The sequence below is a fragment of the Acipenser ruthenus genome, chromosome 11, assembly GCF_902713425.1.
Source record: "Acipenser ruthenus chromosome 11, fAciRut3.2 maternal haplotype, whole genome shotgun sequence".
Lineage (NCBI taxonomy): Eukaryota > Metazoa > Chordata > Actinopteri > Acipenseriformes > Acipenseridae > Acipenser > Acipenser ruthenus.
In genome coordinates this window covers 4,254,186-4,536,250 of record NC_081199.1, presented here as the reverse complement: position 1 = coordinate 4,536,250, position 282,065 = coordinate 4,254,186, and the positions used below count along the sequence as shown (strand labels likewise).

At 42.3% G+C, this 282,065-nt stretch overlaps 18 protein-coding genes across 38 annotated transcripts in view; 9 read left to right on the top strand and 9 right to left on the bottom strand.

Annotated features, from left to right (window-relative positions):
* LOC117428067 (iron-sulfur cluster assembly scaffold protein IscU-like) overlaps positions 1-2,501 on the top strand; it is a 2,821-nt gene extending 320 nt beyond the window's left edge. The window contains exons 2-5 of the mRNA XM_059032986.1: positions 1,052-1,165; positions 1,275-1,385; positions 1,548-1,626; positions 1,920-2,501. Of these exons, the coding sequence (XP_058888969.1) occupies positions 1,052-1,165; positions 1,275-1,385; positions 1,548-1,626; positions 1,920-1,996 (381 nt within the window). The 3' untranslated portion in view covers positions 1,997-2,501. The remainder of the gene's footprint in view (positions 1-1,051; positions 1,166-1,274; positions 1,386-1,547; positions 1,627-1,919) is intronic.
* Positions 2,502-11,773: 9,272 nt separating this feature from the next.
* LOC117426586 (transmembrane protein 119-like) lies at positions 11,774-20,539 on the bottom strand. The gene is made up of 2 exons (XM_034044302.3): positions 20,104-20,539; positions 11,774-13,796 (listed from the first exon to the last, which is right to left on the bottom strand). The coding sequence occupies exon 2, from the start codon at positions 13,779-13,781 to the stop codon at positions 12,741-12,743; it is 1,041 nt and encodes a 346-aa protein (XP_033900193.1). The 5' UTR covers positions 13,782-13,796; positions 20,104-20,539; the 3' UTR covers positions 11,774-12,740.
* Positions 20,540-26,081: 5,542 nt separating this feature from the next.
* LOC117973299 (P-selectin glycoprotein ligand 1-like) lies at positions 26,082-33,792 on the bottom strand. Its single transcript, XM_034925153.2, has 2 exons — positions 33,590-33,792; positions 26,082-28,783 (listed from the first exon to the last, which is right to left on the bottom strand). The coding sequence occupies exon 2, from the start codon at positions 28,761-28,763 to the stop codon at positions 27,609-27,611; it is 1,155 nt and encodes a 384-aa protein (XP_034781044.2). The 5' UTR covers positions 28,764-28,783; positions 33,590-33,792; the 3' UTR covers positions 26,082-27,608.
* Positions 33,793-39,872: 6,080 nt separating this feature from the next.
* LOC117427109 (coronin-1C) lies at positions 39,873-78,571 on the bottom strand. 3 transcript variants are annotated; one of them, XM_059032984.1, is made up of 12 exons: positions 72,573-72,718; positions 72,232-72,278; positions 61,909-62,108; positions 50,485-50,607; positions 48,703-48,832; positions 48,074-48,255; positions 47,724-47,843; positions 47,420-47,524; positions 45,584-45,729; positions 44,956-45,013; positions 44,386-44,634; positions 39,873-43,447 (listed from the first exon to the last, which is right to left on the bottom strand). In XM_059032984.1, the coding sequence occupies exons 3-12, from the start codon at positions 62,104-62,106 to the stop codon at positions 43,328-43,330; spliced, it is 1,431 nt and encodes a 476-aa protein (XP_058888967.1). In that variant the 5' UTR covers positions 62,107-62,108; positions 72,232-72,278; positions 72,573-72,718; the 3' UTR covers positions 39,873-43,327. The 3 variants fall into 3 exon arrangements, with proteins under 3 accessions (XP_058888967.1, XP_058888965.1, XP_058888966.1); XM_059032982.1 differs by lacking the exons at positions 72,232-72,278; positions 72,573-72,718 and adding an exon at positions 76,972-78,571; XM_059032983.1 differs by lacking the exon at positions 72,232-72,278 and having other exon boundaries at positions 72,573-72,731.
* Positions 78,572-82,827: 4,256 nt separating this feature from the next.
* Positions 82,828-112,379, bottom strand: LOC117426831 (protein phosphatase Slingshot homolog 1-like). 2 transcript variants are annotated; one of them, XM_034901430.2, is made up of 15 exons: positions 111,786-112,379; positions 104,927-104,964; positions 97,488-97,588; positions 95,497-95,561; positions 95,059-95,180; positions 94,709-94,777; positions 94,474-94,539; positions 93,796-93,990; positions 93,573-93,666; positions 93,121-93,249; positions 92,433-92,479; positions 91,995-92,141; positions 91,183-91,383; positions 89,353-90,031; positions 82,828-88,307 (listed from the first exon to the last, which is right to left on the bottom strand). In XM_034901430.2, the coding sequence occupies exons 1-15, from the start codon at positions 111,864-111,866 to the stop codon at positions 87,099-87,101; spliced, it is 3,243 nt and encodes a 1,080-aa protein (XP_034757321.2). In that variant the 5' UTR covers positions 111,867-112,379; the 3' UTR covers positions 82,828-87,098. The 2 variants fall into 2 exon arrangements, with proteins under 2 accessions (XP_034757321.2, XP_033900810.3); XM_034044919.3 differs by lacking the exons at positions 104,927-104,964; positions 111,786-112,379 and adding an exon at positions 99,432-100,935.
* A 966-nt stretch (positions 112,380-113,345) lies between these two features.
* LOC131739381 (D-amino-acid oxidase-like) lies at positions 113,346-121,000 on the top strand. 3 transcript variants are annotated; one of them, XM_059032979.1, is made up of 12 exons: positions 113,531-113,578; positions 114,639-114,737; positions 116,110-116,305; positions 116,627-116,741; positions 116,828-116,904; positions 117,390-117,455; positions 117,997-118,051; positions 118,336-118,440; positions 118,748-118,830; positions 119,078-119,195; positions 119,526-119,624; positions 120,051-121,000. In XM_059032979.1, exons 3-12 carry the CDS (start codon positions 116,112-116,114, stop codon positions 120,174-120,176), a joined length of 1,038 nt encoding a protein of 345 aa, XP_058888962.1. In that variant the 5' UTR covers positions 113,531-113,578; positions 114,639-114,737; positions 116,110-116,111; the 3' UTR covers positions 120,177-121,000. The 3 variants fall into 3 exon arrangements, with proteins under 3 accessions (XP_058888960.1, XP_058888962.1, XP_058888961.1); XM_059032978.1 differs by having other exon boundaries at positions 114,639-114,741; XM_059032977.1 differs by lacking the exon at positions 114,639-114,737 and having other exon boundaries at positions 113,346-113,578.
* Positions 121,001-121,003: 3 nt separating this feature from the next.
* Positions 121,004-132,960, bottom strand: LOC117428575 (synaptic vesicle 2-related protein). The gene is made up of 16 exons (XM_034047722.3): positions 132,816-132,960; positions 130,186-130,346; positions 129,592-129,677; positions 129,324-129,422; positions 128,605-128,676; positions 128,302-128,426; positions 127,340-127,403; positions 126,685-126,810; positions 126,070-126,198; positions 125,826-125,899; positions 125,555-125,631; positions 125,029-125,136; positions 123,831-123,942; positions 123,631-123,712; positions 122,998-123,087; positions 121,004-122,769 (listed from the first exon to the last, which is right to left on the bottom strand). The coding sequence occupies exons 1-16, from the start codon at positions 132,848-132,850 to the stop codon at positions 122,560-122,562; spliced, it is 1,650 nt and encodes a 549-aa protein (XP_033903613.3). The 5' UTR covers positions 132,851-132,960; the 3' UTR covers positions 121,004-122,559.
* Positions 132,961-134,675: 1,715 nt separating this feature from the next.
* On the top strand, positions 134,676-141,869 carry LOC117426314 (ubiquitin carboxyl-terminal hydrolase 30-like). 2 transcript variants are annotated; one of them, XM_059032975.1, is made up of 13 exons: positions 134,676-134,786; positions 135,982-136,091; positions 136,587-136,769; positions 137,042-137,145; positions 137,815-137,916; positions 138,091-138,136; positions 138,557-138,651; positions 138,761-138,820; positions 139,105-139,191; positions 139,425-139,505; positions 139,621-139,828; positions 140,056-140,167; positions 140,250-141,869. In XM_059032975.1, exons 2-13 carry the CDS (start codon positions 135,989-135,991, stop codon positions 140,518-140,520), a joined length of 1,452 nt encoding a protein of 483 aa, XP_058888958.1. In that variant the 5' UTR covers positions 134,676-134,786; positions 135,982-135,988; the 3' UTR covers positions 140,521-141,869. The 2 variants fall into 2 exon arrangements, with proteins under 2 accessions (XP_058888958.1, XP_033899661.3); XM_034043770.3 differs by lacking the exon at positions 134,676-134,786 and adding an exon at positions 134,793-134,901.
* On the bottom strand, positions 141,850-144,808 carry LOC117426315 (DNA oxidative demethylase ALKBH2-like). Its single transcript, XM_059032981.1, has 4 exons — positions 144,495-144,808; positions 143,327-143,647; positions 142,601-142,799; positions 141,850-142,472 (listed from the first exon to the last, which is right to left on the bottom strand). The coding sequence occupies exons 2-4, from the start codon at positions 143,622-143,624 to the stop codon at positions 142,157-142,159; spliced, it is 813 nt and encodes a 270-aa protein (XP_058888964.1). The 5' UTR covers positions 143,625-143,647; positions 144,495-144,808; the 3' UTR covers positions 141,850-142,156.
* A 95-nt stretch (positions 144,809-144,903) lies between these two features.
* Positions 144,904-149,836, top strand: LOC117426556 (uracil-DNA glycosylase-like). 2 transcript variants are annotated; one of them, XM_034044241.3, is made up of 7 exons: positions 144,904-145,110; positions 146,084-146,284; positions 146,646-146,741; positions 147,023-147,120; positions 147,529-147,617; positions 148,553-148,731; positions 149,198-149,836. In XM_034044241.3, exons 1-7 carry the CDS (start codon positions 145,024-145,026, stop codon positions 149,336-149,338), a joined length of 891 nt encoding a protein of 296 aa, XP_033900132.3. In that variant the 5' UTR covers positions 144,904-145,023; the 3' UTR covers positions 149,339-149,836. The 2 variants fall into 2 exon arrangements, with proteins under 2 accessions (XP_033900132.3, XP_033900131.3); XM_034044240.3 differs by lacking the exon at positions 144,904-145,110 and having other exon boundaries at positions 145,760-146,284.
* Positions 149,837-150,206: 370 nt separating this feature from the next.
* On the top strand, positions 150,207-181,008 carry LOC117426575 (acetyl-CoA carboxylase 2-like). 8 transcript variants are annotated; one of them, XM_059032967.1, is made up of 55 exons: positions 150,214-150,502; positions 153,178-153,789; positions 159,721-159,853; positions 160,263-160,401; positions 160,521-160,630; positions 160,755-160,836; positions 161,000-161,098; positions 161,408-161,517; positions 161,832-161,942; positions 162,140-162,349; positions 162,598-162,768; positions 163,100-163,261; positions 163,366-163,529; positions 163,791-163,941; positions 164,192-164,295; positions 164,606-164,687; positions 165,004-165,149; positions 165,235-165,385; positions 165,696-165,830; positions 166,048-166,194; positions 166,312-166,500; positions 166,761-166,861; positions 166,976-167,064; positions 167,340-167,464; positions 167,721-167,834; positions 168,020-168,133; positions 168,264-168,353; positions 168,876-168,994; positions 169,464-169,514; positions 170,157-170,180; positions 170,643-170,789; positions 170,959-171,058; positions 171,408-171,515; positions 171,605-171,661; positions 171,805-171,846; positions 172,005-172,220; positions 172,604-172,759; positions 173,364-173,567; positions 174,050-174,205; positions 174,462-174,581; positions 174,688-174,957; positions 175,064-175,161; positions 175,651-175,771; positions 176,156-176,266; positions 176,380-176,523; positions 176,643-176,763; positions 177,216-177,312; positions 177,496-177,592; positions 177,771-177,906; positions 177,996-178,173; positions 178,343-178,455; positions 178,564-178,718; positions 178,977-179,147; positions 179,275-179,411; positions 179,667-181,008. In XM_059032967.1, the coding sequence occupies exons 2-55, from the start codon at positions 153,194-153,196 to the stop codon at positions 179,791-179,793; spliced, it is 7,401 nt and encodes a 2,466-aa protein (XP_058888950.1). In that variant the 5' UTR covers positions 150,214-150,502; positions 153,178-153,193; the 3' UTR covers positions 179,794-181,008. The 8 variants fall into 8 exon arrangements, with proteins under 8 accessions (XP_058888957.1, XP_058888950.1, XP_058888954.1 ...); XM_059032969.1 differs by lacking the exon at positions 150,214-150,502 and adding an exon at positions 151,670-151,686; XM_059032968.1 differs by lacking the exon at positions 150,214-150,502 and adding an exon at positions 152,428-152,482.
* Positions 181,009-181,270: 262 nt separating this feature from the next.
* Positions 181,271-192,322, bottom strand: LOC117426217 (forkhead box protein N4-like). 2 transcript variants are annotated; one of them, XM_059032976.1, is made up of 10 exons: positions 191,241-192,322; positions 190,350-190,453; positions 185,818-185,984; positions 185,510-185,622; positions 185,077-185,187; positions 184,799-184,926; positions 184,401-184,497; positions 184,001-184,208; positions 183,544-183,900; positions 181,271-183,228 (listed from the first exon to the last, which is right to left on the bottom strand). In XM_059032976.1, the coding sequence occupies exons 2-10, from the start codon at positions 190,433-190,435 to the stop codon at positions 182,978-182,980; spliced, it is 1,518 nt and encodes a 505-aa protein (XP_058888959.1). In that variant the 5' UTR covers positions 190,436-190,453; positions 191,241-192,322; the 3' UTR covers positions 181,271-182,977. The 2 variants fall into 2 exon arrangements, with proteins under 2 accessions (XP_058888959.1, XP_033899492.3); XM_034043601.3 differs by having other exon boundaries at positions 190,350-190,438.
* A 5,892-nt stretch (positions 192,323-198,214) lies between these two features.
* LOC117426691 (unconventional myosin-Ih-like) lies at positions 198,215-221,936 on the top strand. 2 transcript variants are annotated; one of them, XM_059032965.1, is made up of 31 exons: positions 198,215-198,348; positions 210,019-210,180; positions 211,414-211,529; positions 211,627-211,825; positions 212,190-212,270; positions 212,406-212,585; positions 213,271-213,369; positions 213,519-213,632; positions 213,734-213,805; positions 213,976-214,095; positions 214,514-214,581; positions 214,895-215,000; positions 215,226-215,306; positions 215,445-215,536; positions 215,696-215,790; positions 215,967-216,013; positions 216,112-216,192; positions 216,283-216,388; positions 216,471-216,702; positions 216,815-216,891; positions 217,051-217,119; positions 217,251-217,335; positions 217,900-218,059; positions 218,500-218,583; positions 218,869-218,962; positions 219,443-219,498; positions 219,841-219,976; positions 220,419-220,489; positions 220,594-220,691; positions 220,936-221,035; positions 221,294-221,936. In XM_059032965.1, the coding sequence occupies exons 1-31, from the start codon at positions 198,337-198,339 to the stop codon at positions 221,318-221,320; spliced, it is 3,120 nt and encodes a 1,039-aa protein (XP_058888948.1). In that variant the 5' UTR covers positions 198,215-198,336; the 3' UTR covers positions 221,321-221,936. The 2 variants fall into 2 exon arrangements, with proteins under 2 accessions (XP_058888948.1, XP_058888949.1); XM_059032966.1 differs by lacking the exon at positions 198,215-198,348 and adding an exon at positions 207,158-207,186.
* Positions 221,937-223,384: 1,448 nt separating this feature from the next.
* Positions 223,385-228,798, bottom strand: LOC117426693 (BTB/POZ domain-containing adapter for CUL3-mediated RhoA degradation protein 3). The gene is made up of 7 exons (XM_034044586.3): positions 228,663-228,798; positions 227,435-227,648; positions 225,548-225,717; positions 225,262-225,348; positions 225,008-225,060; positions 224,697-224,892; positions 223,385-224,519 (listed from the first exon to the last, which is right to left on the bottom strand). Exons 1-7 carry the CDS (start codon positions 228,765-228,767, stop codon positions 224,301-224,303), a joined length of 1,044 nt encoding a protein of 347 aa, XP_033900477.3. The 5' UTR covers positions 228,768-228,798; the 3' UTR covers positions 223,385-224,300.
* A 346-nt stretch (positions 228,799-229,144) lies between these two features.
* LOC117426320 (ubiquitin-protein ligase E3B-like) lies at positions 229,145-244,104 on the top strand. Of its 3 annotated transcripts, none has more exons than XM_034043778.3 (28): positions 229,145-229,324; positions 230,077-230,226; positions 230,769-230,938; positions 231,463-231,583; positions 231,805-231,864; positions 232,102-232,206; positions 232,331-232,427; positions 232,567-232,652; positions 232,774-232,856; positions 233,435-233,540; positions 233,631-233,751; positions 234,316-234,493; positions 234,931-235,097; positions 235,269-235,436; positions 235,522-235,693; positions 236,142-236,260; positions 236,587-236,701; positions 236,923-237,022; positions 237,344-237,463; positions 237,849-238,025; positions 238,283-238,393; positions 238,477-238,614; positions 238,839-238,904; positions 239,120-239,178; positions 239,378-239,560; positions 239,880-239,991; positions 240,081-240,173; positions 240,410-244,104. In XM_034043778.3, exons 3-28 carry the CDS (start codon positions 230,778-230,780, stop codon positions 240,599-240,601), a joined length of 3,210 nt encoding a protein of 1,069 aa, XP_033899669.2. In that variant the 5' UTR covers positions 229,145-229,324; positions 230,077-230,226; positions 230,769-230,777; the 3' UTR covers positions 240,602-244,104. The 3 variants fall into 3 exon arrangements, with proteins under 3 accessions (XP_033899669.2, XP_058888947.1, XP_058888946.1); XM_059032964.1 differs by having other exon boundaries at positions 229,145-229,565; XM_059032963.1 differs by having other exon boundaries at positions 229,145-230,226.
* A 1,438-nt stretch (positions 244,105-245,542) lies between these two features.
* LOC117427609 (aldehyde dehydrogenase family 3 member B1-like) lies at positions 245,543-252,367 on the top strand. Of its 2 annotated transcripts, none has more exons than XM_034045764.3 (10): positions 245,543-245,760; positions 246,748-246,943; positions 247,534-247,644; positions 248,377-248,497; positions 248,931-249,016; positions 249,293-249,374; positions 249,835-250,224; positions 250,548-250,714; positions 251,163-251,262; positions 251,627-252,367. In XM_034045764.3, the coding sequence occupies exons 1-10, from the start codon at positions 245,705-245,707 to the stop codon at positions 251,824-251,826; spliced, it is 1,509 nt and encodes a 502-aa protein (XP_033901655.3). In that variant the 5' UTR covers positions 245,543-245,704; the 3' UTR covers positions 251,827-252,367. The 2 variants fall into 2 exon arrangements, with proteins under 2 accessions (XP_033901655.3, XP_058888944.1); XM_059032961.1 differs by having other exon boundaries at positions 251,163-251,290.
* On the bottom strand, positions 252,360-255,710 carry LOC117426104 (corrinoid adenosyltransferase MMAB-like). Of its 2 annotated transcripts, none has more exons than XM_034043402.3 (9): positions 255,500-255,710; positions 254,954-255,018; positions 254,494-254,587; positions 254,113-254,170; positions 253,941-254,013; positions 253,478-253,575; positions 253,275-253,339; positions 253,006-253,065; positions 252,360-252,735 (listed from the first exon to the last, which is right to left on the bottom strand). In XM_034043402.3, the coding sequence occupies exons 1-9, from the start codon at positions 255,610-255,612 to the stop codon at positions 252,645-252,647; spliced, it is 717 nt and encodes a 238-aa protein (XP_033899293.2). In that variant the 5' UTR covers positions 255,613-255,710; the 3' UTR covers positions 252,360-252,644. The 2 variants fall into 2 exon arrangements, with proteins under 2 accessions (XP_033899293.2, XP_033899294.2); XM_034043403.3 differs by having other exon boundaries at positions 252,360-252,705.
* Positions 255,711-255,863: 153 nt separating this feature from the next.
* Positions 255,864-265,384, top strand: LOC131739379 (mevalonate kinase-like). The gene is made up of 11 exons (XM_059032962.1): positions 255,864-256,033; positions 256,245-256,337; positions 256,779-256,926; positions 257,031-257,178; positions 257,636-257,791; positions 258,008-258,111; positions 258,339-258,384; positions 258,841-258,931; positions 259,924-260,040; positions 260,769-260,922; positions 262,203-265,384. The coding sequence occupies exons 2-11, from the start codon at positions 256,260-256,262 to the stop codon at positions 262,352-262,354; spliced, it is 1,194 nt and encodes a 397-aa protein (XP_058888945.1). The 5' UTR covers positions 255,864-256,033; positions 256,245-256,259; the 3' UTR covers positions 262,355-265,384.
* Positions 265,385-282,065: the final 16,681 nt, after the last annotated feature.

Sequence of the window (282,065 nt, the reverse complement as noted above, 5' to 3'; positions counted from 1 at the left end):
GAGTATTATTCTCATAATGCTATTTATTTAACTTGCACGCTTAACAACACATTTTAAAAAAAGCAAGTCAACAAATTATTCCGTTTTAAAGTTCGCTAACTTTAAACAATTTGTAATTCTGAGTCGAAGCTTTACTTCCACAACTCTGTTTTGTAACTCATACCTGTGCATACATAACAAGACTAGACTAAGCCAATTCAGAGACTGCTATATTGAAAATCTTCCTCAGGCTGGTACTAAATCGGGGGAAGTATGGGTATTTAATTTTTAGATTTTGACAAACTAGGTCAGGGGTGGAAGCTCAAAGCTTATTCTTAAGAGCCTTGAGAGTGAGGCTATATTGGCAGGGAGTGCGCCTTTCAGCGGCTACCACTGCAAGGGAATCAACAAAAGTGGGATGGAGTGGGGTGGGGGAATGAAAAGATGCATTCTGTACAGGTTTCTGCTGGTGATGCATATCCCCGCAGTCTCTGCGTGCGTTTTCTACATGTATAGTGAGACCGAAGAAGCGCTAGAATTATTCCTGTTTGTCAATAGGATGTATGACTAGGCAAGTATCAGTTATAAATAGCAATAGGTACCAGCAAACTAGAATGGCATTGCACAGTACGCAGCAACCGTTTTGCGTTGTCCTGGTGTAATACGTATTTGGAACTGGAATAGTCATGCGATTTCTGGGATGATTTCCAGAATCCTTGGCAGACGATACATTTCATTGTATTTGTCAAATAGTCATTAACTAAACAAACCACAGATTAAACAACAGCATAAGATGCCCTTGAGATAAAACTTGAAGGACATAGACTAGTGTGATCCCTAGTTCCCACGACCTTGATTTCAGTGCTGCATGTTGGTTTTTTTTTTTTTTTTTTGCTTGTCTGTTATCTCAAACTCTGTTTTTGAGCTAAAGTGAATCAATAGCCTAATCATTTCCAAAGTGTTTCTGTGGGAATTTGACCTTTGGCACCTGATTGAACCGATGGTTGTAAGTTTGTGTTCTGTTTTTGATGATGTGTCCCTTCCTGATGTGTTTGATCATCTCATTTTAAAGGTGGTTGATCACTATGAAAATCCCAGGAATGTAGGATCCCTTGACAAGAGTGCAAAGAATGTCGGGACTGGCTTGGTCGGTGCGCCCGCTTGTGGCGATGTCATGAAACTACAAGTGGGTTTGTTGTGTCTGTCCTCCCTGTGCTTAGATCGTTGTTGTTCATTTGTGCAGTACTGTACAGTTCTGTTTGATTTGTTTTCCTAAAATTCTTGTTTCTTCACAGATTCAAGTGGATGAGCAAGGGAAGATAACTGATGCCAGGTTTAAAACATTTGGCTGTGGATCTGCCATTGCATCCAGCTCGCTGGTAACCGAGTGGGTTAAGGGAAAGACGGTAGGTAACCACTGGTATTTTAAAACAAATAGCTTGCTTCCCCAGGTTCCCCTTATTTGTAGCAAGAATCCTGACAATATCACGGAGAGTGACGGTTCTTCGTTTATACTTTTTACTGGCTTTCATGTTTTATCCATTTATTGTCATTTACTTTTCTCACAGGTGGATGAAGCTCTTATGATTAAGAACACTGAGATTGCAAAAGAACTTAGCCTCCCACCAGTCAAACTGCATTGCTCCAGTAAGTTCTCAATCTCACGCCAGTTCCTTTTTTTGTTGGTTTTGTTTTATTTTAATCTGCAAATTATTTCTTCATTTTTAAATGTATTTAATTAGTACAGCAGCTGTTTTGTTGTTACTTGCAAGTGATTTTTACTCTCATCACACTGATTTTGGACTTGCTAATAAATAAGGTATCCCAGAGTCTGAAAATAAATCAATTGTAATAAATCTAGTTTCACCATGCCCACAATATCCCCCCCACCCCCACCCCCATTTCATGCTTTGTCAGATAATATATTTTTTATTTTTCAGTGCTTGCAGAAGATGCAATAAAAGCTGCACTGGCAGACTACAGACTGAAACAAGATGTCAAGGCAACAGCCAATTAGACACAACTAGGCTTATAAGTAGCAAATAATGAACTACCATTCCTGTACTCAATTGTGTAATTCCACATAAAGGCTAAGAAATGGAAACAGTTGCACAAGTTTAGTCTGTAACTTGGAATGCATAATGCAATATAGCTGCTTGAATCATTATTGTGGAGTAATAAGCCTTATCATTGGAAAACATGTACTTGTTGTTTATACATTTTGAGAACTGGGTTTGTGTTAATTTGGTTCTTTAAAAATATTTCCTGAATAGTAGAGTTATCACCTGTGAAAAGTTAAGATAAAGTCATGGCATAATTTAGCGCAGCTAGATTTGTGAATTTAACATGCGGCCAGCCTTTGATGAAGGGCTTGTCTTCAACAATAATAAACGTGTGTAACATTCAACTATATAGTATATGTTTATTTTGTGTAAAATTGACATTATAACAACGTGCTGGCGACATTCTTCAATGTATCTATAAACAAATGATGTGATAACAATAAATGCTGTTGCTTTAAAGCAGTGTGTTTCTTTATACAGATTATGCAATGAAAACTGAGATGTAATATACAGGTGTGTGTATATATGTACAGTACACCCCCCGAAGTTAATGATCTGTTCATGGGCTGCGTTGCTAAAACATACTACATTAGGAAGGTTCAGGAGTCCTTTCTGCTGGAGCCACTCTTTGGTCCCTCTCCAGTATTTTTTTCAATGTTAACAGCACTGCCAGCAGCACCAGAAACACCAGGACACAGAGAACCGCCAAGACTGCAGTGAGCATGCTTGCTCCCTGTTTGCTGGTTGGGTGGAGGTGTGTTGCTGGCTGGAAACTAGATTTGTTAGCCAACTGGAATGTAGCAGTGGGTTCTATGGAGGTAACGTTCTGTGGGCTTGTAGGATCCTCTGGATGATTTGGAACATCTTCAGGAGTAGAGTTCTCAGGCATTGGAGGTTCAGTAGCTGGGGTTGTACTTCCGTCAACTTTTTGGCAATCAAGATTCATCTGGTCCAAAATGTATTGATGGTTTGCAGCGTTCAGTTTGAATTTCTTTCTTGATGTGTTCTCTTGTTCATTGGCTAAACTAGTGTGTGCTTGAAATAAACCTTCAGATGAATGGGAACTTGTAAGTGGGCAGGCAGTTAAAACCTTATCCAGTTTTTTTACATCGTCGGACTTCTTGGTCAAAACAGTGATGTTCTGTTGCATTGTGTCATTTGGCTTAAGGATATGAGGGCAGATAGCCACCACCGACAAAGTAAGGAGTAGTCGTCTTGCCAAGTGAAGGGGGGCTGCACAAACCAGCTCAGCAGCTGCCTCTAGTCTGCCGTTTAAAAGCCAGCGGTAGAGATACATCATTTCACACTCGCAGACCCAGGAATTGTTATTCAGTTCTACCATTGTGAGTCTTGGCAAACTGTCAAAGGTCCTGTCTGGGACATATTTCAGACAGTTATTGTTTATCTTTAATATCTGCAGGTTCGTTAAGTTTGCCAGGGAGGTCTGGTATATGTTAGAAATGCAGTTAAAAGACACGTCAAGCTGAAACAGTGCGGTTGGCAGAGAATCGGGAATGCTGGAGAGCCTGTTGTGTTTAAGATTCAGAACCTGTAACTTTTTCAAGGCCTTAAATGTGGCGCTCTGGATCACGCTGATGCGATTGGCCCCCAGGTCGAGTCGGGTTAGGTTCTCCAGTCTTCTCATTTCGTTGGCTGTGAGGTAGGTTATTCTGTTAGCCTGCAGGATAAGAACTGCAAGGCTTGAAGGAAGCCCCTTAGGAATGCGACTGAAGTCATTGTGGCTCAGGCTAAGTTCTTGCAGCCACAAGTAGGTGAAAAGCTGGTGGTCAATGTTACAGAGTTTGTTCCTTGCCAGTGAAAGAACTGTTGTTTTCAAAGGAATGGCACCAGGGAGTCTTTCCAATCCAAGGTCATTGCAGTTTACAAATGGACCAACACAACAGCAGGCTTGAAGGCATCTTCTACTACTGTGAGAGCCTTGTGTGACATTCAGAAACAGCAGCACAGCACAGCACAGAGAGGACCGAGCATCGCTTACTCTGGGGAACTGTTAAGAAAGGAAGGATTAAAACTACATTTATGAATGAATTACACATGCAGTCTAGGGTACCTGGTGATACATTGCATGCTAACCATTCCTTTCATAATCTGTGAAATCTTTAAGTGTGGTCTGGTTGCAAAATACATTTCAATTTCAGTTAGCTTACCTGAGCTCAGGCAGAAACCTGCTTTTTTTATCTATGAAACCCGAACTTCTCTAATTATAAAAATGCACTTTCACATGTGTGATGTGCTTAACATGTTACAAGCATACCACAGTAGAACATTTTCAGGATGCCATTTACAAAAAATACACACATTCATGTATTTTAATAACAATGTTTTCTAATATGAAAAAAAGAAGTTTTGCTTCCATACCATCTCACTGCAAACAGGGCGGAGGTCTTGTTTTCTGAAAACATGACAGCGGGATGCTTTGGGGGCTGCCAGTAATCCAGTGTGGCACAGACTGCGTCTTGCTCTCTTTGCTGCCACGATGAATTCTCCTTCACTATAAAAGAAACAGCCTGGTCTGTACCAATTCCAAGCACCAAGCCATCAAAATTTAATGTGGTCTCAAGGTGTTCCCTTACTTGTTTGAGTCTTTGTTACCAGCAGTGTATTAATTGAGTGCTTTTGTTCAAACACAATAGTTCAATCTGTGAGCATAATCTGTTTGAATAAAAAAAAAATATGAATTGAATTAAAACAAGGTACACCACTGGTATCTTATTTGGGAAGTTAACTCTTCTATTTTAAAGATATTGTGCAGTTTTTTTTATTTTTATTTATTTATTTATTTATTTATTTTCAGAAGGATTTTTAGCCATGCTAGTTTCACAGTTTCTATAAATTATGGTAAAATGTGTATGAATCAGTTGATGTAGATGTCATGGGACAGCAACAGGATATATATATATATATATATATATATATATATATATATATATATATATGGAAGGACAGAATGCAGACGGGCAACATGTTTCAGAATAATTTAGCACCTTGCAGACAAATACACACTTGAAATCTGACCCTGAAACGGTACCCTTTGATGCTAAAGTTACCATTGTTATGCGAGACATTGTACAACACCAGAGCTTGTTTCTTTATAGTGCTGCTTTTGTTCCTTGATGTTTTGTTCATTTTATATCTTTTGTAGCGCGCAAACAGGTTTCCAGGTTACATCACAACCTCAGAAAACTGCATCGATTGCTCTGTCACGGTAGATGGCCTGCCGTTCATGTTGTAGGCATCTTCAAAAAAAAGCATTAGCGTCTGTCGTGCTTGCTGCCTGAAGACCGCGGGGAGCAGATTTTATGCAAATTAATTAATATATCACTTATTGTAGTTAAGGAGCAATATTCAATAGTCTTGTGTTTAGAAATGAATGTTGCAAGCATTTTCTATGGTGGTGCTTTGTCATAATCTCTAATGTACCCATAAGGGGGCAGTGTGTTACTTCAGTCATACACCAGGGCTAGTGGCTGGCTTCTGAACCAGTAATAACACTATCAATTATATACAATTACCGGAAATGACTTTTAATTCACTTGTATTTATTACATCTATCAATCTTACTTATAAACCAACATTAAGAAATACTTGAAAGACAAATAGCTGAAATCTCCTGGATGGTGGAAATTACTAAAGCTAAAGCTTGTGTTTTTAATTTTGAATTCCTATAATGGCTATTTTACTATTTTTAGCAATTACATTATTCAGGATTTTCAAACGGTTTGATACGGACTCATCCAGGCCTTGGAATGTGTTTCCATCTCCAATAGCTGGTCTGCTTCCAGACATCTCCTTCACAGAAACAGCTGCGAGAAAGGGACCCCTCTCTCAGACATAACAGATGATCGCAGCTGCAAAACAGCTAACACTGATCCATAATAATGGGCTCCTTTAGTATCTGGGCAAAATCTTTTGGTAATAGAAATATGTTCTCCAGCTTATTGTCCTCAACAATTGCAGTGAAACTTCAGTGAAAGGGCTGGAAACTTGATACCAGCAACAGCAAGTAGCAGGTCTGCTGTTTAACTGCACTGTGACTGCCACTAAACTGTATTCTGTGCTGGATTCTGTAAGTGCAATTTGTGGTTGGAACGTAGCTGCATTTTTTTCTTTTTTGCTCCTGTTTTTCCCCCCCTATGAATGGGTCTTGTGTGAATACTAGGAAATAGATATTGTTAGATTTTTTTTTTATTTCCTTTTCTAGTGTTTGCTTAGGAAGTTTGATCAGGAAAGTCAGTGGCAGAGCTGAGGACTCGCCCTAGAAATACTGGATTCAAATCAATAAACGGTCAGCCTCGGTCTTGCTAAGCGATCTGTTTGCAAGGTGCTTGACCTGGCTATGTGTGTGTCAGTCCCACGGCTGTAATCAAATACAGTACAAGCAGGAGGACGCACGCATGCACGCATTGGAAGCAAGATACACCTCGTTTGGAATAATACTCATTCTAAATGTCACAACCTGGCATTTTACAAAATATCACACATACATCGACATGCAGGTATATGCAGGACATCTAATCCGAACAGGATTATAAAAAAAACATAATAATCCCTTTGAAGTTGACCATAGTGAAGCCAGCAACTGTTATGAAAAACAAAGCAACAGAATGCAGTGTGATAGGTACAGGTCATTATCCAGTGTATAGTTTCTAATTACCAGCATTTTATATAAATAATCCAGTTACTGTATAAGCACCTGGTTTAATCTACTATGCATTATTTACTGTGCAATATATACTATGTAACTTCATAGGTTACGGAAATATTTATAAAACTTGTAAATTGTGCCAAAATGTGGGAGTATCGCCTGCTTTGTTACCCGCTGTTGTCTGGGTCATTCCAAATCTCTTGGGTATGTGCTGCCAAGATGCATTCTGGTGCCAACCATGCTGCCAAGCCTCTCCTTTTGAATGTTAACCAAACAGTTTACTGGTGATAGGCATCTTATAAACATGAAGTTAACAGTAAGTGATACAACTATATAAAAAAGAGTCTGCCGCTTGTATTTGAGCCCAGCATGGGGTGCAGGAGGCTGTGCTGTTTGCAAACCCATCTTTCCACTCTGTTTTATGAATGTCATCATGCTGCACACTGAGGAGCATTTTGAACTCATTGTATGGAGAGTACATGCATACTGCATGATGTGGTATTGCCCACTGTGTTAAGAAGATCACAAACTGTTTCGCACATGTTCTCCAGAGTTTCCACAGAGGCAGCTTATCCTCTGTTTGCTGAAGGCCATCCTTTCTTGATGGTTATTTTCAAAACCCTCAAGGCTCTCTTTAAACTACTTTATCCAGTCAAAAACACAGGCCTGCTGGTAATACAGCTTTGGTTATCAGTACATTTCTGTGACAGTCTCATTTCAATATATATTCCATGGAAATCCTTGAATTGGTTTAATCCATAAACCTGCTGATCTTCATTAATAGATTACATATAATGAATAAAAGAGCCATTCTAGAATTCAGTAATGAAGAAGGAGACCTTCAAAAAAACAGACTTCGCTTGCAGTCCCTGTTACTTTTTCATCAGGCCCTATTAACCCTGCTTTGTGGAGTGTCATCAAAGCGCAAGTTATTGGCAGACCCTAATGCCCAGGCCACATAGTCAGCGTGAACTGTGACCTTCCCCACCCACAACACAGAACAACACACACAGGGAAACAATCAGAGTGAACTAGCACTAGGAAGCTACAGTTTTAAGCTACTGTAATGTCATTTCTACACCACCATTCCCCCAGATGATGTTTCCCTATACCAGACTTTCATGTTAACCCTCCATACTGGCACGTCCGACAGTACAGACTTTTTAACAGCTACAATAAACTTGAATGGTTGTGTTTGAATAGCTGTTTTTGTTTAATTCAAAGTAAGCGCTGGAGAATGTCTGCAGTAAGCAGCTGGCTGATTTAGTGTTACCGCAGGATGTTAACAGTAGATTGAACCAATGTTACCCCCTGCCTGATTTAAAGGGAAAACAGCCTTTTTTCATGCTGCCTTCTATTAGTTCATACTTTGGGATCCTGTCTTGCTAAGGCAATGACACAAAGCAGTCTGACCACTGTTTAAAATGAACTCTCTCGCACTTTTTTGCATTGTTTTTCCTGTTTCGTTGTGTTATCCCCAAAGACTTGGGTGCAGAATGCATTGTGCAGTATGCATAACACAGGGCTTGAAGTTAATACATTATATTCCAGTGCTCCAGTTCAGATGCAGTATCTCACAATCATGAGCCTTTTCCAAATTCTTCCTTGACTTCACCCTTTGTGCATTCTCAAAGCAGACCCCAATAACTGTCTAGTTCATTTGCATTCCTCAAAGGCAGATATATACCTGCAAGGACTCAAGATGAATCCCGTGCATAGTTAAAAAAAGACTAGTACATGCAAAGAGCACATTCCCTGGGTGATTTTGTTTAATAAATTAATCTGAACCTAATACATCTGCTCACAGATGTGGCTCCTTGAGGATTTTGCACAAAACGTCTGTGTTTGGAGAAGAAGTCTTTCATTGCATTGGTCCTTAGAGGTTAATGCAGGAAATAGCCCACATAGTTCTTGGCTCTAGGTAAGGAGCTCAGGGAGGACGGCTTGCATAGCAGATCCTGACCAGTTGGCATTGCCTTTCTTCAGTGTTTAGTCACTCTCAGGAAAAGGTGGAGTAAAAAGTGTTGTAGGTTTAGCTTTGTTTATTGGGCGCATCTTCTTGTCCACTTTGTGGCTCCAAGCGATGCTGCTTAATAGCGACACCTGCTGGGGGAGGAAAGGACTGCAGTAGGTTCTACTTCTGCACCTTAGGACAGGTTTCACAGACCCTGATGAGCACTCATCTCGGAATACCCAATGTTGCTTTAGGCAAGGTAGTCTAGGATCACTGTTAATCAGGGTCTGTGTAACCAGTTCACATAACAGTTTTAAAATATCTATTACCAATGGGGATAACTGTGTGTTTTGAGCCAGAAATCTGACATTTCAGCCACTTTAAAAAAAACAACTGCTTGGCAGAGGTTCAGTGATGAATAACTGGGGGATTATACAGGCTGGATCGAGGTGCATTGTGAGGAAGCACAGACACTGCCCACCCACATGGTGGTTACCAACCAATACTGTAACTCTCTCATCTTTCATTAAAACTTCAAAGGGTCATTAGCACTATTTTTAAAAAGAGAACAAAAAAACTGTTAATGACAACCGAGACTTCACATTTTAAGAATACCTAAGCGCCCTTGAATTAAATTCCTCCGCCTGTGTTTTCCACTGTGGGAAAATTGCAGGCCACTCCATAGTTAATGCTGTACGTGCCTGAGCAGTGCCCGCAGTGGACAATCCCTTTGATTTCCCCGTTTATTTCAGGCTCTGTAACTTCACTGGGTGTTTTCCTGCCAGCACTAAAAGGCTTTGTGAATTCCCACCCAAGTTTTAAAAAAAGAGAAAAATGAAAACCAATTTTCATAGCTAGAAAAGTCCTTCTCTTTTTTATTCTTTTTTTACTGTGCGTTCCCCTTGCCACTTTAAAATGCTTGCAGTCATTCTATACTGTTCCCTTTATGAAAGTTTCCCTTCGGAAAAGCATAGCAAAGTGTAATACAGCACAGTGAAATCACGGTAAAGCACAGCCAAGCATTGTAAAAACCAACCAGCTATTAAAAAACATAGCAAACCAGGCTAAACTATGGTAAACGCATAGAATAACAATGGGGAAAAGCATGCTAAAACTACAGGCATACCATGCAAAAATACAGGGGTGCACTTTTCTAGGAGTCTTATTACTTTCTTCCACAGTCTGTGTTGAGGTGCTTTGGGAGTCAACCAGGTGTCTGTATAGGAGTAAGAGATCAGCTGATCTGGATTCCTTTGTTTTGCTGGCAGTACACTTGTGTGCACTAGATGGCGCTGGCACTTACTAATATAAAGACTGATCAAGCCTACATTACCTGTATCAGAAAAAGGAAAGGGGAGAGTAAAAGCTAGTAAGAACGGGTAATAATAGTACTGTTTAATTCCTGAGACCTGGTGGGTAACATTGTCATTCTCAGGGTAACTCTTAGAAAAAGGGATATTGTGCTTTACTTTGGAAGAATGGCCCCAAACCTTCACTAGTATTTATTTTCTTGGATTTTAAAGGTCGGTTGGTTGATTCTCTAACTAAAAATACTTAGAAAAAAGTCCTGGTCTTTAAGACAGGGTTTATTTAGTGCATGCTCCAGTTTCAAGGCTGTGTTTTTACAAAGCTGAGAGCTGTAATTAAAGGCAGATGAAAGCAATGGTTGCCATGTTCTTTATTTGTGAGACAAACTTCCAATTTGGGGTTTGCAGTCTCTTTAATGTAAGTAAAGACGGATGGTGCTTTTGCGTTATTTTTATATCATGAGGTAATGCACACCAAAGGGTTGTTTCCTGGAAACATAGCAGAAACATCTGAATCTGTGAAGCGTTCAAATGTGAACTCTTCAAAACGTTTCTTGAAAAGAGAAAAATACCCATTGAACTAAAAAAAAAAAAAAAAACAGGGCTCGCACTCCTGATTGCCTTTAAGAAATACTTATTGGCAGGTATTACATAAATCCATTTGTTGTGTTGATTGCAAAACAAGAAAATACGTCCTTTCCTCACGTTTACAATTGATTACCACTCAGTGGTGATTAACTTCTGCATTGTGAGGGAAGGATGGCTTTTCTTGTTTTGAAATCAACACATTAATGACTGGATTTATTCAATATCTGCTGATAATTACTTCTTAAAGACAATTCTGAGTATGAGTACTACTATCATGTCTTTCCTTCATAATAAGCTAACCAGATACTGGTGTCGTCTTTAAAGACTCTCCTTTTGCTCATATGTTATGCAAAAATCATTTCTCGAAAATGTTTATTTTACCAGGAAAGCCCGCTGAGGGCTGGGTCATGTTTCTTGCATCAGGCAGCGAGAAAAGACACCTTCCTCTAAAAACCCAAGAAAAACAGATACTGTACACGTTCAACTGTCATGCACCCCTCGAGTGATCCGTCACACATTTCAACTGTCATGCACCCCTCGAGTGATCCGTCACACATTTCAACTGTCATGCACACCTCGAGTGATCCGTCACACATTTCAACTGTCATGCACCCCTCGAGTAATCTGTCACACATTTCAACTGTCATGCACCCCTCAAGTGATCCGTCACACATTCTCCAGTGTGGGGCAGGATTGCTCTCCTCTACCTCACCCAAACATTTCTGCTTAAGCTAAAGTTTATCCAAGCACTGACTCATTCAGGGGTTTAATTTGAATGCAATACTTTTTTCTTTTCCCAAGGCATCATGTTAACTGAAAACAATGAAATCAGACTGTATTTCCTTTCAGCGTGTATGTACTGTAGGTCTCAGGAGTATTTTCAGGTCTTTATGTACATAGCTTTGCTATCACACACACACACAGATACACAGAGATCAGGGGTCGTGGTAAACGTGTGGGGTCCCCCTCCCCCCCTGACGTTCTAGATCACGCAGCTAAAAAGCCTGCATAGTTTGAAAAGTTTACTATTGCACACTTTAAAGTAAAAAAAAACAAAAAAGAAGCGCCAGATTAGTCTGCCAAAATTCTAAGGAATCTTCTCTGTGTGTGGAGCTGCTGCTGGGAGTAATGAAGTACTGTATTTTTCAAACTGTTTGAGAAAGACCCTTCTTGGGATGAGATATAGCAAAAGAATAAAAAATGAACAAACTAGTAATTGTAATCAACAAAAAGTTTTATTTCTCTTAGTCCAGAAAATATTTTTGAAAAAGGAGACAAACAACCTGCCTCATTCACAAATGACATATGATTCTGAAAATACAAAAACATTCCAGGAGACAGAACAGGGTTACATTTATTACAAAATGATAAAATACAATAAAAACATTATAAAATAACAAAAACAATTAATACTGATGGAACACCGCCATAAAACAAAGTTAAATGTTTTTTGGTTGGAATTTGAGTTTTGAGTGAAACGTTTTTGTTTGTACTGCTTGTGATCTTTTTCACAGAAGTCATAAGTAATTGTTGCCTTCACGATCCCAAAGCACATTTCATGGTGTTTATCTATAATACTGTTAGTGTCTAACATAATTTAGCGTGGGTACACATTCAAACTTTACAGATATCCATCGGAACAGCACTATTCATGCTCGCTTCCACTAATATACAGAAGGCACTTAGTTTAAAGTTTTGTCGACAATTAAATATAATACTGATCTACTTGTCTAATAAAGAAGAAAATCAAGCAACTTTTACAACTTTTACAGGCTTGCTAATGCTAATGCCAGATATGTTCTTCTATGTAACAATGAAGAAAGAAAAAAAAAGGATCATCAAAAGCAATCTAATGCATCCTGATTTGTACAAGAGGGCCGGCACTGCCAGCCACAGTATTTTCATTAGAATTGGCTTTTCTAGGTTTTGGTATTAGCTTTTAATTTAATACAATGTGTGACAGACAACTGAAAACGGGTCTCGTCTTCCTTCCATAGCCTTGCATAACGGGATATGATCTTTACAGTGGAAAATATAAAAAAGACATTTAAATCATGACCTTGATGGGGAAAATATAATGATACAGGTCTGTCCAGAATATGTCCCTCTTATTTGCTTTGCAGTGGAGATGTTTTAGCGTTCAAGGCCTTTGAAAGCTGTGAAAGACTACCGGTTGTCCCTTTTTAAAATGCTGTGGTCTCCCCGCAAATAGTTTGGGGTGTCAGGGCTTCAGTACTTTGTGTTTGGTCGCTTGGGGCAACAGCAGGCTGCTGATCAGCAGGGGGGGTGTCTTGCGTCTCCTGGGGGGCGGGCTTCACCGCCTCCTGAGCTGTCTGATTGGTAGGGCTGGCCTGAGCGTCATCCTGATTGAGTGCCTGGGCTGGAGCAGGGGGCTCTTCCTTTGGTTTTGGAGGGGTTGAGTCTACCGTCTGGTTGGAGCAGTCTTGGGGTTGATTGGGGCTTTGCTCTGGCTCTGTATTGACAGGAATCTGGGGTTGGCTGGGAGGCTGCTGAGAAGGAGGATCCAGAGGCTGACTGGAGGGTTCTGGAGGAGAAGTATTGTGGGGCTCGCTGGCTGGTTCTTGAGAGGCAGGGGGGGCCTGCTGGGGTTTCTGTTCTGCAGCTGGCTTCTGTTCGGTGGGTTTGGGTTCTTGCTCGCACAGTGGGGCCTTGGAGGGTGATCTCAGATTCTGGGCGGCTGCTTTGATGTCGGCTTGGAGCTGCTTGGTGGAGTCCACTTGCTCCTCTTGCTGGGAGCTGGGAGGCTTGGCTGGGATCTCGTTGAAGCTCCTACCGCCTCCTGACATATCTTTCTCGTCCACGTATTTCTTCGCAGGGAAGGACGAAGGGTAGTAGGCGTTGCCTTTGCGCTTGTGCCGAAGGATGGAGGCACAGCACGCGATGAAGATGATGATGGCCAGCAGAGAGGCCACCACGACGATCAGCAGCATGTTCTCCCGCAGGAAGTCCACGATCAGCTGGAGGTTGAAGGGCTTGACCGGGACTCGGGTGCCGTTGGAGGTCTTTGGGGTGGAAATGCTGATGGTGGAGATGCTGATGGTGCTCAGAGTGGTGTGGGCGCTGAAGGTGGGGCTCTCAGACTCATCATCCCCGCTCTGCTCTGCAGATGTCAAGGTGTAGGCAAGGGGGGTCGAGTTGCAGCAGCGGCACCACAGCAGGACAAGAGACGTCAAGGTCAGGAGAAGAACCAAAGAGTTCCTCATAGTTGCACAAGAAACCTTAAAGAACCAACAAGAAAAAAAAGTCAAACATACTCTGCAATGCATACATAACATGTGATAAATAAATAGAATATTGTATATGGCACTGTACAGTACAAGCTGATAGCCGTGTCACTTCAGGTCAGAGTGGCCACTGATCTTGAGTGGGTGAAAATCAACTTATATCTTACACAGCTCCCTATACTACTCTATATCTGTTATGATATGAGCTCTTCAATTGATTCATTCGCACCTGATTCCTCCAGCTGTGTTTGTAATGTTGTTCGTTTTAAAAGCACCCCGAGTGCTTCACAAAGCAGAGTATTTGTAACTACATCTTTTCACTACTTCCTATTTCCCTGCCTGATAAAGTTACATTTATGCTGGTTTACGTTGTTTATTTTTCCACTTGTGTAAATTAGGGAATTTTCTGTAGCAAAGTCATTGATTGTTTAGGAGCTTTTGAATCAAGCATATTCTCTTGTGTTTTAAAGGTTATTCACAATGTCCATTTACTGTTTGCGAACAATGATTGCTGACACACATATTGCCTACTCAATAGCTAACAACATGTTATGCTTATGAGCTACATGAATACTTCCGTTTGTATGCCTTGTCCTTATCAAACAGACCGGAATACAAACCTGCAAATGTGTTCACAATGTTTTCAAGTATGTTTAGACAGTAAGATAGCATTTCATATTCACAAGTGCTGTTCAAGAGGCCAACTACAATCTAGACAGACTATATTGAACATCCATTTTTAACTCAATCAAAACAGAGCCTTTTATTTCCACAGATTATTTTTGTAATAAATCACTGTATTCAATATTATGGTTGCATATTCATGCAGAAATCGCAATGTGCGTTTCACATTACACAGTCCTTGCATGCATCTATAATGCATATCATGTGCAACAAATATTGTTTTCCCACATGTCCCCATTATTAGCCTCTGTATACTAGGATATTTAAGAGCAGTAAAACCTCAGTCACTCAGAGAAACAATGCCTCCCTTGTTGACTAGCAGGGGAATGGCTGCCAGTTATGTGGTGAAGGCTTTTGATCACGGTCCAGATTAGCGATGAGATGACCGTGTCTGGCACAGTCCGCAAAGTGACCAGAAGCACATTTCTGTCCAGCGTCCAACTGGCCAGCCTTTAACAGTTACAATTACCAGAAACAAAAACCCTGCCTAAGTAACTACAGAGCAGTTGCTTTCTCTCCTTGTTATTAAATTAAAACTAATTTACTACTCTGCCTTCATTATCTTAAATAGGAACATGACCTTGAACGGTGTACAATGGTGATAGTTTGGAAGAGGAAGGCTTCCATTAGAACTGGGAGGTCTAGGTAAAAGATAGACAGCTTGCTTTACAGATTCCAATCTTAGTGCTAATCTTGGACTATGTTTAGGTAAGGTATGCCAAGACTTTTTTTGCTATATTAAACTGATTTAGTTTTAATACACCCATCAGGACAGTATAGTATCTATGGACACCAATGTAACCAGTTTGATTTGGACAATGATGCGCCAGTAATGTAATTTCATGGTCATATTAACGGACATCCCTTTAATGAGCCAGTGCAGCTGTTATAGTAATGTCCGTGTTTAAAACACAACGCGTCATGATTATAGATTATAGCTAAACAGGATCCACAGAGGGCCGCAGGGGATGTTTAGATTGTGGTTAAACTGTGACCTGCAGTGTCTGGGAAAGGAATATTTTTGTCTGCAAGGATGGAATGAAAACAAAATGCTGGCTTCATGCCTGTGGTTTTTCTGAAGTTTCTGTTGATTTGAAACTTTGCAAAGGATCAACATCCGAAAGTGAAGATGACCCAAGTGGGATGAGAAACGGAAACGTGTGCCCCGCTTTGAGACAAGTAAAAGTGTGTCCTGGACGACGTCTGCAGAATAGAAAGTCTTGACCCTGCATGATCGGCATGACAATGACTTTTTCAAGGCTGGCTTGTGTCCTATCAGGTGACCCTCTGAACAGAATGGGAACTCATTTGGGATATCTGGGATCTATAGCTTTAAGTACAGGAATACTTTTAATTTACAATACAGTCCTGGTTAATACTGAAAGATTTGAATGTGGCTGTAAAAAAGTCAGGTGTGTTTGTTTTATTAATTTTAAGATTACACACCTATTAAGGTATCTACTTGTGCTTACATTGCAAAAACCTGAGGGAAACTAGTCATGCACTAACAAAATGTCTACGCTTCCAAAAAAAATCAAACATTTCATGAGTAAGTTGGGATTTAAAAAAAAAAAAAGTACTGTAGATGAATTTTCCATGCTGGATTCTTTTTTGACTGTTAAAGGGGAATGTGCTTTAACCAAAAATATGTCATGCTCAGACTGTGTAATAATAATGTAAAATTGTAAAATTAAAACGGGTGTCCTGTTCCTCTTTATCGAGTCTTACTGTCACTAGTTTTTAAATATGAATATTTAAACACAAACTGAATCTGACTACATCTCACTGGCCTGCTTGAACAACAGCTCAAGGTTCTATGCATTCTAGACTCCTTGATTCCTGTGTTCCGTGTTCCTTATTATTATTATTATTATTTATTTCTTAGCAGACGCCCTTATCCAGGGCGACTTACAGTTGTTACAAGATATCACATTACTTTTTACATACAAATACCCATTTATACAGTTGGTAAAGTACCTTGCTCAAGGGTACAGCAGTAGTGTCCCCTACCAGGGATTGAACCCACGACCCTCCGATCAAGAGTCAAGAGCCCTAACCACTACTCCACACTGCTGCCCAGATTAAGAAACCATTGCCACAATGCTGATTCCAGAAAGAAAAATGCAGACAAACTGTCTGGGCATGGTGGAAGGGAGATGCGTTGGAGCTGGTATTAACACAGTGCTGTATATTACAGTGTCACATAAAGAGCCAACTAAAACAAAAGGGATATTATGATGGTCATTTTTATGGAACCTAGCATGGCACGGATTATATGAAGCAGAAAACACTGTAAACTGAAGGAGGCCAATAAATACTGACTCTGCTTCACAGTTTTGTACTGTCCCATGGAACAAGGTTTAGGGTTTGCTTGAAGCCCAAGCTGGCCAGCTGGGGGTCCCAGGGGACTGAGGGAGATAGGAGCTCTGTGACCTGCAGCATGGAATGAGAGGGGGGGGGAGGAGAGGAACCTAAACCAGGATGTAGATAAGTTACTGTTATGTCACATCTGTTCTTCATTGCAATAGTGATGACATAAAATAACTGAATAGTATAAAAAGACTAAGAAAACTACAAGGTTTTTAATTATTAGTTTTATTATTTCAATAATCACAGTAGCATGTATAAGATCAATTTAAAAATAAACCTTTGTCATTGAAACTACATCATGTGCGTTACTAGAATGTTGTTTTGCATTATGTATGATTGTTTTTTCATTATGGAGTTTAGGTATTTAGGAGCTGGGCTGTTGACAGATGATTCGGACTGCTCCATTAGCCAACAAAATCAATGGATCATTTACAGTAAGTGCCTCATCATGAGGTAGCACTGTCAGTTTCAATCAGACACAATGATATTGTGTTGCTACTGCAAGCGGAACTAATCTGAGCTTATTTAATTATGACCCTCAAGCTGTAATAAGAGTGAACAGCATGCATTTAAAATACATCACCTGATTCCTGTGAAACTGGATCAATTTCCATACTGCAAGCCCTACTCATAAACAATACTGTTATCAATGGAGTGCTGAACCAATCCAAATAAAGATTTCATAGCTTGTCCTAAATGATTGTCCTCAAAATAAATGATGCCTAGGTAGCCTGATAGGAAAGTCCCATGGATTGCAAGGACAGTCACATGCATATCATGCAGAATGACCCCTTGACATGTATTATTGAAACCATTAAAGCAGGCATGTTCTCAGTGTGGCATTGTGGTGGGATTGAATCACACAAAAGACCCTTACTGTTAACACTCTGCCCTGGGGGTAGGTCACATCTCCCCCGGCAACCTCTGACCCAATCAGCGGAACCCCACAGTTAATTCTGGAGGCAATGACCCCCCCCCCCCCCCCCCCCCCCCCGCCACCACCTTCTATGTTGAAGCTTCTATCGATCCTGTTAAATATGGATTACCTTGGATTTCTTTTTTTCAAATGCAGTTGATAAATACTGTATGATTTCATTATTAAACTAACATACAGCACTCACGTTCATGATACCTCCCACTGCTATTCATATTGCACCCTAACATGAATTCATCACAGTTTCATTTTGTACAAACAAAAAGACTTTACTGGTCTACTGGTTTGATTGACGTCTTCTTTCCTTTTCTATAAAGCGTTCTACAGTTTTTAGTTATCTTTCCTCGATCTGCATATTTCTGCAATGTTGAAAGAGTTCATTTATCATTGCTATTATTAAGTTTTGTTTTGTTTTGTTTTGTTTTGCAAAAAGGGTTACCTTGAAAATCTGTCTAGTTATACATTGCTTGAGCTAAATTGATCCCAGCCGCTTTTCTTGAACAAGTGAACTGTTTAGGAAATAGCATTTTTTTCATTTATAAAACAGTATGTTGATTTTTGGTAATCCTGCAATGAAACCAGATCTCTGATTTAATTACATCCTGAAAAAGGACACTGTGCAGCTTTTCCTGGAGTCACCAGTTGCCCCCATCGTACACACACACCGACCCACACACACACACACACACACACACACACTCACACACATACACACACTCATTCACACACACACACACTCACACACACACACGTACACACAACTGCAAGCAAGTCAGCCCTGCTCTTGTATTGTATTTCATTTGATTTGGCTGCTGTTAATTCAGACCACACTGCAGCAGCTTCAATCTAATAAGCATGGCACACTCTGGATGGAACAGCGTAGCAGTGAAGTCTGGTAGAGGATGCACAGTGTGTTCCTTATAGGAGTAGGACACTGTAATTACCTCCACTTTTACAACCCTGTCTTGCACTGAATAACTGTTTTCATTTAAGTGCTTTTGCGGCTGTGGGGACTTTTGGCAACCGATGATAGGAAACCCTGCTGAGTTTTAAAAAGTGAATGCGTGGCAATGTTTTGTCATTGTTCATTTTTCCGCACTAACTTTGTGCGGAACAGTTACAGCAGAAGCCCCTCTACACTGTATATAAACTTCCCTGTAATACAAACTGCATGCAGACTCTTCTACCCTAAGGTCCACAGGGTGATCCCTGAAGGATTCATGAAATTAGTCCATTCTCTTCCTCTTTCTGCAAACCAAAACCAGATGCTACCCTACCTATAACACAGCACATTAACAGCTATTTGTCATCCTCCTAATATTACAAAATATTCAGTTACTGCTGATGCTAATGTAACCCACATTTATGATGATTTTGTATTTAATAATAGCATTTAAAGTACTAGTAGTAACCAGTAGTAGTGATCCACAGGAAAAACCCACAAAAAATATATATATAGTATACATAAACTTTTTCTGCATGATTTTACTAATGTAGGTAAATGGTAACTAGAGGGTTGCTGCATGAAGATGCTATTGTGAAGTAAATTGATTAAATCTGACTCTTGCGCGTATTGCAGATACGAAAAATGTTTTGTCCTGGTCACTGCATATCTCTGTTAACTACAATGAAATATAGTTTGGGATATTAATATATTCCTGATCCCAATTTCAAATCCATGCCTACATGATGATTTAATGTCGGTAAAGAGATAAAGGAAGGTGCTTCCTTCATATGAATTCAATGGGACGTCCTGTCGATTGATACAGGCAGTACATTTAGAATTGTATATATATATATATCCCTACCAGCCAACATACACTGAATATACAGAAATAGACCATTTCACTGAATATCCCATAAAAGCATATACTATACTGATAATTCTAAGAAGCACATTATCTGAATACTCTATACTTTAGCAGAGCTTATGATATAAGATATATAAGAAAGAAGGATGCACATTGTCAGGGTAGGACGTTGAAACTAAACTGGGGGTACCAGTATTTGAAAACCTTTCCTGATTGAAATGCAGTGCAATCATCTTTATCATATGGTATTGCTCAGCAGCGTTGTAGCTGCAGAAAACTCACAACAAAGAATATAATAAAAATGAGTGTAAGAATTCCATATTAAAATGAAAACAAGAGGGCAAATTGTAGACGTTGCAGATGCTGACCTTCTGGGGAAATAATAGCTGCAAATATTATTTTTATTGTTGTATTAAAAAAAAAATCTACATATTTGATGAAGTGGGTTTGCTTTAATCTAGTAGACATTCCCTCATAAAGTAGAACGTAACTCAGTACTTACAATTCCAAGCTGCTGTAGTAAAAGATGAAAGTGTTTCCTCTGTGGGGAGAGCTGGAGAAGTGAAGGAGATCCTTCAGGATGAAAACGATCTTTTCTTATTTTCAGCCTCTTTGTCTGAAGTGCTGCTGCTTGTGCTGCTCCTGCTTGCTGCTTCAGATTTTCTTGCCAAAAAAAAAACCCCTCTGGAAAAAGTTTTTTGTGCTGTCAGGAGAGCTTCCCTCCTCCCCCTCCTTCCTTCTTCTTCTTCTTCTCCTTCTCCTTGGGTCTGGAGTCTGAGCAGAGCCAGCTGGGTATTTAACTAGCAGATTGTTTTCATTAGGCTCAGTTTAATGTGGCAGAGAGAGCGAGAGAGAGGGAGCAGTGGTAAGGCTTCAGACCTCCTCTCCAATCCTCTGTGTGTATTCCTGAGGCCTGACACAAGCTTTTAAACTGCACATCTGTACGTAGAGAAGGAGGGGGTGGCTATTTGTGGGGTTGAGCTTCACTAAACTGCAGAGGGGAAGTATCCCACCCCAACCACCAGCTGATGTCTTGCCCCTCATGGGGTGTGAGTCATGCAGGCAAAGGGGCGTGAGAGGGTTCAGTGGCATATACCATGGTGAGGTGAACAACTGGAAAAAAGTTAGGGTTTAGTTTATTTATTAATTTATTTATTGTAAGAATCTTTCATAAAATATATATTGAGAAGAAACCCTCAGGTTCTGGGGCACAGTAAATGTTTGCTCACATTGAGAAAGCACACTTAACTGATCACTCAAGGGTTGTGTGTGAATATGGCCAGCAGTCTAGTTCCTATTGGACACATGTCAAAACCACTCATGTTATTGGCAACAAATTCACACTTTTGCAGGGACCCCCCCTCCCCCCATGTGTGGTATGTCAAGGGCAGCAGGTTCCTCGGATAGTGGACAGTACAATTATTTTGTGTGCTTTATTTCTCAATGCATAATCAATCAATCGCTCAATCAATCAATCTTTATTTTATATAGCGCCTTTCATAGTGGACCACCATCACAAAGCGCTTTACAAGATAGTGAGGAGCAATGCATAATACATTAAATACAGTGAAATACAGGGCATAGTACATTAAATACAAACAGTAAAAGACAAATGCAAATAATGACTGTCTGTAACATTTCAGCTGGTATATAAATAATGAGCACTATCATCAATCTGTCAAATTGTCTGATTCTGACAAAACACAACTCTTTACACTACAATATCCCTTATAAATGACTTTACCTTTTAGGAGTATTTTTATTGCTAGTGGGTTGGAGAACATCATAGACTACTATCGCAAGTGTTAATGGAATGACGGGATGAACCTGTCTGGTATTAATCATTCGTTTTGATAAGAGTTGTCTTTTCTAGCGATGCCTGTCCCTACACACTGTTGCCCTTTGCTGTTCTTCATAGCCTCATCAGCAGAGCACAAAGAAAGTAACACAGTGTCTCTGTTTAAGCTCAGCATGGGGTAGCTCATTTCCGGCAGGACCCTGCTTTCACAGTTCAGATCGTTTAAGGCACTTCTTTGCAAGGAGCTGCTCATCCGACTCCAAAATAGTGCAGTGCAGTACAGAGCAGTACTGCTGATATTGTGGGAAATATACCAGTAGAGTATTGTATTCAGGGGATCAGTGATGCTGCTGCAGTGCTAAGTAAGAACATGGATGTCTTCATCACAGTTAAAGGGTGGAATATGTCCTTGCACTGGGTGCACCCTGTGCCAAGAGCTTCTTTTGCTAACCCATCATTTTATAAATCTGTGCCTCCCTACTCGCCCTTTAATTTCACCTCCTGATTACAGCTGCCTTCACCACATTTACAGAAACGACCCAGGCAACTCTAATGCGTAGTGTTGTAAACCTCTTGAAAGGACCCAGCATGATGCCTTTTTTAGTACTCTGAAGCATACTCCACTGATAGTCCTGCTGATGTTTTTACTTATCAAAATATTTTGTTTTTAGTAAAACCTTGACCCCGCTGGTAGAGCAATTTCATTTGTGCTTAGATTTGTTATTTTAATATTTCTGTAATGTTATTGAAACTCAGAATATTTTATAATGCCTCTGCTTATTACTGAAAAATGAAAAAAAAACATGCACACACAAAATCTAATAACTAAAAATAAAACACATTTCAGTGAAACTTGCAGATATTTTTTTATAATTGTGTCTTCCAGCAGAGGTTGCTGTAGTGTGTAGACAGAGCATAGCTGACATCCACTAAATAATTCTTCTTGAATAAATTTCAATTCAAAGAAGGAGCCCTACATTCCAATCTGCCTCTTTTGATGTGCGCTAAACAGTGTTGGGGAAAGTTACTTTTAAAAAGTAATCCGTTACAGTTACAGAATTGTAACTAGTTACAGTAACATATTACTTGAAACAAAATGTAACTAGTTACAGTTACAGTTACAAATAGTTACTTCTCAGGCACAGGGTCACAGCTATTGCCTTGGTCTACTGAAACGGTGGACTGTGATTGGGGAGTTTAAAAAGCCAAGTACATGTACATGTGGTCAGTGTTTTGATGGGAAGGTGTTGCATCTTTTTTGGACATTATCTATGAAGCCTGGATTCGCTAAGAAATAATAAGAAAGAAAGAAAAAAGCGAGAAACAATAAAGTCATTTCCTCGTCCCAGAACAGTAGAAGCCCTGCTGCTGGAAATAGTGTGTGTGTGAATGTAAGGTTGGCAGGGATGGGGTTAAATCTGTCCCTGCCAGCAATCACAGGTGTGGCCATCCCCCAATTAGGTAATTGATGCTAATTGGGAGAGAGGCCACGTGTATAAAAGGAAGAGAAATCGCCGGTCTGGTGGAGTGAGGGAGTGAGGGAGTGAGGGAGTGAGGGAGTGAGGGAGTGAGGGGTGAGGGAGGGAGGGAGGGAGTGGGTTTAGGGATGGTGAAGGCAGTGGGTGTGTGTTTAGGGATGGTGAAGGCCCAGTCTGTAGTACTGTTTGTTTTGTTTAACCTTTTTATTTTGGCCCTTGTGCCTGTTTATTTGTTCCTGTTTTTGTGTGATTCCTGCCAACTAACATCAGGGCCCACAGTGCTGTCCTGTCACAAGCATTATTCATTTCTAACTATCATTACACATTTGCAAGACCAACATTATTAGGAAATCACATGAGGCATATAATGAGGGGATATGTTTTAAGCACATAATTGAATCGCTTTAGAGACTATTATAACATGCAGTAGTTGGAGATACACAGTTCTCAAGTGTATTCTAAAGGAAGACAAAGAAAGGATAAATAATAAATGCATGTGATGCGTTCTTGTTTGTGTATTCCTGTGTCACTGTGTTCAGGAATCAGATGTTATGACTTCACAAGAAATGCAAGGGTAAGTCCGGACGTCTAAACACCATTGATAAAAGAGCCTTGCAGCCGACTCGTGCCTCTGATGGTCCTCAGCCTTCTCCTCTGAAGGTTAAATATCCCACAGCTAACAACAGTTATGACAAAGGGCCTCTGATGAACATGCATTCCAAAAGCTGGCATTGGCAGATCTTCATTCATATGAGGTATGGTCAATTGAAGGATCAGCAGCAACTTCAGGAAGACAGATGTTGCCATTACTGACAATCAAGTAACCTCATAAACTAGCAAGGCGTTTTTCAGAGCTTCTGTTCCAAAGCAACATTCATTGGAATTCTTTTTATTTTCTTAAAGGAAATGCAAAAAAACAAAACATATTAGTTCCTCAATAAAAACAGGTCTATACAGTGTTTCTTAGTGGTGACACAAAATGCATTGAAAATCCCTGTTGATGCACCCCTTTATTCAATATTTCGGAGCAGTTTTCTAAGACTGAATTTTGCATTGTACAAACTGATATTTCTATGTGCAGTGCAACTGTCCTTACTGTAACAATGGTTTTTATAAAGGATCAAACTGCAAAGTGTATTAAGCATTGTGCGACCCCACAGTTGCAGAACATGTTGGTGTTTTTTTTTCAAAAGCTTTGGTACAAAGATTTTTTACATGAAGCACTCATGGGTGAATCTGAAATCTCATTTCTTCCAAGACACTAATTTTAGAACATCCTGCCAGCGGAGCTACAAGCTCATACATGATGCCTGAGCCTGCTTGATGGTTCATCTTTGTCTAATGACCTGTCTAATTACCGTTTACTGTACGTCAGTGTGCAGCAAACCCATGCATTATCAATTGCTCAGCTCCTGACACTAATGCTGCATGCTTTCCACCCTAATTCCACAGCACTGATTGAAAGCCTGTAAAGGTTAATTGCATGGCTCCTTAGTGAAGCTTTTAAACTGAAAGAATCTACCTACTGTCACTATGTTAATAATAACAGTGGTGTGGGGCATGGGAACTGCTGGGAGGAGTTGGGTAACATGTTGTACGTTGTAAAAGCACGAGTTGCAAAGAGCTTTACCAAACCATACCAGCACAGTCACTACCGTATATTGCACCAATGTGGTCTTGCATCATTCACTGTGCAAAAAATGGAATGTTACACAATATCCTCAGTACACCCAATGCATCATACAGGAAGGGTGCTCATGTCAAAGCAAACCTTTCAATGTGGCATTTTTATTAAATTTTCAGATTATAGTTTTTATTCATCTAAAATGAATAGTTTTTTTTATGATGGGATGCACGGATTTCAGCGTTCAATATGACTTGTGCAGGAGAGGCACACTTTTTGTAGATCATGCTGTGTTTGTAATCCCCCAGCCCTTGATAAGTGAAAAGGCTGAAACGCTGTGTTGTGGCTAAATTATTAATACGATATAGATATTAAAACAGAGGAAACAAATGCATAAATAAATAAAACATGGTTGTTTTTCTAAGCAGTGTGAAGCACCGAACTACCTGCCCTTGGAATGACAGAGCTGGTTTCTTTCCAGAACAGCAGAACGTCTCCATCTGTCTGCCCTGAAGTAATCTGGGGGAGGTGAGCTGGTTGTGTGTGGTGGGAGGGAGACTGTTTTGACTCAAAGCAAGATTTGTTTAAATGTATTTTTGTCCTTAGATCATGTTTACTGTTCCATTGCGGAAATCACCCTTTTAAAGTTTACTATAGCAAAGTGTAAAAACGCATGGTAAAGCATAGGTAAGCATGGTAAAGCATAGTGAGGTATGGTGAAGCATATTAATAAACAATGCAAACCAGTTAAAATATGGTAAATAGTATAACCAGGGGAAACGCATGCTAAGACTGCAAAAATACTGTGGTAAACTTTGATAAGGGCCGGTAATAATTAACAGGTTCATTGATATAGTTGATTTTACAGTGCTTTAAAAGCAGAATTGAGTCCCAGATCACTGTAGCATTAACATGGTAGACAGTAGAAAGACAGTAGAAAGACCGTTTTAAGATACTGGAGAGTTACAAATAATTTGAGCTGTAATATGTTAAATGGCCAGCAGGTGGGGTCGGTGTATATACAGATCTGCTGCCAGTTGTTGGCTTAAAAGACAGAAAATAGAAAAGTGGACCTCATTAACTATATACAAAGGATATAACAATGTAAGGGTACCCCACTTCCGTTTACCCACAGGGACCACGGTCAGTAAAGTTGATCTATATTCCGCTATTGAAGTTTACAGCTCTCCAGGGCTAGGCACTGTGGTGTGTTCTCTTCTGGTCCAGACACACAGCCCCAGTGAGAGTACTTCAAAGTGCAGGAAACTCAAGACCATGGATGTGCACGGTGATGGTGGTGCACATGGTGTGCTGTACACATGATCTGAAATCCATTTCCTTATTACCAGCGAAATAACCCTCTCAGTGAAGACCTTGAATGTTGTTAGTACTGAAATATGTACATACTTTATATGTTTAGACAACAAAAGCATAGCTTTGAAGAGCTGTAATACGGTAAATACAGGGAGGTGATGCTATAGATGTCCTCATTGTTTTCTCTCTCTAGTGTCACAACCTTAAAACCTTAAAAAATATCATCAGGCTTTGGCAAAATGACCGCCACTGTGTTGACACCACTCTTAAATTAGTATATTTATTATGTATATTCTGCAGTAAAATTCCATTGAACCAATCAAAATGCATTGCAGTACAAATACAGAAGAGGTTAACTGTACAACATGAAGGGGCTTAGCCATCTCGATGATCACGTACGTAATTTGGGCATGCATTCCAAACTGTCACCATCTCCCAGTTTCTTTCTCTTCAAGGTTCTAACATTTGTGGAAGTTTGTGTAAAATTATAGTGTTTGTTTAAGTAAGGGGTATTGTACAATGATCCACAATTACAAGACTGTGTTTCTGTACAACAGTGTAGATTAATACAGTACAGCTAAAAAGTTTTTGTTAAGAATAAATGCATTTAAAAAATAAGCTTGTTTAATTCTAACAAAAAGGCAGTATTAGATAAGTATAAATGCATGTAAATGAGTTATGTGATCTTGTGGTGCTTTCTTGCTGTGTCACTCTTGCATGAGCGTGTCACTTGTACTACAGGGAACCAGAGGACTAATCTCAGTGACACTGAAATGACAGCCATCTAATGGCACCAGCCCTTGATCCACATAGACACTATCCATAGTCCTTTGGCATCCTGATTGCCTTGTTTCAATGTGTCTTCCCAGAAGCAATGAGGTTCAATTGAACTATGTATAAATAGTATGGTGTGGATCGTACTGATCACACTGGACCCCAGCTTATATTAAAAAGTGCTGAAAACGTTGCACTGGAGCTTAGTTAAAATGTCCCAAACAGTCTGTAGCTTTGTTCTTGTGTCTTAGTCCAGCATTCCTTATCATGTTTACCGCTCATGTGCTGTTGGACAATGAAGGCGCCAACTGGACATCACTTTCTATCCACTTTTGTTAACAAAATCATCTCAAGAAATGATGGTTCTCTGATTATTTACAAGTCCTTTGTATGTTTCGGACACGGTAAGGCTATGTGAGTACAATAGATGATGTTTCTGCGGGCAGAACCAGGCTTTGTACAGCTTTGTAGGGATGTTTAGAAAACGACAATTTGACTTCTGCTTCCCCTTTTGCAATTACAATATGGAATTTATAATCAAAGGTAAAGAACAACACCCTAAAATGGGAAGTGGGTTAAACTACAATACCCCTTTGTTTGGTTTTGTCTTTGAATGTCCTACAGTACCTTATTTAACGTTCATGTTTTTTTTTCCACTTGCATTTTACTTTGTAATTGTTCTCTCACTCCAGCATCACTTATTTTCCAGACATCCAAAAACAAATGTTGCAGGTAAAGAAATGGATTTGTTGGTATAGCATAGCTTAATATTGACACGCACATGACAGCAAACTAATGGCAGCCAGTCTCGTTGCTCTGTGTGAAGTTATCGTAAGTCTGCATTGAAAACATACTGAATGTGCTCTTATATAATTGGTTGTAGCTGCAGCAGTGTATTGTACATATGAGCGCTCTTGTTTTGTACAGGGTTCTGGGATGCCAGGGCATGAAGGTACGCTATATAAAAATACATTTGTATTGTATTGTATTGTATTTTATTGTACTTCAAAGGTTTATTGTTATGGCTGTAAAAAGCTGTGAAGTGTGAGATCATCCCCCTCGCTGTCTTCCACGTTTGTGATCAGGCGGCCGTTGGATTTGGAGCCCTTGGCTTTGTTTTTGGGAAAGGCCTCTGCATCAGACAGCAGTGCAGAGATGCACGTCATCTCCGTGCCCTGGCATTCGCTCATCTTGTACTTCTGCTTGGTGCTAGAGAGCTTGGTGCACAACACGATGGTGCAGATGATAAAGATGGTGGCCACCGCAGCCAGCACAGCGATGGCTATCAGGCAATGGCTCACCAGGCCCCCTTTCCTGGGGAACGCAGTCGAGCATGGGAACTTCCTGCCTTGGTTGGCTTGGGTGGTGGTCCCGGTGGAGCTGCCTTCTCCAGCCACAGTGGTCAAGCTGGTTCTCGTGGTGGTATCCTTCTTGAGGATTAAAACCACGCCCGAGGAGTTGGTTGAGTTGCTCTGGGACGTAGTGGAGAAGTCCGCAGAAGAAGCAGGGGGTTCTGTGGTTTCTGTTGTGTCGTACTCAGAGGAATCTGATGTTTCCGTATCATCGGTGTATGGTGTGATTGTCCCTGTGTCATGAAAAATAGCAAAAGAAGCATTGCTGTTAGTAGCATTATCTGTTCTTGCTGTGCTGGATTGTGGGGATTCAGTGGTGGTGCTTGCCACTGTAGGGGTAGTCTTCTGAGTGATGGATGATGAGACTGTGCCCTGAGGATCAGGAGAATCAGTCGTAGGTTCCTCAGTAGCATCCGCAGTGGTCTCGTCAGGATCCATAGTACTGTCATCATCAGGTTGAGTGGTAGAGATATTCTGAGTGATGGATGATGAGACTGCGCCCTGAGGATCAGGTGAATCAGTCGTAGGTTCCTCAGTAGCATCCACATTGGTATTGTCAGGATCCATAGTACTGTCATCATCAGGTTGAGTGGTAGAGATATTCTGGGTGATGGATGATGAGACTGTGCTCTGAGGTTCAGTACCCTTAGTTTCTGTTCTAATTTTCGGAATTATAGGACTTTCTGCCTCCACTTTTGTCCCTGGATCCCTGGTTTGTCTGGTCTGTGGTGTATCTGTAGAATCTGAGGGCTCAATCGGGGTTTGGAAAAGAGCTTGTGGGAGAAGTGCAAAAACTACCAGAGTCAACCAAACGCAAGCCATCTCTGAGGAGTAGTTATGTTCTGTAATAGAAAAGGAAAAGGCGTGGTTACTCATCAGTTGCATGGTAACAGTGCTTCCAAATCTTTTCCCCACAAAGACTGCTCTTAGAAAGGCACCCCTACAGGCTTTCTATATACCTTGCTCCCTCTTCATTCTGCGTCTAACTTACACATCAAGAAACAGCGAACTAATGAAAACAATGAATTAGTGAAGGGGTGCTCACAATTTACTTTGTGTGCGTTTTTTGGCTCCTAAGCACTGCAATTGCAGACATGGCAGAAAAGTGCAATGCATTGCAATGAGAACTTCTTTTACACTCTGCTTTGACGCTGTAACTAGTTCATGGAGGATTAATACTGAGTAATTTTCCATTTAAGCCAAATGCATGCAATTTGCATCTCCTTTTCTTCTTGTAATTTTCTGAAAAGGAAATGTAGGTTGAAGGTCAGGTAATGATATTCTACCGTACAGATTCAGTCATATATAGAGAAGAATGGACTGCTATACAGCTCTGCATCACACGATAGAATGAACTAATTGTGCTTCATAAAGGTGAATGAAACCTGCTGCATAATGTTACATTAACATATTGAATTACATACAGGTTTGTAGTTTTCCATATACTTACATGATATTAAATAAAATATCTAAATGATGTTAATATAGTTTATTATTATTATTATTATTATTATTATTATTATTATTATTATTATTATTATGTCTCAATTATAAAATTCTAGTCGGTTCTGTGACTCACTTGTATTCGTTTCCTACACTAAAAAAGTCCCTCCTGACATCTGATGCCTCTCCCACAGAAAAGCTGTTTGCACATTCAAAAACTGTTCTATGTAAATTCTGTTGAATTGTATTTTAAAAGAAAAATCCCAACATTTAGTCTTGCTTCTCTTTTAAGTGTGTATTGAATCATTCTGAAACGCTTATTTTCTTGGCAGCCCTCAATTACCAACAAGAAACTTCTTTGCAATGGCACCATTAAGAGTTATGAGAAGTGTCAAACTGATATGTTTGAAATAAAGCCCCCTGTGGTTTTGCACAAACAAACAGGAAGAGCACCCTGCACCTTGGCATAGTTATTTATTTATAGAGCATGTTGCCGTGCATCAAAATATCTGACCAGCTTCCTACATGTTTAAAAACAAGGAGCTGTCTTCTGAGAAAAGAGATCAAGTCATCTAGATTGCATACACACACATACAGCACTGTCGTGGCAATGCAATGATCTTCTGTTTACTGTTACAGTGTCAGGCCCTCCTTCAGTGTGGTTTCAAACCAAGCAGCTTATCTACCAGACTGAAGTATTTGGCTTTTCATTGCTGCTCATTGCAGTGTGGAATAAAACAAAATTCTCAATAACATGTACAACAAAATATATATGTCCTACTCTTCATTTAGAAAAAAAAAGATTTATCTGTCCACCATGTCCTCTTGCAGGTACAGTACCAGTGAGAAGACTGTCTCATGCCACAAACAGAAAGGAGTGACACCTTCTTTATAATTTATACAGGGTCCTCACAACCTTGTACCATGAAAGCTGAAGGAAATGCAGACAACTTACGGTTGTAGAGATATTCTTTGAACAACTTTTATTAATATGTTTTAGTTGGGGGGGGTAGGGGGGTAACTTCCTTCCTGGTTAAAAAAAATACCCCGGCTGAAAACCAAGCCAGCGTGTACCGGTGTTCTGTTTTAGGAGTGACCTTGAAAAAGGAAGCTGTCTCTTAAAGAGGTGGCACAGGCACGCATGACAAACCAAGTGTTTTAAAATGATGTGCTTGGCCCCTAACCGCAGATCATAGATCAGCTCTAGTGTGGTCTAAGAAACAAGCTAGAAAGGCGGAAAGAGGTTGTAACGGACGGCTGTGTTGACTAAATTAGTCAAGCTGTACGGTTTGCAGTCATTATGAGATTGGGAAAGGGCAGCTTTTACTCAGAACGGGGGGATATCGGTTGTAGTTGATTAAATGTAAGTCCAACGGTTACTGCCGTTGGACCCTTTATAGAATACACACAAAGTGATTAAGTTCTGAATTAAATCAAAACGCATAGCATTTTTCCCTGTTTGTATATGTGCTTGGGAGCACTTCACTGGTCCTCAGTGAGTAACAGAAACAGACAGTTTTGTCGACAGCAAGGCTGTGACTTGCAATATATGACTCATGGAGCCGCACATACAGCAAGCATCAATCACATGAGGCTATAAGCTTCAGCCTACAGATTCATTCTAAGTTATCTGTCAACTCTATTTCCTAAAGTGAAGACGCACTGCAGAGTTGGCAACAGAACAAGTTTCCATCCATCTGATAAATAAAAAAAAAAAGTTTATAAAATCACTGATAAGATTTGATCAACAGAACCACCCCGTTGATAAAACAAAATAAAAAAATTCTGAGAAATAGGATCTGATCATTTTTAGCAATATTATCATTCTGTGGGTCACACTTCCACGGTAACACACCCATCAGATAGAGAGCAGCCTAGGATAACAGTTGTTAACCGTGAGCTGATATGTGGATTTGCTCTGCATGTCTTCTAGAATAGAGACTGCTGTATTGTGATGAGTCTGTCTCCACACTTTACAACCAACCTTTTTAAACACAACAGAGACTTTGGTTCAAATGAACTGTATTTGAACTCCTGTTTGTATCTATTCAATAACACCTCAACCGGATGCAAATGCAGAAACTGGGTTGTTGTGACCATAGTCTACCTTGCTACTCACAGACAAATATGCTCAGAAATAAAATGATATTAAAATGAACATATTGAAAACTGCGGCACTCAGGGATTTAGCATTGTGCTTCGTAACGCCCATAGATCTTTTCATTTGGATTTATTTCATGGTAATGTAGCACCCTCATGTCTTCATGCTTATATAAATAAATAAGTGTATCTGGGTGTTTCACTGACTGGAGCCACAGAACAGGGAGATATCGCAGGCACTGTGTGTTCTGATTGAGCGCATTGTTTACACATTTTAATACAGAGTTTTAACATGCACATTTTCTAATAATAGTGCATACATACACATACATCAAACTCAATACAGGATGCACAGAACACCACGCACCAAGCCCTTGCTTAATTTAGCTTGCACCATTATTAAAGGGCCAGTTTAAATTTTAAAAACACAATCTCTGCAGATTGGCCCACTGGAATGCAAGCCTCCCATTTACCTTTAAAAAAAATAACAATAAAAGGCAGAACTATTGATGCAACTTATCTTTCCCAATCCTGACCATGCAATCAGGAAATCCTTTATTTTCTACAAGCAGGCAGAGCATCTTGTAATAACAGTACATGTATACACGCTGGTGCCGGTAGGCATTGACACACTCTTTTGCAAGGCTGACGGACACTACAGGGCGTCACTTGGTATCAGCAACATTGTATATCTCATTGGCAACCATTCATGATGTCATCTTGAACTCCACTCTCCACTGACCTTCCTCTGTTCTGTCTAGGATGCCCCCTATCTGTTATTCTCTCTCTCCTTTATTCTGTTACCATGCTGTACTTTAGTTATAAGGTCAGGGTAGGAACAGCACAGGCTTTAACTGTCAAGGGGATCTCCTGCAATAGTCACATTTCAGGGTGACAAGAACACATTGATTTGAATTGATGTTTCCCCCATTTATACAATTGCAATCTGCTTTAAAGTTGTCCCTTATTCCACCTGTTTAGCATTCAGATTCTATGTTAGTTTACAACTGCGAACACTCAAGTTATGGAAAATGGTAACACTTTAAAATATTGACTGCAAAGCCCTAAGAATTTCATAGGATTTCATAGGAATAACATCTCTACAGTAAATGCATTGTTGTTATTTTATTTTGTAATGATTTTTTGTAGTCTTGAGGATTTCTTTTTTTTTTTTTTTTTAAATAGCCACGCATTCCTTATGAATTCAAGTGGAAGACCACAGGAATAGGGTGTATTGGAATTGAGAGGAATTTTCAGCAATTATTTTAAAGTGCAGTAAAAACACAGCATTAGGGCAGCAGTGTGGAGTAGTGGTTAGGGCTCTGGCCTCCTAACCAGAGGGTCGTGGGTTCAATCCCCGGTGAGGGACACTGCTGTTGTACCCTTGAGCAAGGTACTTTACCTAGATTGCTCCAGTAAAATCCCAACTGTTTAAATGGGTAATTGTATGTTAAAATAATGTGATAACTGTATAATAGAAATAATGTATAATGTGATATCTTGTAACAATTGTAAATTGCCCTGGATAAGGGCGTCTGCTAAGAAATAATAGAAATAAATATCACATCAGGACAACCCTTAGACAGAAAAAATGCACTTCCATTTGCTAGCATACACAACATGTCCCTGGATTAAATACAACCAACGCTTTCTAAACACATTGCAATCTTTAAAGCGTGTCTCTGTTTCAGTGTTATCGTTTCACATTCTATTTTTTTTTTTAAATAAATATTTTTTCTAAATGATATATATATATAAATCCCACACTGATACTGTATTCCCTGGTGAAGCTAGAAACACAGACATGCAAACATGAAGGTGGGGGGAAAGCAACAGATACAGTGGATTCTTGGGAAGTTTTTGGTTTATATTTATTATCATTTCTTTGATATTTTTGGATGGCTCATGATGAAAACTATGCCAACAGCTGTAAAATAAATCAACTACTGAATAAGTCCAGGCGAAGTCTTTTGGTAGTAGCATCCACATTTTTAATCTCAGCACCCTGCCCTTCAACAAAAACTTGTAATGGTGTTAATATTAGTTTTGAAATCAGGTCAAAGTTGTTTCTTTGTGAATAGAATTTAACAAACAGCAACACTTACCGTATTAGCAGAGAGTCAAGAGAAGGTATAAGAAGGGACTGTTCCAAGAGTCTGGATTCACACGCTTGTACTCTGTATTAGCATGATTACTTGTCATCGGCAGACTGTCGGTTTGAAGCATGACTTGTTTAAAAGCATTACCTGCTTGCACATACACAGGAAGCCTGGCTGCTTCTCATTTCGCAGAAGTGAAGTTGAGGTTTGAGTTTAAAAAAAAGCACAAAGACAAACACAGAAGCAGTTCTGTCTTTTCTGCGTATGCAGTAACGATGCAAAAAAATGACGCAAGCGTGTATTGGCTTTTAAGCATAGGATTGTGTGAGAGGCTTTGAATGAACAGCGCAGGGAGTATGTTTATTAATTTATTAACTAAAATGTTCACATTTCAGATTAATTCAACATTAGGCATTTGTTTTTAGTTAGGCACAGGAAGCACACAAAGTTACACCCATAAACCATTACCTTCACAACTATATTCAATATAAACTAAGTTTTAGGGTTTAGATAGTCTTCAGTAAACTATGCTTAAGCTGTACTGTTGGAAGGCAATCATTCTGAGTGGTTCGGGGTTACGTTGCTTCAATGCAGTTATCATTTTTCTCCTAAACTGTCTTTACCTGGCTTTGAGCTTGTCTGGAGAACCCTTCCTCACTCCATTCAAATCATGTGACAATGTGACCTTTCAACTCTGCCAGTTCCTACTGTCAAATGCATTGATTCGAATGGAATGTAGGATTCTATAACTGAAGCTCAAAGCAAGTTTGAAGCAAAGAACAGGCAGGTTTAGAGAAACGGGTTGGAGCTACAGAAGCCAGAATGGTGTTATCAGAATGGTAACAAGCTCTGTAAAATAGTAAGGGAAATTGCCAACCAGATATTCAAACCACAGGACGCTCCTCTGGCTGTAACGTGCGGTCACTGCCTTGTCATTCCTGTGTGCTGCTGTTTAAATGCCCTGTATTGGCTACTGGGAGCCGGCAAATCTGTCCAGCCCTGTGACTCAGTTCATTTACTTTGTAATGTAGAAATTACCCCTGATTTAAATGCAATTGAATACTAGATTGAATAGTTTTTGTGTTGAGTTCATATAAATATTATTGAGTTTGGAGTAGTTTAAAAATGAAATAATCTTAGCATATGAGAAGTATCACTCCCATGTTACATCACTGTATGTACAGCAGAGTGAGGCAAACATTACAGCTTTGAATTCAAACTGCAGGGTTCTTCAGGATAACAATGGCACTTCCTGGAACTGCTCTTAACTGACATCTACATGAAGTCTAGATGAACATTTGACTATCTGACACAACAGTCTCTCAATGGTAAAGATTGAAGCTCTTTGCCCTCAGAAGCTTGCTGTGTATTAGTGTGCATGCTACTATAAAGATAAGCATAGAATTGAGGCTGGTTTTTCTGTCTTGGCATTTTTATTTGTGGTGCCATTAGCGCTGGCCAACACTCCAGCGGTACTGACTGCACAATTCACTTGATCGGTATTTGCATTATTATTTCTTTTAAGAGCTCAGGTATCGCAGACTAATATTCCTTTAGTTTTCACATGCTCTGTGTCTTTAGAACTGATTGTGGTGTATTCAATGAATGATTTGTTGCTTTTTTAATCTTAACCCAGTGCACACACGAGTGGAGGGTCCTCAACGATGTATAACTTTAAACAGTTTATTGGATTATGCCAGAAAGCGATCCAAAGGTCTAGAAGGGGCTGAAGAATATGATTAAAGTTTGTAGAATATTCAAGGTAGTTATCTTGATCAATATGTGTGACAGACAGACCAGTAGATGATGTAATTCTAAACCAGCAGACGAGGACATGACAAGACAGACAAATAAGTGCAGCATTTATACCTTATTTAATCACAGCACACTTTCATTCATTTGATCTTGTTTTTGTTCATTTAAGAAAATGCCCTTTTGTGGAATTGACTTTTAAAAAATACTTATTGATATATAATATCATGATGAACAAGGTTAATGTTTACATACATCATAAAGTGAAGCACAACTAATAGTAGAATAAGTAGTGCCTATTGTATCCAGTAAATTATATATTTCATAATACATTTTTTATAAATGACACAGACTGAGATGCCAACCTTTCAGACATTAAAAAGAGGGGGCACGCTCTTGGCTTTTTGGTTGGTACAGTATATTCATTCCTCTTTAATGCTAAACAAACATTATAGGGAAATTCCTATTTTCTCCATGAATGAATCATTGTAGCATCGTGAGGGACAGTCCCTCTTTAAACTGTGGGAGCACTAAAGATAAACTTCTTGTTGAAACGCTTCTCTAATTTTATAACTAAATTATAAAGAATCTTCTGATTGACTGGCTCTGACAGCAGTGTTATTTCCCTGATGTATATCAGTTTTAAATGAAGGACTTCTAAAATGTTTCTACATATTTTAATTATTGAATCTACCCCTGAGAGTTTAGTCTGGATGAACCTCTCCTGGATAAGCTTAATAATTATTTAGGACTTGAATTTTGGTTAATTACGTAGCTTGTTTTAACTTTATTCCTCTACCAACAGTTCTCCTACTCACGATAAATTTGTGCTTTATCTGACAAATGATCTTTTCAGAGTTCAACTAATAATTACATATTTCTCTCATATCGATACCTGGTACCCAAAAACACACAAGGTTGTAAAAAGCTTTTTGATTGGTGTTTTACAAGAGATGTTACAAATCAACCAATGACAATGCTTTTTATTTATTTCTTAGCAGATGCCCTTATCCAGGGCGACTTACAATGGTTACAAGATATCACATTATTTTTACATACAATTACCCATTTATACAGTTGGGTTTTTACTGGAGCAATCTAGGTAAAGTACCTTGCTCAAGGGTACAGCAGCAGTGTCCCCACCGGGGATTGAACCCCCAACCCTCCGGTCAAGAGTCCAGAGCCCTAACCACTACTCCACACTGCTGCCCTTTTGTGAAACAACAGGCCCATTACAGGAAAAAACACGCAAGCTGGCCCCAATTCACTTTGTTGTTTAATATGGGGCCAGTGGCATGCGTGTCAGGACTGCATGAATTCGCTTACAGAGGGTAAAAAGACTTTGACTTAGAAATCTTTGTCAGCGCACTGTGGCAGAACTGCAGTAATACTGACAGTAACATAAAGCAACTCAGAGTGAAATTTAGGTGATTCTTCTTCACACTTCTCGATTTCTCTTAATTTCTTTCCAAAAAGCTTTCTGAAGCACCGTATTTGGTCAGTCTATTGTTTTTAAATACCAGGGCACTTATGAATAATAAATTTCTCCTCTACCACTGCAAACCAATCAAGAGAATGCATATATGAATGTGTGTGATGAATGGATGAATGGCATTACTTTCATTTACATGGGTATCCCGCTGGAGTGCGTGTATTGGAAACTCTGTTTATGAATATTACTCCCCTTTTATGTGACACACACTGCAGGATTTACACAATCACGTTTCTTGTTCATTTAGTAAAACACACAGCCAAGGCAGATTTAAAAGTGAGTCCTCCTGAGGAGGACATTTCTTAACCTGGAAGCCCACATCTCCTGCTGTGTCGTTTAAACAAATTGCACAGATCCGCTTTCTTAAAACCAGGCTGTGCTCTAAACTCAGAGTCTATTGTACTCTGTGTTCTACTATTTGTCTTTTTCACATCCTGCTGGCTTTCCCCTGCTTTCCATTCCTCTACACTGATGACACAAGCTCAAACGTCTGTCTACTTGATTCTCATAAATCCCCAGTCTGCTTCTCACTGGTAAGGGCAGATTTTTTTTTAGTATCTGGCAAGCATCCTTCCAATATGCTCTGTGATTAATACCTCTCCTCCAGCATTGCAGCTGAGTCCCCAACTGATTATAAACAACCTTGCCATGAGTGCTCCATTGGGACATGTTTTTCTAATACATGCCTTTGCTTTGAAGATTCAAAACGTAAACTTCCTTTAAATCATTCGCTGGTCACACCACCCTTATCTAAAAAACTTTTTTTTTTAATTTTAAAAAAACAATATTTATTTATTTATTTATTTATTTTAACAAGAAAAAAAGATTTTTCAACTAAAAAAAAAAAAAAAAAAAAAGTTTCTAGTCGTATTTGCTTCCCAAACATGCTTTGGATAACTCTAACAGCATTTGGAATGGTTTGATGTGGTCACTATAAAGGCAAGCAGACTGTGCCACTGGCTCCAGCTGGAACGATTCTCCAGCAGACCCTAACCTCAATTCCACGTGGGCTGCATATCCTGGGACACTGAACCACATGATGTGTAGCTCCCCCTGACGAGCTCTGAAATGCCACCATCAAAGATCTGCAAAGCAAGGCATTAATTAAGTAACGACTTCGGAAGAATGTGGCCCGTGATTAAGTAATATACAGTAATTAATACCGGACACAGAGGCCATAACTTGAGCCCCTGGACCAGTTTATTTTTATTTTTTCAGAAATGAAGCAGTGATAGAATGCTGATCATTATGTTTATGGAGATATGTGCACTTTATTTACATCTGCTTTATTTTCTTGTAATGTTTCTTTGGGTCCTGTACTCTTCCATAGAGTGAAAGTAGTTCCTTATCCCTTTTCTCTCGGTTCTCCTTGTAGGGAGCAGTACTTGGTATGTTACTTCCAGTTTCTGGTGATCAGCTTACAACTGTCCCAGCCATTGATATGTCATTTTTATCAAGCCGATAGTTTGGTGATTGGCTGCTGTTGGTCCCACTAACAATCTCAGGCATCATTTTCTTTTCAGCATTGAGAAGTCTGGCACAGTGACAGCTTTGGCTTGCTGCTTTCTGATTATGTTATCAGTGTAACGACACACGCACTATTAAGAAACATGAGTATGATACTGACAGACTGGAGGCATTCGTTTACAGCAACATCCGAAGAATCCGACCCTTCCTCACCAACTATGCTACCCAGCTCCTGGTCCAGGCCCTGGTACTCTCCCGCCTAGACTACTGCAACTCCCTCCTGGCTGGCCTCCCTGCGTCCGCCACCCGTCCGCTCCAGCTCATCCAGAACTCTGCTGCCCGCCTGGTGTTCTCTCTGCCTCGCTTCGCCCACGCTACTCCACTACTCCGCTCGCTCCACTGGCTCCCGATCACCGCTCGCATCCAGTTCAAGACTCTTGTACTAGCCTACAGATGCCTTGACCAGACTGCACCCAGCTACCTCCAGACCCTCATCTCTCCCTACACCCCCACTCGACCTCTCCGCTCCGCCTGCACTAGAAGACTAGCTCTACCTCCGCTACGCTCCCCTGCCTCCAGAACCCGCTCCTTCTCCACCCTTGCTCCGCAGTGGTGGAATGACCTTCCTACAGATGTCAGGACTGCCCAGTCCCTGACCACATTCCGGCTCCTCCTTAAGACTCACCTCTTCAAAGACCTGTAGAACTCCTGTTTGTATTCTGGGACACTATCACCCTTCATGTAAATGTGCTTTATTTTGCTCTTATCTGCCCCCTATTTTTCTGCATTTAATCCTGTACTTCAGAATACTGTAATCTGCCAAGTGTTTAACCTGTAGTACTTTGTATTTAATCACATCCTGATGTAACTATCACTATTTAATCATATCCTGATGTAACTATCACTATTATCTGCTGTATTATTGAATTGTGGTTTATCACACTTGTACTTTGCTTGAACAAAAGTTATTGTATTTCTTGCTCTTATTGTATTACTTGTATTGTAACACTTGAAATGTATTTGCTTACGATTGTAAGTCGCCCTGGATAAGGGCGTCTGCTAAGAAACAAATAATAATAATAATACAGTGTGTGGCAGACAGCTGTTTGTAAAATAACAACCATGTGATTAGCACAAGCTCTTAAAGACCATGTTAAAACAAACCTAAAGCAGATTTTTAGTTTCAGTTTTTCATCCTGCGCAGTTCTGTTTCCATTCAGCGTGTGAGACAATGGAAACTTCAGTTCATGATGGGTAGAAAGCTTGCTGTAAATAACCACCACTTCCTCATGCTGTGACTCATCACCCTCTGGCTCCTTCTTTGTCCTTTAAACTCCAGCACACCAAACTCCAGATTTATGTGTAAACGTGAAGCTTTATGAAGAACCGTGAAATGTCTGATCTATCCACTCCAAGTGAAACGGACCCGGATCAGCACGAGGTTCACGGCCTGTGAACCAATGGAAGTGAACCACATGTCACATAGCACTGTGCTCGACTGGTGGACTCCAAAGGCAGCTGATTTTATTCATTGGAAGGAATTGTCAGGACAACACAAAACACACAAAGACCCACACGCACTCTTCACTTTGTATTTATTTAGTAAATTCAATGAGTTCGTGAATCGAAGATGTTTGGACAGAACACCAGTGTGACTATTATGAGCAGATTCCAATTTGTTTTAGAAACACAGTTTGGCTTTTCAGTTCTCTACTAAATCATCAATGCAAGGAATTACATTTAAAAAAAACCACACACAACGGTCTGATCCCTCTGAGTTAAACCCTTTCCTTTTAGACAAGAAACATTCTTTTAAAACAATATACCCCCTTTCAACCTACTTATCGTATTGCACTGAAACAACACCCATCTCTCTCTATACTTAACATTTCCTTCACCCACAACACAAGCATTACCCTCCTATGGCATTGCTCTAATCCACTACCAAAGACATCATGAATCTATTACCCCAACGAGGGTGAACAACTCCAACAAAGGAAAACTGGGTATTGTGTAGCAGAGTTTAGTGGGACATACAGTTCTCAGGAGTAGGAACGGAATTTGACATGCAGTCCAAAAAAATGAAATAAAATATCCCCCCCACCCCCCAACCCTTTCAGTTCCTTTACTCGCTTCCAGTATTGATTAAACAAATAGCTGCAAAAAACTCCTTCAGGCAGAGCCCTAGTTATTGGTTCTAGAACCCACAGGGTTCAAATCCTTGCTTCCTCCTCACATCCCACACCATGACTGTAAACATCAAGCCAGAGCCATGCATGAAAAGCAGACCACCATGCAATCTCCTTCTACATAGTCCGTCACCCTCACAAGCTACAGGGTGTCGTAACAAAGTTATGACAAGCGGAGAAGCGCTGCTCCACATTCCAATTCTCCCAGTTTGTTCTAGTGTTCTAAGTTTCATCACAATTGGAGGACAGCTTCACTATATTTAAACACAAACACATTCCTTTCTGTTCACCCAGTCCCTCCTGCTCCTATCCCCCGCAAATTCATGTTTTCAGTTGAGATACAAGTCTGTTTCATGCCCATCATTTTCCTGTTCTGCTCACCACTTTATCAGTCAGTCTTACTGCAAAACCAGTACTTATGCAATATAAAACCTGTTCTTTGTGCATTTATTTAATGCTATGCATCAAGCACAATGCAAAGTATATTTATGCAGCTAAAACACGGGCACGGTATGTGACTAATACTGTGTGCCTTATTTATTTGACTATGCATATAAAATTGATCAAATGCATAACTAGTAAGTGGGGCACTATTGGGAGGGGGGGGGGGGGAGCTGTTGCTTCTCATTTTAAAATGTCATCCATCCTCAATAACCTTCTATTTCTCTCACCAAGCAAATGTAACATTACACAAGCACTATTCTCTTCCATGTTGCAATAAGACATCGACTTCAGTTCAGGCTAGAAATAGAACACATTTGAACAAAAAAAAATTAAAACCAACACCCATTAGTTTAGTCATTTATCAAAATATATAAAAAACAACACCACTCTTTCAGAGGATCAGCATTATTTTGTCTTCCTTTTTTAAATGCAATTCATCTGTATATGCAGGGTCCCAGGTCTGGCTGAAGAGCAGTCAGCAGCCTCCTTTTATATTAAACACATTTTAAAAAAGGCTCAGTAGAACAAATCTCATGGTTCAGAACTACTGGTAATTAGGATGGTCTCTACCCTGGTCTCCTTTAAATACATTCTGAACAGAATGTAGGGACTTTGCAGTTTGGATCAGTGCTGGTATTGTGTGTGTGTGTAATCCAAAGCAGAGGTGTGTGTGACTGGCTGAACAGCATCTCAGGGACCCCGATCAGTTTGCATGATGTCTACAGTGAGGGGTCTCAGACAAATACCTTGCAGATGAAAACTAGAAGAAAAGAAATAATAAAAATAATAAAAAAAGAGACAATACACTCTGTGTTAACGGCTTCCCTTCCAACCACATCTCCCTCAGAACAGACACTGTAATATACTCTCTCCTCCACCTTTCATGCAACAGCAACACTAGCAGATTTTCTTTTTTTGGACAGTCGATTAAAAAGTCCATAACAGAGAACAAAGTAGTTCACAGATGAAATTCGACAAATAATTCTCAACCCTAGACTGAAACTGTTGACTCCCCCGCCACTCAAAAAAAAAAAAAAAAGTTTAGTTTAAGGAAGAGAAAAAATAAAAACCTGATTACAACTTTACAAGCATGAAAATCAAATGAAGCGGATAGATTTCTCCAGGAGAGAGGGAGAGGGGACATGTAGGATATTTTACATTTGGCTGTACATGTAGAACATGTAGCGTCAGCAAACACTTCCCTTCTTACAATAATTACAATGCCATTTACAGTATCCGTTGTATATTAGATTCATATGGTATGATGAGGCTCTTCACTCCCAATTGTAAAAAGGATACATTTAACTGACCTTTAAAATAGAGGTAAAATGCAATAGCTAAAAAACAAGAATTCAGAAGATCACTGCCTGGCTACCAGTTCTTTAGCCTTCACACCTGATCACACAGCTGTGAAAGAACAAAGCTGACTGACACACATTTCAATACAAACTTTTTTTTTTTTGGCAGATTTTATTTTCCGGATTAGATCTTGCGAGTAAAGATCCCCCTGCAAGACTTTGCTAGCGATTCCCAGAGAAGCTGTTTGCCCAAACAGAGAGGTAGATCCCTCTCTATGGAGACGATATGAAATGCGATATGCGATTGAAAAAACACGTCTGCGATAAAGATGTCCATGATGCATTGAAGTGGCCTACTAGAGAAATGGCAAAAACACATTTACAGCTACAGCACAGACTTTACCAGCGAATCTGTTCATGTTTAAACTCACCTGAAAATGACCAGGGCAAAAGAAAATTCTACGATGTAACCCTCTTTCTATTCGGTACTCTTATCTTGTAAACATGCACATTCTGGTTGAAATGATAAAATCTTGTATTTTTAAACTTTTAATAGATTCATTCTGTATTAAAAGTCCACTTCTCACTCTGTTTTATTGAACAATATGGTCTGATTGCATTGTCCTCCAGTTTGTGTTCTTTGAATGCATTAAAAAAACAAACACTGTCAAGGAGGTATGTAAAACAGAACTCTTTGTAGATTTGGCAACAAAAAAGGAAGAGAAAAATGCAATACTGATGGATTACTATATATAAAACATTTGGGTATAACACAGTAAATACAAACTTGTCACTAACAATTTTCTTGGTCACAAATTTAAAAAAAAAAAAAGTTTTTGAAGATTCTCTTGACAAAAAAGGACATTCAAATTGCCACTTATTAAAACTTTCAATAAAAAGCTGGAATATCAATTGCAAGAATTTCTCTTTTCTCTATTAGTGGGGATAAGAAAGTTCATATCGGAATGTGGTTTGGAATCATTGCTAGGCAACAAGCCACAGGTGGAACGCAGTCATCAAGATTGGCAGTGACGTGTCCTGCCCACCTGGCACAATCCCAGCCAATGAAACGTCCCAAAATAGCGACAGGTGCTGTTGGTCATTAGATTGCAATCTTTGCCATTTGCTCTTCTAATTTGGCGATTCGCTTGTCTTGGCTGCCAATAAGGTCTTTAAGGGTTTTGATTTCTTTCAGGATCTCATCCAGCTTGGCTTCGTTTTGCTGGTAAAGACAAGAATGCATTTGTTTAATGGACAGCAGTTCAGAGGATTCAAATTCAATCTTTATTTTCTCACCATTTAGCTTATTTTTTTCATTTAACTATGGAAGTCCCCTAGAGATTTTATATTATATTTAAATGTAAAAAATAAAGTCTGGTGCTCAAGGATCTTATTCATCAATGTGTCTTTCGTGTTTAAATAAGGTATCCAACCTACACACAAAACCAGCAATTGCAGTTAAGGTTGGCTCTATGGAAAAGTCTTTAATAAAACTCAAGCAGCTGTGCTATTTCTAGCTGGGAAAGGGTTCAGATCAATTCTCCCTTCTGAACTAGCAGGATTGGTCACATGACATATGATGAAGGGTTACAGTTACAAACTGTATGTGGAGATTAAGGAGGGCTGGGTCTCTCCAAACCCTATAACCGACATGCTTGAGGTGGGGCAGGCTGTTGAAACACTGCTGTACAGTGCAGACCAGCAGCAGGGTCTTCTTTTCAATTCTCAAGCACAGCTACAACCCCAAAGCATGCGGGACACTTTATAAATCTATGTTGCAAAAATAGGATTTTCTGTTTCAGCCATATGTATGAACTGTATAATTCATCTTGCATCACAAGGCTGGCTTGCTGATCAAACAGGGTTATGTACTGGAAGCCTTTGCATTCCAATAAGCCAAAAAAAAAAAAAAAGTGTTACATTACTGTAAAAGTCAGAACCAGAACAATACAGGCGGAGTGCATAATCTGCAAATGCTGTTTGCCGCAAATAATGGTATGTAGTTCTACCCTACTGTACTGGAACTAGAAGGAAATGAATAATAAAAACACACAGTAGTTAAATATAGAATAGAGAGGTGAGCCGATGTCTGGCTACACGTCTGGATGTCTTCATTTGAAGCGGCACGCTCCTCCAGCAGTAAAGAGCTGCAGTGCTTACTATGGAGGGTGTCGCGGCTGCAGGCTTGCTCCCAGGGACGGAGTTCTCAGTCTTCTTTTTGACGGCCAGCTTGTTGTCCAGGAAGTTCTTCTTGACCACCTTGAGGTCGCGGTTCTTGCCGGGGATGTAGCCGTGCTTCAGGGAGATGAGGATGGGGTCTGCGTTCTTGCCCTCGAACCAGTCCTCTGCCTCCAGGGCAGCGTCGGGGCCGGCCGTGTCCGGGTACAGGTCATCCTGGAACAGGTCAGACTGCAAGGAAGGGCAAGAGCTGTAAACCAGGAGTGTGAGGCTGCTTTAACTGCCAGGTCCCAACATACACTACATGCATGGGGAACAAACCTGCAACTTGCACAGTACTTCACATCTATACCACTGAAGGGATGTGCAAAAACCTTATTTCCAAGTCTTCTATTTTTGAAAGAACACACACCACGCCTTGCTTTGTTGTCTATATAAAATTGATAGCTTGGATGGGACAACAGGATCACTGTGGTATCCAAAAGGCTTCCACATACATGTACCGCAGAGAAGGGTTGTACCAGACAACTCTAGTCTGAGTTTCCTGCTTACCTTTCTGGGTACAGTCATGATAATAGGTTCACACTTCCTCTCCTGCAGTTTATAGAACCTGAGTAGGAAGAGAAAAGAGGATCAATCTAGTAGCCAGACAGATCAGACCTGCACTAAACTATTGCACAAAGTATCTCTGCAGCTGTCCATTCTTCTCCATCTCACTTAGCTGCTTGTTTAGAACTCCTCTCCACCCACACACAGGTTGACAGTATTTATAAACTGCTCATCAAAATGCTAACAATGACACGACTCCTGTTATGAAGCAGGATGCTTGAAACCGATCATTTCATTTCTGTCTCAAATTTCTGTGACTGAATACATGTACAGTCAGTGTTTCCGTTGTTAAAATGGCTTCTAAAAACTGTGACTCAAATAAAAACGGAACCGCGGTAGCTTTTCTTGTCCATCAAAGAATGCCTCTTGCATTTCTTTGCTACGTTCCTGCAGGATCAAATACTTGTCATTTCGGACTTCGAGATGCTTCAGCAGCCAGGGATTAGTGCCAGTGCAAGACTGCCCCCTAGGGGATCGTCGAGGGAATGTGATCAGTAGTCAACAGGATGCAGGGGACCCTGGGGGAAGAAAAGAATGCTGGGAAGTGCAGGGTTGGAATTCCTGCAGTTACCTGGAAATCTCACACTTGTTGACGTCCAGCCCTCTCTTTGGCATGTAGCCCATCCCTCTCTGAGGCTCCTTACTGCTGTAGGTGTTGAGGAAATGAACATAGGGGGTTTCTTCTGTTACCTCAAAGTAGCGAATGCTGCTATCCCCCTGTGGAAAACATTAGCAATACAATGTGAGTAATCAGATTAAAACTGCTCACCGTTTAGTTCTGCTCCCATTTACTGTATAGTAAGCGGAGAGGGTTTAGATCGATCATGTGTGAGCTACACATGGAGACAATTCAAATAAAAACCTACACACAGTGCTGCTATTGTGCACCACCTAGTGGCTGCTACTGTGCAAAACAGCTGTACATGAAGCTTCCATTTGCCTTCCAATAGCAACCTAAAAAGGTCATTACACCTGGTACAGCATTCATTTAACCCCTTCAGGGCCCTTTTGCACAATAACTAAGCCCTGCCTGTAACAAGTCAAGCTTGGACTCCATGCACACAGTTAGCTGGGATGCCTGGCATTTGTATTCAGGAGACCTGAAGGCATCCCAAAAAAATCAGGGAACTTTCTAAATCAGGAGGCATGAACTCACGATCCTAGTGAAGCTTCAGTGTGTCGCTGTGTAAAATCTTTAGTGGCCTCACGGAAGGAATTCAGAAAACTGCATCTGTTTCATGCACCATATTTTAACACTGATCGTAAGCTTTGTGTAGCAAAAACACGCACTGCAGTAAGATCTTTTGTTCTGGTTAAAACAAAGCAGCAGTTATATCCATTATACTTCTTGGTAGCACTGCAGCAGTAAAAGTACCTGGCACAAGCTGGCCTCAACATCTGGATTTCAGCGATTTACTTAACCTGGCAACAAAACCCTATTTGTAGTGGAAACGACTCAAAAGGTAAATCTGGACGATCAGGGAGTATGAAGGGAAGCAGCAGCGCAAGTCGTCCCTTTGAACTTCTTTAATTTGGGATTGTGTCCCACTGAAGCAGTGGGGTTACTCCGCGGTCATGTTGGTGAAAGGAAAAGGACTTCAGTTTCAATGTGTAGAAAGCTTTCCCAGTCTAGGCATGTCTAAATATATGGATATTCGAGATCTGAACCAGAGGGGCTTGTCTGTTGCGCACACACACCTGGCATGATCCTGTTTCACCAGAGGAACGGGTTATTGCTTAAGGAACGGTCGTGTGTGTGTGTGACGAATCATTTCCGTTTTTCGTCATGTTTTGTAACATTTACGGCACTTCTGACACTAAATGAAGAAGTCAGCGCTCAGAGTGAAAGGAAAGTTTGCTTCCAAATGTTTTTTAAACCTCATTCCATTTAGAAAAACTTCCTCGATCACACATGTAAAAGCAGATGAAGTAAACGTGATCACAACGAGCGATCATATCCTGTATATGCAAAAAAAAAAAAAAAAAAAAACACGGGAAACACACCATCTACAGCAGGCAGTTCTCAGAAATCCTGCTACGATGTGAACACGACATGTGCTGCATGTAAGTGGTCAAAAATTGAGTAGTTGGGCTAACACTGCTTCTAAAACAGAGTAACTATGAGGGACACAGACAGAGAACATTTTTAATTCCTTAGGAGGAATTCTTGTAGGAGAAATCAGTGTGCTGACTGACCTTTTTTTTTTGGTTCCAGAATGCATATAAAAATGACCCAATCTTAATGAATTGTAGGCAATTTATTTTAGATATTTTAAATAACAATTGGTCAGAAAATGGGGGGGGGGGAAAAAAAATTCTGTTCATTTTTAAAGCCTTTCCTTAGCCGTACCTTAAGACATATAATCTGTGATCAGGAAAACGGCAGCAACCCAAGCTGATCCCTTACCTTTCCACACAGGTAAACCACGTTGGTGTCCGGGTCATAGAAGGGAAGGAGCACTCCATTGCTACTGTCCAACTCATGTAGTGCAATCGGTTCATCCATGTTTTGCTGCAAGACATTTTAACATTGGTTTCATCATAACGCTACAGGTTTAGCCCAATAAACTGGTGTAAATACACTTCTGCCAACCATCTCCTCTCCATCCCACCCCACTACTGCTACAGCTGAAGGGGGGGCTGGCCCACAAGCAGGTCAGGATAAGAGCCTGGAAAGGATGCTTTTTAGAGCCCGGCCTGCTGGTTCTCACCGGGTTCCAGAGCGCGACCTGTCGCTCGCTCATGCGGCTGAATCCTGTGGTGAAGATGTTCCCGTCGGAGAGGAAGATGGCTCTCATGGGGCGGGCTCCTTCATGGGCTTTGTCTTTCTCCTGCATCAAGAGGAGGAATCCGGTCAAGGAAGTACATGGCCAGGGCACAAGGCAATCAATGCACTGGTCACTTACTCATCTTGGACCTCAGGTTAAACTCCGGCATCACTGCAACTTAATTATACCAATTCCTCCTATTTCTTCAGTTGCCATTATTAAATTTCACCAATACCCATACAGCCGCTCCCAGATTGAGTGGAGGAAGCTAAATAAAAATGAAGGGGACTCACAACAGTGATCTTCTCCTTCCTGGGGTCAATGACGCGGATCTTCTTGTCTTTGGAGGTTGTGCAGATCAGGCTGCCGTTGCGGTTCCAGCACACGCTGTAGATCATGTCCTGGTGCATGTCTTCCAGATTGATCATGGCTTCCCCGGTCCCCACATTCCACACAATGATCAAATTGTCACAGCCTGGACAATGGGGGGGGGGGGGGGGGGCGACAAAACAAGGTGAGGCAAGTCAGCAACACATCTTACAATGTAGAATATCCAATCATAACAAACTGGAGAGATGCCAGGGTTCTCAAGAGATCGCCTTCAGCAGCCGAGCCAGGAGTCTGTACCTACACTGACAGTGTGGAATATATTCTTGTATCCATGAAAGTTTTATTCCACACAAATGAAAGTGTGTTACTCTGCTTGTTAGGCGGTTTAAATTAAAACAGCTGAATAGCGATAAGCAAGACCACGCTCAGGCTGAGTAAAAGAACACAGGGGCGCGTTTGAAGGTTACCGGTATAGCCAGCTGATGAAATCTCTTGGGTAGCTTTCTGGCCATTGTGCTACACAGTGAAATATCAATGAAATCCCAGCCTGGCAGCTCGCACAGCACTAACAGAGAGGCAGTAGAAGACCCACCAGCGCTGAGGAGGACGTTGCGTGCGGTGGGGTGCCATGACACAATGCCCACTCTCTTGGAATGACCCTCCAGAACCACGGCCGGCTCGGACAAGGGGAGCGCAAGGCCGTTTTCAGGGATCTGCCACACCTGCAACAGAGAAACCAGGACTAGGCTCAGCACCAACAGCACATAGACAAGTAATGGGTGTCACTGTAGCAGCATCCATTTCATGTTTCAGCCTCCAAAGGTGAAGCACATTAACTTGTGTACTTGCTCAACATTTCCAGGACTGCCCTAGCAGAATTACAGGTTCAACCTCGACAACTAACAAATCAGTCAAACTCCATTAAAAACCACATTCCCTGTGTATTAAGTTTCAAATAGCCTATGCACTGTGCAGGAGTGTTTCAGTGAAGCTGCGATCATGATAAACTGCAGTTCCAAAGAGAACCTGTAGGTGGCATAAGAGAACTGCTTATTAAACAAATGTAGCTGAGAATAAGGGTTTACATTACAGCTCAATTCAAAACAGGAATCAAAAAATAGGAAATACATTCTGCATAATTAAGTCTTAGAGAACTAAAGCATCTTTACTGCAGACTTTGAGGAAGTGTCAGACAAAAGGGCCCCATTTTGATCTTTCACTTTTGAGGAACCTTGGGTTGCTGAACAAAACCTTGATCTGTTCCATTTGCTAAAATGTACTGCAGTATGTGCAAGTATCAGCAGCATTGTGCAATATTGTGGCCAAAATCACCACGCCTTTAAAAGGTCACCCATCAATTCTCTGTGCCCAGGTTTAGTCCAGGAGGCAGGATTAAACCATCTGGCACCAGCACTCCCTCCCTCCTTTCTGAAGCCCTCATACCTTCCATGGTTCTGTCATTCACAGCTGCCAGGCCAAATAAGGCAAACAAACTGAAAGCTAGTGTTCCAATAGATTCCACACTATTACATTTTGCATATCAGATCCAAAGAAAGTGGCCTAATAAACTGCGATTGTTCCTTACATGTCCCACACACCAATCTACACCTGCAGGATCGCTGTATCTCTGGAAAATCGTCAGCCTTCCATCGAATTACCCACTAAAGCATTAATGAAACTCTAGCACAAAACAAAAAATAAGAAATAAAACAGGGGTTTTACATTAACAGTTCAGTGGAAGGTCAAAGAGAAACAGGTGCAAGTATGATGTCATTTCACAATGTACCAGTGTACTGTAGCTGGAATTCTGAAGAGAAACAGGGGGAGGGGAGGGGTTGCAGCATTAGGGAAAAAAAAAAAAAAAAAAAAAAAAAAAAAAAAAAAAAACACAGAAGTGATGAAATGAACAAAATGTGGAGATGAGCTCCGGTTTCACAGAACATGGGAAGAATGGCCTGCGCTCAGCCTGTATTGCTACTGTAGTCAGTCTGTTTTGCCCGGTTAGATTTGTGACTGAGCTCCGCTGTGTGAAACTGCAAACCTCGCAGAGCTGATGCTCTGGCAGAGGGAATTCCAAACGGGTGACGACACTGCCAGTGAAACGGAACAGGAGGAGGAATTCAGCAGAACTAACTGGCTGCAGACACAGCCTGGCCTGCCAAGCAGAGATGTGTCCACACACTAGTACCATCACACAAACACACTCCTAAAGAGAGACCCTTCACACCAATGCACACTCACACTACTTCATTCCATCTACTGAAGGCTGCAAATGACCTTTTATTTAACGTGATCCTCCTGGCTCTGAGCACCAGCCTATATAGCATGTATACAGTGTACACAGAAACAAAAGCAAACCTCGCCACTCACGTACCATGACGGTGCAGTCCTCCGATCCACTGGCAATGACTTGATCATTGTGTGGACACCAGTCAATGTCCAGCACGGGCCCCGTGTGGCCACATACTGTAGGGTAGGATTTGTCAATTCGACCAGTCTGCAAGAGAAAAAGAAAAGGAAAAAAAATAAACCATCAATTCAGAAGATATGTAGATCTAACCCAGAGCTAGACTACACTCCGCACAGAATAGGCACGACCTATTTCTGTTCAATCTGTATGCAGGACATGCACTGCAGGGCTGGATATTGATTATTGGGTTGCCTTTGAGCTGGGCGGCTCGTTTACACAAAGGCGCTGGTTCTTACAGCAGGCATGCAGGATAAAACGCATCACAGCAAAGCCTTTTCCACATATTCCAAGCAGACCCTTGGGCTCTTGTTATATGGTTTGCCAGCACACAAGCATTTCAGCATTCAATGCTTGGTGTAAATGACACATGCACAAACAGAATGCCAACAGGCTTCCAAATGTAGGTTTTCAATTATTTTTCCACACACACACACGACCTAGCATGGAAACACATACATTAGCCAATATCAAGACAGGCCTGATGTAATGTTCCCGAAACAAAACTACTTGGCAAGCTAATGCCAGGAAAATTGATGGGGTACCATTTAAAAAAAAAAAAAAAAAAAAAGTCTAATTTACTAAATTACATAATAAAATTACAGCCTGTTCAAAATTAAACTATTATGGTTTTCATACTAGAATAGTCTTTCAAAATTCAAACCATGTTTCAAACAGAGGCTTATTCACCCCCCCCCCCCCCCCCCCCCCCATTCAGCTGCCGCGCGATGTTCCTGACCCTTGACCCCTGCAGAGGGACTGGTGACCCCAACAGCATCACTGAAATTAGATTAATAGGAAAGAGGGCCCTTCTTTCTCTGGCCAATTCCATTAGCCATGCAACCTTCACCACAAAATACTTCATCACTGGAGCCTGACATCACAAAAGCCTGTCATGAGGACAGGGCGGTCCTCGTTTGTACCAACTGCCCCTTATTCCACACCCTCTCCAATCTAGAAAGAGTCTGTTCATTGTTTCATGCAATGGTGTTTGAGAGCAAGGTATAACACATTACTGTGTACAGCAAGTAAATCTAGTAGGGTGTGTGGACATGCATGTTGGTGCCATTCATCTGATCACAATGCAGATTGCAAACTCTCAGTATGAGGAATGCATGTTTCATTGTGCAAACCAATTTAACTGCTGCTTCTGAATGCATCAAATCTTTTTCTTAAGGAATGATGAAGTAATTAACCAAGGGAGCTGGGCACAAGCACCAGTGAACCGTATCGGCATACATGGGTCACACCATTCTGTATGCGAGATATTTAAAACTACAGAACTCTGCAACTTTACCATTATTACTTTTGCTGCTTTTTGTACATTGGACACTGATGCAATGCCAGACAGATCCACTTCTGGTTAGATCAGTATTTACCAATTCAATGGTCTGCAGGCAAGCAATCTACTTGCAACAGTATACAATAAATACAAATATAAACAGGTGGAACAAAAGTTAGGTTTTTGTACATGATATATATTTAAAAAAGGTGACCGACAAAGTCTAGAATGAAGCTTTTTAACCAAAAAAAAAAATCACAGCAACCAGAGAGACAGACCGCCTATAACCCACAAAGCAACCACGCTGTTCACAGCAGTACAGTCACTACCACATAGCATGACTTTTTTTTGAAGGCACGGCTGCCACAGATCGACTAGGATCAGCATTTGACCCAGAGTTCTGCATTACACACGTTGTGTGTGTACCAGAGCAATTCTATTAAAAAGGGCAACACATTTTTTGTGGTGTTGGTTACTAAACAAACAAGACAATCAAATCGCAGCACTTCTTACATCACAAAGAACATGTGCAGATGACTGTAGAGCCTGACGTAATCAATGTGGCTTCGCATTTGTTTTTCATAACTTCACATTTGTTTGGTCTGTATGTACTGAAACGTGCCATTGAGTTTTACAAGGAAAAACAAAATCAGTCATTCAGAGTCTTTTGTCTAACTTCCTTTGAGAATTATTCGAGGAAATGACTCAATGTCCTGGACATTTGTGAACATGAAAATGAACATTGAAAATGTTTAAAAACACAACTGTGTGTGTGTGTGTGTGTGTGTGTGTGTGTGTGTGTACACAAACAATCTGAGTAACTATAACTACCTCTCTACCTTTATTACCCACAGCACTATCACATGTTGCAATACAGCCAACACCTAACAATTCAGAAGTCTAAAAATGACATCTAGTGTACATTGTAGGACAAGCTTTAAAAACTTGGGCGGGTTACAAGATTGGAGCTCAAAGTCCAGCAAAAAAAAAAAAAAAGTAATAAAATCACATCTTTACACAGTATAGACTTCCCAAAACTAATCTGCATCACAAAACCACATTGCAGTTCAGCACTATTGCCGATGTCTGCTCAGGGGAGGAGCCCGAGTGAGTCAGGACTTGGAGAGGTGCATTGGTGGAGAACACCACAGCACTCTGTAGCACTCCCCACACCCTACCGTGCCATTGTCCCTCACGCAATCGTCTTCATTTAGGGAAAAAAAAAAAAGAAAGGAGTTGCTAGTGTCTCTGAACGCCTAGCCCATCCCCCAGCTTTTGCCCCAAGCAGTTTGGAAAGGCGGTTGTGTTTTAAGGCAGTTCAGCTTCAAGGCCTATTCAGCGCAATTCCATTATGCAAATGAAGTGGCTAGGATCCAGTAGCGATGCCCCAGATTTCAAACTGCAGTCTGGTCAAGTGCAGTGCCCATTCCTCCCGCTGGGAGTAACTGCAGCCTGTGCAGTGCCCATTCCCCGTGCTGGGAGTAACTGCAGCCTGTGCATTGCCCATTCCCCGTGCTGGGAGTAACTGCAGCCTGTGCATTGCCCATTCCCCGTGCTGAGAGTAACTGCAGCCTGTGCAGTGCCCATTCCCCGCGCTGGGAGTAACTGCAGCCTGTGCCGTGCCCATTCCCCGTGCTGGGAGTAACTGCAGCCTGTGCATTGCCCATTCCCCGTGCTGGGAGTAACTGCAGCCTGTGCAGTGCCCATTCCACCTGCTGGGAGTAACTGCAGCCTGTGCATTGCCCATTCCCCGTGCTGGGAGTAACTGCAGCCTGTGCAGTGCCCATTCCCCGTGCTGGGAGTAACTGCAGCCTGTGCAGTGCCCATTCCCCGTGCTGGGAGTAACTGCAGCCTGTGCATTGCCCATTCCCCGTGCTGGGAGTAACTGCAGCCTGTGCATTGCCCATTCCACCTGCTGGGAGTGGGGTCACATTTGAAAGGAGGAAGTGTAAAAGACCTTGGAGGAAGTCTGCAGTAAACAGGATACCAGCTAATCTCCTTGACCGAATGTACAGAAAACCTTCAAATGTTGCTCTTTATATTTGAAGGATTTTGTTTCAGCAGTTACTTTTCATGTATTCAAATTAGGGCTGTGTGGCAGGTCTGGCCATATATACAATACACAAAAAAATAAAACTCAAGTAGGATTTAAATACTACAATATTTATTGGACTAGGAAATTCTCAATTGAGCAGGACAAAAAGTAGCTCATGTTTGTCGTTTCTTTCTGAGGTTTCAAAAGGAGGGATAACCACAGCATCAATGCACATTTTGAAAGAGTTAAACGGTGGGTTGCTATTTCTTTTCATTGCCCTGCGATTAATGGTCTTTTTTTCCCCAAAAGGGCAGAGCATGCCTGGAAGACACAACTAACACTTCCATTACCAGACCAACACAGACAGGCTACAGGAGGGTAAATCAAGTGGACTATTAGCGCTCAGCCCCAGATGGTCATAAACTTCACTGTGTTATGCTGGAAATAACAAGCAATAATACAGACACATTTACCATTCACTCATGGCCATTAGTCAACCTCTCAGCTGTGCAAGGCATCCAGAACGAATGCTGAAGAGCCGGAGACACACAATGTCATTCCTGCTGGGGATACAGCTGTGTGATCAACCCCAGGGTCAGGCCCTAAAGGCAGGGTTCAATACGTGTTTGCTTAGTGTTTTATGGCACAGGGACAAGAGCCGCAGCAGAGTATAAAGAACTCCACGGCACAGAACACAAATGTTAAAAGCATTTTTTACACCCAGACCTGTCCTGAAGCATCCCAGCAGAATTGCAGCTTACTTTCAAGAAAGAAGAAAAAAAAAAAAAAAAACACAACCACACCTCAACCTGGGAGTTAATCCGTCACACAGCCTCCCTGCTGGGGAGGTTAAAAGCTCTCGAACCACAAATGCAGAAGACCCCCGGCTCTTTTGTATTACGGTTAAGACGCTTGCTTGCCGTGTGTGGGGGGAATCGCTGGTTCACTTCCAGCCTGTGCCCTGTTACATTGGTGCTCTGATCTCAAATTTTCTGCTGCCAATCGCCGGGCAGGGGAGGGTTGAGGCTTAAAAACCACCAAGTCAGGCGAGTCCAGCTCTTTCACACAGTGAATAAGAGGATGGCGGGGGGGGGGGGGGGGGGGGGGGTCGTCGGTTCGCCCCCCCAACTTCTGCTCTGCTACACTTGGTTTGATTCAATCTTTTGTTGCTGGGAAGCCTCACAGGTAAGGGGCTATGAGGCCTCTTCCCCATTGCTACCCAGCAAGCTTGTAGGAACACAATCACGGTGTGTAACAAAGCACTGATCGACGGGATTCATTTTGAGAGGCACGCCGTACCAGTCTTGTGAAAGCGCTGATCGACAGGGATTCAGTTTCAGAGGCACGTCGTACCAGTCTTGTGAAAGCACTGATCGACAGGGATTCAGTTTCAGAGGCACACTGTACCAGTCTTGTGAAAGCGCTGATCGACAGGGATTCAGTTTCAGAGGCACGCCGTACCAGTCTTGTGAAAGCGCTGATCGACAGGGATTCAGTTTCAGAGGCACGCCGTACCAGTCTTGTGAAAGCACTGATCGACAGGGATTCAGTTTCAGAGGCACACTGTACCAGTCTTGTGAAAGCGCTGATCGACAGGGATTCAGTTTCAGAGGCACGCCGTACCAGTCTTGTGAAAGCGCTGATCGACAGGGATTCAGTTTCAGAGGCACACTGTACCAGTCTTGTGAAAGCGCTGATCGACAGGGATTCAGCAGTGTGGAGTAGTGGTTAGGGCTCTGTACTCTTGACCGGAGGGTTGTGGGTTCAATCCCCAGTGGGGGACACTGCTGTTGTACCCTTGAGCAAGGTACTTTACCTAGATTGCTCCAGTAAAAACCCAACTGTATAAATGGGTAAATTGTATGTAAAAATAATGCAATATCTGTATAATGTGAAATAATGTAGGTGATATCTTGTAACAATTGTAAGTCGCCCTGGATAAGGGCGTCTGCTAAGAAATAAATAATAATAATAATAATTCAGTTTCACTGGCACACTGTACCAGTCTTGTGAAGCTTCCTGGCAGACGTCATATGATGCATGACTTCTTAAAGAGGTCACAGGAGAATCTAATGAAGCAGATTTAAAGGAAACAAAAAAAGAAAACCTTGTACTACAGAAGAATCTGGCAAGCTTTACACCCTGCCAGGCCACCAGGCTTCTGCAGATCTGTGAGCAAATTGTTCCACAAACCACACTGTGTGCGATTATGTTCTGGCACAGGAAAGCGAGAGAGAGTGTGAAAGCATTGGCTCAACCCTTCCTAGAACTATTAAGTGCTGTCTGTTTGCATTCAGCATCTGCAATTCAGTTCCATGGTTGGAAATAAGATTCCCGCCAGGCTTGGAAAGACTATCATTTAATAGCGCTGTTCTCCAATTGGGGAATTCAATGAGAAGGACGAGAGAGAGAAAAAAACAGCCACAAGCATACAGTACATTACCTATAACGTATACAACAGTGTCCTCCATATGCCTCAGGTGCCAAAACTTTATTGGATTCTCCGTGGTGTCAATGTTACTGATAGACACTGGCAGGACCAACGTCTCCAGGGGCATTGAGGAAAGCAAATGATGTTTAACACAATCCATCCACTTCTACCTTGCAACATGCAGCAATCTGTTAGAGGTCTAAAGGGCCATCATTAAAAATTCACGACCAGGCACCTGGATGAACACAGCACACATCTGTGCACCTGTATAGGAGACTGCAGCTATTCTGCGGGGAAAATAATTCATTAGTTAACACTCAATTCTAAAAAAGCAGAATACACTACAAAACAAAAGATTAAAATAAAAGCCAGCGCTTACAATCTCAGGATAAAAGCACGTACTACAAAATTCACAAAAAACAACGAATACAACTGTCAAATCACTGTGATGAACAGCTAGTAATACAACTGTAGGCAGGGGGAGATATCTGCACTACCTGTGGTGCTGCACATTAGAGCAATGCCTGGGGAGCACCAGCTGTTTAATTGCACTGCACCCTCCCAGACACTGCAATACATTCACTTTCCACGAGGTCTTTCCTGCTCCTGATCTCACAGTTGGTGAGGCTGCAGCATGTGGAAATCTCCTGGGTCAGAGTACAGTTTAGGACAGTAGCAGAGCTGGAATTCATGCCAGGTTCCCAGCCCTCTTCTGAAACTACAGAAGCAGGACACACCACTTCCATTTGATGAATACGAACATCCAAGGCACACATTAGCACCATGGAGTGGCTCATGCTTGAATATACAGTAGCATCCATTTCAATTAAAGAAATGACATTACATTCCACTCGGATCTGCACACAGCCCTCTGGGAAAAGCACACTTCCCTGAGAACACTAAATGTTTTTAGGTGCATCAATAAGCTTCCAAACCCAGCCACAGCTGAAGTGCTAGCCAGCTAACTGAAAACGACATTATTTTTGGACCTGGAGCATGAAACACATTAAAGAGGCATTTGATCTGGTTTGTGCGTCAACACGCTGAATAAACATTAAAAAAGGCAAAAAAATTATTAAAAATAAAACTGCACGAATTGTTTTGAACCAAATCCCAGAAAAACTGACAAAAGACATCTGTCTTATTGTAGCAGCAGCAGTAAAAATATACAAAGCGAGATTCTGCTTGGAGGGGCATAACCTTAAATGTTTTGGTGCGAAGCTCACTTCTCCAACCTTGAAAATTCCAAGAAAAGAAACTAGAAAAACTACTAAAGTATCAGGTTCAGGAGGCAGCGTGCCATCTGTACTACAGCAGCCAAGCGCTCACTTGAAATGGCTTTAAAAACAGCCATCCATCACGGCAGGGCTATCGCCACGCAACCCAAGTCCAAGTGCTTCATATTTGAACAATTAAAACTGCAAAATTCTATCCCTGCCCGCTTCAGTTAAGCAGACCACAGTCGGAAAAGCTAATTTTACACAAGGGAATTAGATCACCTGTATACCTGTATCTATGTTAATATATCTTCAAATCTCTAACCAGCTATATTCTAGCACAGCAGCAGGTCCTAGGCTTGCTGAAACTGTTCCACACAGCAAAGCCCAGAGGATTGAGGAAGATCAGGACGCCCTGTCACCACGTGAGCTCCTGGTAACAATTCTACAAACGGTAATGGAAAATTCCACTTCCTCAATCTTTGTGCCCGCCCGTGGCAAAAGGGAACACAGGGCATGGTCAATTCAGCAGCAGCTACAGGCAGCCTTCCTCCTAGCTATGCAACTTGCTTTTGTTGCTGGGCCAAAAAAAAGAGAGAATCTCTCCAACCGGTTTCAGCAAAGTGTAAAAGTATGCCAGCTAAAAAGTAAAGGAAGTAAGTGTGTTCAGACAAAACAGGACACAGTACTACAGCGCATGGCACAGGAGCACTCAACTTCATCCTTCTAGATCTGCAACTTCCTATTCTAGGCTTGAACTTGATCTGCACTCTTCAGAATGCAAGAAATTCTCATCTCGATTGCACCACAACATAAAGTATCACAGCAGTGAGAGGACTGGGATTAGACAGGTCAGCACCATCTCCAGTGTTATGCAATGCTCACACCACCAATACACAATACAGGCTTCTGTGGCACCCGAGGGGAGGGGAGTTCATGAAGGTTCTTATGCAGTGGAAACAGTACGTTCCAGTTTAGCATGTATGTGCAGATGAAGGATCGGTCTACTCAAACATCAGCTCCTTTGTATTATTCATTTGAGAAAAAAAGGTCATAATGTGCATGGAGGCACAAAGCTTCTCAACAGCCTCCCATCTCATTTTAAAATGTGCCCAATTATAATAAAAAAAAAATAATGCAATTCTATTTCACGGCTGACAATGTGCTGTTCAAATGAAACCTTGTAAAATCTGCAAAGCCAGGAGAAGGGAAGCATGCATATCTAACACTTAATTCAATACGGTGGAAAAACAAAATTCATGCATGCATGTTCTGTAGAGGTTAGAATCCAGCATCTACAATGAGGATTTAACACTGGACTGTTTGAAATGCTGCTTTTTACACTTTCCTCCTTGTGCAGTATCCACACTTCCCAGAATCCACTGGGCCCCAGCCCTGCTCACAGCCAATGGCGGCGCAGGGAGGAAACTGCTCTGGAAAGCTGACAGGCGAGAGCTCTGAATGGCCATATATGGTAAAATCTGCTGTCAGCAGGGCTCTCCAGTGTAGCAGCAGGCCACTTGAATACAGATTGGGGAGAATCAAGCAGCACTCAGGGAGGGGACACAATAGAGACACAGCAGCATGTCTTAGGGGCTGGGGGTTATATAGTTAGGCATCTGCCAACATTTAAAATCCCCAGGCAGGAGCCGAAGCGTGGGCTCCTGCCCTGAGAACAAATCCAATTTTAATTAATTATCTTCATAATAGCAACAAAAAGCAGAATAGGAGATCAGTACTGTATGCAAAAGCAAATCTGATCTGCCTTCAGGAAAGAAGTCTGAACAGGATTACTGGAACCACAGTCTGCAATGCATTCTGCACCACACATACCCCCCCCCCATATGTGACAAATGAGTCAGAATGCAGCAAACGGAGGCACCCGACACAATACACGATTATACACAGGCACCTGATGCCCGTTTCTTATTCCGTTCCCCTGATGGATTACAAGGAGCCTTTACAATACAGCCTTGACTCATACCGATTGTGACATGCTCCTTCTACACCCCAAATCAAGAGACCAGACCAGATGAGACAGCCGCCTCACTCGCTAATAACACACCACTGTGTGGAACCAGCGACAGAACATGGCAATTTTAAAAGGCAGAACAAAGGGTTCTGCTGAATGCGACGTGGCACGGCTGGTCAGCAGGTCTTGCAACACAATGCCCAATTCCTCTTTACTGTGCAACACAGAGTGCATTTCGAGCAACACAGCTGGAGCTTTTTTTTTTTTAATTTAAAACAATGTTACTTTTGCAAATTCCTACAAACAAAACCTGTACTGGTAACCCAAACACTCATCCCAAAATGCAACAACCTCGCTGCAGGGAAGCGCAACAAAAGGCTCGACATTCTGGCTTAAGAACAAAAGGCATGTGCAATAAGGAACCTCCACAAGCTGCTCTTGCTAGAGGTTAGGGGCCAGAAGGCTCAGATGTGACACTAACAGAAGATGCTGGAGGTACAGTAAATGACAGAACAGGACTCTGGGACAGAACAATGTCACAAAAACACACAGACGAGTTCCGAGCATCCAAGAACACATTTAAAAAAAGGAACACAAATGAACGCCCTGCTCTGAGGAGAGGGAGGCTGCATTGAAAACGTACAGCACTACAACAGACCTATTCTTCCCCTTTCTGAAACTGCTCTGCTATACTAATTAAAATGTCTTTCACATGGAGGAAGGAATACTACAAGTCCCTAATGTGCATTATCTTCAGCTTCCAGATGCTTACTCAAATAATGTGCTTGTGAGGTCATCTGACCCAACCAGCAGCTCACATTATCTACAGCCCATAGGCAGAGGAGAGGCAGGAAAGCAATACAAAAGGAGGGAACCAAACAGCAAAAAGCATGTATGCAGTGCAACTTACAATCTACGACAGGCATCATTTAGATTCTACTGTAGACTGGGAAGAAATGCAAACAGCTATCGGCAGCATGGACAGTAAGGAATTGTTACTGTGGCTGTATTTGGACAGCAGTATATTGCACCAGTGGAAATGTTATTATTCATTAGTCAAGTTGCACCCTAGCACAGGAAGAAGGAGGAACTAAAGCAATACACAAAAAACTATGTGTCTTATTATCCATCACTGTGTTCAAGGACATACCAGCTGTACAAAAAACAAAGAGCAAACAGCACCCTAATGCAAGACTTTACACTGCCTCTAGATTAGATCCCTTTAATTGACACACGATTCAGAACCAACTATCTTCACTCTGTCACCTCCCCTCCAAAGCATTCCAGGAATCTCTATTCTGTGGAAGACATTTTAATAACCTATGAAAATATGTAACTGTTATTAAAAAGACAAATCATCAAGAGAGATGTTTAAATCATCTCTCTTGTGAGTGTTTTGTTGCTGCAGATGACCCACAACACGCAGGTTAAAGGCAAATTGTATCTCATTGTGTTTTATTTCCAGTTTACATGCTGTATTAAATTAGTAAGATTTAGATACACATGCTAAAACCTTCTGTGACAAGACTCATTACCAGAGACGTACTGTCATGGGAGCAGGGATTAGGGGCAGCGATGTCACACGATCCAAAAAACTGACAGTAACGCAGGTCAAAAAATACAAAACGGGAATTCGAATTTTAAATAAGGATGCTGTCATTTTGTCCTGGCAGTTTCACTAGATTTACTTTATATATAAACAAACGCACACTTTGGGAAGCAAGTGGCTAAATATATTGTTAATCCTTTAATGGGGTTTTTTTTTGTACACACAGTAAACTAAATTAGGGCAGTCTGTTTTCCTGTAGCATTACACATTTCTGTTAAGGAAATCCCACAGTTAAGGATCCCCTTGAAATGATTTGCTGCCTTTCGTATGCAACAAGCGATTATGCAGGGTTCATTACAGTGTTCACAAGGGACGTTATCCACATTTATAGTTACTGACTAAAGCCAATAGGTCTTTAAAACTTAGTAGGATTCAAATAAGAGAAATAGTAAACTTAGTTAATCTGACTTTATGCATACCCTTAATGACAACATTTATACTAGAAATCAAGGTTTTTTTTTGTTTGTTTTTTCCCCCTCAGATCCAACAGCTACCCATGTGGTCAAACTACACAGCAGATGGGAGGAAACTAATACAGCCTGAGCAGCGATTCGAGTCTCGCCAGCTTATGATTTAGTCCTTTCAGAGGAGCAATCTCAGCAATAAACAAAGCATGCAGCCCTGTTTAAAGTAGAGGCTTTGGCTTGGCCGTGTTCAATACGTGCCCAAGGCCACGCAAGCAGCTGTAGATCAGGAACGAGGCATTTGATTCAGTGCAATTCAGTGTGGTGGCAGTGAGCTGGGAGTGAGAATGGTGCTGTACTGTATAAAGAGCCCGTGCTTACCTTGTGCAAAGGGAGCACCAAGAAGGCGCCGCCGCCACTGGCCTCAATGATTATGGCAACGAATTTGGGGTTGACTGCGCAGAAGGAGCTGTCCCAGGTGACCCGCGAGACCCGGATGTCATCGTAACACTGGTCGTTCTTCACCGCCTGGCCAAAGACATGACGGAATTTGCTCTGTCGCACAACTCGCCTGAACATATCTGCAGGGGAGAGACAGGGGTGAGACACGGCACTAATCTAGAAGCAACATTTGAATAACTGTAAGGGCAAGTAAAACAGAGGGAAAACAGGCTAGTGCAGCCTGCATGCAGACAGTACAATACCCCTTTCTTGAATCAATATGCAGTATTTATAGAGTTGGAATTTGACAGGATGAGAATGCCTGTATGCTTTCATTTGGGATGCTTAAAGCAGTGCATGATCTGAAATGAGTTATACGGGTACTGTAGTACTACAGCTTACTATTATTTAGTCACCTAGCAGACACTTTTATCCAAAAGCAACTTACAGATACTATAAGTTACATATTTATGCATCACAACTGCTGCTGCAGAGTCGCTTCCAATAGGACCTCGGTTTAACGTCTCATTCGAAGGACGGAGCACAAGGAGGTTTAGTGACTTGCTCAGGGTCACACACAGTGAGACCGTGGCTGTCATTGAACCTGGAACCTCCTGGTAACAAGCCCCTTTCTTTAACCACTGGACCAGGGGACGGCCACAAGCTGGTTAATTCGTTTTCAGTTCTTTTCATTCACTCAGAGAAAATAGCTTGTTAAACAGACTAGGATTCATATGGTACAGTGCATTATTAAGTAGTTTGCAAAAGAGCTAGGTACAGGAATTAAGTGAGGGGAATTGTACATGTACAATATGGCCCCATTATACATGGTTCAAACACCACCAGAATAGGATTGCAATAGAAAAGCAATGAGGTGCAGCTTCTCAGCTCAATGTAAAAATGTACAGCCCTACTAGAATAAACACACTTAAAAAAAAAAAGTTATTTAAAGTTTGCTGCCGCGGCACCGCCTCATAAAACAATTTTTGACTTTCAGCTTCAACAGGGGGAGGCACTGGCTTAGTCAGTTTGGGCAGGCCTGCTTTGCAAACCATATTTCATGAGCAAATACTGTACACACACAGACACATGCAAATGGAGTACAGGACAGACTGGGACAACAAAGCAAGGACTTCAACTAGGAATACAGCAAAAAAGAGTCAGTTTAGCAGGAATCATGGATGAGACAAATATTAACAAACATTCTAAAAACCTTATTTGAAGGAACGTGCAGAACATATTTTCAGTCCAGCGCGCAACTGCCCCTGAAGATCAGCAAGAAACAATAGAATAGCTGAAGCTTCTCGTACATTGTGTTCATCAGTCTGGCGGAACGATGGGCCATTGGGCAAACACCGTGAAAACACCAGACAAGTTTAAAACTACATGAATGAAACTTTAAAACACAAAGCGCCATCGCTCTTGTAAAGCAGAGGCGTATTTGTTTATGGATTGCATGATCTGCTCACCTCAAACCAGGGCACAGTTAAAATAAATATATAAATAAATATCTTTAGTCCTGGCTATTTGTATAATTCAATAAGGGAGTTACAAAGTTGTGCGCAAAACGTCACATCCTTCTTGCTGGAATTGTCTGCATCAAGACAGGGAGATCAAAGCCATGGCGTTTTCCCTTTGAGTTCAAGCTTAGGCACCTGTATCCCTCCACACTTATTAGGGAGTGCCCTCTCTCACTCCAGGAAGCATGACATTAACCACACGCAAACGGAGACGGAGCGAGCGAGAGACATTAGCCAGCATGAACCTCCCTCCCTCCCTTCTGTTCAGAGTGCCCTTCCAATTCAGGGCTCAAGCAGACAGACTTTACTGGGGGTGGGGGGTTGCAGTCAGTTTACGCTGCAGGAAACATATCCTGCAGAGGGAGACCGGACAGGAAAGCCCTGGAAATGAGCAGAGAATCTTTCTCTGGCATATGTGGAGGTGACAGATTCCCTTCCCAGTCACTCAGCTAAAACTAATGGCTTCCAGTGGGAGAGAAGAAGCGACCGGGACAAGGATCATTCATTCAGTCGGAGCGAGCCACCTAGCAGGAGGACTAGAAGTGCTGTTTATCTGGGAGTCTTATCTGGAGCTATCTGTTTAAGCCATGCTGCTTTCCTGTCTTACAGAACAGTACCCCTGCAGACTAAAGGTTTCCTAACAGACTCTCTGGCTCCAGCACAGTTGTGAACTGTAACAATTACATAATCTGGAGGTCACCCAAATAAAATACCCATTCCTCTACTGGAGGCCAGTGTGGTGCAAAACAGACAAATACTGTAGAGCCGTTTCCTCATTCTGATCTCCACAGCCTGGAATCTGCTCAAAATGAGTCAATTCATAGCGTGCATTATAAACGGCAATAAATAGATGCGTGTAGCATTTATCGTAGTTTACCAATAACAATTTGCTGCTTTTTATCACAGTGTGTCATATCTTGTGCATGGCAGGATCATAAAACCGGAATACTTTTTTGTACCAGGAAACCAAAATGTCCAATTTAGGATTAGCCTTCATTTTTACTGCCATTACTCAGGAAGTTCAAAGCTCACGTCAGTGGTAATTACACCTGTTCAATTGCCCTCTGGAAAGTTGTGCAAAGGGGTGGTACTGCAAAGACTATTAAGCAAATTATAGAATACCCCTCCCAATGCCTCACGTGGGTAGCTAGGCAGGTAAGTACTGTAGGTTGGCTTCCTTTGCCAGGCTGCACAGCAATCGTCACAGAAGCGAGAATGACGTTAAATCTCACTGCCAGTTTTACGAGGAGAGCCGGGTAACACTTCACAAGATGTTTGGCATCTATCAGAATATTTACAGTAGAAGACATTTTAAAAAGCACACAAAAACAGTGAAGACTAAAATCACAAAGGAAACTGGTTTCTCCAGTTCTGTACAGTATGAAAGGTATTGAGCCAGCTGGACTATAGCATGCTTACAGAGAAGCCATGACCAACATTCATGTCTTTGAAACCGAGGTTCTTTGCTAGGGGGCAAGTCGAACAAGAGAATGGTTAAAAAGGACTTTCCCTTGAAGTAACACAATAATTAGGGCTTTAGCTACAAAAAGACAGAACTGTGGGATGTGGGGAGGGAACTGCCCATTAAAACCAACAGATAACACTACAGTTCCATGTTGTAACGTACGTACAAATGCAGCTATTTAAAACCTGCTAAATATGCTATGAGAACACTTACATCCAGAACCAGGGCTGGATTTCTAGGAGAGTGGACTCCTTAAATGGAAATGTAACAGGAAAATGTTAAAGAAAATAAAACAAAACACTGCTGTTTCCAGGGAAACCCAATTAATCCAACCCCTGAATTACCACTCAGCAGCAGAGTCAGTATACCGACGGTATCTTAGAACGGATCAGCACAGTGTAATGTGTCGCAAATCTCACCAGGAAAGAGACATCTCTCAATCATGATGACACTACTGCGCATCCCCATGCTTTTCCATGTACTGCATGCTTGCATTCACAACAAAGATCAGCTAATGCTTCACAGCACTGTATGGATTTGTTATCGGGGGAGAGAACAGTTAGTGCTCTTTGAGAATGAATCAAGTGAAACACTTCAGCCCATTACTTTTAGTATCAAACCTACTTTGCAGTTGGCTTGCAGCACACCACATTCTGATAAAAGCTTAAATATGGAGTAAAAGTAGCAGAACTAGGGGCAGAGTTAAGCAGATTAAAGTGAACTACATTGCCACAACATGTTTAAAAAGCATCAGGTCTACCTGCTTTCACTTAAAAAAAGAAAGAAAAAGGAGAGAGACATCTTTAACAAATAGAGGGCACATTAAAAAGATGCCACATCACACATCTTCCACAATACTGCTAGCATGGAAAATCACCCACAGCCGGCCCACAGATGTCTGGTTTACTGCGGGGCACTTCTGCAAATGCTATAAAAAGAAAAGTAGCTGGGACAGTTTGCCCAACGCTAGACGCCATGTCAGAAACGGTCTCCCTTTTAGCCGACACACTATCACTTCTCTGGAAGGGTTTGCAGACTGTGCGAGTGTACAGCTCCGAGATCCACGTTACACACAGTACGATTAGCAGGCTCCACATTCTGATCGGGGAGTTTAATAAAGTGCACCAGTACCCACCCCCTTTAAAACCCAGGAACTTGCATCAGAGTAAATCACCAGCAGGAGCAGCCACGCGTCACAGCCTGGATAAAGCACACAGATTGCTCCTGGTTGAGACGGCCGTAATTAATATCACTGGGGGATTAGCGGGATATCGAAGGAATCAGAGCATGACTTAGCTGAGGGGGTGAAAGTGACAGTAAGCTCAATCATTAGAAAACAAAAGGCAAAAGACTCTTAAGCGTCCAAATTATTTGACAGAAGATTTAAAAAACTGAAATTAGATTACGAGAATGTATAACACTGCGCAGAGGGGACCAGGACAATACAATATACGAATGCTAGGAGCTTCACTGAAGACAGTCTTGGCACACAAACATTACAGCAACTCATTGAAGAGCTTCCATCAAAGCTTGTACCAAGTATTTTACAGCTGGATGGGACCAAGGAGGTCGGGTCAAACTTGCTTGGATCTGGCGACAAGCTGGATCGTTCCTTTATTTAAAAAAAAAAAAGGGAAAGGTGGTTCACTTGACTCCAAGCCCACCAAAACAGAGAACTACATGTGTAGGCAATGTGCTCCAGACTCGAAGTCTTTTGAAGTTAACAATGCAGACGTGCGCAACACCAGGAAGCCTACTAATGATGTGCACAGAACGCAGCTTCTGAAGATCGTACGAGGCGAACCCATAAGTCAACAATTCACATACTGCTGGTCGTGCTTGCAGTACAAAGGGTTTCTGCTGAGAGCTGCCCCACGATCCTCTTTCACTTCACCTCAAATGAGAATGCCTTGATTTAGTGTGTTTACATCAGTCTGCTGGATCAGGAAGCAGATGGTGTTTTCAGACTGATTTTACTAGAAACATGTACATTGACTTCTAATGCAACCACCTTTACAAACTAGTGTTTGTGGCAGAACATCTTTGAATAAGCAGGAAGTAAAATCGCATGTCAAATCCTATGGACTGACCTACAGTAAGAAGGCATCCTCCCAAGTCCTTTTCAGTCTCCTGGCAAATCAGACAAAGATACTGCAGCTCTATTTAGACGAGCCAGTGTTTCAAGCAGGCGGAAGTCTGAACCCGTTTGGTGAATCTGCCTTACTTTAAAGGATAATCTAACACAGGGATTGAACACGTAATGCAAAGGGTAATAACAGCCACATGGAGTACAGTGTGTTTCCATGCAAGAGCCCTGTTGCAAACCGCATTAGAGAGACGAGCGTGGAAACAGAACGCAAACTGTTTATTGACCAAGACCACAAAAAACATTACAAAAAATAATGCAAAAAATGGTCCAATTTGAACTAATCAGCATTCAAGGTACATACCAGAAAACAACTCCAATACCAAGTTGGTTTCTAGATGAAGTGCACACACACACACACACACACACACCTTGTACTGTGTACTAGTATTATAGTCACACCATTGTCATTTTTAGAGTGACTGCAACACAGCGCAGAAGCTGGATTCAGACATGTTTTGAAATGTAAGATTATTATATCCAGGTGATATATGGTGGATTCTGAGTAAATCCTTCCACAGGAGGTGGACTTCACCTTTAAAGCCATGCTCACAATAGTCAATTAAAGTACAGTTGCATGGCAATATATACCCTGTCCTCAACACTACCTTAAACAGCCTGTAACTTGACATTCCAGCACAATCTCTCTTCCTCTACAGTACACCCTTCATCGGGATCTCATCTCTCCTGGAAGCAAGACGCTCCTCCTTTCCCTTTAGCGGTGAATCCCGGCCTGGTCTTTTGGACAGGAACCCAGAACTGACAAATGTGACAAGCAGAGAAAGTCAAAAACTACACTCAACGAGGTCAGTCTTAAAAATGTTCTGCTAGAAAATCCAGCGAACCTCCCACTCACCACCTGTTATACAGAAATCAAATCCAAGAGCGATTACGTACAGTGCAGAGATCAAGATGCAGTTTTAACACTTTCCAAAAGAGGCCTTGCAACATCTACAAGAGGGCTTCTTAAACACTCTGTCTCGGATTCTCAATTTCCATCACAGTGCTAGTACAGAGGGTGCTGAAGTTCAGACTGCCTACAAGAGCTGTCCAGACAGTGAAAAGGTCTCCCTCCAGTCTGCACAGTGGTTCTAAAGCAATTCGACTGCTGTACAGGATCCAAGCAATCACACAGGACAAACGGTTACCTGAAACAGCATATTCCTCAAGCGCCTGATTGATCATCATGGTGGCACTTTTGGGGACAAAAATCTAGAAGACATGCAAGTCACACTATTACACTTTTAGGTTTTGTTTTTCAGCCAAGCATGGATGCCATCACACACAAACACACACACAAATAACAGCCCCTTATCTTTGATGAAGCCAGCTCTCAGCGACAGCTCATGTATGACTCACTCCCAGCATGGCCGGTTATCCCATGGGCAGTGAACAGCTATTTATAAACCAGTCTTGGAGGAAAGCAAGCGGTTGTCTGCTGCCAGACAGGTGGATTACACCAGCTACACATCATCTGAGCGAGTGCACCATTCTGTTCCACATGGGTACAAAAACAGCAGGTCGCGATGTGGATGGAATCACTCAAAAGCAAAACGAGCCTAACTCTGAAAATTTCATATCTGTCATTTTACACTGCAACAAACAGAAATACAAGCATTGCTTGGTATATTTCTGCAAGAAAGGCCAATAGCTCAGTTCAGGATCAGAAAACGTCGGGGAACTTGAACCCAGAAATGCCTAGCATTGCAACATTAGAAAAGAAGCGAGCGGATTTCAGCTACAGTAGTATTACCTTACATGGACATTCATGTATGCACCTGCCAGTTCTGAAGAGAGGCACAGGCGCTCATCTGTTATTCAAAAAATAAACCCAATTGTGTGTTTGGCATCAGAGGCTGATCAAATCACAGAAGAGGGAAGGTAATGAAAAATAATGGCCCATCATAAAGCAATTGACTTTCAAATCAATTCAGTTTGTTTACAGTAAAAAGCTATAGCAGGTTGTATGATGATAATACAGCACTGGGTAACACACTGTGGCAGGTCCTCACAAGTAGAAAAATACCATCATAGGTGTGGGCTTGCTTGTGTTTATGACCCTGCGAGTGCTCTTGCTTGAATCATGCCTCTCAGTCCTGCCAATCACTCACACAGCACTTAAAGATTTCCCTTTGGCCTGATCCAGACAGATCATCTCAAACTAGATGTCCTTATCTGCCAGTCTGATCTCTCAACACATACAGGCACTCCCACACTGTGGAAGGAGTGCTAGGCAAATCCCAGCCCGACTGCTACACGCCTGAATATGAACCGATAAGCAAGGAATATAAAAAATAAAAAGAACTGCTGGGATTCCTGCATCCAGCATTCGCTAGCACTTCATTACCATTTGCTATTAGACTACACCCCCAGTATCTTTTATCTATCTACCAGCCCACAAGACCCAAGTGTAGAGGGGCTTCTCGTCATATGCTCCCAAACCATGCTACACAATACCCCAAGTAAAGCATGTGATGAGGACACAGTTAAGAAGCTCAAGTCTCAAAGGTCATCAGTTTCACCCTGGCTTTTAAGGACCTCCAGTCTCTAGTTGGAAAGGGCCCAGAGATGCTCATCTGACCATTAGCCCCTGGGTGATATTTTATAATGCGATACTTCGTACTGTGATAACTTGTAGCAACTGTAAGTCGTCCTAATAAGGGCGCCTGCTAAGAAATAAAGAAAGTTACATTGAAGAGAACAGAGTTCAACCAAGCAAGGAAAAGACTCTAAATGGCTAAAGGCAGCCCTTTTCACAAGTAAACCACATTGTCATTTTCTTCTTCACCGGTCCTTCTACATTTTCAAGAAAGGAACACCTGCCATTCATCAGCACCCTACTGTTTCAATCCAGGCTGCACAAGGGATTTGCCATTTAAGGTCATACAGTTTAGATGGTCAGCAGATGCCCACAGCATTGAAATGGACAACAGTGTGAAATGAACTTGTGCAACGCCTCTTGGGTTGCCTCAAAGAGAGCGTCTGTGAACATTTTCAGATCAACACGTCTGTGGCTTTAATCAAGACGGGCAATGTTTAAACAAGAGGCTCAAACCCACTTTGATGTAATTCAGCACAGACAACTTAATCCCAAGTCAAATTAACCACTTAAAATGAAAAATTACTTCCATCACTAACTTTGACTTGAGAATCTCAGTGTGTAGATCTTCATACGCAAACACTATTCAGACAGACAGCGCAGTACACCCGAACAAAAATAAAAGTCGCAGTGGTTTGGAATAAGCGTTGGGCGAATAAAGATTAAACTTGCTCTCCCTTTTTTAGGATTGGTAGTAGGACGGGATCTATTCACGAATGATGATGCCAGGTAGACTAAACAAAGAAACAAAAAACAGTGCAGCGCTTTGAGGCTGTAGGCTACTAAAAATAGTGTAAGCACGTGAGGTGACCAGGAGTTCATGCATGAATTAAAAGAACAGTCATTTGTTTGAGCAGCAGAGGTTCTGGAATACATAACATCTCCAGACAACCACTGTAAAAGCCATAGTAAAGATTACTGTTATTGGAATTAAAACACAATGGGAACGTTCAAAGCAAAAGCGGAGCAGCACACACCCAGTCTCACATACTGCAAAAACTGAGCATCACACCCCCAGTGCCATATACTGCTCAACACAAGCGTTTTGTTATTGGGAGTTTCCCCGTGTAGGTTTTTCAAAAGCCTTCCTTGTTCAAGCGCATCTGGAAATGAATAGGGAGACACAATAATCAAGGAGGAACAATAAAACTGTGCTGGAATCCTCTGTACGTATTCCACGGCATACAATGACAGGTGCTGCCCTTGGAATGATTCATTATACAATAATCTTTATTTCCACCGAACTGCCTCGCCAATGCGCTTGTCCGATGGCGCTCGTAATAGATAGACCATAGTAATAATGATGGGCTGCTCAGGGTCAGCAGCAATCACGCTTGAGAGAGAGGTTTGTATATTCCGTGCACACAACAGAGTGGGGAAAAACAAAAACCATGATTTTCTTTATTAAATATGTAATAGTTCTAGGGCTCATGTGCCTAGCAGTACGAAACCATTTAAATTGAGTGTGTTTATTTAAGAATTACTGCTCCCACAACGCTTCGCATATAAATGGTCTCGAGTCTAGCTACATAGCTCCATGACATTTTCCTAGCAGCCTCTAGATCAGCATTAGCTGAATAAACACCGACATAAAATGTAAGGGGGAAGGTCTTTTTTTTTTTTAGAAAAGCTTTTACGATCTGTGTAAAATGCATCAGTGCATTTTGCTTGGCCGAACGGATTTTACCATTAATGATAAATCATTGTATATGATGCCATTACAGCATTGCTAGTTTCGGTTTGGTTGTCATGCATGCAGTCCATTGTGAATACCGTGGTTCTTTTCGTTATATTCCTACTGCCAATCCGAAAAACTAAACACCATTTATTGGCCACGCTGGTCTTGAGTATTCCTCTTCTGCCTCCAGCTTTAGAGTTTCCTAATGAACCATGCCTCTATATAAACCCGCTCCAATAAATCTCTGCAAGTTGCTGTGTAGATCATACGACAGTGTGAGACTTCCTGGCATATTTTGCTGGCAGATGCAATATCAGAAATGCATGTAGCCTAGGCGCTTCCATTACATAAGCGTTCATTCTGCTGGGTGTGAGAATGCAGCTATAGAGTACACCCACCTCAACCAACATCAATAATCATGCGCTCGCCTAAAGAGAGTCCCCTGCCTTACTATCACGACATCAAAAAGAGGCTAGGGCATTCGCTTGACAGCATGCCTGTATTATTCAATTCTACACCACTAGACCGCCTTAGGTTACAAACTGCATACTGTACTTGCATTTTAATAAGCGATCTAGCTTAATAAAAAGACCATGTTCACGCATTCATTAATACTACTAGTTAGACCGTAAACGACCATGTCAGTTTTTACGGTACAACACACACACACACTGACTCAGTCCATGCAGACACCCACATGCCGATCACGCATTCCATATTGCACAGGATTCACAGGTCCATTCAACAATTCTGAATTTCTTCAACTCGAACGATCCTACCGTCTCCCACACAAATGTACAACCCAAGCTAGCACGCCACGAGTGTTGTTCTCTCTCTTTAAAATAAGCAACTTACTCGACTGGAAACGTTGCGAATTCCCTCGTCTCTACGTGAATGAATCTCTGCCAAAAAATTGAAAAAAAGCAAGGTCCGGCTAGTTAATCTTCATAGATTCACACCACCCGGTGTGCTTAAAAGTCACCAATGCATTCAATGTACACCCTCCGCGACTACGATATTTCCTAAACTAAACCCGGTATATATTTACGCGTTTAATAAACCGTTTCCACAAAACGATCTGGATCTCAGTCATAATGAATGTAACGTGACAGCATCCCTTCATATCAAAACCTAACATATACAACGGTCTCCCAGACGCACACAAAAACGATTTCATAAAAGGCGTCAAACCTTACCTGGTTGCGTATAATAATAATCCCTGCCAAGAGTTTTTTTTATAAATTTAAAATCATATAACTTTCCCCAACACCGCTCTTCTCCACTCTCTACCTCCCTGCCGCAGTTACTGCTCGCTCGCCTTTTCTTTTCTCTCCGGATCACTAGTGCCGGATGCAACGCCCTGCCTGCAACCCGCCCCCGCCTACCCTTTGCCGAAATCTGATTGGCAGGCATGGGACATACAGCCTAACTGGCCAATGATAATTTAGCGGGATTTGGAGCCTGATGGTTTGGGGAACTGTATATGAGCATGGATGGGCGCTCCAAACACGTAACCCTGTTGTAGTGCTGGTTTAAAATGAGAGTTAGTGTGCAATGCATTTGATTCCCATTGTCCTCCAGACGTGACGGCCATCACATTTCAGTGGTTATGAGGTGTCTCTAAATATAGCAGTATACATCTTACCTGAAACGCCTTTTAAGTACGTGTCTGTTTAGTTCATGTAGGTCAAGAAAACTTTAGTAGGAAGTGAAACCACCTTTGGGGGAATGCAAACAAACTGGAAAGCGAATAAGGTATGAATTGGTAAACCATGGAGAGGTGCATTAAACAGTAACCCAGAATATAACTGTCTCACTGACGACTCACTCACTACCTTCCTGTTTATTTTTCCAGTCCCAGACTCAGCAGTGTGTGGGACTCCTCGGTTTGATCCAGCCCAGCCCAGCCCAGGTCTGTCCTGCTCATTTATATGCCCTGACGGCCACGCAAACCGCAGTTTCGTTTCCTGAGTAGATCTGAAATGTGTATTTATATAATGACTCATTGCAATCTGCCATGCCAGATTAAGTAAAATTGTCCTCCTCCTTTTTTGCATCTATCTTCAACCAAGCAATTTGTTTTTACTCTGCATAATGCAAATATATCCCAGCAGCCACTCTGAAGGTGTTATAGGCTAGGCGTAAAGTGTGCTATTTTAAACTTAGCGTGTGGTCAGATAGCAATCTCTTTGAGGGCATTTAAATGCAACTTTTAAAATTGCCACCAGTGAAACTCTGTGTGAAGCCAATTCCATCTTACTGGTCAGCCTGTGCAATGACTTGTATGTGTTTCTATCCCCTGATCTCATTTTCTGTATTGATTTTGAGTGATTATAATGGCTGTTGTATTTAGCTGAGGGATAATTACACATTGTAACTTATGTTTTTGTTTTTAATTTTCAACCCATGATGTTAATTGCACAATTATTCAAGGTTTTAGAGATGAGGAATCTGGAATGAGGGACGGGGGGATATCTTTACCATGTAAAATACTGTTTTGTATATTTTCAATTACACGCTACACAGGCCAGACAACCAACCACCCCAGGCCACAATGGAAAACAAAATGACTGCAGCATAGGCTCTAAAGCAAACTGTCGCTCTTCAATAGCAATTTCATAGGAGGTATAAAAATCTGAATGACACGTCTTTGCTGACATGCACATAAAGTATTTTCTGCCAGTGGCTTTTTTCACCGTTATTAACAGTTTGCAGCTAAGTGAGTACACAAATTATATCAAAGATTAATTTGTAACACATTTAAAAATGCCTGCTTCATTAGAATATACCGACCAAATCAGTTATATCAGGTGAATCAATCGCTGAATCCACCCATGATTACTCAAAATAACTGTAATCTGAGTGAGCAATGGCTTCTATTAATAATTTGCAAGGGGCGGATGCAACTTTAATTGAGAATGACATCTGCTATGACTGAGAAAATCTACCCAGATTGCAAATTCAGGTCCTTATATAAGACAAGTAGGCATCTCTATGAAAGGAATACGCATTCAAAATGCATAACCTTGAGCTACATATGCTGGGCTGTGTATACATTTTGCAATACATACAGAGACAGTCCCACATCTCTGATTAATTAATCTCTGATTAATTGAACCGATTAGCTTGAACAGGACTTATAATTGTACCCGACCTCAAACACAACACCCACTTCATAACATTGCTTTCTCTAACCACCTGGAAAGTGCAAAGCCTGAATGCTATGGCTGGTATTCACATATTTTGTTTCCAATATTGCTTTCCCATAGCAAACTACTTGCATAGCAAACAGTGTCCCATTATGTGACTGTAACGTTTACCAGGTGGTCAGTGTTATTGATAAACCAATGGGTCAGAATCTCAAAGCTTTTTACTCCAACATGTTATAAAAGCTATGAAAATAACGCTTAACTAAATCTGTTCAATGAAGTGAGGTCTCTATATTTGATAACTTATTTAATACCAACCCTGTATCATACTTCTAGATGCATTTGAACAAATGTGTTTCACTTTCACACACAAGGTTGTGTGGTCCAGTGGTTAAAGAAAAGGGCTTGTAACCAGGAGGTCCCCGGTTCAAATCCCACCTCAGCCACTGACTCATTGTGTGACCCTGAGCAAGTCACTTAACCTCCTTCTGCTCTGTCTTTCGGGTGAGACGTAGTTGTAAGTGACTCTGCAGCTGATGCATAGTTCACACACCCTAGTCTCTGTAAGTCGCCTTGGATAAAGGCGTCTGCTAAATAAACAAACACTGAGAAATAAATCAGGTCAGCTCTGTTCCCACGCGCAGGTGCATCAGCAGGCCAGGGTATCTGGTTTCCTCACGCCTTGTGGGTTTCCTTACTCACTTCTCTACTGGGTTAGATGGGTAACAACCTCTTCCTGTGGCACGCGGTGATGGCACTCATAGCAAAGACAGTTCATGACATACTGGCTGCACAGCCCCGTGTATTTAGAGGCTTTACCACTAGGGACAGTGTTAGGCCCATCCCAAATACATTTAACCACCTGAAACTAGAACGTGATTTAAATGAAGCACTTAGTTATTAAGTGCAGATTTTATTTCTTGTTTGTTTTTAATGATACATGATAAATAGTCCTAGAAAAGAGTATCAGTTTAAATGCCTTTAGTGTTGCTTCATATTGTGTACTACACGTATCATACCTGCAGCTATTATTTTAAGCAGTGCCGTTGCCGTAATAGTAGTTAGTTGTAATATTTTACATAGGCTTCCCAGCAAAAATTAAATCCACTTTGTTAAATGGTGTAATTCTTTACATGTGCACAAATTACAGTGGGATTGATGTTGTAACCACTAGGCGGGGCTATAGAGCTATAATATTATAAAAAAAAACGGCATTGCAATAGGTTATCAATATTAATTGAACAATATTTGTAGTCTGCTTTATTTCCAATGTACTTAACGTTGCAGTCACTGATCTATATATTTCCTTATAAAGTTATATAAACCATAATGAGTTATATAAAAAAAAAAAAAAAAAAATCTGACTGCTGACATAGATCAATTTACGTTCATTGGGAGATCACTAGTTGCTTTAGGGGAAATCATATCAGCCCCTTATAATTGTAAACTATAGCTTTATTGTCTGCCGTCTGTAAATTGATGTGCATTCCATATTATGACGTCACATTTGACAATAAGAATGAGAAAATATAATAAAGTAATACGCTGGACTTTATTTATAACTAGACTAATGTTCTGCCATAAATATTGTACATTTTACTAAACAATATTTAAATGTGGTATTATTTTGACGTAGAATAATAACACACAGTATAGTTTCTGTTTTCTATAGCTAGAAAGAATGAACGAAAGAAAGCTCCATGACAGAATATGTTAAGTAAACTGGTGCACTCCGTCTAAATAATAAATCATATTCCGTTCAACCAGGATGAGGAGTGAATGCACTTAAGAGATATTCCCTGTTACAACCGTGCCTCTTGGTTCATTGGCTCAAGACGAACGGATTTTGGAAACAACCACTTCCGAGTTTTAAATGTCATGATGTGCGTCAAAAGACTGCTAATCCTTCATGAAAGAATACCCGTTAAGGCAGCGTTTCAAGAAGGCCTGCTGTTTCTGTTTTTATTTTAGAAAAACACTCTCAGCTGATTATATGAAACATTCTTTCTTTTCAGCGACAAGTACTTTGATGACAAATTAGCACTCCAGTTGGATCAGAGTGTTTAATGTTGCTTTTCAATATCGGTACAGACTAGAGCGCTCTTTTTTCTTGTTCAGATACGAACCTTCGATTTCTAGGTGGTTAATGAAATTTCTTAATTGATATTTTCAATCATTAACCCCCATCTGACAGCAAAACATTATTGAATTTGAAATCAAATCACTTTAGGAACATACCTGAAATAAACATACAAATATTCAAAATAAAATGTGACTAAAACGAATGGTAATGTGGTTACACTTGTGTATGGAAAATGCAGTGACGTAATAGATTTAATAGCACATTCTTATCTGTCTATACCCACAATGCATACGTTTAGGGTTAATAAATGCGTACATTATTAATGTTTATCTGTAATTATCAGCAGTCGGTTTGTGTGCTTACCTTTCTTCGGTGTGCTCTTCACCTCTGCTGCCTTGGTTTTTTTTGGGGTGTCGAATGCCATTTTCATTAAAGCCACTTTCACTGCTTGACCTTGTTCTGCAGTGAGCCCCTGCTTTCTCTCCCTGGGATTCGGAGAAGCCAGTAGCTTTGGATTTTCAGTAACAGTGACCTCCACATCCATAGGCTGGCCTGCTTGTGGACCTCTACCTCCAGCCTCTGGAGCTCGTGAAGGACATGGGCTGGCTTTGATGCTGTCGAGCTGGACTCCTCCAGCTTTATCATCATTGTTGTCTTTTAAACATTGTGCACTGGCGTCCTCTTCAGCTTTGTCTTTGCAACTCTGGAAAAGCACTTCATCAGCATTGGCATCTTTAGGGCTCCCCCCACACTGCTGTTCCAGGTGCTCAATTGGCTTCTCTTTGGCTGTGGAGGCCCAGCTGTTGTCCCCTGCCTCTGTAATGCTTTGGCCCCCCTGGATACGTTGTTCAGATTCAACTTCTTTGGTGTTCTCAGTTGTAAGTTGTACATGCTCTGAGTTTGCTATTTGGTCTATAACTAGATTTAGGCTGGATTCTTCAAGGGTTCCACTGAAACAAATATTATTGATTTTCTCAACCTGAGAAGCACCAAGGAGGTCCTGGTGGATCTCCTTGCTTTCTTGAAATTGAGGGCCTTCTTTATAACTTTCCACCTTCTCAAGCACCCCAGAACCCTCGTCAGATTCCTTGTCATCCTTGAGTCTGGACTTCCCTTGGTGGATCTGCAAAGCGGGAAGACAAACCACCTCTTGATCTCTAGCCACCATTGGTTCACTTTTCCCCTGCAGAGGAAATTTAACCTCAAATCCTGAACGAGGCACATCCTCTCCAGCAGCCAGCTCCAATAGCAAGCTCTTCACATTCTCCTCCTCTCTGGAACATTTTATTGGAGGATGGACCGGCACCAGCCCAGTTAGTGTGGGGCTGTTCTGAAGCTGATCCACGTTTTCCATATTCACGTCCTCATTTGATGCCTGATCTTCTCCTTTTCCACACATGCTGTCCCCTTTATTCTGATTTGCCTCCTCCTGAGTTTCAACTCCAGCATGGTCTGCTTCAGAGTCAGTCACCTCCTTGCCATCCATTGAATGCAGAACAGCACTAGTCATCAAACCAGCACTCTCCATTGCTTCCACGTCTTGTTCCTCCAAGTCAGTTCGACAACTCTCGATCTCCTCTGGCGTTTCATGAGCAGCATTGCCTGCCTTCACTCCTTCCTTTCCCATTCCATCACTGGCGGGGGGCCTTCGTTCCATGTGCATGGCTCTATCAGAGCTCTCCTCTGTCTCCTGAGCAGTTCCTACTGGCTCACAGCCTGGTTTGGTTTCCATGACCTCAGTGTTTGTTTTCTCAGCCTGACGGATGCTGTCTGCAGTATCTAAATGCCCCAGACTCTCCTGCCTCACACCCTCTCCGACTTGGCCGCCCCACTCTCCAGCAGGGTCCCCCTGGGTTGAACTGCCCTCCAGCTTCTCATCGTTCATCTCTGCCTGAAAGTCTGTGGCTGCTGCCTCCTCAAGGATCTGTCCGACTGCGTGGACGGTATCCAGTTGTTGGCCCATTTTCAATCCTATGAAAACAGGGATTACGTTACACTTTATGTAAAGTAGCCACCCTCCCTGTGATGCTATGTGTCAGGCATGCATGCTTCTCTGCAATGACTGTTGTACAGAAACCACATGCCCCCCACCGCCTTACACTCACTCCCACTGCTGCACCTCCACCCAGAAAGCAAGAGGGAATGTTTCGGTGGGATGCGTGTAACTGGTACAGGGTTTGATCTGTCTCCAATGTGTGAATGATGCTTTTTTTTTATCAGCAGTGGAAAGAAAATATGTGGAAGCAAACCAAAACACCTACAGTATGAATGCACTAAGACATGATTTCATCTATTTATTCCACTAGCTGTATGTTAATTTGAAACTCTTTCTCAACATTAACCTAAGCAGGGTGATCCAGAACTAACACTCCTTCAAAAAAACCTCACAGGTTGTCTATAATTGTCCTGTGATTAAAAAAAAAAAGCATGCTATAAGTATAACATGCTGTCTCCTTGCATGAGACAGCCCCCCCCCCCCCCCCCCGAGACAGCTCTAACTGTGTGCTTGCATTCACTTTTTACAGCACTCCCTCAGACACTGCTGGCATACAGTGTCTGATCCCATACTTCCATGACAAAAACAGGAACTCAGGGGAGACCCGCGCAATTTACCAAGAAATTACTGCCAGCTTTTTTTACTTTTTCAATTTATTTTTACTGTTAACTACTGAAGAAAATGCAAGTTAATTGAAATTCAGCACAAGCACTAGCTAGGTTTTATTGCACTGTGCAGACAAACCTCACAGCTGGACCTCAACTCCACAATTGGTTTCCACCAATTTACTGTACATAGAGTTATCTTTATGTACATATTAAACATATTGTTGTGTGCATCTTGCTACAAGTCTCCAATGCAGAGAATGTAACTCCAGGTTACCTCTCCTAAAGCCAATCATTTCAGGCTTGAGTGGTTCTATAAAGAAACACTTACTCCCTGAACTGCTTTTTCACACTGTTGTCTACTTCTTGCTGCAGCTCAGCGCTCAGCTGTAAAACCAGAGGGTGTCACACTACATGAGCTTACAATGATTCTGGTCATTTAATATCTCTTCAAATCAACAGGATCTGTGGGACTTAGCAGCTAACTCTCTCTCTGTCTCTCTCTCTCTCTCTCTCTCTCTCTCTCTCTCTCTTGCTCACTCACTCTCAGTGAAATATGATTACATGCGGTCGGCTTTAGCGCATTCTTCAATTGTTAAGCCTTCTGTGCTTATTTAAAGACCTTGTTGTCAGTCCAGTTTGTTTACATTCCCCCAGACCTAAATGCTTGCTTTCCTTTGTGAGCCATAGGAAGTTCTACATGATATATCTGAAGATTGGAAGACTTCATGCTATAGCCTGGTTCAAAATCCTAGTTTAGCTACCCTGACTAATTATATTGCGTGATCGCCAGCTTCAGGCAAATCACTTGATCTTCATGTGCTTCAGTCCCACCCAGCCTGTAACACTGGAGACAAGCAGAAAAAAAAGGCAAAGGACATCCTTGAGTGAAATGCAAGTACGACATCAACCTCTCCATCAGCATGTTATGATTCAATAGTCCAGTATGAATGCACTTACCAGCCTTCTTGATGCAACCGTACACTGAGCGGTCCAGGAGCACAGAGCCCTTTTGTTGAGCTGTGTCTTCACCAGTGTCAGGCTTGTGATCCTTAATGTTCAGCCCTACCGTGACGTCAGAATTCATTTGCCTACGGAAATCAGCTTTCCTTTTGTTTCTGGTTTATCAGTGGAGGAATCTTTCCTTTTTTGCCTTTGGCTGTCACTGGTAAAGCTCAACTTGTTGTATTATGAGTTTGAATCCAGGAATCCAGTACATGTGACAGCTATTGGTGTCAATACAGGGGGTCTTGGGGGTCCAAACACACCACAGTGTTCCTGATACAATTGTTGTCAAACAGGCAGCCAAGACTAAGATACAGTTTATAGAGATAAAATATTTTTATAATTTTATAACACACTGAGATTTTCTCTGGAATTGATATGGGGGGCTGGAAGCTGTCAGTGTGGTTTCATTATTTCATAAAGTTCTCATTATTTGTTGTTCTCCTCTCCTGTTATTTCTTAAGTTGTTTTAGTGTACTGCTTGCATGGTTTATCAAAAACGTTTATATAGCCAATTCCGTTTTAAGACTAAACTGCAGAAACCAGCTCTTGGTGGGTTAGCAGTCCCCCTGTTTAAAAAGCACAGCTACACTCTAATTCCTATGAAATCTGACTAACCAGCACGATATCGCCCTCATCTAACATTTACAGGCAGTAAGTAAATGATGTTAAACACTGACATGACAATACTGTTTGCAACCTTTTTAAATGCTTGCATTATTGCATTATAGCAGTTCAGGCTGGCTCAGTTTAATACTGTCTTACTTGTATTCTTCACAATAGAGTTGTATAATGTGACTTACATACCTGGTTTTGGGAGAATAGTAGAGGTACTTCAGAATGATATTCCAGTACAATGGACTGCTTTATTACCCCCTGTGAGGCATCTGTACCTACACATCAATCAGCACATCTGGAAAATCCCTTATCCCATTGTGATTAAACTTGGTGTGCATGTTCTTTAACATAGGATATTGAGGGTGACACACTCTGGGGACAGATGAAGGTGTGCTGTATTCTGTACATACTGTTGATCTATGTCATGGTCATCGACTTTTGACTCATACCCATACTTTGCTGGATACATGCCTGGTCAGGGATGTATAATTAACGTAAGGTGTTCATCTCCTTTAAATACACACTTTACTGAGCAATCAACTAGAACAGGACAGTTTTCTTCCCGTGCTGAAGCGTGCAAATATAACAAAGACGAAGCATGGGCCAAACAGGACTCCGTTCATTCTGAGAAAACAATGCAGCTCGACTCTTCGACTCTTGGCTCTCGCGCGCTGAGAATAGCTGCAGAAAACACAGAAGTGGAGCCAAAGCAGGCAGGGCGATCAAAACATACAGGGGAAAAATAAATAAATAAAAAATAACACACACACACACACACACACACACAGAATCACGAACTGCTGTGTTTTCGCATGGTCACCATGGCAACCCACAAACAGGATACCTCTCCAGATAATAAATCAAAGGACGAGTCATCAGTTTCATTGAAACAATTGCTGTAAATTGTGCTCGGGGTCGAGATGACGACATTGTTCTTGTTACAGGGAATTAGCTCGCCGTGCTCTGTGGGATAGCTTGAACAGGGACAAGGTCTGGCAGGTCTGGTGTTGTGTGGTGGTAAGTGACAGCTTCCCAGAGCTTTGTGGCGAAGGGCAGTTACTTATTAATATGTAACATTACAAGGAGCAAACCAAGGAGACCAAGGTCTTGTTTATCAGTGACCTAGACGCACAAAGCAATACATTGCAAAACCCTCACATGACAGCCGTCTGGCCCTTCACAAACCCATTTCACTAAACAATTCAATACGTACGCTGGGTAATGGTAATAACCACAGTGCTTATCCTCATTAGCCAGCAATGCACTCTGATTACTAAGAAAAGTGGACGCTGCCAATTTGCTTGCAGGCATATCATGCCGTCATTGCACATGGACACGATATATAAACAGAATGCGCGTTGGTAGTGATGAAATGTAATAAAACAGCATGTTAGCACGAGTCTTCGTGTGATGAAAAGTGATATGATGCAGAGCTTGCCCAAACACAGCCTTTTGTAACGGAAGGTCCCAGTTAGTTCCCAGGGTTAGTGCTGGCAGGGTTGCATCCCGTGACAGCAGTTTCATTGCAGGTCTGAGCACAGACTCCTCCTAAATACTGCATAGCTCTGTCGGAGGTACAACTGGATAAAGGTGCACATAAAACAGGCTGAGCTCTTTGAACAAACCAGTTGTCTTACTGACTGGAAAATGGAACTTTAGTTTTTGGTACACATATCCCCACCCAACACCTGTGTAGTACATTGATTTGAATGCAGTGTATGGAACAACAAGTCAGGTAGAACACTGACCCTTTTTAATTAGAGCGATAGCCAATGCTTTAGAATTGGTATAACCTGTCTGGGGGTCGGAGCCAGACTTTCATTTGTTGATTTGATACTGTCGGTTTTTCTTTGTCAATATGCTGTATGTATCATCAACATGATCACTTAAAGTTCTCTTGTTTTTCCAAACAGACAGAGTATGAAATGTGCATCCTAGAAAGTGCATATTCAGTGAGAATCTAACGTGTTAAGTTAGTTATAAAATTCAGGACAATTACTGAATGAAAAAGTTTATTTCCATAATAAACACATACAGTACATTATTTTAACAAATGTAAAAAAAAAAAAAAAAGTGCAATATGCATTCAAACTACAGCAAATTTACAGTACAAAATAAATGACTGCATACTTAAATATAAAAAGAAAATGGTAACAAAAACCAGTAAGACATCCAGACCAAAAAAAAGTCACAATCCTGTTCTTTTTTTTAACTTTTAGGGCTCCTGGAAATCTTGGTCAGTGATCTGGTCAGTTTGGCCAGATAGGGACAGTTTTATTTTTTGTGCTGGGCCACCTCTCCAACAACAGAGCTCACCACCTTTAGTGATGAGGCTCCTAACAAACATCAGAGCGAAACTTGAAACTTGAAGTGAAATCTTGCAAGTCCTCTTTCCCCACTCTGTCAACAATTGGCCTATATCCCTCCGTGGTCAGATCACAGGCAAATTCCCCTCTATCACATATCAAGCCCAATATGTCTTCAATACTATCTCATTTACACCTTTTTTTTGTTTTTAGCAACATCTGTTGAGATTTAAAACCATTTCAATTGAAAACACAGCTTGACAATTATGGCTTGTGGGTAACAGCAAGCAGTTAAGAGAATTTGCAATTCCGTACGTGAAGTTCAGGAACTAGGAGAGTATTCATTTGCCTTTACCGACAGTACTCATCGCTCTAAGCAGAGACTCTTATAAAGGAATTCTTGGAAGAGTGGGGTTGCGGGCCTGAAACACCTCAAGGAAAGAAAAAAACAACAAATGACGGCGGAAGTTACCATAGCGACTGCGCGACCACAGGTGGAGTAATGAGAAGGGCGCAGTTCACAGCTCTCCCTCACCGATACTCTCTTGCAAGAAAGGAGCTTGACAGCCAATACCACAGCACAGTATCACGTACAAAGCACAACGCCCATGGAGCTATGAAATAAGGCACTTGTGTAAATATTACACAGAAAAAAAAAGAAAGAAAATGGAAAGCAGCAGTGGCAATCATGCAACAACATTAAACAGAACACAGCGTTATTATTGAAAAAACATGGCAAGGGCTAGACTCATGTTTCAACTGCAAGAACGCACCCTAAGATCAGCTGGCATCCACCCGTTCATAATACCTGGGATGTTACTCAATGGCAAGTACTAATACACACCAGCAGACAGAATGCTTTTATTACTGCAGAGACCAGGGAACCCTGTTGTGAATGAGGCAACGACACAGATAGGACAGCCAGTGGACCTCTTACTTTTACAGACCAAACGCACACATTATTTATAACTAATAAAGATGACAGCCGCACCACCATCATCTCTCACCACTGTATAGTTGAATGCCTGTTTCTGTGTTTATGTCCCATCTTTCGTTATCATTCATTAATGTCCACACACTTCTTTATAAATATTTCACAGTAAACATGTAACGTTTGTGTTACGCTCGCATGCACGCACATTTCCACACACACACACACAGGTTTAATACATTGATTTAACTGCATAGTGTATGGAACAACAAGTCAATGGCAGAACAGCATAAGGTTTCATACAGAATTCCTATGAACACACTTGCATATTATGTGCAGATATGTAAACATACAATAAATTAGAGAAACGGACATAGGAGACTGGGAGAAAATTGGAATGGTGTGGACAAATAACGTACTCTGAAAACTGAAACGGAAGCACTCCGATGGTTTGGGGGTTTGAAGGCGATAGACATGTTTCTATAAGATCAGATTTGCATCAACTCCTGATAAGGAATGCTCATTGGCAAATGGCAGACATTAATGAATGAACTCAATGACTGACGACTGCCCCACAGCTTACACTTTCATGAAGAAAATAAAAACGGTACCTCTGGTTCGCTAAACACATTTTTCTTACAAGGTGCTGACATGCTGCAGAGGAGAACAGTAGGGATTACAGATAAGCAGGTATCTTGCATTATAATACATCGATCCTACAAATATATACACGTACCTAACGGTTTCTGTGCTGGGTAGTTAAGGCTTGCTTCAAAACATATTCACAGAGTAGCCAAGAGTGGGCAGCAGTTGTCCAAGACCCTTCTCAAACTGTACTAGAGGAGGGAACAGTGCTGAAATCCATGTTTGGAGTAGGATGTCTACATGGGACCTCAAAGCAAGATCTCGCCTGCTTTAAAAGAAAATGAAACTTGAGAAGCACGCGCCCCAAGCCAAACCGAACCCCAAAGGACCGCATAAATACGAGGAGATGGCACATCTATTGAAGAGAAGGGAGACACGGCTTTGTGCTCTGTAAAGGTTTGCTGGGCCAGTTAACAGTCAGCCTGATGTTATTGCGATTATTTTGTTAAAGAGGAAAAGCAGTGATGTATAATCTTACCAGAAAGGGCTATCCAATGAATGGAAAATAAAACCCTAACTCTAATAATATATGTAAAGATATAATAAAAAGAAGAGCCTGCCGTTCTGAAGCTGCCTGGTTTGCAGTCTCACAGATTTTCAGCATTTAAATGGAGACAAAGCTTCTCATTATCACCTCCTTATTTCCAAAAGGCTGTAATGTATAGGGTTTTTAATTTATCTTTTACTACACTGTGTATATTTAGGACGGGATTAAATACCAAAATATAGCACGCATAGTTACATAAATGGCACTGGTCTAATTTAAATTTAATGCAGTCTTCATTCACTGTGTTAAACTGAGCACAATGAAGTCATGAAAGACGATTCCTGCTTATCAAATCACTTCTCTCAATTCTACTTAAATGCACATTTGATTCTCTGGTTCTTAGTTTTTTTTTTAGCATGTCTCTTCCCAGTCTCCAGGACTTGGTGGAGAAACCTTGGGGATTGATGCTGCATTTCCCCTGTTCAAAACTGTTCTCAACCCAGCACAAGCAGCACAGAGGACAGGGGAACAGATGAGTCTGCCTGAGCAAAGCAATTCTGGAGTCTGGACAAAGGAAATGCAGCCTAAGTATTTTCAATCAGACCCCTCCTGGATAGTCATATATTCTCAGCTGAGATGCAGACATTACACTGCGTTACAATTTGGATTTGCTAGTTTATGCAGACACAATGCAAGCCAGTGCACAGCAACACATTGCAACGAAAGAAACATGCACATAAAGACAGAATACCTCAGCGCACTGCACAGCTGATAAAGCACAGTCATGATTTTTGAAAGATTCGGTGGAAAATGTACCTATCTAAAATGTTATGTTTTTTTTTTTGTTCATCTGGCCCTGGTTCAGATAAACGTTTGTGAACATGACCAGTGGACAGGCAGCCTTCTTTTCTAGTTATGAGCCCAGGATAAGTCTCTTTCCTACAGTGAAATGATGGAGGTAGAATGGTCCTGGAATTTCTGAAGAACAATTTGTGAAGTGAAAAAAATGAATAAATAAATAAATATATAAATAAAAAGATACTTCATTACAGCTACGGAGCGTAACAGTCACAGGAAACGTGGGATCTGTGCTCATGACAGGACTCTAGATTGCTGTGCTCATCTCAGGACTCTAGATTGCTGTGCTCATGACAGGACTCTAGATTGCTGTGTTCATTTTCTCTTGGCATCAAGGGAGAATGGCATCATTCTGGAGTCATTACCCTGGCTGCACACTGCCAACCTCAAAAGCATGAAGCACGATACACATGGGGAGGAATAATTTCAGAAGAAAAAGATCAAGTACAAGGAATCAGCCTGACCAATGCTCCTAAACCATCAGGTCATCTGGACACCATCAGATCTAAAGTCCACACTATATACTTCGCTTCTGTGTGGCGAGTGGGCTAAGCACTAGTATACCAGGTGGAACACAGCTATAGTAAATCTGAAATGAAGGGACGTCATTGTGCAGGACTAAACTCATACCACATGCTTGTGGGGGTTAGTCCACTCTTTCACTGAACGATTCAGTTTTACCCAATGGGGCATTACAGTCAATGGGTACTCTTCCGATTAAAAGAAATGGGTGTGGGCAATCCTGAGCCTCACAACACACTTAAGGGGTTGGCAACCGTGTATTCCTTTAGTTTCATCTGCACACATTCACAGTTCAAAGTGAAATGATGCCAAAAAACATCTATAAATTATATTTGGATACATATATATATATATATTTTTTTTTTTTAAATATGATGTGGAATGATATATATATTACAATTTAACCCAAGAGAATTCTTTTCACTTATATTCTCTGTCATCTTCTTAATCTTCCGAGGAAAGAAAGAAACAGCCAAAAAGAGTCACCCGGCTCTACCGACAAGATGGATAAAAGACGTCAGCTGTCAGGGGACAGGTAAGTGTCTCCGAATGGCATCCTTGGCCAGCTGGCCTGGCCCGGCACGCCTATGATGCGGTGGGTACCAGACGCCACCGGCCAGCTCTCGCTCTCCTTGCCTTCATCGGGCTTGGAAAACAGGATGGTACTGGATTCCGAGGAGCAGGCGGAAGAAAGGTCCTCGGAGGAGAAGGTGAGGCAGCCCAGCTTGGCCAGCGAGTTGGACCTCTTCAGCCTGGAAGAGACGGTCAGTCCGGCCAGACGCATCATGGTCTCTATCTCCTGGGCACGCTGCTTGACCAGGCCAGGCTTCCCTCGCACGCTGTGGAGGCTGTCGCTGCTGGAGCTGCGGGTCAGTGTGGAGCCGTGGGGGGACAACGCGGGAGTCTGCACGCCCACCGTCTTCAAGAGGTCCCTGGTTAGGGGCTCGACCTGCTCCAAGCGGCCAGAGGAGGGGGTAGAGGTCTTCTGGTAGACCTCTGTCAGGACACTGCTGCTGCTGCTGGAATCTATCTCCATATCCTCCAGAAGGCCCTCCACAGAGAGCTCCATTACTCCAGAGGAGGTGTCCATTTGGTCACAGTCTCGGAGCTGGCCAGGGGCTTTGCCACTCTCCAGGGATTGGCCTGATAGCTTCTCTAACTCCTTGGTGTGCTTCCGGACTAGCCCGGCTTTCTGCAGCTGCATGATCGACTCCTGGTGCTGCATCAAGTAGCTTGGTACCATGGGCTTCTCAGCTTCCAGACTGAGCTTCAGCAGCCTCAAGTCTTTGGCAGCCTTCCCGTCAGTCTTCTTCCCTGCTTCCGAGAATTCATTCATGGCTTCAACCTCTAAATGTGTCTGCGGGTCCCCGGAAAGGCCACAACAGCTCATGGGCTTCACCTGGTGGTGACGGTGGGCCTCTATCACAGTTCCTGAGACACCACAGTTGGCACAGTTACTAGGCAAGCAGTGACTGTCGGAGGCTCTGATCAGCACGGGCAAGGGCGACATGTTAATGACAGAGAGCTTTGCGGCTTGGTCGGGGATCACAGAGCCCGAGGAATGCACACAGACAGCGGGGATGCTACACAGATGCGCAGGGTTAAGGCTTTGGGAATGCTTGGAGACCATGGATTGACTGTGCAGGCTGTTGGGGGGGCGCATGCAGTCTGTACAGGACTTGTATGGAGGTTTGACTTTGTGGATGTTTCTGGTGTTAGCACTGTCCTAAAATAGAGGAAAGACAAAAATACAAAAGAGAGAAATGGATGGTCAGAGGGTCAAGAACAATTTGTATAACAAACTTACACTATGTATGTAAAATACCATCTTAAAAGCAGACACTTTAGCAAACAACTTGACAAAAGATACTGTACCACTTGTTAAAAACTTTTTACTTGGAATTTATCTTAGAAGAAATGAAACCTTGAATATTGAGGAGCACATGCCAGCTTTGCCTGGTTTTACTAAGGAACCTTAACTTTGCCCACAGGTGACATCTGCTGGAAGGTCAAGGATCGGACACCATCACAATAGTTTCAGAACTTGCATCATCTTGTACTTGCACTCAACTGCTCCACACTTTGCTGTATTCTACTACTGCTCTTAATTATAACTACGTTCTGTATCTTGTTCTTGAGTTTTCTCTTAAAGGTAACCATATTCATGTTTTTTGTAATTGCTCTTATTTGAAATCGTTCTTATCCATTCATTGTATTTGCTACTTACTTGCTATTGCTATTTACTCTTATAAGCAAATATCTTTACTAGAAGTTTAACTGCTCTTAGTCGAATTCACTCTTAAATTGTAATTTACTGTACTCTATTTTTCTCATTTGAATTTGCTCTTATTTTCTACTGACTATTATTTTATAATTGCTCTTATCTGTAATGTGATACTTTGTACTGTGATATTTTGTAACAGCTGTAAGTCGCCCTGGATAAGGGTGTGTGCTAATTAATAAATAAATAAATAAATAAATAAATAAATAAATAAATAATGCATGTTGCATAAAATAAAGCACAGCGCCACCCGAGATTCAAGTCTGGTAATTCAAATGATCCCAGCGCTTAAACTTAGTGCTTAAAAATACCAGACTGGAGTGCATTTCACCACAATGAATCTGAATTATGTTAATGTGCGCCTTCATACAACATGAGCATGCTGATAATATGCTCCAGTGCCTTTATCGAAATGAGCGCAGTAAGAGCACAGCGCACAGACTGAAGCGTCTATGAGCAGAGCTGTCCCTGTGTTCGTTGTTTTACTCACGTCAAACCCAGGCGGGCAGCTTCTTTTGCCGCTACTGCTGCTGATGCGGTTGTTGTTGTTGGCATTCTCGTTGTTGAGCCTGTTGCAGCCGACGAGGGGGGAGCAGCTCGGAGCCAGCTCAGCCTCTTCCTTCTCTCCCTCAGCGGCCTCTCCCCCTCCCCCCGTCAACGAAACAATCTCAGCTTCCTCCTCCTCCTCGTCCTCCTCCTCCACTGTGCTGAACTCCAGTCTCTTCCGGAGGTCGGTCTCCAGAGTCTGTGCTGCCGTCCCCTCCCCGGGCACAGTGAAGTGGGGAGGGAACTCTCTGGTTTCGAAGCCCTCATCATCCAGCAGGGCGTCTCTCTCTACATCCTCGATCTTGATGTAAACGCCATCCATGTGAGGCAGGGGGGGTGCCCTGACGGGGGTCGAGGGTTCGCTGTCCAGCGCCGAGTCAGAGAGCCGTCTGAAGTAGTAGTTGTAGTTGGGGGGCTCAGCAGGGTCCACCTCCTCCCCTATGGTCCTGCTGGGGGAGGGTCCTGCCTCGTCCCCCCCCACCACATCCTCCGGCGGCCTTACGCTGAAGTCAGGGGTCAGGTCTCCTGGGCCGTCGGCACCACAGCACTGAGCAGAGGCTTGCTGGCCATCAGGGAGATCGCAGTCCGAGTCAGGGCGCCACAGCTTGTTGTGCCGCTGTTTGCTGTAGGGATCAGAAGATAAAAGGGCATCAGACACAAGCACTGTCACACAAACATGCAAAATAGAAAGAATTTATTTTAACATATTCATATATGTTTGTACGTGCATGTATATGCTGCGGTCCAGACAAGTTGCATACTTTATGCATTAAAAAAAATCAGAAATATGCACTCAATTTAAATTTAATGCCTAAAAATACGCGTAGCAATTTTGCTGCACAGTCTGTCTGCCTCCCCTCCCACGTCCCCTAAAACTTCCACTAACAACTACATCTCCCAGAATACAATGTCTTCAGTTACCAGGAAACTGTACACAAGAAAAACCGACCAAACAAACATAATCCAATCTCTGGCTAGCCCTGCAGCCAATCACAGTAAGAGTAAGAAATTCGAAGCTACACAGGTTGAAATGTAAACACTCTAGCCCAAAATCTAACTGGAACCATCGTCAGAGGCAACTGTTAAAAAAAGGTGCCTCTATAATATTAAACAAACTGTTTTATAACTTATTAATGAATAAGTAATGTAATTAATTTGCAGAGTCAGTGTGATGCCTTGAAAAGCCGATAAGACTTCAAGGTAATTTTACCCCCAAAAATACATTGTACTCTCTTAGTGTTCAAATTAGAGGGCAAGTAACTCCCAGACCAAAAACCTTATCTGGAGCTCTGTGTATATGTATGTGTATGAAGCAGATATATATACTATATGTACATACATTGTGTGTGTGTATATATATATATATATAAATTATTTCTGGATGTATAGTAATTGTTTGGAATAATTATATTGTTGTAGTGTTATTTTATTGAGTATGTTCTATGTATAGTAGGCTTCTCTTTGTATTAGTGCTTGCACTATTGAGATGTACCTGTGCTGGTCCTGTGGGCACAAAGTGAATAAACTAAACTAATATAGAGAAGATACTCAGAGCCAAGTGTTTCACTAATTAGGAAAACAAAGATCAACCCAAAGTTCACATACAGTACACCTTCAAGTTCATCCCTCACTTCAGAATTCTATGGTAGAACTTCCAAGAAACTAAGTCAAGTAGACACACGTTCGGCTGGAGTCTCCTGCAGTTTACCAAGCAGAGTTTCCTCAAAAGGAAATGGCAGTGGTTTCAGACGTGCTGCGAGGCACAGTCACCCACCTGGCATCCAGGATGCCCTCGTACTCTGCCAGCTGCCTCATGAAGCCTGCGTTGGGTCTCGTGATGCTCCTCTTCTGTTTGACGTAGTTATAGGCTTTCTCCAGGGACCAGCCGTACTCCTTCATCGCGTAAGCTATGACTGTTGATGCAGACCGGCTGACACCCATCTTACAGTGTACCAGACACTTGGAGTGGTTTTTCCTGGTGGAAGATGGGAGGGGAAAGCATTGTAGACATTCAGCTGTCTGTTTGTTCATCAATCTATAAAGTTAGTCAATATCACACTGTAAAAAGACTACAGGACAGTGAAGATGTGGAATACACCTAATGTAACCAGCTCCCCCTGCTGGTAGATACAAGTGTGGCATAGCTGGGGCTGTAACCCTATAACCCTGCAGTTCTTAAATTATTTTATGAACGACTGCACATTCTAACAAAGTATCTCATCTCTAGCCATATTTTTTTATCCCTTTGTAAGCTTGATTTATGTGTCCCTGTCAAATCTCTGGTACTTTACACCTAATTAACCTGAATAACTGGTGCTGGAGTAGCAGTTTATTATCTCTTAATGGGCTTTTAAATCAAGCCATTGAAGCTTGTCTGCCTTATAGCTGGCCAATGAATCATGGGAAAACTCCAGGTCACCGTTTTCAGATCCTGTTCAATTCATGCTATGATCTCTAGCAGCTCCACAGTACAGAATGGTTTAAAGGTACATTCGCTCTCTTTTCTATGGGGCAGATTGGCTAACTGCTTTCTCCACCCCAAGGCGAGCTGCATCTCAGAAAGCAGGACTTTATCTTGACACCTACTTGGCTTTCACTATGAAGTTGTAGGTGTCGTTCCAATGGGACAGCAGGTCTGTGGCTTCCTCATCGTATACCCGGATGTTGTGATATGCAAACAAGCCGGGAAAAAAGTTATCGATTTCCCTGGTTATGTTCAAGATGTACCCCACACTGAAATGAAATAATGATAAAGAAAAATAATTGGAAATGGTACTCAGAACTGTAGTTCACATAATGTAATGACTTATTCATTTCAATTTATTAAGAGCACAAACAAAAACACTGCCACCAGCCTCCTCTCGTTCAGAAATGTTCCTATGTTTTTACATGTATTAACAGTTAATACTACGTATGTACTGTACAACTGTATATATTGAATACATTAGTTATAGAATTCAATGCAGATGCATGTACTGTAGTGCGCTCATGTTATCTGTAATAGAACAGTGAAACAGCACTCACCCTGAGCTCTGGAGTTCCTCCAGGTTGGAGGCATTCCATTCGGAGCCCTGCAACAGAACAGCAGAGCAGGTGAGGCAGTGTTTCTGTGATTAGCCTCAGACCCTACAGCCCCTCTCCAGAGCTCTCACCCGGGCACAGGCACCTCCGAAACCAGCAGACACGAGAGCCCTTGTACTCTAGAGTGGCTCTTCCTTCCTCCATCTCGAGGAAGGTTTCCATGGAGAATTTTAAAATACACCTCTTATGATTGATAATTATAAAAAAGATATTTGAACACAGCACTTAAAAACATTTTATAAAAATCCAACAGTTAGTTATTTTAGAATAGAAAATCTGAGGGGAAAAGTGTTTCAAAAAAGTGTAAAAACTGTCCAAATAATAATTGAAGGGAACACTGAAGCAAACTAAAGCTGAGGGAACACGAAGGCTTGAAAGTTGGGTTTCAGGAGACTGCGTTTCAGGCCACTGCATGGGACACCAGGGGAGATTTGGGGTTTGATACAGTAAAGTTGCCTTAAACTTGGTCTCCTGGAACCAGGTTTCAAGCTACTGTGCCTGAAAAAAGTGGCTTTGTGTTCCCTCTGCCTTACCCGCAACCACCAAAACCAACACCTGTAGCATCCCACACCAGCGCAGCGTGCAGGATAAACAGCTCCAGTGTTCAGTATATTCCTGGGTTAGAACGTACCAGATAGAGGTGGTCAAAGATCAGAGAGGCCTTGTCCATCTGGCCCAGGATCAGCAGCATCTCGTTGTCGATAAATTCTTTATACTCCTTCAGGTTGCAGTTCATGTGCTGCTCCAGCTCAGTCCGGATCTGAGAGGGACACAGAGGAACACCGAGAAGAGAAGCGATCTTATACAGTGGATATGGCAAGCACAGGATTACAGTTACACAGCAGGAAATGCTCCACAATAATGCATTTCAGAGAGAGGTATGTGCAACCCTTTAAAATAAAGTAATACTGTAATAGAAATTGTACTCCAGGTGTAAAATGCTGGTGACAGCCCTGGCAGCCTGCAGTTACTCCCGTCCCCCTTCCTACAGCAGGTGTTGCTTTAGAGCAAAGGCTTTGCAGAGCCCAAGGGCAGATGAAAAGGGGTCACAACAGGTCCGCTGTCTCCACTCTCTCCACTTACCTCCTTGGAGGTTATATTCTCCAGATCTTTGTACATCATTATGCTCCTGAGTTTGGTTTTCACAAGACGCTCCGTTCGCTCCCTCTCTGTAGGTCTGATGAGAGAAAACAAACGATTAGTGCAAGCTAGCCCGTGCCCAGATTCTTCAGCAGACAAACATTAAAATGTGCAAAGCAACAGGAGAGGGAGTCTGCGTTAAAGGCAGAAGCACTGCAGCACTTACTTATCCACAAACAAGGCTGGGGAGTCTGGCCGCGTGGTCTCCAGGTCCCGCATGGTGTTCCACTCGTTGATGCAGCTCTGATCTGAGGAGATGCAGCTCTCATAGAACCCGGTCCAGGTCAGGGACATCCCGCCTGGGAAGTAGTTGTACCGACGGGACACCTCGCTGACTTTGTGCAGGATCTGCAGGGCCGACCTGCAGCAATGGAATTCGAGACACAGGGTTTAGTTAGTTAGGATTTTAAAGCTTTAGACAACCTTAATATGCATGATCTGATCTGGCCCAAATCTTCATAGCTCCAAGATCATGATCCAAGCAAATCACAAGTGTAAAGTGAGTTTACATACAGAAATACCCAAGGATAAACTGGCTTGACACGGATAGGGTTAAACTATGTCCTGGTTTTTATATGGTAAGTAAACAATTTGCTATTGATCTAAGGTATCTGCATATACCTCTGCAGACCACTAGATGGCGCAGGGGCTCAGCAGCAATTCTGATCTTCCTGAGTCAATGCAGGCTGCCAGAGCAAACATGCTCCTCTGTGCTCAGAACTCAGTAAGGGAAAGACTGGGCGATTTCTATGTTTGTTAAATGTTTATAGCCACATTATACCCAATTAGCAATGAATGAATGGTCAGATTACTGTGCACGGCAATGAAGCAACGTGCTACCTACCACATGGCTTGAACCGACACTGGTTTGAAGATGCGTGTCTTTCCGGCTGTGGTCACACTGAACCCTCTGTCAAAGAAAGCACAGGATAGTTGTTTGATGTCTCATTGTGTTCTGGTGTGGAGAAAATCAGCTAGACCTTAAAAGCAGCCCGGCGACGTTACAGGCAGCGACAGCGCGACTCAACTTCCCAATGCCCCCTGCCTCCCTCCTCCCCCAGACAGAAGACACTTCTCACCCGTCTCCATCCAGGTGGATCTTGGTGTCGCTCCACAGCGGCAGCACCATTCCTATTGAGCAGTTTTTACTGCAAAAAAAAAAAACAGAAACAAAACAAAATGTATGATTAAAACAGGAAAACGCACCAGCAAGTGTAAAATCTTTACACGCATTTTTGCAAAAAAAAAAAAAAAAAAAGCTATTTAATTTGATATAAGAAACTTGAGCGACAAGTATTCAGGTTTCATTGATATGGTGAACCTGCCCCTTTACATTTCATGGGAGTCAGTTCTAATGAACACGCGCGTGTGTGTGTGTGTGTGTGTGTGTGTGTGCGTCGGTCTATCCGAGAGACTGCATCATGGGTACCTCTCCTTGTTGGTGAAGTCCATGCCCAGCAGGATGTTCTCCTCTGTGTCCTGGCGACCGTTGCTGTAAACGACCACCATATACCTGACCCGGTCTGACCACGCACTCTCCAAGCGCACAGCCTGCACAGAGGGAAGGAAACGGACATCTTCACTCATCAAACACACAAGCAGCAGCTCTTCATTTAGTGCAGGTCTGACTCGTTTCTTTCGAGACACCACATTGGATTTTCCTGGCATATCCCTGGCATGGAAGACAGCGGGAGCGCTCCTACTACATGTACTGCATCCTACAATTAAATACATATAGCTAAAGAAGGGTTTATCCAGTTGGGATGACACTTGTGCGGTAAGACCTATTGTTAGTCAAGGTGCAGTTTAGATACTGATCCCCCAATGATGTGTCCCCGTTCTGTGGAATAAAACCTTTCTTTCTTACCAGTTTAATTCTGTCTTCTGATCGGAGAAGGTGGATCATCACCTGAAGGTGCCGAGGTAAATCACCTTGAAGATAAGAAATAAAATAATCTACATTACTATGAATGGAAAAATCGCATCATGAAACCCGTATTTTGCTGAAGCTCAAAACCACTTCATTGAATTGTCAAGCAAAAAATATGCCCTTCCCTTACATTCCGGGTCATTGATGTGAGATCGCTATACTGTGGTCACAATAGGCTGTGTCCTTTTGTCTCTATTTCCAGGACCCAACATAAATATACACTAGCAAGGGTGTCCCAATACTTGTTTGAGGGGAGTGCATTTAATAAGGAAAACGCTGGTGTTCAAATACTGTCCCAACATGAGTGTGTCAAGTTAAAAATGTGAAAAAAAAACTTCACCCAAGGCCAAATATGCCTGTAGAATTCAGCTGACACAAACTCAATGACACTCGAGTAGAGAGAGAAACCCCCTCTGGTGCTCCAAAAGTCTGTCCTCTTCAGGGGTTAAAGAGAGCCTGTTAACCCACAACAAGCAAAGTGCTGCCAGACGAAGGTGGAGGGGACGGTCTGGGCAGACCAACAGAAAGCCTTTGTGCTGCAAAGTGTTTACCAAGCAGCAGCTGGACAGTGCCACAGTGTGCCTCTCCTACTGAACAACTGCCTGTGCCCTCCCATTCAACCAGCCTGCTTTCTCTCGCGGACAAAAGCCTTCAAAACAGCTTTTCACTGCCCAGCAGGGAACTACGGACAGAATCCTGCCTTGCTGCCATCCACAAGTTCACAGGGTCAAGTGTTAATGCAGGACTGTGTTCTGTCCCAAGAGCATTTCAACACTTCCTTTCCCTGAATGTTTCATCAGTCCGTCTGCATCAAGCAAGCCATCGTGAAACCAGCGATCTTCCAGTAATGGTCACACCTATTTATGCATCTATTCAAACTATGCATCGTATTTAAAAAGCAATAGCACACCACCTAACGTAACCTTTTTCTTATTCTCTCTGGGACTCTATTAACAAGAGTACTTACAAGAATTTTCTGGTTTATTTATATAAATCTATATACAGTACATCTATAGTACCAACAGTGCAACATTAAAGGAGTTATGTATCACTCCCTCGCTAGGCTTCATGTTCACGCAGGTTAGATTAGAACTGGTGCAGTAGCTCTTCTGTTCTGAATTCAGGTTGCAAAGCCCCCTCAGGGTTCACACACCCTGAGTCAGTCTTTAAATATCCATTTAAACGAGACCAGGTCATTAAAGGCCTGTGCTGATCTATTAAACACATGCCATGATGACAATTCATAAATCAGAAAAAGTAAAGTTTCTTAAAAATGTGGTTAAGTCAATAAAACATTGCACAACCGCTGTACGATTTAGTACTGCTTCAACTTTGTGACTGATTTCTGACTTGTCTCGACAGATCCATTTGCTATCCTTTTTTATCTTTGATTTTCCACAAAAGACAGGGAATCAAGAAACACAAAAAGAAGAGCCGGAGCAGACATGACAAATGTGTGTGTGCTGTGGAAGCATTTGCAACAGTGAGAGGCCAGCGGGGTGGGCTCCTTACTTGCTACGCTGTAGATTAGCTCTTTTGTTAAAATCAACCCCTATATCGTGCCATGCTAGAGCATGGAACAGATTCCAAGATAATCCATGATTTAAAAAAAAAAAAAAAAAAACAGTACTTTCCAATCAGTTTTAATTTTACAGATCTGTCTCGTGATCTTCCTATCTGCTCGCAGCTTCACTGATACTGAAGATTTTAAGGTTGAATCTAATGATGTGTGAAAGTACAGAGTGTATATCTTTGCGATAAAAACGTTGAACAAAAATATATTTCTGTAACCTCCGTTGAGAACCATTCTGTACATCTGGCACACCTATTTCATACACTTAAGTGGGCAAAAAAAATAAGCTTTCAAACAGATTCCGTTTTGGATGTGCGGGTTTACCAAGCTGCTGTGTGTTTGGGGTCTCCCTTACCTGCATGTTTGTGATGGGGGTGCACCTTCTGGCTCTGTGGACTGCTCCCCTGCTGAAGAAAGAGGGCTGCTCCCTTTACCATGAAGAAGCTCTCACTCAGGCTGCAAATCAACAGCGACAAGAACAAACAACACTTTAAAAACACTTTCATGAAGAGGTACTGTACTCTGGCAATACAACCGACATGACGCAGCGCTGAGATTTACACTGGCCCTCTGCTGTCATGAAAGAGGACAATGCCTGTGACAAAAGCAATCTTCATTGAAAAGCACATGGAGAGAAGTCTTGCAGGATTCCCAAGTCAGCCTTCTACATCTCTATAGTGGATAAGTATAGAGGTCTATTAAATAGAATCACCTGGGACGCCACTGACGGAATATTTCAGACTTAGGATCCTAAATTCAACAGAGTTGTAAAGCAGAGCTGGGGATCTCCAGCAAAGTCTTTACAGATGACAGCAAACTGAATAGAGATTCAGCAGTAATCTTCAGCAGGCTGCCGATAAAACAAGGTGCTGCAAGCTTCGAGGTGGTATGAATTACTTAAACACAGCATTGTAAACTTGACACAGCTTGTCAGCTGTTTTTAGCTTTTGTTACGTGTCTAGTGTATACTAGGCGTGCCTGTAATCCAGGTGCTTGTCCCTCTTAGGGCTTTCCCAGTTACGAAATAAATGTAATCCTTTTAGATGGGAAAACGACTGGGGGATACAAAAATCGTACCTTTATGCAATCTGGGAATACACCTGGTAAAGCGTTCTAGGCAGGCTTGGTGATCACATCGTGGCCAAGAACATTTTGTAAGAGAGCCTATTGTTAGCAGCCCTGCTCAATGTGCAGAACTTCCTTCAGTCAGTTTTAATGGATCTCCAAACACAGGAAGAAAACCTCATCCCTGCCCACACAAGCTTTGTCTTGTTTAAGAGCTGGCTGTCGTGAGCGCCACAATGTGGAGACGTTGGGAGTGGAGGAGGCGGCTTGCAAAGTGTCTTTGTTTGGTCTTTGATTGATCTGCTTTTTAACCGTTTGCCCAGTTTGAAAGTTGCACTGAAGGAACCCTGTTTATCAATGGTTTGTTTAAAAGGAATTGGCAGAATTGCTGTTCGATCAGAAACACACGCACAAAACAGAATGTGATGATATTTACAAAGTCTACCGGAAGCTATGCTAGTAGTACAGTATTTCATGTTAGATTTCAAAATGTCACATTTTTTCAATTGGTTAAGTATATGGAAAACTATGAAGTATGGAATTCAATATGTTAATGTAACATTATTCAGCAGGTTTCATTTGACTTTAGGGGGATGCTAAGCTTTTGGCCATAGCTGTACATACATATTAATGCAAGCACTGTGTCATCTGTATTGTTTTGAAACGAGAACTACAGACAGGCATCTCCACAGGCAGCAGCACTTAACAAGAGCAAGACTGCTCTGGAGAGTCTTAACAGCCAGCCAGCATTTCCCACTGACTCTAAATCAGCACTGCCTATTTATATCTGTACCGAGTCGCTGCTGCATCAAGAAAAAAACTGAATTAGTTTCAAAGAAGCATTTTATATAACCTAATTACTTATCCTCGGGGGGGGGGGGGGGGGGGAATTATTATAAATTAGAGTCTACATTCATGATAAAATCGTAAGGAAAAATATTGAAAAACAAAAATACTAAAAAAAAAAAAGAAAAAGAAAAAATAAAGTGAAGAAAACATATGTTCCAGCCTTATACAGTTCACAAGGGGGGAAATGCTTCAATGAAAAATAAGTGGAATAATTCCTTCCGGATATAGCTTCAAAGTAAGTTACACGATCAAACATTTTAAACACATAAAACCTGAGTTTTATGTACCACTATTCTCTGGAAATCATTGACGGAGTTACTTCGTTTTGCATTGCCTGGCTATGCTCTGCGCTGGTTAGGTCGGAGCTGCCGCAGCAGGGACTTACATTCGGCAGATCTCATTCTGGGTCAAGACAGCATTCTCCACGAAACAGGGCAGCATCTTCAGCACGGCGTCTTGCGAGGACTCCACCACCAGATGCATCCTGCTTGCTCACTCACACTCTCCCGTCCCAGTTTAATCAGGGCTAGCCGGACCCCACGGCTGAGGTTTGAAAACCGATTCTAAACAAGTCAGCCGTAGCTAGTGTCTCCTCATCCTCCCCTCTAGAGCGTCTTCAATAGAAACACTGCCACATCGCCCAGGAATTTTACTAGCGTCTCCAGAGGATATTCTTATCAGTCCGAATGGCATAAGCTTCAACTCAAACACCCGTCCCACTTTCAGCTAGTTACGAAACAAAAGAACAAAACTCTTCTTAACTCTTTCTTTCTCTCGCTTACTCTGTTCAAGTGTTTCCTTCCTGCAGCTAACAGATTTTTAAAACCACAACACTCACTTATTACCAATGTGAAACAAATACGTCCAATTTCACCTAACCTCCAGCGCTGCTCAGTTCAAAACGAAATCCCTCAAACTCTGTGTTTCACGATCTCGAAGGTATTTCAGACAGCATGTCATTACAGGTGCAATCTGAGTAAATCGCTCACATGCAACACACAGGCAGTTCGACTGCAGGCTATGCAATGTGCTGGCTTGATCTGGCTCTCCTGGTATTTCTTCTATCGTATTGCCCTCTCAACAGCTCTGACTGCAGCTCGGTAAAAGGATATCACCTTATCTTTCCTCTTAAGACTAGCTAACATTGTCCTCTAATATCATCAGGGCTTACAATACCTCTCCATGTTGGGGAGGGGGGTGGGATTTATATATATAAAAAAAAAAAAACACCTCTAAAATACAAATGAAGAGGAGCAGCGCTGAGACGGTTTCTTTCTGCGTAACTGCCGGTACTCTGCTCTGTAGCACACTCAGCATGCCTTTCCCTTCTCTCTCTCTCTCTCCTGATATAACCTTGTTGAAGGCTGACTAAGGACTAGATAGCTTCAAGGACTGAAAGGAAATTAGATGCAGAGGCAAGGAAGTAAGAGCACACAGCACCCCGCATCCAATGCGGCCAAGGCTGAAGGCACATGTAGACACGCATCCCACTCTAGTAGGGCTGATCTAGGGGGGTTCTCTACTACCATATCCCAGCAAGCAGGGCTGATCAAAGGAGCTCTCCATCAGGGAATTTAGTCTAACAGGGCCTCTCCAAGGGGGCTCTCTACCACTGCATTCCAAACCAGTAGCAGGGTCACTCCAAGGGGGTCTTAGTATCACTGCTTTCTAGGCTCAGGTTAGACACACCAGCTAGTTCACAAGATCTCATGGTTAAGTGCAAAAGCATTGCTAAATAATACATGATTAGGGTTCATCTTGGGGAGATTGGTATTGTGCAAACTGTGCACTAGACCAAAGTGATCCCCTTGCTTGATAAATCAGACTCCAGGGCAGCTTCTGGCCAGCACTTTCCTTTCAATAACTAGCCCTTGATATTTACTGGCATAAAACAAAGTGAATAGTTGTGCAATTGAAAGAGTGGTGTTGTGCGTTTGATGTTAGTGATGTATTAATAAATTCCAAGTTGTCCTCCTGAATATGAAATTGAATAAATAGCCAGGCTTGCTGTAGCAGCTGTCTCAAGGAGGCAGGCTGGCAGGCAGGCAGGCAGGCAAAGAGACTGAATCACACATACAGTCATTTTCTCAGCTTTTATGTTAGCAATGATATTTCAAATTATTAGGGAGACTAACAGGTTCATCTAAATTGACACCCAACACATTGCCATGCAAAACTGTTTTAAATTTTCTACCATGCCTCATTCAAGCTGTTACTGAAGTCTGAGAGCCATTAACATTATGACGATTATTGTGTTTGACCACTTACAGCTCAGACAATACCACCAGAACTGAATTAACTTTGTCTCCTGGCTGAAATCGGACCAAGTCGTCAAAGGTGAAGACCAGCATCCTATACAAAGCTTTTTCCACTTTACCATCACACCTCCTTTTTTTACTGTAACCCTACACTACCCTCTGCACCACCTCCCAGTACAAAATAATAAAGGACTAAAGAGTTTTGCAGCTTCTCCAACACTTATGTCCTTCCTTCCCCAGATCGGTGTCAGATTCAGGTTACACTGTTCCGGAACTGCCAACGAAGGGATGACAGATCTACGGCCTGGTGTCGACGGACAGAAGAAATAATGACATAATGTTCACCCCAGGGCACTTCAGAGCTGGCACCGTACAGGAGCAAGTTGCACAGCCCTATTCTACTTCATTGATGGGTCTGCCTTAGATGTATAGGGTGTTTAGGACGGCTGTGTCAAGATTCACAACTGTTTAGATCATTCAAATTCACCCCTCTGCCTGGAATGTCCAGCTATGCTACCTTCCCTCGATGGCTGAGCTTGGATTCTAACAGAGGATTTCCTGTCTCCCAGTCCCATGATTACTACATATTCACCCTAACTGCCATACAGCTCTGTTGCATGCCAGGAAATCCAACTAAATCTTTTGAACATCATTTTTTTTTTTTTTGTATTATTTATCCAGCTGTCCAGGATGACAAAAGCACACATTCATAACGTTATGAAAGAGAAATTCTTAATAGAAAGATGAAAATTAAAACAATCCAGTCTGTTACACTGGATCCAATGATTGAAACGTGTATAAATGACTGCACCCTGATCCCTTTGTCTATCAGCAGCACTGTGACGTGACAGCATGCCTGTGACGTGACGGCATGATCAGCCATGTACTGTAGCAGGCGTGCCAGAACAAACACGCAGAGCTTTCCCAATGCATTTTCTTCCTTTTCGCCCGCACTGCCAGGGTATTTGAGGGTCACTCATGACAGGGATGGATAGCGCAGCTTTCTAAGACCAGTGAGCAGAACTTTCTATATGGGGTCAGAGTACACCGTGGGGAAAGGACAGTCGGAGATCCCGACTCCTCAGGCCATTTAGGCGCCTCAGCACTGGAGAAACGCACCACACTCTTTACATGTGGAAATCCTTTCTAAAAAACGACTTCCAAAGTCTATGTACCTTTAAGAGAAAGAGATCGTAAGGCTGTTTGTTCCTGTTGTATTTGGTTCATTTCATCAGATTTTTAATTGCAGCGTCGATGTTGCATCAACTATAAATCAGAGACTATTTTTAAACAGAAAAAAAAAAACTCCCACCAGAGCATATTTATAATCTGGGCTTCTGATTTTAGGGTCTATTTGATAAAATCTGATTTGTAAACATGATTACAGTGAAAAACGGGATTGAAATGTATTCTGACAGATCCTTTCATTAGCCATCATAAAGCAGGTATATTTTCTCAATCAACGATCAGGCACAGTTTCATTGATTTTTTATTTGTTATGATTTTCCCATGTGTAAGTGCTGAAATAAAGCCAGATTAAAATGAAAGCAGTAAAAAACAAATCAGAGCCCCTCTTTAAAATACAAACCTCTGCAGCAGCACTGAATTGAATCTGTCCATAAGGCTGTGGATCTGGAGATCTGGGTCAAAGTTTAAACATTTTGAAAACGGAGCGTGTGAGTCGACGACAGCGGCTCTGTGGCTCAGCCTGTTTAAAGGTTCAAATGGGCAATAAATAAATAAATCTCCGGACACAGAAAACATCCTGCACAGTGCTCTGCTGCGGGCTGCACACACAGCCGGCGCTATTTATATGTGCTTCCCAGCCAGGCTCGGCCCCTCCTGTAGTGGGTCGGGAGGCCGCGGGCTCCCTGTCTCTTCCCTATTGTGCTCAGCACGCTAAGGCAGGAAGCAGCTCTGCTTGCCAGGGTGTGATTCAGCATCCTGTTTTCAGCAAGAACAAAAGTCAGCAACTTCTACAAGAAAATAAGACACAGAGACTAAAAAAAAAAGAAGAAATACACCCTTCACGTGACCTCAATTCAGAGACAATAAACAATGGAGGCGGCTTCAATGACTACCTCTGCCCAATCGTTTACTTCAAACGGTCTTCCTAAATCACTGAAAAATCTTTTGGTAAAAAAAAAAGTCAAACAAAAGGGAATACTGAGGCTGAAACCCCCTTTCAAAGAGCACTAATGCACCCTACTGACGACAGCAAGGTTCAGACCTTGCCAAGGCAGTAACAAAGATTCATTGTCCGGATTCAAAATGCAGTGTGAATTTAAACAAATAAAAACATGCCTACTTTACTCAGTAACGTCGTTTTGTCTACAGAATCTTGTTGTTTAAAGTTAGGAATGATTACAGTACTTCAGGATTACATGGCCATTTGCAATGTTTGGTTGACCGCAGTAATAACAGGTGGCACCAGGTGCTATGCAAAAATGCTTTACGCAAGGGAAAAAGAAAACAGCAAAAGATGAACTGGTGTCCTGGAGGCAGCTTATTTCAAATAGTTAAACAAAACAAAACAAAAAAATCACAAGAATGCAGATCATCTCCTTCACTCAAATCACCACATTAAAGGTCCTATCTGATAAATTTTATCAAAAGAGGAGAAAGATAAGAAGAGAGATAATAAACCTTCAAGATGAAAAATGCGGTTGCATACAGCCGCAAAACATCACGTAGAATCAAAACAGGTACGTGCGCTTCCTTCCTGTGTGCAGACAGGAGACCTGAAGCACCATCACTCCATCTCTCAGAATCTCAAAGAACAACCATTGCCTGGGATACCATCCACAATGGGGCATCACGGACGTGATGTCACAATCACCCATGTATCTTAGCAACTGTTGTTACAAACCGGTGCACTGGAAACACCAATCTGGAGTTAGTATCATATACCAAGAAACTTCTGCAGTTCTATAAAAAAGAACAAGAAAGAAGTCTGGAGATTTAACCTACCTTCCACAGGCACTGTGAATCAAGGACACAGAACACATCTCCCGGGACAGGGAATCCAGTTTAAGATTTTTATTTTTATCTCCTGGATCGAGGTTGCACAATCGTTATATAGCTAGCTCCTTTACTTTTTAAATTGTGCTCTCAATCTGGGTTGCTTTTTCTGTACTTGCATTTTCAAATGAGTTTTATAGACGCTGTATGTAAAGTGGTGCTCTGTACAAGATCAATTCTGACCAACATCCTCATCCCTTCCCCACAGCTCCCAGTTACCAAGAAAATGTGGCAGTTCAAGCGTTTGGGTACGAGATTAAACATGTTAATGACAACCAGAAAACACAAAAAGGAGAACCATTCAAAAGAAAGACTCGTGCAAACTAGAGTAAACACCATCAAAACCTAGTTTTGGCACAGATGTTGTGCAGTGTGTAATGAGACTCAAAGTTTAACAGGTCTGGTACCTGTTAATAGGCTTTTCAATTGATGCACAACATCTGTCTTTATCTTGTAACATGTAATCACTTTGAGGGTGGGTAACCACTGTGGTATTAAACAAATAAACCCCAAAACAGCTACAGTGTTAATTACACACAGGAAACGACAGAGCCATGTGTCTGAAGTTCTTGAGCAGCGGAACAGAGACACTGAAACTTACCTCTGGTTTAACCTGCGCTCATCCTCACTCCCAAAATCCTGCAAGACAAAACATGCAATCAAGTTATTAGTTTAAATTATATATATTATTTTATTTGACTTACTTTTTAATATTAGTAATTAAAAAATGCATAATACAGAGCACATAAAAACCAGCAACTGGTTCCATACACTACTTGAATATTCTTTCATTCGGAATTAGCTTGAAAACAAAAGTATAATTCATACCATATCATAGTAAAAAACAGAATCTGCACAATAGAACACGTGTATTTCAGACGTCATTTACGCATTGGTTTCCTTGGTCTGAGTCATTTATAAATTCTGTCAGAAGCGAATTTCTGCAACTGAAAACATTGTAAGCAGTGGTAATAGACATTTAGGAAACTTCCTGCAGAATTGTGCAGTGGTTTTGTGATGAATATTACTGATGAGAGCCTAGATGAGACCATGTATGACCTGTATAAGGTCATAGACAAGTCCAAACTTCAGAGGTCAAAGGGTATCGCATTGACCCGCGGCACAGTATTTTCAAATCAGGTGTTCAACACTGACTACAGACGGAGCCGTTGTCTTTTAATCACCTCCCTCCCCCGCCTTTCAATTTACCAAGGTCTGTGTTCAAATCTTGAAGGAATTCAGGAATCACAATACAATGTAAAGTTACTCATTGTGTTGGGGCTTATGCAAGCTGGGTAATTGAGTTATCTGGGGTAATGTTGTTTTATCCACAGATTAGAAGAGTAAATGAGAGTTTCAGCAAAGCTTCTGAAACTGGAAACCAGAGAGTATTCTCATAGCTGCAGGCACTCAATCGCACTAGGAGGGCTCGGCACACAACAATTATAATGATCCTCTGGTATAAGAGAAATCCTACCGGCTCGGCTCGTTTGCCACACAGGTTTGTGTTTCAAGAACAGTAAATAAATATGCATCCCAATGAGAAAAGGTGGGCTGTGAACTTTCAGTTCCCTAAGGTCCACTGCATCCGCTTTGCACAATGGATAATCACAATGGAAGCAGAAGATGGTCCAGAAAGACCATTGTGGAGCACCTTTAATGGCACAGGCATTGATTAGGCAGTTTGACAGCAGGGTATACGGCCAGGCTGAAGTCCTTCCTCCCGCTGTGAAACCTTTTAGGGATGCTTTTGTACTAACTTCGTGCTTTTGAATGATAACATGCACAAAAAGACCAGGCAGTGAACCGGTATCTGATGAATGAACCGCATGTTTCAAAGACAGAAACAGATACAACTGGCCTCACCCAAACCCCAGTATGAATGGATAAACTCCAAGTATACTGGATGTCTCCACTTTTCTTTAGCCATTTTGTGACGTGTTTAAGTTCGGACTTTCGTCTCTTTAAAGTCCTAGATTTGAATAAATTAAAAGGTCAATAATGTGCCTCTTCTGACTTTAACAGAGCCAGTCATTCAGAAGCAGGCTGTGTTGTGATGTGCATGGGAGCCTATGTGACACATGTTTGTTGAAACTGTACCATGCCCTGGTATAGCAGGATAACATGAACTGGAATCCTAGTGAAAGCTAATGGCAGACACATTACACCTTCCATTTAATACATTGTGTGTGTGTGTGTGTGTGTGTGTGTGTGTGTGTGTGTGTGTGTGTGTGTGTGTATATTGATATATATATATAGATATATATATAAAGTGGCTTGAGGGGTTTAACAAAGCAGTAAGCAAGGGTTTCATTGGTCATATAACCAACAGCAAACCTTAAGCTTGAGGTAATAAAGTAATTGAAGCCCAGATATTACAAGCCATGTATTGTGATTTATTACAGAAACTGAAATATGAATGGGACTTCTTTTTATGAAAAAGGTTCAGCGAAACTCGTATTTTCTGTAAGGCAGTACTGTAAATACAGAAGCTTTTGTTGCATGATGAACAAAAGGTGCCAGTAACAGTACACCACCTGACTGTGAGAGAAGTGAGACGGGCAGAGCCGGCTGTTACGTGTCAAGAGGACATAATGAAACCTGCATGGGCCAAGTGTCAGTCGTTTTACTTAAGGGAAGTTTCCATTCCACTTCCCCATTGACAAGGTACAGTGGCAAAGCAAGCCTTGGATCAATGTCAAAACCATATCTCAAATAAGAACTGTTCACGTGAGCCCAAAAAAATATATATATTATATATATATATCCTGCTATATGGAATCTTTACTGTACACCCCTATCTTAGAATATTATTTTTGAATCAAAACATTTTTAAATGCTATATAGCTCCACCTAGGGGAGGCCTCGTGTTACTGCGGTTCTTCATGCAGACTTCATGAAATCAGCAGTGTCAATTGTCAAGTGAAGTGCATGCAGATGCCTTTTGGTAATAACTAGTTCCAAACACCTGTTTTTGCTCTCTGCACACAAGCTTAATATTGACTCATACGTGTGGCATGAGTGACTGGTTAGCTGCATAGAAACCTGAAGGATGATAAAGCTGCTTAACTAACCTGCTGCATCACTTCAAAAAGGTCTCTATGAGGTGCAATAAATCCTGATTGCCTTTTGCTCCTCCGTGCCCATTTACAAGCACTGCATCATCCCAACCCTCCTGCAGGGTTTCCTGGTGCAGCTCAGACAGGGCTCCAAAGCTCAGCGGATTTCAAATTGTGTGTGAAAAACTGTCAATACGAAAAAAGCTGATCTTCTCTCAAGCCCTTCCCTAAGGCATTCCGTCTGTTTAAATTTAGCAACTGGGACTGTAAAAAAGTACCAGCGCGTCTGCAGCGAGCAGATTGATATAGCTCTGCTTTAATCTGAAGGGCAAAGGGTAAATGCAAAATCCAAACGCACCCAACAACAACAAAGAGAGCTGTCTGGACATACAAACGTGTTTAAGATCAAGCAGCACGTACTGTATTTGCCCACATTAAAACAACAGCTTTGTCGCTTTGTATTCTGAAACCATTTGATTTCATTTCTATTGTTTGCTACATCTGTATTTGCATTACTTTCCCGTTCACCTTTATTTCCTCTTTACAGTTCCTAATGTTTCTAGAAGAGAGGCAGACACTCAATATAATTTAGACGTGAATAATGAGTGAGGTTGCAAGGAGCGTCTAATCTTTTGGAAGTGCAGTTGTCGGATTTGATCGTACAGAACTCAATCCTCATGTGTTTCTGTATCCCAGTACATTCTGTCACTGGTAAGCAGAGTGATCCTAACAAATGAACAGTAGGTGCAAGTGCGCCCCCTGCTGTTCACAGGCATATCACGTTCCTCTGTATCCCACCACCGTATCAAACCAGAATCGATTTTTAAAATTTGTATTTATTTATTCATTTAATTTATAATTTGGGAATGCCTATTTAAATATCTGCTGTTGATCTTCTTACAATTCCTTTCGTCGTTTTGCATTTTAAATATTTTATATGTCACGTAGCCTTACAAGCGTTCCACGCAAGTTGAAGATCAGACTGCAGTTTATTGCCTGGTCTTGAATTCCAGATCACGTTACACCTAGTGGACACAGACACACACACACACACACACACACACACACACACACACACACACACACACACACACACACACACACCAGATGGCTATCTCTTGGACACAAAGCAGGTGTAAGTTTACCCTACAAGGCATCTGAACTGATACAGACAAAGCAACACACATAGAACATTTACAAAAGCAAAGACAGATCAATAGGGCATTCACAGAGAGCTGGGTCTAGCTATGTGCACACATTTAAGAGTGCAAGCAGCAGGTTCAATTAGGATAGCAAGTTGTTTTCTCATCTGTGATTTGACCTCCCCCAACACCAGTTCACATTTAAACTAACCCTGATCCAGTAACGCAAGTGTTCTGATGTCTTTACGAATATATTTGATTTTCATACAAGAACAAGCTTGCTTGAAAGGCACTGTAGCCACCGCTCTCTGCAGATCAATCCAGTTTTAATCGCAGGGAGAAACAGGCCCCTGAGGCTAGCGCTGTTCTGCATCTTTTCTTAGAAACCAGATCCATTAAACCTCAGAGAATTCACTGGGAACAAACATCCTGATTTTAAGAAAAAGATCCATTACCCACAACAACAACTGTGTTGTATTATCTTTACTGTGATGGATAGTAAAAATCTATTGCCAAATTAGATCAAATTTATCAACACAACATTTCATTTGGGAAGATTTTGTCAGATTTCAATCCTGCAGCTATATAACCATTACAGGCTTGCATGCGCACATCTTCTTCAAGTTTAGGCTTAACCCAAGAATTCAAATACATATTTTAAGACAAAATGTTTTGCCTACACCAAAATCAGACAGCTAGATATAATTCATCAGTTAATATGTCATGTAGTTATACGAATTGTTGTTTTGTTTTGTTTTCCCCCACATGAATTGTGTTCTGGGAAGTTAAATAAATCACTGCACAGAAGCTTTCTGCTACCCACAAGAAAATCAAACAGGAATTTACACAACAGTCAAAATAATGGAACCCCCCCCAACCTACAGCAGTATGCTTGGGCTCAATGTGGTGCACAGTGTTCATGCGAAAGGCACATTCACAGTGGCTGAGGTAGTCCTTGTCTGCATTACCTCATATCCTGTAAAGGTCATTAACACATCAACACACACTTACTGTCCTCTTCAAGGGCAATCCCATTGGAGGGTGCTTGCGTGGCTGACCTTTGCATTGAACAGCCTTAACAGGTAAAGAAACTGCTTCCAAATTAAAACCGTTGCTCCTTAAATGTACAGGATTACTGGTTCTTTTATTAGAAATTGTAAATGTGAGATTTAGCCCCAGTGTCAGCACATGAATGGAAATAAGACTCCCATTATTATTATTAGTTTATTTAGCAGATGCCTTTATCCAAGGCGACTTACAGAGACTAGGGTGTGTGAACTACGCATCAGCTGCAGAGTCACTTACAATTATGTCTCACCCGAAAGACGGAGCACAAGGAGGTTAAGTGACTTGCTCAGGGTCACACAATGAATCAGTGGCTGAGGTGGGATTTGAACCGGGGACCTCCTGGTTACAAGCCCTTTTCTTTAACCACTGGACCACACAGCCTCCTTGTACAGCAGTTTGATCTATTCCTGGTTTAACTAGGAGTTTAATAAGACACGCCTGAGGTTGTTACCCATACACAAGATTGTAGTAAAATTGGTGAAACTGCTCTGCAATAGGAGTCTTACTTCCATCCCTGAAGCAAGAGGAGTGACTAAACTGCTGCGCATCACACATTTAAACAAGCCTATGTTTTGCAATTACAAGCTTCTTAGCAGCCCAGGATTCCTCAGTGGTCTGCAGTTTATGTCAGTTTTGGCCGAGCTGGGCGCCTTGGCACACAGAGGACTGTAGTGAGGCTGTAGAGTCCTTTCAGACCAGCTGCAGTATAACTCCCTGTCTACACACTGTAGAGTGTGCCTGTGCTGGTACTTTACAAAGACAGATTCCAGTTGTGCAACACCACCAGAACACAGCTGCACTACAACACTGCTGATAGCACTGGCTGGACCGTGCGTGTCTACTTGCAGTTAGATTAGCAGCAGCACATGCAGTACTTCCAGATTTTGTATTTCTCTTTTACACAGCGAGTAGGATTGCTAGGCAACCGATTGTGTACTGCACTACCCTAGTGTGGTGTTTCAAAGCAAACCACGAAAAACAATAAACTGTGACTCAATACATTGCAAAATGAGATCCTTATTAAGGGGAAATATACAGAAAGGGGAGCGAGTGTGTGTCATAAGCATGCATGCTGTCTGTACTGTTAGTTACTTCTGCATCCTAAACCACTAGAAATTTTACCTGACCTCTGCATTATATTATAGGGAACATGTTAATTATTTAATTGCAACACCTTGGGTTGAGGGTGAAAGTATGAGGTTTTGGCACTCAGCTGGCCATTATAAAAACAAGGTTACCTGGCTATAGTATAAACCTGTTGGTAACATAAACTATGATAATATTACTGCGAGTAAACATGTAGCCTAGGTAAGCAGCGAGTACACACATGCACCTGCAATGACTGTTGAAACAAACGACCTGGTGCTTCTCATGCGTGTTTCGTTTTGCCTGCTTTCTCTCTATGTAAATATTTGGAACGCAAAAGGCGGGTGTGCGCTTTTCATCCACAACCGAGGTGGGAACATGGAAATCTCGTTAAACGTGACATTTGCATCATAATGTAAGGCCGATTGATATGAACACCACGTAGCAATATACAATTAAAAACAAAACGTTAATGTGCATGTATACGCTTTTGTTCAAAACAAAAAATATGAACCGAAATAGGAAGCATATAATGCTAGTTTATGCATTGTTGTTGTTATTCTAGGTCCTGTGCGGTTCCCAGCACGGTTTCCAGCATAAATCAGACAGCCAGGCCAGAGTTCAGAATCCATAAACCCGACTTTAAGAATCACAACATTTCATTTTTGACGCAACTTCCAATAAATACCCAGTTTATTCTTAAATCACACAGACTGGCATCCCAAATGATCCAAAACGTCATTTTTAATTTTTGTATTTGTAGCAACTAGCAACCCAGTATGGTAACGCGTTCTCTTTTCACCCTATGGTTATTCTATTAATGTAAATTAGCGGGGTTTATTATGATTATTCGCCTTAGGCATTTGTTCAATTACATACTATATTTCCCCAGCCACTTTAGAAAGTAAATGATTAATAGGACAAAATAATCATGTGTGCTTTAATTGCTGGTAAAAAAAAAAAAAGAAGAAAAACAACATATAATTACAGTACATTCTCCTCCCGTGTGTGGGCCTACAGTAGTTACTGCTGCAGATCCCCGGTGTCTCCTGTCCAGCGCTTCCCACCTAACCCTCCCTCCTCCCCCGGTGATTTGTATACTCACCTCCCCCGCGTTGGTGGTAGCGGTGCTAGCTGTTGAAGCAGCGCTGGGGGTGGGTGAGCGCTGCAACGTTACGAGAGCCATGGCTGGGAAGGGCTACTGCGGGGGACTGCCGGGCCGGAGAGAAGCGCTCTGATCCCGGGCAGGAGCAGCCGAGATTGCGCCTTAGTTTTATTTCGCTGGTTGCACAATGATCGCGTTAATAATGTCAGGTTTCTGATTCCGATTAATCCATGATCCACTTTTGACAGTCGGCCGCTTCAGAAAATCCTATGGATTATATAAGGGCTGGTTGTAATTGTGGCATCAAGGCTCAGCAGCATATGATGCACGTTCTTTCTTCCTGCATGTATCACTTGTCAGTTCAATAAGGTTAAAACACACACAAAACACTGCCAACAGGAAATAGGAGGGGCGGACGAGGATGCACAGATACCTCTCTTTACCGATGCTGCTGGTTCTATACGCACTGTAGGTGTATCTGTGTTCTCTGTGTGTGTGTAGATTCTGAATATAGGGGTCACTGGTCCAGGTTTAAATTAACCGATGTGACGCAGTTTCTTCCTACAGTGAATGTGCCAGCCAGTCTCAGTTCACATCAGGCTCAGGTCTGCACCAGACTTCCAATAAGACCCTAAAAGTAGTGCACTGGCTGGTGTTACGTATAGCAGTGGACTATACCATGCATGCATATTGAACACATACACTTATAATACTATGATGATGCATGTTTTCCCATCTATAGGCATTTCTATCGAGATGCGTCGCATGCCATTACTGCTGTACCGTGCATTAAAAGAAATAACAGTTTGGCATATTCCTGCATATTTGTAGAATTTAAGGATCTTCCATCTTCCCTCAAACAGATGCAAGGGTTGCGAATATTGACATGTAGTGCCCTTTATAGCATGTATTTTTTTCTCATGTTATATGAGCAAATCTAATCATTTTAGGGACATTGTGTGTCTGTCAACTCTGCAATTTTTTTTTTTTTTTAGAACCTCAGAACCTGTGAAATTCTAGAGGTGTCAGTTAATTCAAATTTAATTAGAGAATTCTAGAAATGACCAGGTTATTTAGTAATTTCGTAGGGCATTCTAGAATTTCCAAGTGTCAGTCAGTAAATACACCTATATTACATTCACACCCTGGTTCTGTATTACAGATGAACGAGATAGTTAGAAAGTGTGTTGCAGGTGGAACTCGAATCACTGTGAATATATTTCATAATGCAATGAAATGGATTGAATTAGTGAAAAGCATACACCTGTAGTTAGACCCAAGTTCAACTGCAATGTGTATCGTAAACTGTTAATCTTCAACATCATAACTCAAAATTGCAGAGTGGCTTTACATTTTGCATTGGCACCTTTGGCTATGGTCCAGTACCATATTTATTCAAGCAGCATGTAAAAGACATAACCTTCCCTTCCTTTGGTTAGTTTTACTATCCTTTTAACTACTCATCCAACCATTGCGCAGTTCAATTTTTTTTTCAAATCCTTGTAAATTCAAAAGGTCACGCAGTGTAGCTCAGGAAAACAAAAATTCATTGCAAGCTGACGCTTGGGCCGACCTGGGTTCGGTCCCATCACTCCCTGCGCGAACCAAGACGGAAGCATAAAATGCAAACGAGGAACCGTCTTTCTCTGCTGTAGTTTAGTAAATGTTGGCATTCAGAAAGATATGGGGGCGATTGGCTGCTGAGGAGTTCTGTAATTATTTTAGTGTTCAGACTGCAAGCAATACACGAAAGCGATGCAGTAGCGTCAAAGGGACAGTTGCACTAAAAGAAGGTAACTCGCAATGTTTCACTTCCAGACCTAACAATAGCTTACTTTCACTTACTGTTTTTATTGCACTAATACATTACGTATTTGAATGTGCGGTTTGATTAACCTTTGTTAAAGTGTATCAAATACAAGGCTGTCGTGTTTTCTGCAGGACAAAGTTACTCCTGTGAGCTGGAAAAGACAAAACCAGTGAAAAATGAAATAAGGAAATACAGTTCCCCATTAATTTACTCCGCTAGCCTCTTCCTTTTTGTGCTACAGTATATCACCTTCACGCCCCACATGTAAAATCTAAGTGCAGCGGAAGGGAAACCACTTCGCTACAAAGTGACAGCTAGGATAAACACATAGGTAGCCTTCGCTACAAAGTGACAGCTAGGATAAACACATAGGTAGCTCAGCATCATAACCTCCTTGCACCTCTTTCCAAAAGTCTGACAGACACACATGTAAAAACATACGCATGCGCGCACAGTATATTCAGAAACATGCGCGTGTGTGCATGGAATATACAAATACTGTCACACACGCGTAGACAGATTTTAAATCCCATATAGATAATGTATATTTTAAAAATCAGCTTTCTTTCCATATATGATAACATAGAATACATTTATTAATGTCTTTCATTAGAGTAATAACTTAAATAAATTAGTCGAAATGGACAAGTATACCTTAAAACCCCATTTGGTGAAATGGTATTTTCGTATTTGTATTGTTTAACACTGTGCCGAAATCGGGGTCAACACTGCTGAATGGGTAGTGCACCCATCCCACACGTTTGCAGTTTGGCACACATCATTACTGATACGTGTATCGACCAGATCAAAAACATTATTAAACTAAGCAATTTACACAACCCGTTGCTTTCTTCACAAGTGTGTGCATTTATATTCGTGTTTCTGTGTAATACTTTACCTAACTACCGTGTTTGTGCCAAAAAAAAAACACACACGTATAGTCTGCTGTTCGAATGACTGCCAAAAATATAATTTATCTCGCGTGAAAACTGTTAACTGTCTGCCCTTTGGACGGGGCTTGTTCTTCGCTCTCTCAAATTTAGCACTTTTGTACTCCGAAAGAATATCTAGTTTGCACGGACTGCACAGAGTAGAGTGCACAGATTCTAACTGAGGCATCGGGCCAGGAAAACAATTTGAAGGCAGGTTCGTATTTTAATCTTTTTATTGTTTATTTGAGTAGGTCTGCATCGAGTGCTATTTAAATGTAGATTTTGTGTGTACGTCCTTTTGCCGAGGATTCATTGGAACTAATGTTTAATATAGGAAAAGTGGATGGAAGGTATGTGCTTTTAAACTCGTTTCCGTGAACAGTCAGTGACGCCCATACACGCAGTATGAAAACAAGTTAACCTTTTTCTTTCTTTCTTTCTTTGATCGACGTTGAAGTATATATTATTTACACTGCCAGTGGGAAGAATACTGTACTTTAGGGTGAATCACAGAATAAGCTATTTTGTTTCCCATGAGGGATAGTAGTGTATCTGCTGTCTGAACTGTCTCCAATTTAAACTTTCTGTTCTCTTTGTGTGTTCATGACTCCTGTCTTATACTATACCACAGATCAGTGGGACATCATGATGATAAAGGTGACACAGACAGATTTATTTAACATGGTTTTGCATGATTTGCATTCTCTGCGATATTTAAGGAGGTGCCAGGGCAGAATTTAAAGGCACAGATTTTTTAGCTGCAAAATTATAAAAATCAATCACCAATTAATTACAGTTCTGTATTCACATTATTCAGCTGCAGAAGAGCACATTCTACAGTGTAAGGTTTGCAGATCTATAGAGCTATGCAGCAGTCAAAGTAAACCAGCCCTGGGCTGGCAATGCTACAGCATGAGAGAAAATAAAGCAGGAGACTCCACCACCTATTCGGGCTAAAAAGCATGGGGATGCCCTATAGGTACCAGTGTGTGCCCGTTATACAGATACTGCATGTCCTAAAATGGCATTTGATATTTTTCAAGCATCTAGCTACATGATCACAACTTGCTCTGTATTTCAGGGATAGCAGCTTAGATGGGGATATGGAGATAGAGCATGGGGTCCAGATCAAGGTGCTATTCAGTCTAGTAACCCCACTGGTCTCTAATTCCATTGTACTGCTGTTCCAAGAGCTTTGTCTGAACTGGCTGCAGGTACATTTGTACTTGAATACAATGAGCTGTAGAGTTTATATCTTTAGTGAGAGCTTTGCTGCCCTTGAAAAGGAAAGGTTGTATTTTATTGCACAGCGTTGATAAGTAACTCATGATACAAAAAAAGGAATATTGCTGATAAGTAAGCCCATATGGTCAAAGTAACTAGAGCTGCACAAGCCGATTGTTCGACTGTTCGGATTGATCTCTCTGCAGAGGAGGGTGAGTGGTGTTGATTGGGCTCATTTGCCATTGCAAGTGAAACGAGTGAAGAAACAGCTGCTTGGATTCGTGTGGATTGCTGTTCTCCGCAGAGGGTCTGTTTCTTCCTTTGAAAGTAACCGTGTGTTTTGTTTTCTATTTGGCAGACATGCGGGTGGCAGTGATTGGAGCCGGGGTCATTGGCCTCTCTAGCGCACTGTGTATCCATGACCGCTACCGATCCAGCGTGACTCCGCTCATTATTGAGGTCTACGCTGACCAGTACACCCCGCTGACCATCAGTGACGGAGCGGCAGGGCTATGGCAGCCCTACCTGTATGACAAGGGCAACGTCCAGGAAACGTACGCTACTCTTTGTACCTCGCCATGTAAATAGTTGGGTGTATTGTTATTTTGTTTGTTTCTTGTTATTGTGGAGATTGATATGAAAAGTAGTAGCATTGTAAGATGCCCTTTCAGCCCTGAAGAGGACCTCCTTCGACGCTGTTAAGTGTTAGCATTGTCGATTATGTAGGCTACCACGAACTCTGGGAGACTACCTGATTGCTAATCTACTTGAGATTTATTATGGCTGTATAAATGCAATGCTTGTTTGTATCTTCACAACGTTCTAACTAGTTCTACACAAGTTCTATCTTGTTCTTTCTTTTTTTCTTTCTTTAGTAAATGGAACAAAGAGACGTTTGACTACCTCCTGACCTACATCAATGCCCCCGATTCAATCAAAATGGGAATATTCACCCAGTCCGGCTACAACCTCTTCACTGAACCCACACCGGTAAGCCTCCATTCTCGGCTAAAGCTGCCAGATGCATGGTAAATGAATGGCTGGTTTTGACAATGCTGCTCACGTTCATTCTGCAGGACCCCTCATGGAGAGACTCTGTCCTCGGTTTCAGACACCTGACCCCACAGGAGCTGGACATGTTCCCAGGTTACAGGTACTGGAACGACAGGATAATCCATGTCTTTCACTCCCAGAAGAGTGGGTGGAATCAAGTTTTTGTACTAGGAACCTTTTCAGGTAGTTTTGGAACGAGATGTCAAGGACCAGTGGAGCTGCAGTCATGGAGACTGACAGTGGGTAGTGTTATCCCTGCTCTGCACATCATTCTGCAGTGGTGCCAATCCAGCCTTGATCATCATGAGCACGAAGCATGTCATCACAAATATAAACTGTGATATTAAACTGTAATCATGTGCATGTCTGGTAAGTCTTGTAAGGAGTGGCAGGCAACTTGACTACTTGATATAGATCTGTAGTATGTACAATAAGTATTATAGTACTGTATTCTGTTATAATATAATGATATACAATCTGTCACATAAATATCATTGTCTGTAAGATATATATTTTCTGACAGTATAGTGAAATTGTTTTCTTTGTGTGTTTTTGTCTATGGGACACATCTGTTTTTTTTCCCAGTTATGGCTGGTTCAACACTGCACTCATGATTGAAGGCAAGAGCTATTTACCTTGGCTCATGGACAGGTGAGTGTGAAACCTGCAATGATCTAATGATTCCCCTCTGCAAAGACACAGGGAACCTGCCTAGGACAAATTATATAAAACACTCTGCTAGTTGGCAAAAGCCTACAAGTTGGTGCAAGCTCACACTATGCAAACCATATATACCTAGTTCCAGGTGCTGCAGTGATAATGTGTCCGACACCACAACCTCATTCAATGGCACAAAGCCAGCCGGTTCATCTCCCTGCTCTCTGTTGTGGCCCATACAGCTTCCTCAAGACATGCATTCAGTGTTGTGCAGATTGATTTACAGGTGGCACAGTCTTTTGTTGCTGTCATTTTCTTATGTCAGCAATTGCTAGTGTGTGGTACAAAGAAAAAAAAGTTCATCCCCAAAACAAGTTTCCTAAATTGTTTACTGTGGTGTTGTATTACAGTGTGTCTTATATGGGCAGGGGCAGAGAGGTGCTGCTGGTTAGGGATCCACAAGCACACCAGGTAGTGACAATGTGTTTTTCCATTGGTTGTGTTTCATACTGGCTGTTTCATTTGTTTATTCCAGGCTGAGGGAGCGAGGAGTGATATTTTATCACAGGAAGATTGAGTCTTTCAGAGAGGTGAGGGATGTTTTACAGTGGCAAATAAATACTTTTGTTATACATTATAATGTTTTTTACAAGTGTTTTTTTTATTTATTATTAATTCATGTCCCTTAATGAATGATTGGCCAAGAGGACTTAAATAGTTACTGTATTAACAGAGCTTAGTAAATTATTCCTGTGGGTGCATGCATGCTGGCCAGTGACTGGTGCTCTCCCCTCTGTAGTACACTGCAGAAGGCACTAGCCAAAGCATTTGTCTACTCGACTTAAGTTTCTTAGTGTTGCGTCTCCCCCTGTAGCTGGTGGACTCCGGTGTGGATGTCATTGTGAACTGTACCGGGATAAGAGCCGGGGAGCTACAGCCTGACCAGGATCTGAAGCCAGGCCGAGGACAGATCCTGAAGGTGGGTGTGCAGGAAGGGATGGGTGAGCCCAGCAGTCAGTCAGACTGTTATTACTTTCCCTAGTCAAACACAAGCTTCGTTTCCTAGCCAGCCCGGCAGAGCCTGTGTCCTATTTAATACAACACAGGACAGAGCCAAAAAGTACCTCAGGATGTTTCTGTTCTTTCCCAGTGTGTAAAATGTAATCCATTCAGTCTTTATCAATTCAAAACAAGCTGGGTTTCTTTTGTATTTATTGCTAGACTGTTTCAGGATGAAAATAATAGTATAAAACCAGCATTCATGTTTTTTTTAATGCTTTTATTAGGTAGAGGCTCCTTGGCTAAAGCATTTTATAATAACTCATGATCTCAAGACTGGAGTGTATACGACCCCATACATCATACCAGGGTAAGCAAGGGCAGGTTTCCCTATTACTGTCTTACATTTGGGTATCTGAGTCAAACTTCTCTGTAACTGCTTTAAGCTGCTCATTCAATCTCTTTTAAACATCCTTTTTTTCCCAAGGTATGTGCATCTACAGATCAGGTGTGACAAAGATGAAAGTTATTATCAGTGTTGTTTTGCTGAGGTCATCGTTGGGTGGGGGTGGACCATTTGTATGCAAACTTCATGCTTGACTCGATTTCCTCCCCAGGAGTAATTTAGTTACCATTGGAGGCATCTTTCAACTGGGGAACTGGAGTCAAGAATGTAACTCACAGGACCATCAGAAAGTGTGGGAGTCCTGCAGCAAGCTGATCCCCAGTCTCAAGGTTAGTGGCTGCAGTGCTCGGTCAGTGCTCCTGTCTTGGAAGAGACTATCCTGTTTTTAAACATTTCCCTTCAAGGGTATTTCCGGCTCACAGACCTGCTTGTTATGTACCAGTGAGTATTCCAGGAGAGGCAGAGTGGGGGTGGCTGGGGGATGCATTATACCTGTGGGTCCGCTAATTAAGACTTGCATTAGTTTAAAACACATTCAAAGAAACGGTAGTGTCTTTAGATTTGTAGGTGGCGAGTGTGACTGTTTTAAACCTTAGTGAAGTCCTGTCTGCCACTGTGCACTCTCAGCTCTGAGAAATGACTTGATTCCAACTCCTCAGCATGCCAGGATTGTGGATGACTGGGCTGGCTTGAGGCCGGTGCGCAGCAAAGTGCGTCTGGAGAGAGAGACCCTGGAATACGGAGCTGCCAAGAGCGAGGTGAGCTCAAGACTTCTCAGTGTGTGCAACTGAAAGAAGGGAGGGCATGTACACTGCGTTCTGAATTATACACGTGCTCAAGCAGTAATATTGCATAGTTGATAATCTCAATTCTGGTAATAGGGGAAGTCATCTGTTTGAAAATAAGCCAGGAAATCAAGGGAATAAAGGTTGTCATCTATTTATAATATTAAGAACATCCATATTTCAATGCAGTAAAGAAAGTAAATTAACAACCAAACCGGTAAGCTGTGTTTGTAGCTGTAAATTGAGAGTCTATAGTTAAATGGGAACAGTAGAATTGACATGTACAGAGCAGATGTTCAAGCTGGTGAGCGGGTGGCAGGTCAAACGGGGAGTGTCCTCAATACCCCTTCTCCTTCACTCTGGCGTACAAACAAGTAAGTTGGCTTCATTCTTGTCAAGGTGATACACAACTACGGACACGGAGGCTTCGGGCTTACCATCCACTGGGGGTGTGCGCAGGAGGCAGCCAACCTCTTTGGGAAGGTGGTGGAGGAGAAGAGACAGAAAGCAACGTCAAGGCTGTAACCCTGTCTGATCTGATCCCTCGAGCTCCAGCAACTGCGCTGCGCCTATTCCATTGACTTGAAGGCGGCAGACATCTAAATCATGAAAGACAGGCCTCTCTTTGGCATTTTATAATTATTTTTTTACATGATTTTAATATGTAATAGCACTGTAAAGCAACAATGAGTAAGGTTAACCAGTGACCATGTCATTTTGTTACACAATAACTAACTTGCTTCAGGAGTCTCTAATGATTAGCTCACCAGATTCAATATCCAGCCCTTCAAGCACATGCAATGTAGGATGCATGTCTGTCTCTCCAGAGGCTCTCCAGAGTCTCCACGAAGGAGCTGCTTACCTGCTAAATATATCAAGTGTCATTTTAAATTGTATGTGTGATCTAGACTTTGTCTATAACAACATCTTTAATTCATTTCTCTTTCTTTTTGTGTTTTTTCACTTCAAAGTGTGCCTACTCAAGTCAGAAATGAATACTGCTTTCACAAAGCTCATCATAGTTTGCTTCTCACAGTGTGCAGAGCATTCTTGAAACTGAAGCACTCAAACCATCTGCTCATAACAGGCAATCTGTCAGTGAGGCCAAAAACGAGTGGGTGTGTTGTCAAACGTGAACTGTAAAAATGGGAGAATGAAGAAAGGTATTCCCAGGTTACATTTCTTGGTGGAGAAAATGAGCTCCCTGTTTTAAGATTGAGAAAGCCAGGTAGTTTGACAGAACTTCATTCGGTTCAGTTGAATGTTGCAGTTGTTTCAAGAAATGAGTGTAATATGATGGACTGGTTGATACTGTAGAATAGAAAATAAAAACCACTTTAGATCTGTGAGACTTTTTAAACATCATTTATTGTATCATACACATTTACATACAGTGCACTGGCAGGAACTTGTGCAGAGACACTTAATGAATTGCGAAAGGCAGGCATGAGAGAGAGAGAGAGAGAGAGAGTGCAGGACTTCACAGATCACCTTGTCTAACTTGTTGCACGATGTCTCCATCTTAGGGACAGGAGCTGTTTAAAATGGAGCGTGGGCGCTCTGAGAGCCAGCCCGTGCATGTTTAAATACAGCTTTACATTTTTATCACAGTTGTAAGTACAGTAATTGTTTCCATCCACAATGTATTATAGCACATACCAGTGCTCAAGAGGGCATGTTACGTAACATGTTATGCTAGCAGACTGTGCCAATACTAGCACACTATGACATGGTTTCCTCTTGAGTCCTGTCTCTCTGCTTGTTCAGTTTGCATTGAGGACTCTTTAGTAAGCATTACTGATGTCACCTCAAAGAACCCACTTGCAAACCAGTGCTCTGTGGCTGACTGTCTCAAGAGCTCTGTTCAGCATGGGAATCCAATCCACTTACACACAAAGCGCCTGAGCCTTTTACAAGTAAATGTTTTGTACAGTAGAGCCCAGGTTTTAACCTAGCTGTCAGATATGTTGGGCAAACTTCTACCAATGATGATATTTGCTTTGTCTAATATTCTGTATATGTGCACGTTACATTCTTTGTTCATGTGGACAATATTTTCATTATTTGCTCTTGGGCCTCCAGCATAACTGCTTTTTGTTTTGACATATTCATTCACCAAGCCTGGATTGTTACTCAGCTGGGGCATTACTAACAAATTCATAGGCTGTCTTTTGAGGACATCCACTGTGAACATTGTATTGCTGCAGAGAAGCCACAGGGAGGTTTGCTTCTGTTTCAATAACTGCAGCAGTGTTTGGGAAGGAAGAGCTTGCAGTACACGTTGTGATACCCCCGTTGATAATTGAAACCGGGTATGCGAATGCAAATATGCAGAGTATTCAAATTAAATCTGCACAGGAGGCAGCAAAAGAAAGTGGTGAGAATCAATCGCAGATTCTTCACTAAAGCTTCAGAGCTAGCTGGCCGTACAGTTTGATTGGAGGGCTGGGATCATGACACTGATCATACAGAGCTAAATGAGTACCACCCTTACCAGTGAGAAAATACTAGATTAAAACCAGTACAGGTCTTAACTGGATCTGAAGCAGCCACTTAGTTACTAAAGCACCTCTTTGGGCCTCCGTCTCACACTTTCTGTACCAATAGACCCCACCCTTTGACCTGAAATGAGCTGTGAGCTTTCAAGCTGGAATGTCGTGGAAAAATAATTGATGGCCTAAGCTATTCACGTACATTAATATGACTTTAGGAGACACTAAATCTGCTGTGTTGCTTGCATGTCTTGATAGAACTCACGTTTTGTAAGGTCATTACAGTAACAATATCTTATCATACAAACACATTGTACAGGCAGGCATCCTTCTTAAACCCAACACTTCTATGTACAGACTAGTAAAGACCAGCCCAAATGGTGTTCCGGAGGTTCTGACCAGTCCTGCAGCCCCCGTCAATTCTGTGACCCCGAGCTGGAGCGGGGGATCCTCTCTGAACTGTGGGACGCACGCCCCACCATCTCCTGACCCCACTGCCTGTGGCTGGACTCCTGCAGACCACGGCCCGTGGTCTCGATTGGCAAGGCGCAGGAGGCGATGGCAGCCAGGATGGAGCAGCAGCAATACACAGAGAGAGTCAGGTAGACGGAAGACTCCAGCATCACCTGGGGAGGGAAACAGAGCAGCTTTTGCAGGACTCGCTTACAGCTGTTAGCTGTGTGAGCTTTTGTTGCTCCTACTTAGTGGTTTTTACAGCCATTGTTTGAGGCTAACTTCTGCATTCTGGTAAAGGTTCAGGGTTATCTTGAGTAAATTGCAGTGTGTGTGTGTGTGTGTGTGTGTGTGTGTGTGTGAGTATGCACAAGTCATTGTGAATGAAGGCGTTTCCTTACCTGTGCAATAAAGGGGGTGAGGAGAGCACCCACCCTGGCCATGCCACTGCAGGTCCCTAAACCCAGAGCCCTGGTAGCTGTGGGGTACACCTGTGAGACAAGCAAGCAGGATCAGCACCAAGATAACAGCAATACAAAGGGAGGGAGGGGGGTGGGGTGGGGTGGGGTGGGGGCTTCATGGCAAAACCAATGCATTAAATTATCTTTTATTACTGGAAATCAGGGACTATTGAGCTTTTGTATATGAACTTCTAACTACAGATCTATATATAAATATATAAAAGAGTCACCTTCCCAACGTTTCGGTATGTTTAACAGACCTTTGTCCAGGGAAAGTGTGTTAAAACAAACAGTGGAGGTACTTCTAGGCTTTTGATGCCATGACAACTAATTTATTTCTCTTTAAAATCTATTAATGATGTAACAAGCTACTATTCCTTTTTTATTGAGACCTCCAAGCATCGTGGTATTGAGTCTATCCATTTATTTTCCTTTATTCTTTTATATTATTTCATTTCTTCTAAATCTACCAATTGTAGGTCATCCATGTTCTGTTCATTTTTTTGGTGAAGTGCTGCACTACTGCTTCGTTTGCTTTTTTATTTCTTAAGTGCAGCACAACAGGTTTCTCACCTCTGGGGTGTATACATAAGCAGCCTGGAATCCGCCCGAAATGAAAGCTCTGGCAATGAAGAGGAAAACCGTGAGCGCCGTCCTGCAGAAATAAGAACAAAGACAAACACCAATGCAATAGTTAGAATGACCAAGCCTTAACAAAACACACCACATTCAAGAAGTCCACTGCACAAGTGCGTTGGTTTTGACCCCCTCACCTTCCGACGCAGGCCAGCAGCAGCAGGATGCAGAGTGAAAAGATGATAAAGGAGAGGGCCATGGTCTTCTTCCGTCCGATCCGGTCGATAACCCAGAGAGTAACCAGCACGCCTGCGAGAGACAGACAAGCAGGCAGTAAAACTACAAGAAGCCAAGGCCTTTTAACCAGGGGGGTCCCTCCTGCTCTGCATGCCCTTTGGAATAGTGTTCCAAGGTGACGGTTATGAGTTCGAGAGATATTGTGAGCACCTGTTTCTTCTTGTGATGCTGTAGGTAAATGATCAACTCACTCAATTAGAATGATCAGGTACAAGTATAAAAGAAACTCAAGCGGACGCACGTGGTCAGTTTTGTAAGTGATTTAAACAGTAGGCATAGAACTGAAGTGGCATAATGCTTTTCAGCACAGGAACCTGTTCAACTCAATCACAGACCAAAAAGGATTGATGGCGTATTTGTTTTTTTTAATGTCATTTTAAAATGCTAAATGCTGTACGTGGAGAAGATATTTGCCGGGGTCAGCAAGTTCTTGTCCTGTTTACATATTCATAGGTCAGCAGCATCCGACACCCCCATGGAAATCCTGTAAGTGAGACGTAAACAGGAGACCGGAGCACACTGTAACCACAGGCAACATTCAAATAATGTGTTTCCTCAATTTGAATTTGAAAGTTCAAAGTAAACTGCTTTGCTTTTCAAAGGTCTGATTTTTTTCACGGGGTATTCTTACTTTGGAGCCAATTTTTAAAGCTATAGAATGCATTTATGAAATGTGAATCAAATGTTTGGATTCATATCAAATGATTCATATTCATATATTTATTTCCGCAGCGTTCATGAGCTTTATTATTATTTTTTCTCCTCACAGCAGCAATTCCCCACACAGCTCAGGAGAACTGAAGGTTCAGTGAGTGTCCTCCAATCCCACGAACGGGAATCCCCAAGGAAGTTAACCAGGTGAGCCACAAGTTCACGAACTCTTTACATATGTATATGGACAACTTGCATCAGTAATAGATAGCATACTATGCCGGTATATTCATTCAGGCTTTTGCTTTCCTGGCATGAATTTAATTTGGGTCTATCCAATTAAAAATCTATCATGTAGACTGCATTACATTTTTATAAGGGATGTCTCCCAGGGCGTTGTTTCCCAGCCATGCAGCCCGCCCTTGTGGTGAGCCAAGGGGAATGTACCTGGGAATTCAGATAAGGTGGTCCACAGGAGGTCTTTGTAGTCATTCTCGGTCAGGTATTTACATTCAAGGCTGCACCTGGGTTCCATGGTCCGTCTGCCTTTAGAAACTAAAGGAAGAAAGGAGGTTCTTATTTTCCCACATGAAACTGGTACTCTAGTATGATTTTTTTTCTGTAAGCTGCAGAAACTGCAATCTAATAGAGCTATTGATTGAAAGCATTGTAGTCACAGACAGCATTTGCCCAGTGCTAAAAAAGGTAACTATCAAGACGTTTTATAATACATCGACCGGCAATATCAGGTTCATTTAGTTTATTCTGGAAGTACGCCATTTGACACAGTCGAATTGTTCATGGCTATAAGAGATTTGTTAGGGTTATATTTTGTTTTGTAAAATACAAATTTGAATTTGATCACAAAATAAGATTTATAAAGAACAGCTAAAAAAAGCCTTGTGCTCTCTCCGCACACAGCCTCATGAATCTTGTGCTTGTTTGGAAGCCATTGAGAATACGAAACACTCACCACTGCACACATCCCCTGCTTGGAACAGCTCTGTGGTCAGTAACACTAACCCATAATAAGAGAATGCATTGGAGAACCTGAAACACAAGCACAGAGGGACACATTAACCCTTGTGTAAATACTGTTCCAGCAGAATACTGAATCTGGAAGGAGCTTGCAATGCTAGATAACCCAGCTTCTACCCCGTTAGGAAACCAGGCGATCAATCAGTGGAGTCACAAGGGCATTTTAAACTGTTTCTGAAGTTGCAGGCGAGCTGGGCTCCACTCACCAGATAAACCACAGGAGGACAGTGGTCCAGCGGAACTGGGGAGAGAAGAGGTCCCGAATCTTTCCACGGTCCTCCTGGAAATAAAAACACAACAGTTAACGGTACTAGCAAATAAAGATTTTGGCCATTCACGTTTTTCTCCATTCATGTTATACATGTCCTGCACACATACACACATAAAGCCACGCATACATATAGAAGCACATTCTCATATCCCAGGATTCCAGTTCTCTCCAGTTCTTACCTGCCTGGCCACAGTAAGCTTCCCCAGTGGCATGGGGACTCCATTCTCCTTGGCGATGCGTTTCAATGTGGCCAGAGCTTTCTCCTGGTTCCCTGTTAGGACGTCGTACCTCGCGCTCTCCGGCAGCCACTAAACAAAATGAAACGCATGCAGCAGTACAGTACGGATCAGGATCTGCTGTCATGCTAGGGCTGCCTTGTAAAAAAAAAGACTTTGGTCTAAACAAGTCAGGCAGATCTACTTTATTCTCTTTGCATGGTTTTTGGCAATGCTGAAATCTACTGTAGAAACATAAATATTAGCAGTTTGCAGTATCTTTTCATTGAAGATCCTTACGACAGAAGGAGCAATGACAGCCATGGCAATGTGTAACCACAAGGTGTCACAACGCCTCTAAGTGAAAGTGAAAAATCAACACAGACAGCAATGTTTTTTTTTGGTTGTGCCAAACACTTAAGTACAAATGCATCTTAAGTACAAATATCAGCCCCTAAATCAGTTGTCTAATCACATCAGGATGATGTTGCAACTAGCTTGTATGTGTGCTTCGGTTTACAAACTCCACTATTGTCAGGCTGCTCTGTTCATCGCTTCAAGCAGTTACTGTATACCTACAAAGCACAGGACACTGAAGATCATGAGGGGCAAAGTGGAGAGGAGGAGCAGCCAGCGCCAGCCCAGCGTAGGCATCACCATGATAGCCAGGAGCACCTCGAACACGGTGCCCAGCGCCCAGAACACCTGGGGGGAGGAGAGGGGAGGGGGTCAGCACACATGGATGAAAATACCATTGAGATCCTATTATACTGAAAGTGGGTATTCCTCCGAATGGTACTTTACCATTACAAGTCATTTCATTACCAACAGTAGCAACACAGTCGATTTGGAATAAGCATTGCACAGTGGTGCTGATACTGATATGGTGCAATAGTACTTATTCAATAGATTGCAAATTTCTATCAGTTCATATTATTGTCAGACATGGAATGTACCATGAATTGCAGTACAATACAACAAACATCAATCTACCATCTTTCATGTCAACTATGGCAAACTATAGCGGCAAGCATTAAGGTATAACCCTGCGTGGATATTTGCTTCACAGTAATGTATGACAAAACCAACGGGAGCTGCAGTAAAAGTGCCATGCTTGTGTAAATGCACTGGAGCTGGGCTTCAGTATAGCTGCAGTTCAGCCGCACTGTATCAGCCTGTAAGCTGCATTACCGTTCTCACTGCAGGCACAGTAATAGTAACAGGATTGTCGTACCTCTATCAGTAAAATGCACTTGGCTCTGGATCTCATTGGCAGGAATTCCGCGTAGAGTGTTACCCTGGTAAAGACAACAACATCTGAATTGCAGTCAAGTCATTGCAGTCAATCATCCACCTTCATGCTGAGTTCCACGTGAAGGATTGGCACTGGCCCCACCCTGTACTCTGGGCTGGAATTTTCCCATAGCAGTATACTGTGCATGTGAAAGGCAGATTCACTAGCAAAAGGATAATTGAAACACTGGTTAATTAGTCTTACACTGCCAGTCTTTTAGTTAAACAGCTGGAAGTGCCAAAGGTGGACTCCTCTAGCAGACCCTGGGGAAGCTAAACGATCACTTTGCCCCTCAGCACTTTAATAACATGGATACCAGTCCTTGATAAGGACTTCACGGTTAAGGTTCTTGGTATATTCTGCAAAGGCAATTTCGCCAATGCAAAACTCAGAACAATAATGAACAGCTTTTTCATACAAATCAGTTGTTTCTAGATTTCTACATTATTTAAAAAATGCCCTTGCCGATGCACTTGCTTCAGTTATTGCCTGTAGGGTTCATCCTACACTCTCAAATACTTGCTAACTATTTGTGGCTTGTATGCTACGCATAATGCAAACCTTATGGAAAGAAGCTGTGATCAATTTATTCTGAACCCACGCTAATGGAGTTCGGCACCTCAGAAATACTACATTGCACGTACTTATTTTTTATATGTTGACTCAAATAAGTATACACACCAACGCCATCTGCTGGGCATTTTAATTATTGCAACTCTGTGTAAAAAGTACATTTAATCTAAATCACAGGAGTGGGGAGTACTGGCAACTGTTATTGAAACTGGGGGATACTGGTATTTGCTCACTACACACTACACAGATGCCGTTCTCTAAATGCCAGACTATATGATTATTCTGTGGTCAGATGATAGACCTTGCTCTGAATATTCTGCTTCACTTACGACTGTGGAACGCCTCCGATCCCAATTCCCACCAGTCCTCTTAGAAACAGAATCCAGCCGTACACCGGAGCGAACGCACTGAGCACTCCATAGAACAGAGTCCACAACACACTGACCTTCAGGCCCTGGCAATGACACGACGTTATCACGTTATTCACATGTACATTGTAATGTAGTGAATAATTACTTATAGGGTCAGAGCCAGAGGCTGTGGGGCTGTCTGAAGTGACCGGACTGAAATGCATATTCATTTAGGTCCCTCTATATACATATGTATATAAAGATGCACACACTGAGACTTACGGTTTTTCTTCCATACTGGTCGGATATGTTCCCCCATAATGATGAGCTAAGCATCATGCCAATAAACACTACCTGCTCAAGACACAAAGACAAAGTTGGTGTTACAACAGCAATAATAATAAGAATAATAATAAGAAGAAGAATAATAATAAAAGTAAGTTTTTAAGTATTGTATTTCCAAATGTAATGAGATAGGCATACAGAGAGATAGATTGACAGACAGATAAATTGACAGATAGATAGATGCTCTATGTGTGTGTGTGTGGATGTACTTGATTTAATCTTTAAGATTCTTAAGCACTAATATAGGAAACAAAAGGGTGCTTAGGTTCCAGTCAACACGTTGTGAATCCCTTTAGCATGGTTCAATACATTTGTTTAGAGTACTCTAATCTTGTACAGTAAACTCGTTCACCCGTCCCACCGTTCCAGTAACAAACAGGATGGTACAGCATGTGTCCAGTGGAGATTAAACAGGAAGGTGCGGATCATGGTAGAAAGGGCTGTCTATAGTGGTTTGCCTTCCATGAAGTGAAAACTGTCCAGTAGTAAGGGGAGCAGTAATATTGAAGCTATTGGTAAACATACAGAGAATGAATGCAGGTGTGTGCAGCGAGAGCATGCTTCCTGTAGTGGGGTGTGAGTCCATGGAGAAGGGTGTGTGCAATGTGTAGCATGGTGCATGTCTGTATGAAATGAGATAAGGTCCGATACAGTACCGACGTGAGAAGTGCAACTTGCCAACTGGGTAACCTCCACTCACAGTGCAATTGCGGGGCTAGAATACTGAGAATCATCATCTCCATGGCATCGGCCATCTGAAGACAGAGCAAGACAAGAGAGAAAAATACCCCAAATTAGGGTTACTGCGTCTACCCATTCACTCCCATCTCACTGGTTAAACCCCTGAAGCATTGTTGCAGTTTTATCCTGTTTGTTTATTTTATAATTGCCTTATTGGCTTTTCCTTCAGGTCACTTGTCTTACCCATGCCAATCCAGTGAGAATGGAGAGTTTCCACTGGAATTTCCCAAAGCCAATGGCTTCCACTGCATCTTCCACCAGAAATGTATCTGTGACAAGAGTAACCAGAGGGTGAGTTTGGTCTTTTCAAACAATATATATAACAAAGCTGTATATTGAAGTTTATCTATGGCTTTGGTTTAACGGAAGATGACCTCCATGAAAAAACACGTGCCATTATCTGTTCAAACAGAACGGTTCTAACAATCATCATGGAGAACATCTATCTCATAGAACCATTGTTAAATGCAGGTTACCATCTCATGTTTCAAGTAGTATCCCTTATAAAAAAAAATTACCAGGGTATTGATGCACTTTCCACATGCTTTTTCTATGGTTATACTATGAATTTACCATAGTTTACCCTGGTTTGCCATGTTTTTTTTTAATATGCTTTACAATGCTTACCTATGCTTTATCATGCATTCACTGTGCTTTATTACACTTTGCTATGTTACTATGGGAAATTTTTACAAGAGATGTTACAGAAAAGAGCTGAACAGTATTTTGTATGAATGGCATAAACCCCTATGCTGCTGTGTGATGAGGCTGTGTTACCATCGGTGGGGTTTGCAAACTCCTTAGGCACTGCAGTTCCACCCGCCAGCTCCACGGGCTCCAAGTCCCGGCGGACCCCCTCGATCCGAACCTCGTGTTCTCCGCACACAGCCTCATCCTCGGAGCGTGCGCTCTCGCCTGTGCGCCGGAACTTCACCACGCTGGAAATGAGAGTGATCAGAGGACTCTGTTAAAGTCATGGTAATGAGGGGGGTCACACACAGCTGGATTCATATTAAAGATGCAACAAGTTATTAATGATTGATCGCCATAGTTTTTATTTTGCGATCCACAATTAAACATTGATTAATCACCTTAGTATCTTATTTGGAGCCTCATATAGCTAGCTGCCCTGTAACATGTGCTTTCCTTGCACTTTGCTAGGCTAATGCTCTTCTGTTTGTATTTGGTTTGTGACAAGAAATGACAGAATGTAATGAAATTGGGTGTCCTCTTGCTTTTTAATAATGCAATCAATAGTTAAATAGTTTTCTCAATGTATATATTGTATAACAGTACATCGATTAATTCATTTGAAAAGGCATTGATTATTATTGATTACTACCTGTTCCATATTTAATAAGGAGATTGGTTTCTGAGTGCACCCTCTAATATGTATTTATGTACTGTATGTATTAATGCTGACTCCAGAATGGAGGTTCAGACATCTTGTGTTTCAGAAGGATCCCAAATCAAGTAACCCTAAGATCTTTTCAAACTGTTAGACACTCAGAAAGAAAAAGGTTGAAAGTGTTTGTCTGCTTGACTGTCCTACATCAAAGGATAAGGATCCATCTCCCCAGCGCTTCCTTTAGACTCCTGTTCATCGTTCTCCTTTGAAGGCTGACAAACCACAAATAGAAGTTGCAGAAAACAATTCCCCAGAAAGTATCTCCTACTGTTTCAGTGCCTTTTTAGAAAGACATTTAGGTGGGCGGCTTTGGAGTTCTTAATCACTGTGATCAGCTGAGATAACCATTAAACATCCCTTTTCACGCTGGGATATGTTGAGCACAGAGATTTTCTTGAAATACAGTGCAATGTAATTATCTCCAGCAGGCATATATTTTCAGTTAACCTTTTTGAGCCTGATTCCCCAAGCTTGGTAACTCAGTAATATGATACAGTAAGTTATTAAAGTCTGTTTTGATTAATTAAATCATATATGATATCATTAAACTGTTCTACACTATCACTGTCTTAATGAGAATGAGGAGTTAAATTGGTATAACCAATTTAGGTAATTAAACTGCTTTGTCTTGTACCTAACAGTAACTGCTGTTTACAGTACGGTTAAATGAGTGCTAACTAATACTTTAAATCAATGTCATACCTCTTATTAGCTTTATCAAACTTTAGGTTATTCACTTAAAATACAATGCAATAGATAAACTGCTGTATACTAGCACCTACAGTATTGGCACACATTATGCCAAGGGAGATCAGGGCTGATATTAAAGGTAAGCAATGGGTTTTAAAACCCTAAATAACTATGTAGTCTAACAGTATGTACATGCTACCCAACGACATCTGAAGTTTCTCGTGATGGCGACGTGTAGCGAATGTTAATACATTGTAGAAAATACTTTTTTATGCAGAGAAAATGCTACAGCCCACTCCCAGGACCAGCACGCGGGGAAACAGAAACCTGGTATGCAAATTGCACAGGAGTAACAGCTGCTTAAAAAATAAAATATTAATAAAGGCTCAACGTGATCTCCTTATAAGAAGATATTGGCCTTGTTCAACGTATCCTCTCACTGACGATATCAACAAAACACTGAAGAAAAGTCTGTCTATCCATCAATGCATATATTCACCTGATCTAAAACAATTCATGACAAAAGAAAATCATAAGACTTGAGTAAGGTGTAAAAAAAAAAAAAAAAAAAAAAAAAAAACCTTTTCTCTGAAGGTATTTTCAGCTGAATTATATACCTACATATGCCCTGGTGTAACAACTAAACGTGTAATTGCTGTATTATTATTATTATTATTATTATTATTATTATTATTATTATTATTATTATTATTATTATTATTATTATAATAATGTTATATCATATTTTGCATGCGATTTATTTTTATAATGGTATTAATATCTTAATCTCGATAGCAGCTTTATAATAGTACAATCAATGAATCGCATCGGAGCGGGTACCAGTACTCATACGCACCGTGTTAATAAATTAATTACAAAACCACTATGCCAATAACACCGGTAACATGATATATAAACATGAAATGAGATTACAATAAGTGGGCGTATTATATTATATGAGCAGTTTGCAATATACAAAATGAAAACTTGACATAATTAAGTCAAATTAAGACCATAAATTCAATATATGGATTCCAGCCCTTGTCTTTGCTTTCGCATCAATAAAAGCTGTAACTTAATCTAAAAATACAATTGCAAATAAATCATTATTTTCAATAAACTAATAAAGTGGATGTATTTTCTGTTTGCATTTGAGGCTCGCCAGGTCCCGGCTAGCCGAAACAAGACGTTGGGAATGTTTACAAAAAAGCAGTCTGTTTTGCAAAAGGCCGCGGCGCTTACCTTCCATAAATGTATATTTCGGCCGTATTCGATGACAGCTTTTGAAACGTATTTAACTGTTACTTACGGCAGCTGTCTCAGCTGGAATAGGTCATCATCCATTGCAATGGCGTTTTTCGTGGTCTGCAGGTCCTTTGTCTCATTGCCGTTCCATTGTTATGAGAACGAGCTGAGATTTCAGCACTACAGACTGCTGGACAGCGACTCACTCTGGAGACCCGGCGGAGGGGCGGTTTTACAATTTCAGCTTCCCGTGTCGTATCCATGGGCCTGGGATTCAGTGGCCATTCAGACCCGTCTGCTGGCAACACCATAAATTTGTCCCTAAATCAATTATATTATTTTGTTTTTCATTTTAAGTGTGCTTAATATTGTTACTTTGTACTGCAGTGTACACGGAAAAAAATAATTAAACCAATTCGTTAACATATTTCCTTTGATGTTTATAATTAGTGATTTATTTTATGACACCCTGGCTTTCCTGTGAGAGTTTATGCAGTTCTAGCACGTTGGAAATACATTGTATATGATGATATAATAACCGATATGTTGTTTTTTTTGTGTGTTAACATTGTGATGTAATAGTCAAAAGTCTGCCTCCTCCTTCTTGGTCAATAGTCTGTATATTAATAGAATTACACATTATGGTCATTCACTATCAGCTACATGCCTATATGCTATCATTTGATATGCTCTGTATTCAAAAAGTGACTCAGGAAGGCCAGGTACAATGGCTAGCAATAGTGAAATCGAATCCATCTCTGTTGATGATAAACCAATAATGGATTGAGTTGGGGATAGAGTACATTCTTTCTAAGCATCTGATTTTCTAAGGTTTTCTCTTCTCTTATGACCCCTGGGGGTTTTATAAAGGACCACATGGTGAAGCCTTGCTTTCTTTGGGACCCTTACTTTGTTCTATATTCTACATACTGGGTTGTATAACCAAGCAGTTCCAAACAGAACCAATAATGGTTCCATAATTACTAATGCCGTGTTGCAAATGTTGATCAAACAGTAATTATTAATACATAATGGCGATTGTTTGTGGTAACAGCAGCACCTTCACGTGTATCTCGTTGTTGTTGTAGTTATATGATTTTAACTCTCCAGTCAGACTTCAGTCAACAGAGGAGCTCCACCACACAGCTGCAAGATACACACACAGACAGACACAAGACACACACAAGAAACACACACACACACACTGTTAATTCAGTGTGCATTCAGCTCAGATGATGGGTCCCTGCACCGTGCGTCATACCACTAGATTAGCATGACTGTAGGAAGAGAGAAGATGAGTCACCCAGTATCAAGGGCATGTATTCAACAACCAGACACTACCGTTCACTGCGGGAGTGACATGGGTACTCATTTCTGTTCGGATGAAAACGTAGTTGTTTCATTTAGAATTATAGTTTTTAAGCCGGATAAAAAAAAACAAAACAGATGGCTTACAAAAAGGTCCTAACTACTGTACTATTGTAATGATACAGATAATTGGCGTTATCTAATTATCAGGCTATGCACTGCTTTAGAAACGTGTTCGTGCAAGAGGAGGAACTCACTGTAATTCAACAGGTATACTTTTCATTAGACGCGTTAGCAAATACAGTTTAAGTACATAAATACTGAAATGTGTTTAAAATATCTTAAACACGACTTGGTCCCCACTGTGGCTGGCGAAAACAGCGTGCCCATAATATATTGGAATACGTTTATAATTTAAATTCTTACCATTAACACGAATAAAATATATTAATATCTAAATAATTGCACCTATACCGATGTAGCTGATAGTGCGCATTATTAATGTTTTAAACATTGCACGTCTAATCAGCCTGTCGCTTTGCAGTAGGTGTCGTTTGAACACACAGGCGTATCCAAACTAACCCGTGCGTGACAGCGCCGGCTTAGCAACCAGCAACACCAGGGCGCCCTTCTTTAAATCCATCCGCCGCTTCATTTCCTGTTCCGCACTTAATTTTCTTCCGGATGGGGAAACGGAATCTTTCGGCACTTTGAGTTCCCCTTGCCTGTAAGTTCCCTCCGCCTGCAGTCCCATCTGTGGAAGCAGCGGCGAGGATGCAGTGCAGACTGGAGGCCGCAGACAGGCTTGCCAGGGAGTTTGTGCGGACGGGATCTGCTGTCAGGTCAGAACCGAACCGGCTCCGAATAGTAGGGGGCTGGGACAGGAGCTTGGGATATTAAATGGTGGTGTCGGTCGACTGAGAAAAAAAAAAGTGCTGTGGGGAAAAGACGCAAATGGTTGTGAAAGCGTAAAACGTTTATTGAATTACTTGAGATGATTGCTTTTAAACTCTAAAGCTATGTATCATTCAATATTACATAATATATTGTTGATACGTAACCAGGAGCCATAGTTAATGTTGTTTATTTTGTATTCAAATGTACGTACGCAGCTAGTGCAGCAGTGCAGCGCTCAGCTTGTGACTTACATACGTCACTTTGTACTAATCGGTCATTTCCAAAATAAAGTATTTAAAATAAACAAAGCTATTCTGAAATTGTTACGCTTTGAACTCAGTTTAACGGGCTGTCGAGCCAATATGCTTAGTTTTATGATGATTCATATGAAACTGACAAGGTTGTCAGCAGGACTGTCTGTGAACATGTCCGCCGCTGTGACACGAGTAACGGCTTTATAATAGACCATGTTATACTATTATTTGGTGGCTCTGTATTTTAATATAGAGTGATATGGACTCTCGTCTTTATCAAAGTGATGTTATTAATGTTAGAACTGTCGCTGTTGTTTATTGTTATGGTTGAGTTTTAATCTGATGTTTTTAAGGAGCGGTTCATTAAAAGTGCAATTATGCATTACAAGTTTTATTTTAAAAGTTGAAACGTTGGAAAGATAATGTGAACATAATTATATTATAATAATAAAATAGTAATAAGATATAGTTAATTACACATGCTTACATTTCATATTGAATATCCCTTAAACATTTATTTTTTATGTTCCGGTGAGTGACGGTGTAACATGAGGTCACTTATTCTTTGAATGGCGTCACAAGCATCTCCCACCGCATTGGTTGGTAACCATTATGACGCCAGACTGTGCAGGAATTTTGCAGCTGTCAGAAGTCTAATATTCTTAAAATGTCTTCATAGCATCTTAAACGGTTTGGTAACTAGCTGTACATAACTTAGGTTTATGAGATGTTTCAGTATTTAAATTTGATTTCTTTTGGGTGTTTCTTTAGAAATAAAATGGTGAAAAACTGGGGAGTGATTGGTGGCGTTGCAGCCGCTCTGGCTGCCGGAGTGTATGTGCTCTGGGGACCCGTTACAGAGAGAAAGAAACGAAAGAAAGGTAAGCGCAGCATTGTATACGATCTTCAGATAAATTATTATTAAAAGCTAAACAATGATTTGAAATATTATTAATCAGACATCTGTTAAAAAAAAAAGTGTGGAATATTTAGAACTTTTATAATATGCAACAGTTTTGGAAATCTGAATTTTAGTTTCGACTGTATAGGCTGGTTTCACAGACCTCTGTGTTCTATAATCTGTTGCTCTATATTTGTACATTAACTGAATATTTTACTGGAAAATATAAAAAATAGGTGACACCACTATTGCTTTTGATTAACTGTACATTAAAAAAGATTGTCGTTTATTTAAAATCTTACAAACATTACATCGATTATAAAGTGATCAGTATATGTGTTGATTTGTGTATGATTAAATAAAGTGAGATCGTTTACACGTAAAACCCCTGTGTGGTGCCGGTTGTCTGCCAGACTGAGGCTTTTCCTTTATGTTTCCTAATGCTAACTGCTTTTATTGCATTTCGTTGATATAGGCATGGTACCTGGGCTCCTGAACTTGGGGAACACCTGCTTTATGAACTCCCTGCTTCAGGGCTTGGCGGCGTGTCCCTCCTTTATCCGCTGGCTGGAGGAGTTCACAGGGGGCTACAACCAAGACCAGAACCAGCAGCAACAGCACCCCCAGCTGGCCAGAACCCTCCTGCAGCTTCTCAAGGGTAGGTCAGCAGCAGAGAGAGCAGGGCTGGCAATAAGACTCCTATTGCATAGCAGTTTCACCCATTCCAGGTTTTCTTACGAGCTTGATTAGCCACAATGTGTAGGTAACAAGCTCAGGTGTGTATTATTAAACTCACAGTAAAACCAGGAATGGATCAAACCGCTGTGGAGTGGTATTCGGGTATACCACGCCAAGCTGCTTTGTTTTAATGAAGGTTCGACTTGTTTTAGTGAATCCAGCTATTGGAGCAACGTTGTCTCGTGTTTGCAGCGTTGTCCACGCAGGAGCTGGCGGAGGGTGATGTCCTGGACACAGGGAAGCTGCTGGAGGTCCTCCGAATGTACAGATGGCAGATCAGCTCATTTGAAGAGCAGGTAACTTCCACTTTGTTATAACCCCAGTCACTAGGGGAGCTAGTGGAAGGGGCCGTATGGTTTAGTCAGGTTTATGTCTTTCTAATAAAAACAGTATACCTACTTACTCATTCAAGAGATGGAGTGCTGGACTTGATTGTGGGTGGGGTTACCATATGACTACATGTACTTTAGGACAGTATGCGACAGTATAGGCTTTTCAAATCCAATCACAATGCATTCTGGTATGTTTTACATGTACCTTTCACGGAAGGACTACACTTACCTGTACTGTCCCAAACTGTCCTAGTGTACATGGAGTTATATGGTAACCCTAATTGTGGGGGCACTTTACAAACTAACCAGGTATGCTGTAGTCCAGAGCTAAAAGAACCAAACCGATTACCAGTTCTTATAGTTGTCCAAAAAAAACCAAAAAAAAAAACAGGCTAGTTGCTAGTTTACTAAGCTGACTAAGTAGTAGCAACTACAACGCTTCAACAGATTTCTGCTCATTAAACATGTTTAAAAACACAACATCCGTATGCTGCATTGCATGCTGGCTTCTACCAAAGATTACGGATTGTCCTTTTGAAGCCCATTTCAAAGCCTGTATGGATACTTTTTGTGGAGGTCAGTCCGCTGGGCAGCCCTGCTCTGGTCCTCCTGATCTCTGTTCTCTTTGTGCAGGATGCACACGAGCTCTTCCACGTGCTCACTTCCTCTCTGGAGGAGGAGGAGCGGGACCGGCACCCCCGCATCACTCACCTGTTCGATGTTCAGTCTCTCGAGGTAAGAGGACGAGCTGTCGCTCCCCCCCCCCCCCCCCCCCCCGTGCACCAGCTGTGGGGCTGGATGAAAGCAGCGCCCTGCTGCAATTCAAATGAGACTGAGAGTTTGTGCTTCTACTGCTGTTCCATCACCTGCTGTACTGACCGCGTCTTCTTCTCCTCGATTGATTCTTAGAGAGTTGCAGGGATGGATGAGAAAAACCTCAGCTGCAGGAGTCGAGGTGAGGGGCTTTGTGTAAAATACTGTACGTAGGGTTTAGTTACAGTATCCCGTGATAGAAATGTTCTTCATTTAGACTACGTACGGGTCTTACCAAAAAATATAGCGTATCAGTTGTGTAAAAAAAAACAAGCAAAAAAAAAGGGGTCAGTCCTGTAAAGGTGTGATATAAAGATGGGCAGTTACAAGACACAATGGGCTCCGGGAATAACTAGAAATATCCCTTTAGAAGCTTTACAGGCATTGGAAAAAGAGGGCTCAAATTAGTACTCTGTTGCAATATATAATAAAGCCTGAAATGGCCAATGAACAGTGTATCTTGGCAGCTGCTGATTTTTATAAAACACATAGGTTATCTCTTTCTGGATGCAGCAATTGCCTCGGGTACAAACTCAATATTAATCATAGTCTTGAATTCCAGGACCTTTGCATCCATTACCAAACTCGTGGCAATCCCAGCATCCTTTTCATGGACGACTGACCAGTAACATGGTGTGCAAGCGCTGTGACCAACAGGTGAGGAGCGTTCACTAGTAAAGGATGTGACACAAGGTGCAGAACCTCAGTGATGATGATGATGATGATGATGATGATAATATTAATCATTTCATTGGTTTGCCCCCAGAGTCCAGTCCGTTATGATTCGTTTGACAGCCTCTCGCTCACCATTCCTACGACAACTTGGGTAAGCACAGTGCTCAAGGTAGAATGAAGTGAAATGTCTGTATACAGATATCAGTAACACTCATAAAATCACACAATAAGGATGGTTCAATATGTTGGCAATGGCTGTAATTTCAATGTGTGCACATGTAAAAATCTGGTCATACAGACAGATAAACATGGTACCCACGTATTCTGATAAAATTGTAGAGATTTAGATGTACGTGATTTAAAAATGTAAGCATGACGAACAGACAGGCATGCATCTGTCGCACGGTTCTGAGATTGACCGTGTCTCTCACTCAGGGCCGGCCTGTGACGCTGGATCACTGTCTCCAACATTTCATCTCTTCAGAGACGATCAAAGATGTGGAGTGTGAGAACTGCACCAAGGTAGGTGGCAGCCATTCACAAGCACGTGTGTATCGGACGTCTAACATTTGAAAACAAATATATTGGTTAGTTTTTATCGGTGTAATCTCATTGACTGTGTAGCCATCAAAGGACATCACAAACCTTCACCGATCAGCCCACTGGTGCTGCCATAGATTTTGAATCTTCCAGCTTTATTAATGCAATTTTGTATTGTTATTTATTAATTTTTCTATATTTACTGTGTTTTTCAGATCCATGCAGGTGGAGTGTTAAATGGACAGGTTGTGGAAAGCCAGAGGACAACTTTTATCAAGCAGCTCAAACTGGGGAAGGTAAGTCCAGTTCAGATGAATTGTGTTCGTACTGTAACTTGGAATGTGAGTTGGTGTTCAACGCTTCTTGTATCAATAACCACTCTCCCTTGTCACTGCTGTGGTGCCCTCCCAGCTGCCCCAGTGCCTGTGTATTCACCTGCAGAGGCTGACCTGGTCCAGCCAGGGCACTCCCATCAAGCGGCAGGAGCATGTGCACTTCACAGAGTTCCTGTCCATGGACTCCTACAAGCACAGAACGGCGAGTCAGAGGTCACAGCGACAGAACCGGGCAGTCAGGCTGAGCATTCCAGAGGATAGCAGGGTGTCTCCCAAACCCTCAGGTACTGTCTGAGTCCTGAACCCTAAATCTGATAAATAAACAAATACATTAATCCATTAATTAACATCTAAGGAGGTATTGTACTTCACTTGTAATAACAAATTACAATATTTGGCCACCAGGTGATGTAAGTTCAACAAATCATATAGTAAGTTGCACAGAAACGGGAAGTGATTTTGAGTTTGAGTATTCACATTTCTAACTACACCTCCTGTTTTGATTGGCCAGATCCAGACCAATCAAACAACAACAAAAAGCCACTGACGAATGGAGCATGCTCAGCAGGGTACCTGCCCCCCTCCACAACAAGCCCCCCATTTGCCCTCACCTACGAGTGCAGGTGAGTAGAGGTTTACAGCAAAGTGAAATACATGGGAAATACATGACCACTGTTACTTACTTCTCTCTGTCTCCTCCCACAGTTTGTCTGCCTATCTCTTCCGATTGTCGGCTGTGTTGGTCCATCACGGGGACATGCACTCGGGACACTTTGTCACCTACCGCCGCTCCCCTCCCTCTCCCAAGAACCCCTCCGCCTTCAGCAGCCAGTGGCTGTGGGTGTCTGACGACTCTGTACGCAAGGCCAGCCTGCAGGAGGCGCTCTCCTCCAATGCCTACCTGTTGTTCTACGAGAGGGTCCGGCCAGCCCCCTCACTTCTGCGCCCCAGCCCGAGGCTGACGCCTGAGGAGTGAGAGAGACTGTATCGCCAGAGATCCTGCAGATAGGAATGCATTGCACCTGCCTCTGCCCTGTGTATGATCAGTCAGGTGGATTCCGTCTTGAGGTCCTTCCTTAACCTTAACCACTACAGTACTGTACTGATGCCCCGTGTGTGTTGTGAACTTTCCTCTATAGCTGTAAAACCTTTGTCTTTTTAATACACAGAAACGAATAAATAAAACATAAGAGGAGATACATGATGTTCCACTGTATCAGTATTAAAGTTTTACTGTCAAATGCCTACACATGAAAGGAAAGCAGTCATGGCTCATGGAAAGAGACCCTGTCCTTGAAAGTAGATGTGCAAACAAGATGCAGCAAGATCTGTACCCACCCCAGCCACTGCTAAGGGGGGGGAGGGAGAGAAAAGGGTGTGATTCTGTGGTACTGTTATGTAAAAACAAGCATCCAAGTTATTGTAATATACTGAGCAATGATTCAATACATGCTGAGGACTATTTGTATTATTTTTTTTAATAGAATATAAAGAAATGAGCATCATTGAAGTAAACCTGCCTGATTGATTCAGTCCTCATTATTTCATTTAGCCAGAAATGAGGTTTAACTTGACTTCCAAGACAGATATTGAAATGTTTATTTGAATAGTTACTGGAAGAAAAGTTTTTAGCGTTTCTGTGCTCACTCTGAGCTAAAATTGAATATATCGGGGCTGGTTTGCCAGGTTGGGAAATGTATAGCTGGTCTACATGTGGTATAATTGAGGTGTGCTTAATGGATGATACTGTAATTGAAATGGGTGGGACTGCTATGCAATGGGACGGGTGTCTTTAATGTATTCCTTGATTTACAGCCGGGGTTCTGTTATTGCTGACTTTACACACAAGCGTTAGCTTATACTACGAAGACCCTTGGATTGCATTGGCTTAAAACAAACCCATTGCAGTCCATGGGATTTGTAGTATAGGGGGATTACATTTAGACAGTGTCACACAAAGACTTTTTAGAAGATTCTGGCTATTGATTCAGTCAGCCCAGTAGCAGCAGCTACAATGCAAAAATCTCCCCCTGCGTTGTCGTGCTGTTAGTCAAGATTAATGTGAGAATGTGTGGGTGTCTTCCCAGTGAATGTTTGTACACCTGTTAATATATGCTGCCCGTCTTTGATTTTTTCAGTATTACCTGCGAATAATGTACGATGTTGTACATAAATGTAAAAATAAATAAATTTCACTAACAGGTGTATGTCACAAATTATATATATTTGCTGTGGGAACTGAAATAATGCCATATGTGTATTTTCATAGTTTTAAAATATAAGAAAGGAAATAATATTATTCATAATAAAACTGATTAAATAAGATTACCTGTGTGGTTTCGTTCCTGTGGCTCATAATATGAATGGTGTAAATATGAGTGGTGAGAATAGCACCCTGTAGAATACAGCATCTCACAGGGACGTGAAACACACTGACCCACGCCATCACTTTCAAAGTGGCATCGTGACTTTATAATAACGAATATAAACAAGCATAAAAGAGTGTAACAGTTCTCTGCGTTCCCAGGTTCCCATCAGTGCGCCTACAACACTGTGCACGTAATCACTCAGCGACATACTATTGCAAATAATGCTCCAGTGATACAGTCCTGTTATTTTTGGCTCTTGTGCTGCTTGATGACCCTGCGGAAGGTCAGGCTGATCCTTGGGGTCAACACCTTCTTGCGGACAGGCAAGCTGTGGTACCAGTTGACGTTGGTGGGCCAGTTCATGAGGAGCAGGCTGCCGTGCTGCAGAGCCACCTTGACCGGCTCGATCTTCCTGGCTGCGTTTTTGCCGCGTGCCTCCTGGTGGCGGAACACTAGATCCCGGACCGCCCCGAAGGAGACAGCGGCGATGGGGCAGGCTGGGTCCAGCTCCCGCTCGTCATCCTGGTGCTCTCCTATGTGGTCATTCCCGTCTTTGTACCTTGGAGACAGTAGAGTCAAGAAGCACTTCAAGTTTAACCCTTTCATGCAATGAAATATTCAAAATAGCTGGGAAAAAAAAAAGTTTGGACAAATAATAAATACATTTTTCATTGAATCAGCCGTTACCTGTTCACCAGCACAAAGTTGAATGTGTGTCCAGTGGCCTCGGTGATCTGGTCTCTGATAATCTCCAGGACAGGCGTCCAAGGCCTGGCCATCAGCTTCACCCCGGAGAAGGAATAATTCAGACCAGGGTCTCCGTAGGTGGCTTGCTTCCTCGGAATATTGTGAAATTTTCCAAACACCTGCACTTTCGCCAAGTCCCCTAGGTGTGATGAAAAGGGCATCCGATCACTCGAAGTGAGGCAATCAAAAAATATTTCACTGCTGGGAGAGGGTTGCCAAATCTTACACAAAACTATTCCAGTCGTAACCGTTTATACACAGGAGCAGACAAGCAATTAATAAAGTGAGAGGAATCTTAATATATGAACAATGCAAAATACCATAAATATCCACCCTTTAAAAGTTTACCATGGCAATTTTGCACAGTAATTTAGCAGTTTTCCATGCTTTTCCCATGGTTATACTATGCATTTACCACAGTCTACAATTGTTTGCCATGCTTAAATACGTGTTAACATACCTCTCTGGGCTTAACCATGCCTCTACTATGCTTCATCACACTTTGCTATGGTTTTACTTTGACTGTGTAAATAACTGAATGCAGGTGTCAGATCAGTAGTCCGCATACCTGCCTCTCTCTCGATTTTGGCTTTGATCGCTGCCTAGACAATCAGGTTTTACACAGCATGCATTTCACCAGAGTCCGTGTTTATCAGCCTGTAGTACCTGACAAGTACTCCACTTCCTTCTCCAGCTGTTGAAAGTGACTGTCTGCTTGGAGCCTGTTGAAGAGCAGAGTGTAGTCACAGTCCAGTCCCTCTGCCTCAATCTTCTTCCAAGGAAGGGGTTTTGTAAACTCTGTGTCATCCTCCACTAAGCCACTGCAGGACTGAAGCCTTTTCTCCAGCCCCCCTTCGTCTTCAGTGTTTCTCTCACCCTGTCCTGAGCCGGATCCTGCATCCTTCCCTTTCACCCCAGCGGGATCCACCTTGCGTTTCCGTGTTCTGGTTACAAATCTATCCATCTGAAATCCTGACAGCAATTACTCTGACACGGGACAAAAAATAAATATACAGTCACATTTCTATGATCTGAACAATGGGACCAGGGGGTGTTCTGGTAAGCGAATTACGAAAGGGACATTTTCACATGACTTAAAAATATATAAGCCTAATTCAGCCCTTTACCTGTAAACATATAACCTACAGTACAGTATTGCACTGTTCTGTAGATACCACAAACTGAGGTCTGAATAGCGCATTGTCCTTGTAAACAGGGCAGGAGTGCACAGCACACACCAGGACAGGTTAACAAGGGGTTCCGATAATCACGGTTTTACTGTAGAACCAATTGAAAAATGTACAGTAAAGATGAAGCCATTTCCCAGAATCATGTAACATTTTGACACTAAAATGTAATTCATCACGGGACGACTATAGGGTTAGAGCAAGGGAAAGTGTTGGTTCTCTTTTGTATAATTTAATAATAATAATAATAATAATAATAATAATAATAATAATAATAATAAAGATTTGAACCTGGTATAGCACTACCTTTGATTCCGCTGCTGCTAGCAGTAGCTGTACAGAACAAATTCATAACCACTCATTTAAACTTAGGCAATAAAAATTGAAGTATTTCTCTTTCTTCAGCCCCGATGTTAAACTACTGGCAGCTGTCTTTTTGGGGGGGTTCTTACGTTCAGTAGAATTTGTAATACTAGGAAACCCCAAAACGATTGTTTCCAGGACGTTTTCTACCGGTAAACACTCCGATTTTTAAAACTACATGGGCAGCTACCGCAGAATGCAAAATAAATGTGTATGTCTCACTTGATACAAGTAAGCATTATATGTGACTGTGGAAATCCCAGTATGAAATTCACAATACACACCTCCTCCTTCAATCACTGTTGCAGAACACAAGACGACGCCAGGCTTCCTGGATATGCATGATACAGCACAGCGTTATTTATGACAAGGGTTTTACACAGATCCCTGCGTTGACCAACTACCCGCATACACTCTGTGAAACTGAATAGAAATGGAAAGGGAAGAGGGACAAAATACATCACGCAAAATCACAAAAGGAAAGGACATGCTCAGCCACACTCAATGCAATGTTTTGTACTCAGTATTCTGAACTCATATGAATCCTATAAAATGTATTTTTTTGTTTTGCTTGACACGACCTCAAAATGTTCTGCTCGCCCCCCAGGGTTGAAAGTATGCAAATTTGGAATCCCCCTACAAAGCGGTGGGACTTTTGGAGTTTTCAATTTTGCGCCTGCGCAGCATAACTGGCGCGAAACTTGTCTCCTGCTGTCAGTCCGGGATTACTATCACCAGAGCAGGAGCAGTACCCACTGAGAATTGCATTTTATTTTAAAATCTAAAGAAAGGATTGCGACCACCAAGTTTAAAATGATTGGACAGAAAACGATCAATGCCTATTTCAGACCCGCTACACAGAAAAGGGCTTTGGATGAAAACGAAGATAATAATAGAGTGGTAAGAGATCATTCAGTTTATGGGAGTTTAATTAACACGTCTTTTCTGTTTAAAATTATTATTTTTTTTAAGAAATGAGAAATGTTTAGTAATTTAGTACAATTACAACAGCTTTTAATAACATACTGATACACTACTAACCGGTCTTGTTACGTCGCAATCTTCGGTACGGTACAGTGTGCAAAAATATATTAATAAAAAGTGCATTGGATTTTAGAAGCGAACATCATGTCATTGTAATATGTATTTAAGCAGTGTGTTCTGAAATCATAGATAGTTTTGCTCTCACTTTATTCCCCCCCAGTAAATATTGTTAGTTTGTGGCAATCTGTTTTTTGTCTTACATTTGGAGAAATGCTTGTTACGAATCAAATTAAGCGGTGTATTAAAGGCGTAGATTGAGCGTGTTAAAAGTCTTATAGTTAAGATTTGATTTGTAATAATAAAAAAACAGTATTAATACTCACTTTCTAAGTTTATTATAAAATCATTCATTATTTTGTTCTGACTATAAGGAATGCCTTTTAATTTGTCTTACAATAGCCAATAGTTTCACAGTATTTGGAGGAGGCGGGGTTTCCCTGTTTAATAAGACAATGCCTGCAGTGCAGGCGCAGTTTAAGGAGAGCTGCGATTTGCCGCGAAATCCCAGCGTGGCGCCATAACCCAGTCACAGGAAGTAGAAATCTGTAAACACATCGTGGCTGATCTGCGTATTGCAGATTTTGTATGTGCAGTACTGTGTACTTTTTTCCCTCCATTTTACCGACTGGTCTCAAAATCTGTTACGAGGAGTAATATTAATTGTGTGTTTTTGTTAATGTATTTGTAGTCTTTAAAACGGAATCCCAGTTAAGAGTTAACCATGTTAAATGTTGGTTTGTTGCGTTATGTCTGCAAATCCAGGGTAGGTGCGGGTCGACTCGACACACTTACTATTTTCTTACCTCGCTGCCTCACTGACTATACTAAGGTGACGCCGGTAAAGAGACTGAAACCCGAGGAAAATGAGGCACCGCTTTCCCCTCCGCTTAGCCCGGAGCAGCTGGACCGAATCGAGAGGAACAAACGCGCGGCTCTGGAGAGGCTAGCGGCCAGGAACGTCCCTGAGGGCTTCGGAGTCAGCTGGCGGAAGGCTCTGAGCGCAGAGTTTGGCAAACCTTATTTTATCAGGGTAAGGCCATAAAAAATCCTTCCATTTTAAACGTAAGTCGTGTGTTCTATGTAGCAAGCTGCTACACTCGGAATAGATACCATTCAACTGGAAAACACCGCTGCCATTATGTCAGAGGTGTCCAGTCGCGGTCCTGTAGGGCTATTCCACTCCGGGTTTAACAGGTACAATGATATAATGTACATCAGAGTCTGGATGGAGGTTACATTAAACAATGTAGAACAGGGTTTGAACTAAGACCAGGAATGGACGAGACAGTTTTGTACACCCCAGGTGTAGTGAGGCTACAGCTGTATGCATCCTGTGCAAGAGACTTGGCGTGTTCAGTGATGTATTTTTTTTTTGTATGTCATTTTCTCAGTTAATGGCGTTTGTAGCAGCGGAGCAAAGACGTCATACCATCTATCCTCCCCAGAAACAGATCTTTAGCTGGACTCAAGTGTGTGACATCCAAGACGTAAGTTTCCTCTGCCTCCTGCCCTGCCCCCCCCCCCCCCCCCCTCCATGTTAGTGACCGTGTCCACTTCTCCTAAGTACAATTTTAAAGACCTCTTCAAAATGCTGATGAGTTAGATCTTTGTATTAAAATAGACCACACGTGCTTTAGAAAGTGATGGTACAGTAGCTTGGAGCTCTTCAGTTGTACTGCTTGAAACCTGTTGATGCTTTTGGCTGTGTGTTTGTTTACTCTGAAGGGCTTTACCAGAGTAAATCAAACCATGTGTTTCGTGCTTCTAGGTTAAAGTTGTGATCTTGGGCCAAGATCCGTACCACGGTCCCAATCAAGCACATGGCTTGTGTTTCAGTGTACAGAAGCCGGTCCCGCCTCCACCCAGGTAAGGACTGCCATTCAGACTGCCTTGCATTTTTTGCTGGTAAAAATCAGGGAGCGAGATGTGTTCAGATACCAGGCTGCTTTAGTGCAGTAGGCATGCAAACTGTTTTGGTGGCCAGGGTCCTGCATCCACTACCTTACCCACAAGATGTTTCTGCTGTTAGTGGAAAACTCTAAACCGTGAGAACTGTTGAGTAAGAGCCCTATCCACACAAACCCGTTTCTAGCACAGCCTTGACCTGTTTTGCTACTGCTAATAGTACAGCCATTACCTGGTAACCGATTCCACAATCAACAGTGTTAATTTCAGGAATTCTGCACAGATGTTTCTGTGCAGTGTTTGTACATGGTAGTATATCAGGCTTGTGTTGTTTTTTGCCCAGTCTTTATAACTGCAGTCTCTCTCCAGCCTGGAAAACATGTACAAGGAACTGGCTGCAGATATTGAAGGGTTTGAGCACCCAGGGCACGGGGACCTGACCGGATGGGCCAAACAAGGTATTGGTTTGTTTTAGCCCTGCGGTTAATGTTTTTAGTTAACTTGAGAATCTCTGATGAAACGTGATATGGCCAATTATTATCACAATCTGCCACAGTGAAGTCAGCATTCGCATGTCTGATAGTAAAAGACAAAAACATGTTTGTTTTTTCAGGGAACACAAAAAAGATACAATGTCAAAAATACATAGCTGAAAGGGATAAAAAAAAAAAAAAGCTTAGATGTACTATAGTTGTTGTTTTTTGGTACGGTATTATATTTAACAGAAGTAGTATTTTAATTCTGAACGATACGATTCTGAAAATCACTTGCCAAAAGAGACGACTAGACATGAACTGTAATACTGTTCATACTTTTAAATCCAGTACGTACTGTAGCAGTATGTAAAAATCCCCATTAACGAAACCAATGTTACCCATGCACAGAACTGCCTAAAACGTAAAAGGCAATGCAATTTAGCAAAACATTTTCCAGAATTAAAACAGAATCCAAAGCTGCAGAATCTAGTGCTCTAATGAAGATGCACAAAAGCAACTACAGATCGCAGATTAAAAAAACAAACCTGCATCACAGCATCTAAAACCTTAATGACTAACTTTTACATTAGCGTGCCTTGTCTCGTTGGCTTTGTTTTTGGAGGAAGCACTGTGTAACTGCACTGCACAGTAGACAGACTGGTTTGCCATGTCTTTGAGTGCTGACTGTATTTTGATTGGTGGGACCACACTGAGTTTGATGGTATACACACTACAATGTTAATATACTGTAGGTAACAGTGACCTGAAAGGCTTTGCAATTGAAGAGTTGTGATGAAACGAGGTTGAGATGCAATTGTTTGCTGCAGATGTAAGTCAAGGTGATCTGCTTTGTTCACGGCTTCTTCTCTTTGCTCTACAGGAGTATATAATAAGAATTCTCCCTCCCCCTCCTCTAGGTGTCCTACTCCTCAATGCGGTGCTGACAGTGCGTGCACACCAGGCCAATTCACACAAGGACCGGGGCTGGGAGCAGTTCACTGACTCTGTGGTGCAGTGGCTGAACAAAAACCAGGAAGGCCTGGTCTTCATGCTGTGGGGGGCTTACGCACAGAAGAAGGGCTTCTCCATTGACAGGGTTGGTCTCCGACCTAGCAGTCCTCTTAAATAACTGCAGGAAGACGGGGACGAGTCCCGCTATATTTTTTGGAACCCCGCTACTTTAACATTGGGGTTAGGACCATAGAAGAATTGCATTTAGGGCAACTCATTTCATTTTTCAACACTTGATATTGTTGAAAAAAAAAAAACACGTTCCCTTTAGTGTATCAGCGGCAATCTATACTCTCCATCCAAACGTTCACGGTGTCGATGGCTGTTCCGGTAAGCCGAGCACACAGGATAGGTTGTAAGCGGTGTGGTCTCAAGGAATGGCTCAAAGAGAACGTTTCATGTGTTTGCACGGGGGTGGCAGTGGTGAGCCGGGTTGAAATAGAAATAGTTGGACATTTCAAATTGGGGAGAAAAATAAGAAACAATTGGCTAATTCCAAATTTAAAAAAACGAAATGCATGCTAATCAATAATCCCTATCCTGCCTTGCAGAAGCGACACCATGTGCTGCAGGCAGTGCACCCCTCCCCTCTCTCTGCCCACAGAGGATTCTTCGGCTGCAAGCACTTCTCCAAGACTAACGAGCGGCTCCAGAAATCAGGGAAGAAGCCCATCGACTGGACAGCACTGTGAGCTCCAGGAAAGCAAGTTCCAGCCTCTCAGCCCTTTGACTAGCACGGCACCCGCAGAATAAGCTAAAGAAGAAAACAACCCCAGTTCATGATTTAAAAGAAGTATTCACATACGAGTCACATTCCTTGTTTTATTAAGACTTAAGATAAGCCTCTGTCAATGCAAGCGGTCTAGTCAAGTTGTTCGTACTCTGCTGTACTTTATTTATAAAAGACTATGATGGTCCTAGACTATAACCACTAAGCAAAAGCGCCTCATTAAGTTGTTGGTAGGTTTTCCCAGGTGTGTTGTACTAAGATAAGGAGGAGGGAGGCTGGTCAGATAGTGAAACTCCTTTGTACATTTATTGTAAAATTGTATATACACATTTATTTCATTGCATGTTTTGTTTGTTGGTTTAATGCAATGTTTTTGCATGGCAAGTCATTTGAATGGGGAGGGTGAATGAATGGTATGTTTTAATTTGTACATGTTTTAAATAAATATTTTTCTATGGTGGCATCTTTTCTCAAAGTTTCTATATTGTACGTGCTTTTCTAAATAGTCAGCACCTTGAGCTATCCCTGTTTACAGTTGGATTTGTAAGCTCTGACGCGGGATCAACCAAAAAAAACATTTTTTGTGTTTTCTTTTTTTGGCTGCTTTGTTTTTATAGGGAACACAACATTTTGAACTTCGAATCTCGCCTGTAAAGATGTATTATTAGGAGAGATGTCCTAACAGTAGTGCTTGAATAGTGCTCTGAGTTGTGAATGGTGATAACGGGTTTGGATTTAGCAAACCCGTTATTATGATGCGCTAACAATTTGAAGTTGCCACGACAACCAGTAGGCGCGCTGTTGTAACCTCTTTGACGACCCCGGAAATGAACTGTGAAGAGGAAAAAAACGTCTTGCTAATAAACAACCAAGCACTGAAAGAGGGGGAGGGTACGGGAGCAACTGTCAATTCATGTGACCTTGCATTACAGGGAAACAATATAATCCCCGGGTATACCGAAATGAAAAATGCAACCAGCCGTAAGTGTTTAATAAAATGAATATCGATGGTCTTGCAGTAACCTGTTTGGTGCGTACAGTGCATCGCTAGCTATCCGCACAGCGTGCATACATACCAATGACTGAAGCAATCGGGACGCTGATGTGTTGCTGTCGCGTGGTTCTGGTGAGTGGTGTTTTGTTTTAAATACATTAAAAAAAAAATCTAATGCTGGGAGATAACCTGCTTGTTGTACCAGCCCACAATGCTCCAGTTTATTCCACTGAGCAGAGCATATGGTGTTAGTACAGAACACACGTGTGCATAACAAATTAATATGTACTGAAGTGGATCGTTCCTCAAGATCACCAGATGATTCATATGACAATTTTATGAGACAGTGGGAGCATGCAGCCTTACCAAATACAGAACCATTTGGTGTCCTTCAGCTTGCTGTCTTGGGCTTCTCATGATGTATCTTGTTACATTGCAGCTGTTTTGAACTTTTTTGTCCAGCCCCTGCTGTATGCTTTTGGTTAGGCGATGGTGTTTAAAATAAGCTGTTCTGGTTTCCTGTTATCTATCTTCTTTAATTTTAGTTTATTTTAGTTGGCACTCAAAGCCAATACACAGTACAGTGTTGTGCTGGTATGCATACTGTTCTGAGCGACACACACTTTCAACAGGTACAGTGAACTGGTAGGAATATGTGCAAAAGGTCACCAGATAGAATATGCTTTATTTAGCCTGTATCAGGGGTGCATTCCATACACCACGACCTTTATGCACACAGAATATGGGACATGCTCTGGGCTGCAAGTATATGAATAAGGAGGTATCAGCAGGCAAATAAGCTGTGAAAAGCTGATACAATAATGCATTTGCATCTATAGCCGAATTTACAGCAAAAAGCTGTAAATATACATTTTTATGTACATTTTTATTTAGTTTGTTTTACAGACAGTAAACACATGCAAACACTGGCCTTTCTGTGTTCTTATCACAATGCAATACACTTTGTCTCTCATGGCAAAGGAGAACGATCCCAGTTTGATCCTTATTGTTTTGAAGTTGTCCTCATACATGCAGGGGCAGTTATGAATGTCAGTAGTCAGCTCACGTCCAGGGCTGAACAGTTACAGAGTTAACGCAGAACTGGTAACAGGTACTGCTTGGTGCATTGTGCTAACAGGTTCACCCTGATAGTAACTCTTAACTGCATGCTAGTGTAGTGTGCATCGCACAGTACATAGTCTGGCTCCAAAGTCCGCCCTTCTGAATAAGGGGTGGTCAGTATTTACACTGGAAAGGAGTTACTCCTTGAGGGGGAATGACAGCTCTGTTCAAAACACTGGCGACCTTCACAATGGGTAAGTCTGCTTCAATCTTTTAGTCTGTGCTTTACCCGCTGTAGAGAGAAACGGTGCCTGCTTTACACAATATTTTTATAACTGCCGAACCTGCAGAACTGAATGTGTTCGTGCTCTTTGTCTGAATGACGGTGCCTGCTGGTACAGGTAGTTTCATTCTCAGCGCTCTCCTGCATATAGATGCGTTATTAAATAATGATGCTGTACTGGGACTGGATGTGCTGGATAATGTCTAGGTTAATGTGGAGCAGTATTTTATAATACATTTGGATTGATGTTAATCAGGTTAAAAACAATATTGATCCATACTGTTCCATTAAAGTATTTCCCAGAAAGAAAAAGATAGAATTGAGCAATCAATCCCAATTCTACCGTATTTCAGTTGACCTTGTTTTATATGTATTTTTTCTCCTATTTAAAAACTTCATTATTGTTGTCTGCCCGCATTTCCCGTCCCCCTGTGTGCACCCCTGTCCCCTGGATGACAGCTGACCTTTCTACAGTATTGGCAGCTCAGCTGTCAGTGACACACTGTTCACAGACAGCAGTAACAGAACACCCTGCCTCTCCTTTAGCTTCTCTCCCGGTCTCCGTGTAAACACCAGATTCTCAGAAATGACCTGCTGCAGACAACGCCTCATGACTCAGTCTTTTCAATCTTTTTCATGAGCTCTCCCTATACATTGGAGGCATCCTCTATGTATATAGTGTGTAGGCAGATCCAGTATACTGTTTGGCTTTTCATGAAGTTTTGGCCGAAGTGGTTGTCTTTCTTTCCTGTGTCTGTGATTTACAGGTACATTTACAACATACTGTATTGTTCTTATTCTTTTAAATGTATTTATTTATTACACTTTTTTAAAGCTGCATGTCTTACAACCTGTACAATCTGTTTCACAAGAGTGATCTGACAGCCATGCACTGCCATATTCTAACATATATCATTATCTCCAGTATAATAAAAACTGTAGAATTAGTCACAAGGTGCAAAGATTGACCCATAAATGAACATGTTGTTCACAGAAATGGGGTGCCATGTGATTTGACTATGCACGATGGTATATTTAGACAGGGGATCTGAAAGCTGCTGTATGACATACCAGTAAGTGCTGCTGCTTCAATTGAAACACTGGGCTAATGGCCTTGTTGACTGCATAACTTACATGTATATACTTCACTGTGAAATACCTCCACTCTCCTCTACTCTTTCAACTATGAGTATTGGGACAGATGAATACATTCAGACCAGCTAGATGTGGGCTGTCATCTTTTACTCCTCTTTCTCTAGGAGAAATGTCTGTTCTGTCCTGGCTGTACTGTAACATTCACTGACACTTGGCTCGACACTTAAATCGAATTGCTGCACACCGGCTAGGTGTTGTTCCAGACAGCGGCCCTCTCTCCACTTTCCCCTTTGCCCTAGCTAATATTACAATGCAATCCAGTAACATGCAAACATGTGTTTTTTGTTTTTTTTTTCTCTCTGTGTAGAGTAACAGAAGCCTGAATGATTATCGCTGTCCTGACAGGATTCTTCATACTGCTGTTGATTTGGAAAGTCATGGAGGACCAGCTAAAGCTGGTGGTTTCAGGAAAGAATGGGGACGTGGATCAGGTCTCTAACCCAGGGAAGCAGACGGAGCCTGACCCCCCGCCTGAATCAGAGACTACCTGTACCTCAGCACTACCTTCTTCCCAACCCAATTCCACTGTCGTCAGCAAGCAGGCTGAACCAACTGCATCTACTACCTCAATAGCAAAGGGAGAATCTCCTGAAAATGCATCACTTCCACCTCTGGGGCAAACACACCAGCTACAGGCATCCACGTCGGCCAGGCTTCAGAACTCATCAAGCAGAGCGGCGGTACAGCCCAGCCCAGGCCACGCTCAGGATGCACCCGGGTTCCCACACAAGGCAGCCTTGAGACGGGAGCGTCTCAAGTTCGTTATCGGCTCCTCGGAAGATAACTCCTCGGATGACGAGCTGGGCATGTTGGATCAGAGAGATGGGGAAGCATCGCGGCCGGCGCCCAGCAGCTCCTCTGTGGTGCCGGTGTCCCCACTGGCAGCCCCCCGCAAGACACTGGCACCAAAAACCATGAGGTAGGGAGACATTGAGCCTTAAATATACTAGATCAATCCCTTCATCCATAACTGGACATTGTGCTGCGTTTAAAATACTGAAAGAAGAGAACAAGAAACTCAGGGTTGGAATCCACATCGCCCAGCCACTCACTTTATGAAGGTTCTGGTAGTATTCTTTTATAATAGCATTAAAACATATCAAACCGTCAGAGTCGTTACAACCAGCAGGGGGCACTTTTATTTGGTTATTAATCTCTTAAAGGGGAAGTTATTTAGCCACAATATGCAGTACAGTGTAGTTTGTTTTTATTTGCTCAGAGAGTGAATCAGTGTCCCGCGGTGGTGCTGTGCTGTCCCTTTAAGTTAACAAGGTGCTAGTTGACAGGTTAAAGGTGCGAATAGGAAGTTACATGTGGCAGTGAGGAGAGGAGGGCGGGGCCAGTGTGCAGGCCTGCATGCCTCTCTGTGTTGAGTTGCTTCTGTTTCGGGGAGGTTGGAGTCCTAGTGCAGAGCTGGGGTGCTCTTAAAGGTGAGTATAAAGCACTGTAAGAGGTGCAAGGCAGCAGTGGATTCTGCAGAGTGCAGTGTTTGTATGATTGTTTGTTTTTCATATGAAGTGAAGGTCATGCTGTAGCTGTGGAAATTACTACTACCTTATATTGAGCTTTGAGCAATATTACTTAATCTGCAAGGGTTCAAAATATTAAGACAGCTGTTAAGTTATTTGCAGTTGTTAAATAGAAAGTTAATTGTTTTATAGAAGTTTAGTTAAAGCTGTTGTCATCTGTCTGTATTTTTTTTTTTTTGCTGTTTAGACCCATCTTGTAAAATCCTTGTGGTTTAATAGTGAGAGGTAGTCCGGGAGTGTGTAGATTCGGATGTATTTGAAAGAAATGTTTTTAAACACAAACACTGCATTTGGTATGTAATAGCTTATGACTAACACTAGAGTGCACTGTTGCACCATTATACAGCTATTGACAGATATTTTCCTTTAAGAGTAAACCTGTATTTATTAGGTTCCTGATATAGACCCGCATGCCCCTTGTTGTGACACTGCATTCCTGGACCTGACAAACAAATATTCTATGCATTTGATTACCCACCAGCCCTTCACCTGTTGTTTTCTCTGCTACAGTTAAAGGTCCCACAGTTCCATGTGATGGTTCAGTAAATAAACAGCACATGGGTAAAGGTGTCTGTCCAATAAATAAACACAGGTTTGTAGAAGTTCAGTGTAAGCAGACAGATCCTCTCCAGAGTATCATTCCCATGCACCCTGTTTACTCGTTTCATTGCTGTCTGTCTCCATACTATAATTATAACAGTAATCCAGTTATTTACATTAGGATAGCATCTAGATTATTATACAGGAATGCCTTTGGAACATTAGCTTGCCCTTCCTTATTTCATGAGTGTTTGTAAATGCAGGGATGCAGTGGAGGCCCCAGTAATCTATTAATCCTCTGCTTGACATCCAGTTAGTTTTACATACAGTAGTAGGAAGTGCCCATTGAAACAGTTTCAAAGCAGTAGTTGCCTACATTCTGAAATGTTCACCCTACAGTAAAAGCAGCCCTGTCAGTCCCTCTCTAAAAGCACAGCCCAGTATATCTCAGGCATGTTGTAATTTGATGACCTGTTGAAATGGCTTGGTCAGGTGAAGGGACAGTTTATTGTGTTGTGGAGGAATGATCCTGAACTGACATTGACCAGCTCAGGTGACACAACGAGCCAGTGACTGGGCTGGAATTTAAAAGCCTTCCACAGCCACGGCTTTTCAAGGCAACACAGAATGTGTTCATGGGTTTGTGTTTCAGCTTTGTTTTCCTAATGCACAGAAAATTACCAACTAGGTTTATGGAGAGGAAGGGAGTGTGGTGTACAATTTGAGAATCAGTTCCTCTAAGTGTTTGTGTTTTGTCCATGCGTTCAGTCAGTGCACACTTGTCAACACTGTGGTGCAACAGATACTGTACCTCCCAGTACGCTCTGCTAACCTGGTTTGTAAGCCAGTGTGGCCGTGCTAGCTCATGCATAGTGCTTTAGGTGTTTCTTATTCTCTGCAGCTGTGTGAGAGATTACCTTTGCATTTTTTTAGCCCTTATTCTGATCTGTTTATTGAGTGGCTAATATTTCACCATCTTTCGGACACTGTGTGAAAACAATGCAGCCCCCCAGCCAGGTGCAGCATGCTGTGGTTATTTATAATACGTGTGTGCCAGCGTGACCCCCGTTATCAGCATGTGAGGGGCCGGTGGACAAAGCTGCTAATCGTTACCATGTGCTTTAGAGTTGGGAGGGAAGTTTGGAACGTGAGGGGGAGGGGACAGGAAGAGAGGAAGGGAGGATGGGATGCAGTCAGATTGTTTCCAATCCTAACGATGGAGGAGGACGAGAAGCTGAGCCTCGACTGGTTTCAGTGCCTCAAGAGGTGAGTGGAGACCCTGTGGAACTGCTCTGTTTGTTTTGAAAACTGCAGTTGCTATCCAGTGTTGAAACGCATTGCTTTTTTTCTCAGAGCAGTAGCGTTTTGGCAGCTCGTTGAACCGAGAGTATACGGTGTCTACAGCTCTTCAAATTCCATTTGAAGTGATACACTGGAGTGCAGGGACATAATAGATTCCATGTGATCAGAGGAGTTCACTATTCAGAACAGCACGATCATTGGGAGACTGTGCTCTCTCTCGCAGCAGTGTGAGTCATTACTCTGAGCGTCATTAATAAGTCACACGCGGTGTTGTTGTTGTTGTTGTTTTAGACTTTAGGCTTCTGCAATAGAGAGGAGTGTAATTAAACTCCTGCTCTGCAGTGGAAAGGCGTCGCTAGCGTGTCCATTTCCTGATTTTCAATAAAGACGTCACAGAAGTAATCGTGTGGGGGGGGGGGGGGATACTGCTGAACTGCGAGTTGTACACTTACATTTTTCTTACTGTTTATAATTGTGTAATTCTACCCCAAAGAGTGAAGTAGCATTGCATTGCTTTTAATGACAGACTCATTTGTGTATTTTTGTTTGTTTGTTAAGCTTTTTGTTTTTCTTAATTAATGTTTGCTGTTTAAGTCTTGTTTAAATGAGTTTAATCAGGGGTGATATCGCTCCTGTAGAAGTTATGGAGGTATCCTTGGGGCATATATATTTTTAGAAACAGTCATTGCTTTTCCAAGTGCAACCGCACAATAATCCAGTCAAATGAACCATGAAATAAAGTACATGCAATTGGGGATTTGGAGTTCATGCATCATTTTAATTGAGCTCAGGAGGTGTCTTGGCGTGGACCCGCTGCCTGTACAGAACACAGTTTCCTGTCCTGGTTTTGAATATTAAAACTTAATTTAGCTGCTCAAAGCAGCGCACCTGTGGTCAGTGACAGCCAAGCATGAAGTCAAGCATGCTTATTTATTTATTCCAATATTGAACTGTATGCATCTTGCAGATGCCAACCAACCAAACAAGCAAATAAATAATGACACTGGGTTGTAAAACTGAGCCAAACAAACACACTGTTCCTGGCTGGCATGCCTGGCACTATAGAGGAGGGACCTGGTTATAAGCTCTCCCTTTCAGTTTGCAAAAAGGACATTCCACTCCAGCAGAGCTCCAGCAGAGCTCAAAAGGACAACGTGTGCCTGCCCTGAATATGCAGGTTTAGAAAACCAGTTCAATGCTGTGTCGGTAACAAGACTTGTGTGTGAAGGTCAATGGCTATCTGGTACCAAGTGTACAGTTACCATGCATGCACATGGGAAAAAATACCATTTGCCAAGTTTGTGTTGTGTGAGAGCATGCGGTCCTTGGCTCATGTCCAGTGCTTGGGGAGGGACAAACCGAACAAAGCCATATATGACTCTATATTTGGAGCTACGTGTTTAAGAATTACAGTAGGGTGGGAGCTATTGTGCATAGTACAGTATCTATGAACTCACGGCTGATAGATCGACTGCTTCTAGGTTATATTATTATTATTATTTATTTGGCAGACGCCTTTATCCAAGGATAGGGAGCAGTGTAGACCTTACACAGAGGCAGAAAAGGCAGAGAGTATAAGTAGGAAAGAGCCTGAGTTTTGGGATGAGCAAATCCACTGCAACTAATATAGGCCTTGTTGAATGCAGTTGCAATTCATGCTTGTGTCAGTCGCACCTGGAAAAAAAAGTTAGCAAGCAATGAACCTAGAAATGTTAACCTTGCAAGCAGAAGACAATTAGCGAGTAATTAAAATAGTGGGGTTCTGAAAAATAAATGCTGTCGTGCACTGATAGTGTAAGGATTGAAGCTGTGCTTTTTAACAGTAGTTGGTCTGTGCCCGTGGTAGTAAACTGTCCTTTTATATGAGGGGAATGTCGTGATCGCTGAACGTTTCAGCGATCGTCATTGGGCATTCTGCAAAGTCATCAGATCTGCATTATCTTCAGAAGACATAATCTACAGCTATAACACAGGCCTTCCTTATTAACCCTTCAGGCTTTATATAATGTCAGTATTGTATTACTATGGCTCGGTGATGGAAATAAGAATCCTATTGCATTGCAGTTTCACCCATTCCAAGCTTTAATACGGTGTGTCTTATTAAACGCATAGTAAAACCAGGAATGGATCAAACCGCTATGCAATGGGAGTCTTAGTTCCATCCCTGTGGTTATAGAGATTGAACCTTCATTTGAGAGGATACTGAACCCTTTTGTAAAAGGCTACAGAATGGGTTGCTGAGGGGCAGCATGGTTCTTGCCTGCAGTGCATCAGAATGAAAGCTCTCTAAATCGGATCATTAACCATCCAAAAGGAGGCAAGAACACTCCAGCACTAAACAACAGGGATCTGCTGTGTACCCCGTCAACATGAATACAAATACAAGGAAATACAGTCGCATGCACCGAAACAGTGAGAAAAAGAAACTATTGAGAGCCCAGCAATATGCTCCGGAAATGTAGATTAAGAAGAGCACTTCTGCTTTTAGTAATTATTATGTGAATTGTTATATTATGTGAATTGTTCTACAGTATGTGGTCATTTTTGACCAGTTGCATGTTACTAATAAACACTCCCCTTTGGTATCAATACACAATGCAATTGAAGCACTGTTGCTGTTAACTGAGCCTGCCTCCAGCACTGAGCTCTTTTTTACTGTTGAACTGTGCACTGTGTTACGAGTGCTGCACTGTAAATCAGAGTTAACCAGTGATAGCGCTCCCCGCTTACCTGTGCAGCGCTGATACTGGCTGCTGGACTTCATTTATCCGAGCAGAACTGGAGGAGCAGCAGAATGACATTGAAAATGGCTTACGGTAACATCGTTTTATACGTCTCTCTTTGTATTTTGAATGGATGAAAACATGCAGTGAACCACTTGGCTAAGCCTCTGTTTACCAGTTTAACGGTTACAAGGTAGGATGAAGGTTTCAGGCAGCGTTGATTTTTGACACAGGCGTACTTCCAAAGGACCTGTGGTTTGCAGAATTTTAGAACCACCTCCGTTTATCTCAATGGCATACTGTGTTGAACTTGTGTCTCTTCCTACAGGTAACTACAGAGTGATCTCTGTTTTTTTTTTTTTTTTTTTAAATGCACTGGTTTGCCCATGTGACTTGTAAGTTACAGGATTTAGCTTCAGGTTAGTTTTGTTTGTAATAAGAGCTGCAGTTTTGCCAAGTCACTCTTCAGACAGGCACTTAGCCACAATGCATATTCTGTTAAGTAAACATGTGCACTGTAAACCTGTACTGTAGTAACATTTTCAATTCATCTTTTAGCTAGAGGGAGAGTTTTAAAGCAATTCAGGAAGTGTTTGTGGAACACATCAATTGTAATTGTACAAACTTGTATTACCTTGGAGCATGACAGTAACACGATTTAAGATTTTGCTGAGTAATTTGATAGACGGTACACCCTTGCTTTACATGGGAGGTGAAAGTCATCAATCTAACCAGCAGGCATGTGTTTCCTCCTAGGCCCAGCATGTCGGGCCTGCACCTGATGAAGAAGGGGAGGGAGCACAACAGGATGGATCTGCACAGAGACTTCACTGTCGCCTCGCCCGCGGAGTTCGTCACGCGATTCGGGGGCGACCGCGTCATCGAGAAGGTCAGCACGCTGCTTTATTTTCTGGAATTCTTTTTGGTGATTTCAATCTTGGAAAAAAAGTCAGTCAGTCTGCTGTGCTTCTGCACTGATCCTTCCCTCACTGTCCCACAAGAATGCCTCGGTTGCTAAAGATGCTGAATTTGTGAGGTAGTTCTATGATGTGACCTCACAAGTTTTTATTGCAGAGCCTTGCTATCAAATGATCCCTATTCAGTTTGTTTAGTGCAGAAAATGAGCTGCCTGGTGGCTCATCGATACTAATACTGAGAGTTTGTACTCCATAGCAAAGAGGCTGGTTTCCCCAAATGATAATCTCCTCAATTTGCATATTTCCCCCTTTTACTTTTCCATGGTTATGAGGTAAGTGCACAGGTCAGGCAGCTAATTCACTATCTTATCCCTTTTCAAGGTCCTGATAGCTAACAATGGCATTGCGGCTGTGAAGTGCATGCGCTCCATTCGTCGGTGGTCCTATGAGATGTTCCGGAACGAGAGGGCCATTCGATTTGTCGTCATGGTTACGCCCGAGGACCTGAAGGCCAATGCAGGTAAAACACCTTTTGAATGAACCGGATTTGTATTGCTGTGATGCTAAACGTGCCTAGAGTTTTTGCTCTACTAAAGTTAGTGATTTGAGCCTTCTAGCCACTGTGTTGTTTCTTTCCAGAGTATATAAAAATGGCAGACCACTATGTGCCAGTGCCCGGTGGGGCCAACAACAATAACTACGCCAATGTGGAGCTGATTGTGGACATTGCTAAGAGAATCCCAGTACAGGTACTCCCTTGACTTTGTGGATTAAACTGTGTGGCTTCACGTTCCAGGTGTTCTCAGTAGGAATGCAGTATGCAGTAGACCACGCTGCATCCTGTCAATGTCTGCTCTGTCCTCTCTCTCCCAGGCTGTGTGGGCCGGATGGGGACATGCTTCAGAGAATCCCAAACTCCCAGAGTTGCTGCAGAAATGTGGGATAGCCTTCCTAGGTACGAAGTGACAACTATAGGAATTTCCTACTGGCTGAACGAGCAACACCAGCTCTTTTTAGATACTGTAGTTCTTTGTTGGAGAGCAAACTTGAAATCATCTGTCTTGAAATCACCTGCAGGATGGTTCATCCTGATGTATTTTTATTTCCTTTTATTTCAGGACCACCCAGCAAGGCTATGTGGGCGTTAGGAGACAAAGTAGCTTCTTCCATAGTGGCCCAGAGTGCTGACATTCCTACCCTGCCATGGACTGGATCTGGTAATATTATATTACTGACAATGAAACATACATTTATACTTGTATATTCAGGGATGGAAATAAGACTCCTACTGCATAGCAGATTCACCCAGTCAAGGTTTGAATATGAGCTTGATTAGCCACAGTGTATAGGTAGCACGCTCAGATGTGTCTTATTAAACTCATAGTAAAACCAGGAATGGAGCAGATTGCTGTGCAATGGGAGTCTTATTTGTGTGTGCGAAGAGAAATTCCTCCATAACCTCAGACTCAAACAATCCTTGCTTTGCTCCGAGGGGCCTTGTCAGTGACGCAGCGTTTCCACTGCAGGTCTCACCGTGGAGTGGACAGAGGAGGACCAGAGACTAGGCAATGTGATCAGTGTCCCCACAGAGGTGTACGCACGGGGCTGCATCGGAGACGTCGACGAAGGACTGGCGGTAAATTAAAAAAGTTTAAGAAACTCGTGTGAGCGGAGTCCCTGTTGAAACAAACGCAGTAAATTACTAACTCGCTTCAGCTGCTGTTGGATTAGGAGTGAAACTGTTGTAGTCATGGAAAGTGGGGGTTTATGTTTGTGGAAAGAGGTTATTTTCTTATATAGTGAATATAGTAAAAGTGGAAAGACTATTCTTTAATATTCTGGAGGGAGGGGAACAACTTTCTCCATGTCATGAATTTCGATTGGTGCACTGCTTCTTCATGTTGCTGCTCAGGCTGTTAAACTTGCTTTACACATTGTGCTTGATTTCAGGAGGCAGAGAAAATCGGCTACCCTGTGATGATAAAAGCTTCTGAAGGAGGCGGAGGAAAAGGAATCAGAAGAGTGGACAGTTCGGAAGACTTTGCTGGCTTCTACCGACAGGTAATCGAGTCCTGGAGCTTCCCAAAATCAGGATGCTTAAGAAATGCTTTCTAAGACCTAATGTTGTAGCTACATCAGCAAAAGCAAAGTGAGCTTCTGAGATTGCGCACACACAGAGGACAAAGCAAATGCAGTGAAATTGCAGTCTCGCGATGTGGGGACGTTGTACTGACCCACGCGTCTATTGCATGGTGCAGGTGCAGGCGGAGGTGCCTGGCTCGCCCATCTTCGTGATGCAGCTTGCTGAGCACGCACGGCACTTGGAGGTCCAGATCCTAGCTGACCAGTACGGGAATGCCATCTCTCTCTTCGGACGTGACTGCTCCATCCAGCGCCGGCATCAGAAAATCATTGAGGAGGCCCCAGCAACCATAGCAGCTTCCCCAGTGTTTGAGTACATGGAGCAGGTAAGTGGCCAGTCAGTGCACTGACGCTATTATTATTATTATTATTATTATTATTATTATTATTATTATTATTATTATTGCCATTCTTCTTCTGCTTCTTCTTTGTTCACTGCAATTTTGTATGTGTTTCTACCTTTAATCATTTCCCATATGATACTCATGGTTCAGTTTGCAGAGGAGCTTGCCCAGGTTTTCCTAAAAGCTGCTGCAGTATGTGTCACTGTCTATCTTGCCTTGCCCTTGTGCAGTGTGCAGTTCGCCTGGCTAAGATGGTGGGCTATGTGAGTGCTGGGACCGTGGAGTACCTCTATGCAGAAGATGGAAACTTCCACTTCCTGGAGCTGAACCCCCGCCTGCAGGTGGAGCACCCCTGTACTGAGATGATAGCGGACGTGAACTTACCTGCAGCCCAACTCCAGGTAACTCAAGTACCATCAGTAACGTCGCATCAAAAATTGTCTTTCTTGCTTCTTTTTAGGACTTGCAAGCTTTATACAAAACCGCTGCTGCAGTAGAGCTGCTGGAGTGAGATGCAGCTAGGATATCTTCTGCAGTAGACCCAGCTGTCATCATACTGCATAATATGTATTTCTGCAAGGGTCCTATCTATTCAAAACCATGTTAGCCAAATAGGAAACAAAATAAATACCTTACATCTGTACATGCCCACACTGATATTTTTTGGCAGTAAAAATGCTTAGTTTTATTTGTGGATGCGTCCCTGTGGCTGATCTAATCCAATCCCCACAGATCGCAATGGGAATCCCCCTCCACAGGATTAAGGATATCCGGGCTCTGTATGGAGAGAAACCCTGGGGGGACTCGCCCATCAACTTCCAGACCCCAGCCAACGCTCCCAGTCCACGGGGCCACGTCATCGCAGCCCGGATCACCAGCGAGAACCCTGATGAGGTGCGGGACTGTCACTGGGTTTCTGTTCATCTGAGATTGTCCTGCCCTGACCCGGGGAATCACAGTCCACCTACTGATGGGTTTGTTTGGATGCTCTGTTTCAGGGCTTCAAGCCGAGCTCGGGGACAGTGCAGGAACTGAATTTCCGTAGCAGTAAGAATGTCTGGGGCTACTTCAGCGTTGGGGCCGCTGGAGGGCTCCACGAGTTTGCAGATTCTCAGTTCGGCCACTGCTTCTCCTGGGGGGAGAATCGAGAAGAAGCCATTTCGTAAGTACCAGCGTGGGAGCGTACTTCATGCAGCACGTTTTGAACAATAAAGAAACACAACGCGTTCATATTGATCAAGCACACCAGGGTGCTGCAACGTTACAGTAAGAGCTCTGTGTGTCAACATCTGCAGTAAGCAACAAAACTGAGATTTCTTCACAGTGACTCTAACCCCATGTGGATACATTACTAGCAAAAACATTCATTATATCAAAATGATTAACAGCTAATGGGATTTAAAATGTAATATATTTCCCCAAGGAACATGGTGGTAGCCATGAAGGAGCTGTCTATCCGCGGGGACTTCCGAACAACAGTGGAGTACCTGATCAAACTCCTGGAGACCGAGAGCTTCCAGAACAATGACACTGACACCGGCTGGCTCGATCATCTCATCGCAGAGAAAGTGCAGGTGAGGGCCCTCCTGGTTTCAGCGGCTCCTTCAGCCAACATGGAGGCTCTCGCAAGTCAATCGGTGTACTGGGACTAGCCAGCTTGGGGTAAAGATCTGTCCATCCAAATAAGAGATGTTGTGTAGTCCATCTTGGTTATGGTCCTAGAATCATGTGTCTCATCAGGACAATACATGTTCTCTGTTGGTTTTCAGTACAGTACCTTCATGTGCTTTAATGGCGTTCTGATTTCTTTCCCTCTCTTTTCAGGCTGAAAGGCCAGACACCATGCTGGGGGTGGTGTGTGGATCATTGCATGTTGCAGACGCCGGCTTCAGAAAGAGCATGTCCGATTTCCTGCATTCGCTTGAGAGGTGCGCGCAGTAACAACAGCCAGGTTCTGCTATGAACAGGAGACCACTTCAATCCAAAAATACAGAGCCTGTGTTTCACTGTTCTGCGGCGACATTCAGTGCGCTGACTTTGCAGTGTGAATGTTCCTTTTTGTAAAATGTACAAATGTCCTTTTGATGTTAAACAATCTGTATCATTATGGCAAGCTCAGACTATGTAGATAAGCTGTCAGTGCTGGCAGAAAGCCTCGTCAGGTTTGATCGCACAGAGCAGTTGCAGGTGCTGACTCTCTTAACGGCGACTCTGTAAGGATTCCTCTTTTTCCTGCAGAGGCCAGGTCCTTCCTGCTTACAGTCTGCTGAACACTGTCGATGTGGAGCTGATCTATGATGGGGTGAAGTACTCCCTGCAGGTGAGAGACACAACTCAGCTCAAGCTTGTTCCTGTGGGTTCATCTGCCAAATCAAGCCAACCTGGCCGACACCAGGGGGTCTAAAACTGTTGAAAAGTAGCGTTTCAATTTAAGAAATCATTGATTCATTCTTACTGCACGTGGTGTGTGTATTGCATTGTAAAGAAATACAGACAAAATGTGAGATTCTCAGTACATGACGTGCACTTAGCAGATCTGCACCTGGTACAGCACCTAAGTGATACTTTTACATGGGCTTTTATAGCTGGTGGCACTTGGTACTGAAGCCTTTCTGATCTCTTTGGGTCCTGTGCAGGTAGCTCGGCAGGCCCTGACCACATACGTGATCATCATGAACTGCTCCCACATTGAGATCGACGTCCACAGGCTGAGCGATGGAGGGCTCCTGCTCTCTTACGATGGCTGCAGCTACACCACGTACATGAAGGAAGAAGTGGACAGGCAAGCAAGCCGCTTCTTGACTTGTCCTTTTTTTTATGTAAAACGTTTTTTTTTTGTGATGAATATGTCAATCCTTCTGTTGTAGGTATCGCATCACTATTGGCAACAAGACCAGTGTCTTTGAGAAGGAAAAGGACCCCACTGTGCTCAGGTCTCCCTCTGCTGGTAAACTCCTGCAGTACATGGTGCAGGATGGGGGCCATCTCTTCGCTGGGAACTGCTATGCCGAGATTGAGGTTAGCACTGACAATACTGACCACAATCGCTCCGGATCATAATAACAAACACAGGCTTATATCCTTCAGGCGTAGTAAAAGCGTGGTTGGGAATTGTAAATATTTTATACCGTCTTCAGTTCTGCCTCTTGGTGTGCTAGCAAGCTGGAACAGGCAAGGGTCTTTGCTAAAGAATTCAGGGGCTACTGGCAACATTAAATGGGCCAAGATGTCCATGTGGAGAAAAGTGCAGAAACAATAAGAGAGAACTGTGAAAATGCTAATTGACAGTGTGGGGTCTGATCTGTTCTGGAACTGTGTGCGTCTGCAGGTGATGAAGATGGTGATGGCCCTGACAGTGCAGGAGTCTGGCTGCGTGCACTACGTGAAGAGGCCCGGCGCCGTGCTGGATTCAGGGTGCATAGTCGCTAAGCTGGAGCTGGATGACTCCACCAGTCTGCACCCTGTAAGTGCACGGCTTCACCAGCTTAAAAAAAGAAAGAAAAAGCTTTGCAGCACCTGTTGAGTAATTATAGTGTTATACTTTTAACACTTATTTGGACCCAGACCAAAATCTTATTAAATTGTTTGCCACAGTGGGTGAGTTACCGGTACTTGTTGGTCAATCTGCGGCTGGAGTTGTCTGTTTTGTATTGATGTTCCTTGACCCCCTCCCTCCTCAGGTACAGCTGTACACGGGGACCCTGCCCCCCCAGCAGACTCTGGCCACCATTGGGGAGAAGCTCCATCAGGTGTTCCACAACGTCCTGGAGAACCTGGTCAAGGTCATGGACGGCTTCTGCCTGCCGGATCCCTACTTCAGCAACAAGGTTGGAGTCCAACCAAGCGGGCTTTATGTACTTAATAGAGCTGCTATTGAAAATAACATGATTGCAAACTTGCTGCGTGCCGCTGAGCTCTCCTCTGCCCCTCTCTCTCTCTCCCAGCTGAAGGAGTGGGTGCGGACGCTGATGAAGACTCTCCGAGACCCCTCCCTCCCCCTGCTGGAGCTCCAGGAGATCATGACCAGTGTCTCTGGACGAATCCCAGCATCCGTGGAGAAGGCAATCCGCAAGGTGATGGCCCAGTACGCCAGCAACATCACCTCTGTGCTCTGCCAGTTCCCCAGCCAGCTGGTGAGTCTGATCAGTTAGAGAATGGGACTATTGTGTGTGGTGTTACAGACAGCTCAGCAAAAGTTCATTTGAAGAATTACCTCAAACTGCAAAATTATTATTATGTGTTATAATATCCAGAATGATCAGGATTTTGGACCACAAAGTATTGCACTTAACAAAGTCCACGGCATTTGCTCATCGCTGGTCAGCCTTGTTTCTATTTCACTAAAATAAGAGTCAAGGAGAGTGATCTATATCTGTAATGCGTTCCCTTACAGATAGCGAATATACTGGACAGCCACGCTGCCACCCTGCAGAAAAAGGCTGATCGAGAGGTCTTCTTTATGAACACACAGAGTATTGTGCAGCTGGTGCAGAGGTAAGCAGGCTTGATTTTACCTTGAGTGTAGCTGCACCAGTTCAGCAGTGCCATTACAGGGATGAGGAGGTATTGCACTGCAGGTCTGTTACAGGGGGTTTATGTTTCTCCTAGGTACCGCAGTGGCATCCGAGGCTACATGAAATCTGTGTTGTTGGATCTGTTGCGCAGGTACCTGCAGGTGGAAACACAGTTTGAGCAAGGTAGAAATGTGACTTCAAAATATACAGAATGTGTATTGCACTGCCAGAGTCTGACCCTTCTCACATACGGATTGGCATATACATGTTTCAGTCTGGCTGCAGATGCCTGTTGCAGTTGTGCCATTTGTTACAAGAGGTTATTGAGTACCTGAACTGTGATCTACTTGTTCATGATACTGATGGGTCTAATTGTGTTGTTGACGTACCAGCTGCGTGCGTGCGTGCGTGCGTGCGTGCGTGCGTGTTGAGTAACACTGTTTACTTGTTCCCTGCAGCTCACTTTGATAAATGTGTGAGAAATCTGAGAGAGCAGTACAAGCCAGACATGACCCCGGTGCTCGAGTGCATCTTTTCTCACTCCCAAGTCGCGAAGAAGAATGTTTTGGTCACAATGCTTATTGTAAGTGTAGCATTTGTGAAACCCAGTACGATATGTCATGAAACCCAATAGGATAATGAAGGGATTCTGATTTTTAAAAATAAATCCTTTTCCCTGTGAAAGATCACATTTGTGAGCTTTTCAGTACAAGTGAAGATCCTATTATCTCACACACACACACCTCTCTATACAGTATGTAGGGATTCCTGCCTCCAGGCTTGTGTATCTAGCCTCCGTCTTCCCCAAGTCTTTGAGCCTGCCCTCTTGTGTTCCGCAGGACCAGATTTGCAGCAGGGACCCGACTCTGGCTGATGAGCTGATGGTGATTTTGGATGAGCTCACTCAGCTCAGCAAGACTGAGAACTCCAAAGTGGCCCTGAGAGCCAGACAGGTGAGACCATCACAGTCATTAAAGAGTCGTCATGAACTGAGATCTCACAGGCTTGCCCTGTCTGAAATCAGAGCGATACAAAGGGCTCTTTTGCTTTTCAGAAACGGACACTTTAAAGCCGGTGTGCCTCTCTATACCAGGTCCCATGCAAAAGACTAACGCCTGTTTTGTTTTATAATAATCAGGCTTTGATTGCATCCCACCTGCCCTCCTATGAGCTGAGACACAACCAGGTGGAGTCCATCTTCCTCTCTGCCATCGATATGTACGGACACCAGTTCTGCCCTGAAAACCTCAAGGTTAGCGAATTAATTTAACTTCCTGAATGACCCCAGCGATTCGACGCACCCAAGTTCCACTGTGCACCCTTCCACACTGTCAGCAAAAAAAAATGAAGCTGTTTTTTAACAATGCCAATTCTCTCTGTAGAAACTGATCCTGTCCGAGACGTCTATTTTTGACGTTCTGCCCAATTTCTTCTACCACAGTAACCAGGTGGTGTGCATGGCAGCTCTGGAGGTAGGTTCTGATTTTAAGAGCTGGCTCTGGGAATAATGCTTGATTTGTATATAGATGTACCTGCAGAGTTACTGAGTTTTTACTCCATCCACTCAGAACTGCAAACCGGTAGCTGCTATTTCAATGTCAAAGTTCAACACTTTACAAAACATAAACAAACAAAGATGACCTACAATGTGTAGTTTTAGAAGAAATACAGTTCGATAATGTACAATATAGAATAAAAGAAAACAAAGGGATAAATACTCAATACCGTGATGCCTGAAGATTTAAATAGAAAGGAACAGTAAATCATTACATCACAAACACATTAATAGATTTAAATAGATAATAAGTGAGTGTAGTTACCATGGCATCAAAAGCCTACAAGTACCTTCAGTGTTTGCTTTCAAACACACTTGACCTTGACAAAGGTGTGTTAGACATACTGAAACGTTGGGAAGTTGGCTCTTTTGAGCAATATATATAATGTGTGGTCCTGGTGTCTGTGTCTTTGCACACGTGTGTGTTTCCCTGTTGCAGGTGTATGTGAGAAGAGCTTACATTGCCTATGAGCTCAACAGCCTCCAGCACCACCAGCTGCAGGGAGGCACCTGTGTGGTGGACTTCCAGTTCATGCTGCCCTCGTCCCATCCCAATAGGTATGAACCCTGACCCAGTGGGATTTATACAGGAATACAAACCACACTTAAATGTAGTTTGAATGTAGATTTAAGTGTCCTATAAGCAGTTTGAGACGTTGCCTCTTCAGCCTGTTATATTGCTTAATATATGTCATAAAAGAGGGGCATTGAAGAATGTACTAGGGTGAGACCTCTCGCATTACATTGCACTGAATGTGAACAGCAGGTACGAATACTCAGCAGCTGTACAGTGATGTCAGATACACAGTAAGCTCACTCCATGTATAGTATAGCAGCAATGCCACAGATGTTAGGGTTTAGCTTCAGAAGACCAAAATACCTGGCAAATGCTTTACTCAATAAAGAGATCTTAATAAAATATGTTGTGTACAGGCCAGCAGTATATGGTGTTGTCGGTTATTTTTCCACTGTGAAGAACGCTTACCATCCCTTTGACTGGCATGTGTATATCCATTTGTATCACAAGTGTCGTCGTTCCCAGTGTGTTTCTCGCTCTGAGGTCGTATATAGCAGACAAGTATTCTTCTTCTGTTTTTAAGCATCTTTCATGTCTAGTGAGAGCACTTATCCCTACTCAAAATATTAACATTTAGCAGAGCGGATGTGCTTCTGGAGCTGGGGCTGCACTGTCTCTCTGACCTGGACCAAATCAAACCGATAACACTCATCTAGCCAATATGATCTGGCTGTAATGATGCAGTGCTTTTGATTTAGTTCAGGAGCATGTGTTGTAACATCTGGTCGCTTTCTTTTAAAATGACTCCTCTTTGCTATTTTGATGTCAAATATTTAAATTATTTATTTAAAACACTTTCCTACTCTTCATTAAATAATTGTCTGCACCTTTTTCATTTTTTAGTTTCAAGTTCAACTTTTTGTAAGTTTCTGAGGTGGGCAGGGCTGATTACAGTACTATAGAGCAGAAAATAATGCATGGGGACTCTCAATACATGTAGAGCAATGTGAACTACAGTAGTGTGCACCTTCACAGAGGGAAAGGTATTGGAAATGAAAAGTTCAACTGGACAGTGATAGGAGGAGCAGTGAAACAGTGCTTGTATCCTAGAGACCCCCAGATATACGGTATGCATTGTAGAGTAGTTGTTAGTAAGCAGTCTAATCCCATGCTAACGCACACATATTAATAATCTAATTTCAGAGGAAGCAGCCCTACTCTGAACAGGTAGAGTATAGCTTATGTTTGTGGCACAATTATGTGCAATAAAATTAACCAAGCATGTTTTTGTCATATTTTAAGCCCCATATATTTATTTATTTATTAATTATTATTGGTTTATGTAATTAACATTCAGCCATTTTTCTGTCCTCTCTTTGTTTGTCCTAGAGCCTTACTTTTAATTGCAGACCGCCCCCTAGGGGAGATGAAAAAGATTGGCAGTCATTTTTGTTATGCTATCGATCATTGTCAATGAAATATAAATCCAAAAGGCCGAAGAATATTTGCTCCAAACCATGCACATGAGAACTGGCTTAAAGCATTGTAAACATGCATTTAAATAAATAGTTCAGTCCCATCTGCTGTGCAAGCTCCCTCCAACACACACACACACACACACACCAAACAGCAGCCCCTGCATGCCCCACGACTGTGCCAATAGCGTCCCTGCCTCTCCTCTGCCTGCAGGATGGCAGTCCCGGTCAGTGCTGGCAGTGCTGGTCACTTCGAGATGAGCCGCCAGGGCAGTGAGCTGTACATGGAAGGCAGCCTCTCCCCCCCTTGCCAGAGGATGGGAGCCATGGTCGCCTTTCAGAGCTTTGAAGAGTTTGTGCGGTGAGTGAACCGGGGAATGCAGGTTGACCTGGTCTCGTATGGTATGGTATGGTATGGTATGGTATGTATGGTATGCATGTATTGCTCGGTGTTTGGTAGCTGGGATGGCTTGGATTTCCTATACATCCCCTTTATTTACTGATGGCTGATCAATTGTTTTCCCTTTCAGGAGCTTTGATGAGGTGATCTCTTGTTTCGCTGAACCCCTGATGGATAGCCCAATGTTCAGTGAGGCACGATCCACTTTCTATGATGAAGAGGACTGTAAGGTGCATGCATCAGAGGGAGACAGAGTTTTGTAATGGAGCACTGCAACCACATTACATATCATGTTTTTATTTGTTTCAAAGACAATACAATACAAACAATATATATATATGATCGTAATTTCAATTTTACATCCAGTTCAATTCATATTGGCCAACCCTTTACTTGAACACATTACAATTCATAGTAATATAGTTAATATAAATGCAGTATAGATACAAACCCTGCTTTACAACTTTAGAAGAATTTATTATTAGATAATATAAACCTAGAATAAAATCAGCTATTCTTTAAGTAACAAACGTATTACTATTTATTTTATATTAATCCGTTCCCTATTTGTGTTGACAGAGTGTAAGGGAGGACCCCATCCACATCATCAATATTGCTATCAAGTCATCTGCTGAGCAGGAGGACGATGCGCTAGTGAAGGATTTCAGCACTTACTGTCAGTCGAAGGTTAGTGCTTAATGTAATAGATTCAGTTTAATAAGACCAGGAGAGGTTTGTGTCATGCATTAATGCTTGTTTCTTTTCTCTTGATTTAGAAATCCATTCTCTTTGAGTATGGAATCCGAAGGATCACATTTTTGGTTGCACAGAAGGTCAGCGGATCTATTGTATATTATTCAATGCATGTCCTGTCATGTCTGGCCAAGTGCATATGGCATCATTATTTCAATGCATTATGTAAAAGGGGTTTGCCGAGCATTGCAGATCCCATCGTGTTTGTTTGTTTTCTTTGCAGAGAGAATTTCCAAAGTTTTTCACCTTCCGCGCAAGAGACCAGGTAAGAGACTCCACACAAGCTGTAGCAGTTCCCAGTCCATCCATAACCTTATACAGTCAGTCGTACAATCAGTTCAGTGTTACGGATGAACCTATTCAAATGAGTTGAAATCTTGTGAAAGGCTGCTTGTGGATTTTCAGTCTGTTGGCGGTTCTCAGTTCCAGGAGGACCGTATTTACCGGAACCTGGAGCCGGCGCTGGCCTTCCAGCTGGAGCTGAACCGCATGCGCAACTTCGACCTGACGGCCATGCCCTGCTCCAACCACAAGATGTACCAGTACCTGGGGGCCGCGCGCGTGGAGGAGGGCACGGAGATCACAGACTACCGCTTCTTCATACGGGCCATCATCCGCCACTCCGACCTCATCACCAAGGTATACCACACACACCGATCCCCTCTGTCCCTGGCAGTCTCCACCTCTCTGAACCTCTGTCCTCCTCTCCCTGTTTGTCATTTCTTCTCTTTCTACGATGAAGTATTAATTAGATGCATCATAAAAGATTGTAGTCAGCAAGGCTATAGTATAGAAGGAATGGATTGAGCATAAAACTGTTCTGTCATAAACAACTGATGAGTTACATCCAGTATGTATTCACACTTTACTGTATTTATATCAATTAAAATAAATGTCAGTATCTATGTAATATGAATCTAAGGTAATTAATGTATTAGTAATTGATCTATGTGCCATAATGTGTTACTCTGAATATGTAACTGGAAGATCTTGCTTGTGCTTGTGTTCCCTGTCGTTGTCAGGAAGCCTCGTTCGAGTACCTGCAGAACGAGGGTGAGCGGCTGCTGCTGGAGGCCATGGATGAGCTGGAGGTGGCCTTCAATAACACCACGGTCCGCACCGACTGCAACCATATCTTCCTCAACTTCGTCCCCACCGTCATCATGGACCCCTCCAAGGTCAGGCCTGGAAACAGCACCTTCCATTCAGCTGTAGTCATCACCGCACACTCGTTCTTCTTAACATACTGTAGTCCGTCCAAGTCCTCCGAGTCCCAGGGTGGGGATGAGGGTTCAGTGGGCATCTACAGGAGCTTGGTATTGCTTGGTATTTCAGCAGTTCAGACCTCACCAACCTTCAACCATCTAACTTGGGTGGTTGGCATTTTTTTTTTTACATACAACTGAATCTGCCCTGTGTTTTTTCCGAAATAATACAGGGTGTACAAAAGGTGTAGAGTATATCAGGGGTGGCCAACCCTGGTCCTGGAGAGCTGCAGGGTCTTCTGATTTTCATTCCACCCGAGTTCTCAATTACTTAACTGAACCAATTATTTTTTTGGTCAACACTAACTTTTTGTTTTCCAGCTCTTTAGCCATTGATGATTTAAAGGTACCCAGAAAACCTGCAGAATTCTGCAAAAATGTAGGAAGGGCATGCAGTATCGTTGTGCGTTTTTAACTGTGTGCTCCTCCTCTCCCTGTCCCAGATCGAGGAGTCGGTGCGCTCTATGGTGATGCGCTACAGGTTTTTAACTGTGTGCTCCTCTTCTCCCTGTCCCAGATCGAGGAGTCGGTGCGCTCTATGGTGATGCGCTACGGCAGTCGGCTCTGGAAGCTGCGGGTCCTTCAGGCCGAGCTCAAGATCAACATCCGCCTGACCCCCACCGGCAAAGCCATCCCCATCCGCCTCTTCCTGACCAACGAGTCGGGCTACTACCTGGACATCAGCCTGTACAAGGAGGTGACCGACCTGAGCACCGGGCAGGTACAGCGCAACCAGGGCCACGGGTACACTCAGCTGGCCATTCTATCGGGAGTGTCATTCCCCATACACTATGCCACAGTCCACTCCCAGTAACCTGGAGCTGTCCCTCCTATAGGATGCCATTTAAAAACAAGACAACATTTCTTTCTATAATAGGAAATTAGCAGTTGCAAGTGAGCTTGGTCTCATGTAATGGCTGCGCACACAAAGTTCAGCTGGATTTGTTCTGTGCCAAAGCATGGTTGGCAGACCCTGTCTGTCCCTTGGCAGCATTTCATAACCTTTGCTGTGATGCTCTGGCTGGAATGGACGACCTGTGTTTGGCATGTCTGCACTTTGTTTATGCTATTTAGGGAGACCCAGCTCCTGTTTGAAATGAAAAAAAAAAAAACGGTGCTTTTTACCTCTTGATGCAGAGCTTCCTAACACTCCTGCGTAGTGAATGAGTCTCCAGTGTGTGTTTCTGCCTTGCCCGCTTGCAGATCATGTTCCAGTCGTATGGAGATAAGCAGGGCCCCCTGCATGGCATGCTCATCAACACCCCCTATGTGACCAAGGACCTGCTGCAGTCCAAGAGGTTCCAGGCACAGTCTCTGGGGACCACCTACGTCTACGACTTCCCGGAAATGTTCCGACAGGTAAGTACTGTAGTCCGATTGTATTAAGTAAGTGTATTCTTTCCCTGTTGTAAGCAGTCGGTCTAATTTTAGGCACTTTGGAAGAGCTAAAGTACACATTATGTTAAGGACAATGTATTTCCGCATGGTGTCTGTAGGGGATCGTGAATACCTGAGCTTTGTTTTTTTTTAAATACACATTTTTGTTCTGTTTTCCACAAATCTGTGCAGATTGTAATTGATTTTAATTTGTTTAATTGATTTAATTTAACTCCAGGCTCTGTTTAAGCTATGGGGCTCTGGGGAGGATTATCCGGATGTGCTGATGTGCACAGAGCTGGTCTTGGACCCTCAGGGCCAGCTGGTCCAGATGAACAGACTGCCTGGAGGCAATGAGGTAGGATGTCCCTCCTTTTGATCCTTGTGCGCTCAGCCCAGGCTGCCTTGAGAAATGCTTTCCTACCAGATGGAGACACTGTTGAAGTAAGCCTGTTCTCTTGCAGGTGGGGATGGTTGCGTTCCGGATGAAGATGAAGACCCCAGAGTACCCAGAGGGCCGTGACATCATCGTGATCTGCAATGACATCACCTTCAAGATCGGCTCGTTCGGGCCTCAGGAGGACCTGCTGTTCCTGCGTGCCTCGGAGTTGTCGAGAGCAGAGGGCATCCCACGCATCTACATCTCCGCCAACAGCGGGGCGCGCATCGGGCTGGCAGAGGAGATCAGACATATGTTCCAGGTGGCCTGGGTCGACCCTGCTGACCCCTACAAGGTGCAGGATCTCCTCTTTTTTTTCTCTTCTGTAACTTTTTATTGAGGAAAATAATTCAGCTGTTCATCAGCTGTTGATTGTGATCTTGTACTTTTGTGTGCTGCAGGGTTTTAAATACCTGTACCTGACTCCCCAAGACTACACAAGAATCAGTGCTATGAACTCTGTGCACTGCGAGCATGTGGAGGAAGGAGGGGAATCCAGGTGCGTGCAAACTGATTTCACTGTGTACAATTGTATCTGTTGATGCTTGCTTATTTTCAAGCCCTGTGTATTCAAGGCTTCCCTGGGTGGAGTTTATTTCCCAAGTTGTACTACCATTAGTATAGGACTAAAACTCCTGCAACAGTATCACTCGTGTTTCCAGTGGCATCTTATGTTTGATGAGCATTATTGTATTGGTGGTCGTGCCTTGATTTGTGTGGCTAAAAAAGGGTGGTTTGAAATTAAAGGGAGGATGATCAGATAGGAGAAGAGGACAGGACAGATAAGGAAGGGGGTTTGAAAACACAGACAGAGAGGGAAACAGAGGAAACCAGGGCTAAAAAAAGCAGAGAGGACAAGCTTACCAGAGACAGTGATCGAGGGGTAGGCTCAGGAGGCAGGTAAGGGCACTCGGCATCACTCTGTTGTGTTTCCCCTGTGCCGCTCCGACTCGCTCGCTCACAGCTGTGTGTCTGCTGGTCTTGCCAGGTACATTATAACAGACATCATCGGGAAGGAAGATGGGCTGGGAGTGGAGAATCTAAGGGGCTCCGGCACCATCGCAGGGGAGTCCTCACTGGCATACAATGAGATCGTCACTATCAGCATGGTAAGGGGTGAAGTCACTCAGTCCAGCTGCACTGAAGCCCTTAGTATTACGCCTCCTCTTGTTATTGATAGAAGTATCCTCTTCAGACTACCCGTCCCCCATACAGTAAACTATAGATCAGCAGTGTCCAATCACGGTCCTGGAGGGCTATTCCATTGTTGACAGAGTCAGATGATATAATTAACTGTTTCAGGGTCTGGATGGAGGTTATTCATGTGTTCAGTTTAAACAATTTAGAACAGGGTTGGAACAAAGACCAGGAGTGGAAGGGCCAGCTTTGGCCACCCCTGCTGTAGATCTCGAGCTCTGAAAAGGATTTTTTTTTTTACCTCGTGTCTTTATGATTTGTTGCTGCCCTGTATAAAAGCTCGCTCCGTTCCGCAGGTGACGTGCCGTGCTATTGGGATCGGAGCGTACCTGGTCAGACTTGGCCAGCGCGTCATACAGGTGGAGAACTCCCACATCATTCTCACTGGAGCCAGCGCCCTCAACAAGGTCTCCTCAGTAGCAGCATTTCCTTTATCATGTTACTGTGTCTGTCTGTTTTTAGAGGATTAACTAGCACTGCTAACAATGCTTCCTCGGTTCTCTGTTGGCTTGCTGTGCAGGTCCTCGGCAGGGAAGTGTACACCTCCAATAACCAGCTGGGTGGGGTGCAGATCATGCACAACAACGGAGTCTCGCACACCACCGTCCCCGATGACTTTGATGGAGTCTTCACCATCTTACAGTGGCTGTCCTACATGCCAAAGGTACTGCACGACCCCCACAGAATTGCACTGCTCTGAGCTGTTTGTGTGTTACCGTGATGGGGAAGCACACCAACAAATTCCTCCTTGTAAGAACTGGTGACTCAAGTCTGTCATTTCAGAACAAGCACAGTCCCGTCCCGGTGATAACACCCGAAGACCCTGTGGACAGAGAGATTGATTTCGTCCCCACCAAGGCCCCCTATGACCCTCGCTGGTTACTTGCCGGAAGACCTCATCCCAGTAAGAATTTTTTTTTTTTTTTCTTTCTGACATTTTAGAAAGACTTACTAAGTTATTTATTTATTTATTTATTTATTTATTTATTTATTAATATCGCTAAGGAAATAGTTTTTATTATTGACTTCATCTGCCAATATTCAGGGACAGACTTGTTTTCTTGTTTTCCTGTACGTATCAGTAAACAAGGTGACTGTTGCTTGCTTTTATGAAATTGACAATTTCTGATTCCTGAAGACAAATGAGAAAACAGACAGATGGTGATTTATTATCAAGCTGTTATCAAGAGATAATATTTCATTCGCACTCTTTAAATCAAGAGCCACAAAACAAAGTTTCTCTGGGTGCAAAGCAAAGACGCTTGTGTGTTTCGGATGGATCTTCTTCCGCACAAGGCGTTGAGAGCACCAGGATCTGGGGGTATGTGGATAACATTCATGATTTGTGTTTTGCAGCTGTGAAGGGTGCTTGGCAGAGTGGCTTCTTTGACCACGGCTCCTTCATGGAGGTGATGAGTTCCTGGGCTCAGACTGTAGTGGTGGGCCGAGCCAGGTGAGTTGAATTGATTTGTAGAAAGGGGCTGTTTCAGCCCAAGAGACGTGCGTTTTGTTCACGGATAAACCCCTGTGTGAACGGTCTTTGACGTTAACTGAAAGAAGCGCTGTTGATTTTGAAAGGAGTATCCGGTTCCCCGGAGCGCAGACAGAAGGTGTGTGATTGTGATTCTTCCTGCAGGTTGGGGGGCATTCCTGTTGGGGTGATCGCTGTGGAGACTCGCACTGTAGAGGTAGCGATTCCCGCCGATCCAGCCAACCTGGACTCCGAGGCCAGGGTAAGTCAGTAGCAGGTGATTTGTATAGCTTAGATCCTCCCTGGATTTACTGTATGTACATCTACAATAGATACCATAGGAATCCAATATAAAGGCTTCACAGCTTTTAGTTTGTGCTGTATTGTATTGTATGATGTAATGTTTTGTATAATAGTTTCTCCACCCCCTCCCTCTTCAGCTCGTGCAGCAGGCTGGGCAAGTGTGGTTCCCAGACTCTGCGTTTAAGACAGCCCAAGCCATCCGGGACTTCAACCGCGAGCGCCTCCCTCTCATGGTGTTTGCAAACTGGAGGGGCTTCTCCGGAGGGATGAAAGGTGCCTATACAGGATTATATCTGGTTTACTGTTTAATAAAATTCATAGAAACTTTACTATCTGTATTGTCTCCTCCCCCTGTCATTCAGACATGTACGACCAGATTCTGAAATTCGGCGCCTACATCGTTGATGGCCTGAGAGAGTTCCGCCAGCCTGTGCTGGTCTACATCCCACCACACGCAGAGCTAAGAGGGGGGTCCTGGGTAGTGATTGACCCCACCATCAACCCCCTCTACATGGAGCTGTATGCTGACAAGGAGAGCAGGTACCCTCTCTGGCCGTTCATTTGTTTATACTAGATGTATTAGGCCACTCCCGCTATGTAATATATGCTAACAGATGTAATATATATTTTTAGTCACGCCTACATTTTATCAAAAGTCACTGGGTAATAGGGTTCTGTCTGTGACGTGCAATTCCTGGTATGTCCATAGGGGCGGCGTGCTGGAGGCGGAGGGCACAGTGGAGATTAAGTTCAGGAAGAAGGACCTGGTGAAGACCATGAGGAGGATCGACCCAATCTACTCCCAGCTCGCTGAGCAGCTAGGTGAACGGGGTTCGGGTATGGAGAGGGGTGCTTGATACGCTGCTTGTAAGGTCAACTATGTTGTATAAAAGTGTTAATGCACCCCCCTCTCCCCTCTCGCCCCGCCAGGCACCCCAGAGCTTTCTGACACAGAGCGCAGGGAGCTGGAGAGCAAGCAGAAAGCTCGGGAGGAGTTCCTACTCCCCATCTACCACCAGGTGGCAGTGCAGTTCGTGGACTTGCATGACACACCGGGACGCATGCAAGAGAAGGGAGCCATCACAGTAAGGGCACATCTTGATAAACCAGCTATCGGCATAATTCTGCATTGGATAAAGGCATTCGGCTAGCCTGGGTAAAGAATCGTGTTGCCAATAAAGTGCAAAAATGATCGCACTTAAAAAGCTACTGCAACCAACTGCAGATATTGTGGATTAGCGTAGAAATGTAACAAGCTGCTATTTGATTTGAAAAGGTTTTCGAATCTGTTTTATGATGCTGTGTTTTCCCTAATCTTGCTCCGGACTGCCTCCTCGTTTCAGGATATCCTGGAGTGGAAGAACGTGCGTGTTTTCTTCTACTGGCGTCTGCGCCGCCTCCTGCTTGAGGAGGTGGTGAAGTGTGAGATCCTGCAGGCCGACGGGGAGCTGAGTGACGGGCACATCCAATCCATGCTGAGGCGATGGTTTGTGGAGACGGAGGGGGCTGTCCAGGTGGGTGCAAAACTTTACTACTGGGTGTCCCCATCACCCATTGGGTATACAAACCCATTTCAACATTGATGATAAGCAGCTGCTGTTCCTGAGGGACGGGGTGGTTGATGTGCTGGGTGTGTTGCAGGCGTACCAGTGGGACAGTAACAAGGTGGTGGTGGAGTGGCTGGAGAAACACCTAAAGGAGGAAGACGGGACTCGCTCTACCATCAGGGAGAACATCAAGTACCTGAAAAGGGACTACGCCCTCAAACACATCCGCAGGTCAGGGACTTGCAGAATCACTTTCAACCCTGTGCCTGATCAGGGATGGAGATAAGACTCCCATTGCAGAAGCAGTTTGATCCATTCCTGGTTTTACGTTGAGCTTAATAAGACATGCCTGTACGCTGTTGCTAATTAAGCTCCTGGTACTGTAAAACCTGGAATGGGTGAAACTGCTATGCAATAGGAGTCTTATTTCCATCCCTGTCTGATGCCTTCCCATGAAACCTTAATTTTTCTTCATTTTTCTACCAGCTTGGTGCAGGCGAACCCGGAAGTGGCCATGGACTGCATTATCCACATGACGCAGAACATTAGCCCCTCCCAAAGGGCTCAGATCTCACGCCTCCTGGCCACTATGGACAACTCTCCTTCCAGCTGAGGCACCAGCCGGACACAGAGTAGCTTCACGCCTGTGCTGTAGAACAGGGACTAACCCACTCAGGATCAGCAGGGATTCACTCACTGCCTCTGATAGAGGCAGCTGTAATAATAGGGCCTGGGAGTCCTTGGAATAAATCTTGTTTGAACTCCTGATAAATATTGTTACTAAGCTGTTCACTTCGCTGTACAAAAGGACTAAAATTGCAATGACTGAGTAACCCCCTATTGGTAAAATGAAGACAGTATTCTCCTTGGTCTTAAGGGGTTGCTTGTTCCCTGTGCAACACTAGTTTTACAAAAGCACATTTTACAGACGGATACAGTTGGTTAAACTAAATAAATCAGGATTTAAATAGCAGTCTAGTTTGATCCAGCGTGCACTGCCCTTAGGAGCAGAGTAGTGGAACCAAGGAACTCAGGCTTTGAATGTAAACTCATCACGTAAACTCACAACGCTCCGAGGCCCTGGCGTCCGTTTAATGTTAGCCTGTGGATTAAGTAGCTTCAAAAGCACACACTGCCGACAGACTCCGCTCTTGGGTAGCTGGTTTTTAAAACATCCAAGCGTTTTTAAAATAAATCCAGAATAAACATTTACAGAGCCAAACATTTTTCTTCATTATTTATGCCAGCTCTTCATTTTCTTGCATCTAGGATTTATAAACTCGGTGAATTTCAACGACTTGAAACGGAGCTGCTGCAATGAAATCTTTGCGTGCGACAGTATCAATGAAATAGTTAGGACACTGAAAAGGAGATGCCCAGCAAGGAAAATAAAAAGCACTTGCATTTTGACTAAGGTGTGTTGTGGGGATGTTTTTGTATGTGCGTGCGTCTTTCGACACACTGATATTTAAAATACATCAATTTTATATGACCATTTAAACATGTGTTATTGTTTGTACTGCTTTCTTGTCATTTATTTGGCTTCTGATTAACTTACAAAAAGCATTGTACTCATGGATTGTATGTGTTTTTTTTTTTCAGTTTTCAGTTGCATTTCAGTGCCATGGATTTAACCATCCTTCCTAAACTGGGCTATTCCAATGCCATCTCTTTTATGAATCCTCTGTTTGTAATCGCATCTCTCATCTGGGCAGCTGTGAATTCACAGACATTGTAAATGAATGTATCTTTTTTTTTGTTTTTGTTTTTGTAAAATGTTTTTGAAAATCACAAAGAAAGAAAAACGATTTAATAGATTTCCACGCTCCGCCTGCGTCTGTCTCCTTCTGTGAAAGTAGCAGGGCTAGTTCTGCCCGGAGTTTCTGAGCCACACCTTTAAAAGATGTGACCCTGCTCAATGGCTTATAGGAAAGTGCCCAGCTGTCCCGCGGCACTGTGCTCGTATGCGTTGGGGTTATAATTTTGATTCGGAGACCATACCGAGGTTGTAAAGTGATTTTAAACTGCTTTTTGTTTTGGTGCGCAGTGGATAATCTTGAAATACTGTAAAAGAAAAAAAGACGGATTCCTTTTCATTTAAATATTTATTCCTAAAGTGGATGTTTTTACAAAGATAATTTACTATTATTCCTTTTAGTACACCTACAATGTATAAACAAATAACAACAAAAAAACAATACTTTCAACAAACGCAGCTGATGTATCTTATATGAGGTTTTCACTTGGTAATAATGAAGGGTAAAGCTGCAGTATCCCTCATTAAGTGATGTACAAGCTATGGATGTATCATTTTGATGAAGTATTTAATACAAAGTGTTTTGGAAGAAAACGTAATCAAATTGTACAAAAGGGAAAAGATGAAACTTGCAGTGCAAGCCTTAATAATTATAACATTAACACCAAATGTATCCATTAAATAAGTTAATTAATTTAAAATATTTAAATGCATTTAGCATTAGGTCAATGAAAATAATAGTCGTCTTATAGTTAAAAACACAACAAAAAACAAAGGGGCTTTGATTGGTGTTTTTGTGCTGAGATTACAAGAAAAAGTGTTGGCATCGCTTTAATTAGCCTTAAGGAAATGTAAAGCACTTTATAATTGTGAATAGCATGCAAACTTTGATGAGCACGTCTGTAAAATGAAGAGCTGATCACATATAAAGGGATAATGCAGCCTGAGAACATGTAAACAGTGCTTGATTAACATCCAACACGCCTCATCTCTCTCATCACATCAATAAATAGAAATACAAACAGTAATACTGCCTAGCACAAGCACAGAAAAACACAAGACACCGCTATCTATTATTAATAATAATAATATTATAAATCTAACATTCAACACTATTCCTACCTTGTTTTGTCAAATGAACAATTTTCTTTCATTTTTTTGTTTTGTGGTCGCTCTTTATTATATTACACAGTTCATACCTTTCAAATTTACATTATTACATGTGTTTGATAAAACACAATTATATCACAAGCAGTCTTTTGCAACCATCACAGATGCTCAGTCACAGTTAATTGCTACCCTTAAATTAAAACGGGCACATGGTTCAAAATACATTTGATGTGCGCAGCAAGATATTAGCATTGTCCAGCCAGACCTCAATCAATAAAGACATGTACCATTTTTTTTCCAAATTGTATATAATGCCCCATGTAATTACCCTGCAAAGGTGACACATGCTTTTGGTTCTTATGCTACATCTGGCTTTACAACTGCAAAACAACTCTTAAAAAATCAAACTCAGCTCTCATAACTAGAAGTTTGGAATCTGCAGTTCAGTATTTGAATGAAAAAGAGACAATTGTTTGGATGCAGAGACTTGGATACTAAAGGATCCTTGCTGTGTTGAAAGGGAAGAGTGTATAGGAGAAAAGTTCTGCCAAAAAGCAGAGAAGTGAGTTGCAGCCATTTAGTGTCATGATCTGGGTCATGAGCAGACATGTCCTGCACAGAGGGACAATGCATTGCCTACCGGAATCTGTCTTTCTCGGGACTGGGTGAAGGGGTTTCACTGAAGCCTGTCAGGAATGTGTGAAAGCATACAGTGTGCAACCTGGCCATGGAGTTCACTGGTGCTTGCTGTGATTCCCACAAAGAGCAGAGGAGGAAAGGAAGCGAGTAGCGAGTTTGATGGCGTGCCAGGGATGGTGCATGTAGATCAGTGCCACTGTGCAAAAAGTCAGGTGTTTAAATGTAATTTATTTTTTGAGTTCAAACAAGTCTAGTTTCTTTACAGTCTCTTTGATAGCTCTCTCGGCTGGCCCTATAGCAGAGCGATGGGCTTGTTGTTGCCCTGCGTGCTCATGTATTGGGACGACACCGTGTCCAGGGTGGTGTACGTGGTGTAGAGGCCCGTGACCTGCAGGTCAGAGAAGGAGAGGTCACTGCTGCTGGACACGGGGGTCAGGCCGGCCGTGCCCAGGTCACAGTCCGAGAGACGCAGAGGGGAGTTGCTGAAGGCGCCTAACGTGTCCAAGTTGAAGCTTTCATCCTTCATCTCCTCCCACAGGTTTCCTGCAAAGCAATTACATTTTTTTTTCCATTTGGAAGGTATGTTTTTTCTATTTCTTGATAGTTTTTTGTTTTTTTTTAATTCCCTTTGAACTGGCAACCCTGTTTATAATTGCAATCCTGACTGATGTGCAGAAAATTCAGATATTAAGATTCTTGCTGCAATTATGACATTCTACCACCGGGTGCCACTGTACACTACAATAAAATACTAATTAAATAAACAGATAACTAGTGACACTGTGCCATGCAAAAATATGCCTAATCTATGGTGCTGCTACCCTGTAAAGCATTATAAAAAAGTGTTGTGTGCCGCACCTTGCAGAGCGAAGTCCATGATGCTGGGGTCCAGCGCGTCCACCTCCGTGCTCATGTCGGAGTGCAGGCTGAAGAAGTCGTGGTGCGGCTTGCTGGGGTGCTGGCCGAGGTCGGGCATGGTGTGGAGCGGGGGGGTCTGCGCGGGGGAGGGGGAGCAGGGCGCCAGGCGGGCGTGCGTCTCCAGCTGGTGGTGGTGCAGCGGCATGGACTGCAGGGACAGCGTCATCACGGGCTGGGGGGGCAGGGGAGTCATCCCTCCCTGGGAGGAGGAGGAGGAGGACAGGTGGGTCATCCCAGGATCACACGGCTTCCGTCTGCACATCTCAGGCCGGTCTGTGATCAGCTTGTCCAGTTCGTCTGGGCAAAACAAACAAGCGAGGAGTGTTAGCTTATTGGAAACCTCTGAGCTATGACGAGGTGGGAATGGCAGTGCTGTTGGGATCTTCACCGCGCTCACCTGGGTTGGCCATGCTGCGACGGATGGCGGGCAGGTCCTTGCGTTTCCACTTCTGCATCTCCTCCTCCATCTTGTCAATCTTGGCAGGGTTGAGAGCCCAGAGGCAGCCCTTGCGTGACGAGCTGCTCATCTTGTTCTCCACCTTCTCGAAGCACTTGTTCAGGGACAGGTTGTGCCGGACCGAGTTCTTCCAGCCATCCGGAGCTGTCTGAAAGGAAGAATCGATCATTTTACTCCTGCACTTTGTTTATGGGATGCACCATTGTGATAGACAGAGAGAACTACATTGTGATAGACAGAGAGAACTACATTGTCCTGCTCTGCTCTGCTCTGCTCTGCTCTGCTCTTAGACGTCAAGGCTGTAGAGACACCCAGGCAGTGGTTGTTTAACCCTCCTTACCTTGAAATAGGGAAAGTGTTCCTTCATGAAGCTGTAGATTTCACTGACGGGGAGACTGCCTGTCTTGCTGTTCTTCAGAGACATGGCGATCAGGCAGCTACAAATCAAACCCACATGAAATGAAATGATTGCTAAAGGAGTCGTTTCAATTTGCAAATAATAGGATTTGGGGTTCTCACCAGCTTCCTTAATTACATTAAGAACTAAAATAGATTGTTGTCTGAAATACAGCAAAAGGGTTTCAGACAACAGCAAAGCGTAGTTAATTTGCACTGCAGGATACCTATGCTCGTACCACACAGGTATTGGGAAAACAAATTATTGCAAACTAGTGCGCATTATGTTTTGCAGGAATACCTACGATTAACACCCCCTGCTGAAAGAGGCGAGGTGCTCACCTGTAAGAGTAGATGGGTTTGGGGTAGGATTTGGGCTGCAGGTCCTGGTTGTGAGGGGCGAGGCGTGGCTGGCTGAACTGGGTTTGGGTCCCGTACGAGGTGTTGCTGTAGAGACCAACTGAAGAACACTGGGAGGGGAGCAGACACCCAGTTAGCAAGCAGGCATATAGGAAAAGGGTCTGGACTGATTTCCCAGGTACTGTATAGTTAAACATCAAGGGAAAAACAGGTTATATGAAAGACCAGCTTTGTGAAATCAAGTGCTTTTCCATTCTTACCTGCTGGCTGGTCTGTGAGAGGGTGTAGACTTGCTGGGCAGTAGGCTGGTATAGCGTCTGCTGTTGCTGGTAGCTAGGGGATAGCTGCCCACTCATAGAGTACGGAGTCATCTGGACGGTGCGAAAGGACATTCCAAACTTTAAACAGTGCTTTCGGCTAACTTGAAACATTCAACATCATGACTAACAAGGGGCAAGAAAACCTACAAACATCTCATCCCCTCATGACAGACAATACTTAACATGGGTAATGTGTATGTATGCATGTAGACAAGCACAATCACACTGATGTACCTTAGACATCACACCATATATACACATAGACAGTTATATAGTATGCAAAAGTGTATCGTTTATAAAAGGTCTGTCTACATACTCTGAAATACGTATCTCTCTAAATCCTTACTTCGCATACTCAGAGATAGATACTTACATTACCACTGTGGGTTGCCATGGTGTTCATTCCCATGATGCTGTTCTGCATGCTACTCTGAATGTGAATCATGGCACCCTGTCCTCCAGCTACATTCATGTTGTTCATTTGGGCTGAAATGAAAACCATCCGGGTGTTTATAAGATACCGCCTTTACAAGATGACATCACGTGTCGACACTGTTGATGTCACAACGGTTTTGTGACATCATTTTGATGACATCTGTCAGGTTTTTAACGACATTTATTAATACTAAAAATAATAATACACGTATGTGTTATTTTTAGAGCAGTCTTGTGACTGGCTACCTGTTTGCTGCTCCAGCATGGAATTCTGGGAGTTCATGCTGAAGTCAAGGCGTCCCGTTGCCATCTGCTGTAGTCGGGGCACGTCCACAGAGGTCAGCCAGGAGAGGGACTGCAGGTCACTGGGGAGGTCATCCTCGCTCAGCTGGGAGCGGTCGGAGGTCAGCAGCCTGCAGGTAATGATGCAATTTTAAACTGGAAATCCCAGACTACCTCCTCATGTCCACTGGGATATTTTAAACCGGAAATCCCAGACTACCTCCTCATCTCCACTGGGATATTTTAAACTGGAAATCCCAGACTACCTCCTCATCTCCACTGGGATATTTTAAACTGGAAATCCCAGACTACCTCCTCATCTCCACTGGGATATTTTAAACTGGAAATCCCAGACTACCTCCTCATCTCCACTGGGATATTTTAAACTGGAAATCCCAGACTACCTCCTCATCTCCACTGGGATATTTTAAACTGGAAATCCCAGACTACCTCCTCATCTGCACTGGGATATTTTAAACTGGAAATCCCAGACTACCTCCTCATCTCCACTGGGATATTTTAAACTGGAAATCCCAGACTACCTCCTCATGTCCACTGGGATATTTTAAACTGGAAATCCCAGACTACCTCCTCATCTCCACTGGGATATTTTAAACTGGAAATCCCAGACTACCTCCTCATCTCCACTGGGATATTTTAAACTGGAAATCCCAGACTACCTCCTCATCTCCACTGGGATATTTAGGCCAAAGACAGTTCAAGACGTTTCAATGCTTCCTTTGTCAACAATGTTTTTTTTATTATTATTAAAGCTAATTAGATTATATTAGAATACATGTATTCTATAAACTTTTTTGTTAGTATGATTGATTCCCTGCAGTAGTTCCATCTTATTAAAAGATGAAGTTAGAAATAAGAATATTCTCGAACCCCAGATCTTAAACACACCCTCTGCAAGTACTGTGGATCCAGTAGAAAATCTTATTAACAGAAAAATGAATGATGTTAACCAAAACTATCCATCCATCTATATTATCTTTGTGATTTAGGAACTTTGGGTTTTTTTGGGGGGGTCTGTTTCTGTACTTATTTTTTTCACCCATGAGAAAACTGAATGCCTTCTTTTTTTTGTAAAAGAAAGCAGCGATGGCTTTGTAAAAAGAAAGCCTGCCACTTGAATCCACTCAGTGCTCCTAAAACCCCTACTGTAGTCGGAGTACAATAATTAGAGTCGCCATGGTTACCATTACTATTCAGTTATTTTACGAGACCAGGCACTGTAGGGCCCAAAAAGAAGGAGACGTCAGGTGACCACTCTCCCCTCTTCGCCATTGGCTGAATCATAAATAAACAAGGGCATGAAATAATTTGAAAACCGGGCAGGCCAGTCGTTTGCAACAGTTGGCTTGTCTATTGAAAGATGATCATCCATTGTGTCTCAAACAACTGTTGCCCAGTGGCACGTGGCCCCATTGTCTCCCCAGGCCCTTCCTTAATTGTTTTTTTTTTCAGTGTGTTTTTTTTTTTTTTTTTTTACAAACCCGTGCATTAATCTGGCGGAATGACAGCCGACACACAGGGGACAAAAAAATGCCATCTGCTCCCCTGATCCTTTCCAGCCCTCTTACACCCCCCCCCCCCCCCTCCCTGCCAGTGCAATAGAAGAGGTCGGGAGGGGCGGTGGGGGTCAGGGCACATTGCACACGCCTCCTGCCACCAAATACATCTTAAAACATTTACCCCACCCCAGCATGCTGTCTGCCCTGCACCAGAGTGTGCCCTCAGCTGGGTAGCATATCCATTAGAATGCTTTCAATTCATTACAGCAGCCCTGGCCTTAATGAAAATCCAACAGACTGGATTTATATCCTTATGCATTTAATAGGCTGTAACATTAGAAATCTGGAGTCCTTTTGTATAGATTCATTTTAGCCTCGCTCACGTCTGATGAGCATTTCCCTTATAATAATGCAGAATGTGTATAAATGACCTAGGTCTGGTAGCGTATAAAAAAAGGACACATTTGCTTTCAAATAAGATTAAAACTGCGTATGGTGTAAGAATTCAAATGATTATAGATTCATGCAAATCTGTAGACAAATGAGATGGTATTGATTACAGAGTCAATAATCTGGAAAAAAATGCATACAAAGAGCCTTAAACAACACATCTCTATGATGAATCGAAAATCTTCTACAGAAGTATGAATCATAACAAAATAAAATGTCAAATTTATATATATATATATATATATATATATATAGATAGATAGATAGATAGATAGATAGATAGATAGATTAAATACCTGCTCTCTTGACTTAAAAATAAGTCTTGACATATCAAGGGCAATAATATAGTATACCTACAGTTTACCGTCAATATGGCCTAACTTTTAATTAACTGGATTTGTGAGTTATCAAATCAGGGGTTTTAATCTTGAAGTTCTCTTTTAATCAATGAATCTGAACAATTGATAAATCTATTGATCACACATCTAACCCCTGTGTAATATAAAGGTGGTGTAACGGTGTAGCCCCGAAAAATGAATTGATTAATCCAATTGAGATATAACAATGTCAAGTTTATAAATACAACCACCACACCGCTTGCATTAAACCCTTTAAATCACTTTAAAACGTGTGAATGCGTCTACTGAAACACCTGTTGATGTTTTACCTTCTCATGTGCCGACCTGAAAACAAACGTCAAAAGGAAATCCCCTTACATGCGCCAGCTTATTGTTACAATCTCCAACCGGCGTATTGTATTTACAAATGTGCGGGTTCGTTTGGCATAGATGGCATATAGATTATGAATAAATTTACTGCTACACGATCTTGATTTTAAACTCAGCAGGTCCCAATGCGTATTTTGCTGGCGTGACCTGAAGTGTTCGATTGTTTCGCTTGAGCCGTTACCATAGCTGCGTTTTATTTGTCTAACAGAACATGTCAAGGTATGCATGCCTCAGTTGATTTGCAATCAATAGCTAGATTATGTGTTCACTAAAGTGCTTGTGTAAAATAGCTATAAGGTAACGAGTTGTGCAACACAGAATGACGTGACAATACGTTCCAGCAAATACAGGTTCAGAATAAAGGCCTATACTAGACAGTGAGCAATACAGTCTACAGAATCGCCTGCAGTTTTACAGCGCTAATAAAACATAAAGATAATACGTGCTTAAAAGAAGAAAAAACGAATAATTAAACTTGCTACTTAAACAAAAAAAAATGCCTACTTGAATTATGTGTGGACATTATTAATACACTGTGCGTAGGCCTATACACATGCTTTGTTGATATCCGCTTCTACTAGGCTATATCTTGTATGTTTTAAGATACTACACACGCCCCTCACCCGCTCTGAACAGGATTCCAACTTAATGTTTGAAAACAGAAGTTGCCCCTTTGTATGGATACAAAAGGCAGTCTTGAGTGCCTGCATGCCTTTCTAGATGCATAATATCCAGCCTCGTTCTCTCTCACCCTCCTGCAACTTACCGGAGCCTTTGTGAGAATTCTAACATTAAACACCGCTTATAATATAATGTGCACCCGGGGTCACAGCCAAGAGCAGCTAATGTATCTGTACCAGACCTCGATTCATTATTTTAAATAAACGGACCCATAATCCCAGCGACTAGGATAGGACATGTAATTGGCAGTGCTCAAAGAAACGTTTCAACACTTTAGATCTTCACAACTTTTAAAAATAAACTTGTTGCTATATTTATACATGCAATAAGCACCAGATTAACCCAAGGCATATCATACCAAATAAACTTTATTTTGGCAGTGGATAGTATTGAAGAAGATGAGCCCAATATTTAGCAAATCGAGCAATGCTTTTATAGAATCACCAGTCAATGCGTCACGCTCACACATTCAACATGCATCCCATTACATTGGGGTTTTGGGTGTTGTCATTCCTGCTGAACTTGAGAATTAATCTGTTGGTCGCTCGGCACTGCAGAGCCGTTTCTCATTACAGTGAGTTAAGGAAGAAGAGCGAGCGAGTTTCCCAGAAGTTGTTCAGCCCCCCCCCCCCCCCCCCTCGCCCACTCACCCCTTACTCCCTCGCTAATTGGAGGCCACTTCCCCTTCCCCTGACCCCGGGGGCTCTCTTACCCCCCCTCCCCGCCCGACCGAGGGGCTCAACCCCCAAGTGCTGACAGCAGGAGTGTAAACAGAGCCGATGGGTTCTGACACATCTATTCAGACTAGACATCGTTTATTATGAAAGAGGTTTTGCATATTTGATTCCTAAACGATTTCTCCCCCGTTCGTAGGCACAGGGCACCAGGCTATTGGCAACACATCGAGGGGATTTCCTAAAACTTCTAGAGAAGACCTTAACCTTAATAAAATGAATGTGCGCACAATTTAAAAAGAATTTCTACCAGCACAAATAAAGCCACATATATAGATAGACATGTAGAGTATAATTGTATTATGACCACTTCATACCGTACCGATAACACAATCTGGATTAGTATTAGCATGGGTATTACTATTATTATAGCTGACTTTTACCTGTAGTCCTGGGCTGAAGGGTGATGGCTTTGTCCTGAATTTCCAAGAATTCCTGACATTCTGGACGTGATTTCGCTTTCTATCATCTCCTAAAGGATTGAAGACTTCAATTAAGAAACACGCCCTTTAAGTAGCTGTCCTACCTTTCATCTCAACGAGATCCATGCATTATTTACATGGACCTATATTTAATCAATCTTTATACAGCCCCGCTTCAACATCAATTCTGGCGATCTGTTTTGTAGATTGTAACTGATGAGTGTTGCTGAGTTATGAAGTGTTTTCAGAACAAGGGAGTTACTGTTATACAGTGCAATGTGTATTCTTTAGCGGCGTTCTTTTTCACAAGGCTGATAACATTTCTCTTTAAGCATAAACGTAAAAAATGTGTTTCATTATAATAATCAACACAAATACATTTGAAATGATCTGTTGACAGAATTGTATAAATAAAAGCAACACTGAACACATTTACTACAGACATACATTAATATAAACGCGCACTCATGTCAATAAAAACATTTACTACAAACAAAAACGGATTATTGGGTTATGTGAATCAAAAGTGAAAATAGCTATTTATATAATGTACATAATATAATTATATAACGCCAAATACAACACAACTGTCTGTAACCGATTAGAAATTACAACAGAGACAGTTAAGATTCAAGTGACTGGCACTGTATGTGCAACTAGTGTCCAAAAATACAACTCAGATAGCATCCTATTTAAAACTGATCTACTAAGGGGGTTGCAAAACGAAACATTCTCATTAATAATAATACTAATACTAATACTAATACTAATACTAATACTACTACTACTACTAATAATAATAATAATAATAATAATAATAATAATAATAAACACAGTTGTTGAAAGTTGTACCTGGGTGGAATTGCTGTTTTCCTGCTGCTGCGCTGCTGCGGTGCTGTCTGTGTCTTTGTATTTTATCAGCACAGTTGTCGCTCCAAACCGTTTTTAAATTTCCCTCTCTGGCGCTGTCCAGCCCCGGCACATGCGCACTGACCACAAAGGGGGGCTCCTATGTGATCAGTTTGAGGGGGCAGGGGCAAAGGGATTTGTAGCCTCACAGAAAGATGTAGCCTTTGCTTTGACTTGGCTATCAGATAAAGTCGCCCCTCTCCACAGCCGAACTGCACAGAACGCTCTGCTATTTTGTTTGTTTGTTTGTTTGTTTGTTTGTTTGTTTGTTTGTTTGTTTGTTCTTACACGTACCAGTATTTCTATGTATTTTCTATATTTTATACCTAATCCCAGCTGTTTGCCTTGGGTCGAACTCTCTTAACAGTCATTGGAAATTAACAGCGATTAAACAGCTTATCAGTATACTCCTACTCACAGCCTTAATGGAGAAAAAACGTTGCAAAGACTCATTTGTACTTATATATTCCAGCATGAAGCTAAACGTATATATTCTATAAGCTGTTATTCTTTTCGTAATATATATAGTTTGAACCCATATAAGAGTTTTTTGGGTTTTTTTTAAGATTCACGCTACTGCACTGTGTCTTAATGGTTGTAAAAGCACTTCGCTGGCAGGTGGATCTCGGAGATACTAGTTCGTGGAGAAACGCAGGAGGACAAGGCGTGCTTAATAGAAGTATGTAGTTGTACGAAATGATCCCGAATTTCTTAACTGTAAAACGATTGCTGACTTTCCAAACAACAACAACAACAACAACAACAACAACAAAATACCCACAGCAAAAAAAAAAAAAAAAAAAAAAAAAAGTTGTCGTTTAGTCTTCCAATGGCCGAAGTCCAAAAAAGTTCGAAAAAATGTTTTAAATCATTTCAAACTTGTTCTTCTTCTCTAAGACCCAGGCTGTTCCTCCTCTCGGTGTCTTCACTTCGCCCTTGTTGTTCTATCTTGTTTGTTGCTGCTTGTCCTGGTTTGAAATGAAGCCGTTGGCTTCTTGTTGATCCAGACCCAGGCTCTCTCTCCCCGCCGCTCTGCCCGCGTCTCAGCCCGGCTGCTGCAGCGGGAAAGGCGGCTAGGGTGGCGCGGGGGGAGGAGAGAGAAATCCTGGGAATACCCATACTGTAGGCTAATGAACGGAACGGGTCTATTAAGAGGGTGGGACACCCGAGCAATCATAAAAATAGAAACATGTAATATTGCTTATATTTAATATGTTTAATAAGCATATTATGTAATATTAATCGTGCAGAGACCTTCATAATTCCATACATTTAAATACAAAACGCATTTGATTTTAAACCCTTCTACCTTTATGAAAATACCTGTAAAATATAGCAATATTTATTCTATCAAATACCATAGCTCCCGAATAGTTCTTTATAGTGTTTTGTTCAGTTTGGCAGTGAATGTGTTTTGGATTTTTGGTTTCCAATTCATTTTGAACAGTAGTCTGCCACAAAGGTACAATAATCCAACTGGTTCATTTTATTTGGTATGGCAATTAACATTTGCAGTTGGGTAGCAGAATTTTTCCATTCTGTAATTTATTTTGCTTATCTATAAGAAAATGGCAGGCCTGCATATTATTTACTAATACAATCTACATATTTCTTATTTGTCCAACATGCATAAACGATAACGGATCTGTTTTAAAATACCAAAGCTATCTAAAAAGACAAAACATTCACATAGGAGTGAGAGGGAACAGGGGGTATGATGGCATTTTGAAACATAACGTTGTGACACACTTCAGTCATAATTACGTTTTCAGTTAGACGCCCCCACAACTGCGCCTACAGTACTACTGCAGTGGTAGCATGTGTTGATTTTTGTCTATGTACCTTTAAACAGTGCACTTAACCCCTTTGAAAATATCTGGGGGAAAAAGTAGTTTTGGACATATAATAAATATATTTTTCATTGAATCTTTTTTTTTCTACATAGCCTTATATGGGGGTGGGGGGTGGCATGACCGTGCATTTGCGTCTTCCACATGTCCCCGTATAATGAATAGAAGAGTTTCTATCCGTCCCCATCTGAGGTCGGCATGCATGAAAGGTTTTTTTTTTGTTGTTTTTTTTTTAAGTTCAGATTCCATTCCCAAATATGCTAATTTGTTTACTGTTATAGCGACGCTCTGCCGCACAGTCGTGACTATGGAAGACCATTTCGCTGCATCTCGACGGTGTTATATAAAAATAACCTGTGAAGGTAACATTGTGTTTTCCTGTAGCGCACAGCACCACCTTGTGGCCACAAGGTCATTTTACTGGGGCTTTTTTTTATTTTTAAAGAACACGAGCATTTCTCCTAATTTCAAATATACAGGTTGGGCTGGCACATCAGTTGACAGATCATTTTATTAGGGTTAATGAAAATACATTTGCAAGATTGTACATTGCCGTCCGTTTGGCAGTGTGTTGATCAGCTGACTAGCGCCCATGTTTGCAGCTGTTTCGACTCTTTTGAAGATTTAGAGCTCATCTGAAGTCTTTTGATTATGGTTTGTTTCTAAAGGAAGTTTTCTCTTAACATAGTTTTCTATTTACTAATCACACACTCACCTGGTGCTGTACTACTACGACTATCATTTCTACTGCTGCTAATGCACATTGTAATACAATTAATAATAACACAGAAGGGAGCTGATTTATTGTAGGTTTTAATAATTCAACTCTGGATTGCCCGCAGTAGAAGCGGCACACTTTCTAGGAATGAAGATTGAAGATACTTGTCATGTAACTGCTGGAGGATCAACATGAAAGTCCAACTCAAACTATTCATTTTTAAGCCCCTACACTGATCCTGTTTATCAATCTGCCGCCACGCAACTGATGAAAATTAGTGTAAAATTCCACATGATTAAGACGATGATGATGTTTTTGTTTGTTTTTCTCGGGAGGAAATACTGTATCCTTTGAATAATTGGAGTCCGGGAGTCGTTAAGTGTGAAATTGCATATGAACGCTGTAGGGATCTGGTCTGTGTCAGAAGCCTAGCCTCACGGGACTGTACAGATGGTGGTGAATCGCAGTTTCACAATAGGCACAATCGATGATTACATGCATGGACGTAACGGACAAAAAAGATCTGCCTCCTCAGACCTGGGGCCTCCACTGGGTCCTAGTGCCCATCAGATTCAAACATGCTGCCGTCTCAGAGCAAGCACTGTGAAAGGATTTCACCCAAACCATGTAGATTACTCTTAAAGTTACAAAACCCGCAGTCAACACACACGGTATAGTGTTCACTGTTAAATACACTTAGAATTATTATTATCTTTTGGTAACTTTAAAGTATATATATATATATATATATATATATATATATATATATATATATATATATATATATATATATATATATATATATATATATATATAACTTAAAACAAAATGAGTAATTTATACTGTGGGGTAAAAATAAATAAATAAATAAATAAAAAGCCTGAAAATCATCCCTAGAATTTTGCAATCCTTTCTAAAAACTGAATATTAAATAACGTACTCCACTCTTCAGCATATCGAGATGTAATACTGCCCTATTGTTTAGTCATTTTAACCCTAGACAGCACCAGCTGATCTCCGCTCAGTGGCAATGGCATTTACACTGCAGTGTGATTTGAAAGCCCCCTCCTCTCACGCTGCTGCTCGCTAGTTGGGTTTGATCTCTGGCTTTACCCTCATGAAAGACAATTACAGTTAAAGTTGTCAGTGCAACTACAGGCCCTCTTGAGTTAGCTGTGTTTATAGAGTGCAGCTGGACTGCAGTTCTAAAATAGCGCTGTGGCTTTTCGATGAAAGCGTAACACGGTGGAGCCCAAGTATTTCTGTAGGGAGAAAAGCTGCTATATTTATTTAACTACACCCATGGATTGTAAACGCAGTGTGGGTGGCAACAGGTGCTAATCCGATAGGAATGAATAGAGACGTGGTCCGTATAGAGAGAGATCTTCAGACTGCTTCCATATTAAAGGGTCTGGCAAAGGCTGGTCTTGCTAATGAGGAGCTGGTCTGTAAGGAGCTGGCCACTGCAAGGGAGTTTACTGCATTCTGTAATCAGTGCACGCTGTTGTAGATCCTTATAAAAGTTTACCATAGTAAAAGCATAGCAATGTGTAATAAAGCACAGTGAAAGCATGGTGAAGAATAGCGACGTATGTTAAAGCATATTAATAAACATGGCAAATGTGGGTAAACTGGTAAATGCAGAGTATAACCATGGGAAAAGCATGGGGGGAAACGGTAAAAAAAACTGTGCTAAAATTTCACAGCAGAGGTTGCTTGCAATGGGGTTTTCCTGGTCAAATGTTTTAAGCTGATAAATAATAGACAATAGAAACAGGGCAGCTCCTGGGGTTGTATATCTGAGGTTGTTTCGGAGGAGGTATGCTGGTCTCTGATGAGCCTATAATCCAGGAATGTCTGCTCTGAAAGAGAGATGAGTCCTGATACACGGGAGAGGAGAGGTCATGCTGGGATCTCAGCTGGGATTGCCACACATTCAAAATACCCGCCGCCTCATTACAGGACTAACTGCAGCTCCACTAATCACTGATCACTGTCGACTGATACGGCCCAAACACACAGACTATTCTAGGAGGCATCTGAACAATAGGGACTGCAGGTAGAGATGACTGGAGTCAGTACACTGTTCCTAATGGGTTAGTGTAAATTTGAACATAACTGTGGAAAACAGCAGCTTTAACTCAAGAGGGGTTTGCAGTTGTACCTCCAGTCTTCAAATGAAGTGGTCAATCCAGGGCAGGCAAGCAGCATCCTTATTGAGACAGATAGGCTGTGAATTGTTCGCCAGCGTGCAGGAGACGATCTCGTCTCGCCATTTAGGAGCGCCAGACCCGAACCTTTCCTTTCTGACCACCTCTTGTTTCTATTTGGGGGGGGGGGGTCAAGGATGTCAAAACAAATGCAGCCCCGCTGTGCGGCCCCCCCTCCAGCACTGACAGCAAAGACATCTCTTCCCATCCTCACTGAGGGTAACAATGGCAGAGACAAGATGTTTGTTTGTTTCAACTAAGTGTTTATCAAAACATCTTTTCATGCACAAGGAGGGTCCATTTGCCCTTTGTTTTACCCTTTCAGGAGCCCCACTGAGCTTGACTTGTGAGCTTCTGTGACCCTGGAAAGTTTGGGGTGTCTGGCTATGGTAAGAAGACAGATAGTGCAGTCGTCATTGTCTCAGTGTTATAGGGCTATTCATGTCTGTGAAGGGCTAACTGGAGCTAAGCACCAAGACAGACACTGACAGTCTGGACAGGGCAGCAGTCAGTTTAGTGATTCGTCATCCATTCAGGGAATCTGAATAAAAAGGTTTCAACTGAATCAGCATAAAGGGTTTGTGAGCAATTGTCAATTATTTTGCCTATGTATCCTTTTCTCTTTTTTTTTGAAGTATCCTGATATTTGAAAACTGCATAGTTATCTTGCTTGGATTATTACTGTACTCTTTCAGAAAACGTTTTCTTGCACAGCCCCCATAAGATGCAACATTCTGCCTGGTGCAGGTCACAGCACTCACATGTTACAACATTCACACATTGTCCTGATCTTCAAAATGTGGAAATCTAAACACAAATAATGTGCAGCAGCTGAGTTTCTTAACAACAAGCATGTTGGATTTGATGGGGAGATCAGAGATGGACACATCATATTATATGGGTGTACTATAGGATTTAGAGCATTCTATAACCCATTGGCATCCATTCGAGTACTAGATATCCTGGGACACTGGGGATTGCTCCTCCACCCCCTGTTTTGAATGCTACATCTCCCACCCAACTGACCCCAAGTAGCAGAATTAGGTCACTTGCTGGCCTGCTTAGGGTAGTGTGCACATTCATGTGTGGCTAATTGCTGGTTGTTGTTCACCAGCGATCAGAGCGTCCGATTTGAGACAAGATGGGGAGAGGGAGGAAACACAGGGCCCGGCCTGTTACCCTCAATTAAGGGATTAGGGAACAATAGAATGTCTGAACACTGGAGACTGCGGGTTCGGTAGGGCTGCTTCACTGCAGCTGCACTTCTGTGTGTGCTGGGTGTCAATCCCTGACAGGGTCCACTAGGGGCAGGACCCTGCAGCCCCACTTTGCTTCTGGTCCCAGTACCCTCTGCGAAGAGGAAAAAGCCTCCAGTGCCATTTATTTATGTGACCGGTCCTTAAACTTTAGTATTGTGTTTAATGGCATTCTGAGTCTGAATTGACTTTTGAAAAGGTTTATTTGATTTCCTCAATCATAACACAATGTTTTGGAATGAGAAAAAGAAACAGCTAGGCAACTGCAGTGTTCTCGGGGCGCAGTGAATTTGGTGAAAGCCAGCATTAGGGGGAAAATGAATTTGAGCTGCAGAAATCAGAAGCACCAAAACGACCACTAACATTGCAAAAAAACAAAAAACAAAACAACTGGCTATATATCTATCTAGCTAGCTAGCTGACTATCTTCAGCTCAAACCATTAAGCAACACTGAGACTCCACAGAGACATAAAGCATTGCCTCTGTGCTGGACTGCGCAAGGGGACCCATATCAGTTGACATGATATGTAATGTTTTCTCTATCTGCTGTGTTTGTCTTTCTGAGTAATCAATAAACTCTCATTAGAAAAAACAGCGGCTCCGTCTGATATATTTTAATTTGTTAAATTACTCTTAAAACCCGACAATTAATCCAGCGAGGAGAGTTTTAATAAAGGCAACGAAACTAGAAAGGCAGTCAGTGAGCGAGCGTCTCCTGCACAGAGACGACAGGGGAATCAGGCTAGTGAAAAATAGGCCACCTTCCGTGTGTGTTCAGCACCTAAACAAGCTGCTCAGTGAGCATTATGGGATGGCTATAAATCCAGGTGACTGATTGAGGTGAGGTGGGCTCAGCTCTGCTCATCTCCGCTCCGCCTTCAGCTCTGTTCCTCTAAACTGAAGACTCGCAGAAGCAGCCTGGATCTCCAGAAGCTCTCTCCCCATCCCTCTGGACCCAGGATTCTTACCACAGGGCTTTGTTCCAGTTTCTAGAAAAGGAAACGATGGAGTCCCAGGTAAGGATGTCTGTTCTTGCAGCTTTCTGTTTCTTTATGGTATTATGTATATTTAGTTCGGGGTTTCATGTTACCCTGAACCTACAGTTGATCATTAGGTTCTTTTTTCATGAGGCACTGGGAGTAAATGGTAAAAGAACATACATATTTCAGACTTTATTAACCATTAAGTGTTTGATACGTCAATATCTATCTATCTATCTATCTATCTATCTATCTATCTATCTATCTATCTGCCATTAAGCTTCAGTGCTGTGAGCTGGGAATGTCTGGATGTGATACAGTCTGCCTCATCCTTTGTGCACCAATGATACAGCATGTAGTGTTTGGCTGGCAGTGCCTTCATTGGTTTAGACATGCCTATTAGAAGTGCCATTGATACAGTACAGTACAAGGGATCTAAGCATTAGGTGATACAGCACCAGGGAACTGCAGCGAGAAAAAATGATTTCTATGACAGATATCTACAGTGTTACAGTATGACTGTAACATTGGTTTTATTTTCATTTACTTTAGATGGGGTTGTAGCTTTTGATAACTGCTGTCATTCATAGGGTTAGTACTAGCAGCTACATGCCTGTGTTAAAACAAGGTTTTAAAATCAATTTTCTTACCTTTCCTTAGTAAAACCAATATTGTCGCTGGCCCCCCTTTATTTCCATTGAAGACATTCTTTGTTGAGTTTTATGTGACTGTCCCCTGATCCCAGCCTCGGATACTGGTTGACCTGAATTGACCAGAGACACTTTCATAGCTGAAAACAAGAAAGAAATATTAGTAAATATTTTGCAAACTTAGTCAAAAGCCATCACAGTTACAGTATTTGATCATTGGTGACACACAGTGTAAAATGCAATTAGAAATGAGTGTTAATAACAGCTATAGTGTTTTTATGGGGGGGGGGGAGGGGGGGTGTTGTAAGGAGGTACAGGATTTGGCAGCAGGTGGCACTGTTTGAATGAATGCAAATTTGAACTTGCCATAAATGAATCAAAGGGATGGCATACACTTACCTGCAGAGGCAGATAGTGATCTTTCTATTCTCTTCAATGCCTAACATTGCCATATGGATACTAAACTAAACTGATGTGCCATACAGTCACTGTAAGGTTAAACGGGCCTTGACAAACACAAGGTAATGAAAAGCTGGAGAGAGCACACAACCTTCCCTGCCAAGGACTGCTATAAGTTAATACTGAAATGAAAGGATGTATCCGATTAATTAAGCTGCTTGTAAGAAGAAGCGTCTGGAATTGATGTTGGCAACATCTGGAAGTAATACTGTTGAGCTTGCCGTTTGGCCGGACTCGGAATTGATGAGTAAGTGAAGGGCCCTGTTCCACTGCCTTCCCATTAATATGACAGATGAACTGACCTGGTGGGAACAGCCTCGTCTGGGTTATCATCGTACTACACTCAGCAGGAAATCTTTAATAGGAAAAATCAGCCCCTGACTCATGTATAATTGGATTTGCCGGACAGTGCTAAATCAAGGCCCAGTGGGTAGCACAAAGCTTGTTAAGGCTGGACAGCCATCACAGGGGTGGGGGGGAGCAAAGGTATACAGGACAGCACAGCTACTCTCTGAGAGACGGATAGAGGGAAATACATTAGAGGTCATTGAAGTCTCTAATTTACTTAGTAACTGACGCCTTTCTCTGAATCTAAGATGCAGTAAGCCAGTACAACGGGAAGCTGTGGCGTCGCACTTTCATTTACTGTACCTACACAAAGCGCTACAGACCAACCCAGCCCTTTCATTTACTGTAAAGCGCTATAAACCCAGCTGAACGTGCAGGGGCTGCAGCATTATTTATTAAGTGGCTTCTTTAGTCATTACCAGACAGCCGAAAGCTGTTGTTGAACCATGGTAAGGTGGTCAGGTCTTGCCTGGTTATGTAGCATATTTCAGCATGTTGTACTGTCTCTGGAAGTCGCTGTAAAACCACTAACATTTGACATCAGTTTGCTTGGCCCCAGTCACTACAATAACAATATTTGACTGATGTTGGCTTTTGATTTGGAATTATTAAACATGTGCACTTGGACCTTAAGCTTCAGAAATCAACTGCCTCTATGAATCAGCCCACTGCCATGTGCGGTCAAAAAGCAGTGGAACTGGATCCATCTGTTCTGTCAAGCTACAGTGCTGGAGATCTGCAGCAAAACTCAACACTGTAGCCCCCATTAGTGTGGTACAGGTTACCTTGGTAATCAATTAGAATAATAATAATAATAATAATAATAATAATAATAATAATAATAATAATAATAATAATAATAATAATAATGTATGGTTTATAAATGTGAAATATGTCTTTATATACTAATGTCTGGAGGAATCTCCTTACAAATACTTCGTCCCACCTTAAACATGCTGTCTCTAGAATAGAGCAGGCTCCCCTCTCCCCTGGCTCAGGTAAAAATAGCTGTAGTTATTTTGAGCCTTCCACAGTCAGTGTGTTCTCTATATACAGAGTGCTTGCTAGCAGTATTAATACCTGGGAATGACAGCCCAGTGTGCCACATAGGTACAAAGACAGAGAGATGGAAGCAGATAACATAGGGTATGGTTACAACAAAAACCAGGAGGGACACCGGCCCCCCATGACCTGAGCTGTGCACCACTGGTTTAGAACGTATAGAAGAGAGGCTTCTTGACTAGAATAACAACTCTTTTATCAGACAGTGTGTAATGTGAACCCCCCTGTTAATGTTTCCATTTTAAAGAGGCTGTGTTCCTCGATCCCCTACACTGCACTACTGCAGCTCCAGCCCACAGCACCTCACACCTTACACCTTCATTTACATTCAATATAGTACAGCCATAGCAATACACCCAGTGTATTAGCACAAGAAGCAATATTTGTGCTGCTTATCTTGCATCAGGTGTTCAGTATTGTGCAAATATGTAAACATCATATTCCTGTCATGCAAAATGTTTTAAGTTATAAAAAAAATTGAGGCTTATTCAAGTCGCCCATTAGAAATGTTTGCTCAGCAAACATGGTAAATGGATACTATAAATGTGCTACAATAAACCTGTATTAGGGGCCTGCTGGAGTCTGACACTTATCTACGCTGCTCAGAGTGTATCAGAACAGATGGAAATACATGGCAGTGGTAAATCAGATGCCTTTTAACACGTTTTAAACCGGTTTAAAAGTTGTAGACAGATCACAAGATGATCAGAGGGTTAAAACAATAATAACATCACCACTGTGGAGCATTACTGAGTAGTTTGTAATTAGCCGGTAATGTATCTGTCTAATCAAAGATCAGTAATTTGATGCAGGGAGTGGATAAGATTTCCAGTTCCTTTTGTTACACAGAGAAACTGTGGACACACAGGTAACCACTGAACAAGATCTCTCTGACTCGCTGACGTTAATCATTGATGAGCCTCAGTGCCAGCAGAGGAGTCGGGCTGAGAGAGAGAGACCGCTAGACTGCTACCGGGAGCCTCGGGATAAAACTACAGGACTGTTCCTTAATGTCGATGGTGACGGAGCAGCTTGGTGGCCAGTTTACCTTGAGGATAGTCAGGATGTAAACCAAGGGGTCTTACCTGGAGCCTCTGACAACAATAGGGGTCAGCTTCTCCTGCACAATGGCACTCCACACTGGATACTAAAACACTCAATTCTATCTGGAGATCTTCTTTTTGAAGCTGCTCTGACTGTATATCGACATGACTCCAGAGGTATTTACTAATTACTTTTGCATTGTTTCTCTTTAAAGGAAAATGTGGTATCGGCTGTGATATTAAATGCTAGCTGGATGCAGATGCTCCCGAATAGCAGCAACAGGACCTGCACCTGAACATACACAGCAAAGCTATATTAGTGCTAATGATAGGTCAAAACAATCCTGGTTATTAAATATGTAAACTGCCCTCCCTAAATCGTCTTCAGTGGCAATGCAGTGGTCCTCCCACAGCAATGCAAGGGATCTGTACTAAGCAGCAATAGTAGCAAAGTGGCAGCTACAACTGGATGTCAGAATGGTAAAATGTGGTACATGTTGACTTCCCAATGGTGTGCATTGCTATGCTACTGCACCAGTACCAATGCCCTACCATGTACACTTCCAGATTCACTGTGCTGCCGCTGCTGGGAATGCTGGTGTCTGCCAGGGTTCTGTCGGAATTAAAACACAGAAGGAATCCTAGTGGTGTTGTTCAGTAAGGGTGACTGCATTCCCTGACATAGCCTCCTCAGATTCTTTAATCTCTAGCGCTGTGCCATCTGAAGCCCAGGTGTGTGTGTCTTAATGTTGTTAATCAGTGTCTGTAATGTCACACCTGCCAGGAATGAGAGGAGATGGCTTGTGTTAAAGATGTTATTTATTTAGTTGCACCGGGAGATTCTCATCGATACACAGATGGTCGTGAACACAGTACCCTGTAATGTGGTACAGTCATTTGCTGGTATGGATTTCTTTTCCCCTGCATAGATTTCCCTAGCACTACGTGCTGCTATAAAAACAGTTCACCACCCCCCCCCCCCCCCCCTCCTTCTTCCCATATAAAAAACAGTTCCCATGTAGGAAGGGGGAGGCAGGGGAGAAAGGAAAGGGGGTGCAGCGGTTGTGAATTCCGACAGGTCTTTGTGCGATTGAAGCTGACGTTTCAAATGGTACTGCTTTAATGGTACTGTTCACCTGTCTCATTGGCTTAAAGTAGGGCCAGGCTGTGGAGAGGTGCCAGGAGGGGTCGGGAGCTGACTGGCGGAAGAAAACCCTCTGAGACGAGCCCCTGGTCTCAACAGGGCCCGCGCTCTGAGTAATGAGGTCCAAATTACAAGACTCTATTGTTCGAGCTCCTCTGTAAATGAGTGTCAGAATGGGCAGGGGGGCAGTGACCATTAAATGCACAATTTCGTCCGTCCGTTGTCTGGAGCAGACCCCACCTTCTGAGAGTTTCTCAGATTAGAGATCTGTCCCTTGCCCTCCCCTCTCTAAATAGGCCAAATCCCCTTCTTTTGTGTGCAGACTGCACAGTGTGAAATCCACAGTGACGTTAAATGTTTTCTAATGAATAATTAGTGAAAGGATACGCAGAGGAATATGTGTAATGGATTGTAGCCTGGGTTCTAAAACCTTTTTGTTTTGTTTTGTTATTTTAAGGAACAAAAAAAAAAAAAAAAAAAAAGTTGCCTTTCACACAAGTTACAGCGATTGTTACGAAACTGAAAAAAGAGGGCTTTGTGTCAATTTGATCCAATGGATTATCTTTTAAGGTTTTTTTTTTTTTTTACATAGAAAACAGAAAATCAAAGGATGCGCCTCCCCACCCCGTTTAAAAATAAAAGCTTTTGCACTTTCAAACTGGCAGCCATGAAACCTATCCGCTAACTGGGGGTTGATTTTAAAAGGACAACCTGAGTCGTGGGATTTTTTCTCACTGCTGTGCCTCCCTTTGATTTCGGTTCCACTCAAAGGTGCGACTGTTTCGTAACTTCACCCCCTTAACCTTCGGGAAAAACTCCCACGTGTGGATAAAGTAGAGACTGCTGGAATCTCTAAGGGTGCCAGCCTGCAGCACCCCTTGCATGTATTAACAGTGCTTTACTCTTATACAGCCCTCCGCACTGAGATCACTGTCTGTCTGGAATAATCGTGTTATTAGAAACGCGGGTTCTATGTAAATCGCAGGTATTAAACGAGGGGCCCCATGCGAGAATCGGAGCGCTTCTTAGAAGCAAACGTTAAGCCAAATCATTTTTGTGTTCCGGCGCCATTGGACAAATCAGCAATTAAAAGAAATCCACAACAGAAAATGTGTGTACAGGAGTTCGCTCCCAGATTGACCTCCGCGAATCGCCTAAACTGTTGCTCTTAAAAGAACAGCAGTCGTGGGATTTTTTTTTTCCCGGTTCGTCAGGTGAAGTTGGAACAGTTTAAACAATGGGATCATTCACAAATGGAGAGGGATGGTGAGGGACAGGCCTCATTAGAGCTCCTTCCCAACAAAGCATCTGTCGCGATTGAGAATGCACTGTATGTATGTTGTGGTTACTTCACTTGCGTGTAACACATGAAAACAACATGGCATTCTGGTTTGGCTTTGTTTTTTATGGAAGGGGCCCCTCAGCACTGCAGTACATACAGACTTCAGACTGGGTTTGGAAAATAATGAAACATTCATTTACAGATCATCTGCTACAAATTATCACTGTAATCAGGATTGTCTTAATGGAATCATGTTTTAACCCCAGTTAATTGAGACTTTCTGCCTAGTTATTAGTTCTTTCTCTCTTACACCCTTATCTTTTCTCAGTCTACTTTTCCCTTTTAAAAAAGTCATTCCGCTGTTCTCTCTCGCTGTAGAGTGGGGACTGGATTAATTTAGATGCATTTTCATTGCACTAAACATCAGCTAGCATCTCTTTATGGACTTGAATCGGTTCTCTACAGATAGAGAGAAACACTTTAGATGACTGTCCGAAACACGATTATTGAAATAAATGATCAAGAATGAACAACTTATCGATGACATCACGACAATTAATTATTGTTCCAACCCTGCTTCAGACACACAGAGCCAGACATTAAAGATATTATTGCCCAAGATGGATTTAAAACTGTTAGTTCATGAATCAGTTTGGTACAGTGCTTTAATTAATGGAGCGTGACCTTGTTTGTTCAGTGCTGAATTGCTGTTGTTGCTGCTGACAGTGCTGTGCTATGTAAACACTTCCCAGAACCACCCCTCCCGCTTTACAAAATAGAAAAAAGCAGCTTTGGTCTTAATTGGTTCATCTGCCTGGGTTGCATCAAATGGTAATAGTCACAGACACCCCCCCTATTAACACCATTCCTGAACACAATGGCTTTCCTCTTCTGCCGCCGTGGTGAATTACTTCGGTTTCTTTCTGTAAGACTTGTTAGTTTTGCTTGTGCTGAAACACAGAGGAAGCTGCTGCTGTTGATTATGACTGGAGGAGACAGAGCGGGTGCCGTCCCGCGGTGTGCGTGAGCTCCCTCTTCAGGAGAGAAGAGGAAGTACTATATTATTATTATTATTATTATTATTATTTATTTATTTCTTAGCAGACGTCCTTATCCAGGGCGACTTACAATTGTTACAAGATATCACATTATACATTATTTCACATTATACAGATATCACATTATTTTTACATACAATTACCCATTTATACAGTTGGGTTTTTACTGGAGCAATCTAGGTAAAGTACCTTGCTCAAGGGTACAACAGCAGTGTCCCCCACTGGGGATTGAACCCACAACCCTCCGGTCAAGAGTCCAGAGCCCTAACCACTACTCCACACTGCTGCCCACACTACTATAGTGTAACACAGGAAGGCGGCCCCTGTCCCTCTGCTCTGTATCTGGTGCGCTCAACAACTGACTTTTGGATTCAGTCCACCAGTTTATGTAAAACGCTTTCCTGTGGATCCGTGCATACCTATATAAACAACTGCAGATAAACTGTGAAAAGACTTTAAACTGCCAGCTGAATCAGAGCAATGTGCAAGCTGTACCACAGTGTGATTGAAACTGGAATTACAGTCTGCACACTGTAAGCGTTATACTATAGTGGAGGTGCAATGGGGGCTCAGATTGCCTGGCGATTTGCAGGCTTGCTGGTACAGACACATCCCCATTCACGTCACATGTATTTAGCTTCTTCCACACTGAACATAGTCCCAGCATATCTTCCAGAGCTTATTTAGTGACAGTTAATAAAAGGATTTGTAAGTGACAGCTCCTAGGTGGATGATTACAGCATCGCTTGTGCACATTTTCAGCACTGTGCTTTAGTTCATTGTTTTTGGGTTGGTTACATGGTCGCCATGTACAGCACAGCACATGTATTAAGGAATAGACTTATGGATCTGCTATAAACAACCCAATAATACAGTCTGCCATTATTAGCAATACCAAGCTAGAACAGTACTGTTTTGAAAAAGTAATTTCCAGGAAAGCGTAGAATTACTTGATAAAAATGAATGACTGTAAGGTTACCAGTGTTCTATAGAGGACAATACAGAGATCTGGGGGTCTCTGTTAATTCGATTTTTGCTTCAACACACAAGCCCCCCATCTGAATCATTGGAGTTGATGAGTGACAAGGTCAACATGATTAACAGACCTTCCTAAAGTGTGGACACCTCCAGGGAGAATAAACACCTCTGAATAAACCCAAATAATAATAGAGTTGGTTTCCCAGTGTCCGGGCGGAAGTCGGGCGGTGGGTATCCTGTTTTAGCAGCTCTGTGTTTGTTTTGGCTGCAGACTATCGATGTAGGAAGTGGTAGGAAGTCTTTGTTAGGCGCGCACAGCCATTGTTGGGTTGACGTCAAGGAGCCGAGCCGAGCCGAGCCGAAGTGAATACAGAACCGCAGTGAGCACCTTGCCTGTGTGTGTATCTGAGAACATGCCCTTCATCTCTCTTACAAGGAAAGAGGCTCAGGAAAGGGGATCACAATTCTAAACAGATTCATTACTGTTTAGTGTAGTGCCCTTGGTCCAGTCACCGACTCACCCTAGGAACTGGCAGGACTTGGTCTTCCTGTGAGTTCTGCTTACCAAAATAACCATGCATGAAATAATAGCACTAAAATATCAATGAAAACATGCAATTGAATAGTCTCTCTCTCTCTCTCTCTCTCTCTCTCTCTCTCTCTCTCTCTCTCTCTCTCTCTCTCTCTCTCTCTCTCTCTCTCTCTCTGCCTATATTATTGGTGGTTTCTTATTGGTGGAAACCTGTCAGGCTTCAGCTGTCAATGTTTCCTGTCAAAGATAGGACTTGTTTTTTATATAAGAAAAGCGAGTTCCCCTTTAAGACTGTCAAAGGAGAGGCACATATACAAGGTAGGGGATTTTCACTGATTCGTGTTCTAGTTCAAATATATATAATTCCTATATCTCAACATCTAGTCAAAGTAAATGGAATATATTCCTTATTATTCTTTACTAATTCTTTTATCATTTACCTTTAAGATAGGACAGGTTTATTATTTAGGGTGGTGACTTGTGAAGAACAGCAGCTGCAAACCAATCAAGCGATATGTACAAGGAGCTCAAAATATACTGCATTTCTAGCAGCTCCTGCATTGTGTGATGAGAAGATGGTAGAAGTCTAATTTCAACCCATTAAAGTTACAAAATACGAAATAAACAACTCTTAACAACATTATAGTGATTGAATGCATCGGAAGAAATGTAACTTTGTATGTGTTTTATGTATTTATTTGCCTATTTTAATTCCATGCTTTCACATAAGGACTCTCATAACCACATTTACACAGGTGGCATTCTTCATGAGTTGCTTGTTTTAACTTTTTTTTAAAAAAAATTTTACAAAATGAAAACACAAAGACATCCTTCTTATACAAGTATTCTATTAGCTGCAGGTTGACAATGAAAAACAGCTTTAAATCATAAAGAAATTAATAAAATATGTAATTAAACATAACTGCAAACAGTTGGCAATGATATGAAATAAGTTCAAGCAGAGACGCACAGTAATAGCAGAAGTTTCAGTACAGTGTCTGCAGTCTCAATGCAGTTACAGTGCAGGTATGATGGGTCCAAACTGCGCTTCAAATTATACTTCAGCCTCACTAGCACTGCGCCGGCCCATTTCATATCTGTCTCAATTGAATGTATTAATTGCAATGGTTTTCTACATGTTTTTCATTGATGAATAGCAGCACTGTATTTAACCACTGACTGCCCTTTGAACGTGGCATAAGCTGGCCATGGACCCCCTATGGGTATCTTCTATCTTCAGTGTTCATGGCTTCTCTTTTTGATATTGTTGGTATAGGTGCCCAGGTGCGACATGTGTTCTGCCTTTTTTTTGACCCCTGATGGCTGGACCATAAGACACCTGTGACCTCTAAGCACCTCCAGGGGTGAAGGATAATCCTCCTGCACCTCCCACATAGCCCTCAGTGTTTTGTTTTTCTTCTCGTTGAAACAAATCGCTTGACCTCCAAAAGCAGAGCTATTGTTGTGCATCCGTTTCTCTTTCTTTCAACAAGGCGGGACGTTCTCTGCCACAGCTGACTGTATGAAAGGGCGTGGGGTGTTTGTGGTTTTAGCTCAGTGGTATAGTGGAATAATAGAAGGTGGGTGGTACTGCGGTGGTTGCAGCTTGGCATGAGCTCCCACGTCTGAAAGGGAACCTGTATCTCCTCGCTGTATCCTCTGCTCCGGTTCACAGTGATGGATTATCCAGAGACGGAGACGGGGAAGCAGGCCGGAGATTAGAAGCCCTGATGCAGTCCCACGCTTCGGGTTGATTTCCAGTTTTAGGATTAGGTTAAAGGGAAGTCCCTCTAGGGTGGGACTGAACTGAACTTGAACACTTTTGCAACATTTGCAACTAGCTAATACTAATACTAATCAGTGGAGTAGTGGTTAGGGCTCTGGACTCCTGACCAGAGGGTCGTGGGTTCAATCCCAGCTGGGGGACACTGCTGCTGTACCCTTGAGCAAAGTACTTTACCTAGATTGCTCCAGTAAAAACCTAACTGTATAAATGGGTAATTGTATGTAAAAATAATGTGTAAAAAATAATGTAATTGTATGTAAAAATAATGTGGTATCTTGTAACAATTGTAAGTCGCCCTGGATAAGGGTGTCTGCTAATAAATAATTATAATGATAATAGTATAAACTAGCAGTCAAAACTATTAGTAAACCACATGAGTTGTTTTAGTTCCACTGTAGCAAAAAGAAAGTTTGTATTTCTTTCCACAGAGAAAAATGCTCCTCTAGCAGTCTGCTGTAATTGCCTCTTCACTGGCTGGTCAGGTTTAAAGAGCGGTGATAGAAATGTTTTCCGAGGTGACTGTGCTTACTTGTTGCACACTTGGGTTTCAAAGGGTTACAGAGCTGATGTTTTCAGTGGTGTTTGTTCTGCTGAAAGGGAGTGCGGGCAGCCTTGACATCTTCAGATACATTTTGAGGAAACAGGACGCTGGGGACGCTTTGTTTTCAGAGCTGCTAGTCAAGTAAAGGGGGGGGGGGGTCTTCATTGTAGTGCCATTGATAAGCTCAAAACCCACGACTTGCTGATATATGACTAACTAGCTTTGCACTTGGTATTGCTGTTGGGCTTATTATAGAGCTAGGGGTACCTGATCTCCAGAGCAGGAGTGTACAGGGACTTAGCAGGTAACCCTGCTGTGAGTTTCAGTGTGGCTCACACTGCTGGGGAGTGTGAGGGGCTGGCCTGGTCTCTCCAGGCAATAAAGACATGACTTTCCCCAAGATTAAATAATAATTGTGGCGCCACTATCCAAATAACAAAAAAGACAACATCTCATGTTTGTGAGATTTGGTGTTTTTTAAAAGCCGCTATAAGGATAGCTGTACCATACTCTTAGTGTTGCCTGCAGCAAAATCCAAATGCAGCTTTATTATTTTTTCTATATAAATCACAGATAAAAGAGACAGCACAAGGAAGTACAAGTAAGTCGTTAGTTTATGATAAAGACATTGTGTTGTGTATCTCTTAAAATACAACTTTCCGGCAACATTTTCTGGCAACTTTTCAAGCAATTATTTACTAATGTCAAGAGAAACAGCAGTAACAAATTGCTTTAAAAAGTCACAACCAGTTGCTTCAGTGGTTTGAGTTGTATTGCTTCATGTCCCTGGAGATTAACCTGTCCCCCTGCCCCTGTGTCCCAGGGCTCGGAGGTGCGCTTGAGCCGGGTCCAGCTCAACATGGAGGGCGCTCTGACGGCACGAGACCGGGTCGGGATCCAGGACTTCGTGCTGCTCGACTCCTACACCAGCGAGTCAGCCTTCCTGGACAACCTGAGGAAACGCTTCCGAGAGAACCTCATCTACGTAAATATGCTCCGTCCGCAACCGCGCGGCACGCAGGAGTGCCACATTCACGAATACTCAGAGAAACCCAAGACATTGGGTTTAACGTTTCAGTTAGAAGTCAATTTGAATATCTTCGATGTTTCAATGAGTTTTGATTAATATATCACTGATGATGACTCTACCCCACCACACCCACCCCTGAGTGATAAAGTGTGAAGGATCTCTTAATGGAATGTGCCTATGCTGGTTTTGCTTGTATTAGGCATTGCATAACCTTGCGCAGGTGTGAATGGCGCTGTTTTTTTCCGAATGGGCCAGCAGTTATTAGTTGTTCTATTTTCTGTTGTCTTTCTTGCAGAGTAAATATGCTACCCATTGATCTTGAGCTTTGTATATTTAATATAAAGTACTGTCCCCACTATCACAGTTCAGCTGCAATATATCTTCTTAACACCACAATTCAGAGGTAGAGGTATAGAATGGGAAACTCCAGGATCTATACAGAAAGGTTGACACACTGATGATGTCACTAGAGTTAATTACGGGAGCCTGCCTCATTAGTAGCATCAGATAATCAGAGCCTCCTTCTGGGTCCCTGAGTGCCGGGGCTATGCCTCACCACTCCTAGTCAACTGAGGCGGGAATCACTATCAGACAGGTACTATTCAGCACTGAGCCAGACTTCAGCAGGCACTTGTCTGTGCCCCTGTCACTGTGACCATCTGGCTGTCTCTGCCATTGTTTTCCAGGCACCATCCAATGCCAGGAGCCTCAAAGAAAAGTACGCTTTCTGACTCGAACTACAAACAATCAAACAAACAAACACACACTCCAACTCAGACAAAGACCCAGTAATTAGTTTACGCTGGCTAGTTAATGACAAATTGGAGGCTAAAACTGGAGGTAAAACTCAGTTGAGACTAGAAACTTTACACATTTGGTGGTGTAGTATTTTTAATGAAATGTTGGTCCATTCATACGGCTCACATTTATACTTGGCAATGTCTTTGTTTAGGATATTTTCCTTTCCGTTTTTGGATTTTATAATTGGTTATTTTACATGCACTTAAACCTAAACTGCACCTAAAACAGTGAACAATCCACAAGGACTATCCACAAAACAATAATCCTTAAAACAAAAGTACATGTAAAAACTAAAAACAAGACCTGGTGTGGACTGCATAATTTAACAATTGCCCTACATCGACAGTACATTATTAATACTCTTCCTCTGTCTGTGTGATTTGTCAGACGTACATAGGCACCCTGCTGGTCTCCGTTAACCCCTACAAGGACCTGGAGATCTACACCCCCAAACAGATGGAAATCTACATGGGGGTCAACTTCTTTGAGCTGCCTCCCCACCTGTGAGTACACCCTGCACGGTGCATGTGAAAGGGTTCATTTAAAACAGCATGTCAGAATATTGCAGTCAATTCTGCCTTTGCCTCTGGATTGCCTCAGCTATGCCCTGGCTGACAATGCCTACCGCACCATGCTGACGGAGTACAACAACCACTTCATCCTGATCTCTGGGGAGAGCGGGGCGGGCAAGACCGAGGCCTCTAAGAAGATCCTGCAGTACTACGCTGTGACCTGCCCCTGCACAGAACAGCTCCAGACTGTGCGGGACCGCCTGCTGCTGTCCAACCCTGTCCTCGAGGTGAGAGGTTGGGGTTGGGGATGAGGTTGGGGATGGGGATGGGTTTGAGGTTGGGGTTGGGGTTGGGGTTGGGGTTGGTGTTGGGGTTGGGGATAGGGATGGGGTTGGGGTTGGGGTTGGGGTTGGGGATGGGGATGGGGATGAGGGTTGAGGATGGGAATGGGGATGAGGGTGGGGGTGGGGTTGGGACTGGGGCTGGGGGCGCTGACTCAAGGGGCCAGGTTTATCACGGTCCAATTTTAAGCGGTATAATTTTTTAATCCCACAGTAAATTTGGTCAAATGAGACCTCGTCCCACCATTTTAAAATCTGTTAAGTTTCTGCTATTAAGATTTTCTCCAGTAATTGATTACCGTTGTTCCAGGCTTTTGGGAATGCCAAGACTCTGCGGAATGACAACTCCAGCCGCTTCGGGAAGTACATGGACATCCAGTTTGATTTCAAGGTAGAGTGAACCCAGATAAATTCTATTACCACTCAATCATTGGGCTGTATATTGCACTCACACTACAGGTTTCAAAACAAATCTTTCTTCTCTGGTTGAAACAAACCCCCATACGGCTGTTTATTCTACCGGTAGGGGGCGGCAGTGGGTGGACACATCTTGAGCTACCTGCTGGAGAAGTCGCGCGTCGTCCACCAGAACCACGGAGAGAGGAACTTCCACATCTTCTACCAGCTGGTGGAGGGGGGCGAAGAGGAGCTGCTGCGCTGGCTGGGGCTGGAGCGCAACTGCCAGCACTACAGCTACCTGGTGCAGGTGAGAACTAAACAGAGCACAACAGCTACCTGGTACAGGTGAGAACTAAACAGAGCACTACAGCTACCTGGTACAGGTGAGAACTAAACACAGCACCACAGCTACCTGGTACAGGTGAGATCTAAACACAGCACCACAGCTACCTGGTACAGGTGAGAACTAAACACAGCACTACAGCTACCTGGTACAGGTGAGATCTAAACACAGCACCACAGCTACCTGGTACAGGTGAGAACTAAACACAGCACTACAGCTACCTGGTACAGGTGAGAACTAAACACAGCACTACAGCTACCTGGTACAGGTGAGAACTAAACACAGCACCACAGCTACCTGGTACAGGTGAGATCTAAACACAGCACCACAGCTACCTGGTACAGGTGAGAACTAAACACAGCACTACAGCTACCTGGTACAGGTGAGATCTAAACACAGCACTACAGCTACCTGGCACAGGTGAGAACTAAACACAGCACCACAGCTACCTGGTACATTGGCACAAATAAGGGTTTTTCTTTGCCTCTATGCCTCTACTGTTACCGGATGAAGGTAATGTCCATACCTGCTAAGGGTTGGTGTTACTTCTCTATGCTGTTGGTACAGGTAGACACAGTAAGGTTTTGCTGCATACTCTGTTGTTTCTAACACATTGCTTCACTGCATTGCCTTTTCTCCCCACTGACAGGGTGAATGTGCCAAAGTGAGCTCCATCAACGACAAGAGTAACTGGAGGACAGTGCGTAAAGCCCTCTCCGTCATTGACTTCAACGAAAACGACATTGAGGTGAGCGCCACAGAAATATAACTAGAAATGTATGTACAAAAAACTCTGTACAGGGGATCTGAGAGCCAACAAAATAAGACTAGATGATACAGTAGCAGGGGATTGGGTCTGTGGGTTAACAGTTTCTTCTCTGACCCTTCCCTTTAAAGCACCTTTTTGGGATCATTGCCAGTGTCCTTCACCTGGGAAACATTCAGTACGATGCAGACAATAAGGGATCCGCCGTTATTGGTAACAACGCAGAGGTGCGGTGGATTTCAAAGGTAAATCTGCGCTTGAGAATCCATACAGCTGTTTGATTGGCAGGGAGCTGGGGGCATGCATACAGCTGGGATCCTCTGACTGCTTGCTCTTTCTTGTGTAGTTGTTGGGGGTGTCGGTGTTGGTGCTACAGGAAGCTCTCACTCACAGGAAGATAGAAACCAGGGCAGAGGAGGTAAGACGTGACTGCATCGTGACCCTTCCAAAGAGGCTCTGTCCACATGTTAGGTTGGGGTCCTTTTTTGTTGTCATCTTGGCAAAAGATTCTTAGAAATGAGATGCGTGGGAACTGATCTCCCTGATGAGAAACGGTAGCAGTAATTTGTGATTGATTCCTTCCTCCAGGTTCTAAGCCCTTTGAATGTAGATCAGGCCTACTATGCCAGAGACGCTTTGGCCAAAGCAATCTATGGACGGACGTTTACGTGGCTGGTCAACAAGATCAATGAGTCTCTGGCGAACCAGGTAAGGGCCCGACAGCCTCCACGCAGATGCAGCTTCTTCATTTCTTCCATGGCATCACTCGTTGTTTTTGAGGTTGGGCATGCGGAGAACCACCATGATCCAGGGCACATGTAAGACTTCATTTTGAAGTTGAGGTGAACAAATAACATGTCTCCAGATGGCGTAGGAGTATATACGTGTTAGAGAAATGAGGTCAGGCCAATCCACGATTTCTGTTTTCTTTGCATTACTAGATTCTCAGGTTCTAGCTTGTGTATTCCAGAGATGTCTCAGCAGCAAGATGTTAACATTGTATAAAGTCGAGCTGGTGAGGTGTAGACATCAGTGCTGGTGTTACCCGTCACATTGCTCCTTTATTGCGGGTTGCTCTAGTCCGTGTGTCCCTGTTGACTGTGTGTCTCTCTGCTCTGTACTTCAGGATCCCAGCAGGAAGACAGTGATAGGGTTGCTTGACATTTATGGCTTTGAAGTGTTCTATATAAACAGGTACGGACCCTTCACCCTGTGATCTGCCTATTCTCATATCACAAGCTGAGCTGGAATTCTAGCACATTTATATATTTATAACTGTATATCTGTGGACCAGTGTCTATCATATCTAATTAAAGATACAATAACCATGACTACTAACAGCCAGGGGGTGTCTGCTTTAAAATCCTTGCAACAGTTACTCCATTTGAAAGTAAGGGGGCACTGTTTGCTATGTAAATATCCTACTAGAAGTTAGTCTCTGTGTAGCCGGCAGGAATCTTGACTGAACTGTGCGGTAAAACAGTAGGTTTTTGTTTGTGTGTTTCAGTTTCGAACAGTTCTGTATAAACTACTGCAACGAGAAGCTGCAGCAGCTCTTCATCCAGCTCACCCTGAAGTCAGAGCAAGAGGAGTATGAGACGGAGGGCATCGAGGTGACTACACTGCTGTTGATGTTGCTTTGGTTTGATTTAAACCCTGATGTCCTTAAAGCATTTCAATTCCGTCCTGTCTAAATCCCACCTACCCAGAGTACTTCCATTCACCAACTCAGGAACAGGACTTCTCAGGGAACAAGATGTGTGTGGCTGACGTATTCAGGCATGTATAAATATGCTCTAAACATCTCTTTGCTCTGCTCCCCTCTCTGTGTGTTTCAGTGGGAGCCAGTGCAGTACTTCAACAACAAGATCATCTGTGACCTGGTGGAGGAGAAATACAGAGGCATCATCTCAGTCCTGGTAAGCCGGCGAGCCGCAGGGTGCTGATCACAGGACAGTTCCACTTGCACAGTGGGCTCCTCTGCACTGTCTAGCTAAGTAAGCGGCAGCAGTCCAGTCCAGAAACCGGAATGTGTGTTTTTTTTTTCTGTGAACCAGGACGAGGAGTGCCTGAGACTGGGGGGGGCCACGGACCTGACATTCCTGGAGAAGCTGGAGGAGACGGTGGGGAATCACCCCCACTTCGTGACGTGAGTACTGCTGTAGAGCTACGGGAGATATAATGAATGCCTGTGTTAAGACATTCAGAGACAGTTCTTCATGCAGCATTGATGAAGAACCTATTGGTTGTTGTGGAGGTGCTTCGTTTTCACCTGACCCCTAACCCTGCCCTGTCCCGTTGTCTCCAGGCACAAGCTGGCGAATCAGAAGACACGCAAGACCCTAGAGCGAGGAGACTTCAGGCTGCTACACTACGCTGGGGAGGTCACCTACTGCGTCATTGGTGAGGACTAACACAATGCATCTGCAATGTATAACGGTATACAGTGGTGCAGGGAGCGTTGTTTAGAAACGGTCTTCCCCATCAGTAGTTTGGATATAGTTCGTTATTAAGTTCTGTGATTGAGCACTGGAGGTTTTACCGGTTCTTCACATGTATTCTTTTTATCACTGCGACAGGATTTCTGGACAAAAACAACGATCTCTTGTACAGAAATATCAAAGAGGTAAGAAAATGATTCTAACAGCATGAATACATTTGCCTGGCCGTCTGTCTGACTTGTTGGCAGTGTTGACAGGGCGCTGACCAGTCCTTTTCTTGCAGGTGATGTGCAAATCCCGCAATCTCATCGTCAAGCAGTGCTTTATGCCCTCGGAGCTGGACAGCAGGAAGAGACCCGAGACGGTAAGGACCAGAGAGAGAGAGTGAGAGGGAGGCCGTGCCTGAGTGTGCTCGGAGGATGGCGTGATTGAGAGTGTGTTTGTGTGCCTGCAGGTTGCCACCCAGTTCAAGAGCAGCTTGGTGGGGCTGATTAAAATCCTCACGGCCAAGGAGCCCTCCTACGTGCGGTGTCTGAAACCCAACGATGGCAAGCAGGCAGGTGAGGCTGGCACTGGGTTAGAGGTGGATGTACAGGGTGCCTGTACTGTAGTCCTGTTCTGATCTCTCTCTCTGTCTTTCAGGACGGTTTGATGACGTGCTGGTTCGGCACCAGGTGAAGTATCTGGGTCTGATGGAACACCTGCGGGTCAGACGGGCTGGCTTTGCATACCGGCGGCGGTACGAGATCTTTCTGCAGAGGTACAAGTCTCTGTGCCCCGATACCTGGCCGCACTGGCGAGGCCCGCCTGCAGAGGGCATCGAGAGGCTGGTCAAGTACATTGGCTACAAACCAGACGAGTACAAGCTGGGCAGGTGAGAAGCTCTGGGCTGGGAGATGGACAGTATTGTATTGGAATAGTACTAAATATTCAACGTAATGCCGTAATTCAGTAATTCCAGATTCTGTTTCGTTTTCTACACTCAGAACGAAGATATTTATCCGATACCCCAGGACGCTTTTCGCCACCGAAGATGCATTTCAGATCTGCAAGAATGAGCTGGGTAGGGGCTTTTACTACTGATACTTTTATTGGTTCTTTCATTTAGAGAGCCTAACCTATGTTTATAATCTTCACAGAAAGCAGTCCTAAAAGAGTGTTGTAAATAGGGCTCATAATAGCACTAAGTCTGCATTACCCTGCCTGTTTGTTTACATTGTAGCCACGAAGATTCAAGCCAAGTATAAAGGGTACAGGGTGAAGGGGGAGTACCACAAGCAGAAACAAGCAGGTGAGTGAACGCTGTGGTGAAGAGCTCTCACATTGATAGGAGACGTTTAGCAGACTGTACCTCTGATGATAAACACAGAACAGTGGTGTGGAGAGGCTGGTTTGAGAGAGCTGTGTAATCCTGTCCCGTAGCCATCAAGATCGAGACGTGTTTTAGAGGAGTGCTGGCCAGGAGGAACCGCAAGAAGAGGGAGTGGGCCGTCATCACCATTAAAAAGTAAGAAGCGCTCGGAACTCTGGGATTGAAAAGAGCACACTGAAGAACTCTGGGATTGAAAAGAGCACACTGGAGAACTCTGGGATTGAAAAGAGCACACTGGAGAACTCTGGGATTGAAAAGAGCACACTGAAGAACTCTGGGATTGAAAAGAGCACACTGAAGAAGACAGGGGCTGAAACGTTTGTCTACATGACTCGTAGTTTCTTATAATTCTACCTTATGCTTACTCTATAGAAAAAAATGTCAAAGTCATGAAATCCCAAATCCCAATTTAATGATATATATTCATTGACAAAAGTATGTTAAACATACAGTAATGCTGGGAAGTTGGCTCTTTTGAGCAAAACTATATGTATATATATTGGGCTTCTAAAATGAAATCTCTGGTAGTTGACTGTGTTGAGTAACAGAAAGACGCCTCTGTGTGAATGGAGCCTGCTTCTTTTGGTATAGCAGGCGGTGCATTGGTGTCTGGATAATGCATTTCCAATGCCTGCTGTTCTCTGCATCAATAGACTGCACTGTTATTGGGTGGAATTGACTTTCTTTTCCCCCTGCCAGGTTTATAAAAGGTTTCATGTACAGGAACCAGCCTCTCTGTGATGAGAACGCGGAGTATTTAAACTTCGTGCGATACAACTACCTGACGAGACTGAGAGAGCACCTCCCCAAACACGTCCTGGACAAGACCTGGCTCAAGCCTCCGGCCGTCATGGAGACGGTGAGGTCGTCTTTATCATCTGAAAGACAAGGGTCTGTGACACAGGCATTTCCATAGAAAATATTTCATTTTTGACCATCACAAAATGTCCCTCTTACAGACCATTGTGCTTGAAAGAAAGAAAGTCCTATTAAAAAGTATGGCTTATAATTATAGTTTGAATTCTATAAGTATACTTTATATTAATAATATCCCAGCAGGAAGAGACACAGTGAAAATATAAGACCTGGAAAACACTATCAGTGTAACAAAGAGCTTGTAGATGACACTGCTGTGCTGCGGGCTGTAGCGGTGTGGCTGTGCTGCTTGACTCACATAGTGACACAGGGGCAAGCTGCTTTGAGAAGGGGAGCCAGCAGGGGCCACAAACAAGTAGGCAATTAATAGACTCTGCAGCAGGGCTCGGGGCTCAATGACAGTCCTTGTTGTTGTCTGTCCAGACCTCAGAGATGCTGCGTAAGATCTGCTATCGAACCATGGTCCGGAGGTACGTCAGGGGGGTCAGCGCCCCGCGCAAAGCACAGGTAAGGACGAGGGGAGGAGGGAGCATGATCAAGCAGGACTGGAACTCAAATGGTGTTAACCCTTACCATAGTAAAAGCACAGCAAAGTGTAATAAAGCATAGGGAAGCCCAGAGAGGTATGGCCAGCATATTAAAAAAACATGGCAAACTATGGTAAATGCATAGTGTAAGTGTGAGAGCATGGGAAAATGACTGTGCACATTTATCATGAGAGAAACGCAGATGTTTTTAACCTACCAATGAAAAGAAAAGGAATAAACATATAATTTGACTTCCTCTCCACAGCTGCAGCTGAAAGTGGTGACCAGCGCAATATTTAAAGGGAAGAAAGAGGGCTATCCACAGACAGTGCCCAAACCTTTCATTGACACCAGACTCAGTAAGAATGAATAACAAGCCTTATCTCCTGCATTGCAGAACATGCAATAAATAACACTGAAAAAAAACAAGAATGTGAAGACATTCTGAAATGATGGCCTCCATCCTTACAAACAGAGGCAAAAAGATATTTTTAATATAGTTTAGGATTATCACCATTATCTTAAACACAACAATAAGGAGACAGTTTATATTGCTAATCCTAAATGGTAAGAAAATGGATTGACAAAAATGGCAACATGAAGAAATTCCATTTATATGGAACACCAGGGACACAGAGAGGTGATATCCTTTTTTTTTTTTTTAGAGCTTGCTCATTATTTTCTTGATGCTTAAAGACACAATATTTTTGTAGTGCAATTTGCAGTTATACTTTGTTTAGAAATTTACTGTGTCCAAAATACTGCATTATACCGTATTTATGATTTTTTAAATTAAAAATCCCTGCACTAAATTGTATACTTGCTGTTTTTGCATTCAGGTGAACAGGAAATAAACATGAAGGTTTTGCAGATGATTCGAAACGAGAGGATCAAGGTAACTAAGCCATGTGGTTAAGGGGATGACAGCTGACAGCGTCTGAAGCTCGGAACACAATGCCAAGCGGCATCAGATTATACAACCAATGCCTGCTTTTTCAGATCAACACAAACATGTGTGTGGCTGGAATACAGAACCTTCCATGCAGCCGTTCAGTTCTCCATCCAATAAGCCACTTCGCGGTCATTACTGGGAAAAAAGTTTCATTTGTCTTTTCAGACGTGATGTCACATATACTGTAAGAAAATAGGTCATGCACAAAGTATATCCAAGTACCTTAGTTGTCCTACTCACTGTGTGTGTGTATGTGTGTGTGTGTGTGTGTGTTTTTTCACGCAGTACGGCACTCCGGTAGTGAAGTATGACAGGAACGGGTACAAGCCCCGGCCGCGGCAGCTCGTTCTCACCCAGGGGGCAGCGTACATGGTAGAGGAAGCCAAGATCAAACAGCGAGTGGAGTACGCCACACTGAAGGGTAAAGGGGACCCCTGCACAGAACTGCCTCTGTACCACACAAGCACTTCAGTTTGAGCTTCACGATAAGAGCTGTAAAAACTGAAAAAAACAAGAAGCAGCAATGAGATAATGATGACACCACGTGGGGTTGGGGAGACTCATCAGTTGAGAAACGTCAGTAGAAAATAAAAGTTTTTAATCCTGTGGTAACGTTCACGGGTTAAATAATGATCAAACTCTTTTAGGGATGTGCAAAACCAAAAAATCTGAATGTCATGGCTAAAACCACTTCCTAGTAAACCTTTTATTAATAGTTACCGGTATTTAAAAATGTGCTACTTGGCCCACAGTGCCCCATCGTGTTGAAAATCGCAGCAAGATTTTCATGTGGAAGTTGAATTGCAATCAGTAAACATACTATCTGTTTACTGTTAAAGTTGTCCTGCTCTTTGCTCATCCAGGTGTGTCTGTCAGCAGTCTGAGTGACGGGGTGTTCGTAATTCACGTCCCTTGCGAGGAAAACAAACAGAAAGTAAGAGCCTGGATCTTTACTAGCAGTAAACGATTTATTGCTTGCAGTTTGTGTCTTTGTTTGGGAGGACAGTATGTTCTGAATTGCACTCTGTTGTATTCCAGGGCGATGTGATCCTGCAGTGTGATCACGTGTTTGAGACTGTGACAAAGCTGTGTGTGTTGGCCAACAAACAAAACTCCGTAAAGGTAGTTCAGGGCAGGTAAGCAAGCACCTTTTCAACCTGTAGTGTGTGGAGCACTATGGAAATGGACATCATCTGTTTCAGCACGGCTAGAATTTGCATTACTGTCAATTTCATGTAACTGGATGTGGATGTACTGTTGCTTTCTCTCTGTGGTTTTGGGACTCTTTTACAACCTATTTGGATTTAGGGACTTGAAAGAAACATAAAGAAATATATTGCACACGAATGAAGCAGCTAATTCAATCTGCTTCTTTCCCAGCATGAAGTTCACCATCCAGCCTGGGAAGGAAGGCATTATTGACTTCAGCACTGGGCAGGAGCCAATGGTCTACAAGGCAAAGAATGGGCATCTGATGGTGGTGAGCGAGATGTATTAGATTGTATATCAAGGTATTTGCAAAGCCTGTAATGGACCTTGAGGACCGTGGATATTATGCACCTTCGTCCCTGCTTGTTGGCAATCTAGGTCCCAGCACCAAAAAAAAAAAAAAAAAAAAAAAAAAGGACAGATTCAAGTTATTATTAAATAAATACCATTATCCTTTCAAATTAATGCAGCTTGCAGGTTTCTTTTAAGACGTGAAAGAAATGCTTGGTTTTCTTTTTATTTGCCCCAGGTATCTCCAAGAACAAAGTCTCGATGACCTGTTATGAGTCTGCTTTTCTGAACATATCTTGGACTGAGTGTACAGAGGTGCTGCGTGTTATACACTCTGTGTTCTTCTCTCTATGCTTTCATTCTTACAGAGTACAAATAAGCAGTGCTTTTAGAACAGGAGTCCTTAATTGGCATCATCTCTTATTCCGTTAAAATAAAACGGCCCACCCCTATAGAAAACAGTGGGAGAGCAGCGTCTGATTGTTGTATAATTGAAGATATAAAATAGGACAACTATTAGTACTCTGTATGTATACCACAAAACACAGAATGCATTGCAACAATTACTTAAAATTAAAAATAAGGGCTGTACCAAAAATAGATACTTTTTAAAACCAATTAGTGCATTTGGCACTGCCTTCTACACAGCTACGCTGTTAATATTGTCTGAACTTTAAATACCAGTACCTGCTTGAACCTACAGCTTTCTGCAGTGCATCCCAGAACGGTCTGAATTGGAGGTGTAGAAGATTATTGTGAACTAGCTCACTGTTTTAATTAGCTGGTGCTGATTTCTGCTGTTCTTAAGTTTTCCTCCTGTATGTGGCCAGAAGAGACTCATTCCACAAGCTTGCCTGAATTACTTTGTTGGACATTGCTCATCATGTTCATTATTATTTTGTGATATTGAAGCCATATGTACCATAACATTTTTATATATATAAAACCATGTTTAAATAAAATGAATTCAAAAACAACAAAAAAGGTCTTGGAGAAATTTTATTAGCGTACAAGTACATGTGAAGTATACACACAGAATATTTATAAATATAGTTTAAGCTTTTTTTATTATTATTTGTGCACAGCTAAATAAAGTGACAGTTTTTTTTTGTAGTTTTTATAATGATTGTAAAAATACAGATTTGTATCTAACAAAATAAACGTACATTCCGCTGGGAAAGCCTGGAATGAAGTACAGTATTGATTCAAACATTTTTATTTTCTACTGCAGTTCAGCAGAGTGAAACACAGTAATGCGAATAGTCTATCTAGTGGGAAAACCCTGACTTGACTAAGTGTTTGCAATGAGGGGGTATGTATACTATATGTAGAAGTGACCATCTTCTATGACTAACTGTTCCTATTGTTCCTTATGTAATTCTGCCCTCTAGTGGCCGTCAACACTGTTGCAGCACGTGCCATGTTACTTTGTCATTATTGTAAATTTGGAAGGATATTCTTAATGTCTAACCTCATAACCCCTCCCCTACTGTAATACTAAAATGTTAAATGGCTTGAATACAGGTACCAGATAAGTGATAGGCCATAGCATGCATTTATTCACCAACACGGTAGCCAGTGGAAGTTATCAGGGGCCCCTACAAGAGCTACAAGCTTCACGTCATTTTACACACATCACTCCAACAAATCACTTTAATATGAAGCCAACATATGTAATGGCCATGTGTGGAGTACAGAGAAGACAAGTTTAGTTTATGTTATTTTATGCGTCTTATTTATTTAGGTTCTGCAGCATTCAAAGTGACACAAGTGAGAATGCAACTACTGAATCACATGGTACAGGAATAGAAATTTGCATGATCTGATTTTCATTATATAGTAGAAGCTTAGTTTTGTTAATCCGTGTTTTTTCACACTGTTGAATTAATGTCCAGAGGAATAAAATACAGCATTTATCTATAAAAGTTTATTTTAAATAAAACAGATTATTAAAATTGCCAATAATAATAGTAATACAAATCAATTGGACTCCAGTGATATCACCCACTGATACAGCGCATTGCTCCAGGCACTTTGCATTCAGTAGCACCTTTATTGATAGTACGGAAATGGATGGTGCAAAAAAAATAAATCATAATGGTAAGCAGCTAAAAATTAAGACTCAATTAAATTTTATGGAACTAAAAACTTGCATCATAAACAAACACTCACACACAAGTATATAATACATCAAATTTACTATACAGGAGACTTAACCTTTTATAGCTGCTTCAGGAAAGGAGAGGATTTAGGATTTGTGTTATCCTGAACTGCAAAACAAAACTAATAGAAAAAATAAATAATTTTGTTCTTCAGGCTTTTTCGTTTGTTTTTGTAAAAAAAAAAAAAAAAAAAAAACCAGCAACGTCCAGTTGTCTTCCAACCATTACTATTTGCTTATTTTCAACCGCATTTTAATCTTTACTTCAGCATCTCAAAGCATTGAAATATTATATACAAGGTGTATTAAAAGTAGGAATTAGGTGGACCTTACAGAAAACGACTCAAATGCATTCAGTCTTGTTAATGCTCATGTGCATTCTTTCTGGCTTTTGATACGTCTCGACCCCAAATCAAACCATTTAAAACTGCTGCTACACTGTGTGTATACACTGAACAATCTGCATGTTTATGTACATTCTCTCTGTACACACATACAAACACAGATTCACCTTCCCACCAACAAAGGACTATCTTGTGTTACCCCTGAAACACATGACCCTTTCCTATTCTGAGAATCAGTCTGGAAGCAGAAAGGATGTGTGCACCTCTAAGGCAGGCTCTAATCCTGTAGACACACTAACAAAAAAAAAAACAACTCAGCCTCCATCACAAAATTACTGACTGACGTGCGAATTCTATAAAGTGTTCCATACCCCATGTCACATACCTATCATAAGCATAGGCTGCTAACATGTCTTAGTTTAAGTGAGTTATGATCCCATCTTTACAGGCAGCACAGTGCCTTCCATAGGCAAAAGACAGCAACAAACATTCATTTCCTTTAAAAATTACACAACCGAAGGTCAAATTCAGTATCTCTGGACAAAGGCAGAAAGCAGTGATTGTATTGAATATGGGAGTTCATATAGTAACTGTAATAGGAAAGACTCATTAAGATGGCAGACAGCCATGAACAGTTGCTGTCTTTTACCTTTGCAAGAATCCCAGTGGGGAGCGTTTGCAGGAGATGCAGTATAAGTGGAGGTGAACTGCGCTGGTAGTGGAAGGTCGGCCGGTTCCTCTCACTGGTGGAGGTGTGTCCTGTCATCCGGCCGTTTCACATGGATCCTCCTCACTCGCTCAATGCGTTCCCTCTCTTCGTCCTCGTCCAGGTGACTTGACCGCCCCGCAGCGCCCCCTGTCGCCTCCAGCAGAGCATTGTCTGGACCGCGCCCGTCCTGCGCCTCGTACAGAAGGATATTGAGAGTCTCCTCATAGATTCGAGCCTCGGGGAACTCCACCTACAGCACACAAACACCTCAGATTAGCTCTGACCACAACGTTCACACAGCCTCCCAGTGCTTTAGGACTAGTTACTGGAGCCACCCTGCCTACTTGTCCCTAAACACCAACTGCTAGGCCACACAGTCCTTCGGCTTGAACGTTAAAGCCCCTCTCCCATGCCTAATTAACTCTACCTTGGTCTGTTTCTTCTCAGTGGCGTACACGATGGAGGTGCAGCAGACCTCAGCGATCTTGCGGCCCTGCCCGTAGAAGGACCAGCAGCAGATCTCGTCCCCCAGGACGTCCTTGATAAAGAGGACCCTGCCGTTGAAGCGTAGGGACAGCTTGTCAAACAACTCAATGTTCTTCAGCATGTTGTCGTCCGAGTTACTGCACGAAAACAAAACGCACACAATTTCAAGATGTATAAATAACGCGGGTGTTTTACAAAACACTAGAACAGCATCCAATGAAAGCTGCTCTCAGCACAGGAGCAGCTGCTTACCTGGTGTAAGAGTATTTGTTGTTGCTTCTGTTATACAGCAGCTTAACAGCAGGCTGCGGAAAGAAGAGATTCCAATGGGTTAAGCACCAAATCAGACAAACTGATTCTAAAAAACATATATAGTAGTGTGCGACAAGCTCCAGTGGTCTCAGTCTAGTCCACATCAGACAGCCATTAAAAGAAGCATCAACAGAAGACGCGGCTGTGGCATTCTTATAAATGAAATCCAGAGTGATGACCCTGCTGTTGCTTACCTTGTTAGAGGTGGCTATCAGTCTCTGTTCCTCTTTGCTTGATGTAATCACAGGGACCTTACAGAATGGTTCGTACGTGTCCTTGTTCTGTAATGACAAAATCAAATCCATTACACTTCTGAGGTAGAATCCATACAAAGCGAGAGAGACAGAGAGAAAGGGGTAGAGACAGAGAGGACGGTGTAAACCAACAATGGGGACAGGCTTGTCTCTACCAGCACCTGTACCAGGTAAACAGAGAGAGTAAGGGGTACAGAAAGGGATATATCGGGAGGGAGGCTGGTACCTGCAGTGCTGCCTGACACTCGTCTGCCAGCCCCTGCACAAGGTAGTATTTGGCCTCAGCAAGCAGCTCTTCAATCTCTCGCCTACTCTCAGGCAGGGGCACCGCTCCATCACGCAGGTAATTCAGGACGGCCCCAAAGTGCTTCCCACAGCGGTCAATAAGGATCCATCCTAAAGGAGACAGGAGACACACAAGCCAACACAGGGAATTAAAAAAACAACTACCTTTCAGCCCACACGTTAGGTTTCTCTGCTTTATTACTGAACACACTACATCCTCACGCCAAGTCTGGCCCACACACAGTGGGTCCGATTTTCTATTGTGGGCAAATTTACTATGGAGTGGGTCATTTTCCTGTAGTTTGCCCACAGTGGAAAAGATAGTCCACTACCTGTAAACTTTGGGATCTATTTACTAGGGAAAAAGTATTTTGGCCAAAAGTTGTTGAAAGAATGACTACCATATATACAGTTTAAATGCAGCTTTAGAAATCCTACATAATATTGAATAGGGCGCAGTATGATAAAGGCTTGAATGAAATCCCACTGTGTCGAGTAACAATTCTGATTTAAAGAGGTGATTTAAGTATACACGTCCCAAAACAGTGGGAGAGCAGGTCGTTTTCTTCCTTTCCTTTTTTGTTCAGTAAAATCAAGTCTTTAAATCCCAGGCATTTCCTTAGTACTGCATTCCTGAACTATGGCTCAAACAAATTGGAAAAGGAGAATGAGAGGAACAAAAAAGATACACAGCGGGAGGATGAGGAGGGAGAGACAGAGGGCTACAGTGAGAGATAGATGGAGAGAGAGGGGCTGTAGATATGTTTAACCCAGAATCAGTTTGAACATCCTGCACAAAACCAGATGTTTGTAACCACAATATGCTGTTATTAAGAATTACTATTTTCAACTCCACAACCATGCAACACCATATGCTAATACAAATTAAGACTTATGGTTCGCAATCTGCTTTAGTAACTATTCTCAACTCATCAATACCAAATAATAGTAGGGTTTCTCACCCTAAAATAACCAAAGCCAGAGGGAGGATACAGTATATGGCTACTTCCCAAGCATTGATGTATAATCCAGTCGTGAATCGGACCTTGATCAGAACTCTGGCAATCTGAATTTAGTTAATATCTATTAAGACTGGACGCTGCATTCTGAAAAGTGAAAAGATGTAACTAAAACAAAGGCATGAATTAAATGCAGTGTTCCAGTGGATACTGCAATTCCTTAGAATTTAGGATCTCAAGATTCAAATATCAGGCCTGAGCTGTAACATTTTATAATCATTTTGTTTATTTTACCATTACTCAACCCAATGATATGAAAAAGGGACTGAAGATCCCAGAGAAGAATAATATGTATGCTTGTAATGACACTACCACATACATACACACACACTCAGTACAGCATCAATCCTGTAAGAGCATTGGGTATACACATGATAATCTTGTGCTGATTTCATTACTGTGCCTGTACAACAGTAGACAGCATTCATAAAGTATTAGTCAATGCATTTCAGAGAGCTAATATTTCTAAATACAGCCAAGAGAGTTTAAATTGTTTTTCTTTTTTTTTTTTTTAGGTTTAGATGAGAACAAAGATCTTTCTACTTATGACCCTGCTTACCCATCAGCAGCTCTGGCATGAAGCTCTGCTTCGTCTGAGGCTCCTTGGATGCACGTACCAAAGCAGTTTAATTCTGTTCTATAAAATCTGTTACCTATACAAAGTAAGATCGCAGAGAAACGTGGCACACCTCAAACTGCAATGCAATGGCAACCTTTATATCCATCCCTGTGATATGCACTGTACATACAAGCACCGCACTCTTCTGAAAGAAAAATACTTTGCACTGCTGCTTGGATGCTGCCCATACCTTCACTGTCTGTGAGCACCTCCATCCTGCCACTGAACATGGCCTTCAGCATGGTGTCCTGCTTGGTGAGGGTCTGCATGGTGGTGTAGTAGAGCGCCCCCCCCACATTCAGCTTCACATACTTGGAGCTGGGGCTCGAGCCCTTGAAGGAGGTGGTCCGGGTCGATGCCGCCGGCACTGCCGAGCTCAGCACACTGTCTCCTGACATCTCTTCCTGCACTCAGAGAACACACACACACACACACACACACACACACTTAGGTATAAGGATTTTTTTTTTTAACAGTAAAATTCTATACAATACAAACCAGACCTGGGCTCAATCGCAATTACAATTGTGCAATTCTTAATTAATTGAACCTTGGCACTTGTAATGGAACAAAATAGCACTGTAATTGTAATAAGATTTGTGTAAAGAATTCTGCTTGAATTGTAATTGACTCCAGGTCAGATACAAACCAGTGTTTGCTTCCTATTTAAATGATTCTAAGAAAACACAGTAACTCTGAATATTTATATACAGCAATCAATACATTATTTATAATTGCTCTATTAGATTATTAGTAACTTAGTCAGAACACTGCCCAGGATATATAAAGCGACCACTGGGATTCAGTATTTATTACTGTAAATTATTTATTCATAAACCTAATCCCGAGAGGATCAATTGTTGTCTAAATGGTTTTCATTAATAATATAGCTAGGGTATCTTTCTCCTAGCTACAGAACACCGTCCTGTAGACTAGCTAGTCATTTAATATTATTAATAATATGTTTTAAGTTAAACATTTCGACTTTCCTTTACACTTCAGCTTATTGATAACATTGACCCGAGATATGATTTGCCTCCATATTTAACGCCTCTCCTAATAAACTGTACAGTACTTATATTTAATTAAAGCGGGTTATATTGTATGTTTATGATTCCGCAACAATTGCGTTTAAGAATAGAATTATTTTTTAAGTAAGTTTGATCTCGGTGAGATTGTGGGTAAAAGGATACATTTTGGAGCCGGAAGACTATGAAGTTTAAATGCTTTTTTTTTTCTTGTTCGTAGCGTACATACAAATACGTAAAGACACAAATAAATAAAATATTAACTCTCCAAACCCAACTACAATGTATCTATTTTCTTTTACAGGCGGATTATAAATCGACGGACACGTTTAATACATTCTGAATACAATACGACTATTTCAAGTTTATAAAATAAAAACTTTGTTTTACCATCAAATCCAGAAACAACACACTGCGAACCAGTCTGGAAGGAAACACCCACGTCCGGGCTCGGGCACGGCCACCACGAAGTATTTCCGTCAGAGATGACCTCATCGGCGAGAGAGCGTCACGTAATCCACGAACATCACCACCGAGATCCGAATCTGATCTAGAGCGTCTGCATTCCATTATACTGTACTTAGGGTTGTGTTCTTGAAAGTTTAGTGCACTGTTGTTAAAGAAACGAGCAACCCATTCCCATCAATAAGAAGGTAAAATTATACAAGGATAAAGATACACTTAAATGTTGATGACTGAGGACACTCAAAAGCGCAGATCTTTGGTACAGTAGAGCGTCATTGTTAATCCTAACACTTTCTGCCCCTCAATGATGCCAATAAAAACGATTTCCGCCCCGCAGTGTGTAACATCAAATAGAACTCCATCAAAAGATAAAATTAATAGTTCCTATATTATAAGAACGCTGAAATACACACTCTATCCACATACATTACGAAAAAGACGAACTATTTATAGAGAAAAAAAAATCTAGTTTTTAGTTATAAGGGTAAAACATGGAGTTTAAGTAAATGTTAAGAGGAATGAAATCTGTGTATTCCCCCCGGAAGGCTTTAGATGTAAAACCGCGAGGATTAATGGCTGAATTCAGTGTATGGTTTTGTTTTTATTGTTTACAATTTTTTTTAATTTTCCTGCTCTGGTGGTAAAACGTCATAATTCCTTGACAACACATATTCAAGTATTGTTTCATGAGTATATTAATAAGAGAGCCGCGTTTTATAATCACAACATATACAATGTCGATAGTTTGGGTTCATTATTTTCGCAGTGCATAAATTGCTATTCGTTTTGAGTGTGTTTTACTGTTGTAGTGTATCGTTTATCAGGCAGGTAGGAAGGAACACTGTTCCATATATTAACCTAACTGGTATTTGTAATAATGGCAACTGTCAGCTAACTTTTAAAACAATTGGCCAATATGTTCAGTGTAGAAATACGTATTTTGTTCTCAGTTCGTGTGAATAGGCTATTCGGAAGAGTTTGAATTTGTATTGATATTTAGCCGCTGTATTCCCATCTCGTTTTCATATTATGGTAATTGGGGGGGGGGGGTAGATATATATATGGTGTAAATATCCCACCACCTTAATTTCGCGTGTTTTACACTTTCTTGCCGTGGTGAGCGAAGTCGGAGTTGTTTCAGCCCATTGCTTTTTAAATCTCCCTGTAATATTACATGATGTACTACCTGTAAATGTACACGTTAAGCAGGTAAAAGGCATTTTACGTATTTGCATACAATCGGGAAGCACATTTATTTTGACGAATTGCATAAAAAAAAGGCTATGCAGTTTTTCTAGGAATTGTAAAGGCAGTGGTTTTTCACGTTGTTGTTCCTCAGAGATGACACCGTTGATCAGCTTGGTGCTGGATTTAAACCCGCTGCTGCGGCGTTTTGCGGATTTCGCAGATTGAGCCGGGGAGAGAAAGGCAAAGCATGATGCGGGTTCTGTAATGAACTGTGAATCTCCAGTCAAGAGCAAAGCTTTAGGTGAGTCGCGCTTTATTTATTTAAGCATCGTTTAAATGGGGGGCATCATATCAAATATTCAGTGTAGCTCAGCATGCTATGGTCCTTGTCAACTTTATAAAGTCGGTAGGATGGCTGCCAAGAGGTATACTGTGTCACTGGGTAACAGCTGCATTCTGAGACCCACCATGCCCATTTTAAGCAATTAAAGAAATTACGCTTGCAGCTGTCAGCAATAAGGGCCTTTATAACCAGAAGAGGTAGTTCTGGAGTCTTGTTTCACACAGTTTGGTGCTCTGTAGTGAATGTGATTTCATTTTTCCCCCTGACCTAACCACTTTGTATGAGAGCAGTGAACTGTTGTATTAAAAGCATATGTTCATAAGTTTATTGCAAATGAATAGCATTGTATGTACAGAGATAAAACAAAACAGAAATATACTGTACAGCAACATGTCTGAATGTGCTCCATGATGGGTCTGTGCATGTGCTGTACTGTATTGAAGGGCTGACGGTTTCTCTCTGTGGCTGGTGTAAGCCTGTGCTTTCTGCCGTCCCTTCAGGAGTGAAAGATGTTTGGTGTGGCGCAGTCCTCCAAGTCCCAGTTCCTGGACAAGGCCAGGCAGGCTCGCGAGGAGAGGAAGGGGCAGCGGGAGAGGGAGAGAGCTGCCACACAGATACAGGCTCTCATCCGACGCTACCTCTGCCGCTGCCAACTCCAGAAGAAAATCAGGTGAGGTGGACAATTAGAATGGAGCCCCTACTGTGATCCTGGCATGGGATAGCATACCCAAGCTGCAGGCTTTCCTAAAAACTTTATTTTTTAGCACAGTGAACGAGGGATCAGTAATAATATTAATAAAGTTAAGGTTACCATATGACTCCTTGTACACTAGGAGAGTTTGGGACAGTTTGGGATTTTCAACTCACGTCCCAATGCATTCTGGTAAGTGTAGTCCTGCTGTGAAAGGTACCTGAGACAGGTAAAGCGTACCTGAATGCATTGCGATGTGAGTTGAAAAGCCTGAACTGTCCTAGTGTACGTGGAGTCGTATGGTAATCCTAAATAAAGTAAGTCAATGGAATTTAAAAGTTAGCACTCCCTTAAACTCTTTCCCTCTGGATACCAGTCTACCTCTGCAAACATATATTTCCAAGTTAAAACATTTGAGAAGTGTATTAAAGACATGTGCTGGTGCTGCTGTTCAGCAGTTCAATGTAACCTAACTTGCTGAATCTATACTTTCTTTTTTTCAGGAGGGAGGTTGATGAATTCTTTGATGGCTGCGATGCTGGATCTTCTAAAAGAAACGCACTTTCAATTTTTAAAATTGCAAGAAAATTATTATTTATATTCATAATGAAAGAAGATAAGTTGGTGAGTAGGACGCGTGTGTATGTTATTCCCTTCGTTTTAGCTGGGTATCACAGCATGAAACCTAACATTTTCTTTTGATGTGTGCTTCACGTTTCATTCTCTCTACTGTGATTTGAGCTAAGTTTGTAATGCTGTGGCAGGTAGACCCTCAGGACTTTGAAGAAATGCTAGTAATTGTAATCATAGTATCACAGTATGGCATATCTTTTATTTCTGTCCAGAGGTTTGAAAAACTGTGCCGCTGCATCCTTGGGAGCATGGAGGTGGAGAATGGACACAAGGTTAGTGTTGTACTTTACTGATCCCCTTTCTGCTGTCATTTCCACAAAGACAGCTAGCCCATTCCTCCATGTAGATGACACAGGCAGCGATCTGACATCCAAAAACCATTCGCGTGCTTCAAGCCTTTACACCTCTCACAGAGCTATACATTGTAAACAGATCTATGTTTCAGCAGCAAAAATCGATTAAGACATGTGCCCCAAGCTCATCATTGCCCTCTGTTTTTCCTTGTCTAGGTGTGGTATGTGTCCTTAGCACTTTCGAAAGACCTCACCCTTCTGTGGATAAAACAGGTAAAGGACATCCTCTGGGTATCCTGTGAGTTCCTGAAAAAGCTAAAGGTAGGTGGGACTATCTGTCTGTCTATCGTGTGTATTCCAAGAATTCAATATTAGATTTAATTGTTGTTGTCTTTATTTAAAGAAGTATTTTACTTATTTCAAACCACATGTTTTCATCTTTCAGCCGGACATCCTGCAAGACAACAAGATGGTGACCCTGTACCTCAGCATGCTGGTGACCTTCACAGACACAAGCACGTGGAAGATTCTCCGGGTGAAGGGTGAGCACTGGCACTGCGGAGTGGCACCTGTGCTTCACCATGGCATTGCTTTACTGCACCCTGCAATGCTTTTACCACATCACAACACACTCCTATTTTATAAGGGAAGTTCCTTACGATTTTTTTCTCTTTGATATAGGAGATGCCCTGCGGCCAGCCCTGAACCGGATTTGTGAGAACATTATGGGCCAACTCAATCAAAAGGGATTTTATACTATACTGCAGGTACCGCAAAGCCATTCCACCTGCCTTCAATGCAATACAGTGCATGTTATTACAGGACTTTAATGCATAATGACAAAATAGCCACGTTTCGAATCCGGTGTCACTCGTTCATTTCTTGCAGATTTTGTTAACAAACGGACTGGCGAGATCCAGACCCTCTCTTTCGAAAGCCACTTTAACTGCCATCTTTACTTTGGCGCTACGGTAAGAGAAGTCCTGATCACTGTGCGTGACCTACAGCTGGGTCCCCATAAAGCACAATCTGGGTTGAATTCTCAAATGTTGCTGTCTTGCAGCCCTCTGTACCAGATTCTCCCAGCACTAGTGTTCTCTGTTGATTTGCCAGGCTACTTGATGTACTGAAATTGCTAACTTAAGTTCTTTGTATGGGATTTTCTGGCTGCTACAATCCCAGTACTGAATTATCTTTATTAAATTTGCTACCTCCAGTCATTTTTAAGATAGAACTAAGTTGTCTGTGTGAATTATTTGTTAGAAAACGAAGCTGCCTGGTATTGCTGCTGAGCCTGTAGTAAATTTTCTGGCTGTTGTACTGCAGACTCCCTAATGAATTTGCTGACTCCAAGGCTTCTGGTTCGTTTGCTACTTGTGTCCAGTGCATTTCAGTACTCTGTTTATTATGTTATGAGCCTAACTTACAAGTTGACCAAAATGCAAACAAATATAGCCCCAAAAACCTGCTTGTAATGACCGCGAAAGTTGCCTGTACAATCAAAAATGTGGTTGTTTGTAATGGAGTGGGTCTTTCCCTGTGTCCTCAGGCCTGTTATTGCTGCTCACTTCTCTGATAACCTGTTGAGATCCTTGCTGATCAACATCATGTCTGTCCCAGCCATCGTCTCGCACCTCCACACTCTTACACCAGAGGTAATAAAACGTCATTACATTACATATCGAAATTCACGTGCACAGCATTGGAGAGGATTCACAGGCAGGATTGTTCTTGTGTGTTTGCAGTGCATAGCCATGATCCAGGCTCACGACCTCCTGCGGAAGTTCATCCTGTTTCTGAGCAGGGAGGAGCAGTGCAGTGATATCTGTGTGTGCCTGGAAGGGAGCCACACGCTGTGCCTGCTGGGTAAGCACCCTTCACATCCCGCACGTTTCACTCCTATTACATGTTAAGGTTAGAGTAATTCGAGAGATCAGAAATCAAAATGTTATGTCCCCCCCCCCATTGTGACAACTAAATTAACTCTAATGTGAGAGACAAGAGTGTGGTTCACTGGTTTTAAACCTTACCCTTGTGTTCTGTGAAACTAGAAGACCCTCCAGTTGCTGGAACCAAGGCAAGGCATTATGGGCAAAAGTGAAATCCGAATTCACTTGCTTGCCTCAGATTCTTAGCGATTTGAAGAGTTTTATATTAAACATGTTTTTGGGTGGTAAAATAAAGAACAAATATCTCAGGCAGTAATTCTGTAAATGGCTTATATTTGAAGAGCAACTGCACTTGTGGGACATCATGCTTTTACAAATATTTTTGCTGCTCCTTGAAGAGGAGACGGTTAGCTGTTAAGGTATACAGAGATATTTAGTTAACAAGCAGATTGTGCTGGGAGGAAAGATGGGAAACAAAAGCGTTGGATGCTTTTTTGTGTATCTGTCCATGGTGAGGATGCTGGTGTGTGTGTCACTGCAGGGAACCTGATCCACCTGGGCTACCTGACTGAGAAGGTGCTGGAGGACGAAGCCAACCACTTTGTGAGGGACCTGACCGACATGCTGTCCTACTGCCAGAGATACGTCTCCCAGAAGAAGTCCAACCTCACCCACTGGCACCCTGTTCTGGGCTGGTTCTCCCAGACTGTCGACTACGGGTCAGCAAGACCGGTTTAATTCTCCCAGAAAGCAAGCCTAGCCGCACTTCCACTGTCAGAGAGAAATAAGACTTTCTTAACAGAGCTGTAAGGTCACATACTCCCGTCTTCTTTAAAACCAACTACTCTGCTGACCAGTTATCTCAGAAACAACACCGGGCTGTGCATTGATTAAGCTGTTGCCTCCTTAACAGCAGTGTAAATGTTATGAAATTAGTAAGAAACAGCTTAAGAATACTTTAAAAGTGCAAGTTTGTTGTATATATCTAGTTACTTTTAATGGCCGTTTCTGCCAGAAATTAGAAATATTGCATGTTGCATCTCTGGAGCCTATCAAATGAAACTGCAGTACACTGCTCCTTTCCTTTAGCTCTGTCTGTCTGCCTGCTGTGTGACTGCACTAACTGGCCCTCCCTCTCCTGTCCCCCTCGGCGCAGTTTGAATGAGTCAATGCCTTTGGTCACCAAGCAGCTGCAGTACCTGTGGGGGGTCACTGTGATCCGAACGCTCTTCAGCGATGTGCTGAGCAAGAAGCTGGAGAACCAGGAGCCTGCTCAGTCAGGCGCTCAGTCATTGACACAGCAGACCAACCTACCCGTGAAGAGTGAGTGCTCACTGCTCTCCTAGTGTGCTGCACAGGACTGTCATCCCTTTACTGCAGGGGTGCACGATCCCAATCTTCGAGTTGTGGAGCCCATCTGTACCCACAAGTTAGTACAAGCTTATGGAGATTATTTTATTAAAAGCTCGTGTTCTTGTTTTCATTCCCTCCCAGGTCTCTTCAAGCGCGCGTTCCAGAAGTCGGCCTCGGTGCGTAACATCCTGAAGCCGGTGGGGGGGAGGCGTGTGGACTCGGTGGAGGTGCGCAAGGTGTGCAGTATCTGTGTGCTGTACCAGACCGCCCTCACCACGCTCACACAGATCAGACTGCAGATCCTTACAGGTCAGCCCCCCACCAGCTAAACCCATTCACTGGCTTGCGTTGTAATGAGACAGATTTCACTGCTTGTCTCTCTTCTTTACCTCAGGGCTGACTTACCTGGACGACCTGCTCCCCAAGCTCTGGGCCTTTATCTGTGAGCTGGGACCCCAGGGAGGGCTCAAGCTTTTCATGGAGTGCCTGAACAATGACACCGAGGAGTCCAAGAGGCTCCTGGCCATGCTCATGCTGTTCTGTGACTGCTCCAGGCACCTCATCACGTGAGCCTCCAGCCCATACTAGCTCTATACTAGCCCTGTACTAACTCTACACTAGCCCTATACTAGCCTGTACTAGCTCTTTACTAGCCAACTCATCACATAAGCCTCCAGCCTCTAGCTCTATATTAGCCAATACTAAATAGTTCCTCGTTGCATGGCATACATTACCTATCCCCTCCCTTGCACTGAAGAGTTAAGAGGAACAGCATGTGTTTGCCATTATTTAGACTCACATTTTGGATTACGTTTTGTTTTCCAGCTTAGCCATTGTGAAAAGCCCCCTTCTTAATGCTGTACACTTGAATCTGATCATCAGAAAGTATGCTCTTTTCTAATTTAACTACAACACAATGCCACACTTCCATGTAAAGTATCCTTCCATGCAAACACGGTTGCCCTTGTGTGGATGTACCCTGCGTCCTCTGATCTTGAGTGTGAATCGTTGCAGGATCCTGGATGACATAGAGGTGTATGAAGAGCAGGTTTCCTTTAAAACAGAAGAGCTGGTCACCATCTCCTCCTTCCTCAACACCTTTGTGTATAAAATGATCTGGGACGGAATCCTGGGTGGGTGCACCTGCCTGAAACTGGGCCGCTTTACATGTTACAGTGACTTCTTTGTTAAAAAGCAAACAATACATAGAATAAAACATCTGATGGAAACCAGGACAGTACCAATAAAATTATTTTGGCCAGACTAGTGCAAGTGCAGCTCAGAGCTTATTTAGGAGATCAGATTACGTATTTCAACAGAAGCTTCATTATTTACCCAGCCTTGTGTAGCTCTCTGAATGTGAAAGACATAAATTGGTAAAGAGTTTTAAACAGTTTAAACAACAACGATGTCCTGTACGCTGGACTCACGCCTGCATGCCTCCTCTTTGTGACTGTAGAGAATGCGAAAGGGGAGACCCTGGATCTCTTCCACTCGGTTCACGGCTGGCTGATGGTGCTGTACGAGCGGGACTGCCGGCGGAGGTTTGCACCGGACGATCACTGGCTGCGCAAGTGAGTTACACTGCCACCTAGGGGCTGGAATGAGCACTGCGGCTTATTACTTGGAGCTCCCGGTTAGAGCTGAGGGACGGGAGACAGTGTAGCTAAGCTGGGAGACAGGGTGGCCTAGCGTTAATATCCAAGGAACTAGAGACAGTCTGAGGGACTGGGCCACACACAGTGGTGAAGAGAGGCCCTGATTGTAATTATTGTTTTTCTTCTCCCTGCTCTAGAGACCTGAAGCCAAGCCTCCTGTTCCAGGAGTTAGATAAGGGAAAGAGGAGAGCCCAGCTGTTACTGCAGTACATCCCACACGTCATTCCTCATAAAAACGTGAGTAGAGCCACATCTGGAGGTTACATCTATACATCATGGATGGAAATAAGACTCCTATTGCAGAGCAGTTCACCCATCCCAGGTATTAATATGAGCTTCTTATTAAACCCCCAGGAAAACCAGGAATGCAGTGGGAGTCTTATTTCTATCCTTGATACATGTACATCTCTGTTAATCTTTTTATTTCTCTTACAGACCTAGCTTTCCCATGCTGTACTCTCCCACTCCCACAGACCTAGCTTTCCCATGCTGTACTCCCCCACTCTCACAGACCTAGCTTTCCCATGCTGTACTCTCCCACTCTCTCTCTTCTTGCAGAGAGTCCTGCTGTTCCGCAACATTGTAACGAAGGAGAAGGAGTCTCTGGGATTGGTGGAGACGAATTCGGCCTCGCCTCACGTCACCCACATTACCATCCGGCGCTCCCGCATGCTGGAGGTATGCATGTGTGCCGGTGCCCTTCTCTGCACACCTCTTCTAGTGGTCTGGAGAGCTTGAAAGTATTTCTTCTGGCGTGTCTGGCATTCATTGTGTTTTGTTCTTGTGTGTGTGTGCTACTATTACAATACCAAAATTAAGGTGGATATATTTTTTTTTTACTATCTATATAAATGAAAGTTTGTAATAAATAATAGTATTGGAATATTGATCCAGCTGTTAAATCTGCTAAATGAGTTGCTGTTGTCTTTGTGTGTGTGTGTGTGTGTGTGTGGTCGACTCCATGGGAACATGGTAGCCCTGGGGTGAAATGAAACGCAGGCTCTGAGTTCTGCGTACATGCATTGGGGTTTCCTGCAGTGAGCGTCTCTCTGCCCTGTTGCAGGACGGCTATGATCAGCTGCGCCGGCTGCCCGTCAACTCCATCAAGGGTGTGATCCGGGTGAAGTTCGTGAATGACCTGGGGGTGGACGAGGCTGGCATCGACCAGGACGGAGTCTTCAAGGAGTTTCTAGAGGAGATCATCAAGAAAGTGTTTAACCCTGCGCTCAACCTCTTCAGGGTACGCATCTTCCATTCGCTGTATTTCAACAGCTCTGGGTTTTGAAAAGGTTTTATCCTTGAGGTGACTAGTGATATCCAAGCGCCTCCTGCTTATAGAATAAAAAGAGGAGCAGGGTTATTATGACATTCGATATTAATGTGAGCCTGGATTGGAATCAGTTGTGTCCCATGAATGATTAAAAAAAATAATTCTAGGGAATAAATATCCGCAGTAATGCACAGGGTGTTTTGTAAATGGGTTTTTACTGTCTGCAGACGACCAGCGGTGATGAAAGACTCTACCCCTCGCCCACCTCCTACATCCACGAGAATCACCTGCAGCTTTTTGAGTTCGTGGGCAAGATGCTGGGAAAAGCCATCTACGAGGTGAGCTGGGTGCGGGGGATCAGTGGCGTTTAAAAAGAAACTAAAAGAAACTAAAACTGAGTGGTGAACTTGCTGTGTTTTAGGGGATCGTGGTGGACGTGCCTTTTGCTTCCTTTTTCTTGAGCCAAGTCCTCGGACACCATCACAGCACCTTCTACAGCTCCATCGACGAGCTGCCATCGCTGGACTCCGAGTTTTACAAGAACCTCACGTCGATTAAGGTAAGAACTTGCACTTTTATCAAGAGAATAAGCCATGTACAGGATTCCAGCAGTATTTGCTATTCTTTTGTCATTCCTGTAATTGCGGCAATAGTTTAAACCACACAATTGTATAACATATGTAGCAAAAATGTACATTTCTTACAAGCTTCGTTCCCCTTTCTGTGGAGCGCTGGTAGGAGACCGGTCCTGATGCGCCACATGTTCTGTTTTCTTCATTTCAGCGCTACGACGGGGACGTTGGCGACCTTGGTCTGACCTTGTCTTACGATGAAGATGTCATGGGGCAGGTAATGTGGTATCGGTCATTGCTAGAGCACCTCTTAATAGGCATTGTTTAATACTGTTTATTATTGAAATCCTAGCTGTGGACGGTAGACTGCAAGTTGAAGGTCCGAATCCACTGTTGTGAATTCTCCTGCTGATATCCGAGGTGGCTATGTGTGCAAAGGGAGTGCTGGGTTTTGTTCCGCTTGTTAAAGTCATGTGTTCTTGTGCTCCACAGCTGGTTTGCCATGAGCTAATTCCAGGAGGAAAGACCATGCTGGTTACCAATGAGAACAAGTAAGAATAAAATAACTTCTACCGTTGAATACCGTATTGTACATCTTCAGTCATTTTTGTGGATTTTGAGATTTACAGTAGTAGATCTTTTCTAGAAAAGATGAAGGACATGTCATGACTCCACAAGGCAAATGAATGAATGAATGAATGAGTTTGGTAAATGCTCTAAACTGTCCGATTGCCTGTGGTGTTTGTCCAGGATCAGCTACATCCATCTGATGGCTCACTTCCGAATGCACACGCAGATTAAAGAGCCGACCACGGCCTTTATCCGCGGCTTCCGCTGCATCATCAACCCCGAGTGGCTGCACGTGTTCTCCACGCCCGAGGTGCAGAGGCTCGTCTCCGGGGACAACGCCGAGATCGACCTGGAGGACCTCAAGTGGGTACAACCGGGGCAGGGCATGGGAGAGGGGGTATGAGCAGGATGGGTCCTGCAGTACAGTAGATTCACTCGTTTGTTAAATATTCCAGATAGTCGCTCACGCGTGCTCCAGAGCCTGTGTACTTGACAGTCTGTAAATGTGATTGAACGGGTCTCCTTTTTCCTACCTGTTTTTATCAGGTTTTAACAGCCAGTTGTGCCAATTTCAAATGAGGACAGTGTTACGTAATGGGTAGGAAAAAGGATGTTTATTTCTTTCTTTATTTCTTTTTTATTGTGCCTGTGCCTAATTCAGTTTTTTCTGTGTATTTTACAGAAAGCACACTGTGTACTACGGCGGTTTTCACAGCAGTCATCGGGTGATTATCTGGCTGTGGGACATTATGGCGAACGACTTCACTTCTGATGAGAGAGCCATGTTTCTCAAGGTAACTCAATGACACTGAGCGCAGGGTTCTTACAATACAGAGCCATGGAGATCGACCCCTAAACTGACAGCTAATGTTTCACGTTGCAGTTTGTCACCAGCTGCTCCAGACCTCCACTCCTGGGTTTCGCCTACCTCAAACCCCCCTTCTCTATCCGCTGTGTGGAGGTGTCCGATGATCAGGTAAGGGTGTTGTTGCATTGTATTATTACCCTTCATGTGAAATAGTTGGGTCTTGCACACAGAAAATCCTGACTTTTTTCAAGTAACGTTAGTTCTCGGTTACCTAGTGTTAAAGTAAAGGAAACAAAGTCATAACAGGCCACACAGCCCATTAGCACTGTGTTAGCCGGTCCAGATTAGACTAAGCAGAGCTGAGTTGGTTTCCCTTGTAACCTGAGGGGTGTCTCTCTCTGCAGGACACAGGAGACACGCTGGGCAGTGTCCTCAGGGGTTTCTTCACCATCCGCAAGAAGGAGCCGGGAGGGCGGCTCCCTACCTCCTCCACCTGCTTCAACCTGCTCAAGCTGCCTAACTACAGCAAGAAAAGCATCCTGCGGGACAAACTGCGCTACGCCATCAGCATGAACACAGGCTTCGAGCTGTCCTAGTGCACAGCCCAGGGCGAGAGCAGAGGAGAGGAGGGCAGGGCGGGGCAAGAGCCAAACAGCACTCCCCCATCACAGTCCAGCAAATACCAGCCTCTTGAAAGCCATTGTAAAGCCCTGGAGATGGGTCTTCTATACTTCTGAAGCAGCAGCCACCCTTGGAAAATCTTGGCTTGTGTTGCCATTGAGGCAGATTTTTAGCTGGAGCCGTGTGAACCCCTTTTTCTTGTGCCCCCCCCCCCCCCCCAAAAAAAAAGCTGAATTAAGTAAATGAAAGCGATTGGTTATTAATTCCAGTCTTTTGACTCTGTAAACATCAAGGCTTTTGTTCAGCGCGGATCAGAATACACCCTCACTCTCACACTGCTTATCCGAAGACTCAGAGGGGGGCTGCAAGGAGTGCTGTAGTTTATGAGCACCGGAAAGCAACGCAGACGTATTCTGGTTGAAGCAAAAGCCCTGTCATTTAGAGGCCTCAGTAGACTGCAGTTGCGAACCACTGGTTTTTATTTTTAAACAAAGCAAGTGCGATTTGGGTGAAATGAATGAATGGACTTTGTTTTTTTTTTAATGAAGTGTATGTCTCCTTTGTTGTGTAACCCCTCCCCCATAGAAGGACTCATTATTTAAAATAATGACCTCAGCCCCACTCCCCTATACATTACACTACTTTGAAACTCCAGTACGGTGCTGATTGATTGGGTGCTTGTATCACTCTTCAGATCTCATTGCACCTCTTCCCTTGTCGTGGATGTCTGTGTGACTGAATGATGTATGTCTTCTATCTGGATGTGAAGAGAGTTCTTCCGAGCAATCCATTGGGGTGCTTCCCTATTCTTTTGGATTTATTTTTATCGATCGGTTCAGTTCATCTCAAAATCCACAAGCCAACAAACTGACAAAACACACACAAGACAGGTGCTGGATTCAAATAATCTAACTGTATTGTTCTAGCATTGTGGAGTTCTCATCTTTGCTTATATTGCATAGATTCTTTTTTTCATTATTTATAAAACAATTAATTTAAAAAAAAAAATTAATAATAATAATAATAATAATAATAATAATAATAATAATAACCTAGAGCAAGTCGTATTTTACATAATTGACAAAGCCGCACATTGTGCACTGTAGGAACCAAATTGCATTGGTTCATGCAGCAGTGGGGAAGCAATTTCTAGCTGCCCTGAACCTGTTAACTATCCTGACTGACCTCAGTAAGGGAACGAGTTTATTAGTAAATCATTAAAACTGGCAACATTCATTCAAAAATAGGAACGCACAGCAAGCTAAGAAAACAAGAATGACATTGTTAGAACTTACTTTCATACATTCATGATCAGTTTTAAATGTGCTAGTTGTGCTGTCATTATGTTTTTTTTGTGTTTTTTTTGTAATATTACAATCCTGTGCATGTTTCCAGTATCTCAGTATTATTGAATGTTACAACCATGGAAGGTTTCCTGTGCCTCTAGAGCAGCTGGGATTGCACTCCAGGACCACAGTTATCCCTGTTCCAGATAGCCCTAACTGCACTCTCTAGGAATATAGAGACACCCAAATGGAAGAGCACCCAATTGTGAAAGTTCCAGAACTGACCTTTCCATGAAGATGTGACCCAATGAAACTGGATGTGTACAAGAGCTTAACAGACAAACTTTATAGTGTGGAGTATCAGTGAGATGTGATTAAATGCACAGGAGATACGCACACATCACTGGAAAGCTCTTGGACTGAGAAGTGCAGCTGATCTGAACAGCAAGATTGTTATAACAGAGGGTATGAAACTGATCCATTTCTTCCCTGTGTTTATCATTTTGGCGTCAACAGTTTCCTAGTGTATTTCAGGATACCAACTCCAGGTTGGAGCCATCCTATTTATACCTTGCTGAAGCCAAGATGGGCTTCAGTTTCATACTAAGCCTAATCTTCTACCACAAAGGAGGCATGAGGCAGTGGTTGTTTGTGAGAAAGGACTTCCCTGTGTCTTCTTCAAAGCAACGTTCACGTTCTCCATTGAACTAAAACATGTGTTCCTAATATTGATGATAAAGGACTTGGCCACTTTGTACTAGTGCTGTGAGGGAAACCTTCCTCGCAGCATTGAAGGATGTGCCCCTGTGAAAATGCTGCATTCTCTTTCTGGATGTCATGCACTAGCACTTAAAGGTGCCTGCTGCATGCTGGTAGTTCTAGAGCCTTGTTGCCCAGCAACTGGGCTTTCTGCAATGTCTGTGCAAAGTACCCAAGTGATTTCTAACCCTTCCTGCATATAGAGTACAGTATACATCTTGTTTGTCTCCTCTGATTCCATTGTTTTACCCCAGCTGCTGGTTCCATTACGCTGTCGGAAGTTTAATTGGTGTAATTTTTTTTTTGACGGAACCAAGCCATAATCTGGGTAACTCCAGTGGGAATAGAAAACAGGCCCAGTGCACTGCAATGCTGTTGAGAGAATGCTGTTGGTCCTCTGCAGTAGATCAGGTGTTGGTGTGCTATTACATGCAACCCCCTGCATGAACTTTGCATTGAAAAGCACACAGTCACTGGCTCGCTGTTTGGATTGGGGAGGTGGGAAGGCAATTCAATTGACCTTGCATTGCATTCCCACCCAGCTCTAAACCCCCCCGTCCACTGCAAACAGATCGATGCATCTCAGCTGTGCTGTGTTTCAGTGGAAGTGCTCAGTCACATCAGACCTGTGTGTAGAAATGTGTGTTTTTTTTTAAAAGACTCTTTGTATTGACTGCATCACAGTGCCACGGAGAAGCTTTTCTCTTGATTGGTTTTGCAGGATCGTTTTTGCACTTTTGAGAGTGCAGAGTGCAGCTGTTTAATGGCAGTTGTTCTTCAAAAAGAACATCAACATGTAAGCAATAGACACCATTATCACAGCCAGACGTGTGTTAATATGCAAACTGTGCACTGAACGTCCATAACGCATTCTGTGTGTTAGGGTTTGGGGGGGAGCATTGTTGGATGTGTTTGATCATGTTTTGGGGTACCTTTCTGGGGAATCCCCACCGACCCCAGTGATTTGGGGGGCTCTGCATGCATGATTGTGAGTGAGGTTTGTAAGAGACGGGAGACGCATTGTTTTTAATTTAAGCAGTCCCCTGGAGGTCCTCTAGGACATTCGGAGTCCCCTGTGTGCAAGTTTTATTTATTATTATTTTTTTGATCCCCTGCAATTTATCTTCCTAAATGAGTCTTCACAGGTAAATGCAAAGTAGTGTGATCTTTGGGCATTTTGTCTTGCAAGACTGCAAACCGACCCCTTCACTTTCCCCTCTTGTGCACCCTCTTTTTACAATTCCTAAAAAAAACCCAGACATTTTAACACTTCAACCAAGCTAGCATCCCTCTTTTATACAGTGTCATTAAAAACGTTGCACTATGTGAATTGCTAGTAGTTTAAATAATGCAATTTCAATGTAAACATTTTGATTAATGTGTATAACCCATGTGTATAACCCCCCATAAATAAAAATGTTACTGCTGTAAAATATTAATGTTATTGTTTATGAGTAGCTACCCCTGTGGTTTTCTTAAATCTATACTTTACAGTTAACTCTGTGTGTGCTGTGGTTTTTCTTCATCGAATTCATGTGAATTAGAGCAAATACCATATAGAGTAGAGTAACCTCTTCACCCTTTACAGCCCCTCTTAAAATCAACACTCTCAAAGGCTAGAATAAGCTTAAACTGAGAAGAAACCAAGTCAAGTAGACAAATGCTTCGGCTAGGGCCTTCATCAGTGTACAGATTTCTCATCTCACTTATTGCCTTGAGCAAACATCCATCAAGACATCCTTTAACTCTTTCATGCATGCACAATTGAAAATAGCTGGAAAAAAGTAGTTTTGGACACATTAATAAATATGTTTTTAATTTTTTTCCATGGCTTTATATGAGGAAATAATGGCATCCTCATACAAGGTCATCATGCATTTGTGTCTTCCATATGCCCCCATATAAAGAAGATAGATATATATATAGATATATATATATATATATATATATATAGATATATATATATATATATATATATATATATATATATATATATATATATATTAATCGGTGCTCATATGAGGTTGCCATGCATGAAAGGGTTAAATTGCAAAGTGCAAAGCAAAACTGCACTGGGGTCATGCTGGATTGAGCCCAGTGACATGTGCGACGTATTGTGACGAGCAACAGACACGGTTCAGTGGTGTATGTCACAGAAACTTCAACTGGACAGCACACACCTGTCTCTACTTGAACAATAGGCTCTGAACTGCATGGTCCTTCTCATTGTTCATATAAGACCACTCACACATGTTTTGTCAGTGTAAGAGAGACCTGCAGCCAGCCATGTGCAATCCAGCAAAGTGGAAATGACAGGTAAGATAAGGGTCTTCAAGGCAATGGAACACTTTCTCGGTTTCTCCTAATGGTAGCAATGGTATTCCAGATCAGTGGTTATGAAGTTCAATACGTCTTGAGTTCAGGCCTCCATACACTGATAACAAACTGATAATAATGATATATTCAGTGTACCCGGAGAGCTTCAGGAATATGTTGCTATAGTCTATGAAAAGATGACCAATCTGATGACCAGGGAACGATTAAAGGGGCAGAAAAAACATTACAAATAATAATAATAATAATAATAAATAATAAATAAATAAATAAAACTCATTTATTTGTGCTCATTGAACATTTTCAAATACTTACACAGGAAGTTTGTTTTTGCATTTCAATTTGATGGACTTGCTTCTACCAAACTGTCCAGCCTTTAACTCCAAGTCATAAGAAACATTATGTAGCTCCAAGGCTGGCAATCAGTAAGTGCTCCACAGCAGTATTCAACCTTATCATACCTGTCTATAGGAACTACCCCAACATTCATGGTAATGAGCAATTAACGAGTCAGGTGGGTTATTTGAACCCCGTCCCTCCCTCTCACCCGGCTCAGCATTCTGCGCAGACTCGGTAATCGACCAGCCACTGGTTCTAAAGACTGCATCAAAACCAACAACTTTGGAACTGAGTAGTTCTGAATACGATTGTTGCTTCGGTGTTATTTATATTACTGAAAATAAGCGACGCTGTGGAAGAATGTTACTTTCACCTTCCAGTCCGTCTCCGGCGCGTTGGTTCAGAACTTTAAGAAGGTAAGTAGGAGGCTAGTAACATTTTTGTTTAAGAGTCGGGTAGGTTTAATAAAACTGTAAAGAATAGAGAGCTCATGCACAGGGTACTAGACTTGTGGAACTGGTATGTTTTACTTACGCAGGTAGTGTATTCAGTTTTAAACTGGGTGTTGAACTAACACTGTTTAACGCGATTAATGTTGATTATTATTATTATTATTATTATTATTATTATTATTATTTGTATGTATATTTTAGGTGTCGCTCTTTATGTTGGGTTATTTAGCGTTTATTTAATCGAACATTGTTTTCAGTGTTCTTTTTTGTTTGCTTTGACCTTATAATACGATTGGTGTTAAAACAAAAACGTGTATTCTTAAACGAAGCCACTGCTTGCATTTGCTCTTTTTCATGAATATAAATTATACAATACATGGTAATACTTTAAAATACATGCATGTTAAATAACTAGTGTTGCATACAGTTTGCATACAGGACTCTCAAACAATAAGCAACCCAGTAATGGTATTAGACAGGGCTCAGATTACCTAACTGTGTACATCGTGCAGATAGAGGGGTGGTTGATGCTACAGATTTATGAGGAATCAATAAACAGCCTGTTTTTTTTTTCATTTCTGGAATGTGGCATGGCTAGGTTTTTATGGATTATATTTCTTGTTTTGGTTTTCCACACTTGAGCATTTGAGCTGACACTAAGCATTATTAAGTCACCCGTGGCTCAACCCTTTAATGGTTAAGATGCTCACTTAGGGCCTGCAAGATTGCCAGTGTTCACCCAGCTGTTATATTGGTTGGGTATTAAATGCCCTATTTTTGGATCCACTTGTCTTGCAGCCACAGTTTCACTGTACATACTGAAGAGTTTGCTTAAACATGCATGCAATTGGTACTACCTAAGCTACTATGGTTAAAATGTCAGGGGTGAATTCTGTGTCATTTACAATAAATGAGAAGCTGCATTGTTGTCTCTGTTGTCTTTGCTCCCAGAAATAAATCCACTGAGCAGAGTTCTAAATTGTCGCTGTCCGTCTGCACTGAGCTCCTGAGGAAATCCCGGGAAGCACTGGCATCCGGGAGGACTCTTCGGGAGGAGTTCCGGCTCTCCCAGTTGGAGGCGCTGGTGCGTATGCTGGTGGAGAATGAGGATGAGTTTGTGGACGTGCTGCACAAAGACCTGCACAAGGTAAGCACGGGGCGGGGACCAGCTTGTTTGATTCTCACCTGAGCACAGCTTAGACATGTTTCATTTCTCATCGTTGCTTGTGAGGTGCTGCGCTTCGGGGGTAACCTGGACTGGCTCCAGCTCTGCACCAGCACCCCAGCATGGGGTTTGCAATACTGTAATACTACCGTCCCATAAATTAGAGCTTCTAGCTGACAGCTTAAACTACAATGTTATGATGCTTACACTTGCCAGATGCACGAAGCTGCATAATCTCGGGACACATTTGTGCAATGAAAAAGAAAAAAACTAACATTCAGAAGTAATTAACCTCTGCATTGTTAAAACCGTGCTCTCAGTTTAGAAAGCAATGAAGTTTGCACTCCTTTTAAAATGTTCAAGTAGTAACACAGAGAACACATTAGGTACTGAATGAATTGAGTGGCTGATACTGTTGCTCTAAGGTTTTAGTAAATGGCTAAATCTTTAGTGGCAGTACATGCTGTACTTGTAATTCTATGTGTGTTGGTACTGCATTCACTTGTGTGATCATAGAAATGAACTGTAGATAATCTGTGTGTGTGTGTGTGTGTGTGTGTGTGTGATGACAGCCCCGGTTCGAGACAGTGTTGTCGGAGCTGATCCTGGTGAAGAATGAGGCTCTCTTCGCAGTCAACAACCTCAAGAAGTGGATGAATCCCGAGTACGTGACGCGCAGCCTGGTATGATGAGACCGGGGATCTCAACACTGTCGGGTCTATTACAGGACTAAAGAAACCCCTCGCTCCCACACAGAAACAAAGTACACATAGTAACAGGAGGCACCATCTTCTTATTCATGTCTCTCCAGTTATTCACCCTGTTCTGCACATTTGTGTTCTATACAGTCACACTTTTGCATTGCGCATTACTCTTCAGAGCTTTGCCTAAACTACAGGAGATTTTCCTGATGTAACTGGGTTAGAAATTGGTCTCTTGCACTGTAAGCACATGATCAAAAGTAAAGCCCAATCCGCGGCTTCACAACAAAGAAGTCAGTTGTGTCCTGTATTCACTGGGAGATTTGCATTTCGTTTCAGCACTGTGGGATTCATTGATCCAGAACCTTGTCTTGTTAGAATTGATGACTGTGTACATAACTTATAATCGTATGGATACAACAAAGAATGTTCATTTTTCTTCATTCTTAATAGCCTCCCAAGTGTTTTATTTCATGTCAGAAAAACACTTTGCTCTGTGATGCTAATTAAAGCGATTGTTCACTGTAATGAGCGATCTTCAACTCCTATTAGAATTCAGAAAGTGAGATGAAGTCTATGGAGGACTCCAGTCTAAAACACATTTGTACCACTGAATATTTGTTCTGCTTTCTCAAGAGCAGCAAGTGGAGAGGGGGTTTGTATTTGGATTAGATGGAAGGGATTTTAAAGGTCGTCTTGTCTTGTGTGTGACAGGTGACCTCACTGGATGAGTGCTTTGTGGTGAGTGAGCCCCTGGGAGTGGTGTTGATCATTGGCTCTTGGAGTTCCCCTGTCCAGCTGAACCTTGTCCCTTTGGTAGGGGCTGTGGCTGCAGGTAACCCTTCTAAACTCATGCAAAATTGAGCGACTTCACCCATAACATGCCTATTATTATTATTTATTTCTTAGCAGATGCCCTTTTCCAGGACGACTTACAATTGTTACAAGATATCACATTATTTTTTACATAAAATTACCCATTTATACAGTTGGGTTTTTACTGGAACAATCTAGGTAAAGTACCTTGCTCAAGGGTACAGCAGCAGTATCCCCTACCGGGGACTGAACCCACGACCCTCCGGTCAAGAGTCCAAAGCCCTAACCACTACTCCACACTGCTGCCTAAATGCATACAAGATCTGCTACTGACTCTTACTAGCAGCGTTTCATTTTATTTTAGCCTGGCAACCTGGTTTGGCTTGTGGAATGCAATGCACAATAAAACAGTTGTTCTTCTGTAGTCTGATGTTTTTCTTAACTATTTGCAGGTAACTGCGTGATCTTGAAACCGTCCGAGATTAGCTCACACACAACCGAGCTGCTTGAGAGACTCATCCCGTCCTACCTCGACACTGTGAGCATCCAATAAGCTAAAACATTCATTATATCGTGAAGATTAATACTCTGTTAATTTGATCTAAAGTATAATTCAGTGTTGCTGTCGGGTATCTGATTGGCTTGTAAAACATTGTGGAATATTAAGGTTCCCCTCAAACATCTAAGTATAGTATCATTTACTGACCACTCCTTTCTCTAATCAAGGGGGTTCACAGAATCCTATAGGTTGCATTCCAAACAGGACTGCATATGTTCTAGCTGTGCTTATGTGTCTCCCTCCTGGTCTCCACAGGAATGCTATCATGTGATCAGTGGAGGCCCCAGTGATCTCACAGACTTGCTGGAACTCAAATTTGACCACATCTTCTACACAGGTATTACACACAGCCTCAGGTATTAAGAAAACAACATGCTTTTCATGAACAGAAACCGACCGGCTTTAATTCTGAGGTTGAAACTATAAGGGCAGCAGTGTGGAGTAATGGTTAGGGCTCTGGACTCTTGACCGGAGGGTTGTGGGTTCAATCCCCAGTGGGGGACACTGCTGCTGTACCCTTGAGCAAGGTACTTTACCTAGATTGCTCCAGTAAAAAAAAAAAAAACCCAACTGTATAAATGGGTAATTGTATGTAAAAAAAATAATAATGTGATATCTGTATAATGTGAAATAATGTATAATGTAACAATTGTAAGTCGCCCTGGATAAGGGCGTCTGCTAAGAAATAAATAATAATAATAATAATAATAATAAGAAACTTACTGTAGTAGTCTAACGTTTCTACAAACTCTTGCCCTTGTTGATCTGAAGAGCTCTGGGATTGGTTTGGTTTGCAGGCAGCCGTGCGACTGGTCAGCAGGTGATGCAGGCTGCGGCTCGCTCGCTGACCCCAGTCACCCTGGTTCTGGGTGGGAAGAACCCGTGCTACGTGGACCGGGAGTGTGACGTGGGCATTGCTGCACAGCGCATCGCATGGGCGCGCTTCCACAATGCCGGGCAGAGCGACGTGGCTCCTGACTTTGTGCTGTGCCACGCCGATGTGCAGGCCCGTCTGATCCTGGCACTGCGCTCCTGCCTGCTGCAGTTCTACGGCCCTGAGCCACGCCATTCCGCCAGCTTCGGGCGCCTGGTCAACGCAGAGCTCTTCACCCACGTCCGAGACCTGCTGCTGGCCAGCGGGAAAGTGGCTGTAGGTGGCGAGATGGATGAGGCAGAGAAATACATTGGTGAGCAGCTCTTCCTTACTCCTCTGCTGCTTTTCCAGCATGGTGAATTTGTCTTAAGATTGCTGTGGTCTTCTTGGGTGGCACCAACAGGTGGTCTGTTGAAGTAATTTCAGTGTCGCTTTTTTATACAAACACCCACACACATTTTCTGAAGACATCCAAGTTAAATAAATTGGTCCTCCTTGAAATTTTACTGGATTATGATGCATACCGGGAAAATAAATAACGACTTAATAATGAGGATGTGTCTCCTGCTTGGAGGTCAGTGTTGCCCCAGTTTATCAAGTTCAGCGCTTGGAGCTTTCCTGGTGTTTTGTTCAAAGCCCCCACGGTGCTGACAGACGTCCTGGAGTCAGACCCAGCCATGCAGCAGGAGATTCGGGGGCCAGTTCTACCGATCATGACCGTCTACAGCGCGGACGAGGCCATCAACTACATCCGGAGGAAGGAGAAGCCCTTGTGTCTGTACGTCTTCTCCAGCGACAGAAAGGTAGTCCTGACACTCATGTTAGGCTAGAGCAGGGGTCGGAACAAACTTATAATCTGCCTCAATAGCTTTTTCAAGTTTGTGAGCTGCAGTTACTGTTGCATAGTGGAGCAAACAAGAGGATTTATACACTTTTACTTTAGTACCAGTTACCAAACCTTCTGAAACAGGGGTGTCCAATCACGGTCCTGTAGGGCCATTCCACTCCAGGTACAATGATGTAATTAAATACTTGTCTGGATGGAGGTTTAATTGGTTCAATTAAACAATTTAGAACCGGGTTGGAACAAAGGAGTGGAAAGGGGCAACTTTGGCCACCCCTGATTTAAACAAATCATAACCAAACTTTCAGTAGATGACAAAATGCTGTTATCAGAGAATGTGCTGCTGTTTAAGTGAAGTTTCTGGATGTTTTGAAGTCTCCTTGCCAGTGTCTTGTGGTTTCCTGCAGGTTATCTCGAATATGATGACGTGCACTTCCAGTGGAAGCTTCTGTGCCAATGACAGCGTCCTGCAGAGCATGATGGTTATGCTGCCTTTCGGGGGAGTTGGTAAACGGGAGACTTTTCATATGTCCTTGCAAGTTTTTCAGCTTCTTGGGGATCACTTTGATTTCGATCAGATAGTATGTTTATTACTGTCACTTTAAATGAACCCAGCTGCAACATCTCTCTGCATTCCTCTCTGTCCATTTTAATGTTGGAAACCTGTGTAAACCTGTGTTCTCCACACTTTCAGTTTTTTTCTTTTTTTTTGTAAATCCTTTCCGTTTTCAAATTTCTGCTTTTGATCGGATCTCACCCTCTGCCCTGAAGGCGTGTGGGGGGGACGGGGGGGGGGACCACCTAGTTGAAACATTTGTCATTGAATTGAATCTGTTTCCTCACCCTCTGCCCCGCTCGTTGTTTCACACAGGAGCCAGTGGGATGGGCTCGTACCACGGGCGCTGCAGCTTCAACACCTTCTCGCACAGGAAGTCGTGCGTCCTGCGGAACACCCGTGTGGAGTGCGTCACGTACCTGCGCTACCCCCCCTACGAGGACCGCAGCCTGTCCCTCATGATGTGGGCAAGCTCTCTGTCTCGCAGGAGCCAAGCCTGGTGCCAGATACTGTGAAGCAGAGGGCCTGTTCTCAGACGAGCATTTCATAAGACAAGCATCCTGTCATTTGGAGTGCGAGGCTCATCTGGCTAAACCTGTAGGAAGGCTCTCCTGGTTGGGTTTGTTTCAAAGATGGTTACAAGGGTATCGGGACACGTTCTGTGGTTCTGAACCCTATTATTTCAGTATAATTATTTATAGGCTGAATGAATTTTCAGTGTTAAAGCATGTGTTGTTACCCACTAGGTATGTATAGAAAGATGGATAGATTGTGGCAAGGGAAATAGATAATTCCACGGGGGTGGGGAGATTGTACGTAGAATTAAAAAATGTTCTGATGTATTGGTTTTTCGATTTGTAAGGCGTGATGTGAACTTGAGCATGTAGCAACAGATGGAATACCAGAAACAATGTATAGTTGTAATACATTAATGAATAACCTTGCAATTAAAAATCATTATCAGATTTTTTTCTTGAATAGGTTTTGTATAGATTAATCTATATTGCATGTTATCATTTTTTAAAAAAGTATACAAATAAATTAAAGATTATTTTTGCCTTGCTTTGAATTGTATTTATTGGGAAATGTACAGTATTATATATTACAAAACATTTAAAAAAATCACCAACACAGAGTGATCCATGATATATATGTTATTTACAAATCTAATTCAGCTGTGCAGTTATATCAGCTGCCAGAGAGCCATATATTCCAAACAATGTGGTGTGGGGATAAGGCTGAGGTCTCCAGAGGACAGGCTCACCACACACTGCTGCTCCTTGCAGGGGGGCTGAAGCACGGCTCATCCACTGGTCTTACCAGCCTGCTGCTTTCATTCCTCCACCGTTCTTCTGTAAACCTTCTCTTCCTTTCCCTCTTTCATAGCTGCAAACCTGGCCAGTGTGAACAAGTAGTCGCTAAGCCTGCAGGTATTGAAAGGTAAGTTGTATATGAAGAAGACTGTGGGTCCTACTACAGAGCAGTATACACCTGCCCAGGAAGTTTGCAATAGAAGGGAGAAGTAATTCAAGAGTAAGCAGTTTCAAAGTTGTGTGTTTTTTTGTTTTTTTTATAAAACAGGCAAGACAAATGATCTAATGAAGTAAGAGCCTGTGTTATTTAATAATTGGGGACTTTGGATGACGTTTCCTGTGCATAGATGGAACTGGTGCTGTTTCTAAAAGACAACCTACCTGTTAAGATATTTAGCAACACTAGGATCAGCTTCTCCTGCTCGTACGATCGGAGCCACACTGGAAAGAAACAAAAACGCCACTTTAGTTACTGATGAAACGTAATAAAAATAATTGGAAGACCTAGCAGACATATCAGTAATTGCCACATATATTAGTCTATATGGCTGATATCTGCATTTACACTGCGTTGAATAGCTCCACAGACCAGGTTTAAATCCTTTTAATATCTGTTATCTTGATCTGGACACAGACGCGCTCTGACTCACCTGCGCTCCGCTCTCCGACAGACTGCTCTGGCCAGGTGTAGGGTAGCACTGCTCTTCCCTCCTGACTGTGGAAGAGATGCAGAACAAGGTGCAGTTATACAGTTACCACCTCCCAAAAGCATGCAATCACACTGCCTCACCATGGTGCATTTAAAATGGACTGCATCAACAAACTGCCCCTTGTATAGGAAATGAGTACTTACAGGTAGGATGAAATTGGTCAGGGCTGGCAGCTGATCTGTGTATTTATCGATCCAATGTTCCAAATCTGAGACGGGCTTCTCACTAAACCTTGTTTTTTCTGCAAACACAGTAGCCAGAAAGAGCCTTTAAAATAGATCAGTGGCTGCATTTCAAGAGCAATCTAAACTTGTATCTAGGAGTTGATTCTTTCCTCTGTTAATAGTGTGTGTGTATCAATAATCGGTCACAAATTTGTAATTTAATTTTTAGAAATTTGTGTGAACTCTATGGAGTTTGAGAAGTTATCCTGCCACAACTTAAAAAAACAAAAAACATATATGCATTATAAAATAGATGCATAGATTAAAGAAACTCAGCATGGTACAGTTGTGCACCTGGTGACTGAAGGGGATATATACAGAATTTTAAAATAAGAATGTGCTACTTTGTGTAGCAGACAAACAATTTTTGGATGATAGTTACTTATGTGGCTGTCTCTTGCTGAAGAAACTGGGGTAGCAATGTTCGATCCAACATCCTGCAGCACACTCTGGATCTGCGAAATAACAGAAAGTGTTTTCTATGAAATCTCAGTTTAGTTTCATTTTGAGATCAAACAAACTATGGTCAGAAATGTTGCCATCCAGACGCTGACCTTGTCAAGCTCCCCCACAAAAGTGTGACCCTGCTCAGCGCAGAACTCTCTCGCCAGCCTGAGAAAGAGAAAAGCGTGCATTTGGCATAAAAGGACAAAAATAAATAAACTTGTCGATGTCATCTGCATGTGCTACAGCTTTCCTAGAATGTTTGTTGCCCACGATTTCTCGGTTGCAGTCTGGGATACGTATGGTCCCACTATTTTAGAGCAAACTAGGCCTTATACACTGCACAGGAAAACATGTTCTATGTCACCTGGCTTCATCATTTGCATGACACTGCTGTGCCATGTTCCTGCATTATTTCCTGGATGACTCTAGACTGGTGTCTGCCCAACACCCTGTAATATATGACAGGTCATGCCTGTATAAATAATTACCCAATGGCTGACGTCAGTTCATCTGCAGTTCCTAAAGCTTCAAACACCTGATCTTCCTTTGGTCTTCGCTCCCCGGTGAAAGTGCTAGAGAACCCTTGGAAACAGAAGAAAAAACCCAGTGATGATATAACTGCACAGACGATATGGTTGGGTAGTGTTTTTGAATCTGTGATGATATAACTGCACAGATGATATGGTTGGGTAGTGTTTTTGATATATATATATATATATTATAATATATATATATATATATATTATAATATATATAGGTATCGTGTTTATCAAGGTTTTATTGGCATGTGAAATGTTAGTTTTCCTGAAACTCATGTGCTTGTTACAATTTGATAACGTTAATATATATTTTTAGTTTGTTTCCTTTTACAAAGCATATGTGAAGCGCATTCAGAGTAAATACTATACTAGTGCCAATTCTATAGCAAAACAACGAATACAAACAAACCTTTATCTCCTGTCCTTGTGTAAATCTTGGGACTTGCATTGGCTCGTCCAGGTTTATCGGAAGACCTAGAAATTGAGCACAAAACGAAATGCTTACACAATGACGTTGTGTCTTCCAGTATGAACACAGTAATAGCAGGTTTTCATAATTCCCATCACATCTCCTGACAAACGTGTTGTGTAACAAAACGCGCTCAGTCAAACTTAAAAGTGCTGCACAGACAGTATTTGCGAGCGGGCACCACCTCATTGCATTTCATTACCAATGCTCGTAGTATTTCTGCACTGACAAATCCACACTGCAAGAAGACTCCTATTGCATAGCCGTTTAGCCATTCCAGGTTGTATCGTGCTTGATTAGCCCCCGCCTATAGTATAGGTAACATGTTCTGGTGTGTCTTATTAAACTCCGAGTAAAACAGGACTTGATCAAGCTGTTATGCAATGTGAGTCTTATTTCTATCCCTGGACTGCTTGTTGGTAGTTTACTGCATTGACAGTAAATTCAGCCTTTAAATAAACACCCAATTTATAATATATAGCTCACCCTTCGTCCTTTACACTTAAACCGCGGTTCCACGAAACACACAGCGCCTTCTCGGCTGTGTAAGTTAAAAGGACACCTCGGAGGGGTAGCCGTCTCAAAATAAAGCCAGCCATTCATTAATTTAGCTGAATATGTTAAAACTGTAGCGCCTTGACTGAAAAAAAAACACCACCACCAATCACGTGTCCTTGTTCCTGTCGTGCTTGACCTCTCTCGCCTGCCGTACTCGAGGAGGGACGGTCTATCGGCTCATCATCACACGACCAATGGCACCAGCACTAACTCTAACATCTAATTGGCCCCGGAGCACTCCGCTAAACTTAGTCTGTAATCCGATTGGTTCAGGTGCACGCCGTTGTACATTTCAGTGTGTGTTTGCAATGGTCGTTAGTTCTCTGCATTGAGTAACAATGCAAAGTCAGAGCTGATTTGCTGTTTTCTTGCGCCTGTCCATTCCAGCAGTGACAGCGTGTGTCTGTGCCTGTGCATTCATTTCTGGAAGCAGCAGAGACTGGAGTATTTGATTGCCGAAAGGTACGTTTAAATATGTTTAAAATGTGCATGTGTATGTTAATTTTATATGGAAAACGTGCAGCACCTATTAACACCTAGACTGCATTTATTTAGACCAGGTCTGAGTCAAGAATGACGTCAAAGGCATTAACCAGCTCCGTTCGAGTGGTGACGCGTGCTGTTATAAGTATCTTGTATTCATATGGCACTGCTGTGTGTTTTGTTGTTTCAGAGGGTCGGTTCTGCAATGCTCGCCAGGGAATGCATCGTATCCGCACCTGGAAAAGTTATTCTTCACGGTGAACATGCAGTGGTGCATGGAAAGGTACAAAAAATAAATCCAGTTTTCACGAATTAACTATTGGAGAAGTCGCAGAATCACTTCTGCAGCACTCAAGGTGTTGTCCAGTGCTTCAGGTGTGTGGGCTGGTATAAGTGTACGTGTACAGTTATTGGGAGATAGCTGTTAGCTTGGTAAACAACACACCTTTAAAAAAAAGGAAAGAACATCATTACAGAACATGGCTTTTCCGCAGGATCTTAGACAACGCATTCCCAGGCCATTGGCTAGGGCTCTATGACAGTGACTCTACTGTCACTGGACTGTGGTCAGAAGTCAGGACAAAATGATAACAGAATAAGCAAACATCACACCCCCTCCTGACAATGTCCTAGCTAGCTGGAATGAAACAACAATGTTCCAGTGCAATGGCATAGCTCAGTTCTGTAAGTAACTCACTAGTTGTAACTCATGTCTGTGTTACAGGTGGCGTTGGCTGTAAGCTTAAACTTGCGGACGTACCTCAGAATCCAGCCTGGCGCTGCAGGGAGAGTGTCCATCAACATGCCCAACATAGACATCTTCCTGAGCTGGGACGTGACCTCCCTGCACGCCCTGCTTCCTGCCAGCAGGGGTGAGTCGAGTGCGGGGTCGGCACAAACATCATTTCAAGACTCAGTATTTAAACCCCCCCGTATGGTCTTCATATAACTGTCAGGTTTGCCCTTGTTTGTGTAGCTGGTTTGCAGAATGCTGTGGAGCCAGACGCAGCAGTGGTGCTGAAGCTGCGCGAGTATGCAGGTCTCGGGGATGGACTGGCAGACACACGCAGCCTGGCAGTCCTCGCCTTCCTCTACATATACCTCTCCGTGTTTGCAGAATCCAGGTACTGCTCAATCTGGGTTCATAGGGGACAGGTATTCAAATATCGAATGGATTCGGTGGCAAAAATTGACCATGTACAGCTATGGCCAAAAGTTTTGCATCCCCTTGAATTTTAGGATTCAAGTAAACTACAAAATGATATCGCACAAGTCTACCAGCAGCCACAATAGTAGTACAGTAGTATTTCATGTTAGATTTTGAAATGTCACATTTTTCAATTTGTGTTTTTATATGGAAAACTATAAAGCGGTATGTAACTCAATATGTTAATGTAACATTATTCAGCAGGTTTCATGCGACTTATGAAGCAAAATGAGGTCATTCTATAGGGTGAGCTGTACATACTGTAATCATTCATAGAACAGAATTTGTAAACTCCCCGTGTTAAAAAGATAGCATGAAAATGGTCTCTCTGTTCCATAACTAAGACTTTTTGTTTGTGTTCTCTTCTGTTGTAGAGAGCTGCCCAGCTTGACCATGGCTGTGTGGTCTGAGCTGCCCACTGGGGCTGGTCTTGGCTCAAGCGCTGCTTTCTCTGTCTGCCTCTCCGCTGCTCTGCTGGCCTCTAGAGGTGCTATCGCCTGCCCGGCTGTAGAAGCAGCGCAGACTGCAAGGTAATCTTTATTCAGCAAAGTCAGGACACTTCACACACTGAGGAGGGCATAAGCAAACAGCAGGGCTCACACCTGAGGGTCCTGCTGGCATGAGAAAGGGTGCATACTCTGTTTATTAATGGAAAAACGCAACACTAGAACAATGTCAAGTCATCTCGGTAATGGAAAGGGGGGACCGCAGCACAAGATACCCCTTTTTAATCCTGTTGGATGCAGGTGGAGTGACGAGGATTTGGAGCTGATTAACAAGTGGGCGTTCCAGGGAGAAAAAATCATCCACGGCAATCCATCGGGGGTGGACAACGCAGTGGGCACCTGGGGTGAGGTCTGCGGAAACTGTTACCTGGCATGATTTAAATATTTCACTGATAGGCAATTACATTGATGCCACGCTGTAATTATTCCCCACATTGCATATCTAGTTATTGTTAATGAATAGTCATTTATGCCATGTGAAATCAGGCGTTACCAAATTTCTCTGTAAGTAGTTACTTCATTTGATATGTGTTGGGTTCTCAAACCAGCTCGTTTTGTTTATTCCTTGTAGGTGGAGCTTTACGATACCACTCAGGGAAGATCAAGCCATTAAGCAGGTTAGAAATGCCACGCTGTTCCCTTATGCACATGTCTTATTCGTCATGTCATTTCACATGCAAGGAGAGAGCAACACAATCATGGCTGCTGTATTGATCTGAAAGAAATCATCCGGTTCTTACAGGAGTGTGACTTCTCTGCACCTGTACTGCGCTTGCATTTATTTATACCCTGATTGGAAGCTGCCACAACTACAAAAAGATCAAACAAATTCAATTTTCCTCTGAGAATTCCTGATCAGATCTTAACATTCCAAACTCTTCCCCGAGGTTCTAATGGAGCAGCGCCTGTGTGTGCACAGAAATATGCATTTATTTGCATTCCATAGACTGAGGGGAGGTGTATCTCTTTTTCCATTATTGGAACGATACAAGGAATCAATGTCATTTTTTATTTCAAATGAATACAATAAAACAGAATGAAAAATGACATACGATGAATGTTTCTGTTTGCAGTACTCCTATGTTAAGAATTCTACTCACAAACACTCGAGTTCCCCGGAGTACCAAGGTTCTAGTGGCAGGAGTGAGAGACAAATTAACCAAGGTTTGTGTCCTAATTCTACTCTGCTGTTTCTGACCCTTTTCATTTCAATTGCATTGGCTATCCTAGGGGCCCCATACCCTGCTAGCATGAATAAAACACACAACAGTAAATAAACTCCATGCTCAGCTTGTGTAGCAAAGCTTTGCCTCCTGTGAGCAATTTGAACCGGATTGGTGATAGCAAAATAAAACCAGCATGTTAGAAAAATCAGGTCTCAGATGGAAATGAAGTGAGATGACACTGAAGTACCAATTCACACGAAAGATCAGAGCAGTTCTGCCGCAGAATCCCAGGAGTTTTAACAGCGCTGTAACTCCAATGTACCTGTCCTAATGGTTCTTTGTTCATTTAATTAGGCACAAAGCAAGGTGCCTCATTTCAGCATTAACCTTTGGCAATGACAAATTCGCAATTTTCAAAGAGAATATTGCACTGTGAGGTAATTGCAGATGATCTGGCATTTTTCCCATGAACCCACTTAAAGGGAACATGTTGCCAGTGGAAGGTTCTTCTGTCCCTGAGAGAGCCAGTGGTAATCTGCATGCCTGCCGCTTCAGTAATGGGTTCTGGCATCGCATTGTAAAATACAACAGCAGAGTCGAAGTTAATGCAAAGTGTATCCTTCCTTCTCCACTTGCATTTTATCAGCAATTTGCTAAAACCACTGCATCTCCATAATCAATAACACTACGGCAACATTTCTGGCTCTGACTGTAGAAAGCAACAGTTGTTTTTGATTTCTGTGGCTGAACTGGTATGTGAAGAAAAAAAAATAATAATAAAAGATGTTAGCAATAATTTTTATTTTTTTATTTAATCATTTGAAAAGAAATTGCTAACTACTAGAATGGTCATGTTAATATCTGACCACCAGATGGTGCTCTACGCTGCCTAATGACTCAAAAGAAGCCTGAAAGCTCTGGGCCTTGAAGTGTTGGAAACAGTCCCAAGAATAATTGTTATTCATTGAATTTGTCTTTTAAATCCTTTAGTTTCCTGCTATAATGAATCCAGTGCTGGACTCAATAGACGCCATTTCCTGCGAGTGTGAGCGAACTCTGATGGAGATGGCGAGAGGACCTGAAATCCAACACTACCGAGTATTAGAGGTGAGGCTCGTAACCAACACCGTTCTAGTGTAATTACTTGGCATAAAAGGCATCGTCCTGTCATCGCTGACATGGACCACCAATAACTGTCTTCCATAAGAGTGCATGGATTGCTGGAAAACAAGATCAAGTCGCATCCTGCCAAAAATGTAGGAGCCATACACAATGAAAACTGTAGAACTGCTTCAGTACATTTGAATAAAGGTGTGTTCTTTACGTCTGCTTACTCCCTTTCATCTAAACACAGCAGTAATGTGATGAGTTCTTCACAGTGTCAGCCTTGTTTGCCATGCTAGTTGTGTTAAGGGTTGGGTCAATTCCTGTTTTCCAATTTCAACTCCTTTGTAAAATCAGTTCCCAATTTCAATTCCCTTTTAATCAGTTCCAACACATCACTGATCAAAATTGCAATTGGCAGTGTTATGTTAAAACGAGCTTCTCACAGTGGCAACACATTATTTAAATTGAAGTCACAGTTAGTTAATTCAATTGGCTTCAAATGAAAGCAGTTGAATAACCACAACAATGATTACGTCTCTAAAATATCACTTCCAATTCCTTCGAAGGGATTGTTTTTCAAAAGGAACTGGAATTGAAAAACAGCAAATTGCCCCTGCCCCTGGTTGTGTAACATTGACAGATCTGTTTCCCTTGTGCATTGCACTGTGCTGTAAGCGGTGCTGATGTGTAGAGGCCGTGTCTCAGAGCTGTTCTGTTTTCTGTGTCAGGAGCTCATTGACATTAACCAGCACCACCTGAATGTGATGGGCGTGGGGCACCCCTCCCTGGACAGGCTGTGCCAGGTCAGCCTGGCACACGGGCTGCACAGCAAGCTGACTGGGGCCGGGGGAGGAGGCTGTGGCATCACTCTGCTCACACCAGGTACTGCCAGCCTGCATTCTCCAGAGGGCCGAGGGCAGAGGGCCGAGGGCAGAGGGCAGAGGGCAGAGGGGAGGGGTCAAAAGACTACAGTAAACAGGGCAGTGATGTCAGCAGGAGGCTAGAACTCAAATATAATGTGTAGTAGACTCTGATATTTATGTGCTAAAGCTTATCTGAAATTTCTTTGTATGAAATAGTTTGTGTCGGAGAATTCAAAAACAAGAAACAGCTCTATATCCATATCCACGAGGCTACTCGTACATCACTAGAAGTACTTAGTAGAGAAGAAATGTTTTATCAATTACTTTCCTTTTAAATAGTTTGCTTCAGATAGAAATGACCTTAAAATATGCTGTATTTAATTCTGCATGTATACAATAGTTTAATATATCGTAAAAAATAAGTCTTGGTTGCTGTGCAAGATCAGAGCATCCTCTGATGGAGTGAATATCGTAGTGTATTGCACAGCACCCTATATGAAATGATATAATGAATGTAATGCAGATGTACTGAATGCCCGAGAGGTTGCTATTTAGAAAAGTGATCAATAAGGGTGGATTCAGTATCGTAAAAAAAGACATCACAGAATCAACCCACAGATTACAACTACATTCTAAATTATTATATCCCACTGCTGAACAGTCATTGCAGGAATTTGGAAAATGGAGCTTGGTAATTATTCTCATTTTTGTAATGGTATTTTATTTTCTCAGAAGCCTGGATAAATCTTGCGCACATCAAAACGCTATCGCTCCCACCTCTCAACAAGCACCTTCTCTCGTTAGACCCGCACCGCAGGGTTCATGTCTCTGCAGTTCTCAAATTGCTTTACTTCTGCAGCCACTCATTTGCAGCGTGCCGGGGCCTCTTGCTTGCTCGCTAATGTGAGATTCTTTAGCAGCCTCTTATATTGTGCCCATTACATTGCACCCTGTTGTGTGCCCTTGGAGTCTGATGAGGGTGATTTACGCATTCCTCCTTTTCATTACCTATCCTGCCATTACCTTCGTGCCTCGTTGCTTCACATTATGCTCTGCAGTGTTGTGAATCCGCCTCTGTTAATGCATTTCTAATGTCCTCTTATGTTTCTGAAGTGCCAAAATTGTATCTGGCGTGTGGCTTTCCACCTTCCGCAGGGCATGCCCAGATTCTGAAAGGAACGTCAGCCTGCTGTTAACCTGTTAGAGCCTACACAGTCCTTTTTTTGTACATTATTAGAAAGGTCACCTGTGCTTGACATCAGGGGTATAAATATTTTTTTATTTTTTTATTTTTTTCAGACACTGACAGCTCAGTAGTTGAAAGATCGATACAGGAACTGAAAGACTGTGGCTATGACTGCTGGGAAACTAGTATTGGTGCACCTGGTGTTCTGCATCACTCTCCATCCTCCCTGACGGAAGACGTGTTAAAGATTTTAAACAGTTACTAAGGGGATGTCTGCAACACAACGTTCGTTTTATGCTGTCGACTTTCTCAGCCTGTGAGACGCTCTCGCTGCAGGATATCAATGGATCCTCCACCTACACGCATGGTGTTAGACGAGTGCTTCAGACTGCTCCCACCACATATAAACAACCAAACTGATGTTTCTTTGCAAAAATCAGAACACAAGCTGTGTTTATGTCATTTGGTGCATTACATTTAGAGTTGGCTTTTGCAGTTAACAAAATTAAGTCATCATAACAGTATAGTTAAAGAGAATAACTTTGAAATAACAGGTGAAAATGCTCCAAAGAAAACTACAAAGTAGCCTGTCCTCAATTAACGGGTTCCAGGTGAAGTGCCCCATATGGCTTTAAAATTAGATTCTGCCTATTTAAGAACTTTTATTTTCTATTGCGCTTGAAAAAACATTTTGTAAGTAGTCACGACCACACAAGCAGTTGTGAGCTTGGCAGCTCCATGCCACTTCTCAGGTGAGCTTTAACTTTCCTAACACAGCCAAACATTCCTTCATCTGAAGCCTGTTCACATGAGTGCAGCACGCACACTGGAGATTACCCTGCGATTTCAGGAGCAGCACGAGCAAGTCTGAACAGTCTGACTTCATCCTCAGCAAAGGCCTGCTGACAAATGTTATTGTTTTTGATGCTTCCTGTTCAAATTCAATGACTTGCCCAGAGCTCCGTACAATTTAGCCTGAAGCCCTTTAATGATTTCCTGTGCTATTAGATAATTGGAGCAATGAATACAGGGCCATGCGCACCATGCTGTTTGTGTGCTTCTGCGTTTACGCAAGTAATACTTTGTATTGTATTTCTGTTATTTAATGACAAATGTGCAAGACCTTGCTTGACACACAGTAATATGCAACATCAGCAAAACAAAAAATAATCATAATTGAGAGTGTTTTATATTTTAATTTATAGGTTTTTTTTTTTTTTTTTTTTTTGGAACTCAAAATGTTTGTCTCTTGAACTATATTTAATCTTGGTGCCTTTTCCACAGAATGTGGTTCCGTACAGTAAATGTTGATTCTCAAGTCTAATGGGTTAGATTCTCTGCATTACTTTTCATTGCCACAAGGGGGCAGTAAAGACTTGTATTAAGTTCACAGGGGTATATACATAATTGATAAATCAACAATCCTCTCCACGGCTTATATTTGGTCTACAGTATACAACCCATGTATTTGAATTGGAAAGTGTTATTTTAAATTGGTAAATTATGAAAATAAATGAGATTTAGATTCTCTAAAGCAGTAGGTCCTGGAAAGAAAGTTTTGTTAAAACGTATTAAAAAAGGTACACTTCGAACTTCAAGGAGCTTTTGTTACAGAATGTTTCAACAAATTAAACCTCAGCATGTTTTTTAATCAGTCAAATGGGAGCAGTGTGTAGCTGGCAACGTCCAGAGGTAGTTCATTACAAAAGGGGATTCAGAAATAAATCTCTTTATTCTTTTTATACAGAGAGCTGGTAAAGTTAGTTATGATTCAATACAATTATTATTATTATTATTATTTATTCTTAGCAGACGCCCTTCTCCAGAGCGACTTACAATCGCAAGCAAATACAAATGCATTCAAGTGTTACAATACAAGTCATACAATAAGAGCAAGAAATACAATAATTTTTTCAAGTGTGACAAACCACAATTCAATAATACAGCAGATAATAGTGAAAGTTACATCAGGATATGATTAAATAGTGATAGTTACATCAGGATATGATTAAGTACAAAATACTACAGGTTAAACACTTGGCAGATTACAATTATTATTATTATTATTATTATTATTATTTATTTCTTAGCAGACGCCCTTATCCAGGGCGACTTACAATTGTTACAAGATATCACATTATACATTATTTCACATTATACAGATATCACATTATTTTACATACAATTACCCATTTATACAGTTGGGTTTTACTGGAGCAATCTAGGTAAAGTACCTTGCTCAAGGGTACAACAGCAGTGTCCCCCACTGGGGATTGAACCCACAACCCTCCGGTCCAGAGTCCGGAGCCCTAACCACTACTCCACACTGCTGCCCAGTATTCTGAAGTACAGGATTAAATGCAGCAAAATAGGGGGCAGATAAGAGCAAAATAAAGCATATTTAAAATTTACAATTGCAATGCTTTCCCATTTCTATTCATAAGACTGAAGCTACGATTACATTTCATAATTGCTTAAATAAAACATCACATGATGGTCTTTGGCCGTGTTTAACACAATCAGTATTGCACTGACGTTTTCCCTGCAAGAAGTTGGAGGAAGTACTTTTAAAGTCATTGATTTTAATGGTCAAAAAAGAAGATGAATCATGAAAGAATAACATGCTAAACTGTTCAGATTGACAACGGTACTGACCTCTGGGATTGCTAGGTTGTGGTGGGAATCATGCTTCATTAGACACTGCAGAAGAGTGTATTTGTATCACTCCTCCAATTGGGATGAGACTTGCTGTGGACAGTTCAGCTCTTGAGGGTGTCCTGATCTAGGTCTTATGGGGGAGTTGGTGTAAGTTGCCGACGTGAATTTGTCTCGAATCGCTTTTCTGCTGTACACACTGTGAATGTATGAACTGCTGTATTATTGTCTGACTGATATGCATGTTACTGTAGGTTGATTTTATCAGCCTGTATCCAACTCGGATAAGCCACAGCTAGAACCCCCTCCTGCCTTCCATGAGCCACATATTTTTAGAAGTGTTCTCAGGATAACCACAGATAGGTAGTTGATGCAATCCAAGGTGATTTCATGGTTCTGTAAAAGTTTTTTTTTAAAAAAAACAGCTACTGCTTGATCAAACTGATGATCACTGCTTTAGGAGTGAGTGAATTATTTATGACCCGATACAGTACAATATAAATGTGTATGTGTCCGTAAAAGAAAGACCTGTTAGTTTAGTGTTTTTAAATCGTTTCCCGTGCACGTGAGCATAGGAAGCAAGAAATGTGTTTTAAACAACTGAACTTTTCTTCTTTGAAAATAAAAAGCTGTGTCATAACTGTGTCTTTAAAACCCAGCGCTGTCTGAAATTTCAAAAGAGAAGCTTGAGAGTTACAATCCCTTTCATGTGGATCCTCGGCCCCGCATTTCTAAAGGTCAGACTGTTTTTTTTTTCTTCTTTTAGATCTTTGGCAGATATATGGAGAAGTGTTTCCTCAAGCCTGTAATAATTTATCCCGCTTGTCGTACAGTCCCAATTAATCCCTGATCTGATCAGTGTTTGGGATTAAAAATATCCAGATACTGAATTGAATCAGTTGAATGTTTTGATTGTTTTTTTTTTTTTTTTAACTCCCCCTGTTTAAAGCCCAGGCGTATCTGATTATCTTTTAAAGGTCAGGGTCTCGGATTTGAGGATGTCAGGAAGATAGAGTGATACAGCCTGAAGTCTTTTTTTGTGTTAATAATGGACGTCCTATATGTCATCCCTCCCCAACACGCAGCCTGGTGCTTCAGCGCACTCTTCTTTATGTCAGGACTGCCCCTGTTGGAACTCTGCTTCAGCGCTCCTAACCCCTGCTGGAATTTAATTACCACTGCGCTTTTCTATTTAAATGGCAGACGAGAGGGGAGGGAGGGGGGGGACAAGAATGAGACAGCAGCGTGAGGCTCATTTGAAGCTTTCTTTCCCCTGCGAGGCACAGATGGTATTTTTTTTTTATCAATGTCAGCTCTCGCTTCTTTCTGCTCTGATGAATAGATTCTAAAGAGGCCCTGACATTATTTGAGATAACAGAGGGAGCAAGAAAAAGGGGTCAAGGATGGAGGGAGAATGTCAGCCACACGGAGATAAAAGCAAAACTAGAGAGACAAAAAACCATACTAAAAATGGGATGATTTAATCGATTTTGCACATCCTTGTTTGCATACAAGCTCACACTCAACTGTTTAAAAAAAAAAAGAAATCTAGCGGTCAGTATAAAAAGAATGGTTGTAACAAGAGAACACTATATGAAGAGCCTGTTGAAATGGATTTGCTGTCTAGAGCCACTTGCTGTGCAGAAGGGCAGGAGAGCCACAGGTTGATTAAGAATAACTTTTGCTGCCGGATTCTGAAGCGCTGGGGGAAGCAACCCTTCTCCGATTTTCTATAAGAGCTGACAGTCAAAGTAGCCAACCTTGTAGAAACACTACAAGAAAATGATTTGGGGCATTTTTTGATAGGAAGTCTTTGTCAGTGTCGAGGAGTGTGTTCCTATACCTTCGGGTGGCTGGCTCTGTCTCTGAATGTGTGGTGCTGGTCTGCACGTAGAGCCCGCTGACCGACCCCCAGATGTGAATTTAACTTATCTTACTGTGCTCTGAATTTCTGTGGGAGTTTATACTGGTGAGGTGCATCCCGTTCCACTCTCTGAGAGAGGGCTTAGGGCTTCCCTCCCCCTTTCTTCAGCAGCATTGCTGTCGACAGGAGCAGCTACCTCATTTTATCCAGCAGCAGTGCTGTGAGCCACCAGTGGAGGACACGGAGCAGCATTAGCTATCCAAGGCCCTGGGGGCTGATCCGACTAGCTGTCCAGTAAGGGGAACTCCTGCATGGCCCCAGAGACTTTATTGCTTTTCTTTCTGGGTTTATTTTCCAGTTGATCAGTGTGTTCTCGGCTCTCCCAGCTGGTGCGTTGATCTGGGCACTGTTTACTGGTTTACGATAAGCCTTGGCTTGCAACACTGGTGTCGTGGGACTGAGTGGGTGATACGCTGCTGTGAAGGAGAATAGTGCCCCCTGTTGGTGACAAGAAGGCATGAAGGATATAAGCTCAATAACTACTTGTTCAAACAGACCTCATCCTTTTCTTCAATGGATAAAAGACGTGTGTATGAAAAGTCTCCACCTTCATGTGATAACGGTGCCAGGTAAACATACACAGTCTCTCAACTCTCTAAAACAGTCACAAACTGGAGTATAGGCAGACCTGTACTATATCTGCTGTAGAAAATATATAGCTACATTATAACTGCAAGCTAATACATACAGCAGTCTGTGTCTTGGGCACTGTAAGGCTGTATCTGTTGAGCTCTTCATGTGAGTGAGAGATCGACAAATCTCAGCTGTTATCAAAGACCTGTACCAGAAGAGACCGGGTCAGTGTAACATATTAACTCCTCTCTTATTTATTTGACACCTGTGTTGTTTCACTGAATAAATGGTAACCTGTATTCATAATCCCCCATTGTGCTCCGCACTGGTTGCTGCTAGAGTATGATCACTGAACCTCACACACCATGCTGGGGTTCTGGTAACTGGAGTGGGTCCAGATCATCTCTTAACCCCAACAGCACAGCGACTGCACACACACGCACGCACGCACACACACACTGTTAAATGGACTGGGGCCATATCCTCTTCTGGCTGGATTTAAACCAGTGATGTCACGGCCCTGAGGTACAGTCTGCGTTCCTGGAAGCCACGTGATTCATCTGTCAAGTAAAGTCACTGAAGGAAACAGCAGCTCGTGTCCCTGACAGCTGCTTTACTTTATTTCTTGCCTGTATTTATTTATTTTTAAACTTGATTCAATGAAATCTCTCGGGTTCCAACTGGAACTGCCTGGCATGTGCTGTAAGTGACAGAGGGATTAGTGTGTGTCTTGTATGAAACACGTTCTTCTCTAATCTACAATACACTCGGGAACAAATGGAAGATTACTTCGATTTTTGGGTTTTATTTTTAAAATAATGCAGTGTATGTATACATAAGCACCGGACTGTGAGGAAAAACAGTATTCTGGAACATGTCTGATTAGAGCTCTGCTGTCTCACTCGACATGATTCCTGGAGCTTTCAAGGTACACTGCTACCTCCAGGTGCTCTCGTCTGGGAGTAGCTGTAAAACAACATGTTCTGCTGTTTGTGAAGGACCTATATGTGTGGTTAGATATATCAACCGAGCCACTGCTATATCGCCTTCAAATTCATGTAACAATCCATCCCACAAGTGCAGTGGTAATAATACCCATTTACTATCAATGCAAAATGACTGGCTGCGACTTTTGTTCTTCATTTTAAAGAACTTGTCTGCCACGCTGCCTGCTAAGACGGGTGTCGCATTGAATGCCTGGATATTTAGTAACTTCTGCATCTGCATTCATCCGTTTCATTGTTTGTTTCGAAGGAAGTATATAATATATTGTTCTTTTTTCCCCCCGTCTGCTTCACATTTCTTCAGAATCCGTGATGCTGGAGCAACAGATTCTGTGCTGTATGAAATCCATCAAGCAGAGACAAAGGCCTTCAAGACAGACTCCTTGACATTGATGCCTTTCGTACAGTCAGTCTCTCTTCTTTCTTTTCTTGTCATTTTTCTCTTTTTGAGAGGACAAGGCTGCATTTTTTCCTCCCTTTCTAAAGGCTGAAAGGGTTGCAAATCTTCAAGGTTAGTTTATATATATATAATATATATATGTGGTTTGACAATAATGCAAAGACAGTTTCAGCGAGCTGCGGCCTGTGAAAGTCACGGAGCCCAGACCCACAGGGTTAGAGTTAGATGTCATCAGCTCATTAGTAATACACAGAAGTGATTATAGGTCCAAACTTCACTGTGCTACTGTCATCTTCAGGTACTCTGGGAGGCCTGTGTGTGTCTTTGTCTTCCAGTGCTAAACATTATAAATATATATGTTAATGGAACTTTGCAGAAATCAACATGCTTTTTTCACGTGTATTGAATCCTGTTTTGGCCCACTTGTGCAATCTTCTCGTTTTTAGGTTATTTTCTCTACCTTTCATCCATATATATTTTTTTAAAACTGTGCCTACATAGGATTCAATTGAATTTAATCAAGTTTAAAAATGGCAAGAAAGAGTGTTAGACTTTTCCTCGTCTCACAGTAAAGCAGGTGCTTTATTATTTGAACAGGGAAGACTCTACACTGGATTTTATCACAAAACAAGACTTAAGGATGTTGCTTCTCCATACAGAAAACAAAATATCTATTGAATAATTTACTAAAGCCTTGGAAATAAGCCATTGTGTACAGTACAGTCCATGATGGTTTCAAGAATAACAGAACGTTGTGGCTGCCTGTTTTTCAGATTCAGGTATTCTCTTTGTAGTTGAAGAAGCTCTAAAGTATTTATTTTCATGTTGTTTTAGCACGGTGCTGATTTGTATAGCCTTGCAATTTAGAGATTTCCTGGAACAATTAGGCAACTAACCAAGGGGTGGATGGATGTGTTCTGGCGAGACAGGAGTCTTTATACCTCCGCATTAGTGGGGGAAGCATCTGTCTAGCTGACAAGAGTTCAATCCAAATCCGTATTACAAGGACGTTTTCGGAAGTCCCATAGCAGCGTTTAATGCATCATAGGGAATTGAGAGCAACATCAGGAGCTAGGCAAGGTATACAAACAGTCATCCTTACTGTGTCTGCAACATCCAGACGTCCCAGTGAAGTCACTTCAGAGCAATGCCCCTTGCAGGCAGAGCCTTCATTCTCAATGCAATCTGCTGCTTACTCCCGTCTGTAATGAGCTCCTATTAAACACCTGTTAATTACAACAAAGAAGCAGTTTTAATTTAAGATTCTTGCATCATTTCTTAAGGGAACTTAGAAATGAATACCTGAAAATGTATTTTCCCTGGCATTAAGTCCATTATGTGAATGTTTGTTTCATGGGTATTTTAAAACTTTATTAGTGACTGGTCAATAAAGCAATGGGTTTCACAGTGTTGAGCATACCAGCAGTATAGTGCAGCACTCAAAAGAGTCCTTTCCTCCTGCATGAGGAAATGGGGAAGGGATCCCTTTTGCATGTTACACCCTGACTCTGTCTGCTTCAAACACCATTTAGATGAAAATGTACGTTTTAAAATTACTTTTGCATGGAACACATCAATCTATTGCACTTTGTGCAGTGCAGAATCGATTTCACGTGGTCATTTCTTAATTAATTCTACTAGGTCCAAGTGCTTTCAGTTCCAATAGTTTCTTTTCCACTCTGTAACATTACATTACAGACCTCAGTAAAGAGCTCTGAAAAGGGAGTCCAGTTACACATGCATAGAAGAGAGGAAGCAATATGACCTGCATGTAATTCAGACTCCAATAAGAAGCACTTGGACTTCACAAGGACTATAACAAGTTGTGATTCCTGTGGTACAGATTGGGGCACGATCACAGATCACATCTCCGGGCAAGATCACAGCTGATATCATAGCGTTCGAACTTGGCATTACGAATACCAGAACGTGCATAGATCGAGCAGCGTGACTGTTATATAATCAAAATGGTTCTTCCCATATGGAAGAATGCACCTCTCGGAGAGGCGTCGGAGTGTCAGGTTTGTCCTTGGCGCCCCCCTCTGGCCTGGCTGTGCTTCACCTGCCTGTCAGGTCTCTGCGGCGTGGCTCCGCTCTGGTGTTCCTGTGTGAGATCCTGCCTGATTGGAGCAATGTGTGAATAGCCTTGTCACACTCAATAAGCAGCACAAGTTCCTACGCTGGGACATATGGCATGTTTGACAGGGAGAGAGGGTGCGAATGGTACTGAATCATAAAATGGTGTTTCCCCCCCTGTGGCAGTGTCATGCTTCCAGACAACGTGCAGACTGTCGCTCAGTCAAACCCTCGCTGGCAACAGTTCAGTCACCTTTCTTAAGAAGCTGCTGTTCATTGCTCTTACTCCTATACTGTGGCATTAGAAAGAGACAGACAGAATTCTCCAGGCAAATCTGAAGAGTCACTGCAGTGCCTTTTCTGTTTCCATAGACGTTTAATTTCCTTTAGTGGAGCTAGGCCCATTACAATAATTAGCGGAGTGATAAAGCAACATCAAAGAGCGGATTTGTTAAGTGAAGACACAGATAAGGCTGGATTTACTGGGCTCTTTTTTCTTCAGTGCAAAGCTTGTGCATTGCATTTGCATTTCCCTTATCTTATTATAATGTTTGCAATCTTTTCAAAGTGGTTCTGCCTTCTGTTTTTTTTTCTCTCGAGCTGCAGTTTGGAAGTAAATGGCAATGCAAGGTAGCTGTCAATGACAGGTGTAGGGGGAAGAAGTCAATATTGGAACACCAGGACTCGATTGCAAACATCACAAAAACCGAAGGGTCTTTTGAAGCTGCTGTGCACAGTGTGTCCACCCTGGGGCTCTTATGTGCCCCTATGATGGTGGTTGTTGTCTTTCGGTAGTCATTCGGATTGCTTTTTCTTAGCTCCACAATGTTTTTTCTGAAGTGGACAGCCACTGTCAAGAGAAGGTAAAGGTATCCCAGCAGCTGTGTCCTCTGCACTGTGCTGTTTGTGATTGTCTCTGTCTGATCAGAAGTGATAAGGTGAGGGGTGGGATCTGATTACCTGCCTTATAGCCACCGCTTCACTATAAATAGCCCACGTTGGTGGAATATTGAATATGCTTTTGAGGTGTTTTTTTGTAAATAGATTATTATTATTTTTTGCCTGTACATATGAATCACAGCGATTGTAAAACAATAGATAAGACGTTGTGGTTAATGATTAGTTTGCGAGGATGTGTGTCTGCGCCTCAGCACTTTCCATCAGATTTTGAATGTCCCTTTATACAAACTTTTTCGTCGACTGGTTTCATAGGCTGGTTTCATTGGGAAATTGCTGGTTTACATGGCAGTAGGCTGGTTTCATTGGGAAAAGGTTGGTTTAAGACCTTCTTTTTGCTGCTGGGTAATGGTTGGATTGTTTTGCTTGAAAAGGAGTTCCTTGTACATTTGAAGAGAAAATGAATTTGTCTGCTCTGTGGCTTTTGCAATGTGGAGGACTGCTTCAAATTGCAGATACTTCCTCTGGTAAAGCCCTCCTCTTGCTATCTCTGACTGGTTACAAGATTTCATAGAGCTTTCTCATTGGCTCCGGCACTTGCCCTCTTGGTAGCAAAACAGCACATTTAAACCTTTGTCAACTTTGAGAAACTGCCAACATATATAAAATAAGAAATATATAGGACTTTTGTTTGATTATCATAAAACCTGTCTCCTTTTTGTATATATAAAACCAGGATGCCCACTTTTAAGATCTTCTTCCAGTTTCCCCAAACGGTTTTGGTTTCCTTTATAAATATAAAGGAGCTTTTTTCTTTTTTCTAAATCAAGTGCTGATAAGACATCAGAGAAAAACAGAGAGAGAGATAGAGGGGGCCCATCAACATGCTGCTCCAGCCCTCCCCTGCCGCTTGCCCTATAATTAAGAAAAACATCCTTTCTCAGAGATTACAGGGGAGACCTGATGCTGCATTGTGTTTGTCTGTTTGATTAATAAAGGCAGCTAATTTCAGACTTGGAAGACAATGCTCCAAAATGGCTTCTAATTACACATTAAGCTTTGAAAGTCTCCTGCTGTTCCCCTCCTGCTAAAGTACGATGGCTGGCATCCCCACCAAGGCATTCATTGCCCTCGGAGCACCGGCTGATTTTACGTAACCCGGAACGCTATCAGCGGCAGATGTCGGGAATCGAAAAAATGATGAATTATGAATATCCCAGATTCAATGTCCTGTGCCAAAAAAAAAAAAAAAACAGCATCTGCCCATCCATCCACATATACATACATGCATGCATACAAAGAAGACACAAAGAAGGAGACCCAAACCTAATTTAGTTCTTTATTGGATCATTGTATGGAATCTGCTGCTGAATGACAATGTAAGAGCAGGCACCCACCAGAGAGGCTTGCTTTCCACTGAAAGAGCCTGGTGTGATGCTGTAATACGTTGCTGCTTAATTGTAATAAATGTCACTGTAACTCAGTTTTATAATCTCTGGCGGTTTTGGAATACTAGCTCATATACCTACACTGCAGCATTTGCATTGCAATGAGATTATGCACTGCTGTCATGTGAAAAACAACTGCTGTGTAAGTGCATTCATTTAGATCAGCAACTTTAGGTTTGGCTTGCAGTTCCATCATTTTGCCACTGGGTGGCACTGCACTCTATTTTAAAATCTACAGCTACTTTGTAATTGCAGTCAAAGCACTAGAATATGCAGTTATGCAGAGCTGACTAGCCTATATGGTAACTAACCACAGCACAGTAGATGCAGGTTGCCTGCGTTACTAAAACGAGTAAGGGCACAGCACCATCAGGTGGCAGAATGTTGTAATTGTGGCAAGGGAATCATGCCCCAATCCACCCACATAATAACATATTGGAGCTGGGATAACACAACAGTGGTAATGTCAGCTTCCTCAAATTGCCCAGCCTAGGAGAGGACCACCCATTTCTGCCTGGGGGTGTGAGCAGTTCAGTCTCCGTGCCCATTCAATGCCCTGTACCAGTTTTGTAAGTTTTGTGATGTGGATCACACTACTGTCCACCGATGTGACGGCTGCATTGAGGGAACTCATTTGAAACGTGACCCCAGCCAGACTGAAACCCGAGCCCCCTTGTGCATTAACCTGCCGCACCACCGCGCCCCCTGCCTCCCTCAGCTGGCTTAGCAGACGCTTCCTCCACCTCCTCCCATTCATCAAGGGCATGACAGCTCAAATTCATTTGAAGAAGAAGAAAGTGCCGGCTAATCCTTTCTGCAAGACATTGATAGACTGGGCGCTCTGGAGGAATTGCACAGCAGCAATGAAATTAGGTTAAAACTGCTGGGGGATTGCAGATAATTGCCCTTGTCTGTCACTGGGAATAACATCTCTCAAATCCCACAATAATGATTATTAAAGTTGCGGCGGCTTCTCCTTTCTTTTTTTTTCTCCTTCTTTAATTTAATTAATTTTTTTCTTTCTTACTTGCTTGCATTTTTTTCCAGCCTTCTATAAAGGAAGATTCAAGCGCAGAAGAGCCATTGAAACCTGTGCTTCAAAATGATTATGGCTGTAATGATAATACAAAGAATGCAAATATCACTTTGATCCATACAATCTGAATTCCAATTTTAAACTTTCAAGAAACTAAGTGCAGTGATCAAACGTTTCAGCTCACCACTAGCCTACTTATTGTCTTATAAACACTGTATCTGGAATCGCTTGTATTTAAAAAAATAATCTTTTTCTGGGGTTTGCTCATAAGATGAGTGACCACTTGGTTCATTAGTGACCCTTAATACAGATTTTACTGTAATAATAGTAAATAATAATAATACATTAGCATACGTGTGAGCTGTAGCTTTATCTATTTGAATGTAACTAGTCTAACAGTCTGTATTTCAGTTCAAACACAGAAGACCAAATATTCACCTCCCCTGATCGTCGTACAGTTGTGCTTGTCAAAGTCTTTCCAATTAAAGTCAGATGTCTCTCTTTTTTTTCAATGGTTCAGAAACAGCAATAGGAGCAGCAGAGCAGTTCATAGATAAACCCCAGTCTGAGCTCCAGCAGTCAATTCAGTAGTGCAGGGGGGTCAAGCTGAAACAGAGGGGGGGGGGGGGGAGGGGGGGTCTGCAGGTCTCCTTTTACCAGGGCTGCTATTCCAGATCAGAACAAAACTAAGCTTCTCAACCTTTGCTTTTTAGTGTTGAGGAATGAGTCTGGACTATCACCCCAGGACATGTGCTGGTGACGTGCCTGTATAGTTGACTGCTTATTAACTTGTGTTGTTTGTTCTTGCCTCAGATCAGATCTCCAGGATGTACAGTATGTGGTAGATGGTAGCAACACCGGACAGCATTGGCATCAGCATTGATTTATAGCAGGAATACTGTTAACAGAAAACCCCTTACTACATTGTATTGCAATACAATGGCAAAGCTTACACTGAGAGGGAGGGTAAAGCACTTATGAATATGTGGTAAGCATGGTAAATGCAAGATTACAAAATTACAAAAGGACTATTAATTACAGTAACACTTTAATTTAGAGCTCTGCTAGTAAGGTTTTTTTTCTGTATATATTTTTAAACATTTTTATGACATGATTTCAAACGTCTTGCCATTTTTTTTTTGCTGATGGTAATCTGTAGCATAATTAATAAAACGTTTATAGGTTGTACCAGAATTGCTATACGGTAATCATAAGGGATGGAGTTGAATGGATAGGTTAACTGTTGTTCATTTTTCTCCCAGTGGTGTTTTTTTTTTTTTTTTTTAGCTGTGCAGATCCTCTGTCCACCCTGGTGTGCTGGTGACCACTGGCCATTTATTCCTGCCGTCTGTGATTTATTGCCGCGGAGGGCGGCAGGCAGGGTGAGTTAGTGCACTGTCCAGCCAGTGTAATGCTTTACGTGCAGGGGCTGGGGCCGGTAATTTACTGTGGCAGACAGTCACATATTTCACCTCCCGTCTCGCCGATGAAGATTAGTGGTGTTTGAAAGTGCCTGTGTATACAGTCAATTTTACTTAAGTGTTTGACTGCAGCCGGCCAGTCCTGCCTCAAAATAAATACCTTTCCGAAACAAACATTTACATTTCTTTCTGTGGAGATTTAATGAGAAGGAATTGTTTGAAGGAAGCTGTTTCAGAAATGCTGTGCCATTTTGTTTTTCTTCCTTCGGGCCAAAAGGTGGTTTTCTTTTTTTTTTTTTTTTATAGATGACATGCCGTGTATTATAATGCTGCAATTCCATCAAGGGTTGCCTGGCAAAGAAATAAAAAAAAAAACAAGAGCCAAGCTTGAGTAGTGGAGCGAGCAATGTCACAAAGTGAATGAGAAATGCGTGATTTTTAAAGGTTTCTATAGAGGCACACTCCTTCCCACTGCAATGCCTCTGCTGCAGAGCTTATCTCCCGCAGTTAAGTCTCTGTGCATTTCTTTAAATTACATCCCCTGAAATATGGGAAGGATCACTCTTGTCTAATCCAGACAAAGCCCTGATAACAAAGAGGGGCACAGCAACAAACCCCTCAGCCTTCCTGCTTGCTCTTGATGTTTGGAGCTGGCAATGCACAGTAATGTCTTGATAACACTTGCCCTTTGTTTCATTCACACGTTTCCCTCGTATAATGCATGTAATGGCGCGATTTATTTGAATGTAAAGGCTATTACAGCAGCAGAATCTTTTCACTTACCTGTGCCCCGTTTTTGATACAGATTCCAAATCGCTTATTCTGTAACTGTGTTTGAACCTGTCCTTTAAAATAGCATTTTTTATTGGATGTTCTCTGGTTTGTTGTCATAATTATCTTTTCTAATGTTGCTATGCCAGGGTGTGCTGGATTAAAAGAAGAGAATCTCTCCTCTTTGTTGTTAACCTTTCTGAATGAAGTGTAGTTTATGCCTGATCCTATTGAGATTATCTGTTTGCCAGTCAGAGGCCAGGACAATATTGAAATGAAAAGCTCCAAATCGGCAGTCCCTCTCGGATGTAATTTATTGAAAAAATGTGTATGGTTTCTGACAACCTCTCTCCTAGGATGTAGGGGGAATAGGATGTTTTAATATTTCATTATTTCGATGGTTAAGTAATGAAACGTGTTTTTCAGCTCCTTGGATATTACTTTTTAATATTGCACTGACGTTAGAAAGACACTGCAAGTTATACTGCTTTATATCGGGTAGGCTCGTCAAGAAATTCAATTTGACTGTCGCCAGTTTTAATACCTGCCGAATGTACTCCTTAAATAAAATATTGATGGAGACTGACGGTGATCCTAAGGGAAGTGTGGCTGCTCTGGTGCAGTATCGCTTTCTGCTTTGTGCTGCTTCAGTGAAAAAGAAGACCTCTCCATGTTAAACTACCACAGAGGCCATATCCAAAAGAAAAGAAAAAAAACAATAGTAAGTAGGCTGCTTCAGTATGCCGGTTCAGAATCCTGTATTCATATCAGCATGACTTTTAAAACCACGAGATAATAACAGGTCTGATCTCGCTTTTAAACAAAAGGCTTACTGCTATTCACAGCTGCAAAACTATAGCAACTTTAATAAAAATATATGTTGGGATTCAAATGCTGAAAATGCAATATTTGGGAAGTGAATGCTTTAAAGTGTTTCACTTTGATGCAACTCTTACATAGCTCCTGGCGACACCTGGTGTCCAAATGTTGTCATTACTTATAGATTATTTACTATATACAGTACTCGATTGTAAGTTAATCGTTTGTGTTTGGATAGGAAAGAAAACTGAAATAAAACCGAGAAGCAATCCATGTCAGCTGTGAACCGATCCAAAGCTAGCAAGTGCAGTGGTGTTTTTTTTTTTTTTTTTTTTTTCTCTCAGATAAATCTGCCTCCTCGCTGGCATTTGAAAAGCCATCAAAAAGGTCAGGGGGCGTGAAAGGTCAACAGGGGGTCAGATTAAAAGCCAGGAGCTTTTGTTAGCGCACTTTTCCTTTTCAAAGTCGAACTGACAGCTGAGAGAGCCTCACTGATTGCAATCAAACCCCATGCACTGTGTTACACTCCTTAACACATCTATACAAATCTATAACCTGATGAGGCTGAATTCAGCACCCTGTAAAGACTCTCTTCAGTTGTGTTGGTGTCTGTTGCTTCATCTGTTTCTGCTATACATTTATTCTTAGACTTTTTTGACTCCCATTAACACTCTCTCTCTCTCTCTCTCTCTCTCTCTCTCTCTCTCTCTCCCCCTTCTCAGCTCTATCAGTTAATTGTAACTGGCAGCTTAAAACATGAATGATAACAGGCAAAGCAGACTAATAAATGGCTTCATTCTTTATTAATTAAGCACCTGCATGGTACAAACAGTGCAGAGGCGGCGTCACAGAAACCCAGAAGCAGTTTTGTTGTTTTACTCCCTTTTTCCACTTCCTCCTTTTTAACAAGCAGGCTTAGCAGGTTCCATTACTTAGACTGTCATCCTGTGTTTCAGGTTATTTCCAGTGAGCTGTGATATCTTGAGTGTCCAGCAGGTGGTGTTGGTGTATATACTGAAAAGAAGCTCCAGGAATTCATTCGAATGGGATCTGCGCCCTTTCATTTGCTGGTTTAGATGTGAAGGTCAACATGACAATTTTATGTTGTAAATGCACGTCTGGTTTAGTGGAGCCGAATGTATGTCTGACTTGAGCTCTATGGATATTGATTGAGATGGGCTTTGCACATGATAGGCAGGTTTTGTACATTGCAAACTTAGAATCCAAATGTTTTGTGGATTGTGAACAAATCTAGTGGTTTGTGAAAGATGTAGGAGGCTGGCTTTCAGACTCTGGTAAATGACTTGTGGGTTTTATGTGCGTGTTTTGAATATCTTTATTGCAAATAGGCAATGCCACTGTTTATCGTTTTTGCAATGTGCTTATTTTTTGCTGAAAGGTTAGGTTGATTTATTTATTTATTTATTTATTAAATGTTTAACTCCAGGAATTTCCTGGGCCAATCATTAATTTCACTTTATATCGTTAGCATTCAGCTGCAGGCAGCTGGAATTCAGGAGCTGAATGGGGACGTTCTCTGATCCCCTTCATCACGCAACCTGCCTCCCTCCCGCAGCAATCTTGTGAACCCTGCTGGAGCTGCACACAATGGGAGGCCTGCTCCACTCGAGTTGTAGAATATGCATTACAGTGGCTGCATGGAGCCTGTGCAGTCAGCCCTGCTCTGGGTGTCATCTCTCCCAGAAGAGGTAGTCTCTCCCTATTGACCGTCCTGCACCAGCTGCCTCCTGGACAATAGCCCCAGCCCTGCCATCCTCCGACAGAGGCTCCTCCTGAAGCTTGTGCTTCACGCAAAGGAAAGAACTCCATCTCCATCAGCATCCATTGAGAGTCAGTGGTGTAAAATGTGTCGGTGTAGAAGAGGGGGAATATCTTTGGTGTCGCTTTGGGTTCACAAAAGAGCTGTAGTCAGGACGGTACAATGGAAGGGAATTGCAGGTTGGATAGTTACTAATATTCATATTTAGAATATTTAAGCAGTTCTTTGCTAGAATGGAGAAACGCACCAAAACCACTGAAATAAATCAAATAAAAGCCAACGCCATCTTTTGTTAATGTGGAACTGGGAAAGAGGAATAGGAATTCACAGCAAAAAAAGGCAAGGTTCAGGACTATGAGGCATATCTTGGATAACAGCAGCTTATATCGTAGTGGAGTGGGTTACTCCCTCAATTAAGAACGCTAACCAAGGCTTTCAAATCCATTTCCTTGTTGAATCTCTCTGTGTTCTTTGCTTGTGTTTTTTGGAACATGCAGATATTTTATTGAGAACACTGTAGAAGCAGTTGCAGCTGCTGCTTCCTGGTACAGTAGTTCTGTCTCACTCCAGTTGCCTATCAGCATTCAGACCATGCGACCTTCCGCACAGGAAATGATTAGATACCAGGAAGACAGTTTTTTAAAAAAAATGATGTACAGTAAAGTGTACACAAGAAAGATGTGCAAACCTGTATGATACTAAAACAAGCACAACAGTAAGATAGTACAGTTCGATTACATTTGTACCTGCTCTGTCACTGCACAATGTTACTGTAGTGCTCTCCGTCTGTACAGTGTTTCCTGTAGTGTGGCTAAACCGAACTTACAGTGCAATTTAACCACAGTCTGATAGGGTTAGCATGAAAACAGCCATGACACAGATTACCGTGTTTAGTCACATTAAGAGTTCCAACCCTGAGAAATTCCATTCGAGCTCAATTTAGAAGTCAGAGATCATGTTAAATGAAGTGTGTGGTGAATGCCTAATGAGTGATTAAAGCGTGGAAATAGACACACATGGCCGGGCATGATTTCTAGCCTCGCATCTAGACTCCTGGACTCTTCTATTGTTCATAGGGGCCGTCAAAACCTAAAACTCATAAAGAGGGGTGAGAGTGTCCACTTAATGCCGGGACGCCCCAGGTGACAGGTGCACGGTATGTCTGTTGTGGGGTTTCAGTCTTTCCTTCAGGTGCATCACCATCTGTCCCTGGGATCAGAGCCAAGACTCAGGGCAAGGACCTGGTCTGTGGAGACTGCTGGAGTAGCCTTAGGAAACTAGACAGCAATAGAAACTAATGCTGGGGTTGGGTGGCTCAGTTTATAAGCGCTGGCATAGGGAGATTAAGATGATAGTTTTGTAAATGTAGGAATTCAACTCTTGAGAATAAGCCACATGAGTTGTAACATCTAGATTGGGAGCAGCTGTACAGGGCAGCAGTTGCAAGTGACTATGTAACACACAAGACCATAGTAGACCATACAGACCCTCCTTCTAACCACACTGCCTCTAAACACTTGACCATACACCTTCCAACCAATTGTCCACCCTGCCTCACAGTTTTTCAGTTCTAATCAATTGTCCACTCTGCCTCCCGTTCTCTAAGCTCTAACCCCCTAGGCCACACTAGCTCCTAGTCCCTGAGCTCTAACCACAAGGCCACGCTTCATTCCAGTCCCTCGGCTCCAGACACTGGATTGTTACGACTCCCTGCTGCCTCCCTGTTTATCCACTAGACCAACATGTCTGGCTAATTGTGAGCAGCCTGGCTGTGCCGCCTGCCCCTCCTCTCTCTCTTTATTTTGGAAGCCGTGCACAATCCTCAGCCGGCAGATCAAACCAATGGGAGTGTACAGTGGTGGATTCCATGGAAGTGTGTCTGAAGCGGAGAGCGTAGGGGATTGCTGTGATGGGGGGGCTGGCTGTCCCAGACAAGGAGCCCCCTGGGAGCAGCTGTCACTAATGAGTGTTGATGTGCCAGTCTCTTCTGTTTATCTCCATTTGGTGCCAGTGGAAGGGAGGGCCGGTGTTGGCTGGTAGCCATATACAGTAAGCTGGGCACTGACAGTCAAGAATGGTGCTTTGCAGTGACACTCTGGAATGTGAGCTGTGGGGTACCATGAGGGAGAGCCCATTGGATCAGCAGTGACACCCAGGGCCACCAAAGTCAAGTGTTATGTATTGCCATTCTCCTTCGGATGAATCAATGAAATAAATTGTCCTGCAGTACAGTGGCATCTTCAGCACTGCTATTTGAATATAGCCACTGTACATTATCGCAGGTGTTTTCCTAGAGGGAATGGCTTTAATGTTGTAGAAACGAGGCTGGAATCCAGGCCTTAGCTGGCTGTTTATTTATTGAAGCATATGTATTAATTGTAATCTATGCTATATACTTCTACATTGTAAGTTCAGTAGTACACTGGAGTAGGTGCTATGAATTTATGAACACATTAAAACAAATGGAGTCTGTATTGCAGTGTTAAGGATAATTAACATCATAATGTAACCGCAATAACAGAACTTCAGCAAGAGACAAAACAAGCAGAAACATATGTTATATTCCAATTTTGAATAGATCATTCCGAGTAATAAAATGCACACCATTGTTAATGGTATTGCATTTTCATATTCCCTCTATCCAGTTGTTTTGCAGTCACAGGCACATGTTTAAATGGTGCAGAATATTTTCAGGACTCATTTTTGTCCTTGGTTATCACAGGATTACCTTTAGAAATAGCTAGTAGATGCCTTTGTTTACTAGTAGATATATTAAGTAACACTTTGTAGATCCTAAATAGGTGTGTATTACTACCTCTAACCCTAACCAAATCATCACATTAATACCCTTCACATAATTGCAATAATACCCTGCCAAGAAACTGTCCCTCCCTAATCCCTGCTAATAATCTATGTGCCAGGTATTATTGCTTCAGTAACAATATTAATGCTATAAATACTTAATTATATTTTTGTTATTTCCTATGTATTTTATTGTGGACTGACTGATCATGATAGAGTACTATCCCTCCCTTTATCAGACCCAAGCACAGAATGGGTTTAGTGACTGGTGCTGCAGGGGTTACAGAGACAAATCAGTGGCAGTGAGACTCCAGCAGCCTTGACCTGGCCCTGCTCTGATCTGCTGTGGAAGCGGGACAGAGCTAATCCC

Coding starts and splice junctions, on each gene's coding strand:
- LOC117426315 (XM_059032981.1), bottom strand. CDS start 143,624: ATGGATAGATTTGTAACCAGAACACGGAAACGCAAGGTGGATCCCGCT. Junction 142,800..143,326: donor GGAAGTGGAGTACTTGTCAG/GTACTACAGGCT, acceptor CATCACACCTAG/GGGACTTGGCGAAAGTGCAG. Junction 142,473..142,600: donor AACTTTGTGCTGGTGAACAG/GTAACGGCTGAT, acceptor ACTGTCTCCAAG/GTACAAAGACGGGAATGACC.
- LOC117426693 (XM_034044586.3), bottom strand. CDS start 228,767: ATGAGGTCATCTCTGACGGAAATACTTCGTGGTGGCCGTGCCCGAGCC. Junction 225,718..227,434: donor GGTGCTCACAGACAGTGAAG/GTATGGGCAGCA, acceptor TGTCTCCTTTAG/GATGGATCCTTATTGACCGC. Junction 225,061..225,261: donor TGATAGCCACCTCTAACAAG/GTAAGCAACAGC, acceptor TTCTTTCCGCAG/CCTGCTGTTAAGCTGCTGTA.
- LOC117426217 (XM_059032976.1), bottom strand. CDS start 190,435: ATGATAGAAAGCGAAATCACGTCCAGAATGTCAGGAATTCTTGGAAAT. Junction 184,927..185,076: donor TCTCACAGACCAGCCAGCAG/GTAAGAATGGAA, acceptor CTCCCCTCCCAG/TGTTCTTCAGTTGGTCTCTA. Junction 183,229..183,543: donor CATGGACTTCGCTCTGCAAG/GTGCGGCACACA, acceptor ATTGCTTTGCAG/GAAACCTGTGGGAGGAGATG.
- LOC131739379 (XM_059032962.1), top strand. CDS start 256,260: ATGCTCGCCAGGGAATGCATCGTATCCGCACCTGGAAAAGTTATTCTT. Junction 257,179..257,635: donor TCCGTGTTTGCAGAATCCAG/GTACTGCTCAAT, acceptor CTTCTGTTGTAG/AGAGCTGCCCAGCTTGACCA. Junction 258,932..259,923: donor TGAGAGACAAATTAACCAAG/GTTTGTGTCCTA, acceptor TAAATCCTTTAG/TTTCCTGCTATAATGAATCC.
- LOC117426320 (XM_034043778.3), top strand. CDS start 230,778: ATGTTTGGTGTGGCGCAGTCCTCCAAGTCCCAGTTCCTGGACAAGGCC. Junction 231,865..232,101: donor AGGTGGAGAATGGACACAAG/GTTAGTGTTGTA, acceptor TTCCTTGTCTAG/GTGTGGTATGTGTCCTTAGC. Junction 232,857..233,434: donor ATCTTTACTTTGGCGCTACG/GTAAGAGAAGTC, acceptor CTGTGTCCTCAG/GCCTGTTATTGCTGCTCACT.
- LOC117428575 (XM_034047722.3), bottom strand. CDS start 132,850: ATGGATGATGACCTATTCCAGCTGAGACAGCTGCC. Junction 128,677..129,323: donor AAGTTGCACTTCTCACGTCG/GTACTGTATCGG, acceptor TGTCTTGAGCAG/GTAGTGTTTATTGGCATGAT. Junction 123,943..125,028: donor CACCTTATCTGAATTCCCAG/GTACATTCCCCT, acceptor TGTCTCTCGCAG/GCGTGCTGGTTACTCTCTGG.
- LOC117426831 (XM_034901430.2), bottom strand. CDS start 111,866: ATGGCTCTCGTAACGTTGCAGCGCTCACCCACCCCCAGCGCTGCTTCA. Junction 94,778..95,058: donor GACTTCACCAACAAGGAGAG/GTACCCATGATG, acceptor TTTTTTTTGCAG/TAAAAACTGCTCAATAGGAA. Junction 93,991..94,473: donor GTGTCGGTTCAAGCCATGTG/GTAGGTAGCACG, acceptor CCATTGCTGCAG/GTCGGCCCTGCAGATCCTGC.
- LOC117426586 (XM_034044302.3), bottom strand. CDS start 13,781: ATGAGGAACTCTTTGGTTCTTCTCCTGACCTTGACGTCTCTTGTCCTG.
- LOC117426314 (XM_034043770.3), top strand. CDS start 134,834: ATGCAGTGCAGACTGGAGGCCGCAGACAGGCTTGCCAGGGAGTTTGTG. Junction 137,146..137,814: donor TCAGCTCATTTGAAGAGCAG/GTAACTTCCACT, acceptor CTCTTTGTGCAG/GATGCACACGAGCTCTTCCA. Junction 139,829..140,055: donor GGTGTCTCCCAAACCCTCAG/GTACTGTCTGAG, acceptor TTGATTGGCCAG/ATCCAGACCAATCAAACAAC.
- LOC117426556 (XM_034044240.3), top strand. CDS start 145,976: ATGTTAAATGTTGGTTTGTTGCGTTATGTCTGCAAATCCAGGGTAGGT. Junction 146,285..146,645: donor GCAAACCTTATTTTATCAGG/GTAAGGCCATAA, acceptor TCATTTTCTCAG/TTAATGGCGTTTGTAGCAGC. Junction 146,742..147,022: donor AAGTGTGTGACATCCAAGAC/GTAAGTTTCCTC, acceptor TCGTGCTTCTAG/GTTAAAGTTGTGATCTTGGG.
- LOC117426104 (XM_034043402.3), bottom strand. CDS start 255,612: ATGGCTGGCTTTATTTTGAGACGGCTACCCCTCCGAGGTGTCCTTTTA. Junction 254,171..254,493: donor GAACTGACGTCAGCCATTGG/GTAATTATTTAT, acceptor TCTCTTTCTCAG/GCTGGCGAGAGAGTTCTGCG. Junction 252,736..253,005: donor GTTGCTAAATATCTTAACAG/GTAGGTTGTCTT, acceptor CAATACCTGCAG/GCTTAGCGACTACTTGTTCA.
- LOC117973299 (XM_034925153.2), bottom strand. CDS start 28,763: ATGGCTTGCGTTTGGTTGACTCTGGTAGTTTTTGCACTTCTCCCACAA.
- LOC117427609 (XM_059032961.1), top strand. CDS start 245,705: ATGTTACTTTCACCTTCCAGTCCGTCTCCGGCGCGTTGGTTCAGAACT. Junction 247,645..248,376: donor AGTACGTGACGCGCAGCCTG/GTATGATGAGAC, acceptor TGTGTGTGACAG/GTGACCTCACTGGATGAGTG. Junction 248,498..248,930: donor GGTAGGGGCTGTGGCTGCAG/GTAACCCTTCTA, acceptor AACTATTTGCAG/GTAACTGCGTGATCTTGAAA.
- LOC117427109 (XM_059032982.1), bottom strand. CDS start 78,571: ATGGGCCAACAACTGGATACCGTCCACGCAGTCGGACAGATCCTTGAG. Junction 48,833..50,484: donor CGGAGGACTGCACCGTCATG/GTACGTGAGTGG, acceptor TCTCTGTTGCAG/GTGTGGCAGATCCCTGAAAA. Junction 48,256..48,702: donor CAACGTCCTCCTCAGCGCTG/GTGGGTCTTCTA, acceptor CCCATTGTCCAG/GCTGTGACAATTTGATCATT.
- LOC117426575 (XM_059032967.1), top strand. CDS start 153,194: ATGATTATCGCTGTCCTGACAGGATTCTTCATACTGCTGTTGATTTGG. Junction 166,195..166,311: donor ATCCCTACTTCAGCAACAAG/GTTGGAGTCCAA, acceptor TCTCTCTCCCAG/CTGAAGGAGTGGGTGCGGAC. Junction 168,134..168,263: donor TCTGCCCTGAAAACCTCAAG/GTTAGCGAATTA, acceptor TTCTCTCTGTAG/AAACTGATCCTGTCCGAGAC.
- LOC131739381 (XM_059032977.1), top strand. CDS start 113,449: ATGTTGGCATTCAGAAAGATATGGGGGCGATTGGCTGCTGAGGAGTTC. Junction 116,742..116,827: donor TCTTCACTGAACCCACACCG/GTAAGCCTCCAT, acceptor TTCATTCTGCAG/GACCCCTCATGGAGAGACTC. Junction 118,831..119,077: donor ACCCCATACATCATACCAGG/GTAAGCAAGGGC, acceptor TTTCCTCCCCAG/GAGTAATTTAGTTACCATTG.
- LOC117426691 (XM_059032965.1), top strand. Junction 216,193..216,282: donor GCAGGAAGAGACCCGAGACG/GTAAGGACCAGA, acceptor GTGTGCCTGCAG/GTTGCCACCCAGTTCAAGAG. Junction 220,692..220,935: donor GTAAAGGTAGTTCAGGGCAG/GTAAGCAAGCAC, acceptor CTTCTTTCCCAG/CATGAAGTTCACCATCCAGC.